This window comes from Dromaius novaehollandiae, chromosome 2, assembly GCF_036370855.1.
Source record: "Dromaius novaehollandiae isolate bDroNov1 chromosome 2, bDroNov1.hap1, whole genome shotgun sequence".
NCBI classification, from domain to species: domain Eukaryota; kingdom Metazoa; phylum Chordata; class Aves; order Casuariiformes; family Dromaiidae; genus Dromaius; species Dromaius novaehollandiae.
Genome location: NC_088099.1, coordinates 45,080,082 through 45,368,439, shown reverse-complemented (window position 1 = coordinate 45,368,439; position 288,358 = coordinate 45,080,082). Strand labels below are relative to the sequence as shown.

At 36.5% G+C, this 288,358-nt stretch overlaps 2 protein-coding genes, 2 long non-coding RNA genes and 1 other non-coding gene across 5 annotated transcripts; 3 read left to right on the top strand and 2 right to left on the bottom strand.

Annotated features, from left to right (window-relative positions):
- Positions 1-95,442: 95,442 nt before the first annotated feature.
- Positions 95,443-99,566, bottom strand: NDUFA4 (NDUFA4 mitochondrial complex associated). Its single transcript, XM_026105129.2, has 4 exons — positions 99,332-99,566; positions 98,670-98,758; positions 98,279-98,339; positions 95,443-95,663 (listed from the first exon to the last, which is right to left on the bottom strand). Exons 1-4 carry the CDS (start codon positions 99,371-99,373, stop codon positions 95,607-95,609), a joined length of 249 nt encoding a protein of 82 aa, XP_025960914.1. The 5' UTR covers positions 99,374-99,566; the 3' UTR covers positions 95,443-95,606.
- Positions 99,567-109,508: 9,942 nt separating this feature from the next.
- On the bottom strand, positions 109,509-121,591 carry LOC112985977 (uncharacterized). Its single transcript, XR_010387658.1, has 2 exons — positions 120,778-121,591; positions 109,509-113,361 (listed from the first exon to the last, which is right to left on the bottom strand). It is a non-coding gene; the product is annotated as an uncharacterized LOC112985977 (long non-coding RNA).
- LOC112985976 (uncharacterized) lies at positions 112,848-118,649 on the top strand. The gene is made up of 3 exons (XR_003259877.2): positions 112,848-112,931; positions 115,120-115,306; positions 117,940-118,649. It is a non-coding gene; the product is annotated as an uncharacterized LOC112985976 (long non-coding RNA).
- On the top strand, positions 121,560-287,898 carry PHF14 (PHD finger protein 14). The gene is made up of 19 exons (XM_026104994.2): positions 121,560-121,824; positions 122,412-122,522; positions 132,677-133,326; positions 137,523-137,667; positions 149,119-149,278; positions 156,947-157,058; positions 159,190-159,327; positions 161,910-162,056; positions 165,776-166,046; positions 166,629-166,735; positions 167,209-167,304; positions 168,915-169,018; positions 170,486-170,617; positions 178,378-178,546; positions 192,071-192,121; positions 192,279-192,400; positions 233,237-233,354; positions 253,879-253,992; positions 287,718-287,898. Coding segments are annotated over exons 1-19 (2,823 nt in total). The 5' UTR covers positions 121,560-121,823; the 3' UTR covers positions 287,793-287,898.
- LOC112986075 (U6 spliceosomal RNA) lies at positions 126,200-126,311 on the top strand. Its single transcript, XR_003259919.1, has one exon. It is a non-coding gene; the product is annotated as a U6 spliceosomal RNA (small nuclear RNA).
- Positions 287,899-288,358: the final 460 nt, after the last annotated feature.

The following is a 288,358-nucleotide window of genomic DNA, read 5'->3' as shown; positions in this document are numbered from 1 at the left end:
ATTCTTCCAAGAAGGAAGAAAAAATAAATAGGATCACTGCCCCCTTTTCTTGCCTCCTTTATTTATTCAATAAATATCCCCAAGTTGGAGCATTCTTTGAGGATTTGAGAGAACCAGGTTCAAATCATTTTTTGTCTCAGGTGACTAAAAATCACATCTCTTGACTACCATCACATTTGTCCTAACCACAGAACTACGGAATATTTTGAGGTGACAACTTTCTGTCTCCTCTGTGAAAACTCCAACTGGTGAGGTATGTTTACTACCCATATACCCATCGGCACAGAATGGGCCACGAGTGATCATATACCCTGTTCATTAGAATATCTTCCTGTTCCCAAAACTCCCAGTATCCAAGTATTAGTTAAGAAAACAGATTCCACCAAACAGCAATTGGAGTCAGAAGGGAGTACTGACACCCAGCACACCAGTCACTAAATTCCTTGTAGTAAGCATAGGACTACAGTTCCACAAAATATTTCAAGCCTCAAAAATAAATAAGTAGCAAAGATAAAATTAGGAAATGTTATGAAAAGTAGTGCACCATTAACAGAAAAGGTGGAAAGACAGTTACTTCAACCTTAGAGGCAAATGGATAAGCCTCTCTCCTAACAATTGTGTGTTCGAGTTGCACTAGAACTTGAATTAGAAGCTGCAGAAACAATCTGAAAGTTATAATCTTCACAGAGTACACATTCTGCACAAGAACTGACTAAGAGATATAAATTTCTCCTCGCGGCACATCCATTTGCATTTTCCTTGAACACAGTAAGTCTAAGGTGCTCGAAAATTTTGATAGGACAGTTATCAGCTAGAGGTAAAAGATCTATAATCTCTACTTGGTAGATTATATCAACTTGATTGGAAGAAAAAGGATCACAGACAGCAGATCTAACAACCAAGCAACTACCTGTGGACTGATGATCAAACGAGACAAAAAAAACTGAGTGAGGACAATGGAAAATTCTCATATGCAACAAGAAATTTACATCAAAGTTGAGAAACTTGAATGAGTAGATTCATTCAAGTATTTCAAAATTACCATCACAAAGGAGAGAAAGTCTGAAACAAAAGTAGAATCACTTTTGTCAAAGCAGTGCTTGCAAAACTCAACAGAACCTGAAAAGACAAGAATATCTCAAGTGCATCCAAGATAAACTTCTTAGAACAATTGTGTCCTCCATGGGCCTGTACATATGTGAAACATGGGCTTCAGCAGCATGAAAAGAATGACAAATTCCGGCCTTTATAATCAGATGTCTCCAAATAAATATAAGAATAACTTACACTGTGCATAGGACTAACAACTCTATTAGAGTGGCTATTACTGGAATAATTGGGTCCTATGAGCCTGTGCAAGCAATTGTAAAAAAGACAGCAGCTGGGATGCGTTGGTCATGTGAGAAGGGCAACAGGCCTTGCGAATGCAACAGGTCAGGGAGCTGTCTTGACAGACAGTTTCTATAGCAGTTACACTAGAATACACTGTTGCTCACGGGTTCAAAGATGAACTGAGCAGTCATCTGTCCTGACAAAGAGGCTGAACAGTTCTTCGAAAATGACACTGTTAAAATATAGCTTGTTTGAATATTTCCTATCAATGGATTTAATAAACAAAGTAAGCTCTTCTTTATTGCAAGAAATTCAAGCACAAATACAGCAGATAGAACTGAAAGTCAGTTAGCAGAAGACAAATTCCACAGGAACAGCATTCCTGTTATTACCTTCAGAAGTTCATAAATAAGGATAAGAGTACCCTAAGCTCAAAACAGCTAACTCTGAATCATGTATGTTGTTCAGGACATATAGAGAGGCCATAAATGAACTATGAGGAGCTAAAAGAAGAACGTTTTATCCAAACAAGATAAAGACAACACCTCATAAAAACAGTCTTAGGAGAAGGCATGAGAGTGTTGCCCATCAGAATTAAATTCTGCAGAGTAAAAATTTGCCATGAATTTTAAATGTTTTTTCATAAATCTGAGTAGGAACCTTGAGTGTAAACCATGGTTATGTCTTCAAGGTAGAATCCAAGAAGTCCGAAGTGTACCAAAGACAGAAAAAGATGCAGCCTACAGCTGGTTAAATGTGTTTGGAAGTAGTGAAAATAAAGCAACTGTCAATTTTTTTGTCAATGCTGTGTTTTGACAGTCTTCATGCCTTTGAAGAAAAGAAACTATTAAAAACTTCATGAATGGCAGGAAATGTGTTTACTTTTAAAAACTTAATAAGAATAGTGAAGAAATAATTTATACAGAAAGGTTTAAATTCAGATATTTTTAATTAAATATTTTGAGGCATTCACTCAGTATAAATACTGACTCTATAAATACTAATCGTATAAAGTATATAATTATGATTGTTTTAGAATTGCAACTACAATTATACTGGTTGTATAAAGTGTAAATGCTAATTGTGTTTTTTTAAGTGTGACTCGATAAAGATAAGAAACTAGCTCTCTAATTGCCAGGAACCTATTGCAAAACCTGTGTAAATAAGAAGATAACTAGAGTTGCATGAACCATATCTATTTGTAAAATATTGAGTGATATATGGACTAATTTTTTTTTGTTTTAATGTAGCTTTAATGATTTCAAAGGAGTAGTTCTTACCTGGCCCTGCCTTCCTAATTCTACATAGGCATATGGTTGATTGCAACAAAAGTTTAAACATAATTCTGATAAATTATTTTAGTGTTGATTTTAGCACACAAAGTATATCCTGCCAAATTATTCACCCAGTTCATAATGGAATAATTCCACTCAAATCAATAAAACTAAACAATATAACCCAACAGGGAATCTGGACACTGGCATTCCCAGAGTCATTTTAACTTGTTTCAGTAGTACACAAAATATTATCCAACCTGTTTTTCCTTTTTTTCTATTAGTGTAACATCATCTTTGTGTTGTAAATTGTATAAATCCAAAACGTTCATTTTACAGCATCCTGTTTCTGTGATGAGTAAGAGGCTAGAAACTCAGTCATAACAGGTGAAGCTTCACAGGGCTCTCAGGAAAGATACTGCATGGCAGCAAGCTACAACCACCAGAACAATTCAACTATCACGACCTCTATCTTTCAGTGAAGAATATGGCAAGCTTTATGCCTCAGTTTGGTTACATGAGGCACCCTATGGGTCCCTCGTCTCATTACCTGGACATCCCATGTGGCCTTCAGGCACAAGCTGGAGAACAAAAAGGGCTTTAGATACGTACACATGCAGTGGAGTAGCTGATCTCTGCAGTCGCAGTAAATCTGATAGTTCCAGTGAGCACTGGATCTAAGACACATTTGCAGATGAGCTGCAAAGTGTATTCAGCATGAAGAGAAGGAGAAGTAGCATTGCTTTCAGGTCTTATTGCAGGTCAGACACCACTAATTTAATACACCATGATATTTTTACCCACAGGTGCAGTCTGCTCTCACTGAAGCTCCTTCTAGTTTATATCAGGTTACTAAGGGCAGCATTTGGCAAAGGGACCAAAGCTAGTCTAATAGCAGTGAGATTAGTTTCCCAGTCTGCTTCTGCTCTGTCTGAATTTCTGTGCTCTGACAAAGACTACTTTGAGTCTGCATAAAGCGTTAAAAGAACAACCCCATCTACTATCGTTTCCCACATAAGTAGCTATTTATGACCCCACAGACTCCTGTCATGGGTAATGCCAGTGATTAGCTAAGATGACCCCTCAGTATCCGGCAGCAGGTCTGACTGCCTAATAGGAAAGCATCCAAACCTATGTTATGGGCATTGATTCTGTCATTTCAGAACAAGCTTTCACAGCTTTAAAGGATTCCCCATTGCCAGAGTGCTGCCACTTTCTCCAGAAAAGTGAGTATCTCATGTTTCAGTCCTCTTCAACAATGATCAGACCCTTTGTGCCTGATCTGCACTGCCATACGTATCTGAAGAACATTTCAGACCATGTTGTAGAAGAATAAGGAAACGGATGTACAAGCTACTAATTCCCTTTAACCTTCAATAGGCATTGCATGATGAGCAGTTAAAATCTGTGAAATATACACTGCCAGTTTCCAAAAGTCTGAGACCCAACATGAAGCTCTCACATCACATTTTCTCATAAGCATCTCACATACAACCCGCCTGCAATCCGCTCCTTCCAGAGTGGGAGAAGCTCATAGGATGTAGCCATCAACATCCAGAAAACCTGAAAAGGAAAATACAGCTTTAAATAACCAAGGGAATAAGTAATGCAAAACAAAGACTACAGTCCCCATTGTTTGCCACTATCACCTGGATACAACTCTACAGCCAATGGATTTTCATGCAAAATGGTCATGAATTTCCCAGGAACTTAACAAAGCTGATAATCATTTGCTCAGTTTCAGTGAGATCTGAGCACACTGGGTGCAGTCCTGAGAACTCATCACTCTTCATACATCTTTGCTATGGCTAAAAGAAAAGAAAAGCAAAAGTTAAGGCTTCAGCTACACTGGTATCTATTTTTATGAACCTAAACTGTTCTAAATCCCAATCCTTGCTGAGTCATAAAAAGGCCAACCTATTAATCTGTCCTGCCTGGAAGAGAACTTTTTCAGAGCTCATTGATATATTTTCAAGAGCTATAAGCATCAACACTGGACTTGTTCAGTAACTGGGAATGCTGCTCCATAGGAAAATTTCCCATTATGATTAATTTATAAGAGTCCAACTGATCCCACAGTTAAATACCAGAAAATCACAGAAGTACAACTGATAGTAAGAATCTACATTTTTCCATCTCCATAGAAGAAAAAATAACATATTCTTTAGGCACAGACAAGAAGAGGACAGACCAACAAGAAGTCAAAAAAGCCATCAGTGTACACTCTCAGAGACCCTTGAGCTACTGATATTTCTGACAATATGAGAGCAGTCAGGTGCCAAGGCTCCACAGGACTAGTGGCATCTTGGCTAAATTCCATCTGGCTTCAAGCAAAAAGGCACCAAGACTCAAACATCTGTACATCTAAAAATGAAACAAAGCATTTGTCAATACACAGGATATGCCCAGCATTAAAATTGATGTTAACTTCTAAATAATTCAGTGAAGCTGTATGCATAAGGCAAAGACCAAAAAGATTTATATAACTTCCTGCTAATAATGCATACCAAGGTCCAACAGCTGGACTAGACGAAAGGCCTTTCCCAGATCTTCTGTCTCCCTCAAAGGTGAGCCTGAGAGATCATCTTCTGTGCATTATGGGCTCAGTTACTTTGCCAAAGAAAATCCAAAACCATATCTTAGATATTTCTTAGAGAGGAACAAAACAGAGGTGTATGTTGGGTAGTTTCTCTCATTCCCGTAGATAATGCTCAATACAAATACTTACAGCCAGTTTCTGTCAATTCTGCCCTCTTGGTCAATCTCCTTCCACTGGAAAAATCACTTGTCTTCTAAACAACATTAACAGTGACTCTATCCTAGTGCCAAATCAGTCAGTCTCTTCCTCACCCCATGGGCTCAGCTGAGAACACTTCACAGAATCACAGAATCACAGAATGGTTGAGGTTGGAAGCAACATCTGGAGATCATCTAGTCCAACCCCCTGCTCAAGCAGGGTTACCAAGAACACGTTGCACAGGACCCTGTCCAGATGGCTTTTGAGTATCTCCAAGGATGGAGATGCCACAATCTCTCTGGGCAACCTGTTCCAGTGCTCTGTCACCCTCACAGTAAAGCAGTTTTTCCTCATATTCAGATGGAACTGCCTGTGTTTCAGTTTGTGCCCATTGCCTCTCGTCCTGGCACTGGACACCACTGAAAAGAGTCTGGCCTCTTTACACACTCCCTTCAGATCCTTAGACGCATGCATAAGATCGCCTCTCAGTCTTCTCTTCTCCAGGCTAAACAGGCCCAGCTCTCTCAGCCTTTCCTCATATGAGAGATGCTCCAGTCCCTTCATCATCTTTGTAGTCCTCCACTGGCCTCTCTCCAGTAGTGTCATGCCTCTCTTGCACTGGGGAGCCCAGAATTGCACAGATGTGGCCTCACCAGGGCTGAGTAGAGGGGAACAATTACCTCTCTCAACCTGCTGGCAACACTCTTCCTAATGCACCCCAGCACACCATTGGCCTTCTTGGCCACAAGGGCGCATTGCTGGCTCATGGGCAACTTGTTGTCCACCAGGACTCCCAGGTCTTTCTCCATAGAGCTGCTTGCCAGCAGGTCAACCCCCAGTGTGTACTGCTGCATGGGGTTATTCCTCCCTAGGTGCAGGACCCTGCACTTGCCTTTGTTGAACTTCATGAGGTTCCTCTCCGCCCAACTCTCCAGCCTGTCCACATCCCTCTGAATGGCAGCACAGCCATCTAGTGCATCAGCCACTCCTCCCAGTTTTGTATCATCAGCAAATTTGCTGAGGGTGCACTCTGTCCCTTCATCCAGGTCATGGACGAATAGGTTGAAGAGGATTGGACCCAGTGTTGACCCCTGGGACTACTCCTGATCACCTTTTTATCCTTCACATGTTTGGAGATGGCATCCAGGATGAACTGCTCCATCACTTTTCCAGGGATGGAGGTGAGGCTGACTGGCCTGTAGCTTCCTGGGTCCTCCTTTTTGCCCTTTCTGAAGACTGGAGTGACAACGTTGTCTGTATAATGGTTTCTTTCTGCTGCTGTTCTATGATTCCTATCCATTTTCCTCTGCTGCTCTGAACTTCTTACTCATTTCCTGCTGCAGCATGGGTCACCTGTGGTCTACAGACCCCTCAGGGTGTCCCTGTCCCAGCATGGGTCACACACAGACTGCAGACCTTTGGGGGGTGTACCTGCTCTAGGGTGGGTCACCTGTGGGCCACAAGTCCCTCCCTTGGCCCAGAACACCTCCTCAAGTTATGGCCCCTCAGCGGTGTCTCCTCCCACCTGCCCATGGGGTACTTGCACTGCATCAGAGCCAGCTAGAACCAGCTGCAACCAGCGCAAGGCGGCTCATAGCCTCCGCCTGCCCCTGCACAGGGAGCTTCTGCAGCCCCTGTTCCCCAAACCTGCCATTTATACCCAATGGATACCACCCCTCACCTCCGCAAAATGTATTTAAGAACTCCTCAGCATGTGTACCTGCAGTCACTGAAACGCCACCCCTGGCTTCCGGGAAGCAGACTACAGGGGTTAACATGATCCCAGTCTGAACTTTTACCTATTGCAAACTCTACCACTTGTCCCCAGGAACCACACTGTAGGGATTAACATCTTAACAGTCTGCATATGTATTACAAACTTCAGGCCTTGTGGCTCCACAAAACCCACAGCCTTGAGCATTATAGCAATTTGAATATTCATCCACAAATTCCACGGGGGTATCTCCTTTGTGGGAACAGCAGGATCAGGCCATTGCTCCACATATCCCTCCATAAGCTCATCCCAAAGCCCTCCCCTGCCCAGGACAGTGTTTACAAGTGGCATAGGCCACAAACTCCCCAGGGCAATGCTCTCCTGAGCCATCAGCTGCGTCCCAGCGGCTCCAGTTCCCAGCACCGCCACAGCTACTGCAAGAGTCATCTCCCTAGGACAGCAGCTGGAAGTGTCCCACACCTCTCTAATATCACTCTGAGCAAAGGACTGGTGTGCAGTCCTCCTCTGGTGAGCAGTGCTCCCCCTTCCGCAGCTCTGCTACCCTGGCTGCACTCTAACTGCGGAAGCCTAAAGGCTCCGTTTTTAATCTGCCCAAGTCCTTGCTGCCCCCGTGCCAGGTGCCAGGATCCCCCTCCGGGGTGGCACCTGCAGCTCGCCAGCTGCTCCCACAGCACCAGCGCCCGGCGCCCTGCTCACCCTACAGCCATACCAGCACCATGAGCTGCTCACCGCTGAGCAGGGGCCTCCCGGTGGCACCGAGCACTCATTAACGCCTCCGCGAGAGACCCGTCACTTCGACGCAGCCCGGCAGCCCCAATGCAGCAGCCTCCCACCCTCCCTCCCTGCCTCGGTGCCACGCCAGGGCGCCCAGCAGGCCCAGCGCCCTGCAGCCCAGCAGCACCTCCTGGCGCTCACAGCCGCCGTGGCACCCCGGAAGGATTTGCTGGTGGGCTAAGATGAACTACCCTTGGTCCTGTCTGTGTCCAGTTTGTGAATGTCATAGAAATAACAGGCTTGACCTCCGCTGAAGTGCTGAGCACACTTGAATTCTTGTCAGTCCGAGGATGTGCTGTATGCGAACATTATGGACAGGCAGGTCAGGACTCAATAGTGGGTTTGGACGCAAGTTTGGAGTGCAGGTCTGAAAATGAGCAGCCTGCAGGTCTGTGGAGCAGGATGGGATCTGGTCGTGGTGTGACCTTATGAGTGGGACACCGGCCCTAGGCCTGAACATTTTCATCCTCATATCCATGTTGAGCTGCCTTGGGAGGCAAATGGGGAATTGCTCCTTCCTTCATTTACTGGCAGAAGAATTCGTGACCAGCTTAATTGTACTTTTCTTGCTAGGAGACCTAATAAACCTTCCGTAGCAGGTCAATAGTTTCCAAGAGATCTTACTGAGGGTAGTTCCTGAAATGGCCTAAAGCATTTGTCTCTCTGCACTGTGGTTAGAACTTGCTTATCAGCTTGCTCCTATGAAACCTCTAAGGGGCCTAATACAAAATATACAGAGCAACATCCTGCTGTAAGATCAGTTTTCATGCTTTTTGCAGTAATGCAGAGAACTGCTAAACAGTGCAGTCGTCACTGAGGTAGCTATCTATTTGTCAGAGGTGAAATTGCAAGTTTTCAGTACCTCCACCTCCATTAACATGCTTCCAAGAGAAGCAGAGCTTGAAAAATATGTTAAACATTTTTTGCTGCACCATAAAATGTCTTAGTCTCCATTTAATTTTATCCATGATTATTTACAATAAAATGACTTTCATCTGCCTATAAATCCTTACCTGCTATATTCTTTTTCCAAATTGCTTTATTAATCCTTAGTTATTATTAATTAGAAATGGCACAAACAGCACAATCATTTCCTTAACTCTGGCCGACAGCTGGGCTTTAATAGTCTACAAAGCATGACTTTGGTTTCTGGAATTTATTTTTCTCCTGCATTAACTATGCCACATGACAGAAGAAGGCAAAAAAAAAAGGAGAAATATTTCTGAGTGTCGTTTTTAACTGTAGAGAGACAATGTTTTATTATAACGATAATGGATTGAAACCCATGGTTTGTGCTTAAATAATGCAGACAGGCAAAGCAGCTTTGTATTCACAATTATTCAGCTTTTTATTTTTCATAGTTCCTCCGTTAGGTATCAGTTTGCTGCTCTGTTACAGGTCACATGTCTGCTGTGTTTGTGAGAACCACAAATTAGATCATGTGTGACACAAAACACATAATTTCCCTGCAGTGACAGTTATCAGGCAGAGTGTTCACATTTAACAGTGCAAGATCTTGGTAATTACTTAGGTCAGGAAGAGCCTGCTATTTCCCTGGATTGGTGCAACATATTCAGGCATTTGTAACACTGTTTCCTTAAGTTCATTTTAGTCACCTCCTGGAAGTCTTACTGATGATATAAAAGACGTGAATAACTTGTGAGTACCGGGGATGGATGAACTTTTGGCTTCTATGTCTAAATAGTATACAGAAGAGTGGGGAAGTGCCGATAATGCTGTCTGAAAATGTGCTTGAAATCTTTGCATTTTGCACAGATCACTAAATGAGTTTTTCCTCTGAACAACACAGTTATTACTTCTAATGAATTGGTCCATCTGATCAGTTAGCTCATGTGGTGAATGTGATTTCCTAGCTCATATTACTGTACTCACGTGTATACCATAGATCCTGCTCCAAAACAGAGAAAAATGAAAGAATTCCAATTTTCTTTGACTAAGCTTTTTGTAGAGAGTGCTTTGGAAATCTGAGAACACTCCTATTTCTGAATTAGAGATATGTTTTATACTTGAAATCCAAATTTTGCTAAAATAATCAGGACGAAGGATATCAAATTGTACAAAATGGAATGCCTGTCATATAGACAGCTATGAATTTACAATGCAAATGTAAGAAATATGGTCCAAGGACTATGAAAATGTTCTAGTGAAAGAATTATAATGGATTTTTATAAAGGGGGTTGCGTTATTGACATCTTCTTAAACATTTACATGAATAAGTGTGTAAGGAAGGGAAAATGAGACCAGGCCATAAGATAATGGTGAAAGAGGTCCAGATACATAGTGTTCAGACTGAGAAAACACAGTAGAAACTTCTGTCTATCATTGTAGCTGAAGTGTAGTCTGATGAATGATCAAGACACAGGCACTTGCTATTCAAACTTGTATTTCTTTTACACAAGAAATCTAATCTTTAGAATAATTTTTAAATAACTTTCCTCTTTCATTGATACTTTATTAAGTTAATACTTTCTATAATATTTGCTCGTGATTTAGGGTTTCATATCTGAAGCTAGAAAAAAAAATTTGGCTTTGCCCCCAATTCTGTGTGACCTTGAAAAATTTGCTTTTCTCTGAATTTAAACTCTTGATTCCTAAAGTGTACAGAGACACTTCCTTATGTCAGTGATACGGTAAAGATCTTATTTGTGAGTTATGGAAAGGCAATACTTCTGTGCCAACACAGCTCATTCTGTGAATGAATAAATACCTTCTATGTATTTATAAAATTTCACAGTTAATTTATGCAGTATTCTTATTCTTTTTGCTCTGATCAACTTTGCCTTTGCAATCTCAGAAAAGCAATCTCCATAAAAAAGCAGCTCTTCTGTACTGTCTACAGGTCCTTGTGCAGTCTGGCATTAGGAAGAGTCAGTGGTGTAGCTGGAGTACCCAAACATTTCATCCTCCCAACACATCTCACTCAATTTCGTATGTTTTGAACTACGCTTTGTATGTTTTGAAATGTCTTCTGCAGACTGATTGTTCTTGAGAACAGAGACTGGCTTCCTTGCTCTCTGTCTGTTCAAAACATATTGTGAGGAGCTAGCCTTTGAGCATGGCCCAGAAATCCATGTGCTGAAGATTAGTTACTTAATACTAGCCGTACTTCACAATAATATAAAGGTGTGTATTTTGTACTATTTGGTTCCATTTTTAGCTCTGCAAAATGGGTCTAAAAAGTTTGACTTACATCTTGGATGGGGTTCTCAAGATTAAATTTGCAATAGTTTTTGTGGCTGGAAAACAAGAGTTATGAGAAGAATATAGAATCAGAAGGGACTACAGCTACTCATAAAATTTCTTTTCAGTACATGCAACATTTTGTAAAGTAGGAATGAGCTTGGCACTTTCAACCAATTATTGCCGAGAAAAAAAATTGTAAAAGGATTTTTTTCTAATTTTATTAAATCAACGCAAGCTATATAGAAAGAAAGAATCTTCTTTCTGCATACAGCATTATACTGTGCACTGTAAACTGTCAGAAACACTTAACTTCATGCTGAAAATTTTTTATATCTACTCTGTCTCTCCCTTGAAATTTGCTATTGTTAAAAAGAAAGGACAAGCAAGGCTGTTGAAGGTTGCTCTCACTCCACACAGAAAAAAAAGAAAAGAATAAAGGAATCTTTTCAATTATAAACAGTGAATTCTATGAAACAGCTGCAACACTTCTGAATTCTTTGTTTCTGACTGCTTTCCCTTCATGCCTTGAGCAAGCAAAAGGATTAATTCGGTAGTTATTTAAATATAGTTACTCGCTAAAAATCCTCTGCCAAGATCAGAGAAAAGGGATTAGGATTAAACTGTTCTAATCAATTTTTTTTCTTATAGACACTTTTTTTCTTCAAGAAACAAGTATTAACACTGTAGAGACTGCAGCTTTGTTTTGTATAAATTTCTCAGTGCAGATAAATATCTTTCTTCCTAAATACAGTGAAAGGGTTTATCTGTCACCTTTGTCTCTATATGTCCAGTGGATGACTAAGAATAGTATTAAAATATGGTCTTCAACGCTGTGTGTGTTTCTATTTTTGCCAGTTTGCAGAATGGCTTTGGGTCGCATGACTTATGCAGTGCCTCACACAGAAACTGTGTGATTCCAGCTTCGGTTGGAGCTCATTCTTGGTGTGGCTGTAATTGTAATAATAATAACCAAAATATCTTCCTATCGTATTTGCTTCCCTTCTGTAGCAGGTGAGGTACAGTAAAATAATGTATATAAAAGATGGTAGCATGCAAATGTCTTCTTAAGGTCTTACTGTCCCTTTGGGTCTTCATTTCCATTAAATTCATACTGTTTTTTCTTTGGCAAATGATTGCTAGTGGATCTTTGCTGACACAATGATTCTTATTGCATTTAAATTGCAGCTGGGCATTTGCTAAAGCAAATGTGCACATGAGTGTGAAAACACATTTTTTAATGAGGCATTTTGGATTTTTTAATGAAGGATAATGTGGATATATTGGTCTGGGCCATAATTGAGAAGGATATTACACAGAAAGTTGTAGGGATCATGGTAGGTTGATAGCTTATCAGCTGAACTATTTGAACTGGTACAGAGTATCAGGCATCTCCCATTCCTTTGCACCATGGAAATTAGGAACAAACCAGTATTTCTGGGACAAGCAGATAACTTATTGCATGGTCACCAAAAGGCCATCTGCATTAGTGCTCTCTGAAAGAAGTATTGCTGCTTTTATTGCTTCTCTGTGTTCATTTGCATGGAACTGCACCCATGGAATTAGGGGTTAAGGATGTTTCAGGCAGCACTTCTACACATGGAGGAGAGTGAAGGGGAGGAACAGAAGGGAGCCCTGCTGCAGGTTACTTTTAATTATTCTATTGTCTATTTGTTATCACTAGCATGAGCAGTTCAAAGGAAGAAGGGATGTTAGCCTGATTTGGGGACATGAGTGCAGTGAACAGAGGCAGCAGTTTGTGCAGCAGTTCGCGCAGAAGGGCACAGGAAGGCACCTTCGTTTCCAATCCTAGCAGTGTACACTTCCTCAGGTATGGTCATGCCATGCTACAGAACACGTTCCCCAGTAGCTGTTGGAGTCGCTGCATAAGCTGTGTCAGAGGCTTTGACCCAGACAGACCCTCTGACAGCAGATGCAGCGCTACAGGTCTCAGGCTTCAGGGAGTGCTTGGGGCCTCTCTGTGAGGCCTGGGCTGCCGGTCAGCTCTCCTGCAGGAGGTGTGCTGTTGTGGACGAGTTGTGCCATGAGGTAAAGGAGTTATGGGAGGAAGTCAGTAGGCTGTGTAGCATCTGAAAAGATGAGCAAGAGATAGACAGGGTATTCTCAGAGACCATACAGCTCCAGGAGTCCCAACCCCCCACAGCAGTGGAGTTGTTGGAGGGCTCTGTGCTGTGTGAAACGGTACATCATAACACTGTAGAAGACTGGAAACTGGTCACTTCTCGTAGGAGGAGAAAGGCTTTTACTCCTCATGAAGACTTGCAATTGAGGAACAGGTTTAGTGCCCTCCATGCTGAGGAGGAGCTGAGCATGGTTTCAAGGGAAGCAACGGAGCTGACAGACCCTGTGCCAATGGAGCTGACAGACCCTGTGCCATGCGGGAACACCCGGAAGAAGTGGCGAGTGGTTGTTGTGGGTGACTCCTTGCTGCAGGGGACAGAGGCACCTATCTGCTGACCTGACCTCTTGTATAGAGAGGTTTGTTGCCTGCCAGGGGTTGAATACAAGATGTCATGGAAAGACTGCCGAGGCTTGTCCACGTGTCGGACTACTACCCTCTGCTGCTCTTCCATGTGGGCACTAATGATACCAAAGGCAAATTGGAAACCGTCAAACAGGATTTCAGAGCTCTGGGGATGGTGGTCAAGGGTCTGGGAGCCCAGGTCAGGTCATTTTCTCCTCAAGCCTGCCAGTGAGGGAGAAGGATGGGAGGAGGAGTAGATGGATTTTCCAAGTTCGCAACTGGCTGCGCTGCTGGTGTTGGCAACACAGTTTTGGTTTCTACGACCGTGGGACCCTGTTTGAAGATGGACAACTGAATGGGGAGAGATGGGATCCACCTCACTAAGCAGGGCACATGTGTCTTTGCCAACAGGTTGGCCAGCCTGGTAAGGAGGAAAGATGGGGGAAGGGGAGAGTTACAGAGACAGGGTAGTCAGCAAAACATGGCTCAAGCTGGGATGCCTCCAGCGGGTGCCTGCAGCTGGGGAAGTGCGTATGGGCCATGACTACGGAGGATCCTTTTGCACCCCTCCTGGGAAACCTGCATGCTCGATTGCTTCTCTGAAATGCCTGTAGACCAATGCATGCAGCATGGGGAATCAACAGGAAGAATTAGAGATCTGTGTGTGGTCACAGGGCCATGATCTCACTGCAATTACAGAGACATGATGGGATAGCTTGCATGACTGGAATGCTGTCATGGATGGCTATGTGCTTTTTAGGAAAGACAGGCCAGGAAGGCGAGGTGGTGGAGTTGTTCTTTATGTGAGAGAGTGACTGGAATGTATCGAGCTCTGCCTAGGGGTGGATGAAGAGTGAGTTGAGAGCTTATGGGTAAGGACTAAAGGGCAGGCTGACATGGGTGACCCTGTTGTGGGTGTTTACTCCAGGCCACCTGATCAGGAAGAGGAAGTCGATGAGGCCTTCCAGAGACAGCTGGAAGTAGCCTCACGATCACAGGCCCTGGTTCTCATGGGGGACTTCAGCCACCCTGATACCTGCTGGAAAGACAACACAGCCAGGCACAAACAGTCCAGGAGGTTCCTGCAGAGCATTGATGGTAATTTTTTGACAGAGGTGGTGGAGGAGATAACAAGGAGAGGTGTGCTGCTGGACCTTGTACTAACAAACAAGGAAGGACTGGTTGGAGAGGTGAAGGTTGGGGGCAGCCTTGGCTGCAGTGACCATGAGATGGTGGAGTTCAGGATCCTGCGAGGAGGAAGCAGGGCAATAAGTAGGATCACAACCCTGGACTTCAGGAGGGCAAACTTTGGCCTCTTCAGGGACCTACTTGGAGGAATCCCATGGGTTAGAGCCCTGGAAGGAAGGGGGGGGGGGGCAGGTCCAAGAGAGCTGGTTGATATTCACTTCCTCCAAGCTCAAGAATAGTGCATCCCTGTGAGTAAGAAGTCAAGCAAAGGGGTCAGGAGATTTGCATGGATAAGCAAGCAGCTCCTGGCAAAACTCAAACAGGAGAAGGAAGTATACAGAATGTGGAAAAAGGGACAGGCCACTTGGGAGGAATAGAGGAACATTGTCAGAGTATGCAGGGATGCGATGAGGAAGGCTAAGGCCCATTTGGAGTTAAATCTGGCCATGGATGTCAAGGACAACAAGAAGGGCTTCTTCAAATACATCAGTAGCAAAGGGAAGACTAGGGAAAATGTGGGCCCGCTGCTGAATGGGGTTGATGCCCTGGTGACGAAGGATACCAAGAAGGCAGAGTTACTGAATGCCTTCTTTGCTTCAATCTTTACTGCTAAAGCCAGCCGTCAGGAATTCCAGATCCTGGAGACAAGAGAGAAAGTGTGGAGAAAGGAAGAGATCGTTTAGAGATCAAACTTGACACCCACAAATCCATGGGCCCCAATGGGATGCAGCCACGAGTGCTGAGGGAGCTGGTGAATGTTGTTGATAGGCCGCTCTCCATCATTTTTGAAAGGTCATGGAGAACAGGTCACTCCAGTCTTCAAAAAGGTCAAGAAGGAGGACCCAGGAAACTACAGGCCAGTCAGCCCCACTTCGATCCCTGGAAAGGTGATGGAGCAGTTCATCCTGGATGCCATCTCCAAGCATGTGGAGGAAAAGAAGGTGATCAGGAGTAGGCAGCATGGATTCACCAAGGGGAAATCATGCTTAACCAACCTGATAACCTTCTATGATGGGATGACTGGCTGGGTAGATGAGGAGAGAGCAGTGGATATTGTCTGCCTTGACTTCAGCAAGACTTTTGACACTGTCTCCTGTAACATCCTCATAGGCAAGCTCAGGAAGTGTGGGTTAGATGAGCAGGCAGTGAGGTGGATTGAGAACTGGCTGAATGGCAGAGCTCAGAGGGTTGTGATGAGAAGCGCAGAGTCTAGTTGCAGGCCTGTAGCTACCGGTGTCCCCCAGGGGTCAACACTGGGTCTAATCCTCTTCAACATATTCATCCATGACCCGGATGAAGGGACAGAGTGTACCCTCAGCAAATTTGCTGATGATACAAAACTGGGAGGAGTGGCTGATGCACCAGAGGGCTGTGCTGCCATTCAGAGGGACGTGGACAGGCTGGAGAGTTGGGCGGAGAGGAACCTCATGAAGTTCAACCTTACGAACTTTATGAAGTTCAAGAAGTGCAGGGTCCTGCACCAAGCAAGGAATAACCCCATGCACCAGTACAGGTGGTTGACCTGCTGGTAAGCAGCCCTGCATTCCAAAGGAATTGAGAGGGACTGAGTGTAACAGACAAAAAACAAGGGAAGTTAAGATGAGGAAGGGGGCCAGAATACGTCTTTGGCTTAAGTTGAGTCTAAGGAATGGGGAAGAAGGGCGTTTCCCCAAGTTTGTAATTTGTGTGGGGTGGAGGGTGTTCCCCAATACCTGAATCATAGTATTAACTTGTGTTAATTGGCAATAAATTAGATTCAGTAAAAAAATTCCCAGAGTCAAGACTGTTTTGCCCATGACACACACTCAGCTGCTTAGGGGTTGTGCAGAGAGCAATATATTAATGTCCCATGTTTTGAGCCCTGCATAAAGGCTGTGAACGGTCTGCAGTATGGACAGAGAGCAAAAGGGTCACATTCTTAGACCTTACTCTTTTTAATCTAGATCATAGGCAAAGCCCAAATCTGAAGTCATTCTCTCCACCTTCAGACCACAGTTTCTTCTCTCCCTCTTACAGATTGTCTCTGGATCATCACTTTAGGCTGTCTAGCTGTTTCCTGTGAGAAGCGCTTATGGAGTTGTTCACAGATGAATGTTTATGTGAGAAAGTGTAATGTTTCCTCATAGTGAACCAGAACTTTCTCTGTAGTCCATCAGAATCTGCAAATATTGTTTGTAGTAATCTGTAAATGTAAATCATACTTTTCTACAACAGCTAAAGAATTTTTAAGCATGTCTCTGTTTCATGAATTTTCTTGTGGAAAACACTGTTCAGTGTTTCTCAGCTTCCATTGCTTTTCCATCTTGTCCATTTATACATAGTACTAATACTAAGCACATTATCTCTTTGACCTGTAATATCTTGATATGTTGCAGGAGAGCAAACCATGTGATATGTGCAAGCTAAACAACTGTATCATTGTCATTTGAGTGAGCAGTACATTGAGTACGTTGTGTAGTGTCACCAGCACAAGTTGTTTTGAGTACTGGGAACTCAGGCAGCACTCTGGGAGCCTTCTTCATGCCATTTACACAAACAAAAATCAAGAATAGTTTCAATGAACAATCGTACACTGCTGTAAGAATGGTTTGAATAACAGGGCAATCATGTCCCTGACCTACAGGTAATTAGGAGATTTAGGTAAGAGTTATATATTTTCAGTCACTTGCAAAAATAAATTTGTGCTTTTCTTTTCTTCAGATATCTCAGCAAGGTAAATGACAATTTGCATCATGCATTGTTATCACTGTTATGTGTGTGTGTGTGTGTGTGTGTGTGTGTGTGTAAAAATATGAAACAGGCATATGATACATGTAAATGGAACACACACACAGAGACACATAATCAAAAAGTCACAAAGACTCCTGGGACAAAAAGATGGTTAGATGTTAGGAAGCTAGTATCGCTGAATTACTATGGGGCTGCCAAAGAAGGAGACTGCCATCAGAACCTAATTTATTTTAGAATCAGTGTTGTAATTAGTTCTTATTAGAAGCAGGTTCAGGCACCTTGCTATCACAGCTATGCCGCTGTTACACGCAGGTTGCCTTGTGAGCTTGTCTTTGCAGAGCTCTGCATTACATGTTGTAGATATACATAGGATAGTAGAGGATAAACTGATGTTCATCAGAATATATAGCAGTGTGGGGAGATGGAAGAGGCACAATCATTTGCATTAAGGGCCTGACTTCTGTGTTCTGTCTAGAGCTTCATTCTGCATTGTACCAAATACCATACAGCTAAAAAGTTATTATTTTTAGCAAGTAAGGATTCAAGGCATCTTATGTTTCTATTCCAGTTCCTCTGCATGCAGTTGCATTGAGAGCCTGGGACATACAGGCCAAGGTTGTTGTTTGACCTGTTTCTGAATTGTTTAATGTATGGCCTTCCAGAACTACAGGCAGTTCCAAATACTGCCAGCAATACCTGGAGTGTGTCAACCATCAGGATAACTGCTCTGTCCCAATCTGCACTCTACACAACCTCCCTGGTGAGAAGAGGGGCTTGTACAGGTCCAGTGTGGCCGGGTTGAATTGCACTGCTGTTTCGCGGACACATTCTATGCATTCATTTGCATCAAATCTCCCATTTTAGAGGAAAAATGACACTACTTATTTCTCAGCTCATCTTTGAGCAATAGTCTGTCCATTATCTTTTCCCATCATTACGAGATTGAAAATTATACTGTCTTTGTAAGCCATGGGAATCCATTAGTTTGATAATCAAAAGAATTGTTCCTTGAGCATGTATATTGTGGCCAGAAGTTCAGGTTGGATGAATTCCCCTATTACAACTCTTGCATTCAGTATTTCATTAAATGTTGCGTAAACTGTCTTTCTCATGAAAAATACTGGGTTGATCATCTTTTGTCCTACTAGAAGGAATGCAGATATTTATGTGATGAGAACCAAAACCAATATACTTTATAGAACAGAGCGCATGACAACTATGGAGCAGCCTGTGGTCAAATCTTGTTAGTCTGCATCAGGGCCCTGATTTTCTTCTGGCCACATAGTCTTATATCCTGTTGTTTTTTAAAAAAAATTCATTGGTATGTAGAGCTATTACACCCATGCCTGACTGCCCAAAAATCAGCTGCACAGAGATCTACACATTTCTCTACCTCCTCTTAGAAATGGGATTATATTCTGCAGTCAGTGCAATTATTTATTTTTAAACGTTTAGTTTCTTTTTTAGAATTAATAGAAAATGAAATATGTTCATTGATTCTGGCCTTCTGACCACAAAGGTGTTTTGGAACATTTAGTACCTGGAACATTTAGTCTTAATTTCCTCAATGTCTCGCTTATATATTTATATACAAATACACATACGCACATGTACACACACACACAGAGTAATAAAGCCTTGTAGCTAGGAGACTGCATAGTTCCAGTTTGAATAATAAAAAGCATAATGCCTCAGGAAGGATTAGCAGAAGAGTTCATATGGGCTTTATCAGTATCTATTCACATGTCCAGTCTATAGAAGTGGGACACAGGTATTCATTGCTAGAAGTTTCAAGTTTCTGGAATTACATTCACCAGGAAGAGAAGTTGTGTATAATTTAAAGGTGAATTTGTACACATGATAAATCTTGACCATGCTCTGATAACAAAGAGCTGATAAATAAAGCTGACAAGCTTTTTTTTTTTTTTTTTTTTTTTTAACCTTGAAACCAATGTTGAGGAAATAAATTGTTTCTTAGTTTTCTTCATTTTTTTCACAGGGCAGTAATTGTACTGTGGTGATTTTTCCATTTTCCCTTTTCCTTCATTTCCGTATTCAAAAGGTAAATGCTTAGACTGTTAGCTGCTCAGGTTAATTCTTTGCAGGACAATAAGATAAGAATCCAAGCAAACAATTTCTTTCTCAGATTAGCCATATACCAAACACAGCTGTAGTTCTACCTTCTGATTATCTCCCTGTTTCAATTTCACTTAGAGGATAACTTGCATTAATAATGGAATAGATCGCTTTTTCTAGATGTTAGGAATACATTTTTGTCTTTTAGAAAGAGCTATTAATTTTCAGCTTGTAACTATCCAAATATCAAATGCCAAAGATAGGATCATAGGGTAGGTTGGAAGAAACCAGTGTAGTCCATTTAAATAAGACCAATATTTGTCTCAGTAAGTTTATGAGCATATATACCATCTTAATTTTTTTTTTAAAAAAAGAAGTAGATAAACTCAGTTTATGATCTATTTCATTGTCTTGATCTTTATGTTTTGGTTCACTCATGATTATCCCATCCTGCGTATTTGGAGAAAAGAATTTGTAAAATTATATGCCCAAAGAGATGATAACTACCTAGATTTTTTTATTATATATTTGTTTGTAATTTAACTAATTTTAATGTAAGGTCTGCATATCTGTATACAGTAACTTTTCAGAAGAGTTTTAAGAGCAGACTTACTATGATGATTTCAGCCTAAACTTGTTTAAAAATCACTAAGAAAAACAAACATGGTAATACAAGAAGTATCATTAGCCAGTCACCTCTCTCAGGAAACAAAATCCTGCACCAGATGTTCAGCTGGGTAAAACAGAGTAACCGTTCTATTTATTTCATCGGGATAATTGTATCCATGGACAGCAGTAGAATACCATGGATTTACACCAGCTGAAGATTGGTCGGATTCTATTTTTCCTACCCCTTTCACCCTGAGATTCACCTTACCTTCCTGTCAGAGTATAGGGTATTTAGGTAAATTATACGCAACCCTTTATACAGTGAGCAGAAGAGGAAGTTTGACTTCACTTGAGGAGCAGAGTCTGCATAAGTCAGAAACTGTCCTAAACGTTCAAGTCAGCTGTTGACAGAATAATGACTGGTGCAAGGAAAATGGAAAGGAGTACATCCTCTTCTCTCTATTAAGAAAACTCAGTGGCCGATTTCCAGCTTTGAGATGGTTCTCTCAGCTGCAGCACTAGGTGGAGTAGTGCAAGTCTCCTATTCAGTAGGAACAGAGGGTCACTTCAGCCCAGGACACAGGGTGAGGAAATTCAGAGGTTCAGACAGAAAATATTTGTGGCAGTTATGATTCTGCTATTCCCCTGTTGCTGTGAATGGGAACATACTTGCTTTTTCTAACATCTATTACCAGTAGATTAATTCCATATACATCTATTGTTGACTCTTGTGATGAGGAAACATTACATACAGGATTAGTGGGAAAGAAAACTGAGACTATTATAAATACAGGATATTCATTTTTTGTGCTTATTTCATTCTTACATTGCCAGAACTTCACTAGCAATAATATGTTAAACAGATATATTAGACACTGTAGAAATGCAGCATTCCTGCACAAGTGTCATCTGAATTACAAATGATATCACAAGCTAATTGTCTTTACAATAGAGAAGACTTTTCAACAAAGAGCAAAGAGGAAGCTTAATACAAAACACATTTTTCTCTAATGTAACTGATTTATAACTAATACACAGGTAAATAAGGCACACATAATGAACTCTCCCTTTATTGGGATTTTAAAATGTCGCTGCAGTTTTTAATTGCTACCTGCACTTCAATGTGTATCTGTAGCTGCAGATACAAAATAGAAAAAAAATAAAACTACAAGATGTAAACTACTGCTTGCTACAAGGCACAGAGAACAGAAAGTTTTTAAATTAGAAATTTGAACCTTACAAATCTTGAAGAATGATGTAGAATTAAGTCTTTATGATCTCACTCCACCGATCTTGTTTGCATTCCAAGTATCCAACTCATTTGAGTAACAGCTGTGGCTTTCCATGATATGTGTACTCCTGTAAGATCTTCTACACATGACCAAAAGAAAGCAAAATCATCTTCTTAATTTGCCAGGTAAGTATGAGGCCCTGGATAATTTTCATTATGACTAAATATAACATAGCTCCATAAAGAGTATCAAAAAATTGTTTAAGATAAATTATTTTTGTATGTAAACAAATTTCCACATAATACCCTTTCACATCATGCTGCTATCCTACAAGTGACTTACCAAAAAATGAATCCTGCTGGTATTACGTGACTTGTCTGTGGTATGCCGTATGCTTCCAAAATACGTGTTTTTCAGACATAGCATTAACAGTAAAGTATGGGCTAAATTTATGCTGTTGGCCCATTTTCCACAAAGGTCTATTTTACAAAAACTTGGCTTTGCTGTGCTTGCCATGCCCTCTCCCTCCAGAGAAAGTGTTCTTGGTTTATACACAGACTCTGAGCCCACAAAAGGAGGGGTGTTGCCTAACAAGGTTGTCGAGAAAGATCTTGTTTTCCTAGGTTCTGTTGGAGAATTTGGTCCACTTTTGCATTACTGTTTTAGAGAGGAACTTAGATTTGAAATTGAATCTAGTCTTCTACACAGTTCAGAAGACCTTGCAGAAATATTGATAAGGGAAGACAGAAGTTACTTTGTCTCCTTTGTGCAAAGAGGTGACAGTGGCTGATACGTAAGTTATCTTGGTCAGAGAAAAATCTGACATATGCAACTTTTCTGTGCAAACCTTTTTCTGCATCTACCACCTGTGAGAAACAATGTACAAATAACAGGAAAAAGAAAAGCTGTAAAAATATGCAAAAGGCAAGTTTTCAGCAGAAGAGAGTTTTTGCTGTTAAATTCTTGATCTTGTCTTTACACACACTTACAGAGATTTTTGTATTACCATAAGAGTATAAATGAAGGAGATTCACAATTCAGTACAATATCATCATTTTTGATACCTAGAATAGGTTACAGTAAATGCTAAGAAGGTCTTATTAATAGATCTAGCTGATAGTTGCCAAGTGGCGCCATTAAATCTCTTGTGCATACAAAACATTGTGGCCTTAACTCTAACAGGCTGAGGTATGAATGGCAGTGGAGCCATTCAAGCTTGGCTTTAAGCCATGGCAGTTTTGGATTGAGCTGCTGGGTAAGTACAAGCAGCCTCTTGTGTCAGCTCTGCAGAAGTTTCACTGGGGAAGGGAGAAATACTGTCAAATAGTATCAAATCATCTCATGAAAAATCAGAACATTTCCTTGTGAAATGTTCTCAATTCAGCTGTTATTAACTTTGCATGAGATAAAACATTACAAAATTGAAAAGAATTAAGTTCAAGACAAAGTTCAGGTTGACTTTGAATGACTGTGGGTTTTTTGAGATTTTTTTTTAACTGTCAAAGTGTTAAAAGATTTTGTATTATTTGAACAATCCCAAAATTCAGAATCTCAAAATCCTTAGGAGAACAGACTTTCTACTCTCTGAAAAGATCTGCCCCTTATAAAACACTTTCATGAGACCATGTGAGTACAGATGTTTTAAGCCACACTCCTTTAAGATGGTAACCTTAAATAGCTATCATTTGGAACACCCACCCACTGGAAAGACTTCCAAAAGTAAACAAAAAAGCATTAACCACTTAACAATTTGGGGGGGGAAAAAAATGCTTCCAAGATCAGTTCTATACAGTCATTTTTATTGTACCAGAGTCACACTTTAAAAATTCCTGTTTTATGAACAAAGTCTTTAGCACATCCCACAGAGCAGGTAAGAGACATACTCTGACTGTTCTGACAAGGTTATGTATTCATGAACTGCTGAGTCACATTCAAAGATAAACCCCATATTCCCTGAAATCTGTAATTGAAAAGCTAGCCTGAGATCCATAGCAAGTGAGGAGAGACCAGACTGAACAACAAAGAGATGGACTGGAAATGAAATGCCGTTATATACCTGGAGAAGCTGAAGGGAAGTAGTGTAGCTATCAGCACTAAACAACAATATAAATTTGGGAGAACTTGCACCAGCTAAACCATGGCCAGTCTGTCTATAGCATATTTATTTGCATGATCTGCTTCACCTAATGGCATCACATTTTAGACTGATTTCATTCTATAACCAAGTATGGACCATTTATAAGCCTAACCATGTTGAATAGTTTTAGTCAGGTTATCTGTCAAAAGTTGACTAATTGAAGATGTTTGCTTCTTTAGTTTGAAAAGAAACTGAGGGAAACAGTTGTGACAATTCCACATTTGTTTTAGTACAAATAATATCAATGAAGAATAAAAGCATTAGATCCAATTTTTGCAATTGTCAATATTTTTTCAGTAGAAACATGGATTGCAAACATCCAGCCATTTCTATCATTTAAAGACATCAGGATTCTGGAAAAGGTATACTTTTCAACCACTTCCCTGAAATGGAAATGTCCTATGCGTTGGATCACCTGTGACATCTATAAGGGCATGGGGGTGTCAGAGTGTCCTTTCCAATTGTTTTGAACACATGCTTGACAGAGCACCACAGCCTTTCTCGCCCTGTGACCTTTAGCACCAGACTCGGTTGTTCAGACTCACTGGTGGCATTTGGCAGATGAAGGAAGTGAGATGGAAGCTGAAGTCAGTGGGAGTGCGAGACAATTGACTTATCTGACTTATACGCTCCCCATATGAGAGTTAGACATCACTTGGGCAAGGCTCACGTTCTTACACAAAACCTGCTGTCAGATGGGGCCACTGATCATTGACTATGCGACAGATGTCTAAGTCAAGTTGCATGAATCTGAATAATTAAAGGATGGGCTAATTAGGAACTATTCACTTGTGGCATGACCAACAAGTGAATCAAAGCTAGCTGGTAGCAATAAATGGATATTTGAAGGGCTAATAAAAAATTGTGTTTTGCCAAAGTGCAAACAGACAGTGAAAGAACTTGAGAGCATATAATTACAATTGTCATAAGGAGAAAATACAAGAGTAAACAAAAATTGAGATCAGATTAGTTTGCAATAAGTGTTGAACTAATCGCAACACAAAATAAAGGTACAAGAGGTTCAGATTTGTTTATTCAGTAAAATTTCTTCTGATGTACTCAAAAACACATGAACACATAGATTGGTTGAAATGTACTCTGGTACATGTGTGCAGAACAAGTTTGTCATAACCATAGTACATTTCACCAACCCCACTGAAACCTGAACTCTTATGGTGAGTCACCCTGCAGAGTCACCACCACTTTTTTAAACTCTGTAATCTCCCACGATTGCATGACTTTGCACTGCCCACGTCCTTCACACATGCTTCTGCCTTACATCTTTCTCGTTAAAACGATCTTATTAGGTTTTTTATTTTGCACTTTTCTCATTTATTCTGCTCCACTGTTCTTCCTCCCAGCATACTCCAGTACTGCAGCCACTGCTTTATCCTTTGTCATTTTAAGGAACCAGACTTCCTCATTTAACTTGTCTCTTAAAGCTTCCTCTGGCCATAATCTTTCTCCAAATAGTCCTTACAGGGTGTTTTCCCTAAAGGCTGTGTCTGATAGCCTCTGATCTAGTAATTCCAGCAGAAGCCTTGGCTTTGGGATCTCCACTGGCATATCCTTTCAGATGTTCATCCTCTCTTATTTTCCTCAAGCAATAGTCTATGTAGTCTTAGTGCCAGTCTTACAGATAACAGTTTCCAACAGAAAGTTGGGTAACTGAGCCTTCTCATGACTCTCATCCCATCAGCTCTCTTCAAGGCCCAGTTTGCCTGAGAGGTCTGCTCTAAACAAATAGCAAGCAGGCAGGCCACCCAGCAGTCTTCATACTCCCAGATGTTCCCATGTCACACTGTGGGACATGCAACATACACCTTCAGTGCCTTTCCTTTGCAATATAGTTCTGAATATATTTTGAGACCTCTGAACTGAATAAAACACCAAATAATTCATAGTTATGGTTAGGGTGATATGGGACACCACAAAGTGCCCAGCATGGGCGTAGTAAGTTGCTCAGTGTTGCCAGTCTCTGAAGCAGATGTAGACAGGAGTTAATCTGCATCCATCTGGCAGGGAATCAGGGTTTAGTTCTTAGCACAGCTCACAAAGAAGTACCTTTCAGATCACAAAGTGTGACCTGTACTGCGGAATAACCAAATATTATGTGGCCTAGCAGCAAACCCAGTTCCATCTGGTCGGGGTGGCAAGAGCATAGCATGGCTGCTCCCTAAGCGCCGGCTGAGGCTGGTCAGGGCCAATAAGGCCTCTCTTGGTGCACTCAGGGCTCTGACTCATCTCTTCTAGCTGTTTTTTGAGCTACAGCAGATGGAGAAGGACAGAACGTTAGGTTTAATACCAATGTGACCTAACATACAAATATATAAAAACTCCAAATCTTGAAAAAATATCAACCAGTTGTGTGTAAAGGATTGGGATCAGCAGCATAGCTAGCCAGCACCCAGGATGCTTGAGCAGAAGGGCTTTGGTAGCTACAGTTCAGAAGCTGCTTTAAGCTATGCTGAACTTCCATTAAAACAATGATTTCTGACAGAATGGCATGTTTGTTTTCTTTCAACGCTGTCAGGGTCAGTTGTTCTGAAATCTGAAACGGCATGGTGTTTATTCTGTGTACTGCTGTAGACAAGGTAGAAAATTTGTATGCCTAGTCCTCCAGCCTTATACAGGTGCTTTACTATTTCTTTCACTCTCAAGTGTTTATGTATTTCCATTTACTCTCATTTTGATATGATGATAGGAGACAATATACTGTAAGTTTCAGCTCAGTTTTTTCAGGAGGGTTAACCCTGAGTTCAGCTTACTGATTAAATCCACACTTTAGAGAGGGCAGAAGAACAAGCACCACTAAGAGACAGAAAATTCTGCTACACTTTACACCAGCACAATTCAACTGCTTCTTCCAAGTGAAAGAAAAAAAATTGTTCATTTCATTCATTTTATACTTCCCAGTTGAATTCCATTGTTAGGTCTATATATGGTGGAAGATACTCTATTTTCAGGACAGTACATGGAGTAAATGTGCTCTTCATTTAATAAAATAGATCATTAACAATTGATGCAAAGTAGCATAATAGATATTATTGTTGTTCTTTTGCATCTAGTCCTGTGTTCAACTGGAGATTAAATTACCTGATGTCCCACATATTAATAATTACTAAGGCTGACATTTATGAGGCTAGCATGAAGGATGTTTCAGACTTTCAGAAGAATGTCATTTTAGAGACTGTGAATTAGGTGTTGACATGCCCAGGTAACTCCCAGTAATTAATTAAAATGAACTTAAACTATTTGATATACAGGTATCAACATTTTCTTGACAAATATTAATGAAGTGTATATAATATATATGTAATTATAAAGTATATATAATATCATGGTAGATTTTGAGCAATAAAGGTATTTCTATGCTCTCAAGTGCAAATTCACATTGTGCAAAAATATTGTCTACTACTTAGTATAATATTTGTAAAAAATGTAATCAAACCCAATTTCTTCATGCAGAGGGGATGCAGTTTTTCTACCTTCATAATAGTATGGAAATGTAATGATGCATTCGAACAAAGGCATAATTCTCTCCTTTGGTGTTTATGATCAACTTCCATAAATACAGCAAAGCACTAAGCTCAGAATACGATACATGTACCCTGGAGATGGAAATGATTATGCCTAAAGAGATATTAGCAAGTAAAAATGATCTGTCTGTAAAACTATTTCTCCATGCTATACGGCTGTGTGTTACAATGATCAGCTTGTGCAAAGTTTCTGCTGACATCCATCATATTATGTACCTACATTACAGACCTTGGGTGACATATTGCCTTTTCTACCACTGCCTTAGTGGACCAGAGTCTAAAAATCATTGTTTCTTCCAGATTCATTTTCCGCTTTCTCTGCTCATCTAGCATTGCCCCACTCTTTGTACTCAAAAACGTCACCCATTGCCTGGTGCATTTTCTTTTCTCTCCAGTATCCCTTTGAGTTTAGCTACCTGGCAACAGGACTTTTGACTCCAGAACAAGTCAATGTAGGTGATTTAGCTGCAGTCTTACCTCTAGGTGGGTTAGAACTGACTCTGGTGTAACACTTCCCTTGATCTCTCTTACAGACAGTGCACCTATCTAATGGTAGCTGGGCAAAAGGTTGACTCCATTAAATAGGAATGCACCTGAAGTGTTCCCACTGCTTTAACTTAAAGAGATAACAGCATAATTCATAAGGAGATAAACATAGCTATCCAGGAAGGAAACCTTAAATAGGTCTACCTTAAAAACAAGTATTTTTAGGTCTTTAAAAACCAACAGTGCCATCTTAAAATCATTCTGCTATTATAGAGAATACAGAGAGGATGTTGTGGGATCAGAGTTGCTCAAACAAGCAAACAAGCATGTTTCTTCATTCCAGGAAGCTGCAGGGAACAGAAAAGCCTGCATAAGCTATTAGAGAATTACAGTAAACATGCCTTTTGATTACAAGGGCACATATTGCTGTTGTGAGGTTAAGAGCAGCAGAAATAAAGTCAAGGTGTTTTGTAAAAACTGGCCAGCTGAGGGAAAATACTATTTTTATAACAGAACTGATACATTGTTTTCCACGGGAAGATTTCATTTCAAAACAGTGTTGAGCTGTTTAGTTTCTTTCAGAAATGAATTGCTATTTTTACTTTACTTTTACTTTATTTTTAAAGGAAGAAATGACAACTGTACACAGAGCTGGTTCAGTTATGGAGACTAAGCTCAGTGGTTCAGTTTAGCCACATCCAGTTTGGCACAGCATACTTTGAAAAGAGAATCTAATGTATAATTTGACCATTTTTTCATTTTCCCTATGGTAGCTGCTCCTAGAGATGTCAAATGAGATAGGGCCAGATTGTGTGGCATGTTATGAACAGGTGGCACTGTTGACAGTTGTAAAAATGTCATTGTAAGTATAATCACAGATAGTGTTTTTTACAGCCTTAGTGCCTGAAGTCATGTGATGGTTCTGGAACTTACTTTCTATGAGAATCAGATAGTCTAAAATGTCATTTCTACTCCTTGTGTCTATGGAGGAGAGCTTCACAATCTAAACTAACAACTCAAAAAGCTAACCACAAGTACAAAAAGAAAAGTATGAACTTTTTTCATAATTTTTACCCATACCTATGTTTTTTTAAAGCTTGGAATCTAATGCTGTTGTTGTATGTCAACATAGAAGAACCTGCAATTATTTTATGAAATGTACAAATAGGAAACTGAAGTCTAGACAGTTCAATTGACTTATACAGGTTTTCACAGAAAGCCCTCATCTGATCCTAAGTCTGGATCTCCTAAATCACAGACCAGTCACTCAGTCACAAGACTATCTTAGCCCTCTGGGCAATGGTTACATCAAAAAGATGATGAATAACTGACGCACGAAGCCCAGGCTTTTGCAGATAAATATTTTACATTAAAAAAAAAAAACCTTACAAAATTGTGTAACCTGTCACAGCTACCGATGCAGTGAAATAGAATTTCAGTAATAACGTGTTGATACCCACGCCTTAACCAAGAGAAATTTAGATAAGACTTACAGGGGAAAGTTTAGTAACATTTCTCGAGGGTTTTTTTAATTTTACAATCTCAAGAATGTGTCCTGATTCACCCCCCAAACTAAAAAAAAAAAAAAGTGTTAGCCATTTTCTGAAGCTCCTCCATTACAGAAGGCAGACAGAAGACAAAGGGATCATATTAACAGAGACTTAAAATTGTGTTGAAATAAAAAATTCCAGTGAGCTCTGCACTACCAACATCTATATTTGAAGTATGTGATTACAATTTGGGAAAACCAGTGTGTAAAGACCATGGCAAACAAACAGATTTATTTTGGAATGATACCTACGAAAACCAAAATGAATGTAGCAGAAGGTGGACAATCCTGCAGAGATTACATAGAGACACTATAAGTCCCTATGTTAATGAATGTTTGTTAAGCCCTCTTTTATTATTTTCTGTCTAAATATCTTCACAAGAAACTGTCTCTGTTGATTACAACTACTATTACCACACTACTGTGGGGAAGCTGGTGAAAGATATATTACATACAGCAAGTATTGAAAGGGCTGAATTCAGGAATAAGATTGGTTTATGTGGCGTATACTTGAGGATTTATAGCACAATTGTCTATTCAAGAAAGGGTCACTTTGCCGTACAATAGTTGTTTCATTTATCTTGTGCTGGGTTACAATATAGAATGGCCTCGAAGTTGATTAAAAATTAAACTGTACTTTGTTCAACATAATGGTAAAGCGATGCCGCATAAATTGAACTGACTTTGCCATTTCTGTCATCACAGTCTGCTCTCTGGTTTCTTTTCCCATTCCAATATTCTTAAATGCTGGACATTTTCTGAGCATTTTTGTGTTAAGGATTATAAAAGTTAATTGCTCCCAGGGCTAATGGCCAATATTACATGTAGCATGAGTGGAACATTCTTCTGCTTCATTTGGTTTCCTGATACTCCCTGCCTGTGCAGTCAGGAAGTCACCTGCTATGCTTGTGTAGTACAGAAATACAATATGAGTATTTCATACTTAATATATAGGTATATACAATAGAAATATATTCGTATTGTATAGAAATGCCTTGGTTCTCAGTCACCACAGGAAATTTTCCAGAGTTGGATTTCACATGAATTTACCCCAAACTTTATTTACTACTTAAAAAGTCCTCCAATTTTCTATCTTCAGATCCACACTTAACGTTTCAGACAGTAATCACAATTGCACAAGGTACAAGCAAGTCATACATAAATAAGAATGACAATTAGGACCACTTTCTCCCAGGGCTAGGTAACCAGTGCAACTTCTCAAAGGTAAACTTCTCAAAAGTCCAGCTGATTTTCCCTGTCCTATTCATACTGTTCAGTTTCTTTGATAGTCCTGTACATTCTAGGTCAGTCAACTACTTGGCATTTTCACCCAGGATACATGTAAAAATCTAACTCCAGAGGCATCTTTTCTATTACATCTTCCTCTTCGGGAAATGTGATGGTGTTATCTGAATATGGCTTCAGTTTTCTTCCTTGTCCCCATTTTCCTAAAATATTCTCAGATGTTATCACCTGTACCATCTTGTTACATGAGGTAACTTCCTACCAGTGAGAAATTTCATGTTGTTTAGATTTTTGTATCGTGATTTTCTTTCATGGTGTGTTATCTACTTCCTACCTTCATAATCCATTTATTAAAAATAATTAACATTGACTATGAGGCATTTTCTGCTTTACTTTGTTACTAGTTCTTTTTTTTTTTTTTTTTTTTTTTTTACAATTTAATGGGAAATCAAGTTGTTACTGGTATTGATTTGCTGTTACTGATATTGATTTGCTGTTAATATTTATTTCAATATAAAAAGAAAAGATATCTTTAGGTGTTTTGTTCCTTTCCTGTGAGGCTTTTTATCCCTAGAAATTATGTCATGAAACACAGCAATTTCCAGATAGTAAAGAAACTACTCAGAACAGATTATATTAAAGTAACTTAAGCTCCCAGAATATGAATTGTTAGCCCTCTTTCTACTTCCTCTTTCCCAAGGTCTTGGATTTCAGGTCAGCTATGCAATATAGTTTTTTAAGGTCAAGAAACTTGTTAGCTTATCAAATGGAACCAGCTCCAAAGTGAAAAAGCCTGCAAATCACCTTCTCAGCATAGCCTTCTGTTAACCACATCCATTATAGGATCAGAACTATATGATACATATATACACACACACAGTGGAGGAGAAGAGAGGAAGAGTTACACATGACAGATCCCAGTATCCTCACTTAATGCACTAGGTAACACAGTTCAGGAAACCATCCAGAACGACAAGAATAAGTATACCTCTGTATCAGTATGTATCTAATTAGACTGGAGTTGATAGGAAAACACAGATGACAAAACAACAAGCAAAAACAAGATGAAAGATATGGCTCCTTACACTCACTGGAGTCTCTCAAATTAAGTTTCATGTGGTTCTCTTATATATCTTCAGTTTTGAAGCATCTCTGCTCCTCATACCCTTTGCATTGAAGCTCATTTTCTATGCATTTTTCTTCTTTCTGCCCCTGCACAGCTTCCAACTGTATGTAAAATGAATTATGGTCTGGACTGGTCTTTGTCTTGCCTCTGGGATTCTCGTGGGTAGCCTTATTCTGCACTGTTCTTAGGACTCTCAGTTGCTTTGACCTATTGCTTTTATAGCATAGCAGCCTGTGCCATTTGGAAGGATTTCTGTCCTTTATTTGGAGGTATCTGTGTGGGAATAAGGTAGGTCATACATAATAATTTATTATTTCTTTTTTTTGTGTATTTATTTTCAAAATTCTGCATGTGGGCCATGGCTCTCACATCCTTCTGCCTAGTAATTCTGTTTCTCTGACAGAGCTTTCATATAAGAGAGTGTATCATTGTTTTATCCTCCTGTTTAGGAACACAGTATTCGTGAAGTATCTCTGGCACTTGTTATGGTGACTGTGCAGAATTTGGATTGTTCATTTTTTAGCCCTCCCCCTTCTTTCCTCCTTTTTCCCCTTCTTTTTTTCTTTGGAACAGTAAAGTCTTGGTTCCATTCCTTCTGGCCCTTTTTCTCCTCTTGATCTGTTCTGTGTAACAGTTCAGTTCTTCACTTCACCTTTTAATTCAAAACTGAAAATGCAATTTTCCTAGTGATCGTTCTGTCTCTCCCTGTGACTGCTCTTGTCTAAATACCAAATAGGTAGCGATGCATTTGAAGTCTACAGCCCTCTCATTAGCACTTCTGGATTACATGACATGGTCAAGGCCATACAGTTGCTCAGCATCTGCCCCCATCCAATTGTGTTATCACTAAGTAGGAGCTGCTTCACTCTGTTAGGTATCACAGAGGAAGGTGGATTCAGACTGCTGTGGGTACAACAGTGTATGGACATTAGATAATGCTTAGCAACTCTGGCCTATGACAAGAAAAATAGCAATATCAAACAAATAGGGTATCTGCATCAAAGGACACATATCAGGTACAAACGCTGAGGTCTGCCCTACAGGAAACCAGGCACCAGGAAAAAATGAGACAGGGCAAGCAAGAAAAGAAGAATGGCAAAACTGAAATACAGGGAAAGGGAAAAAACCTGGGGAAAAGAGTCAGGAGACCCATCTGAGAGAAAATCTCTGGTGTTTAAGTCCCCAGAACCTGTTCCAGGAGTACAGGTTTCCCTAAAACAGACTTCAGGTTGGAACTTTTCCGTTCTGTTTATCTGATAGCCATGCTTGACTAGTCTGGAACGGTATTAAAGGAACTAAACTTAAAGGTATTTACGTGTGAAGTTTTCCAAAATCAGCTAACCCTCCCAAATTAATAAATACATGTTCTTATTTGAAAGTTTCCTAACTAATAGTTCCCTGTCTAGGATAACTTAAACTACAGCACTATAAAATGGAATTTGCAAAAAGATCTGTGAATAGAAATATCAGTAGAAGGCAATGTATACTGCATGGAGTGCTGCCATCTTTTGGTTATAACAAATTAGGATTATTAAAAAAGAACTCTGAATGAATTTAAGCAAAATGAATACAGACTGAAAGCGTAATACAAAAGTTAAGTGTTATTAAAGACAATTACCATTATTACTTAAATGACTAAATCTTACATTAAAGACTCACTCTGGAATGTAAGATTGCTACTTTAAATAAAGTGTCATTTCACTTAATCTCTCATTTATTTCTGTAAACCTATTGCTCCTGAAAGATCTGGATAAGCAGAGCAATGAATGATTTCTTCTCAACTGCTTGCACAGGAAGTAAGAATGCCATTTAAAACATATAGGAAAGTGCACTAGTTTATTATTTCTGCAAGTCCCTCTACTAAAAATCGTGGGTTGAAATATAATATTGTAGTGTCCATATGATAAGTAGGCCTAATTTTACTTAGAAAATGATCTGCCATTGTCCACCATTTAAAAAAGAAGATTCTCTCTTTAAAATATGACTTTTTTTTTTTTCATTTTCCTTCTGCTGGAAGGGAGAAGGTGATGAGGTTTTAGAGATACTACACATTCTCAGAGTAGAACAATGGGCTGCAATTTCAGCTGTGTTTCCAGGACCCAATAGTGGTTGCATTTGTTACTGGTGATTAATAAAGAAATAACCATCCTTTAGAGGGATATTTCTCAGTTTGTGTTTACCTTTTTTCATAGAAGGATACAAATTATTTTTTCTTTCCACACATAATTCATTGGAATTAATTTGCAAAAGACATCAATTTCCAAATTTCAAAGCCCATATGCTTTTAAGATTAACCACACCCATGAGTGGATTTAATGTGAAAATTAATCTTTCATGCAATTCTAAAGGATAAGGGGATTTTTCTTTAAATGAAAATTTTTCAAATTTAAGGGAAAGATTATTTTTCATTGCCTACAAATAATTTGGGCTGGCTTTGTTTTAAACCCCCAAATCAAATACCCTCTAGGTACTCATTGAGGACTAATTCAGTTACACAATCCTCACAATTCTCATTAACTTTCTTCCTCTTTTTCATCAGCAGTGCTCATCAGTCACAATCAAGTTAGTGAGCAGAAGTCTGTTTAACATTTATGGATTAGCTATCTAGACCATTAATGTTACTGGCATTAAAAATAATATAGCAAGTCACGAAATATTTGCTCATTCCTAAGAACCAGAATTTCTGCTGCATCCAAGTTCCACCCTCATCAGAGACATGCCTGAGCAAGTGGCCATCGGGTAGTTACTTTTCTTTTATGTAATTTCCACAAGTGAAAAACTCTATGCACAGAGCATTTATTTAACTTCAGCAGAGCTTAGAAGTGGATGGTGTTGTTTTGTTTTGAAGGAGGTGAGCCATTAGCTCTTAAGCAGAGAATTCCTATTTTGATTTTTCTTTCAAATCTTTAATGTTTCTTTACAGTTAAGTTTCTCTAAGTGTCTGGCTTCCTGGTTGTAAGTAAAAACTTTAAAATGTGATTTGAAAGGCAGAAAAGTCAATAAGCTAAATCAGATGATTTTCTCTCAAGACTTTTGAATATTTAGGTTTATCAACTTTGCATGTAAGATTTTAATCAATCTGGAAATTGATATACTTGCCATCAGTTTTACGTGCTTTTTCACTGTGGACTGGAAAAAAAATACCTGCTGTAGTGTTTTTCTGTGTAGTCTTCTGTGCCAAGCAGGTGCTTACTGTGCCTAAAACTGAGAATCCTCATTTACTCAGCGTGGTTTATTTACCTATTAAGAGAGCCACTGGAACATCCTCTTGGCTCAGGCTGTTTCTTCAGTGCCCTTTACAAGCTTCCAACTGATTTAGTTTTGGGTTTTTTTTTTTTTTAAGTAAGTGTGTTTTCATGGTGCAAAGATATTTGGCATTTACTCTTCCACTGTGAATGTTTTGTCATTTTTTGCTTCTGCTGATGCAGTGATACATTTTCTGTCAAAGGAGGTTTACAGGCACATTACCCTGCTTGACAGGAACAGTGAGCTACAAGGATTTCCTGAGGAGAAACTTCCAGAGACGGCGTGTGAGATTTCTCATCTTCCAGCTACATTAATTGCATTATCTCCCTGAAACAACTTTCTAAATGAAATTATTCACTGAAATTCTTACGCACGTTCCAGCTGCCTGGACTTCTCAAATGCTTCAGTCATCTATAAATAATTCACAGGAAGCCAACTGGGAGACTGCATACCCATTTTCTGCTTCCTCAGTATCTGCCAGTAATGGGTAAGAAAAGCTTTTTCTACCTGGCAGATGTGGGTAGATGGAAGTTTACTGATTCCAAGTCTTCAAAGATCTCAGGTCAGGCTCTAGTGAAACCTAAAATTGGATTTAAAACTATGTATTTTTAATATACTTTTAAAATATGTTTTAGTCCTTTATTTTGGAATAAACTCAGTCCACGTTTTCACAATTTTTATTACAACCAAGAGGACTAGAAATTTACTTAAAAAATACAAGTATTGTGATTTTCACATAGTCACACATCTCCAGGAGCCGGAATTTTCAGAAAAAAAGAGAAAAAACTGGAATAAAATTGTGAGAATTAACAACACTAATATAGAACAGCTTTTAACTTGAAAAGGCAGTGTAGTCTCTTAGAACAGAAAAACAAAATTCCTTCCATAGGCAAAAAGATCATAAATATTACTGCCTTGAGTAGTTAAATAACATGGATGAAATTTGACATAGACAAACCCTGAAGCTAACAGGACTGGTGTTATTTTGCTTTATGTATGTTTTCTTGGCACATTAATGATATGGGGGAAAAAACAAATTATATCATCAGTAATAATATACTCTCAGTCAAAAGACTAGGAGGCTAAACTCAGAGGTGGTGTAATTGCATTTGTACTTACTTACACCATTACAGATTTGGCTCATAATTTATTATTTTTATTTTCATGTTCTGTCAAGTGGCAGAAATACTTTTTGACCTTGTCATCCAAGGGGAAAACACTCCCACTTTCACTTTGAAACACAAGTGGGATATGCGGCTCTTTGAGTTATCTTTTTTTAGCTACATCCTACATACTTTGATAATAACAGTGGGAATTTTGACTGAAGATTATAGTATTGGACCTATAATAGACCTAATTTGGTTCCTGTGTAAATTGATACAACTCCATCAAAAACAATAGGTTGCATCTATTTACACCAGAACTGATTTCATATCAGTTCCTTTGAGAGAGTGTATTTCCCTTCAGCTATTACAATCTTCTCTCCCAAAGGTAGAGACATTATTGTATTATTTGCACAAAGGAACAACATCAAATGCGGCATACATAAGAATGGAAAATTAAGTTTTGAAAGGGCTGCATGCTTCTTTTTTAAGGACTTTGAAAGAGAAAGCACACAAGGATGACCTTGTGCTCTAGTGACTATGGGACGCTCCATAGAATGTAGAGTTGACTGCAGTTTGTACATTTTCTCTCTGCTTACTATAGCCAACTTTGATCTCTCAAACAATCCTCATTTAAAACAGTTCAAGATGAAACACTGGTAGCACCTGCAGCTATAATCATACTTCCACATGCCCTTAAAATTGTTTCAGAAAAAAAAATCAAATGTCTTGATAGCATTTTTGCAAAACCCACAACGCTTGGTGTTGCCATTGTGTCATAGTAGGCATTTTTCTGTGTCTTGAAATTGTTTTGTATTTCTTTTTTCTTCTTCACTGCTTTGTTGCTAGTATTGTTTTTCTGTTTCCTGTGGAGACAAAATGAATAAAATGCATGGAAGAGTGATGGTGAATGAGAGTAAGGGTGAGAATGTAGCAATAGTAAGAAAAATAGAAGGTGAATCTCGGTTCAGAGAAAACATAAATACCTCTTCTTAGTATTCCTGAGGATAGAATATTGAAGAAACAAGACCCATTCAGAGGTTTGATGGAATTAACATGCTAACAAATATCAGCTGTTAATGCTGCAGTACTTTTATGAGATAGTCTCAGAATCAGCACTTTTGGTGCTTGATTTGGTGATCTGTTATGGCATATGTAGCAGTATTACTCTTGCTTTTGTCTGTCATTGGAAAGCATCATGATCTCTTAGGATTGTGAGGAATGACAGGACTTCAGTTTCTTAAATTATTATATAAGACTTGCATTTAGAAACAAAATACTGTAAATATGCCTCCCAAAACACTCTTTGATGGAGCTCTGTGAATGCTTTCTCAGTGCACCCCTTATAGAATATAAGGTCATATTTGTGTGCTTTCTGTCTCTGAGTCCTTAAATCAGGAGTTTCCACTTCAGAAGTAACCAACGAGTTCATCAAAGATTTGAAGAATAATGATGTTAGTCTTTATAAAATATTTCTAATGGATATTTTCAAAATGTTTTATTAGTATTTAAAGGGAAATATTTTCACAAGGAGGAGGGAAAAAGGAAGCTCAGTAGTATAACTTAATAAATAGTTCTAATATACTTTAAACATTGTTCCATTTTGCAATAGATTGAAGAACATCCTGAATAAAGACTATCTATCAATGCATTCTTTCACAGAATCCTTCCTGCCCTCCTCCTAAAATGTGGCTCTAAGGAAAAATAAGTTTTCTTAAGGTACAGGTGATCTGTATACTGGTATGGCCTTTCAGGTAGGGAAAATGATCTGTTCTTAGGAGAAATTATCACATGTCACATTTATTGTCTCCTAGCCAGATGGTTTTTAGAGTATGTCTGTATTCATTGTAAGTAGGGTTTGTCTCACCAAATGTAAGCTTTTATATTTAAGGGCAAGCTAAAGTAGCTATCTAAACATAGAATTGCATCTTGAAAGGGTTTGGGTTTTTTTTTTTTTTTTTCTCCCTTGACTATAGAGGAAGCTTTGGTGGCAGCTAAGTCAGAGCTACAATGTGGGTGTCTAAACACAAATGAGTCCTACTTTGTACATCTTCCTACAGTGCAATGTCATGTTTTGATACCACCACCAGAACGGATAGTACTGACTGATCTTCCCAGGTCTGGTCAGCTTAACATAGAGCTGCACTGTACTAGACTAGCCCATTAAATTGCAGTAAATTTATCATTTGAGATCATCTGTCTGTAAATGAGTGGGTGCTGACTAGAGTATTTGCAGTGTTAGATAAGACACATAATCGTCCTGCAAAATTCTTATCTGTATAGGTACGCTAGACATGCTTCCACCATTTTTCTTTTAAAATATTCGAAAAGATTTTGACTGGGAAATAAATTTTAGTTCCATTGGTCACTCTGAATGGTTCAACAAAACATGGTCTCAGTCAAAAATCCACCTGTGTAATACCTATTTAAAAAGACAAGTTGTAAGCTGTGTTTTACTTCACTGGCAGATTCACTGTTAAACATATTGTTATCATAAAATCTCTCAAAACAAGATTTTCAGAACAGACTGTTGAGCAAGTGTCAGAATGTCACAAATTCTATGTATAGTATTGTTGTTAAAGAATGTAAGTGTTGGGCTGAGGGAGAAAATAAAGATTTCTCTGCTAGCACAGACAGATTAAGGCTTATGTCATATTAGATGAATTGTTGCATGGTTCCTTTCTCTGTTAGCATTTATGGATCTGTTCTGTCTTCTGTCTCCCTGTTTCAGTTAAAATTCTTAAGAGCTATAATCAGTTTCTGAGAAGAGCTTTTTCCATTCTTTGTGATATGTGCTGTATACATTGGCCTACTAGAACATAATGCATGGTGATTTCACATAGAGAAAGAACAGCTAATCATACAGATTTCCATAGAAGCTATACACCAAACATGTTTAGTATACTTGTCAAAGGTAAAATCACTTTCTTCTTGATGTTCCATTCTTCCTGTCATCATCATGCTTAAATATCTAAAGCTAGAAAATCAAATCTATGAGGTCCAAACTAGCAGAGACACTGGATAAAATTTTAATTGCTGGTGAAAGGACTCATCTGAAAACAGGATTTCAGTGCTAAAAAGAGTTAAGGTGGACTCCTTGCGCATGTCCCACATTTGTGTTTCTAAAACCTTTGTTTAGTACCTTGCCTTTCTAGCTCAGATGGCCCATAAAAGTCACTAAGCAGCTAGTGAGACTTGAAAGTTCCTGGGGGAATACTGTTCTACTTTTGCACTCACCTAAAATTGTTCTAGTCTGGGCATCTGAATGCTCTTCACGCTCCGGCCAATGCCAGGAGTTACACAGGATGGCAACAAAGTACTTCAGCAGTTTGAAGCCAGTGGAAACATTCAGGGGTCACTTTCCATATAATGGATCAGACCAATGCCAAAATACAATAGTAGTTAAACATTTGGTTAAAATACTTAGAAATGAAATAAAATAAAATAACAGCTTTTGTATTGGCAGGCAATTACCAATGTTAAGAAGGGCCCAGTGCCTCTCAGCATTTTCATGGATGACTTGGAAAATGTTGAACACAAGGGTTTGATTATGATGCATAGTAAATACATAACTCCCCTGTGGTGAGGATGGTGGCTAATTGTGAAGAATTTCAGAAGGACCTTCTGAGACTGAATGACTGGCAATAAAATAGAAGATGAAATGTAAAATGATGGATAGGGAAAATAATCCTAACTTCATAGATGCATTCAAACTGTACAAAAGGAGATGGTTTTTCTTGCAACATCAATGGACATGTAAAACTTGCCAAAAGACATTGTGGAGGCTAACAGTTTCTCAGACTGACAGTGGTGAATTCTCGAGTATATGGAGAGAAATCTATTAAGATCTAACAAACACATAAGAAACCACATCTGGCTCAAGATATCACCTAATGAAAAACTAGGAAAGTACTCAGGGCAAGTATGTGTGTATCCTGATTCTGTTCATATTGTTCAGCAGGCATCTGCCTATGGTCATTTTCAAGAAGAGCACACCAGGTTACACAGACCACTGGTCTGACCTAGCAGGTAGTTCTTATGTTGAATTGCTCTTGGGGTTATAGGGTTTTTTTCACTTTAGTCAATGGAGAGACCACCGTTTGTTAGACATGTATTTATATAGAGAGAGGAGCCCAATGGTTGAATAACTCCTCCAGAAAATGGATGAGAAGAATTGAAGAGCTGGAGTGAAGCTGTGGCACTGGCAGGCAGGAATGCAAGAATTCTTCGGCTAGAAAGACAGGGTGCAAGAGATGGCATGATTTTTGCAGATTAATGGTTAACCTGGTTAGCCTTCAGAAGTAAATCTGGTTCTGGTGCTGCTCTCCATTGTACAATTAGTAGGTAAAACTAGAAATAATCCTGGGTCAGGGTCAAAAGTTTTGAGTCTTCCAGCTGTCCTCTCAGAGTCTGGATCTCATTTCAGAGGCTATAACCATTTCATAACCTATTTCTTTGTGTGAACTACGGTACCCTATAAAATGCATTCTGAAACACAAGTTTATTTCAGATTAACCCTCATGAGCTGTCTGAGGCCCAATTTTTCCCATCAAATTTTTAAAGTCTCACTCAACCAAAATACTAGTCTCCACTACCACGGTATTCAACTCACTGAGTATTAATAAAAAACATTATTGAACCTTAGTCCACTGTAGGACAACTCACACTCTCATTCTACTAAGAATGACCATTTTATCCTTATTCTTTATCTTTCTGTCTGTCGACAAAATCAGAATAATTTCTCCTTTCATCCCATGTTATCAAACACAATGAATAGCTTCATGTGATCATTCAGGTTTTTTTCTCCTCTCTCCAATTTCTGAATTAACTTTAATAACTCCATTCAATTCACTTTTAGTGAATGTATATTAGTATGCTACTAATCTAAGAGATTATTTGAAAATATCTCCCATTTTGAGAACATCAACAAAAAGCCTCTGTCTATATAGCAGTAACAGCAGTAAGGTATATAGGTTATATATAGATGACATAATGCACTGTACTAGCTACACCTGAGCAAGAAAATACATCCCTTCTGCATCAGAGATACTTGTTTGAGCTCTTAGTGCATCGGGATATATCATTATGGTGTTGGCTCTTCATCTGGACTACTGGACTAAGTAGTTTGGGCACAATGCAGCACCACTGCTTCAGGTCATCAGAGCTCGGGTATCTCTGCACAATGAGCTACATAATGAGCTACATAAGCACGTCCATAGCTGTGGAGCTAGCCGGTTTTTGGTCTTTGAAGCTATTCCTGATAATAGGGCCTATGCCATTTTTTCTTCGTGCTGCATTATGTAAAACCAAATACGACCCATGAATTCTCCAGAAATGAGCCGATTCTTGACTTTCTGCTGCCATGTTAATATTCCAACTTAAACTGTCAGCACCTGAATATTCTAAAATAAAGGCCATGTAGACGTATTTGATTATGTTACATTGAATGATATTATGTTAAATAAAAATCTTATAAAACTGTATTTCTCGCTTTTGAATGACAAAATAAATAAATATCATTTATTTATGTCCTTAACTTAATGACAAGTTCAAGTTAACAAGTTTCAGAGATATTAGAGACATTCTTAGGAATAGTTAAATAGTTTTTTTGTTTTTAGATTCTGAAATGTTGTTTTATATCTCTTCTGAATCTCTTTCTTTTTCTCCCTTTATCTGCATATTCATAATTCAGATCCTATATATGTAAGCAAACATATACATGTGCATATCTATATTTTTCTCCTTTTGTTTATTGTCACTGACCTATTAGACACTTCAGTGCCTTCTTTTCCTGTATCTTCTTTTCTTTTGTTTCTGACTTCAGATGCTGTGAATGGCTATGCAATTTCCTTTGCTATATGAAAACTAACCTTTTTTTTCTCTTAGTGCAGCACAGCCAAACAAAGGACAGTACAAGGACATAGAAACCATCATGAAATGCCTTTTACTTCACAGCTCTTTTCATCTGCTTAATAACAGAAACCATGGTTAATTATTGCATACTTCTGGTTCCCTGGACTCTCATGGAGCTCTCCATATGGTCTGTTCAAAATAGGGGCACTTGCATATATCAGATGTAAATTATGCAAAGAAATATGATCATATAGTGGAACAGAGTAATAATAGAAAAGATACCTCTTCAACAAAAACAGAAACCTAGCTAATAATCACTCTTTATTTCCAACTCCCAGGGCAGGGGAACATTGTACCAAGTACATAAATCTCCATTCTGACATTAATTTCATAATCTTTAAAACATATTCAGTCTTCAGCATTAAATATTGTTCCTTCACACAAGAAACTCAATGGCACGATGGACAATTATTTTTGTTTCCTTCTTTCCTTCCTTCCCTCCTTCCTTCTTTGTCTTTTTCACCTTGCTTTTCATATGACCCAGCTCCTCTACCCTCCTCTACTTTTCTCTTTCATTAGTTCTTCTGCCTCCTGTTCTTCTTAATCATTGTCTTCTTCATCCCCTCTACTTTTTAAAGCTTTTTTTAAATTAGCATCCCATAAGAAAAGTGAGGTTTCTAAGTAAATGTGGAATATGGTCATTTTCTATAGAGAAAAGTTTAAAATAATTTTATTCAGGTACTATAAGCATCATGTTAAGCATCGTGTGGAGAAGGCTACACATGTAACAGAGGGGTGTCAGCAAGTGTTTTGATTAAACTTTTCTGCTTCAGCAGGTTTGGGGATGATACATTAATATTATGAACAAGGGGTACTATTAAGCAAAGAAGGCAGGCCAGAGCGAATAAATGAGTCCATTCCTAATTGGCAGTAGTAGGCCAGGTTCTCAGCTGGGGTAAACTAGTGTTAAGTACAGTGATAGCAGATCAATCTCAATGCAAATACACACCTGGGAACCAGGTATTGCTATCAAGGACAACTGATAGATGCAGCAGCTGCAGCAGAGTAGCCCATTCAGGTGACAGAAGAGAGAGGTTACAAATTCAAGTGTTCAGAAATCAAGAAATGCCAAAATTAAGTTTCACCTTTAATTCAGCCCCTGTTGTGGGCCTAAGCCTTAGCCTGAGTAGCGTCAATACCTACCTCAGCTGGAGGGCACTCAGCAGTCTAAAAAGGTGTGTAGGAAAATTATATGTGCCTAAATTTGAAAAGTAGCATAGATGGTGTTTGCATCTGGCATGATGTAAATAGGGAAAAGAATAATGAGTTTTCTTTCTCTTGTTTGGGTTAAGGGTTTGATTGCTGCGGCTTATGACTAGCTATACTACACACTTAAGAAAGTTAGGTAGTTCAGCAGATCAGATGAAAACTACTGGAAAGAAAGCTTGAAGCCTTGAACTAATCCACAGCATGCACTTTGGGGAGCAATGGGAGTGGGGAGAAGGGGAGATGATAAAAAAATCCACCTGCAATCTAAAAGACTAGGATTTGTTCAGATTGTAGCAAGAGATGCCTGATCACCTGCCTAATAATCATTTAGGAAACTAGTATTTAGTCTTGCAAGATCCCACCTCTCTACTAAATGAAGTCTTTTCCTTGAGAGCTATGCTGAATTACAGTATTTCTCCCGAACGACCCTACTGAGTATAGAACAGGTGCTGTTATACATAGTCTTACATTAAGTAACCACAGACTATTTTTCTAGGGAACGTAAGTCTTACTCAGCACGTAAGATTGACAGTTACCTGAACAAGAATCAGAGCTGTGCAGTGGGAAGAAGAAAAAGTAAGTGAATACAGGTCAACCTTGTGCCAAACTCAGCAGACCAACTGGTCCTTTGAGATTTAAAGGTCCAGAACAAACAAGGAGAATGATAGTAGTTTACGCAACTACCTACTTACACGTCAGTACCTAGGTTACACTGACAGAATGAATGCCAGCACTGGCTGCCGAGAAGATCCCTTCCAATAATCTTTGAAATGTTACATTTGAGTTTCAGCAGGACAGAATCTGCTATTGTGCTAGAGTCGGCAAGGTTAGCCCAAGCTGCCTTCATCAGTGGGCTGGGCTAACTTTAGACTAAAGCACATAAGGCAAATTCCCTGTGTTTCATTCCTGTAGCTTTGCAGGAAGGTACTAATCTCTTGCTGAATGGTAGTAGTAGCTTACACTGCTCTTGGAAGAACTGGGAAGGAAGATTCTGCCACATCTCTCAATCTTTTTAATGTTGCCTTAGAAAAAGTATACAAAATGTTGCATACATTTTTGCAATATTCATAAAGAGCTGCTTTCATTCTTCAAATCTGTATGTTTCTTTTTCAAGGAAAATGTCAAAAGAATAGATGTATGTATTTTTTAAATCTGCCAACTCTGGACATGAAAGTCTACATCTTAGGGTGGATTTGTTCTTGACCAAGAAGTTTCGCTTCTTGCTAAGGGGAAGTATCAGCCATCATTTTATGTACCGTTAAAAATACAGTAGATCTGAGCCTTGATTTAGGCTAGCATCTTCATTCAGGACAGATTCAGACAAGCATTTTTTTCCTGGAAAACTTTTAATGTGCAACTGTTCTTAGTACTGTCAGAGAAGAAATTACCTAATCGCATGTTTAAAGGCATCTGACTATGTGCTGATGGGGACTGATGATCTCCAGGGAGACAGAATCAGTTCTGAGACCTATCCTCACAGTGTGCCCTCTTTCACTAGGGAATGGAAACCAGAGCTCTCCTTCACGTACTTCAAAAACAACCTACAGTTACTAGTTTCTTATTGGAAAACTATGCAACCTTGCAAAGCAGATTCACTTCACTGGAACAGACTTTCCCTAGTTGCATCTGTATAATTAAGGCCCCAGTTTAATATGTCCAAATGATTTTGGATGTGTTTAATTTTAAGCTGAATTCCCACCGGCACTAAGCACAGGTAAGACAACTTGGCTAAAACTTTATCGTAACAGCTCCAAACATCCAAGGGTCTTAAACAGTGTTTTCTTCTAATCTGCATCTCTTTATTCAGTATTTGAATGAAGATTTGAACTCCATGTCCCATGCTTGGTACAGTGCTTCTTTTTTTCCTCCTTTTCCCTTTCCCCTTCCTTTTCCCTTTTTTCTCTTTCCAGGCTAGTTATGACTGCTTCAATAAGACATTATGTTGTTATGAACACATGGTTGCAGTGCCAAGAGTGACATATAAAAAAAAAACTTTATTTTTGCTCATGCACACATACACACGTGCAACCTTCTTAGTACCAACAAGAGTGTCATATGTGTGTATCACAGGAAAGAAGGGAGACCATGCTACCTCCACAGCCCTTCCTTACTTCCTCTTGCTGGCTGGAGCAGTAGCCAACTCTCTTACAATGCTGTCTTTTCCCTAATGACTCTTCTTTCCCACTTGCAAATCCCTCTGTGTTTGAGCGCTTGGTTACTTCTCAGCCATTTTAGGAAATTTTCGTTTTCAGCTACTTCTTCAAAAACCTCCTACATGGATTTAGTTTTTATCCATTTTTAATGTCCCTCTGTCCAGTCATGGTTAACAAGTGTATGTTTTCTTCTACCTGTTTTTAAGCTTGCAACTCTATTGTAGGACACCAGATGTTTCTCTTCATGAAAATAGTCTCATGATGTTGCTGATTTTCTAGTTACTCAGTGCATTTTGTCTCAAACAAAATTCTGAACTGGACATGGCAATACTCAGGAATCAGCATGGAGTGGAACTCGTTAGAGATATGCTCGCATATACTGATTGGGACTGCAAATAGCTGTAAAATGACTAAGCATGCATTTTAAACCACAAATTTATTTAGAAGGCATTTTAATGCAGGTTCTTTTAAATATTTCTTAATATTGTAAAGAAGAGAAGCCTAAATTCTCGGACTTTTAAGATACAAGTTTTAAGAAGGGCTATAGATAGGTGGGGAGAAAGCATGAAGAACTAATTCAAGGTGAAAAAACTCAGGCATATGGAGCCATATGGAGGATGGCCTAGATAAGAACAGGAGAAAAATTCAAAGCAATTAGTTGCAAAGCTCTGGGAGAACAGCATGGATATGAATTTATGAATGTTGCTTGTCTCAATCTTGATTTGGATTCAATTCATCCCTTATCCCCTTCTCTTCTTACTTGCTTTAGTGATGCGGAATAATAAAAAGAAATAAATCTTCCTACTCTTTTCCTATTTTGAATAGGAATTAATCAAATCGACTGGTTGCTCTGCATAATACATTTTGTTGTGACTGTATTTTCACCAACACATGCAGGTTTGATGCACTGTATGATTACTGTTTATGCAGATCTCAGACACCTAATCATTTCTTTTCTTAAATATACAGAACAGATAAGAGTCAACTAGACTTCTGAGAAAAATACATGAACTTATGCACATTTGGTGCAACGAATTGATCTTTTTTGTATATATATACACACATATATATACACATATGTATACACATATTGAACAATACATAAACTGCTTCACCAGAAAAGGGATCCTGAATCTTCTTATGCTGTTAACCTGATGTCAGTGACAGTTTTAGTTGAGCTGAATTTGAGAGAAATTTCAAAACTTGCCTATGGGTTACCAAAATATTGTGGTGAAATGACTGGATGTCCTAAATAGTTTGTCATTTTTTTCCTGTTAGCTTAACAAACTCAGTGTTGATCAGAAAGAAGATTTCATTAATGGCAATGCAGTTAGTCAGAAGTGCAGATTTGCATTAAAACAATGAAATCACATTTTAAATTTGTGATCTTCGAAATTTCCTTCATGAATTTTGATGTTGACAAGTTCTAAATCTGAGCCATGACAAAAGCCAAGAGAAAGGAGGTAGAATACAGGCAAGAAGGGTACAAGTTCAATTCCCAAGTATGTTAAAAATGGACTGTTGGTCTCAGAAACATGCAGAAGTATGTGGTACTTTCTCAGTCAGTCACTTGTGTCATATAATGCCCCTCAAAGACTGAAAGGTGATCATTTCTTCTTGTAATATTACCTACCTATAAAACTGAATAATATTGTCTACAAAGATGTTTTAAGGTTTAATTTACATTTGAGAATGTTGTGAGATCTGCAAATTAGAGATACTGAGGAAGTCCAGAACATTTAGTAGTTGTAATAGTATTGTATTTATCAATGTTTTTCTCTTGTACTTTGATCTTCACAGTCACTTTACATTTCAAAGCAATAAATACTGAACAATTCCCTCGGATGTGGTTTCTGCATAAGAATTCTAAGTTGTCTCTGAGACACTCCACACGACAGCACTGGAGCGACAAATGGGCATGTAGCTGAATCACAAAGAAGCAAAACTTTATAAATACAATTAAAAATATGATATTTGATTCCCCTGTTCAGACTTGCTATCAATAGAGGTCACAGTTTAGCATAGAGCTTGCATTCCTCCTTACCTGAAATTGTGATTTGAGCAGGGGTGTAAGGCTAAATGTATGCTTAATTGCTTGGCTAATGAAGACCTTATGTACAGACCACCATAAAAGATAGTAAACCTGTGTGACAATATGCCTGCATTTGCCTCTGTGTTTATTAGCCACCATATGTGCCTACAGTCTATTAAAACACCCATTCTTTCTGATTCCCAAAGCAATGGTTGTGAGGAATTGACTGAAAGACCAAAGACTGCTCACACTTCTTACATATGTGGCTCCATTAATTTAAAAGGGTCCATATATATATGTGAGGTGAGAAGTGGCCCATAAACTGCATACCTTCAGTATTATAACTCTCATTTTCCAGGAGTGGCTCTGCTAACCCACAGAGAAAGAAGAGGTATATTCAGTTCTCTTTATTCACATACTATGGTAATATATTTGTATATATGCATGTAAAACTGCACCGATAGCAGAAATGAAGATGCATGTTGTCATAACACAGACAGTACTGGAATGCTTCTCCAGCCGTGTCCAATGTCTATATTAAAATGCAGAGGACAAATGTCATAAGTTTACTTCTTGAAATAGAATAGCACATCAGTAACAGTGTTTAAAGAGACTCTGTTGCAGAAATGAAATGTTCATTTCATTTACACTGAACCTGGGCTGTTTTGAGGAGGGAGGGAGGGACACTGCCAAGTGAGCGAAGATGGAGACAGTTGCAGAGAAACATTTAGTCAGTAAAACACCACGCTTTCTCATAATGTCATGCACCTCACTCACAATAATTCTTTCTTATTAACTGCTTGGTTCAATTTATTTTCCTCTCAGGCTATGAACGCAAGTGCAAGTATAGCAGACTCTGGTTGGAGCTGATAAGCCATCCTCTAGAAGCAGCACTGCTGGCATGATGAGATTTGTTAAGAAGACAATATCCCATTGGCTCAGACAAACCTTGCTGTATATCAAACCTATCAACAATAATATCTGCAAAATAATGCCTTTATGTATCTGCCAACTTCCACAGAAAGCTCTCCGGTGTTCCTTTGGAAATGCGGTTTGATTTTTTTTGATTTTTGTATTTTGGATTGATATATACATCAGTTGAAAGCTTACCTACTCTCATTTATGTATTTGCAGTATTTTTAAATCCTGATTCTAAAACACTAAACAGAAAACTGTGCACTAAATAGAAAGATGAAAAGATTAATCACTGTCACTGCTGTAAAAGAAAAATCAGCATTTTCTTTTCAACATAAAAACAGAAATAACACATTCACACTGTTAAATTATTGTTATATCACTGCTTAGAATTTGTTAACTGAGCTGTGTGATCTTACAAGAGCATAAATAAGGTAGCAGACTTCTGATCTCCTGATTAAAACTATATCTCCCTTATGATCATCGGTATTTTTAAATACTATTTTTCTTTAAGTGACTCCATTTTTTATTTAGAAAACTTTGCCAGATGTCATACGTTCAAACACTGAGAGACAAATCTTGTTTAGATTTTTTTTTTACATACAAGAAATGCCCAACTCTTTATAATGAAAATTTCTGTTGGTCAAGTTCAGGAGGTTTTGACTTATTTTAGGAAAACCACTATGAAACACAATAGAAGTTTGATCATATGAGATAAATTTGGATCTCAAAAGGCATACCTTTATATAGAAGGCACTAAAAAAAATGTGAAAGTTATTTAAAACTACAGGCTGAAGCCTACTTTTATTTATTTAATATTCACGTTCTGGCAGGAAGAATGAAAATCCCATAAAATTTCAGGGAGAGTATTTCTTTTCAAATCTGTTGGTAGTCTCAAGTTGAACAGTTCAATAGTAAGTTTGAGTGGCAATATCATGAGCAATTCAGACAGAAATTCTATTTCTCTCTCCACTCATGTCATTAAAAATATTTTTGGGAAATCACTACTTATTTGAGTGGACTGCTCTCCAGCTTAGCTTGGATCATAAATGCTGGATTCCCTGCAGAGCTTAATTTGTTCAAAAATAAATTTCTTGCTGCAAGTATTCCAAGCATATCAGCTTCCAGTATAAAGCACAGCTTTCCTGTCTAGAAAATGGGAATACAAATATTTCTGCAGTGGGGGATAGGAAGAGTGTATGTGAGAATTAAGGTATTGAATATAGGAGGCATTCATCTCACCATTCACAGGAGCAATATAGGAACAATATGTAGACAGATGGACAAGCAGACAGACATCTCCTACTGTAATGAAAATTAGCATAACATTTTTTGAAGCACAGTTTTTCTAGGGGGCCTCAAGGTGTCTGGCCTGCTCGCTAGCTCATGTTCACCACTCCTGCTGCAAACTTGCTAATACATAAGTTCTTACTGCTGTACTGCAGCTCCTCTCTGATTCCCAGCGCCCATGCACAAAATCTAACAAATCAGAGGCAAGGTGCAACTAGTAGTATATATGTAAGCAGCATGTCAGGAGGCTGGGATTAATGATGAAGGAGAACCAATCCTCTTTCCAGCTGAAATGCCACGCTGCAGCACAGCTCCACCATGTCACACCATTGCATAGGAAGCCATCTCTGCCCTTGTTCTGCATGACCACAGATGGAAATCAGCCACACTGATAGCGGCTGAACTACACAAGGGCTCAAAGGGTGCATATGCAAGGAGCTCCTCCACACTATGTGGAGAATACATGCTTGTGCAAGAGTGGAAGGTAGATTAACTACAACAGACTGAAACCGTTACTGCAGCGATTTTCCTAAAAGAGAAATCCACTTTTTTCTTCCTTTCTTTAACTTAAAAACTGGTAGGCATCTCCGTGGTTGCAATTCACTGTCAGTCTTCTATCTTTGGCTTTCCGAAGGAGATCCATTCAAACTACCAGAAGCACCTCTTGTGCTTTCTCCTTATTTTTCCTTGACTCCACATAAACAGTTCTGTTTTACATATGGAAGAGTGGTGTGCATGTATACTTTTGTCTCAAGCTCAGAGAATGTGAAAATAATTGCTTCCACTGAGTTTGCATGTCAACACATACTCATGCAAAATAAATTCTATTCTTTCAAATGGTGCTTTTGAATAGCCAGTAGGTTTTGAGCATGGACTCAAACGGAAATGATCCATTTAATCATGAAGGGCAAGGTCTGAGGCTTTCAGCTATAGCCCTGCAGTGTGGAGAAGAAAAACCATAGAACAACATCCTAGAAAGTTTAACAGTTATGCTGCTGTTTGAAAGCCTGTTTTACCCTGCTTCTCCACAGCTATCCATTACACAGCACGGAACAACATGTGAGGCAGCTCCATCTCCTTCTGGAGTGAGATCTGTAAATTCTGGATTTCTGGAGTTGGAAGCACTTAATAAGAAGCTCTCGGCTTCCCTCAACATTTGGGCTGTGATCTCTCATCTTCCTTACATGGCCATTCAGAGGGAAGAGGTCTTTCATTTAAACTTATTACATAAATGGAGTCTTATCCAAATTATATTTATCTACTGATTAGCACATTTTGATTAATTCAAGCAGTTAATGAAGATGATAGTCACAGGTTTCAGTTCAACAAAGCACTTAAGCTCATGCCACACTTTAAATTCATCCTAGTAAAACATGTCAAGAATTTCATTTCCATGCTGAAGCAGAACTGAGACCGAGAAGCAAAAGCAATATTCTCTCTGTGAAAGGAGACTTCAGACTACTGAAATGCCACCTATACTAAGCAAACAGTTCATGAGCAATCCATAGATTGAAATTTATCTATATAAGGAAATAACGAACTAACTAGCAAAATAAATTTTTAACAATCACAGCCTGATGCCACTCATTGCACTGCAGCTTAATTTTTCAGCTGCACAAAATGGCACTGAGAGTTAGTCTGGAATATTTGTAGCTGAAATTGTGTGCTGAATACCATTCATAGAAGTATATCATCTGCATTTGCTTTCTGAAGAAAATATTCTGTGTATTCCTGGACCTCAAAGCTTATGGTTTACCTTGTTTACAATCTTAAAGATTCTTTCACACTGTCCACATAATGCAAACAGTGCTTTTGTCAGCTACATGTGCTCATAAACTTTTTCTTAATTTTCCTCTCCTTCTGTATCACAGGCTTGGCACTAATGTCAATAGGTATGATCACAAGAAGACGCAGGTGTCAACATTTTTTTACCATCATCCAACCAGTGACTCTTGCAGAAGAGAGTGCATTTAGTGTCATCACACTCAAGCTGCCCACCTAAGTGTACCTTCAATTTATCCCAAGACCTAGAAAATTGACATATAGCACTGTTAACAGGCATACTGCCATACTGACAGATGGGTATGAGTTTAAGTAGCCAAGAGAGAGAATATGAGTATCTAATGGGCATTTCAGCTGTTGATTTCCCAGCCAGGAATGTCACATCAGCAGCTCGTTTCCAATGCTTACGTCTATGGCTAAGGGAATACAACATCACTATTTCAGCTCTGAGGTACCTTCATTTAGGAAACTAATGTCTGTCTTCCATGGCATGAGGAATAGTTTCAGAGATTCAGCTGTTTACAGAGAAATCCCCTTCTCTTTGACTCTCTACCAAAAGCTTCCATTGAATTGACTGGAAAAACCTCTTCCCAGTATGTCAACTGAGAGGATGAGGAAGGAGCCCAGAAGCAAAATCAAAATAAGTTTTGAAACAACCATTATTTCTGATCCAGCACACTGAACAAATGTTTCAACTCAAAATCCTTGGTATGTCATTGAATCACATGGCTATCATTTGCATATTTCCAACAAAGATCCTCAGAAGCAATTTTCTATACTATACACAGAAATTACTTCTTTTTTTGTTTTCCAGGCTGAGCTGTACACATTCCCAGAAGCTAAACTTTACTACTGAGTTGAAGCAATGCAGAAGAGTATCATGGTGCCAAGATATATCCTAGAGAGAACTTGTTTCATTCTTCAGTGGTGCCTATGCTAATTCTGGCCTTTTGTACAAAAGAATTTCATGTACAATAGTGCCAAAATAGGTGGTAATTGGCTGTGATTTAACTTTTCATCCACACATGAGAGTAAACCAGAGCAACTGAAGGCAATTTCACCCCAGAGAATTTGGATTCAGCTGCCAGACAGAAGTAGAATGTTGTGAAATGTGATTTGCTAAAACAATTTCAACAGAAAAAGATTAATAACATGCAAAATGAAAGGTCTGATGACTCCCACTAATTAAGTCTCAACCAAAGTGTTATTGTAGCTTCCATTAACTTGTCATCTTTCTCTTTCAAAGTTAAACTGAAGTAGATCATCTCTTGTGTGAATTTTTACAAAACTATACAATGTTTTTTTCCATGTGAATGACAGTTTAATCATAAGGGTAGTATGTCCTGAGTTTTGCTGCCATTCGTATCACTAATTTTTGATTGACCCATCAAAAGATACAATTTGATGCTGCTGCTCTGTCCTTTGGCTATGAGTGTTAAAGTTTTTCCTGAAGCTGAAGTCATGAATGCTCGCTGCAAATGTGCTGTTTGTTTTTGACTCTTTGCAATCTAGTTTGATACTCTGCACTGTGAATGAATCCACATCAAAAGCTCCAAGTGGTAAGCTTCCTTCTGCCAGGTCAGACAACGGAGTTGCGGAAGGATAACAATGCCCCCTGGGAAGGAAGTGAAAACGCATTTCTAAACTCTTGCAAGTCAGACCAAAATCGTAACATTCTCTGTATTTGGAGGCAGAATAACATCAAGAAGAAATCAGAAAGGGAGCTGTCAGATACCAAACACAGAGTGCAAGTTACCAGGATCAGAAAAAGGTTTATTTCTGCTTGCTACGATTTCAAAGTAAATAGCTGTACAGAATTAAAAAAGCAGTAGTGAAACATAAAGCAACTTGTAAGAGGGAAAAGAAGCCATAGCCATTGTATCTTGCATGTGTGAGTATTTCTTCTTCATAAATGCATACACTAATCCATCTGTATATGTGGAGACATAAGCAAACTGTACATATCAAAGTACTCAAAATGGTCCTCCACGTGTATTTAGAATGTGATAGCACATCTTGGAGTTACAGTGTTTATTGCATATACTGAAAGCAACTTTTGAGTAATTTTTTCTATGCTATACTCCGTACTGAATCATCAGCTTTTAATATTAAGAGGAAAGCCTCATAGGAGACAAAGTGCAAGAGGAGTCATAGATTCCAATAACCCTTTGTCCATTTCTAAGCTTTCAACCATGTATTTCTTTTATTTCTCAGATGAAATGAAATGCACCAAACCCAGTTCAGTTTCTGCCTTTTAAAATACTGAAGGTGAAAAACAGGGAAGCTGTGGATAATGTGGTAAGCAAAAAAAGCACTGTAAGAAGAGAATCTTTGTTCTGTATCAGCTATTGTCAGAGCAGAAAGGCAGCTGTTCAAAAAGAGAAGTGAGAGGCTACATTTTCTTTTTAAATATAAAAGATAATAAGTTCTACAAAAGTATATATGTGATAGGTAAATTTACACTGAAAAAGTATTACATCAGAGGTAGGGGATAATGGTGATGATGACTGTAGTAGTAGAACAAAGGTAGAGAAATATCGCACAAGGATGCATATACGTATGTCAATTGATTAGTACCAAAAAATACATCCACACAACAGCTGGGAACACAAAACATGGCAATTTCACTGAGCAGTTAGCAAAATTTAAGTCACAGCTCGATTTTTGCTAAGATCAGCTCTTCCATGTTTACCACTACACTCATGTTTTATATTGTCTCAAGAGAGTTGCCTTTGCAGAGGACACTTCTCCTGTGAGTCAGGGCATTAGTGCAGCTCCTATATCAGCCTGACCATCGGTTCTTAGTGCAGGAGCCATGGATGGAGGAATCATTTATCATCCCCAAGGCCTGCTGAAACTCTGTCTTGAGTGAATGATCTCATTATTGAAATCAGTGGTTATAAGTGTCTATTTTATGCTTGTCCAAAGTCACCAGGGCAATTTGCAGCCTGCTGTCAAATGAAACAAAAATGTCATTCCTTGCTTCTACAGCATTCTAGAGCCACAGATATAATCAGGACAACCTAAACACTTTATTAAATGTTTCTAAATTATTTTTTGTGTCTCAAAAGTCGTTGCATGGGAACCTATTACCTGTTTATGAAAGTGATATAAAAATATCAAGGTATTCTGGTTGTATTTCTGACTTTTCTCAACTAGTAGCTAAATTGGAAATTTGAACACCTTCTGCAAAATTCGCATTGATTCCACTATGATTTAACTTATAGTTCCACTACAGGATGAATCAGTTGATATAAAAGGACCTTAGAGATAAACTGTTATCAGCTATAAAAGGAAAGGGAATGCCATAGCACTTCTTCCATTTGATGTCCCTTTTTCAAAACTGAGGATCTGACCTTCTCTTTTTAAAAAGTCCTCTGATTTCTTTTCCAACCTCTAAACAAATGAAATGAGTATAAAGAGTCTGTTTGACTTGTCTCTTCAGGTGTTTAACACTTCAGTGGATTGATACTTGGAGCTTTATTGTTTGAAAATTCATGATGCCTCTTGGAAATTATCAAAATTCAGTTCTTCCACAGTGAGCTCAACCAATTGGCATTCACCTTTACTGAGCTATTCATTAAGGAGCTCATCAAAATATCTCACCATCTATCTATAATTGCATTCTGTGTAAACATGTATTCTATTCATGTGATATTTCCACTTTTGTCCTTTATCATGCTTTGTTGTTGTTAATATTCTTGCCTCCATAGGTCGATATCCTCATAGAATGACCTCACTTTATTAGTATTTTTATCCTGTTCCATCTTCCCTACCAAGCTAGGCAAGTATTGTCATTTGCATTGTTTTATCAGTCTCTTGGCATTTGTTTTATCTTGATCATGCTCCTCAGCAGGAGTCTGACTCCACATCTGAACACATGCTGTTCTGACACTGCTGGCAGCCAGTGTAAATAATTAACCTTTTTACCATTCAGTTTTGCCCACAAAAACTATTTCAAAAGGTATTTATTCTGTCTTCCTTTACACTTGCTCAGAGCACAGAAATCACAGCCTGAGTCTTTATGTTGACTTTACTGCACAGTAGTATGAGCCACACAGGAATTAACCAGAGTTTCAACCACCAGCCTGACCACAAACAGAGTAAAAGTTCTGTGGCCTTAATGACAGGACTGAAGAAGGTCATCTGGAAACCAGGCAATGCTGAGCATCAGTTTTGTCCCTTTTTCTATTTTCACATTTTAAGCAGACCACCAGCTGATTTATTTTTGGCCAACTACACCTTTTACAGATATCCTTCTGTTTAACTACAGTGCACTCTAGAGTACTAATCACAAACAAAAAGCCCTTCATCTGTTCAGACAGAGAGTTATTAAGTAACACACTTTTCTGTCCTTCCCCAGCGCTTCCAGGTGATTAGATTCTGGAACCAAGAATGCAACATGGCTTTCCCATATGGCTATATAGAGCATGATCTTCACCTGGTGCATTGAAGCAGCATAGCTCTGATGACATCACTTTATTATCACCACAGGATCTGGTCCGTTGATTCTTCATTGTGCCATATGAGTATAATCAATACCATTAATATTTTGCCAGTAGGTACTAATGCTAGTTTTTCAGCTTTTTCTTTTTTTGTAATTTTTCAGTTGTCTTTGGTGGTTATTGAAAGAGGATGCTTGCATTACTGATTTAAATGTGGCTTACCGTAATGGCAATGCAAAAACCAGGTTTGTATGTGGAGACACTTCTGAATTTATAGTGTATTTGTTGGTTCACCTAAACTACAGGGCTTTTCTTTTAGAGGAGGTTTTGGTGAGCAATCTGTGGCAATTCTATGAGCTGTTTTGTGCCATGCATAATTCTACCAGCAGATTGTTTCAGATTAAGTAGAAAGGCTTACCCCCTCCTCCACTGGTCTGATTAACAGGAAAAATAGGCAAACAGTGAAAAAAATGCCAATGAAATACTGTTTTTTGAAAAACAGTATATTAGTCAATCAAGAAGCTAACAGATGAGCTTTATCCAGGAAGCAAAGCAATCACAAATATTGCATGGCATTAGAAAGATGCTGCTGAATTAGAAATAATTCTTTTACAGGGACAGAGTTGTCTGTCTTGTTCTACACTCTTCATTTCCTAATTTTCCCCCTTCTTCCTTTGTACCTCTACTTCAACATTCCCTCTCTTCTGTATGGGATGATAAACCCCTCACTGCTTTATTTTTCTTTTCTTCCTTTTTTTCTCCTGTTTTCCTTTTCTTTCAAGTACAACTGTATTTATCTTTTTTACATGATCACTTTTTGACTGGGAATGCATTTTTAAATCTCTACCCTGTTTCAGTACAGACGTATTTTCCATCAGGAACAAATAGGGTTTTAGTCAAACTAGATGACCGTGATGTGAAGTGAAAGGAAACCAAACACAATAGTTCCTAAGAGCAAGTTAGGAAAACCTGCAGTATTTCACAAAGTTTGTTGCCCTCAGCAGAGCTGAAATAGCAGGACTGACTGAGCAGGTTTAGAGTGAGGTCGTATTTTCCTTCCTACAGCTTGCAGCCCCTGTGTTCAGAGAACACAGGACATATTTTTAATGAAATGATATGTATTGCTCCTGTTAACAGGGCCCATCTCACTCTCAGGCTGAGGCTTTTCTTGGATCAGAGGGACACAGACACGATTGGTTTCCATACATTGCAATGAAAAAACGCCCTCTCTAGACACCACAGTGAGACATTTTTCCCCCTAAATTCATTATTCTATTTACGGGATGTTGTAGGGGCATTGTGAGCAATTTTTTTGCTGCTGTAGCTGCTAAGGCTTTCTGCTGGACCTCCTGGTGTGATTTCATTGAACCAGAAACCTGGCTGGGACCTCCCAGCAGGAGTTCCTCCAGCAGCTATGAGCAGTTTTCTACAGTTGGAGTTCTGGGTTTCCTACAGTTGGAGCTCTTTTATTTCATGCAGATTGCCAGCCAGGCTCAGGAATTAATTTTTCCCTACTGAAGACTGGAGTAGAGTTTTCTGTCTTCCTCAGCTTGTGTTCAAGTGATATGCAGTAATATTTAGCACAAATGTGCTGTTTGTCATTGGGTACCTTATTCGTGTTGAAGTGACAGGGAAAGCCACAAGTTACCTGCTCCATCTCTGAACACATTCTTGGGGAATGCTGTCGGTTCTTGGGGAAGCTGGAGAGGGTCTCTACCTTATTCATGCCTATACCTTATTTCAGTAATATCCCAGGCCGGTGAAATGTGGCAAGCAGGAAATTTGGCTATAACACCTTTGATGGCTGCAAAGAATGCCACAATACCACATGGGCCACTTACATTTTTGAGTGAAGAGCTTTCTTCCCAATCTGATGTAGCGTTAACTATGTTGAGTTCTGAAATTACAGAACAATTACATCATGTTTCATTATGGCTGGGTTTTATTCCCAGCAGTGTCCTTACAGCAGGACACTGCATGAGTCCTGTCAAAACAGGTTTTGATAGAATTGCGGCAGGGCTCAGCAGAAGAAAAGATTGTTGCATGTTATCAGTTAAAGCCTACTGGAAGGGTGACTCTATGGACACCAGCCAAAATAAAAAATAAATGCTATATAAAATGTCCAACCATTCTGATAGCCTAGCTTAAAATGAGAAAAACAATGAAAGGCAGAGTTTAAGCTACTACTTCATTTTTAATTTATTCTTTTGTACTCGTCCGTGTATCTTTCCCCCAGAAGTTTGTAGAATAGTAGAGCAACAGAAATAAATGAAGATGATCAATTTAAAAATGTGGCATGCAAATATGACCAGCATTTTCTTGAGAAAAAAAAACCACAAAAATTAGAATAAAATTAGGTAACCAGGTCTGATTTGTACACCTTATTGCCTGTTTTGTCAGAGTACAACCAGGTAAAATAAGACAATGGTTACTGTCATAATGTTATTTTAGTGAAGTATTGGGATTGCTGTTCTTTTTTTAACTTCAGGAATGAATGGTAGGCTCTTGAATGTATTTTGCATGTCATTACTAATGGAGTGAGAGAGCTATCTACTGATTTATCTCAGATGTTTATGATGTAAAATTGCGGAGAAGTTTTTTGAAATCATATAAACAAATATATATGATACAATAAATGACACCTGCCTAATACAGCTTCTAAGTGCTCCCCTGGGAACACTGTGCCTTTCTCTTTTGATTTAGTGGGAATTTGTTACATTCGGTGAAGCACAGTGAAGTGGAGACACCAGGTTCTTTTTTAAATGCAGGAAAATACGAGGCCTGTTACCTTTACATTTTATGAGTTGCTTGCTCTTTAGTGTTTGGCAAGACAAATAGAATTACATACTGTGAGTGACTCAGAACAGAACTTTACTATCAATCATCTGCCTGACTCTGCACAAATTCTGTAGGGCATTCAGGACATTTTGCTGCCTATGAATATTTTAGACAAGATGAATCCCTGAAAGCTTCCTGATGGATTAATACTGGAAAGCAGGACTTTTTCTTGTTTTATAGCTGTTTGTCAAAATACTGTTGCCACTGTTGCTCTGCAGACAAAAGAAGTAACACAGGGGAATACTGCTGATTCCCTTTATCACAAGTCATTTGAAAGGAATGATATTTAATATATTAATACTGTAAGAGGTACAACAGCAGAAAATGGACAGTTGTATTAGCTTCTAAACCTTTAACATGATACTAATCAAAGTTAACTACAATAGATGCATTATTAAAGCCACATCAATGACCAGGGCCATCCTAAGATGCAAGCTGTGGGCACTAGGCCTGTTTGAGAGTTGCAGAGATTCCCCAACAAGTGCTAAGGGAGTAGTTGCTCATACTGTACAATCAGATTCTCTATTCCCAATAAAACTGTGTGGCTGTTTCCTGTCTTTTCCCAGAAACAAGCCTCTTTTCTTGAAGTCTTTCAGCCTAGCTGCCATAAACTCTGAAGAGTGACTATTGTTACTACTGTGTATAGATGACTCTGATAACCCAGACGAACATACTTATTACTTCCAACATGCATATTATGGCAAGTTGCTTTGTGTACACATTTACCTGTCCAAAGACCTCCAGTCACCTCTACAGCTGTATCCTCCAAATCAAAAGCTCCCTGTTTTTCCCATCATTTTTATTAAAGGATAGTTTTGTTTGCATCTGATTTGATTAATTAATTAGCTATCTGCCCATCTACGTGCAGTATCTACTTCTGTAATCAATCTACAACAAACTGTAGCTATCATAAGCCAGGCATCTGGGGTCACAGTATAATCAAGACAGCTTTAGCCATAATGTCCACCCTTCAATCAACCTTGGGTACTATATCTTTACTACCAACATTTCCTCCTGTTTATAATTTGTTTCTAGTCTTAAGCTGTGCTTCCACCTCCTGTTAAACAGCTGCCACCTGCCAGTCCAAGGACAGCTGCAGTTCAATTCATGTGAAAGAATTCCTTTATCTCCCATGACTACCTCTCCAGGTTGTTATAAGTGTTAATTAAATTTTGCAGAAGGCTTGGAGACATTCGGATGCCTGCAAATTATTATTAATTACAACTTCACACTAAAAGTAGACATCCTCAGACCTACAGAAGTCCGAAGCAAAGTCATATGCACCCAACCAACCATTCTTGAACTTTGCAGGAGTTTTCATTAAGACATGAAATTTGTAGGTCAGATATATTTTCAGCCAGAACATGAGTCTTCACAGAACAGAAAAAGAATATATGAAGTTTTCTCATCTCAAACTTTGTCAAATGAAGGAATATTTTTCTTTATTAGCACAAATATTAAACATGATCTGACTAGGATTATTGCAGTACATCTGTTGTGGTAATGGATATGAATTTGCCAAGCTTTTCTCTCATTTTGTTGTAGTAAGAATAAAAAGCCCAACCCATTAACAAGAACAGGGTAAATGATCTCACTTCATCATTTTCAAAGGGACTGATGGAATATGAAATGAGTTTCATGGCAGTAAAAATCATGATATTACACAAAGTGTTTGAAATTAGATAGATAAATGGATGAATAGATAGACAGACAGATAGATGCAAGCCAGTCTGTTGCATATGTATATGTATATGCAATTATATACAGATTTTAATATGAAAGTAGGAAAATAGTTTAACTCATTATTTATACTTGTAACATTGTACATGACTTTATAGACCAGATACTGATCTTCAAATGAATCAAAGTGGTATAAGTAATAACTACTCTTTCCACCTGCTGAGGAGCTGGCACTGCATGCGTGCATGCATGTATGTGTGTGTGTATATGTATGTGTGTATATTTACATATACCACCATATAGCATAAGGAAACTTGTATTGAGAGCAATATTTAGATTTTATTTTTCCTTTATAGAATACTATCATGTCCTTTTTTATATCTTCTGCCTTCTTTGGTGTAACAGGCAAAAATCAGGAAAGGAGAGAGGAAAAACTGTGGAAAAAAGAAGTGGTTTTGCAATTCCATTCAACTTTTAGCTATTTTATTAAACAGTTAAAATCATGCTTTCTCCTGCAGTGATTCCAACAGGATCCGGTGAATCTTGTATTCCTCAGGAAAATTTTGGCAGTCTGCTCAACAAAAGTTCCAGAATTGGTTCCATCCTATCACAGCAACATAATACACTACTGGAGATGACACAAACTGCCAAAGGTCTTACAGTGTTTCTGGACACAGATTGAGGCTTGTTATCCTTTCCAAATAATTAAATTTATTTAGATTTAAAATAATAAAAGACATCTATTAAGGTTCTGGCAATCCTAACATATTCATTACAAAATGCAGTAAAATACCAGCTTTCTCTTGCTACATAGTTAAAATGCTGAAACTCAGCAAACTGGAGTTACAAGTTTAAAGCTCATAGTCAAATGAAGAAACATAGGATTGCTGGAGTTCTATGAGATGATATAGTTAATCTTTCCTTTAAGAAAACTAAGAAATAACACTTTAAGATCTAATGTAAAAAACGGGGGTGGATTAGTTCTCAGGATCAAGGTTTCATGTTTAAGAAGTGTTAAATATGTGCTTTTCTCCTTTATGTAAAAATCTGAAGATGGATTTAAAGATCGCGTACTATTTTTACATAGCTTGGCTTTCTCAGCACACAGCCTGCTCACACAGGGAAGCAGAATGAAGCTTGCGCAAGCTACATACTAATTTTCAAGAACATGATTTTACAGTCTAAATAATGTTCTTTTCCTTTTTTCATAGTCTTACATGTTCCACAACATAAACAACTATCAAGTCATGACTCGGCTCCTGACTCCCCTGTCCCTGAGGGAGCACCCGGCTCTCACTGCATCCTGACAGAAAGGTTTCTCTAGCTGTAAGATTGGGATGGCAAAGTTACACTGAATTATGCAGGTCATCAAAAAAGAATTATGTACAGATTCTCTTATTTGCTAATCAAGCAAGAATACTTTGTACTTGAGCAATAGAATATTTTACAGTCAAATCTAATATCTTTGTTCACCTAAGATTTCCAAGAAATTCAACAAAAACATGGACATATTCAAGAAATATGGCAAAAATAAACTAAAGGAAAAAAATTATTAATAGCAAATGATAATCAACACTTTGACATTAAAAATGCAAATGTAAGAAACTTGGTAAACAGCTTCAGGTGGATGGAAAATAATATTAATATTTTGGACACGTAAGCACCAATTTTCAAGATGCAGACTATCATATACCAGCTGTAAATGTGAAATGATCCCCTATTTCCTAAGAATCCTAGCTATTCATTGCATCATATTTCATGCCACATAATATATTTTATAATATTCTGTAAAATAAATGTATGAATACATATTCTAAGTTTTAGTCTTGAAGGTGTGAAATTAGTTCCATATTCACAAGTGTTTTCAATTGTTGGGGATTTAGAACATCCACAAGTTTAGCTATCTAAGGCACAATTGCTCCAGTTCTATTGTATTACAGTAAAAATAATCCATACAGAACAAGAATAAAATTGGAATAGATTTTTTTACAGAATCTACCATGTAAAACTAAACAAAGATTTTTAATACTGTTTTGGGTATTCAATGTACTTTAAGGAAAACCCTTGTCTGAGGCACTGAACATGGTAGTGCTCCTCATTTATCATAGCCTCTGAGGCTTCTTCACATTGCAGTTATCACAAATTCCCTATAACAACAAGATCATTTTGTTTACAAAAGCATAATCTTGCAAAACATTTGCATCACTAATGTAATTAAGTACTTGTGCACATGCTAATGTCTTGTACCTAATCTTAGGTTAGCAAATTCTCATTTCTGTGCAAGAGAGAGAATTACAATTTTTTTCCCTTTTAGTAAAGGCTTCAGGGTTTAATGACAAAAATTAGCTGGATAGCATTAGTATATTCCAAGAGACAAAGGAATCCAGGCTGCAGGGAATTATCGTGCCACAAACAAACAAAAAAATTTTTCCATGTAGATTTTAAAAAGACTAATGCTAAGTATATGCTGAGCTATTAAGAAATTAAATTCCTGTACTATGTTGAACCATCATTTCAAGCTCCAAACTCAGATAAAGTGAATAACTGCTAATCAAATAGTCCTAATCCAAAGCCCATTGATGTCAGTAGGATACATTATACATATTTGGGAGTCTATTAGGTGTAACTAGCACTTTAGAGGCATAGGCTAAAATGCAACTGCTTTTAAAGTGTTCTGACTGAGACTAGATGTTGTCTCTAAAAGCAAATTACTTTTCGACATCTGTGCTACACTCTAAGGTTGAATACCTTCTCGTTATATTAAAAACTCATGATTGCTAAATAGACATCTCATTAATTATTGCCTGAGAAAACAATTGGCCTGAGCCAGACTGTAGGACTGTATCCTAAATAGGGCTATATCTACATATATGCTGCTAATGAGACTTCATTAGAAAACACCATCTCAATCTAAGTAGTTTCAGTATTCCTATTTATTGCAAAATAAAATGCAAGTCTGTTTGCATTTGTGAGTAAGCCATTGATTTTTTCCCGTATAAAAGTCCTAGATCTATTTACTAACTTATTTCATCACATTCACTTACATGTAATACTTAAAACAATTGTTCCCAGTATTTCCACCCAGAGCCATCATGAAGAAATTGATTACTCAGCCAAATTTTCTTTGTCTTCATGATGAAAAATTTTTTGAACCAAGGACAGAAGTCCTACAAACAACACACAATAAATTTGTCTGCAAAGTAGCGAAAGGGAGAGGTCTCAACTCTTCCGGTATGGTCAAGCTGTAATCCATGCAAGGAGTAAAGAAACAGGATTTGAAGGACAATACAATGTTAGACCATCCCTACCCTTTCCTGTAGAGTGACCTAATCATAAGTATTGCAGCCGCTAGAATCCTTCCTCAGTCTACCCCTATTGTTTGGAGGACAAACAATGGGGTTTACATGTGCTTTTATTTCCTCAAGAGGCTCAAAGTATTTGGGAAGTGGGCCAGAATTCAGAAATCCTGTCTTCACATGCACCTAAGGCATTTATTGATGTGGTTATAGTTGCAATTACTGCAGCATTTACTATTTTTTACAAGCTTTAGTGCCAGGTCCTAAGCAAGTGAGCTCCTACTGATTCAGTATTTCCAAAGATGAAATGATTATCTAACAGATCTGGGGATTAAATATTACAAAAACAATATTCATAAGAATTTTTGAAAATTCTAAATGTCTTGACAACAATATTTCTCTTTTATTAGTCACTAATAGTGAAAAGAGTGTTTGTCCACTCTTGGTAAAAAGCTTCAGATCTACATTCAAATGTCATTCATGAACTAGGATAGTCTCTCTTAATTACTGAATATTCATTACCTGAACCTATTTTCTTTCTTCTCCTGTTTAAAATATTACCTAATTCAGGAGCAGAAGCACTATCACATAAGCTGAAGGATCAGATAGATTTCAAGAATGAATATTAATAGTGAACATCTCAAATGGGACTGTGTTCAGTTTATTGCTAATTAATTTTTTTTTACCAGCTGCTAGTCAAGAAACGTGTCACAATGTGATAAACTACTCACAGAAGCACAGATCCTGTTGGAAAAAAAGGACTACTCAATTGCTTAAGAAATGACTAGCAGCAAAAGGGGTGCTAAATTCTACCACACACTGGAAGGTCTTTACTTTCAAGCACTTGGCTTTGTAGCTCTACCGTTGTTATCTTAAAATCTTTTTTTCTGTAGAATTTTATAAAGAAGATACTTACTGAGTATTTAGAGTTTGCTAAGTCCATTTAGGGTGTGATGAAGTATGCTTCAGGCTACACTAAAGCTATATTCATCACACTCTAAAGGTACAAGACAAGAACTAAGGGTTCTGTAAAGGCAAAGCATATTATAAAACTGCAACTTTTGATGAAGTGAATACAAAATAAAAAATATTTTTATAATTTATAATTTTATAATTTTATTTATAGATATGAGCTGCATATTAATACATAAAGTATATTATAAAACTATTTAATGCTAGCGCAGAAAAATAATCCTCAAATAAGGAAAACATACTATTATATCACCACCAGCATACAGTAAAAACTACGGGTCCAGTCCCCCACATAGTGAAGTTAATAAAGACAAGATTTATATTCCTATAGTGAAATTCAATGCATAGTTTCCTTGATGCATGTGGGTAAAAATCGGTGCCAAACTAAGATAAGCTTCCAACCTGTTTTTTCCAAACCTTGATTCCTGGAAGCCAGAATTTTTCTGTCTCACTGTTTTCCTTTTTACTTTTTGACTCAGAATGATCATTTTTACTACTTTGCACTGCTCACCATACTAGCAATTTCCCCATTAGAATCTTCACAAAAGTCTTATCAGAAAATGAGATCATGGATATTTATAGCGTTTCTAAAATGCAACTCCAGTGTCTAAGTTCATATTTGCTCTCCACCCTCCTGCCGTTCTTCTTTACTTTTTCCCTGGACCAAAGGCTTTAACAACGCAGCCAATGTGACCTCACCTCTCCTGAATTCCCCCACATCCCTAGAATAAGCTTTCATCCTCATACTTAAAGGCAAGTGCCTCTAACTGCAGCAAACAAAGAGCAAATTGTAGCTGGTTCATACTGGTTGTTGGGGAGGATGGAAGGAGGGAGTAACATGCAAAAAGAGTAAGACAGTGTATCAAAGAACTTACACAGAAATGCCTGAGTAAATGTATATGTATGCTTAGCACAGCAGGAGTGGTGGCTGGAGTGAACCTCTCATGTTCACATGTGCTGACTCAGACACTGATCCTGCCTGCCGTGGTTGAATGAGGCATTAAATAACAGCAGCATGAGTAGAAACAATCACAAATTCCACAAATTAACATAGTTTGTTTGCATATTCTTTGAGAGCAGAAGAGTGTTAAAGATGCTCAAATCACTTGCTTTACACCTCAGCTGTTAGGTAGATTTTTTCATTACCCAATGCAGCCTGCAGTCCCCATGTCAATCCCTTCCAAATTGTCTCCTCCTTTTAGAAACTAGAAGAAGCAATACAAGTTGTAAAAACCTTGGTTATTCAAACGTGCATGCAGAAGCTGATTTATTTTTAATAGAACTGCAGTACTTTAGGTTTAAATCATAATAATGTAAAAGCATGTTTCCTAGCCCATTAAAGCTTAAATTGTGCAGATTAATATACTTCCTCTACTACTGCTCTATTTTGAAAAGCAACCAAATTGAAAATTCAGTTCAGTCTGAAACAAACATATTTTTATTATTATATTTGATATAGCAGGTCTTGTTACTAACAGTATATATTGCCAGTGTAATTTGAGACAATTGAAACAAATGAGGGAATAGTTATGCCAGATAAAATATAAGACCATTTCATTTCCTCTGTGAAATGTCAAAAGTTTATGACTCTGGTGTCTAGAATAGAATAGAGTGCATATGGGTTTAGATAACCACAACCCACACAGCAGTTTCATTTGTGGATTGCAGAGGCTCCTTGATCTGCACCAATAGATTACAGTAGTATATTTTTAAAGAGCTCATCATTTATATAAAAAGACAAGAGTTGAAATGAAAATGTGTAGAAGAAAACAGCCCTCATAAAGTGAAAGAAGCCCAAGATAGCTGTAAGGTGACATAACATCTATCAGTAAAATGAAACAGCTGTCTCAGGCAGGAAAGATAAAAAGTAAACGACTTCAAAATAGAGAAGGAAAGTCAGGACCAACCCTGTATTCTTCAGTTTTAAGAAACCCTCATAATGAAAGGAGGCACTTGATTACTAAATATAAGATTTAAAAATATTTCCCACAGTCAGAGCAACAAAAAAACTCCTATTGACTACTTTTATTTAGGTCAAGATTTCACCATCAATGCCAAAAACCAGTCAGCTGCAGGCCAGTCATGAGATACGGAACTCTTCTTCATTGAAGTCACCATTTTACACCGACCATAAATAAGCAGAAAGCATCTCCTGCTTTTTGGAAAAAATTGTTAGTCAAAAAAAAAAAAAAAAAAATCAGGCTCCGAGTACATGGGACACTCTTGTAATTGAAACTAACTGGCACACAGTAGTTCTTTTGGAGGCCTGGAAGAGTAATGCTGAGTGAACTGTACTGGAAATGGCTCCTCCAAAACTGATTTGAGCAATGAAAGAAAAGTTTGCTTTGAAGCTACCTGAGAAAAGTGCCTTGTGCAGAGATGGTCACCTGTTCCAAGATCCCCTATCCAGCATCTTCTACAAGCCCTTTGACACATACTAATTAAAAATTCTTCCTAAATTTAAACTTTCTTTTTCAGTAGATTATTCCACATCCATTACTTCTGTATTCCTGTTAACCATCTGGCAGCTGTTGGAAGACTACTGGAGTAGATGGTGCATTTCTGTGATTCAGGATGGTAGTTCTTGTCATTCTTCATGTTCCTGGTATGCGTGTGAGAAATTAGATTTTTAGAGAGAATTTAGAGACTTTGAAAGTATCACTTGATGACATTTCAAATATTTCTGAAAGTAATTTTTCCACAAAAAGCTGTTACTAATGATAGAACAATGATATGAAAAAGAATTCATTACTGTCTTAAACAACAAGAATCATTATATCTGAAAAAATGAAGTATTTCAGAGTTGAAAGTATTGGCTTTCCAATGCAATGAGAATCAGTGTCTGTTTCGTTACAGTTTCCCATGAAATTAAGCAAGTGAACAAGAACTAATGTAGTCTAGCCTGGAAGGAAATATAATTTTAATGCCCTGCAGCAGATCAAGCAAAATAATCCGCTTTCAAACATTATGTCATTAGAGTTGATCAGGATGATTAGTTTTGATTGGGCAAAAAATAGCCTAACACCAAAGTAAATTATCTATTCAGATGGAATAATGGAGAAAGCTTTAAAATTGTTGCAGGGTGTTGGTTATATTAAGAAAACTATGGCTACATCTGTACCAGTAAACTAAACAGGGTGAGGGCTTATGAACTAGCATATGGTAGTGCACTCTCCCACACTGCCTGTGAGGTCCCAGGTACAACTTTGGTTCAGCACCCTCACAGGCCATGTTTTGACATGAGGCAGGATTTAACTCAGACCAGGGAACATTCTCAGTGTAGATGTGGCCAGCCTATTCTGAAATGTTAGTTTAGCTGTAGGGATGCAAATCATAACCTGACCAGCTGGAGGTGTTTCTGAAAAATTCAACAGTTAGTGAAACAATGGCTATCAAAGCAATTTCTTCCATAATAATTAATGTAAGAGAGAGGGGATGTGTGCACTGACTTACAATTTATAATTTAAGCAAACCAGGCTGAGGATGGGGAACAACAGCCTCAGGACTGTCAATGAGAGGAGATGCAAACTTTTAAGAGGCTGGCTTTGAGGAGTGGGTCACTCTAAAATATTTCTGCTGCTTCATCTGAGAGACTGACATCTGACAATTGCTCCTTTTTTTCAGTCTTCACTCTTGATTGATTTGATTTGGTCTTTACTCATCTGAAGAAGGTGCTGATGATAAAATTTTAACTGTTCAAAAAGAGGCAGAAAGAATAATCATTGTAAAAGATTTACGTTGGGCAGCCAGTTTCCCAGATGGAGCAGCTGATCTGCTCCACACAATCAGTCTCCAAAAGCCAGTTGATGATCCTGTTGATGCTGCTTCAGCCTTTCCATCTCTGTGAGATATACTGTCCTTGTGTGTCTAAACTGTGAGTACTTATGAAGACCTTGCATGCATCACCCCTATATTACATTAATCCTTATAGGAAAAACTGCATCACTATCCATCAAACTCAGCTGCTTCATCTATATGTCTGAGAGTCAGCAGCACAGGAGATTAAATGATCAGTGATGTACTCTGAAATAATGGATAGAGGAACATTGAATAGCAGGTAGGCCTGTACTAGCATAGAAGTAGTAAAGCAGATGGTACTGAATGGTGTGACAGGCATCTGAAGACAGATACACCTTAGACGTAGCTACCAATAGTGTTCTCTGTGGCTATCATGGCAAAGGAGTTTTCAGAAAGACTCTGAAGATCAGTGAACTGGCTTTGTAAGTATTGGCAGAAATCTCACTTCAAGCTTGAAGGCAAATCCTAAACTGGTGGAATGAACCTAGACCACCGTGTCCTCTTTGGTAGATGATCATTACAGCTGTCAAAAAACTTATTAACAAGTACACTCTGCTAGAATATTTAAACATGAATTTTAGATATAGACACAAGATTGTTGCTCCCAGTTTACCTCATGCCTATACAAAATGACATATCAAATAAAATCAGACAAGGTTACTTCTACACATGTCTCTCCATGGAACTGGAAATCGAATTGTATTCTTCTTTTCAAGGCAAAAGACTGGAAGAAACTTCAGTGAGGACTTTGTCAGAAGAAGAAATGTAGACTTGAACCCAGAGGACAAGTAGTGGGAAAGAAGGATAATAACTAAAATTATATTGCAGACACTGCCATATCTTGTCATTCGTGCTCCTGGAAACTTAGAAAATAGTCTTCAAATTGTTCTTCCATTTCAAGCTTCTTCTATCAGATAAAAGACTGTATATTTGCCATCAAGTTGTTTGCTAATGTCTTTGATATCCTGAAGGACAATTCATTGTTTTAATGCGTGGTGTAGTGTAATTCCTCATGCAGCAAGAACAATACTAATCACCCCTCCTGCTTGCATCAGCCATCACTTTTCAGCCTCTATTGTATCTGAATCAATCTGAGCTCGTTTATATTAATCATGAGTTGTTTGTGTAGAAAGAAGCCAACTGCAAATCGTATGCGTAGGTACCATACTGCAGAGCAACACAGAGAGAGGTGAGCATCACAGAAGATGAAAAGAGGGAATGAGAAGGATGCTTTCTTTTCTTAGATTTATAAAGCAAATAACTAGATTAAACAAACAGCATATAATCAAATGTTACAGAGAAAAAACATTCAGGAAGCCCTAATGTGAAAATGCAGATAAACTAATTCAAAAGAAATTGAAGAAGAATTTTCAAGCTATCAGACCAGACTTAAAAACTCCCTTCTGATAGCTATTACTGAAAAACTGCTAGAATACAAGCACTATGAAAAGCTGCATATACCTTTTCAATGGTATGGTCTCTAAGGTATAGATCTGTACCAAGTTCAATGCATTTGTACTGAGATTTATTAACTTTCTCTCCTCAGGGGGCAGACTGGACATTTATTTATTTTCATTTCCGTTATTAAGGGGTTTTTGCATTATCCCTCAGCTACTGGGACAAGTGCAGTATTTTATTGCCTGTAAAATAAAATTTGCTTTTGTTATGAAGATGACTCTATGGTGTAGAATTAAACCTAAATATAAATGCTACTTTCATTGACTTATTAAAAAGCATATACCTAATTTTAAATCCAAAAATAATTTTAAGTCAAAATAATAATATTGAAATTAAGTGTGCTATCAAAAGTGATCTATGGTTTAAATAGTTTGCTGACTCATGGCTATTAGAGTTTTCCATGGACATAATATGTCATAAACTAGTGCATTTTAAAGATGACACTACAAAATAAACCTACATAATATTTTTTGTATGAGTATTTCCCAAGGCATATTGTATAAAACCAAAGTGAAAAAGGTGCTCTATCATTTAGAATTAAATGAGTAAAGAATTCATATTTTCCTGTTTAGGTTTTCATATTATTAACCTGTCAGCTTGGAGGCCAGCCAAGGCTGATTTTCATATTTCAGCTAATGACTAAGAACTTTTGCTTTTCTAATCTTAAACCTTCTAGTGAAATAGCTCATAGAGAGCAGCTTTAGACAGCAATAAGAGTAATTTAAAAATACAGTCCAGCAGTACTTCTCAACATTGTGCATCCCATTTCAAAGGGCCAGCTTCCCCCGGTGTATTCATAAAATGCCTTGTAAGGTTCATGTGCATTAGACATGGAAACCAAGGGGAGAATATAAGCAACCTTGCTATCAAGACAATATTTATCAGTATACTAGTTTAATGTATAACAGAATATCAGCATTAAAATAGTCTCAGGGAATAGAGGATAAAAACATGCTTTATTTTGAGCTAAACCACTGGCTAGCGTTTGGGTAACCAGGTTTGGTAATGGGACTTTAAAAGTGCCTTGAAGAAGCCTTGATTCTCTGCACTTTTGATTCACCAAATGCCCACAGATTACTGCTCCCTCAAAGACATTATAGTTGCAACTGATAATGCCCAAATATATCATGCAACTAAAACGAAGACACAAACGGGTGAAACCATCTGAACGTACTCACACTGAAAAATGTCTAGTCCTGTGAGGCTCATATTTTTGCGCAAACTATTCTATTAATATATTTTTCATGGGTTTTTGTTTGTTTTGTTCGTAGTTTCAACATAGGAAAAAAAAGAAAGGAGGCTGTCCCATTACTGTGCTATGTGTGAGGCTGAAAAAATACCACGGTGAGCTGGCCTCAAAATGAGACAAATATGGGTTGTATCAGTCTAGAAGCATGGTAACAGTGGACTTGGATCTTATACTGAAACTTTCAGGAAAACATAACAAAGGCATTTAAGGCACTACAATAATTTCTCCTCCAGGTTCCTGGACACAAATTATAGTATGTATTAGACTGTTGAGAGTACTGTTGTTTTTAGGAAGCGTAAAAATGGAATTTCATAAATGTATGAGTGAAAAACATTTGGTCTGAAAGGTATCACTATTGATAGGATCTATTGAACAAAATAGGCAAACCATTATATTATTACAAGATACAAAAATGTCTTTAAATGGTTCATCCATCTGAAACAGAATTGGAAAAATATTACTCAAGACATTCTTTTTGAGCTGATTATATGTTCTACAGTGTGATTTATGAAATAGGAATTTCATCCTCGTCTATTGTTCCGCTAGCTAAAAAGAAGACTTTTAAATGGCAGTTTTCTTCTAAAATTAAGGTTTATTGAAGAGCTAATCAGAAAGATTAGACTTGTCAATGTCTGCTGAATGTATAGTGTGAGCAAATCATTTTTCATTTTGCCAAACAATTCTTTAAACTGATAAGTTTTCTGAAAAAACATCCCTTTTGCATGAAGCCTCATTTTGGTAACTTTTAAAGAGAGTAACAAAGTTACTACCCAGATTTGTAAAACATCAGAATTAATCCAAGATTCCTAATTATTCCAGATTGCTTTTCACTATAAGGTGAAAAATCTGTGCCTTGTTCAATTCTTTTTTTATTTATTCCTTTATTCAATAGCTTAATATATATGTTTTTGTGTGCATGTGTATATATATGTGTATGTGTATATATATGTGTGTATATATATATATATATAAAAAAAAGAAGTCTTGATCAAAACACATGCTGCATTTCTCTAGTATAAAAAAATTCTACTGGCATCCCCACTATTAGATTAGATTCATTGTGTTAATTACTAAGTCTAGTCACATAGTAGCAGCCCTGAAACACAACAGGGAAGTAAAGCACTCCATGTTATAAGAAGTAGGATATTTACACATTTGTCCAATTTTTCCACTGATCTGTAAACATGTTAGTGCTTTATTTGAGTTTTGTACTTTAAGAATTGCATGCAATGTTTCTGACTCCACATCAGATAAAAGCTTAAAGGAAGGCTTGATGTTTTAAAGGAAAACTCTTCTCTTACTTAGCAACAATTCATCATGCAAGCCTAAGGCCTCCCGAAAGCAGCTGCAAAGAAAGGATTGGATGCTCTTTTTTTCACTTGCTTTCTGGCTGTCATTTATTTTATTAGCAACACTACAGGGGACCAATTATAACATGAATAAACAAGATGTCTATTTAGGTTTTTCATTATTTGACTGCTGATGCTCCTTTTCCTCAGTTAGAGCTTTTCAGACAAAAACACCCCATGGTTTTGCCTATCAACAGGACTTTGGAAGCATACTTAGAGTAATGGTATTCAGTGGTGCAGAAGAAGCTCAATCATAATGTTAAAATGAAGTCTCTGTCTTTGTTTCTACAAAACTGAAAGTTTCGGTGTGAATTTCAGTCTTGCTGCACCTTACACAAACTTTAAGAGAGAATTTACAGTGTTGCCCTGTTTCAAAGACTGCTAGAGAAGAACAGCTTTAGTCAGCGGTCCCCTATAGAGCTTTCAGGAGATGTACTTGCATTACATAATTGTTGTGTCTATGTGTCTAGGTCAATTTTGTCAAATTTACACCTTCTGCCAAAAGCAAGGTGATGTCTTGCTTTTGTTGGCCCATATGAGACTTACCTTGTTTACTATTATGGCTTACAGTATTCGTCCTATTATAAAAAGCTGGGAGAAGAGGAAAACACGCACTACAAACAGAAACTTCTGACTGCACTACACTCATTTAACATTGATTTACTGATGTGTTTGACACAAGTCTGTTGGTTCTTTTGAGTCAGTTTAGAGGATGTGTGAGGATTTAAAAATGTCATAAAGATGCTGCACACAGCCTGGTAAAAGAAAGGGGTTTATACCAGGTCAAGCCACTGATTAGTGGTTGGGCACCAAAGTTTGGTGAAAGGAGCGTAAAAATGGATTGAAGCTATTTGCTTCCCTGATGCTCTGAATGCATGCTAGATGCAAGATTTGTCCCCCCCCCCCAGGATTTGTCCCCAAAAGTCACTCATGACAAATTATGATTCAAGCCATAATTTTCTACTAAAGCCCAAAGGTGTAATGACAAGAACTCAGAATAAAGGAAACTACTCAGACATCTATTCACACTAATTAACACTTATGAAATCTGTGAGATTCTCATCTTTGTGTAAAACTCTGCATTCTTACTTTCATCTTCGTTTTTATTTTGTATGAAATTTTCCTGCCTTTAACACTTATATGTTTCCCAAGGTAATTTTTCTCACAGACACCCCGTGTTTCTCTACATCTGTGAAATATCTTCCTTGCCACCATACCAAGACCTAGTTCTGCAAGACCAGAAAACACCAGCCTACCTACACTCTGAGTATCAGACAACAGTGATAATAATTATATTAACCATCAATAATCATGTAAGCAATAGGACGAGTTACTGTCCTCATTAAATGCCTTCTCTCCTTCCTGATCTGTAGTTTATCTATATAGGATCATAACTCTCCGGAACAAGAAGCCTTTCTCTGTCCAAAGGAGGGTGAACAATTGCTGTAGCTATACATTTTGGATAAAAGTAGTGCAGGGATAAAAGCAAGGAAGGTGTTGTGAGTGTACCCTGCACAGCACAGGGTTTTTTTAGTGTGATTTGATGGTTGCTGGCTTTGTGGTGGAGGCCTTCTGCCCACAATGTTACCAATGTAGGTTCCCAGTTTTGTGCAGATAATTGTACATAGAAAGATGACAGCCTTGGGGTATGTCAGTGTATTTAGCTGTTACTGAACTCAGAGCTTGCTTGAAAATGTGTCTGGCTTTTTTCTGGTTTATTACAGTCTAATAAAAACTACTATTTCTTCATACAAACTTCAATACAAACAAGTGTTTCTATGTTATTCATTTTGGTTGAGTAGACTTCACATCGGTTTTGCACATTTGATGAAAAGCATTGAAGAGTACAATGACTGTGTTTCAAATGATCGTTAAAACAATTTTACTTCCTTAGAGACAGAGGTACAAAAAATTTTTGAACTGTGCTCCATGTTCAGAAAAAAAAGACCCAGATCCTCACCTGGTGAATTTATCAGAACGGTGGTGATTAATTAGCTCAGCGATGATTAGTAGCTGAGGTTCTGGCCTGCCATGTGAGAGCAGAAGGTAGGAAATACACCATTTGGATTTCAATTTGTGTTTGGATTTCATCCAATATCACTTACAAAGTTTATGTGTGTGCTTAGGGAATTAAAAACAATCTGACTGTATCTCATGATACGTGTTTGTGATATGGAGCCCTTTCCTTCATAACAGACTAAAACTAACAGAGAAACATGGGCTTTTTATTGATGATATTGATAGTAATTTTTCCTTAAGAGGACAAGCTGCCAGCCTCGCTTTAACAAGCAGAAATCTTTGCTAAATAAGTCATCTTTAGATGTTAAATGTCTCACCAGCTGTTATTCCTTCTTGAACTTCTTCTTGGTGGAAGCACAGAGAAGCAGTCATGAGCTCCATCTTGAGCTATGTTTATATCACACACATTTACAATTGTTTCTCTTAATCTAAGTTTGTAACTTCATAAAAGACTCATATTATTAAAGATATTTATGACCAGCAATTTCTTATTAGTTATGAATAAGAGTTATCTATGAAAGTCTGTGTGAGTTTTACTGTTGACCATAATCAATTGACTGCAAGACTTTACAGAAGTAAATAAAAAGGCTCATTAATGAGTTCATTCATCACTCCCCAAGAGGCCCTGAGATTAATACTTAGGAACTGCTTTTCTTTATCTGGGCCTGTGTATGCCACACCCTGTACAAGCCCATCTTCTCATCTTTCTCCTTCAGTGCAAACACAAATCCTTAATATAGCTCTCAAAAGCCTTTTCAAGTGCCTTACAAAGAGAAGGAGCTAGATAAAAATGGCTATAAAAAATTTAACAAAACACAGATACATAAGTTAACACAAAAAAAGTGTGAATTACACCCCGAGGATATCACAGCTGTGGTTCAGATCTATTAGCCTATTGCAAATCCTGGATTCACACCGACAGTAGCTTACACAACCTGCTGCTGCCTGGGAGATAATGTCTAATGAATACCTTGCAGTGATCATCCACACCTCTGTCACCCAGAAACTTCTCACTGCAATGACGAGGGGAACTGAAGAGTTTCAGTTTGCAGGCCCATTTAGAGAAGAACTCATATGATCATCACTGAAGTGACATTAATTTGTCATGTGACTACTCAGTAACTATCTGTTGGATTTCCTAAATATTCTTGCTTTGATTTATGCATTTAGCCATGGTCTTTAAAACTCCCAAGTTTCATGGAAGAATACCTCTTTTCTAAAGAACAACTCAAAAAGTTAACCTGGTATAGATGACACCTGATGCTAATTTCTGCAAAAAAAATTAGCATTCCTTGGGTGACTTCAAATACTCCCCTAGTTGAGAGCTCTTACCTCTGAAACTAGGTTTATTAGAAGCCCATCAGACATTTATATAGCGACTCTCAAGCTTCATGCAGAGTGTTTATTTTGTTTAGCATTTAATGCTTTTGTTTCTGTCATTACCATACTTATTATTTTCATACTCAACAGCCATTGCTCCAGAAAATACAAGTAAACAGTGTCTGATTTGATTGACAAATGGCAATTCTGGAGTCTTATCATTTGCATCAGAGCAATTCAGCCAACCAAAGTTTCTCCTTTTCAGTCTGTTTCTGCACAAGTACTGTATGGCGTCCTTACTGTTAGTACAAGGGTTTCTCCAGATAATAATGAAATGAAGAGAAAGTCTTTGGGATTTCGTCCATCTTTGAGCAGGTTTTGTCAATATTACTTTGCAGAGAAAAGGATCAGTGGCCCTAAGGATATGGAAGCCAGAGAAAGCAGGAGCTGCAATGTACTGGTGGAAAACTAGCAAAAAAAAAAAAAAAATGTATATATAATATAAAGAACTAGGGCAGTGAATGCCAAAGATCAGTTGGTCTGTTCAGACCATAGCCCTGTCAAGTTATTTGACCTAATTTTTCCAAGCTTTTTGAGTCTACAGTATTTTCTTCTTATTCTGAGTACTGAGTGAGTACCCAGTGCTCTTTTCTGGAGGCCTAACTATAGTAGAAGCTCCTGTACAGTCACCATTATTTTATTTTGTCCTGATTTGGTGGGTCGGAAGAAAGTTTAACATGATGCGTATAATCAATTCAAGTTACTACAGATCCGAAATACATATTTTTTTCCAAAAAGTTTTCAGTATTTCTTGAAAGAAGATTACCAGGATTAAAAGCTCCATGATGCCATGAGAATGAGATTTTGCAGTTCTTCATTCTATAAGACTCCACATAGGATACAATGGACATTTTTAACATTGCACTGAAAAGGGAGAACTTCATATAAAAAATAAACAAAGAAATTCTCTTCCAAATGTATTGGTCTGACACATCATCTATACACACATAGCAACAATTAGAATCAGGACTCTCCAGGAAAATACCTGGTAGATTATTAGTAGTATAATGAACAACTAATGCAGAAAGCTGAATGAATGACATATACAGTTCAGTGTAAAGGTCAGTGGGACAGAAAACTCTGTGAAACATTGAATTATCCTTCAGTAAAGCCAATTTCACATAGCAATGGGCTCTTAATAGTATTCCTATTCCATAATCCAAATCTAGCAGTCTCTCCTCACTGCTGAGAAATATTATTATTATTATTCACCACTGTGATTTAGTTACAGAAGTTTACTATGCTTAGGAAGTACCACCATGATTGATTAAACTTGAACTGTGCCAAAATAAATAAAATATACCTAGTAATTGACTGTGCTTGCTTTTCTAATCAACTTTTGAAAGGAAATTAAGGTTACTTATGGGATATTAAAGAAATTAAGTGTTTGCTTCCTTATCTGTCCTGCTCTCCTTCCCTACCAGCTTGTAAATTTGTTGAGCCACTTTTACAAAATTGAAGAGTGGTGTAAGTTTCTGCAATTATTAGGTTAGTACCAGCTTTATGAAAATTGGCAGCTGGAAGGAGGAGACCCAAATAAGCATCTCTTATGGAGAGGGAGGCACAAAGGAAGAAGTTAAAGATGCTGGCTGGAGTCAGCCAGCTGGCCAAGCAGCAGGCATCGAGCACCCAGACCAGCCACAGCAAATGCTTGTGGGGGATGTCATGAGATGGCAGGCAACTTGGACATACTTTGCTGGGAAGAGTTAGGGGCAAAGTCAAAATCTGCAGGCAGTGAGGCTTCAATAATTCTATTATTCACAAAAAAATTGTCTTTAGTGTGTTTATTCAAGTATTTGCCAATTCAAAAATGTTAGGGAGCGTTTTATTTAAAAGTGAATATTTATTACTAACATATAGCATGCAGAAATTGTTCCTAGAATAAGTGGATTTTAATGGGGTACTTTAAGAATCACAGAAAAAGCCATCTCTAATAGTGAGTGGGGAATTGTATTAGAGAAAAGAAAATGTTATTTTCCCAGAAACTAATTCTCTGTCTCCTTGCCTCACTGCAGAGCTTTTGACTGCAACCTTTCCCACACCTCCTTCTCCCCAGATTCGTGTAACAGTCTTAACACAGAGACAATCTTGCTGATCCTCTTGTTTGACATGCAAATCTTCTGGGAGAAATACAACATTTGAAAGAAAAAGGAGAAATCTTTTGTAGCAGGTTTGTTTGGGTATTATTATTAGTAGTAGTAGTAGTAGCATTACAGCTACTTCATGCTATTTAAGGGCTAAAAGGGTAAATTCATTCCTAGAAAGATGGAATAGCTGGAGGATGACAGAGAAAATATGCAGCATGGCATATTACATGGATTTCCACATGATTATACCATTTCTTATACGGCTACAATGTCCATATATATGCAATGTCTATATACTTATACAGAAACATGGAATCGGTTGCAGTTCTGGCTTATTTCCTTTCTTCCTTGTAGATGTTATGATTTTTTTACGAAGTTAACCCCATCTTCTAGTGTGTCCTACGACAATCATCCTCATTAAAAAAAAAAAGAAGAGTTCTGCTATAACTGCTAAACTTACAAGGAGTTGTTTGGGATTTAGAAACAGCACTCTCATTGACTTTAACAAGATTACTGAGACTCTATTGTACACAAAGCTTTGAAAATTAGGTGGAACAGTTAAACATTAGTGACTACAATGGTTAGACTCATATAAATTAAGCAGTTGAACTAATAATATAATGCCTCACTGGAATTCTAAGATAGTTTTTCATAAAATAAAGAATAATTCATCAAGGATTTCCCCCCTTCCTTCAAATCTTCTTTTTTGATGTCTCCTGTCAGCCAAGACAAATAATTCCCACAGTAGTACTGTTTACTGAACTGGTGTTCGTAGACTGTAGGACTGGATAAGCATGTTTTTCTTTTTCCTTTTCTGTTGTTTATAGGTAATTGCAACTCTTTTAGAGCTCTTGTAATCTAGTGCTCAAGCATTTGCCATTGTGGTATTATAGCAAGTTCCAGAATGTACATATACATCTTGTGCTTTGAGGAGCTAGAAAAATGAAGGAAAAGTGAAAGCTGTTGAACTGATTCTGAGAGGCCAATACTTGCCTTAATGATACCGTGCATTTTAGAGGTGGGAACGGGAGAACTGGTGAAGAAAGCGTATGAGTTTTAATACAGCTTGAAAACAGTAGTAACAGAACAAATCACACTACAGGGGAATAAAGCCACAATATACAAAAATATAAGAATAAGCAGCAGCTATGATAACTGAGGGAAGAAAGGACCTCAGCCCCGAGGAAGTCTGGAATCAGAGATTTAATTTGCAAGGGAATTTGAATTCTTCTGAGGGACACACACATCCAACTGCATCATGAGAGGAAGCAATGTGGACCCCAAATACGGAAGGAGTCCATGACTGCTGTGCTGGTGTTTTGCTCTGTTCTCTGCTAAGAATACCACGACTTGCAAAGTTTTGCTTTACGCAGAAGAGGACCGACTTGCCTGGGACACCATCTCATTCCTGAGCAATCATGACTTCAAGGGCCACAGAGAGATGGCGCTGGGAATTTCGGGGGCGAAGGTGCAGGGCATGAGCGTGGTCAAAGTAAACTTTCTTGGTGAACTGCCCAGAAATCTGGAACCTGCTTCTGGCAGGAAAAAGCTGCACACTGTGCTATCACCCAAACAAATTCTGTATCCGTTATTCTCCTAGCTTTCCTAGAAAAGCATCTTATTAACAGCAGCTTTTAACATATCACTGGTAAGTTACACAAATAAAGTGCTTAAAGTCCATGTCTTCTGGTGAGTGCAAAGGGAGGCAGGTAAAGCAGACAATTTTGGGTGAGTAGTGAAAGCGAGTGCCACAACATTTCAATGTTTCCATATTCAGTAAGCACATCCCCGAGCCTGTAATTCACTGCAAACCCCTACAAATCCTTGGGGTGCTGCTGATTTGCAGCTGGGATCTACACAGTGAATACATGATGCTTTGTGTTAAGAGGCTTTTTTCTCCAAATAAGCACAGTAAATTTGTAGCTGGAAACAGTTGCCCAGTAGCTAGACTTTAAGGGTTTGATCCCAATAATGTACCAGCTTTCCTGTTGATGTAAAGCTGCACATTTTGGTTTCAAATGGGCTCATCACATAGAAAAAGGTGTGCATACTTTTCTTATGTCTATTATGTCAGATCACATTCTTATATCAGTTATTTCTCTCTTTCTGTAATTTCATTAGCATTTTTAAATAATCCTTTTTGTTATACAAAAATTAGGCAATAAAGCTCTCTGTACCTATTTCTGTAATTTGCCTAATTTTAAAGTAGCTAACTCTTCCTCTTCCGTATTTGTGCTTTAAATAAACAAAGTAACAAATAAACAGGATTGCTTCTGGACTGAGATCTTCTGTCATTTTTTATCTTGAGACAAATTTTTACAAATGAGTTGAAAGCTCCTCAAGAAAGGTCTTCTGTTAACAAAAGTGCTGACGTATTTGTAACTACAGCTGTGGCAAGAGGATGCTCAAATTGGTGCAGATGGATAGCTACAAAAATGTCAGTTTAGCTCCACAGCCTTCACTAAACAGACAAAGGAATTTATATATACACTATAGTATTTCTTCTTGAGTAAGTTTCACTCTGACATTTATTTCCATTTGTACTCATTTTGTTTCTCACTGATTAAATTATTTCCCAAATCACCTTGTTTTTTACCATCATTCCTTGTAGTTAAGTACTACTACCAAATTGTTTTGCTCAATTTACATATTAAATGCAGCAAAATGTGTTACCACAGAAGAAGTACATGCCTCAGAATATGACAATTTGAAAACATATAATTTTCTGTGTTAGAGTGGGTTCAACAACTGTGAAATATGTTTCATTTTTGTTTCTAGGCAGATAAATTTGCTCCATTTCTAGTCTGTTCTGGTCAGTTTTTAAAGTAGTCTCTAAGCATTTAGCTCATATTAAGATAACAGTTTGAATTTATAAAAAGTAAGTTCATACGAAAATTCCTAAGTCCAAAGTAGGCCAACTTGGCCTAATTAGGTGGTTATTCAAAATCTTCTGAGGGTGAGTCAAACCTGCATGGTGAACATGGGTTAAGTTACACTGAAGACAAGGCAACCATGCTTTAATTCAGTTAGAAACTTAAGCCTAAATGGTAGCTTCACCATAGATTTTAACGCAAGCTCTGATCTCTAATTAAAATTCCTGGTGTTTCAGCCCAAGTTAGCTCATTTGAGTTAGCCAGATCTCCTTAAAGAGGAATCAGGATTCCAGTCCTGTCTGTAGTGTAAATGTACCCAGTTGCCGGATACCGCTGGGGTCCATAGGTCGCCCATCACCACCTTCACAGGCGGCTCGCGTTTAGCAGCGGAGCCCCCTGCGCCTCGCCGCACGCCCGGAGGCGGCACCTGCTCCCGCTTGGCTCCACTCTGCTGCGCAGGAGCCCTGGGCACCTAATGGGGCCCTGAGCCTTTGACACTGACCCTTAACAGCACGGTGACTCCGCCGAGCCCAAGTTAGGTTTGACAAGAGGGAGTCCGGAGGGTGTCTGGGAAGCTTATTTTCAGAGTAATGGCTGTTTGGAGCCTTAGTGGACTCACAGAGAAAGAAATAGCATCAGCTGTTCTTGGCTGGCACTTGATTATCCTTGACAGACCCAGAAATACGGAAGCACAGGACACAGCTGGATTATCCCAAGCACACCTGGACTTGCTTTACCTCAGGATTTATCCACAGGACATGCAGATATGTAAGCACAGGGCCTGGTGTATGACACTTATGCATCATACAACACTTAGCACTAGGCAGGAGTTTGCAGCACTGGGAAGATTTTCCTTCATGAGAAAGTGCCTTATGCAGTCCCAGTTTCTTAAATTGCATCTATTTCTTTATTCCTCCAGTGCTCTAGAGACCTTGTTCAACATTTATGTTGTTGGCTTGAATTTGGTTCTCTGGTAATCGCGGAATTCCTCAATATCAAAACAATAAAATACTTTTGGTTTCTTTCCTGGTTTTTTTTTCTCCACTTCATCAGACTGGTCTGTATAGAAATTGTTTCAAATGCATCCTTCTACTCTTTTTATCCCCAGTGTAACTGGGTTACTGAGTTTAGGGTTGAGGTAATTTTACAAATGTTTATCAGTTCTAGTGCTAAAAATAAACTGAACCAACTTGGTATTTTCAGCTCGCAGAGTTCAAAAGTGGGAATTATAACTATGCTGGGAAACAGAAATTCAGTGAACTCTAAGCTTTTCTTTGGGCAAAGGAAGCTACACTCATGCTTGTCAAGGAGATTAAGGAGAAATCTGATTGAGTCTGGAAGACTATTGCTGCAGTGGATTACAAGTTTGATCTTCTTTCTTTCAGGGATAAACAACCCCAAGGGCTAGGACACTGGCACAGAGAAGCAGATGATATCACTGGCTGTGAAGAAAACATGTGGCCATATGGCAGGCCCAATAAATGAAAGTGAAGCAATCCTTTCAATAAAAGTATGGGTTTGTACTGTTGTACAAAATTGTTACTTTTATTTTTGTATTTTTAGGCTAATATATGCTCTTTCTCCAACTCTTTTCTATCTTAGTTATTCAGGCTGCATATTCTTTGGGAAAGGGCAATCTAGTATTAGGAGTATGTATTAAATCCTGGAGCTATCATAGTGCAAATGTTTAAAACTGAGTCTTTGAATAATCAGATTAAAATAAATACAAGGATAAAGATTTATAGCTGTTAGTGGAGTGTGGAATTTCTAAGACTGGATAGAAGGGAGTATACTACATAAGAAGGGAATTCAGGAGAACATAGCAGCTGACAGAAAAGATGTATCCTGTAACTCTTCGATCTCAAGGACCACAAGAGTATTCAGAGGATACTTACAGGATCAAAAGCTTATGCAAAAAGTAGGGATTCTCACAACTGGTCATTTTGTTCTGGACTGAATGTGTTACTGTCTCTTAAACAGACCACATCCCTCAATATAAAAAAACCCAGATAATGCTCAAATATGTGCAGGATTTCAAAATTCCCTGTTGTTATATTTTACTGTATTCAAGAGCTATGACAAGACAAATTGTCATATATATGTCACTCACACACACACACACACACACACACACTAGCAAAAATAGGGCTACATACCCTACCTTAGGATTACAGCCAAAAAGTAGATCACAGTAACACCCGAAAAACATTCATTTCAGTGATAGCGCATCTGCACTGAACGCATCTTTCTCACTTCCTAGTGAATGCTTTGCGAGTAAGATCAGGAAAGGGACTCTGATGGTTTTAACGCTATCCTACAGCAAGATGATTGCTGAATCAGATAAACTATTAATCTCTTTAAAGCTTGTTACTCTTGTTTTGCCAAGGCTGAGATTCTTTGCAGCAAAAAGCAGCCAGGACATTTCCTGCCAAGAATGAAGCATCTCATGCATGTTTCATAAATACGTTCCTCTACTGAAAACACAAGGATTAAGCAAGCACTAGTTCAGTTTGCAAAAGCTTCCACTAATGATTTTTAAATAACTCCAAAAGAAATCTTGGCACTATTTAAATCAACTGTAAATTCTCATTGCTTTCACTATGTCCAAGATTTAACCTCTATTTTTTAGCCACAACATAAACCCTTTCAGTGTTAAATGAGAGCAATAGTAAGTCATACAAGTGTACTGAGTATGATGTGCCTGTTTTTATTACACTTGCTTAACTCCTAAGTAGCCAAATAGAAAACTTTTTTACCCTTAAAAAAAGACCTTCTCAAATTGTGCATAGATACATTAAATGAAGTTTATGCCTGTATTAAGTGTTGATAGTAAATGTTACCTGCAGGAAGGTAAGATTTCATAATAAAGCTCTACCATTTATAACCTAACATCACCACATAGCAAAATTTCACATGAAATAGGTCATTTCTCATGGGAGCACCTTTCAAAGCAGCACAAGACATATTCCAACTAAACAGCGAGGATATATTTGAAAGAGTGTTGATAAAGAGCCCTCCTTTATTTAGAAAATCAATAGACTTTATGCAAGAATTAAGAAATACATAGAAAAGATAGATTTTGATTCTCAAGCACACTGGGACACCAAGATGGAATATTAAAACATGCTACAACACAGGCTCCATTCCTGATGCGTGTTATGAGCAAGATCATGGCTGTAGCACCTTGCACACTGGGGAACCCAGGTGAGAGAAGATGCAGAGAAATTTTCCCCTCCGGGCAGCATAGCAGTAAGAGAGCTGTTGACAAACAGCGGCAGTGTGAGCTGCAGCAGCCTCCCCGGCTCTAACGAAGCACAGCTGTAAGCGCAGCTGGGCAGCTTGGAGGAGGGCTGAGGCACGAGGTTGGGTGGGCTGCTCCTGGACAGCTGGGGCAGCGCTTGGCTCTGGAAACCTGGCCTGCTGCTTGCATATATATATACACGTATATATACGGTACATATATGTGCTCACTACAGTAGAAAGTAGTATTTTATACCCACAGCTGCACCAAAATCATTCCTTATTCGTAATGGACATGCTTTGCTCTGCTTTATATTGTTTGTAGGGTGCAAACAGAAAAAAGAAATCCTGCAGGTTTTTTCTTCCCATCAAAAAAAGTCATAGAAACAGTTTAAATCCTTCCATACCAGCTTCTAAAACCTTTAAGTATGTTCCAGTCCCCATAAATTCACAAGGCAGAGGGCTGTGCTGCACAGAGCTAATTTAGATAGCTCCTAGCAAGCTAGCCCAGAGACTGGAAGGCGTGTAATTATGTTAGCACTGCGTAACCACACTAGCCTAGCCGAATGCAGTACGCTATGTTAATGTGGCTAAACTGCTACCAGCGTGAAAAAGTGGCTTGTTTGCCCTATGGCGCAATGCTGCAGAGCACAACATTTTGTTGAATAGGTTTCTTTAAGGCTCAGGGCGTACCTGAAAGGGAACTGTATGTTCCTTTACCTGACAGCGTTAGGCGGCACATCCAAGCACACCTCTCATGAGAAATCAGAAGTTAATTTTTCTTCTCTGTTGGAAGTTGCGTGCGCTAATTAGTCCTAAGAAAACTAATAAATTCAAGATTGCTTGAACAGAGCAAAGTTTATTTAGCTTAGGAAATAGAGATAAAATCCAAAATAGTATAAATTTTACAGAATTAATGTAGTTGAGTCAGAAGATTACATGAAAACAAACCTTGCTAAAGCTAAATCTGTATATATGTAGATATGACATAGTAGCTATACAAAATAGCTCTAAAAATCGTCTTCGGCATCTTGGATGGGCAAAGCAGCCATTGTGAACCATCTGTAAGCAACTGCAAATCCAGCCCTAAAGAGAAACTTTGGCCTCATCGGAGCAACCATGAAACGCCGTGTGACTTCAGTGCCATGAGAATTTCACCCCAGATGTTCCTGTGCTTCTTCCTTCCTCTCTGATCCTAAATTTAGTCAATAGGCTCTTGAATCAAAGCCTGCTGCAGTTGATAATTTCAACAGGTTTCCAAGCAGTCCTTGTAGAAGAGTCTAGAAAACTGGCGGGAAGCAAGCAACGTCTTTGGACACCCCGCTTCAGATCGTACGGCAACGTCCCACCGCTCCTGTGTGTCGACAGGTCCTCCGCAGAAAAGACAAAACAACGCAGAACACAAATGCCTTTGTGCCCTTTGCAGACGCCCTTCTCAGTCCAATATGCTTGTATTACCTGCTATGTGTACGCGGTGTTATCTTTGCTTTGTTTCAACTAATCATTTTCTAACTATTTACCTTATGGTGAATTCCTGTTCTTAGATACTGCTGTGGCCAGGATACTACATGCCTTCTCTTTCAGAGAGGTCAGGCTTCCAACAGTGCTCATCACGTTGCTATTAGAGATTTCTATATCCAGTCGGTTTTCTATCGCAAAAGCCACAAAGTTTTACTTTGATCAGCTAACTTTCCTGCCTACCCGGAAAGCTGGTTTCACAGCTGTAATGAGATGTTGATGGGAAAAGATACCATTTCTCTTTAACACAGAAGTAGCCAGCGCTGCTAACGTTTCAGGAAATAGCAGAGCCCAGCAGAAGGAAAGCTACTGACAAGCAGAAGATATATGAGTGAAGAGGATTTCTCAGCCTAGTAAGCAGAAACCCAGGCTATCTGGCTGAGGAAAGGATGAGAGAATAAAGGGTGAAGACAAGAAAAATTGAGACCTTAGGCAGCATATCTGTACACATTTATATCTTGCTGTCACTGAGCTCTTCTCATTTTCAATGAACGGAACGTACAAACAAACAGAAATCCATTCAATTTGCTACGTCGAAATTCATGTACAAAAACATTTTCCTGTGACAATAATTTGTAATGGAGGAATTTATAACTCTTCCACTGTATATTTTACACCTTCTACCTTTCCAAGCCTGAGCGAGCAGGCCACTTGTTTCTGTCTCCGCATTCTCCTTGTTTTGGATGTAACAGATCTCCTCTTCTGGGGCCTCAAAAAGCTCATTCTTCTTTCCCACAAAGCTACCTGTAATCACAGAGAAATGCAGCAAAATGCCTCCAAGCAGAATTTTCCCTGCGCTATTAGACGGTTTCGTTTGTATTTCAGGTACAAAACGGAACATGAAGTTTCAGACAGAAGATCTCCCTTGCTCCCGAAGTGCACGGTGTGAGCTCGGCAAGTCTGTGAATGCAGTTACCCGTCCCGGCTGACTGCTGCAGCGAGCAGCTAGGCTGGAGAATCAGAAGTCCAACGCTATGACCCAGTCCACCTTCCTGCCCAGTGCACGGTATGCTGGAAATATATCTTTTGCAAGGTACTCTGAATTTGAGAATCACATTTTAATCATGTCTGCTTTCTCCTATTCATTATCAGTTTAAGCTCATCTTTTCAATTGTAAAACTCGTTAAAAAAAAATCAACTAATTTGTACTTCAGCTACCAGGCCAGCTGTGGAATGCTAGATTTGATACAGCAAACAGGTAAGGTTTGTGCCATCTTTTTTATCGTGATCATGTAAAAACTGTGTGGAAGTGTAGATCTCTGTTAAAACGTACAGCTGTTATAATTTGGGCCACTAGTCAACCCCTGACCTGCTTCCCCTCTGCCAGTGATTAATACAGCAGGCAATTACCATGGGCTCTCGATTAGGAGCAGGTTGAGTGGATTGTTTTTTACTACCAAGTAAAATTTATCCATGTATAAGAATTCTTTAATGTTTTGATTTAACGGCCACCAGCACGAAACAGCTCCATGAGACTTGGGCTCTCTCTATTTTGGGGAGAGATACATTCAACTAGTTACTCTGTTCGGCTCCATTACAGAAGAAGCGATAAGATCCCTCCCGTGATGCTAAATAAGAATTCGCTGATAAATTCTTTCCAATGATGCAGGCACTTCATTTCCATATGTGACAAGAATAAAATTAGATTTAAGATGGACGACCTTGTGAAATCTTTTTCCTGCTTGAAAATTTAAGATTGATTGCTTTCAGGTACAACGATGTAAGGTAAGAGTTTAAGCTTGTATTAAAAGTTACTGACACTGAAATCCTTAAGAGAATGCATATCAAACTAAAATACATATAATTGACCCATGATTCATATTAGTCTTTAAAGTATGCCATTTTCAGACTGTATAAGGAAAGATTGCTATTTTCAAAAATAGTCATAAATTTGTCTTTTTTTTCGCACGCTGCAGCATTACAGCCTTGGCTTTTGTATGGGAAAGTGCGGAAGAATGTCGAGGAGATAGACGATGGAAGCTAGCCAGACTGTCCCGTGGGAAAAGGAGCATCAACAGGGCATGTTGACCCATAGTCACGTAGTTGAGCCTGTGCCAGGGTGGCGCTGCACCTGGGCTTTGAATCGGGAATAGCAATGAGCTCAACATGCTTACTGCGCATGTGTATGGTACATAAAAACTTCATCTAGTGCCCCTCCCCCGGTGTTCCTCACCCTGGACCGACGCTCAGCGGAAAACGCCAGGGAACCCCCATTGAGACGCAGAGGTAATAAATGCTCCATATCGACCATCGTATGCCTTGTGTTTGCGTATCTGTTCCTGCTGGGAGTCCAGGCGGTGCCCCCGCCTCACCCTTACAGCTTTAGTATTGCAAAATTCTGAATATGGTTCACCAGACCATCTCCTGCAGTTAATCTGCTATTGCTTTTTATTTTAAGTAATACTTTAAATTAGCTGGAATATCATGTTTTTGGTTTTTGTTTTTGTTTTCAACTCTCCTAATTTTCACTGCATCCTAATAGGCCAAGCAGATGAACATCAGCTCTATCTAGTCATGTTACCTGTAATGAACAGCTTTTGCATTTCCCAAATACATGTAGAAATTGATGGGCATAAGCAAAGAAAGCTCCTATATTAAAATCAAGGACTTGCTGTGGCTTCAGTAATTATTTCTAGCTATATAAATGCAGGGATTTCCATTAAAGCAAGGCAGATGGTCTATACACCGCCAGCTACAGAGAGGCTAAAGATTTTCCACTTTCTCTCACCTACTGCTATGGAACAAAGCACAAAGCAATATCCCTGAAGCTGTCGTCTCTGTCAGCAAGGCGACTCAGTTTAGCATGGGACTGATCCTACATTGATGTCCAAAATTTCCCACCATTCATAGTGCTTAAGCACAACCATGCACTGAGGTGCAGGCCACAATCTTGAGTGATCTGAAGATAAGCATTTTCCGGACTTTCATGCGTATGAGAGCCCTCATTCCTGCGCCACGGACTGACTGGGGCTCAGCAAGGATGCACAAGCTACGGCCCAGGCCTTTGGCACATCTGCAGTACTCACGTCTGCCTTCTGCAAGCACTGATGCTTCGAGCCTCAGCCAAAGCCAAAGCCACAGCTCGCAGTGTGGGCAGACACATACAGTCATGGGACTCCCTTTGCACAGACCTTGAACTTGTCTACCTGACACTACAGTCATTTTCTATCAGATTTTCACAAGCAGGTTGTATCTCCTTCCTATTCCTTCACATGTACAGTTTTCCTTCCTCCCCTGCAATAAACCTGCACTTCCCTAGGCTTTTATAAAGGTTTGGGAGAGCTGTGACCTGCACACGAGGCAAACTATTTTGTAGATCCACGGTCATTCTGAGGACATTGTCTTTATTGTAGAGATGAATTTTCTTCCTCTAAGCTTTCAAAATTCTAAGAAGTTAAATCTATTTGGGCACATCAGGAAAATTTGAACAATGTCTGAAGCATATTATCCCCTCAACACTCTATCAAAATCCCACAGACTATCATGAGATATAAGTGGTACAACATAGTAGGAAGTTTAAAATTGGGATGAAACTCAGTTTTCTTCCTGTTGATAATGAGTTCTGCTATTTTCCAGCTCTCAACCTAGCAAAAAATATGTTGTTATCAGTACTGAGGAAATCATATTAGAGTCAACACTATTTTTAAACAGCTAGGTCCAAAATCTTCATTCAGACACACTGATGCCACCCCATTAAATTCCAGCAGTGGCACCACTGGTAGAAAAGAATGGCACTCAGATTTTTCACCATTAAGTAATCTGTTTTCATTATCTTCTCAGCAGTTTGTTTCATTTGCCTGCAGTAAGGAAACTAAAATTAGAAAACATTTCATGTTCATAGTTAGCTCATTTCCAATATGAAAAAACAAATCTATAAGTTTATCTATTGGGTTATGCCTTGTGCAGTTCCACTGAAAAAGCTGTCTTTACATTACAGTGATGAACTGTAAATGGTGTATTGCATTATTTTTGTCCAAAGTAAATCAAATTAATGAGCCTAGAAATATTATTTGAGGTGTCTAGTTTGTAAACCATGGCCAATAGTCATGAATATTACCAAAACAATTTATATTCTCCTTTATAACATATGCATTTCTATGTGTTTATAAACTATTTTCTGGTCATCTTCAGAACTTGGTATTTCTTCCAGGAGTTCCACATGCCCATCTTGTACCAGTTCCAGCAGCAAATGAGTGTCAGGTAAATGCTGGTGGTAAACTATAAAAAGTTTGAGCGCCTTTTTCTTCCCTGAATTGCACACTTAAGCTCTCATTTCACATTACCTAAAGTGATACTGACTTTGACTGAAAAGAAATTTAAAAAATATTCCAGTGAGTCAAAAGATAGAGGAGGGGAAAAAAAAGAAAAAAAAAGAAAGAAACATAGCTGGCTGCTTTTCAGCCTCTGAAAAGACAAGTGTAGTGATCTCATAGGATCTTCAGCTAGTGACTGTGAGAATAACATTAACTTAGAAATGCTAAAAATTACTTTTTTTTTTCCTTCATGTAAATGAAACTAAAAAGGGAAAGTGGAAAACTAGAAAACCCTGACCAGAAAGCTTCAGATTTCTTGACTGACCACTTTTCCAAAAGTGAAAAGTGATACCTGAGAACATTTACCTGCCCTCTGACTGCTATGAGAAACAAACTAAAACTGTTCTTCAATAACAGAAATTTTAATCCATAGATGTTAGGCATAGATTAGTGAAGTTTTTTTTTTTTTCATACTTCAATAGTGGAAGAAAAAGTTCTTTATTTCCTAAAGCTATAATTTATTAACAAATACATTCTAAATGACTTCAAACGTGAGAGTGATGGCAGTAGCCTGTGTACTTAATGGTGATAAGAAAAAAAAACGTGAAGTAGTTTTCTGAGTTACATAAATGTTACTCTGGACACTAAAAACAAAGTTTTGCTTCTCAAGAATGACAAAGGTGCCTATTTTCTTACATTGTACTGACTGATGTCCTTCTTACTAGGAAAGTGTTAAGCCTTACCAATCACAGATAAGACTATTTTGAGGTGATTAAAAAATAGAGCGCATCCAAGCTTGATGGCACTAGAATTAATTAGTGTTTGGGAATCATGCCATCACAGTGGTATCCAGAGACACAAACTCTTAAGAAGCTTAAAGATCAGAGGACAAGATTAAATGATTTGGCCTTCATAGAAACTTCTTATGACTAAATGCTGATGCAAAGAACACTTCCAAGCAAAAGTGGATTCATCATGTTTCAGATAAAAGCATGAAAAACAACTAACTCTTGGATTTCAAAAAAGGAGGAGTGACCAGTAAGCTTTTCTGCAAAATAATAAGACAACCAGCACCTGTGGCAAAGATGCAAGTGAACACTTTTTTGAGTTCTCATGGATCTGCGATGTTTCACTGCCTTTTGTCCCAGGGAAAGGGTTTCCTAGCTCACACAGTTGCTTTAATAGGGAGGCCTGTCTCATGGCCAGCGAGTAGCAACAGTGACTTCCTGTGGACTTGCAAGTATCTCTTTTTCCATAAGCCTTTTTCTGCTTTAAATATCTTCTAAAAATTCCTGTAATAACTTCTCAACCTTTTCTTTCTGACAAAGTATTGCAGTCCAATCAGAATTAAACACAGCATTTGCTTAGATTTAAAGGTCATTCAGTAGTCATACACCAAAATCTCTTTAAAGGTAAAGCAGAGCTTTGAAACAGATCTGAAATGTATTTCCTCAGACGACATTTGGCAAGAAATCCTATGCAAAATTTAATATCAGACACACCAGTTTTATTTCTTACAGTCAGCTGGTTATTTTATACTCACGAAGAACTATAAGATAAATGGTCCTAAAACTAAAAATACAGTTAAACGAAATACATTATAACACACTCTACACACTACATTATAACAAAACATAGCACAAATATGTTTTCATGTGCAAAAAATATGGAAACATATAATTCTTTCCATTCTAAGTGAGCAGAATTAATTTCAGATTTGATCACCCTGCTGCTTATCAGGCTTACTGAGAAGAAGGTACGGCATAATTCTGTTAACATAATTCTGATACGGGCAGGCACATTGCTCTGGACTTGAAGAATAACAGACAAATCTTTTGGTATGTGGCTCATTAACAAGACATGCAGGCCAGGTCTACGCTCATCATTCTGTAAAAATCTACCTCAAACAAGAATACAGCAGTTGTATCAATGTTATTTTAAATATAACGCAGCTAACTCTAAGTGTTCTTATGATAATGCATGATATCTGCTCAAAATAAATTCCTTGCCACATCATTGAAAAAGGACCTTGATTTTCTGATTAATGATGGAATTTAGCTGTTTCATAAAAGTCAATAGCCAAAGATGAACACTAGAAACTGAAAGCTTAAAATATAGTGGAGTACAGAAATGCAGACTGTGATTGTTTCTTCATGTCTCCAAGGAATACCATCTTTGCCTTCATGAAGAAGGAGAGGTAGTTTTAAAGAAGGTAGTTCAACATTTTAATACAGATAGATTATTATTGCCTAGCTGTGAAAACAGGTCCCCTGCATAAACAATACACTATAAAAATATAAAAAAATGTAGTGGGTAGTGATAGACCACCACCAAGCAGCTGCCAGGTAAGACAAAACATGTGCTTAATTTTATGTGGAGTAAATGGTTCTCCTCTTCCCAAGACAAACCTCAAAGTGAATAAAGGTAAGCATGAATTTAAGTTCTTACAGGACTAGAATTTTAGCAATAAAAACAACTTACATGGCTTAAAAAAAAAAAAAAAAAAAAAAAAGGAACCAGGGAATAACCTAGTACATTTGTACGATAAGGAAAGTAATATTAGTGAGGTAACAGTAACAGATTGCAGAATTAAGTTCGTAGGATACATCTACCAACACATAAGCTAATCATAAAATATCAAGAATGGTGGAACTTGTATTTTTTTTTAGTGAAGAATGCCATTGCCTTAGTATCAATAAAGTTTGCTGAATATTTAAGCAAATGTTTGATTTCTACCCAGATAACAATTTCTTTCAGACTTACAGTAGGTAAGGTGTAACCTTCAGTTTCTATAGGTGCAAGGGTTCAATAATAAGAAAAACATCTGTTGTGACAGTTTAGTCAAATGGAACAAAAAAGTAACATTGTGTTTGTATGAAAACAATGTATTGTTGGCTGAGCTAGTACTCATATTCTAATATTCCTATTTCTCAGTCATAAATTTAGCCATGCAAAAGCTTGCACAGAAATTACAGAATTGTTCCTTTGACTCAATTTCTTTTTGGAAAATATGTAACATTTTTCCGTTATTGAATATTTCAAGCAAAGAAGACTGAGGGAGAAGCAAAATTCTTTTGATGTCTATCAGTTTTAGATTCAGCAGGTAACGATAACTTTCGCCTATTACCATTTAAAATATGACAGAAGCATACCCCCAAAAGGAAAAAGAGCCCCTTCAAAATAACAGCCTTCAGAATGAAATATGATGGCTTTAATTTAAAAGACATTTTATTTTGTATACTTGACAGCAGCAAGTATGCTGGCATCAGGAGAGGAAGTAGCACTGTAGGAACTGCCTTTTGCTTTCCACTCAATCCATATTTTGAGCTTTAAATAGCTTAAGTACCTCTATTAAATATATTCTGAAATATTGTCAAGGGCAAACAATCCATTTTTTCTTAAGTTATTAGGAGAACCTCGGGCCTATGCTCTGTTCAGCTGTGACTGAAAGCATCAGCCCCGGCTCACCTGGCTAAGAACCAGGTTTCTTTCCTGGATGTCTTTTTGGATGTCTTCAGCTGGCTCCAGGAAAACAATTCAAATGTACTGCTTTTAGAGACAATATTAAAAGTATTTGCATTCATACATTAGTAAAATCCAGACGGACTACAGCTAACAAGGTATTAAAATGTTTCCTATTTTAAATGTGACACTTCTAAAACTGAAGAACAAAATGTGTTGCCACATAATGTTTACTCCCTAACTGCAGATGTAGTCCCTAAGGGAACTTGGAGACTTTGCCCACCACTACAAACAGTATCTTAGTTATAGCACTCCTTGTCTTCTTCAGAAACCATGAAAGGCTCTGAAGCGAGTAAATAAAAACTATCCAGCATTCTGCTAACAGAAATAATGAAAAGGAAGATAATTTCAACCAAATAATACACATAAAACTGACCTGCAAGACTTTCTGTATACAAATTCTCTGCCAGTGTTTGATATCTTGCAGTCAGTTAGCACAGAATAACTTTTCTTTCTCTGTTAAAGATTCTTGTTGCTCAGTCTCTTTGAATCTGTCCTTAATATTTATAGTAATCTCTATGGTCATCTTCACTCTCAATAGACTCCAGTTTAAGAGAACTTGGAATGTATCAAGATACGAACAGCTGCATTCTCTTAGACTAGTCCAGAATTATATCCCTGATCCAGGGCAATACCACATGTTCACAGTAAAGAACAAAATGTCTGCCATTAGTTACACAGATGCAAAGATATCTCTCTCTCGTCCTCTCCTAGCAAAGTCCCACCAAAGTATTGAAGTATGAGAATTTACCCTTTCTGAAAGATGTTAAAATTTAGGAAAAAATAGTTAAATATTTATTCCTACACCCTGTTCTGCTGATTCTGTATGATTTCTTTAAAAAGGTCATCTACAGGAAACCTATTTGGTTCCTGTTTATTAGCAAACTACTTATGAGTTAAAAAATTAAAACGAGAATGATTTTTTGCAACATAAGGGAAGACACACTATTTTAAATAAATATACTGATACTTCACGTTCTTCCACTTGCCAAGATTTGACAACAGTTTTTTGGCTCTTGAGTTTCTTTCCAGCCTGAAAACACATGTCCTAGTTCTTTGTGGGATTAGTAAGAGTAAGCTTTAGTTTTCTGTCATCTTTTATGCACTACCTTACACAATTCCACATTAGACTGTGAAGACTTTTGAGAGATCAATTCCTCTTCCTATTATCAAACATAATCTAACCTGGGGATGTGTGTAAGGTTGCGGGACACCTAGGAGACACTGCAGCGGCTTCAAATTGATCTGTGAATCATTATGAGCAATCAAATTCAGACCAAACTTAAGAAAAACACAGCTTTCTTTTACAAAGCTCTCTAATATTATCAGACAGCTACTACTCTCCCAATACTAATTTAGGGGAAGATGTTGAATACACTTTCTCTTAACAGCGTAGTAGACAAGTAGTGTCAATACAGGTAGTAATAATATACATCTTTTTGGTAGAATTTATAACATGAATGCTTCAAAGACACGTATGCATGAAATGTACTACTCTACTATACATTTATGAGTTCTTGGACAATTCATGAGCCATTTGCTTTTTTACTTCTTCCAACACCATACCACTTTCAGTCATCTAGTTTGGGACAAAAAGGCCCTTCCAAGAAACAAAAAACAACTTCTAGAAATGAGTGAGAGCAGAAAACAGTTATTATAAACAGCCTACCATAATGAGGCAGCAAACCTTTGGGTTATTTGAAATAATAGAGCAAGAACACAACTTCAGAATTAAACAACTATCTGTCTAGATAGCGTACAAAAAACATATATAGTCACTTTAGAAAGTGACATATCTTTCAAGGAAAGGAATGCAGATAAGTATTTAAGAATGGGTTAAACAACTCCACTGTTGTAGTTCATAATAAGAAACCTAAAAAGGATCACAAAGGCATAACTTGTTCTAAGTAGGAACATCAATCAAAAGAAAGGTTAACAGAAGCCCAGCCCCCCATACTTCATATTTCAAAGTACTCAGGAACTTCTGCATCAGTGTGTATGTAGCTTTTTCAATTTCGGGAAGACATGGAAACATCTGCTGCTTCCACGCTGAGCGATGACACTTGTTAGCAATCCACTTAGATTCCAAGTTTCCTTTTCCGCTACCAGAATTTCTTAGATGGCAAGTAGAAAAGCTCAGGTCAAAAAAAAAAAAGTATGTACTCTCAAGCACCTGCAGTTTGGTACACTGCATTAATGCACAATTATTCTTCCAGAGTCAACAGACTGAGTATAAAGCCTGTCAAGACAACTTTGCTGTCTTGTTGAGCAAACATGAATCAGCCTCCACTTACTATTTGCCTGATCATACAACCTGTTAATGTCAGTATATTCTCATTTTGCAAAATAACAGCAAACAGTAGACAGTTCAAGTTTCACACATTTATTAAGCCCCAACAGAACACTTTTAAACACATGATCAAGTGCAGCATGAGGCAAACTTAATTATTTCCTGGATGATTAAGCATGATAATTGTGCGGACGGCTTCCGGAAGACCTTTCTGTGCAGCTCATGGAGAAGAGAATGTTGTTCAGAAGTCAGGACGGTCCTTTTTCAGTTTACTGTAATCTACATTAACCGAGTAGAACTGGGAAAGAGAGGGGGAAAAAATTGACCAGAATAAGAAACTTGACTATACATTTTCTATGGCATTTACTAAAAAAAACATGCATCACTAAAACTCATGTCAGGAAACAAACCACAGTTTGGAGTCTGTGCACCAGACCATAATAAATACTTCAACTCCCCCTGCCTTCCCTCCCTCCCCCCAAAGAATATCCTTTAAAGAGCAGTAACTTTTTATAGTATCTCCATTGTACATATGGTACTAGACCTCCTGAATCTAAATATGAGGCAATTCTGGTGTCCACAACTGGAGAAAACCCACAGAATCCTTTTTGTAACGCCCAGAACTAAAAATCCATACACAGGAGGCTTTTATACTACTGCTAGGGTTATGCTTTTTGCCCCAAATCCACATACTCCTATGTACGGAAAGCAATAATGCACATCTAGCTTGCCAAGTGGGACAAAGCATGGCAAATAGGAACATGTCGTGTCACAAGCAAAACATTTAGAGCAGTGCTGCTAAAGCCAAGCTCGGTTTAGTAGATGAATCTAGAACAGTATCACGGCAGTGTACGACAAGAAAGAAGGAATGTAATAGGTTTTTTTCCACACACTCAGTTGATATCAACACAGTTGAAGTCCAAACAATCTATAATAGTCCAAATAGTCACTCGGGACAGTGAACTTACAGATTAAAAGCATATTTTGACATTCCAGCCTGATTTAATATCACGCTAGCATTTTTACTACAAAAATCCCCCCAAAACAAAACAAAACACAGAACACCACACAGTGACTAAACTGCAACAACTACTACAGTTAAGGTATTAAAATAACTGTTGTAACACTGCAGATGAGCCTTTCACAAAACCAATTTGAGATAAAGTCTGAATAAGCAATTCAACTACTGGGCATCAAAGTACACCCAAACCTAAGAATCAACAGATCTCCAACTTTAACAGCTTGAACACCAAGTAAAAAAGTATGTTTACCACAGTTTAATATAGTTCCACTTTCACAAAGCTGAACTGAGAATGACTTTGAGCCAGCGTCCATTCCACTGATACTAGTATGGCAAGTATAGTCCATGTAGGTCTAAATTATTTCAGCTAAATGTCTACAACTGTGCAATTCAGGCAACACACAGGCATTGCTCAATCTATTCAGAAAACTTTTTATTGCTTTTCTCTTGTTTACAAACAAAGACCAGCAGCTCTTGATTCATAAGAAATACCTACCCATCAGCTTGATGATCTTTAGGCAAGGTCAAACTGGAAAGGTTTTCTAACTACTTCATAAACAAAACAACCCCCCAGCCCACAACTGAAAATGGTGTTAAGACTGCACAAGCATATTCATTTTAATTACAACTTTCTATGCAACTCCTACACAATTATCAGGTCTTAACTCTCTTCTTAGGGATACTGACTTCTTCAGCCTTTCCTGAGAAAAGTCTTCAAAAGAAAAACAGTTTCATCAAAAGTTAGAACTTTTTATATCAGGGCTTTTTACTAAACAGTTGTCCTCAATTTAGAACTTCTGCCTTTCTATTTCCCACAGCACAGACTTGGAAATGGTATACACACCCAAATATGGTAAACCCTGAGGTTGTTTTTGTACGCTAAGACTGAGTAGGAATGCTACATAAGGCACGCAGCCTTTGAAAGAATCTATGCTGCACACTACATTGAATTTGCCTCTTTTAGATATTTAAGGAAGTTAGCAACATTTCAGAGGCAGTAAGGAAAATACAGTATTACATTCTTCTTGAACTTCTGAGGATACTGCGAGGTATTTTATTTTGGGGTTTGTTTGGTTGGTTTTTTACATTACTGGCTTAGGAAGAACAGACATTAGCACTAAATTTCTGCACTGGCTTTGAAAACTTAATGTTTGCTTTTTTAGTAGTTTGAGGATAGTCTTAAACTATTCCTAACTGGAACCTACTAAGCTAACCCCAGAGTGGCCTAAGTACCAATACAAAAATGTAAACTATGTTTACTGTAATGTAAAATAAAATGTAAGCATAAAAAGTGTTTACTATTTTAGTAAAATATGTGATAAAAGCCTTATTTCTGTAAACTACAAGATACAGTTTGCATTTTTGCTTATCAGCTTGATGAAATAACCTGAAACTACTAAAAGAACAGCTCTATCATATCTGGTTGCTCAATTATAGACAATTGATTTTTTGTCAAAGAATCTACTGTAGAACTGAATTTACTGTTTATACCAAACACTGACATTTTTCTGCTTTGCCTCCCATGAGTAAAGTTTAGTACTTAAAAGGCTTCAGTTAAGAACTTAAAGAGGTTTTGTCCTTCTCCTCATTATCTATCTCTCTGAGCATTATGAGCTAATATATTCTCACTCTTACATATGTATCACTCTGTATGAAAGAGATAAAACATATGATTGCTTCTGTAACTGGACTCCATTCACTGCATCAGCAAACTCCAAGAAAGTTTTAAATCTCAGTTCTCTACTCTGGGTTCTAGAAACAAACAAAATTTGAACAGCAAAGGAAGTATGTTACACATTCAGCTACTTTCTAATACACTCAAATCTCTTCAAGCAAGTAGGCTACATCTTTGGTACTACCAGTTTCTTATAACTCTGTATTTTGCATTTTACCTTGTACTGGTCACTGGGAGACAGCTTATTCCAAGGTTCTGGATTATTTTTTTTGTCCCAACTATTGAGAGAAATACAATATATGAGAACATATTAAGAAAATCACCATACTACCTTCATAAGAAATAGAATTTATATGTATATTGAGATTATTAGACCACAAACAGTTATCTGTCCAAATAAATTTCCATAGAGAAAGACACAGCCCTTTGTCAGCAGTCTTCAAATAGCGTATGTTAAACAAATCTCCCAGTCAAGCGAATCTCCAAGCACTCAGTGCCAGCGATGTTGGAACAAGATATTCAGACTTCCAGAAACATAAAAACCAAGAGAAAAGTTTATTTTAACATATCCAGCAAGACAATGGGGCAGTATATTATCTTATACATACCAGACGTCAGGGTTGAACACTGCCAAACGCATGACATACAGGGCTGCGCCAACACCTCCAGATCCAATGATCAAAAATAGAGGAATCAACTAGAACAAGAGATACGTTAAGTAGCATACTACAGTGCCGAACAAAAGTATTATTTTACATAATGTTTCCGATTACACCAACAACAAGCCAAGAAACAGGCTCACGCATTTTGAGCGCTACGCTATGTGTTACACATGTTCCTCTAAAACCTGAACACACGCTCCAAGTGCGCAGGACGCCCCTGCGATTAGAGAGGCTTTAGCTCGCTCAAAAAAGCAGGCATGAAGAACATGCTGCAAGACGCAGGCACTACTGAAAATCCCAGAACCGCACGTTTCTCAGAAGCAAACATCAGTTTCTTCCTTCCCCAAAACAGCCCCAGCCATTCACATGGCGGTCAGGAACTGGGGGTGGGGGGGGCCAGGGGAAGAGAAGCGGCCGGGAACGACACCTCGGGCCTTGCTGCACCGCACGAGAAAGCCCCGCAGCCGCCTCTCGCCGGCAGCAGCGCCGAGCGGCCCAGGCGCAGAGGCGCCGGCAGCCCCGGCCGCCCGGAGAGGCCTGGCACCGACGGGGAAAGGCAGGCAAGACGAGCGGGGGCCGGGCCGCGGGGCGCCACCGGCTGTACTCACGCTGGGGTGCTTCTTGGCGTGGCTGACCATAACGCGAAACATGGCGGCAGCGGGCAAACGCGAAGGTCTCGCCGCGCACCCGTCCTCCCCCTTCGGCGGCCGAGGCCCAATGTCACCCGAGGCCCCCGGCGCGGCAGGTGCCCGCCGCCGCAGCCCGGATGTAGCAGCTCCGGCGTTTGCCTGCTCGCCCTCTGCCGCCGCGGCGCCGAGCAACGCGCGGCCGTAGCGCCCGCCGCCGAAACCGCCGCGCGCGCTCCTCCGCGGCCCTCCGCCGCGCGCGCTCGCCGCGGCCGGCGGCGCCTCCCAGGCCGCAGGCACCCGGCCGGGCACCCCGCGGGGCCCGCGCCGCACCCGCGCGTGCCGAGCAAGCGCCAACGCTTGGCCGTGCCGCCCAGCGCACGCAGCTCTGCCCGCCGCGCATGCGCCGAGGCGGGGGGCGCGCGCCGGGACGGCGGGCAGCGCTGGGCTGCCGTGAGGGCGCGAGCCGCCTCCAACGGCTGGCGCGCGTGGGCTGCGTGCTGCGGTGCCTGCGCCTTCCTCCTGCTCTCGGCGCGGACCTCGCGCGTATCCTCCGAGCCTCTTCTGCACCGCGGGGAGCCAGCGGCCCTTCAGGCGTGCCCGGCTTTACCCCGGGCGGCGCGGTGTGTGTGTGCGTACAGATACACGCCTGCACTTGCCTGCCAGTGGGTGAGCTCTGAGAGGATGCTGCCGGCTCCCCTCAAGGGTTCTTCGTTACCATCTCCAGGGTTAAAAGTTTAGGGGGTAGGTTGAAGGTGCAACAAGATAATTAGGGTTTTATTGTGTGTAAGAAAAAAAATCACCATAATACTGCCAAGCTAATTAGCCAACATGAACTACTCCTCTAAGGACAAGTGCACTGACATTAGGTGCATAGCATTGAGAGAGACCTTTCATTTTAAAAATTAGTTTACATATGATACACATAATTTTTTCCGTGAAGCTCCAGGCCTCTATATGGAGTTAAAAAAGAAGTTATGGTTTTACTTCTCCATATTTTTATATATTTCTATATGTAACTACATGTGTCTATGTAAATGCTCTCTAACAGGCTTCTCTTTCCCCACTTACTCAGTTCTGATCCACTTCTTGCTTTAGACCATGAAAAAATTATCCTTGGCAAATAAGTTTACAGTGAAGTGTTACATATTCTGGCCAAGACTGGGTTTCATTTTTTTTAGTTAGGTAAAAAAATTCTAAATGGTCAATGGAACTATTTATTGTATAACATTAAGTATGTGTCTAAGTGCTGTCCTGTGTTGGTCTCTGTTGCTGTATATTTTGCCCTAATAGAGTGCTGGGAACCCTACTGCCTATCTTTAGATAATATTACCAGGTATTTCGATGTATGATTTCTTTCACAAAAAGTAACCCAAAAGATAAGTTTCTTTGTACCCTATCATTAGGAAATTGATTTTTACATAGATGTTTTTACATACATCAGTATGCTACCAACCTAAGAAAAAAAGAGTTCCTTTCATGGATTCAAAGCAGAATAAGTGGTCTTTACATCACTGCTAATGGTTTGTGTGGATGTATATCAAAGTAAAAAATTTTTATATAGCTGAATGAAATGGCAGAGAAAAAAATATATTTAAACAAACAGCTGTCATTTATTTCACTTACTTGTTGCACAGTTTGGCTTCTGCATCTTTTCAAGAATTGTCCCTGTCACAACAAATTCTAAAAATCATACGATTCCTTGTTTATCATCCCTTAATCCAACCTTTTTCTGTTTGCTAGAGCCAGTTTCATTTGGCTAACGGATCACCATGGACAAGATAAAAATGCTGACAGCCGTATTCAGTAACTTGTACAGATGTATTTGACATGTTATCATTGGATGGCTGCAGATTGCAACTCAACCATCATGCCACCAGAACAATTATAACAGTATTTTGTTTGGAGCAATGCAGTAATATTACTTGTCTGCATTTGCTTCAGATTTGATGAACAGAAAGCAGCATAGTTGGTTGTGCTCCAAGATTTCGTTAGCCACTTCAGAATACATTATGCAATAGAAACAGAATTTTCTAGTCTTTCCAAGCGAAAAGGGATTTTTTTCTGCACAGTTAAAAGTATTGAAAGTAATAATGTCACTGCTATTTCTTTTATAGCAAAGAAATATCTGAGACCCCCAAGGGTGACTGGAAGGATACACTGCTTACCGTCCACTAAAGAAGTTGAACTTTTCACCATGTATTTGCATCACAGAAATTACCTGTTGCCTAAGCAGGTGCAGGATAACAGGGGAATGTGCATTTAGGAGACCAAAGTGTAGATGGATATTTGCTAGCCATCTTGAAACAGCTAAGCAAAACTTGCTTCAGATTAAAACAGTCTGCTTTCTTCTGCACAGCTGATGTAAGGCTGAGTGGCACAGTTTCAGAGGCTTTGAGTAGCTCATATATTTATACACTTCTAAGAGAGGAACATTATTTCTACCAGGGAACATTATTTCTACTAAGCATGTCTTGGTCACCTACTTTTAGGAAATATATAACATTTTTTATATACTTTTCAGGATTTTTTTTGCAATGATACTTGTTTTTTGCTGGTTTTTCATGCTTTTATGAATTTAAATAGAGGCATAGTACCTGATCAATTTGCAAAGTTTGTTAAGCATTTTATGGGCTTTCATAAATTTTAAGCATTGTGTACATCAGCTTTTAGTGTCTGGGCCTGTACAGCTCAGCTTGGCTGGTTCATTGTTCATACACATGGTTTGTTATTCATGTTACTTGGACTTTTTAATATGATGATGAATTTTACAAATGAAAAAAGTAAAATATAAAAACGAAGTAAAACGAATTTTTATTATAATCTTACAAATCATGACTTACTGTCTTTAAAGTACAACCAGTTCAAGCATTGGTAAAAATGTAATCTCTCAATTGCTTGGCTTCGTGAAATTCTGATTATAAAATCAATCCACTACATTGGGACATGCTATCTTTCTTGACAATGGATCCGTGGTTCCTAGAAATACCTAGTTAATTTATAGCAATTCCTAGTTAATCTATAGTAATGCTGTCATTATATTGATCTTCCTTGAAGACTAATGATTTTCTATTACATGCCAAGTATACATCCATTTCCTTACAGAGAGTAAATGCTAAATAAAGATACTGAATTTTACTACCATTTTATCTATCACTTAGCTACTCAATCTGAAAGTAAACACATTTATTTCTTCTTAAAGTTTCATGTCTTTGTGTTCCGCCTGCCAATTAAATTTATGATGCGTTAGTTAGACTAGTCACTTCTTTTACTCTGAGTAAAGTTATTTTTGTGTAGGTCTGTGCTTTTTAAATAAGTGAATCCATAAATCCTTCAGCAGTTCTCTCAAGGTTTTGTGATGAACCAGGCCATTAAGAACTAATGGGCTAGATTTGCAGTAGTGCTCAGCACTGCTGAAAATCAAGTCCTCGGGTTATTCTGTTGCTTTATCACTTATTTTTTCCTCTTTTCTTTTGTTCTGCTGTACAGCCTCACCTCATGCTTTCTGTCTCTCACTTCTTCTTTGATTACTGTATCTTGTTCTTATCCTTAGGCTCATTTGAGCTTTTGGTTTCAGAAGCTTTTCTTCTTTTCCACATGCTCTCTTTTTCTCTTCTGTGGCCTTCCTATTTATACAGCCTTTCTTTCCTAAACTTTCCCTGTTATTGTGAATCATATATCCACAGATTTCTATTCTGTTTAACATCAGTTTAGGTGTACTTAATTTTTTTTATACTAAAAGCAATAAAATTCAGTCACAATTATAAACTTGTCTGATCTCCTGAAGAACAAGAATATGAAGTCATAATAAAATCAGAGGTTATTTGAAGAATTGCACTCTTTAGATTTGACAGAATCAGTCGATTTAAAAAATCAAGAAAAACAGTCACTTTTGAAGTTGTCATATATTTTAATTGGAGGAAAATAGGAAGGAAAGACAGATATGGAGATGTTCCATTGTTCACAGATCAAGAAATTAAATTCATTGTGATTTGTCCTATATTATCAAGGACATTTCTGTATTAATCAGAACAATGTATTGAGGATCTTCTGTAGGACATACCAGTCTTGGTAAAAAGAGCTAAAAAGCAAATGATACTGACATATATGGTGCATAAGCATTGAGCCTATTTCTTTTCTCCATTATGTCTGTCTAAGTATAGGATGATGAAGCTTCTTGTCTCTATACATCCATTAAAAGTACCCAAGAATCTTAGCATTATGATTAGATTATTCTATAAAAAGAATACAACTGAATTCAGTTGGTATGAATTTATTATATAAAGTACATGCCATATAACCTAGAAAAGCACCCAGAGAAGCAAAATGTCTGTTAAATAGGGGTGCTAGAGATTTGAATGAGAAAAAATTAATGGTTGTATGTTGTATTACTGAGCGAAGAATAGTTTTCTAGAGTTTATAATCTGATCAGTAATCAAAGAATATTAATACTAAGTGAGGACAGGAAAGCCTTTTTTTTAGTTCACTTGCATTTATGCATATAACTTACAGTCACTAATTTATAGGACAAATACAAACTTTTGGATTTTTACAGTGCTATTTGTAAACTTAAAGGTATTAGCCCTAATATATGGAACTTTTGTGACACTATTCTTAATTGTAGAGCTAGATAGGCTGCTGTAGCTTTAAATTAATACTAATTACTATAACTAAATTCTCACTTTAAAATCTCATATTTTAAAATGAAAATAGTGATTTTATGCAGGAAAGAATGGTGAATGTGTGCTATTCAACAAAAAGTGAAATTATCAGTAATAAAGTGAAGCAAGGGTTTCTTTAATCTTCCTTTCCTGAAGTTAAGATCTTTTGGCGAAATACGTATTCATTTAAAAGTGTTTAAAAGTAACCTGCTGAATTTTGTCCCTGAGTATAATTTTTTACAAAATCCCAGCTCCTCAGCTGTCAGTAATATTGGTGAAATTGCATTAAAAATCTCGAGGAAAATTCTTTGTTTATCCATACAAAGTATAAAATTCTGTATACAAAGTATAAAAAGAAATGTTCCTGCAGGGCATTTCCTAGTATAAAAATGCTCCTATCCATTCCTTGCATGGAAAACCTATTAAAATATATATTTCACAGGGAGCCAGATGGCTATCTCAGTTGTTCATAATGGAATATTGAGCTGTTTTACCTGTCAGTTAACAGATTCAAATCTGGCTCATTTCAGTATAAATGAAAGGCGGTTTTTTGGTTTTTGTTTTTTTTTCTGCTCAGAGATTTTTGGAGCAGTGGGGGCTGAGACACTGGGAAGCATCTCAGGTAACAGATTGCATAGGAGCGACTAAGTTAAAATACTTGTCACCAGAAAGGGTTCTTCTCAGCCTACTGGGGGGGGGGGGGGGGAAATCCTATCAGTTTAAAGACTTCAATAATTATGGATGGCAGAAAAACAGAAATAGAAATATAAAACAATACTAGTAAGCTTTCAACTGGATGAAAATATTCAGGTTTTAAATATCAGCATTTATCAAATTTATGCTACTTTTTCATGAAGTAATCATTCAATGACTACTAGGAAAAAGATGGAAAGCAAGAAAGAGAATGACTTGGCAAAAGCAGAACCACTAAGAATCAAATACTTATAAGAAACTATGTTGTGGACCCTGCTTACTCTCTCTGTTCTGTCAAGAGAGCAGATAAAACAGCAGGTCTTCAGCAATGATTTATTTATTTTTTTTAATTTTTAAATTATAAAATCTGCCACAAGTTCGGATGCATATACTTCAGAAGCAAAAGCCACAAACTTGCATTCTACTGGAAGGCTTAGACCTGACCAGCAGAGCACAAGAAATCATTGGCATTTCCCCTCTAAGACTATGCTGACTCAGTGCCCTTTTACAGATAATGTCTTTGCTACAATTACATCCAAAGATAGTCTTTCCCTGTGGCTGCCCTTATATTTGATTTGAAAAACTATCTGAACTCCAGAAATAAAGTCTTAATAACAAGCCAAAATCATCACTAGACATGTAAACAATACTATTACCTTGAACTTTGTTTTTAACTAGGTGCTGCTTCAACCCCTTGACAACTTTCACAGACATTAAAACTGCTTCTGGTTCTTACACCTGCAGTCGTCCCATAATTGAGGCTTTTGATCCTTCATCCTAATAGTCTTAACCTAGCTACGGATTGTCAAAGGATGCTTTTTAGTTTCTAGTATGGAGAAAGGAGGAGCATACTTGCATACCTGAGTGATGCTTTCTGGACCGTTCTGTGCTAAGTTTTTTATATTTGCTTGTGAGGAAATAGATGTTCCTTGCAAGTTCTCTACTCTGATGTTCCAAACTGAAGTCAACCTTTGATTATAACCTTCTGTTTGCTTATAGTTTTACCAAACTACCCAAATCCCAGCTGAGGGTTTTTTTTGTTTTTGTTTTTGTTTTTGTTTTGTTGTTGTTTTGTTTTTTTTTTTTTTTGCTGGGGATCTACATTGATTTAGGTCACAGATTTCCAGGGCTGACACAACAGTCAGGTGCAGGCTACCAAGAGAACTCTTATACTTCATTTGCTATCACCTACTTATAAAACCCTGATCAGAGTTTGTCCTCTGAATAAAGCTGTTCTCCTATAACGGAAAGGAGTAGTTTGTTATCGACTGACCTTTCTAGGATGCATTCCTGCTTAGGAGAAACTGATGCGGCTGCCACAGGAGTGACTCAAGCAGTCTGGGGAAAGAATAAGCTGCTTTACAAGCAGCTTCTAAAATGTGAAAACACACAAAAAAGTATAATTGACTATACAACAGCTGTAGGGAATGATATATAAGACCTCACGTTTACTATGTATTCCAAACATTAAAGAGAACAATATAACGTTGACAAAGAAGCATGAAAACAGCATATGTTTACCAAGTATTGTTCTTATTGCTGTGGCATTTATCTGCACAAGCTGTGTCAACAAAGGATTATGCAGTTAGAAAAGTATAAATAGATTTTGTATTCTAATTTATTTTTCTGTATTTTTTCTTTAATGGAGAATGTCAGTCTTTTAATGGAAACACAATTTATAGGAAGAATAAGATTTCCAAATCTAACAGTTTCAATAAGCCAAAACTTGTTCTCATTTAAGACAGTGATAGAACCTTTAGAGGACAGCACTGGACATCATTCTGATCAAGCTGTTTTCCACAAATCTAGGTTGGAGAAAATCTCATTTGTCTTTCACTAACATGAGTCCTATGCTTTCACTTTCTTCATGAAAATGGTAAAGGAGGATTCTTGCTACTTATGAACAGGAAGTCAGATGCTGCCATATTGGAAGTAAGAATGTTATCTGTTTCCAGAGAAAACATTATTTGTCACTGTTTTCTGCTCCAGTTTTCAGAAGAAGGTAAATGTTTGCAGAGTAGAAAGGCTTACTGAGTAGAAATTGCACAAGACTGTTTTGCTGATAGTTTTTTTATCCAGTATGCTTTAGGCATTGCAGCAAAAAGGGAATCTTCAATCCAGCTGCTAATATCAGATGATAGAACTATTATTTATTACTTTAGGAATATTTAAATTGTGTGACAGATCCCCACAGAAGGGTAACACAGAGCCATCTAGAAAGAATGAAGGTAGAATGTGTTTTGCTTGTGTTTCAGTGAATGACATGTACTGTGGGAGCAATTCATTTCACGAAACTTTAGACATGTAAAAGCTAGGTTTTAGTTTAATCAGGGATACCCTCTGAAATCATTAGAAAGACATAGACAGCTCCCAGAGGCAATTTATCCCAACTTAAAGTGGAGCTAGAATAAATCACACTTTCAGGATGTTTTAGCCCAAAATCACTCGAGACACAAGCTCAGGCACAAGGATAGGCCTCAGCTGCATTTCAGAAAAAGTTACTGGAGAAAGCTCAGGCTTTTGTTGCCTCTCAGAGCACAACCTGCAGTGTGTATGAACCTGGCAAGCCCTGATCACCTTGTTCAGAACTTTATAATACCTATCTGTTTCTTGGTATTGTCACATGGTTCATACTGCGCAAGAGCATTAGTCGTGGGCTTCCTCCTACAAGGGCTATGATGTCAGATGCTGCAAGGGCAGATCAGTTTTGTAAGCAGCCTGATTTTGTATGCAGCTGCATTTGTAACTGAGGACAAACTATTGACATCTTGGCAGTATTTAAGAACATTTCTTGGCTTGGCCACCTGAAGTACAATTTAGACATAAGCTAAATCTCTATGGGAAGGCATAACGCCAGGTTGTTATAAAGAAGCACTTAGGATATCTTCGAGCCATCACCTCTCTGCACTTAAAATATCTCCAAATATCACATTCGCTTGAGTCTTCAGTACTCGATGCAGATAATTTCTAAAACAGCAGAATGCTTAGGATGTGAAATCCAGCCCCAGCTTGCCTCCTTTCTGGGATCTGGCCACAGAAGAAATATGCTGTATTCAGTCCACTTAGGAGAAAGGAGATCATCCCTACTTCAGCATGGATGCAGATTAAAGTGCTACATTGTACTATAACTTCACCACCACAAATTTTGAGAAAACTAATGTAGCAATTTTGTGTTATGATATTTCAGTAACACTTATATGAATTTATCTATATTAGTACAAAACTCAGGGTTCTATTTCTAAGCATATAAAGTATCCAATCATCTCTCTTTAATAAAGCACAAAAGCTTTATTGTAAGGAGCATGAAAGTAATTGCTTTGGCAACTCTTTAGTTTTACTCATGCTTTTTGGAAACTTCTGCTCTGTTAAAAATTTACTGTGCTACTTACAACTTATCAGGAGGGTTTATTTATTTCCTTTTCCTTATTCCCATACTATCCTTTCTTTAAATACAGCTTCATTTAAATGTTGGGAATTGTATTACTATATTTATGGAGGAAGGATAACGACATGTTTCGATGTGTGACTGAGTCCATCATCCTTCTTCGTCTGTAAGATTCACATTGTGTGATTGCATGAAATATAAACTCGTGATAAGACTTCTGAGCCAGAATTTCTTATTTCATTTGAACAGCAAACTCCAGACTGAAGTGAAAATGCTCTGAAGGGAAAAACTATGGAATATTTTGGTATTTTTTTCTTGTATATACTAAGACATCAATAATTTTCTTTGAGAATGAGCAGAACATACAAGTTAGCAAACTAAATTAAAATGGACTTTCATAAAGTACTTTCATTTTTTTCTATAAAATGCTGTTTTCATCTTACATTGCATAAGAAACCAGATTAAAGACAACAGAATATTCTGGTTTTTACTTGCTGTTTCATAACCTCCTTGGTCCAAAAAGTTGATTCCAAGAGACTGCCTTTCTTTCACTAAACTTATTTGTCTGACTAACTTGTCTGCCTGTTTACTTTGTGATGTTACTCCATTGATGCTGTCTCTGCCCAGCTGTTTTTCCTCCTTGGGACTCACCCCTTAAGAAACACCTCCTCCAGGCTGCTATCCCTATTTACTGAGACATGATCAAAACGCTAATGCTTGTCTGAAAGATCTGTATAGCAAACACCTGTAGTATTCCTAAAGTGTTCAGGCACCCAATGCTCTTTTTTCCATGAAATGCAAAACAGATATGGATGAACTTAACAATTTTAAAAATTGGTATCTTCAAATATAATTTAAAATGCTGAACCTCTGAAAAGCAAAACCCATGACAAAAGTAAGTCTCATAAGAAATACATTTTATACTACCTTCTCCATAGCAGAATCATAGGAAACAAAAAAATCATGTACAGAAGCCATTCTAGAGATAAACTAAATTTTTAAAAGTAAAATAAGTCTTTAAAAGAATAATCTGTCTTCTCAAACTTGGATTCAGTGTATTTGTTCATAGGGTAAAATGAGCTTTGATTAAAACTTGACCAAATTGAAATGATTCATGTGATTTACATTCAGAAAACTCCAATGCAATGAGTTTTAAAAGAAGCAATCCTCTAAAGAAACAATTCAGGCCAGTGTGAATTTTTGCTTCTTGCCTCTTTCTCTCTTTCCTTTCCCATTTGGTCTGGAGGAAAAAAAGCATTTTTTTCAAGGTGATAGCTCTTTTAAATCTACTTAGTAGTATCCCGTTTCATGACAGCATGGCATTTGGAAGAAAGAGGAGAGTCATTTGAGGGGTACCAGAAAAGACTGTATACTGTGGAGCCACCTTGAGTCGCAGAATACAAATAAATAGTAGTGAGAATACAGACACAGACAGATATCATTTTATTACACAACAGCAAAGCATATGTGGAATCGTTAGGGCTACAATTACACAACCATTTTAATCCACAGTAAGTCCAAGGTGCTCCTCAAAGGGGCAGTTTCATCCATTCTTTGCCCTTGGCTACTCATGTACCAGCAGCACAGTAGGGGAGGCTGTAGGAGAGAGACAAAACAGAAAGTTTGTTTTCATCTGGTTCAATTCCAACTCATTGCTGTTGCTAGCACACAGGATGCGACTGTAAGAAGCACCCAGAAGAAGCAAATGGCAGGGGGGCAGTGGGACTGTATCTTTTCATTACATGCCTAACTGAACTGGCCATGTAGTCACAGCCTAAGTGTGTTGCTCCTAATCTGATCTGATATGGACTGCTACTGAGCTGGGCAGGTGACCCTGCCTTCCTCCCACCATGTGTTCCTATCTCTATGTTCCTGCTCTGTGCTTGCACTGGATCTGTCAGTCTTGGAGCCACCTGTTTTTTTTGGTAGGGTAGCTTTCTGTCAGATCAACAAACTAATCTGGCTCACTGTGTGGTTGCACAATTACAGAATTTGATACAGGTATTGAGATTTAATGTGAAACCTGTACCCTACCATCACTGTGACGAGGGAGACATCATTATGGTGGGACATTATGTTCTTATTTAAAAAAAAAAGCATGTCAGTGTAATTGAAAAGTATTTTTATATTTTAATTTTTACAGAATTTCCTGGGTTTGGGAAATATTTAAAGCATTCTGGAATTTGATTCCATTTCCTGTTCGATGAGAAAAATGCCAATGGCCTCATTTTTGTTTGTTTTTCTCTCCCTTTCCAGTAGAAGTATTAAAGGGAGACAGTTTGATCCAGGCTCTCTCATTTCTCCCTTTCTCCTTCATCTAGGAAGGGGTTGGAGAAGGGGAAAGGAATTTCTTCAGAACTAAAAAAAAAAAATTAAGATTAAACTTTTGAAATATTTAAGAAGACAAAGAAAAAATGAGAATGCTGTCCCTTCTAAATTTCCGAGACTGTAGCAAATAAGAGCTTCTCTGTTATTTTCTAAAAGTTAGGATATTTTCTGTTAAATAAGTTAAATAAAAGGGTTGTTGCTATTTCTCCCTATCATTGTTATAACATGATATGCCTAATTAATCCCCATAAGCATAAAAATGATGACTGCTCTAGGATAATATTTATCATACAAATTTGCTCATAGAAGATGGAGTGATGTTTTCTAGCTAGAAGTCTTGCCCATGTTTGGAACTGGAGTTGTTCAAGTCTCTTGAGGATCTCTGGTTTATGAACTATCTCAATGACAGCAGATTCCTTCTTCACTCACTACCACTAAAACCTCCCAAACTGAGAACTTATCTAACCCCAAGCTTTGCACAGAATAGTGTAGAATAAAATAAAATCTGCCATTCTCTTTTTCATATGGAACAGGTTATGTCTCTAAAAATCTGGCTCAGCAATACAGCAGTATGGAAAAAAATGGCTTCCTTTTCAGAAATCCTGCAGCTGCAATATTTCATCCCAGTTCTCAAGAAATAATTGAAATTGAGACTGACCTGTAAAATAATAAATTAGCACTATTATTTCTTAAATATTTATACTTTTTTTTTTTACAGTAGCGTATAAAACACAATTATACAGAGATTTCTGAAAGTCTAACTTTAATAGGCACTGTTCTGGGGGCTCTACTACCACTAAGGAAGGTGAAATCTCTTTCCCAGACTTACAAAATCAGTTCAACTTCCCATATCTGTTTTCAGAAACTTGTGTGTCCTTGCCAAGCAATTGACAGTAGCAGGCCATTAAGACTGGCCTTCACTGTAGTCTGTTTTCTCCCGAGCCACAGAATAAGATCAGATCTATCAGTTGTTGCTGTACTTTCCAGGCAAGGTGCCAGCATTTTTGCTGTATGCTAACAGCAGCATACCTTAACAAAGACAAGTGTTGCTGACTGTTTTTCTGTTTTATTAAATAACAAGCAAAAACTTTGTATAGATGGCTTGATGAAGTGAAACTCTAGCATAACTGGATGCCTTTTCTTTTGCAATAAATTGGATCTTAAATCAGCTCAAATTCTTAAAATATATTTTTCAACAAAAACCTGCATAATCTGGTAAAAACAGATTAAAACCAGATTAATCATTATGAAATCTGTGATGATAATAAAAACATATTCTATATCATCCTTGCTACACATTGTGCTAATCAGTGAGATAATGAATATCAAAAAAAGAAACAAATGGATTTCTAAATGTCCCAATTATTTAACAGAGAATATTAAAAGCATAAAGAGTACATTTTAGCAATTATTTCCTCTCTTTGTCGCTTACTGGTTTTATATATTTTATTATCATTTTTCATACAAATCCAAACCAGACCAGCTCAACTTCTTTTTTGTACAGATAATAACTAAAAAGAATTTAAAAGAATGCTATAGTGCTATAGAACCCCCTTTAGTAGAATGTATTCTATAGCAATTCCTGAAGATTTTGTCAGCCTAGCTGAAGGTTGTTTTTTTCTCAGTGAGACCAAAACAAGATTGTTTTGGAAAAACTTTATGTGAGAAGGGTCATTGACACTCACATTTAAAGTAAGTATTCTTGTAAAGTTAATAAACTTTTTTTTCTTTAATTCAAGCCTGTAGAATACTTTCCACTAGTAACAGCAAGCCTGTGCTTTTTATGTTTGTTGTGGCAGATGTTCTTTACATCCCAGATTTTTTCTGAAAAATGACAGAATGATTTGGTGGATGAAGGACAGTGTCTGGAAAATGTGTATCAGTCAGACAGTGTCATTAAGAACCTGAGCCAGAGCCCACCGAAGTCAGTGGCAATCACGGGCTTCTGTTCACTTTTCATTTCATGTTAAGAGAGAGTGGGGTTTGATTATTAAAAAAATAATGGAATGACTTTCTTTTCTTGTATTGCTCACAATTTTTTTCTTGGCTGTGAGGAGGAGGAAGGCAGTATTGGTGGAAGAATCTGTCACTGCACAAATAAACGTCTGGGTTTGTGACCCCAGAGGCCTGCACAGTGACTACCGGGTGGCAATGCCCTTAAGGAATCCGGGTAGGGTCCCAAGAAGTGCTGGGAGGGGGCCACTAGTTGTGGTGCGCATAAGCACTAATGACAAAGGGAAGGGCATTTAGGCAAACGGGAAGGAAGCTGAAGACCAAGATTTCTATGATAGCATTATGTAAAATGCTTCCTGCACCCCATGGGATCATGGGAAGAGGTGGAAGGCAGAGTTTTACTGCCTTGATTGGATGGTATAAGGAAGAAGAATGCAAATTCATCCTGAATGGAGAGCAGTTTCAGAATAAAAGGTGTACTTCAGCTGAAATTCATCTGAATGACCAGGGGACCAATAAGTGTGCCACGGAGCAGCAAGAGGGAGCTGCTTCACAAGGGAAGGTGAGTCAGGAGCTGATGGTGACAGCAAGGCAAGCAGGGCAGTGTCCTCACCAACAGGCCACAGTGCCACAGCACCCAAACAAGAGGAGAGCAGCTTAATGGTAACCAGGGTTAGCAAGTGGTCTGAAGATTGCCAGCCAAGGATATAGTGATGAGGCAGGTCCATGGTCAAGCGAGGAAGTCAAGTCAGTGGGTCAGGATCAGAGATGTACAGCACACAGTGTAGTTCAGGTGCGGACCACAGGTGAGGGCCTGAGCTTAAATGCAGATCCTGAGCCAAAGGGCAGAGGACCCCAGCGAGGCTTCTCCCAGTGTCTTCTCACCCAGCTGTTTCCCTAGAGTCTGATCCAAGGTCACAGGGCACTACATCACCACTGGTCTTGGGCATAGGCAGACAAATCTCTCCAGGAGGGTGAAGAGGTTGCAGAGCCTGTAAGAAGTTTAAGAGATAAGATGGAGAAATGGGAATGTCTTCCCTTACATAAAAAAGTGACATACCAGACCTCCTGGAAGCTTGGTGCAAAGAAGACAAGCAATTATACACTGTATTAAGTAGTAAGACACAAAATATACATAGGAAATACAGTAAGTTGTGCCCAGGCCAAAGTAGTAGTATACATTAAAGAAATTAGAATTAAATCAAATCAAAAAATTAACCACCTCACTAAGTACGTTAGAATCTGAATGGATTTGTTCCAATTGGACAAATATAGTATTGGGTCTCTATTAACAACCACTGAGAAAGGATGGGCAACACTGACTGTAATAATCTGAGAAAAATCAAGAAGGCAGCAAGGCAGGAAATACAGTTGTATGAGAGATTTCAATTACCCCCATTCAGACTGGATGAACATCATATTGAGATGTAAAGCAGAGATGAAAGTGTTAGACATTATGAATGACTCTTTAATGGAATAAGTGGTTAGTGAGCTCACACCAGAAAATACAAACCTTGACTTTGTACTGAATAATGAGCAGGATCTAATCAAAGTCTTACAGCTAATGCTATTCTGTGACAGTTAACATGTACTTTTTCAACATACCTACAAAGGCAACAAAATTCTGAAAATCCACCCTGCTTCTGCTCATCTTCAAAAGGGACATATAGAAAATGAGGAAGCTGCTCATAAGATATGTGGAAGGGATAGTCTAAGGAATTTAATTCTCATAGGCATGTGAGCTACTGGAAAACACTGTACTAGTGTCACAGCACCAGTGCTTACCACCTTTGGAAATGACAGAGAAAAGATAAAAGGAAGTTGGAACCACTACCCAGCCAAGTAAGGCAGATTATTAAAAACAAAAAGGAATCCTTCAAAGGGCTGAAATTGCATTCAAAACAAGAAAATACAAAGGAACGTAAGCTCTAGCAGACTAAATGTAAAAATATGATTCATTAGGCAGAACAGGGAAAGAATTTTAGGATCAACTAGATAAAGGAATCAAAATTAGTACTAAATCATTTTTCAAACACAGCAGGAGCAAGAAACATGCCAGAGAGTCTATAGGGCTAGTTGATGATTGGCATGAAATGTGTACTTAGACAGGGAAATGAATCCTTTCCATCAGTATTCACTGTGGAAAAGAAATGAAGAGAGTACCATACTAGAATGCTACTTTGTGGGGGAAGAGGGCTCAACAGAAGATCTGTCTGAATTAGAAGTTATTGTGGAATCAACTATAGATAAAATATTGAGAAAAAAGATAAAATACTATGATAAAGCACTAAGAAACTACCGCTATCACATGGGATTCACCCAAGAATTTTCAAAGAACTCAGGGATGAAACAGCCAAACTACTAATGGTGTAACCTCTTATCAGACTGGGCAGTAAATAACATGGCAGGTGAAATTCAATGTGGATAAATGCAACGAAAGTGAAATTCAATGTAGATAAATGTAAAGAAAGCAATGCTCCCAAGGAAAAGCAATCCTGGGTTCACAGGTAAAATGATGGGCTCTGACTGTTCCCACTCAGGAACAAGACGTTGAGATTAGGATAGTTTCATGGAAGTGTCAGTTCAGTGCAGGGTACCAGTCAATCACCCCATACACCTCAAGGAAAAAAAAAAGAAAAAAAAATCTTAAAAATTACTAGGACAGGAATAGAGGACAAATCAGAAACATTATTATACAACTGAATAAATACATCATTTGCCCACATGTTAGTACTGTTCTCTCATTACAGCAAGGACTGGAAAAGGTTCAGAGAAGGAAAACAAGGATGATTAGAGACACGGAACAGCTTCTCTATCAGGAGTGACTGAGTAGGCTGAGATTCTTCAGCCTGGGAAAATGATGCACTCAGAAGAGATGATAGAAGATGACAGCAGCCAGGTTCAAAAGAAACAAAAGAATCTTTTTTCGTACTTAAGGTATGTGGAATTTTGTGCCAAACGATGTTAAAAAAGCTCTGCGTGGGTTAAGGGGAAACTGGACAAGTTCTTAGAAGAATGTTTCTTAGAAGAAAGCCACACTACAGGTCACTAAATGGACAAACCACATCAGGACCAAGAAATTTGCACAACTGAAAATAACTGGAAGTTGGTAAATCAATGGAAACATCATACATGCTTGCTCTGCTCCTACTTTTCTCTGGCTGTCCACTTAGGTTAGATGGGCCCTTAATTTGAACCAGTACAACACCTCTATGCTCTCATGTTTTAATAGTTCTTTATATTGTTATTATTATTTGTTTATACAGTGGTCCAAATTATATTTACTTTACAAAGAGAATATAGCTTCTCTGATGAGTTGACAATCTAAAGGTCACAGGATAATAATGGTTAATATTCCTTATACAGCTTTTATGTCTAGGAGCTTAACTCATGACCCAAAATTCTGCTACACCTGGAATAAATCATACACAGAAAAATGACATAAACATGGAATTACTAAGCCTGCCCCAAAGAGATCATAAATATAAGCATAAAAGAAGAAACAGAAGCATATAGGTATGACAGGGAAGTACAAGTAAACTGTGAGACAATATGACAGACAGTGTCCAATGAATATTACAACATTTTGGGGCAGCATGGGTAAAAGGGTGTTTTAAGAGGAAAAAATAAACTAGTTTTGCAGATGTTTACATGGAACACATTTTAAGTATGAAGGATGCCTGGAAAAAAAGCTTGTCTGAAAATTTAACGGAGAACAGAAGGCTAATGCATTGTGTGAAACAAATTCCTATATCAATTGTCATCTGCCATAAGAAATGGCAGATGCAAGAAAGAGTAATCTGTGAAGAGTCTTCAAATCAAAACCAAGTAATTTATGACTGATGCAGCAGAGAAGAATTCACTAGATAAATAAAAATGGAAAAGGAATATGGCAGAAGCTGAGAAAAATCATTCAAGATAGACATGGCAACATCAGTATAGTATTTTCTTAAACCAGAGAAAGCAATATTGATATAAATGAGAAGGGAGATGAGCCTTCAGAATTTTAGCTGAATGGGCAGATATGGAAGCGGTATGTTAGATATGTTTTACACTGAACCTTTAGGATGTAACTTCAGTGACAGGATCTGCAGAGAGCTCTGAGTTGAGGATGATGTATTTTGTACGGGCATGAGTGACGGGGTGGTGTCACGGTGGCTGAAGGAAAGGTAAGCATATAGAGCGAAGTGAAGTGTGGGAAGACCTCTGTTTTAGGTCTGTTAAACTTGAATTGACAAAGATCTACAAAATGATGTATTTTTCTCAAGTTAAAATAGCTGTTTGATTATGGGGTTGCAGGACTAGAACTTGACCCAGAGTCATGCCAATGTGTGCGTTCCCGCACTGTGAGCAGAGGGAATGGAAGGCAGGAGTCTGACTACTGTATCAGTCTGAAAGCAATAAAAACAGATAGATAGAGCCATCATTCCTAACCCTTGGATTTAACATCTGCATCAGCAAAAGAAAGGACCCATCTCTACCTTTGATGTGTATGATTAGTGACAACCTCAGATTTTGCGCATTATATAAAGCAGACCTAAAAAACTATTGAGATTTGACAGTATCTTTGAAACTCTTTCTGCATAAGAGGTCAGATTGTATGTATAAGGAAGATACGCACAGGCTAGAAATAATTTCCAATCCTAAAAAGATACACATTACTTAGCGTGATGATTCATACAGAACAAAAAATCTAACTCTAGTACTTCTTAACCTTTCCAATCTTATTATAATCTTTAAGGTCAGAAAGCTCTTCTATTAAAGATAAATACTGCTTTTTTTTTTTTTTAATTTTTCCATGTATGCCATGTAATCAGAAAAAAAACCATAATGGGCTGAGGCTGAGATTAGGCCAGGGAGTGTAAGGAATGTCTTACTACCTGATGGGAACATTCCACGGCAGCATTTGACTGCACTAGACCTTGCAGCAGTCTGCAGCTTGTTATTTCAAAGTCTTACCATTTAGAGACTATCGATACTCGATTTCCTCTTTTTGTAATTTACAACAGCAAAGACATCCGATTCAGTCTTCTTCTCTTTATAGCTTACAATATAATACTAGACAAAAGAGCAGAGATCACTGAGACAGGTGCTTGCTGTTACGGTACAGTTAAAGAGTGAAAGCTGGAACAATTCTCCTTGGAAGGATATTTGAAGAGGTCAGTTTCCCTACTAGAGATGGTGATGTTTTGATGGGTAACAAAAGAGTTTGGTGTTTGGATTCAGACAGGTAGGTCATGGCTTTAACTGTCTGCTCACTGACAGGAAAAAAATGTAGATACAGGATTTCTTACTATTATTTCTCCATTCACAGTTGATGGATGATTTAAAAACATACTTATTCTTGAGTTTATTCCCTAGGTGAGGAAATGCTGTATTAGTGCATTTCTTTCTTTGACACTCAAAGCTTTCATTAAACTAAGAATATTTTAAGGTAGCTTATGTGAGTATGACTGTATTCTCTGCTGAATTGCTATTGTGTAACTCCTCCTAAAATGGTCTTTACAGAACAACAACAAAGATTCCTTTCTTAAAGCAAAAGTATAGTTACAGGATATCTTTTTCTCCAGCAGTGGAAGAGCGCCACTGAAATGGAGATTCAGACACCTACTCTTGCAACAGACTGTGCACTTAAGTGTTGACCTGAAGCATAGACATTGGACTACTCGGATAATTGAAAAACCTGACATGCTTGACATGACCTGATATGCTGAAATATTTCTAAGTAGTTTTTAGATATTATGATAATGATGGAGCTGCCATGACATTTTTACCTCTGTTATTATTTCAGCTCTTTATAGTTTTGCTCTAAAAATGACCTTTTAAGATAATTCTTTTGTATGTATGAGTGTAGTACTTCTTAAAAATGCTAAACTGACAACACTTACCAGCTGTTTTAATGATGTCAGTAAAGTATCTCACTTCCAGCACTGCATTATTAATACCTCATTTCTTGAAGCAAGAAGGCAACCTAATATTTCAATATTCTTGATTATCTGCTGAGATTTGCAAAGGCCTTGCAGAAATAAGGGGATGACATGTTCTCCCTGAAGGCCTCTTTCATCCGGAGCATGAACTTTCTGTTCTTTTCCCCCGATTTGAAAGATTCCAAATCTGCTAAAGGAGATTACAATCTACTACGGGAGGACTGATCTTTGAACAGACATTCTAGGAAGCCAGAAATGTCTGAAGAATTATGATCGAGAAGGAACTGGTGTTTCTTGTTAATTTCTGTACTGTTTGATTTATTTAGCTTTTATTATTAAATCTGGAGGATTTTCTGGTGACTCCTATCTTTGTGTTGCCCAGAGGTTTAAATAGGCAAACACCGGATAAATTTTCGATGCTCTGTAGTTCACATAATTGTATTGGTATATAGTGGTTTTTTCTGTTGAGGAATGAGGATGAAGTACATAATCTGAGTACAGAAGATGTAACAAAAGAACATATGCATACTGTTTTCAGAAGTAAAAAGAAATGAGAATATTCCTTTGGAGGGGAAAAGAGAGAGGAAGAATAAAGAGAAATATTTGGGAAGGGAAAGACTAAACTGGGCTGGGTGTTGAGGAAAGGCAGAAGTGCTGAGAGGGCTCGTGTCATAGGATGGAGTACAAACAGGGAAGGAGGAAGGAGCAGCTGGGCACTGTAATGTGTTGATGAGAAGTAGGGGCAGGCTGCCATTAACTTTGGCTTGATCACCTAGACTTACGAGGGCTGTGTACGTACCAACTGGAAAAACTCTGGAATTGCAGGAAACCCCAGAAAGCTGAACTGGTACCCAAACAGTCCATACCAGACTTGACATACATCTCATCAGACTTTCGTGTTTGAAGGAATTCCACCAAAGTTCCAAAGTTCCTCCACCTCTATACAGCACTTTCTTCTCCTCTTGACCATATTATGTGCTGAAAGCCCTCATTCTTTGAGGGTCCCTCTGTCCCTCAGCCTGCTCTTCTTTGTAAACCTAAATTTGGGGCAGTTGTGTCTACCTCTCCTTCCCCTTACACAGGGTCTTTCTGAGTTGTGCTGCAAATCACTGTTTATGTGACAGGATCAGGGGCTTGCCCCTTGGCAGATGGAGGATTCTCTAGACCTGGTTGCTGCACATGTGAACATCGACATGGAGAGTCTAAATGTTAAAGAGATCTGGGGCCCTCTGCTTGTCATATTAAGATTGAAATATGTTTGTATGTGAAGAGAAAGTAGGATGGGGACTCCAGTTAAAATGATAATTAAAAAAAAAACCTCTAGGAAGTTGTGTATGCAACTCCTGATGGCACAGGGAAGCTGATCAGAGTTTTGAAGGAAAGACTATACTGCATGGGCCAAAAGTATATTTGTGGAGGGCTGGTAAAACCAGCATCAGGAAAGGAATTTGTTGTGCTGTCAGGCTACATAGCCAAAGAATTGGTGGAGGTAATAGAAGATGTCCATGTGAACACATCAGCTGTTACTGCTATAATGGAGTAATGCAGCAGTCTTCAGCACTTTTTGCTGCAACTCCAGTTCAGAGGTTGGAATATCACTTCCACATGCATTTCCAGGCTTGGAAGCCTGAATGAGGCAGAAGACCCATTTTTGGGAAACACTGGCTTAATAGAAAGGACATGAAGGGATGAGCTGCAAATGCTGAGGAATAGTGGATTAACTATATGCTGCTGGGAACAGAAAAATTAATCTTTTTTCACTCATATAAAGACAGTACAGCTACGAAGTATTCAAACTACCAAGATTTGGGAATTTAGAATCGATTTCCTTGCTAACCTGTATGCAGCTAAGTGTTAATAAACCTGGCGTAGGACTGAGGAACCTGATTTTAATTCAGGCTCTGCCACTAGCCTAATACACGGGAAAGTCATTTCACTCCCATTACCTCAGTTTCCCTTTCCATAAAATGGAGATAACATTCTTTGCGTTATTTAAATGTTTTCCTAACAACAGGCAAGATATAAAAGACACATCTCAACTACAAATCTGCAGGACAACAATCTAAATGACATAACTTCAGAATTTGTGCTAAAAAAAATAGAAAATTCAATCCCAGAATGAAATTTTTTCTTTGGAATTTTCTGCCCCTCCAAAATATTCGAATGTCTGAAACTCAAAAAATGAATATCTGAAGTTATCAATTTTCTGAAAACACTGAAATGCATACTCATATAATACACTAAGCAGCCATCACTGTGCTCTATTTAAAAAATGACCTCATTTGCCCCAGTATGCTGTCTTTGCAATAATAGGAGCTCTTTGGGCTCTGGCCCACTGGTGTAGGTGATACAGGCAAAACCACCCAAACATAGCGCTGGCTCTTGTCGCAGACTGTGCGCTTGCCAACTGTTGCCTCCCCTTCACTCTTAATCACAGAACTAAATAACACTACTTTTGTTTATCCATCATTAAACACACACCTTTCATTAATGGCTTTTACAATCCTGTGGCAAGTTTTCATGCTACTGTTATTTTTTTTTTTGAATCCTCAAACTCTTGAAGTCACACGAGTACCTAAAAACATTGACACTATAAGACACCCCTGTTCTGCTTACAAAGATGCTTGGCAGAAACCCCCCCAAAGCAGATTGTCCCCTCAGCCTTTCAAAACTCTCATGAAATTTGGGGAGCTGGCTGGTCTGCTGCTGGCTGGCAGTGCCGCGTTGGCACGGGCACCGGCAGTGGTTTCCTCAGAGCAAGGCTACGGCCCCACATCGCTCCCCTTTGCCGTGGGTCTCTCCCCCTTCGGTTCCAAACTTAGCTCCTAGATCCGTGTGACGCGGTCAAGAAAATATTTCTGTATTTTTTTCCAATGGGATGGGTTGATACTTCTCCAGGCTGCAAAAAATGACCCTGAGAGTGCAACTCAAGCGCCAAGCCAACAGCGAATTCAACTTCTAGAACAGCTTTTTACTAAAACCGACCTTAATGCTTCATTTCAAAACCGGGGCAGAAACAGAGGCCGCACTAGACTGGTGATTTTTGATCTGTCTTCCCTAATAAAGGAGTTACTACACCTGCGGCCCCTGGGAGAACCAGCGCGCCCGCCCCGAGCCGCTGCGTTACGTACGAAACCCAGGCCCTACTCCAACTCCCGCCCCCCAGGGCCGACCCGCGGCGGTAGAGCCCCCGTCGCGGCCCGGAGCGGGAGGGCTCCCGCCGCCGCGGAGCCACCCGCCACCCCAAGCGCGGCAACGCCACCGCCGCGGCGTCGCCCGGTGCCGCGCATGCGCCGCAGGGCCGCGGCGGGGCGACGCGCAGGCGCAGCAGGGGGACCGGCCGCCGCGGGCGGGCGCGGGTCTGCATCCGGGTCGCGGCGGTGCCCATTGTCTGGGGAAGGGGCCCCGGGCTCGGCCGGCTGCGCGGCGCTGACGCTGCGCCCGAGGGGGGAGCGGTGAGCCGCCGCCGCCATCGCCGCTGCTGCCGCCGCCAGGGCTCCCGCCCGCCGCTCACCTGCGCAGGCTCTAGTAAGTGGCTGTGAATAGCTCTCCCCGCCCCTTCCCCGGGGAGATCCCTCCCCGCTCGGCGCCCCGGTCCGGCCCGGCGCGGGGGTGCCCGCGTCCCGCCGCGGGCGGAGCGGCTGCCTGCCCCTCGGGGCTCCTCGGCGGCCCCGCGTTGGTGTTGCCGTCGCGGCGCTCGCCTGGAGGTGGGGGGGGCCGGGCGGCTGCGGCGGGCGGGGGGCAGCGGCGGCGCCTTCTCGGCCCTGCGTCGGGCTCCTGCGGGGCGGCGGGCAGTCCGCGGCCGTTGCGTGGGGGCCGCGGCCGGGGCAGCAGCACGGTGGCGCTTCCCGGGCTCGGCAGCGCCAGGCCCCGTGCGCCCGCCGTCCGCGGTCCCTCCGCCACCTGTAGGAGTCTCCCAGGCGCTCGGCGGGCGGCGGGGGCGGGTCTTGCGCGACCGCGCTCCGCGTCTGCCCGCGGCGCTCGGAGGGGCGTCAGGGGGCACCGCTGCCGCCGCCGCTCCGCGCTGAGCTTCGGTGCGAGCGCCTTGCACGTAGCGGTGCTGAGCTCTCATTATGTCACGTAATAACAATAATACTGTACTTTTCTTCCTGCAGTGGACCGCAGCTCGAAGAGGAGACAAGTGAAGCCTTTGGCAGCTTCGCTGCTGGAAGCTTTAGATTATGATAGCTCTGATGACAGTGATTTTAAGGTTGGAGATGCTTCAGGTAAATATGCTTCCTCATCTCCTCAGTTCAGAACTATCTCATTTCTATTTTTATTAAGAAAACTTGTTTTCTGGTTGCTCATTTAATATCATGTGGGAGACAATGTATTAGTAAGGCTTGGAGACACCTGAAGTGCGTAAATGGCAATTCTCATACTGGAAATATGAAACAACTGATTAGACAAAACACCCATATGATACTTCAAGTGCAATTGAAATTTTCTGTACAGAAAATTGATAATTATGCAGTAGATACTTTGAAAGCAGACGCTTGGTCAAAAAAGTTTTGGCAGGAAACATTTAAGTACCTTCTGTGCTGTGTGCCTTAGTTATGAAGATATTTTTTGAAATATTTACTGCTACTACTATTGAAGTAAGAATGTTCTGAAGTCATTTTGTTTTGAATAACTCTTGTTAGTAATTTATTATGGATTTAAGAGGTTGTCTAATTTCTCGAGATTAAATCCACTAAGTGAGTGAAAATCTTAAGCAGAAAGATAATCTGTTCAGGCTTTTTACTATTTTTGCAGCAGTCAAAGTCAGGGTATCCACTCAAATAACTGTGCAGAAGGATGATTATGTCTCATACTAGAAGAAAGTCCTTGCTTTGAAGTGCTTTTGTTCTGCAGTTTTTTCTACGCATGCAGATTCCTATACCTGCAGTGAACATCTACAGAAACTTAAGCAAGACACTTAAACGTAATGAATAAATTCAGGTATACTGGAGAGAGAAAAATGAGGGCAGGACCGTATTTGTAAATAAACCGCACACTAGATGTTCTGTGGCATACGTTCAGGGAAATAAATGGAGGGATGCAGTTTGTATAAGATGTAATAGAAGCATTATGACAGCTTGTCAAATAACTTTGCTTTGTTATTTCTGTACTGAGGACAGAGGTCTATGTTTTCATGTGAACGTAACCTTTAAAAATGTTCCATCTCCGTTTCAAGATGTATATTTTTACATCTGGCAAACTCTTCCATATTAATAAACTTAAAAATGTTTAATGATCACTTCTCCGGTGCAGGTCTAAGATATGCTATAATTCTCCTTGCTTTTTTTCCCAAGCTTAGACATGTTCCCCTTGGTTGGTCTGGTAGAAGCAGGCTACGGTGACTTATGAGAGTAAAGCCGATGTCTTCTTAATAGTTGCTAAGGTTTTGGGAGGTTGTTTTGTTTACGTTGTTCATCTTGTTTGGGGGGCTTGACTTTCTTTTAAGGGTGTTGCCTTTTTCAGAGAAAAATTGCTATAACAGAAAATAGTTTTTCATCTCTCAGAGAAAAGCTCCCTGTACTGGAACAGTAGTAAAGGCAGGATTTAGGAGAAGAATTGGAAATGGAATACAGGAGATGGACACATAATCCAGAACAATACTTTTTTTTTTTAAATGACAGTAATTAAAAGAATTAGTAAATAAAACTCCCTGACTCAACTATGTCAAAATGTAGGATTCCTTTCTAATTAATATCCTCTTTGACTTTTACACATAGGGGGACAGTGTCCTTCCTAAGAGTATTCCAATCTTAATTTCATTTTGAGGAACTTGAATGGGATTTCACTTTAAAAAAAAAAAAAAAAAAAAAAGTAACGCTGAACTGAAACAATTATATGATAATGTGAGAAACCCAGTTTCTACTTTTAAAATGTTTTTCTGATTACTCTTCTGTGTTCATAGCTTTGTTCTGGCATTTCAGAACCTATGTCTGTCAGTTCTAGGAGAAATGAATGTTCTGTTTAATCTAAGATTTAATGAAAACAGTTTGAAACAGCATCAGAGTTTGACATTTTACACTTTATTGAAAGGTTTTCTTTAATTTGAAAGGGAAGAGTTGTGAGGGTTTGGAGAAGTTGAGGGAAGGAAAGTTTGTGAACGTATAACCTTAAATTGAAGGAAAATTCAAAAATACCATTTCTTATGTGTCATACTAGTTAGATAGTTGCAGGACATTTGAAATATAACATCTATGCTGGTTTGAATGAAGCTGGTCTAGTATGGCCTTAAATTTGGTTGTACATAGTCCATTCAGATTTAGGTGGAAGAAGTAGGTAAGTAAAGGGACTTTGAAATGAACATAGTTACATTAATTATTTATATATCTGTATATTTTTCATTTCAAAATTATATGTGAGTATATGAATAAAAATGTTTGTGTACATATATACACATGTACACACCTTACTAGACAAATTCTGGATTGTGAATGACGGAGAATAGATTCTCCTTTTGCTCACTATGGGATTTGACCTTCAAAGGATAATGTGTAATTTCTATTATAGTCAGGATTGTTGGTGTTTCTTTTTTCTTTTCTTTTCTTTTTTCTATGACCATGGAGGTCTCTCTGGGTACAGCCTGTTGCAAATCAGAGTCTGTATTAGTATTTAGTATTTGTTTTGGATTTGGAATTTTTTTGCACAATTTACTTGTGAAGAAAAATAACTAAATGTGATAGAAGGAAGAAACAATCTTTCTATATTGAAAGTGACCATAAATTGACTCATACCTTACAAGATCTGTAAATATGGTAATTCAACAGCTTTGCAATGTATGTTTCTTTCACACACAAATGCACATAAAAGTAGCAATTTTTAAATTTAAAAAACAAAACAAATTTGAAAGTAAAAGATTAAATGACAATTTAAATACTGAATTAAAAGAATTCTGAAGTTGTTTACTCCCTGTTGATTATTTTGCATCCATCTCTAGCTTTAGCATGGTAAATGATAAGCAGTAATAGATGATACTGTGAAAGTTTAGCAGGACTGAGTGCTGAACATTTGAACTGTTACGCATGTTCGTTGTTCTGTCAGACTTCTGGGAATACGTGATGCAGTAAGGATTTGAGAAGTGGGCACTAAATACTTTTAGGAAGGATTTTTTTTTTTTTTTCTGAACTTCCTGTATCCAGAGTCTTGGTGCCTTGCTAGATGTTTTTCACTATTGAAAATATTTCTAACTCCCTAACCTCCGTGCCCCCCTGAAATCTCTGTGGGAGATACATGCTTTACTTATAGTGTAAGTGCACTTATAGTTAGTTCCTTTTCTTTTGGATTTACCTCAGGCCAGTAGGCAATTATTGCCTTTTCTACTTTAAAGATCTCATTTGTTTCAATATCTGTTTAGGAGAATTGATTTTAGTTAGAACTGGTATGTACTTGTAAATTTTCTGAATGTAACTAGTTTTCAGGGTTATTGCCTTTGCGTAGATTATTTTAGTGTTAAATGGAGTAATTTTTTATGGCTTCTCTGTCACTACTTCTATGTAGTAGAAGGTAGTAGTGCTATATTTTAAAGTACTATTTATTTCTGTTTTTTACAAGCATCTTGAAAATTTTTTTTCGTAGTGTCATATATAATCTTAGTGTGAGATCTGTTTTTTTTTTTAAAAAAAAAAGGAAGCCCCACTGTGGCCCTTCAGAGTCAGAGCATACAAATATGTGACTTAAAATGATAGTACTCTGATGTTCTGAACTGAAGCTTTTTAATCATATGATTCGCAGTAGAGATCAGTTATTTGAAGTTTTGCTTTTGAATTAACTAGACCATACTTTTTTTAAATTTAATGAGCACAGCCTGAGAGGTACTGATGTAAAAACTCAGTGTGTAGTTGTACAGTAATTCCCATTAGGATTCCAAAGCAGAGATTTATTAATTTTCTTATCTCTAATCAGTGAAGTCGGTCATTTTTGGCAGCTCATATACTAAAATTGAAATGATGCAGAGAAATTTAGTATGGTCCCTGAGCAAGGATTATGTGTGAATTTAAGGACTGAAATCTCAATAGCTATTTGCAGCAGCATAGCTAGGAATAGCTGAATATAGTTGAATACTTGCATGCTGCCTTGAAGAACTGGATTCTGCGACTGCTTCTGCTACAAGCCTCCTAAACATAAATTATTAGAGGCATTTGTAAATGATTTTTTTGGTGTTTTGGGGTTGAGCCTGACTTAAATATTATACATTACTGTCGCAACTGAGGTCATTGGGGCGCAGTTTAAAACATACAGAATTATCAATATAAGTGCATATGCTAAGTATTCTGAAAAAAACAGATGGCTTGATCTAGAAATAAAAAGTTACATATATCTTTATCTTTCTGTAATGCGTTTAATCTCAGCGAAATGGAGATTCCACTGTTGCTTTCTGTGCAGAATATTGTGATATAAAGTTATGTTTGTGAAGCACCAAAATACCGTACCATAGTAATGGGCGCTACTGAAATATTGATGAAGAAACTATTAGTTTCGTTTTTGAGGAAGAAATTAAATCATATGCAACAGAAAAAGTGTAGGATGATTCAATTGACAGTGAAGGTAAGAGAAGATATTGAAAAGCTAATCATTAAGTGAATGTTTTACACAGTCTTAATGCTTACAGTCATTTGATAGCTTGACTTTGCAACCCTAATATGTAATTCTTCTGAGTGGAATTACCAAGGGTCTTTTCCCTCTGAGGAAATGAGAAATGCAGACATTGTGCTCTGTTGGGTTATCTTCATGCATGTGAGTGAGACCTTTATCTGTTCAGATGCCTCTCTGCTTAGAGTAGCACTTTGGAGCGACTGACTGGTGACTTCAGCCTATATTGTCTTTGGAAACAATGAGCTTTCTGTTCTTCCATGTGTTCATTGACAGCAGAGGAATATTGTAACAGAAGTCTAGGCTTTCATTCCAATGTGCAGGCAGGGTGGATTTTGCGATGGAACCACATCATTTTTATTTTTCTCCCTACTGTGACTCTCTATGCCTCTTCTTACCAGTCTGTTCCTTACAGAACCCTGTCTTGTTGGTTCAGTGTCATTCTACTTTGTCAGTCAGTCTTGGGACAACAAGATTTTCATAGCCTCCTACTTTACTACTTTCTCTCCTATCTCCCCATCTGTGTGTCTGTCCATCTCTTGTGCTTTTTCTGCTGCTCAAGAAGGTTCTTCTGAGCTTTATTAGCTCCATTAGCTCCATGGAGTGGTCCTCTACAAGCTGGTCACTTCTGAAAGTCTAGACATGCTTGGTGAGCATGAGATCTTTCAAGTCCTTCTTGAGCATATGCTCATTACAGTAGCTCAGAGACTTAAACTTGCTCGAAGCATGTCCCAGACACATGCTCAATCCTTTTCCAGATGTCAGTTCCCTTCTACATGACATGAAACTTCAAGGTATATCTTGGAAAAAATGTGTTCTAGTTCAATATTAAATAATTCATATTTTTCTCTAGCTTTACTTTCAAGAAGGGTAGAATTATTTGGATTGAAATTCGGCTGTATGGATTGTTTAGGACTGCAGCTTTGCCAAAGGAAATCATGTAGCATGTAATGTTTCATCCCAAATGAATGAAGTTTGATAGCATTATAAACAGTTGAAGGCAGTGCCTGAAACTGGGAAATGTCAAACAAATTTAGGAGGTAGTGCTACCAATTCCATCTGTATTGCAGCACAGTAAATTAAGGCAATTCCTAGTGACTGCAGTCAAGATTGGCACCTTACTGTGTTGAACATTTTTTCAGACTGGAATAGGCATCTACTGAAATGCTGTGTGAAATAATTACTGCTAGTGTAGAAGTGGAAGTACTGCTACAGAGAGTTCTAAACAGTTTTTATTTATGTTCCTCTGAGTCTTCCGTCCTTTTTTCAGTTAAACTAAATACCTATAATAATCAGAAACAAGTGTAATTACGGGTTTGTAGTCATAGTTTCATTTCCTGGTCTGGCCAATTTACACCTGTAATTAATAGCAAAGCTTAGATACTTTGTTCATAAATATTGTCTGAAAAATTTTTTTCTCTCCTCAGTGTAGTAATATCTTAAGCTATTCCAGTTTTGTGCTATATGTTCTTAACTATGTTGTCCCATTGGACAGTGCCAATTTTTTATTTGTCAATATTGCCAATATTAAATTGCCAGTAGCCTGCCAGTGTTAAATACTTAGGTAATCATACCATCATATCCTGCAAAATAGGATGGAAAACCAATGTCATAAGTGTAACTGATTTACTAGATTCTTTTATTTGAAGCTACAATCAAAAGTGAAATATTAAGCCATTTCCATTCTTGCTTTTAGTATAGCTGTGGGTTAATTGATCTTAGCATAATGGAGCTCTCTGACTTCAGCGTAGTAGACAAATGCGAGTAGGAATTTACCAGTCCAAGAACACTGCCTTTGGCAAGTTGGAAGTTTATATTTTTTCATATGTAATTTAGACTTCTCTGTCTTTTTTTATATCCACTTACCAGAATTGGAGCTTTCTCCTTAATTTAAAATCTCAAAGTTTTAAAAATTGTTTGCTATTTCTAGATGAGAAGTGTAGGAAATACAGCTTCCTTTACCCATGCTCTGTATAGCATGTGTGTAAAGGAGTTTCTCTGACCTCTGGAGCTGTTCTTGTGAGGAAGTTTTATGGTGTGGGCTGCTGTCACCAAAGCACTTTATGCAGCCCTTTCCACTTTCCCTGTTGTTTTAGGATACAGGCAGTGTGGGTGGGGGGTGTACTTGGTATTCTAGCAGAGATGTCGGGGTGGTTTCACATGTAAAAGATTTGTGTCCACCTTGCATTTTGGAACCAGATGCGGAGGGACCTCTGAACAGGGTGATGGTACCTGGGCTGCCATCACCTCCAAAAGAGTTAACCTAGCCTGTAGCTTATTTATTTAACCAGGCAGGATCCAAATACTGCAAGAAAGAACTTTCCGAAATGGTGCCAGACACTTCTGTTCTGCTACCTGCTTTGTTTCCGTAAGAACCAAGCCCCAAATTGAGTCTGCAGTATTAGTCTTTTAATTAGCTTATCTTCCAAGCTTCGATTAAAAATGAGCAATAAAAGTGCTTGATAAGCTGTACCCTGGAGGTCAGAATCAGCCTGTGGGTGGCCATGTACTTCAGCAGTGTAGCACTTACTCTCCATATATGTGTTTTTTTTGAGAATGCACAAATTCATGGGATGCTGAGTTTAAAGTTGCTTTAAAACGGGCTTTGGAAAAGCTTACTTAATCGTAGAGGTTTTTTCTACTGTGGTGGTGATTTCAGTGATGTAATAACTTTCCACTGCAGTCTTTTGCATAGCGTGTATTTGAAAACAGCTGATGTGGAGATTAATAGTCAATTTCTGTTAATCACATTTTTTTCTTCAGTTACTGCTGGAGCATAATGTTTGGTCTCGGAGAATTCCTCACAGAATTACCCTCTTTGGAGTTGGCTGCCGCCTGCCGTTGTGCTCAGTAGAACTGAAGCTACAAGCTGCACTGCGATAGATGATGCCTTTTTCACAACTGTTATCTCTGATACTTGTTCTCAATGGAACTCTATATTCTTTAATATATGACAGTGTACCTGTGGCCCCATCCTTCTCCGAGAGTAGCTTGACTTCTCTCCTATAGGGAACAACAGGATATGGTTGCCAATTTGAAAGAGCCATTCTTTAGGAATTTCTTTGATGGAGAAAATTGTATGCTACAGCCTCTTCCAAAGAGCAAGTGCATCTGACAGAAGAACAGCTGCAAAAATAGCTGTTATCACTAAATAGCTCTTTCTAGAAAAGTACCTATCACAGTGGATGTATTCAGAGAGAACAGAACAGGGATATCCCTTAGTGCAGGTACCTCTGGTGTGCACATGCATACAAAGAAATTTGAGCAGAAAGAAAGATAGAAAACATAATGTCCAGGTAAAAGGCAAAGGCAAAGAGAATTTGAAGGAGAACAGTGAATGAAGCTAAGGTTTATTCTCCGATTTATATTGTTTGCATGGCATAAAGCAGCTGGAGAATATTCTCAGTGCTGCAATATATTGATCTACAAAATCACTGTTGGTAACTTAGAATGCTATTAGAGATGAAACTATCCCCAAAGCGAGATCCAAGAAAAGCTGACGTGAAAGTTTAAATTTACAAGAAATCTAAGTGTATTTAGACACGGAACAGCACAATTAAAGCATCCAGAAAACTTAAATTGTTGTCATAGCATTGTAATGGAGGTGTAAAACAAAAGAAAATATAATAAGGCAATTTAAAAACCCAGTTAATTTTAGCACAGGAAACAATATGCTACCTTATTCATACTGAGATGTGTAGTGTACGCTGGCATTATAGGGTAGATGTAACATTGTTTGGGTGTTTAGTAGTGTGGATACTAACCTTAATATATTTCAGTTAATTAAAAATTTCAGAGGCACAGAATCTGGGATAGGTGCAATGCTACTGTATGTTTTTTATTTCAATTTTTAGGAGTATATATTCAAAATCATTATTGCATTTAATAATCTCAGTACTTAATTGCATAAGAACCTGTGAAATAGGATATAAAATACATTTTACTATTAAACATACATTTGACATCTATTCTATAATATGCATGACTAGTACAGGAGTCTAAAAGATCCTTGTAAGGTATTTGTGAGAAATGGCAAATAGGTATCCAAAGAAAGTTATTGTAACATAAAATTCATTTGTTAGATTGCATATTAGTTAATACTTTTTTTTTATTTTGGATATGCCTGAAGAGCATTCTTTTATTTCAAAACTTCAGTTAATTTTGCTTGTACTGCCATTGCTACCAGTAAGGCTGGCAGGTGTAGGAGAGTCGGTGAATTACTCTTTGAGCAGAAGACTGCACTATAACTTTTGTAACAGCATTCTCATTTTCTTTCCTGGCTCCCTAAAGGGTAGAACATTTGCATGAATCTTTTACTTTTTACAGGCTTGCAAAGAGTCTGTCATTCACCTGATAATAATAAGGAACAGTAGTGTTGCAGTCAGTAGTAGTAGCACTGATTTTTTTTATTTTATTAAAGTTTTCTGTTGATAATTATATGATCTCTTCATCAGATACTATCTGCTTCCACATACAAATATATACATAAAGAACAAAATCGACCAGTATTTCCAGGTAACAACTGAATTACTGGTTAGCCATAGACAGTTTCTGTGGAGCTAAAATAAATGGCTCTTGCTGGCATGGAAAGCACACTGGCACTGCTATTGGTTTATTTGGCTTTACAGAGAGATGGATGTGCACAGAAATTCTCTCTTGGTAAGGTAATATTGAGCATTTTTTCTTTTGGCTGGTAAGTAAAATGATGAAGGATTTCTTAATTTTAAAGTAGTAACGTGTTTCTTCTCTAGTTGCATTTAAAAACACTTGATGGTGCATTGAGGAGTTGTTGATGGCTCTGAACAACTTGAAAATTACAGCTGTTGCCTCACTGATCCCTGCACTGGATGAAGCAACTCTGTACTTTTCTTAATTTTTTATAATTTCTTTCTTCATTAAAATTAATACCGTAAATGAAAAGTGTTGGGAGAATATAAGTTGGGAGACATTTAAGGTGGAAGATTTTATAAATTCTACATAGTTCACTTACCTTCTTCAATAACTTTTACATGTATTTTTTAGTACAGGCACCTTATTTGTTTGATTTTTATATAGGAATCCATTCTTCTTCCTTATCTGTTGCACAGAATGGACTTTGTTAATTGATGGAAATAATGACTGCACACAGAATAATACCAGCTGGGTGGTATAAGGTTAGAATTTATGCATAGTTTTCAGCTTCAGCATTGAATGAGGTATAACTCTTGTGAGATTAGTAAGTGCAATAACATTGGAAATTAAAAAAAACAAAAGAAAGCCTATACCAGAACTGAAGGTATATGATTAACCACGTTATTGAAGCCTATACCAGAACTGAGGGTATATGATTAGCCATGTTATTGTTAGTACTTGCCATGTAAACTCTTCATTTTGTAATTTTTAGTCTCTTGGATAGCTATTTTATTTTCAATATTTTGAATATTTAGAAAATATCTCAAAACATTTAGAATAGGAATGCTCATTTTCTAAGGTGTGACTTCACATGGAAACTTTATCTATTCTGTACTGCTGCCTATTGTTAATATGAGCTGCAGTTCAAAGGAACATTTAATGTTCATTTAATAAATTCTACCATCTTTTTTTTTTTTTGCCATCTTAAAATGCGCTCGTGTTTAACAGATTCTCAACATACCACTCGAAATAGCAGTATTTGGACATCAACTGAAAAAATAGGTGAAGTGCCTTATGAGGGAGGAACATGCATCATTCTTTTGTTTAACAGCTTGCTTCAACAAAGTTTATTTTTTGGGGGTACATTTGTGTCGGAACTTTTTTTAAATTTTCATATGCTCAACAGATTCTGAAGGAAGTGGTCACGGGAGTGAAGATGCTTCAAAGGACAGTGGTGAAGGTTCCTGTACTGAATCAGAAGAAAATATCTTGGAGGAGGAACCAGCAGAAGGGAAAGTAGAAGAGCAACAGCCAAAAAGTTCCACTGAGGAAGAGGTGCCAACAGCAGATAAGGACAGAATTAAAGCTGAAAAGAAAGATCAGGAAGAAGAAGAAGAAAAGCCAAAAAAGAAGAAAGAGAAAGAGAAAGCAGTTGAACCTGATGCTGTGGTTGATGAGCAAACAAATGAACCAAAAAAATGGAATTTGCGCAGGAACCGACCTTTGCTGGATTTTGTATCAATGGAAGAACTAAATGATATGGATGACTATGACAGTGAAGATGATAATGACTGGCGACCTACTGCTGAGAAAAAAAAAGGAAAAAATGCACTGCGAAAAGAGGGAAGTGATGGTGATAACGAGGATGATGAAGACGATGGGAGTGGAAGTGATGAGGATGACAACGATGAGGAAGGTAATGAAGAAGATAATAGCAGCACAGCTAGTGATGGAGGATCCAAGAAGAAGAAGAGTAAAGTTCTTAACAGAAATAATGCAGATGATGAAGAACTGACAAATGATAGCCTGGCTCTTTCACAAAGCAAGAGTAATGAGGTAGTGCAACCAACTTTCTATAATATGTCTGTTGAGAAATGGAAACTACTCTCCAGTGCTATTCTGTTAATTTGAAAAGCTAAACTGATTGACTGGAATTCTGTTTACAGGATTTTGAGGAATAAACGAAGCAGCAAATTGTGCTAAATAGATGCTGCATGTTAAATAAAATTGCTTGGACCATTTGGCCAATCTAAAGCCACTAAAGTCAGTAGGGAGACTTTTCTTGGCTTTAGTGGGGTTTGAATTAGTCCTAGTGCAAATAGGAGGTCCGCTATGCAAATTAACATGCGTTAGTGAGAGGTTTAGGTCTGTTTTAGCCTAAACGTTGCTTATCTGTAATGATACAAGAGTTAGGGGTGTCTGTGACATGTTCATAAAATTGCTGAAATGATAGGTTATTCTTTATCCCAGCTCTTGTTGCAGCTGCCTGAAAGACTGAACACTAAGTTTGCCGTAGAAGAATTCTAAATAAAGAGGTATCGCACTCTGGATTAGGACCAACTAGGATAATTTGTGTTGTTTTTGCTTATAATGCACACAAACACAATAACTTCTTACAGTACCAAAAAGCATTTGGGGGCTGTTGTTATTATATTAAATAACTTCTAATTGCAGAATGTGAAAATGATATGTTAAGTGCCTAGTAATGTAATTTTTTTTCATGCACAATTACTGTTGCCTTAAAGGTTGTTCCTCTGGAAAAATTAAGATATTAGCTTGTCAGCATTGTTGACTTCATGTATCGTAGTTGCAAAATTTTGAACGAGGTAAAAATAATTGCTGTAAAATCTACCCTGAATTTTCAGGAAATGATTGCAACATTAACATAAAATTTAGGTTTCAGTGTTACTGGAATGACACTATTTAAAGTTCTGCTGTTTCCATTTCATCTTTATTTTGATGTGTAAAGTAGCAGGGAACTGAACAGAATATTTGGAAGAGTCAAAGGTCTGTGTATATTTCATTGCATATTTTTTTTAATATATATATATGATTGCAAATATAAGCAGTGCAGCTTTAATTACTAATGATTTGAGGAAAAAATGCATAATTCTGGATGTTTTTTACTTTTATGTAGGCATCTACTGTTTTTAAATTAGTATGGCTGCTGATGTTTGCAATTGTGGATTTTTATGCATTTTAAGTACCACTTTCGTGGAGACCAAGTAAATGTTTTAATGTCATTTGTCATTTGCAGTCTACAGAAGCTAAATGTTGCCCTGGTGTCACACAGCTGACTTGGCAGCAACCTGTAGAATGGCTTTCATCTTCAGGGCTGCTTTGGAAGGGAGAAAATCTTATTTTCTCATCCTGGTCAGGCTTCTGTCTCTCTCATTATCTAGCTCTGAAATGCTAGTGTCTTTGCCGATACCTTTTTGGCTCAGGAGCTGAAAGTGCTCCGTGGATACTGACGACTGGAACTTCACATCGTTGTTCTCAGATAGGCAGGTTTTTTCCACTAGTTGTTTCCCGTGTCAGGAATGGAGATGCCAGCCTTGATTATATTCTTGAATATGTACCTAATTTCCATTGACTTGCAAAATTAAGCCTGTTTCAGCAGCCCAATTAATGCACAATTACTGCATAAAAGAATATTCAGGTAATTAACTCTGAACATGTATTCGTATCCTTAGCACGTATTCTTCCAATCCTTTATTTTTCCACTTCTTCCTTTTTTTGGTCTGTTTTTGTTTTATGATCCTTCATTTTACAAAAATATTTTAAGGTCTGCGTTTACCGTATTTTAACTGTAATGAACTGTGTGCTTTTCTAACATATTAAGCACAAACAGGCAAACTTACACTTTATTTTTTAGTGTCAAGCACCATAAGTAGAGAAATCGTGCTTTTTAATTTTTTAAATTTTAAAAATTTTTTAAATTCTTTAAATTTTAAAATTTTTTAATTTTTAAAATTTTTTAAATTCTTTAAATTTTAAAATTTTTATTTTTTAAATTGTTTAAATTTTTAAATTTTAAAAATTTTTAATTTTTTATTTTTTTAATTTTAATTTTAAAATTTTTAAATTTTTTAACTTTTAAAATTTTTTATTTTTAATTTTTAAATTTTTAATTAAGTTTTTTAGTTTTAAATTTTTAATTTTTAAATTTTTAGTTTTTAATTTTTAATGTATTAATTTTTTAATTTTTTAATTTTTTGTTTTAATTGTTTTAATTGTTTTAATTGTTTTAATTGTTTTAATTGTTTTAATTGTTTTAATTGTTTTAATTGTTTTTATTTTTTATTTTTTAATTTTTTTATTTTTTATATTTTATTTTTTATTTTTTTTATTTTTTATTTTTCCATTAAAGTTATAAGTATGTAGGCATACAGGTTGCAATACTTGCTTTCTTCGTTAACACCACAGAAATGGTCCTTACATAGTGATTCAGATGGAAATCCATCCTCTTACGCAGGTCGAGCATCAGAGGAGTTCAGGTGTTGGCAGCAGTTCCTGTCTCTGTGTAAACATTCCCATGTGTTAGACCAGCAGGGTCAGCTTTTGGGGTAGGGCTTTCCAGGTGCTTACATAGAGTGAGCAGGGAGAGCAGCATATACAGTCCAGATCACTCCAGGTCTGTGTAGAAAATTAAGTTATTCTGCTGCTCTGTGTCTGACCTATGGGTCTTAAGTTGTCTTTGCGTTAGGTAAACCAGAATGGTTGTGGATCCTAATATTAGATCAAACTTTGGTGCCCTGGTTGATTCTTTTCTTTTAATTAAGTTTGCGTAAAATCTTGACACACAAACTGGTAAAGGTATTTCAGTGTTCATCTTACAGTGCAGTTCTGTTCATTTGAAGTAACAGGTTTTACATCTTCTAGTTATGAGACCTTGGGTTTGTATTAACAATAGAGATAGCAAATTTGTTTTAAACTTTCCCTAATGAAGCAAAATAGCAGTTGAAGTTTTTGTCAGAAAAAGCTGGCTTTTCTGTAGAGTCCTTTGAACTGTGAGGCGTCTGACGAGCCTGTGGCATTGTGCAGCTGATCCGCCAACATTAGGGAATGTCTACTAACATTTTTCTGTCTGTAATGTGAATGGTGAGCTAAGTGTGTATATTTTGAGTAATAGCAGGCCACAGTATTTCTGAAAAAGTGTGCAAGATACTTGCTTGCCACAAAATACTTTGCAGCCTTGTCCTAAGGAGGATATTGGAAGAAATGCTCATTAACTCTGAATCTTGCTGGGGGAATCTTGTCCTTTTTGCAATCAGTGAAGCAAGCATGACCTTATAAATGGTTGTATAAGCTTTCTAGCTCTAGATGGTGGGGTTTTTTGTTTTTTGTTTTTACAGTTCATATTTTCTTAATTTATTTAGATGGGAGATTCAGAAGTCTTTCCTAACTGCTAGAAGCACATCACTGAGCTTTTCTAGGGCAAAAACGTTATGGTAATAAGTCAGTTTTTTTTACTGTTAGGTAAAGTAGGTGACACCAAATTGAGATGGGAGAGATATTATCCCTCTCTATCTTGATTTAAAATCAATCAAAGAAGATGAAAAACAAAACAAGCAAAAACTTTGTCCCGTTAAACCTACAGTACAAAAAGGCTTCATTAACAATTAATTGAATTTTTTCTGTGTGGAGACTTTCTGAATTGGAATGAGAGGGTATTATAAATGATAAGCTGTAGAGACCGGAGAACTTTCAAAGTAAGAATTTAAGGTCTTTGAGAACGAATACCTATTTCTGTTAGCATTCATGATAATCTTTATCTGCTTAGGGTATGCGGGCACAGCATTGGTGCTATGTTCTAAGTCATAAATGGGGAAGTGGAATGGAAAAAATTGTTTTGAAAGGGAAGCTTTTTTCTTTTAAAAGATTTCCTGTGTGTGTGTGCATGTTCCTTTTTACGCACATTGTACACCTTGATGGGTTAAGTTAAATGTATGATGTTGTCCAAGGAAATAAGGCCCTTTGCTGGCTTTCAGAACTTAACAGATCTATAGCTGTATGGAGATCAGATTGTATCTGCCTTCTCTCCCTGCTTTTATCCTCATAGATAAAGTGCTTGGATGTTTTCACAATTGAAAAAAGGAAGTATATGTATATGCAGCTTTTATTCTTGTGAAAATAATTCTCCATCTTTGTTTTTTCCCTCAAAATTGAGCAAATATCTGATCTTTTTTGTTTGTTTTAAATAAAATTGAGGTTCCCAGCATAATCCACATGTCTTTATTTTTCAATATTAGGATTCATTGATCCTTGAGAAGTCTCAAAATTGGAGTTCCCAGAAAATGGACCATATTTTGATTTGTTGTGTTTGTCTTGGAGATAACAGTGAAGATGCTGATGAAATAATCCAGTGTGACAACTGTGGAATAACAGTGCATGAAGGTAATACAATCCATATATTCTTACTGTGGAAGGAAAACATATGCTTTGACTGTATTAAAATTGTATTTTCCTTTCTTGAACAAATGAATGAAGCCTTTAAACTCTGGTGGGTAATTTTTTTTTTTTTTTTGTTAATACTGCATGGATCCTTCTAGCAGTGAAACATCCATCTTCTACTTTAGCAAAGCAAATATAAGCAAGTGTGGGAGAAGTCTGCAGATACTTATAGAATGAGTCCTAGGTTGCAAATACTATACATTGTATACTGCAGATTGTATTGTCAGAGTTTTGGGATGTTGTATTAAATATATTTTTCTTACCTGTTTCAAAATGCAAATTTGATAACATAGTTAGGGTTTAAGATTTTGACAATAGAAAGTCTTTATGGAAAAGAAAAAAAATTTTGAATGTGTATTTTTGCTACTGTCAAAAGTCAGAAGGCAGGACATAGAGGACAAAGAGGAATTGCTTGTGGCTGTTAGTTACATGTAAAAACAGCTAGTCTCAAACTTTCTCACAGTTTTCATTGACAATTTGAAAGGGGGAAATTGCAAAGTAACAAAAATGCTCAAATTGTTAGTTTGCTAATTGCTGGAAATCTACCCTGTGTAATATTATAAATGTAGGAGGCCTTTTTATTATGCGAAGGGGGAGAAGGAAACAAGAGGAATGATTATAAACACCAGCAGAGCTTTAAGTAACTAGCATAATGTGCTTGTTTGCTTTGTGGGTTTCAACATAATTTTATGAAGTTCAAAATTCTTGTTTTTCTGTGAATACTTGTAGTATTACTTGTAGTATTTACTTGTAGTAAACAGTAGTTTGTTTGCTATAATTTTCATGTGTTTTGTATATGCTGGCTGATCAATCAAGTTAAATAATCTGAAAAGAGGAGAAAAAGTATGATCCTCTTCTTGTAGTCAAGTTTTCACATTTTTTGGAGGAATGCTTCCTGAATAATTTGGAGATGAGCATACGGAATTTTAACAGCCTTACATGAAAGGTGAGGCTGTATTGTTTGTTTCTCTTTCCTTTGAGGACAGAAAATGGATACTAACATGCAGGGATGTATATGTTCTTGTACTTAGACTTCCAAAAGAAAAAAAAAACCCTGTATATTCTTGACTAATTAGCTTTCATTTGTTTTGCCTTTTGCTATCCTGTACCTTCTTAGTTCTTCACTTTGTTTATAAGGTTTCCCAGGAAAATGAGAGAAACTATTTAAATCATTGAAATTAAAAGAAGGCAGACTTTCATTCTTAAAAAGCATTAAAGGCATTTGTTTAATTCTTGCCCTGTCAAAAAATTTTACTAAGTTGTCCAACAGAATAGACATTTGTTTTTTCAGGCAGGAAATGGAACCTGCTTTTCTTGATCCCATACTGCACTTCTGTTTTCTGATACTAGATTGAAAATGGTTTCAAAACAGTATCTTTCATGCTTTAAGCTGAAATGCCATTTTTTGCTTAACATGAGTTAGAAAACTGAGGTTCAGATGTTTAGTATTAAGTGTCAACATCTGCACTAGAAGTCTAAACTCCTAGTGCAGTCCTTCGGAGAGCTTATCAGTGCAGTCAGTAGAGCTTAGAGAGCTATTCAGCCAGCCAGATGCATAATTTATGATGAGGTGAATCACTCTCTAGGTGCCATTGGCATTGGTTAGATCTTTTTTGACTATGAAGAGGAGTTAGACACCTAAATTTGACTATCTTGTTATGCTAGCTGAATTCCTTCCTCAGTGTCCGAGAAGAGTTTATTTGGGTGTGTCATGTGCAGGATGTATTTGATGTTAGATGCAGGAAGTTATGAAAAAATAGTTTTATGGAAACTCGGTATATTTCTCTAGCACGGTCTAGTGTTAGCTCGTGAGAAAAGAAAGATTGAGTAAAAATGTATTTTGCTGATTGTTATGGAAATAACTATTTGATGCTTCCCCAAATTCTGTATACAGTAAACATGTATAACCCCTAAAATCTTAAAGCTCCCTAAAAATCCGTCTGTAACATGTATTCAATGATTATACAGTTAGGCATGATGAGTTTATGTTCAAGTGCGGAATGAAACTGTGTTAGAAAAATGATTTTCTTTTGCTTTTCTAGGAAAAAACAATGGCAAATTTGTTGTTTATTCCAGAGAAGTGCTTTAAAAAAAATCCAAAAATGTTCACTTCTTCATTTTGTTTAGTTTACTAAACTTTTTTCTCTTCAAAGGTAAGATGATAGTTGCCTTTCTGTAGCACGATGATAGTTCTGTAGTTCAAAAGTCACTTGAATTTTACTAGTTAAAAGTCTGTCTAAAAGCAATTGTCGTCATTCTTATTTTTAAACTGTTACAGGCAGATAGCTGTTAGTCCCAGTGATATAAAGAGTGTAGTGTGTATACAACTTTTGTTGTTGTTGCAACAAAAATAAAATAGATTAATTCAGAGGTTTTAAATTGCTAGATTGTTTTGGTAAGTTCTACAGTCAGTCCATACAAGCTAAATAACTAAGGATTTTATTGGTTAATTTGTCACAGTTATGATTAAAGGTTTAGTTGTTTGTGATTTATGCTGCTCATTAGGTATCATTACTAACATATCTGAAGCATTTGTGAAGTCATGTTTGACTGGGTGAAGTCTTAGGAAAATAAAATGAGCTGAGTAGGTAAAAGTGATTGGTGGTTGTAATAAAAATGCAAGTTTCCTCTGCAAGAAGCTGAACTTCAAATCTATGATAAGTACTCTGGATTTAAGAGTTTACTTGACATTTTATCTGTACATTTCAGTGATTAAAACAAACAAAAATACATATATATATATATATATATACACATATATATATACACACACACACACACACTATGAGATTATAAATACATTAAAATTATTTTAGTTAGTAATGAACAATTCGTTCACTGCATTTTCTTCAGTACTTCGATATTTTATAGTGATAGGTGAGAGCAGATATCATTTTAATGTGAAACTTTTTTCAGTATGAGTTTAAATAATTGCTTGTGGCAAATGTAAGTTTTATTTAAGAGTTTGAGTCCTTTGAAGCTTTAGCTTGATTCTATGATTTTACAGTTTTTGTTGTTGTTGTTGTTGTTTTTTAAGAAAAAAAGAGAGAGAAGAAAATTGTTCATAGTCCTGGGGAAAAATCTTTTTTATTAAATTTGTAACAATACAGTCACTTTTCAGAGTGCTTGCTTCTGTGTGGAGATAATTCTCATTTCTTTTTATAAAAATCTTCTTTAGGCACTAATCTGTCATTCTGGATAAACATTTCTATGGTAGGATCTTGTAATAGCAGGGCACGCCCAACTGTGGTGTCAGTTTTTCTAACATTGATTGCAGTGTGTCAGAAGAAAATGTCTGGTGCATATCCTAGCGTGTGATATAACTGTAGGTAGTATGCTTGCCAGCTATTGCTATTGGTTTAGTTGCTGTGAATTAAATTAGAACTAATTTCTACATTTTTCCAGCTGTTTCGTCTCCAAACCTCTGTATTTGTTTCTTACTTTGTTACGATCTTAATGACAGGGAATAAAACTCCCATGGTAAAAACAGGAGTGTAGTCTCTAGATGCTTTACAGTGTAGTAGAACATTAGTATTTGCATTTTAATTTTGCAGCTTACTCTGCTGCTATCTAGTGTACAACTTCATCTTATGGAATCATATATTTTACTGCTCTCTATTGTATTAAACAAAAATAATGTTCTGAATTTATGATGTATGAATTGATTATTGTCTTTATTCTAAACTTTTGGCCTAATTAAAGATTGATGAATATATCTTATTTTAAATGCTGTCATCTCACAGTGTTTCTTTTTACAAATCTGCAGTTTACTGTTCGTGTTTTCATGATTTTTATAATACAATTATATTTCAGAATATATGTAGATATGGTTAGCATATGCAGATGTTACGTTTGACTTGCAAAAGATTCTTTTTTCCAGGGAGAGGGAGGAACAGACATAGCCAAGGCAAGAATGAGATCTCTCATTTCCCTCAGCTGCTTTAATGGTAGCATTTTTAAGTGTTTGCAATCTATTTGTAATGACAATTGCATAAAAAATAAGCTGTTGATAGAGTACAATGTTGATAGACTAATACACTTTAATCATTTAACTTAAGAGGCGAGGTATTCAAGGATATGGCAGACATGGAGTTGTGATATAGTTATCTAAGAATATACAAACATAAGGATTTCATGAACACTAATTGAAAAGAGGCTTTCAGGGATGTTCTGAAGATCCAAAATTCAGAACTTGATGAGCATTAAGGAAAGAAGGACAGCATGCTTTTTAAGCAAACTGTTTAAAAGCTGGTTTTTCTGAACCTAATTTTAAATCAAAACTGACTTGATCCTGAAGACTGACATGCTGATGACTTGGTGAGGTGCAGTAACTCTAATAACTGAAATGTAACGTCAGCTACAAGATGTGTACCTCTTGTCCTTCCCTCTATTATCGTCTTTTTGATCCTTAGGTATTGAGCTCATCTGAACAAGTGAAAGAATCCAGAAAGAATCTTGGGAAAGAATCCAGAAGATTGCCCTCTGATGTTGCATGGGAGATGCACTTATAGGGAGCTATTACATTGCTTTCTGTTCCAAAACCCCCAATTCCCAACAATTCATACAGGAAAGTCTGATAGAATTACTTTGTCTTGCTCATCATCTTAATTGTTTAATACCAGGATGGAATGATTTTATCAAGCAGCAGCTTCATGTCTGCATGTCTATGCATTTTAAAGAGTGATAGAAATAACGCTTTTTAAATCTTATTAATAAAAACATTGGAAAAGAGGGTAGACAGTAATAAGTTGAACCTGTGTTGTCCTCAACTCAGCTTTAAGGGTCCTAAAATTAAGTATTTAAAGAGAGAATTGTCTGCTATAGGTAAGAGAATATTACTTTGGTAAAAGTATGAAAGTGCAGCTGTTTTTAAAAATTCTGAACTCTTGGTCTCCATATCCTAAGTTTTCAGACAGATTTAGACAAAAGAGCATTTCGGTTTTTTATCAAATGCCTTTTGTCCTGTAGGTTTGGTTTTAATACACTAAAATTCAATTACAGTCCTGCACTGGAAAATACTCCCCCACCCCCTGTTTCAGATTATATATTGAAATATTGGTTCTTCAGACGCTTACTAGGTGAGCAGCATTCCTCAGCTTTGCAAGGTTTTTAATAGTTACAATTGTAAGTCAAAAACCAAAGTAGTAAACTATAATTTCTTGGAAAACTGTAGGGTTTTGAGGGATGGTTTCATTTCACAAGGTATTGGAACAGTGTTGAACTCCTGCATTTAGGCTGCAGAGTTAGTATCTCTCTTTTTAGCCCAATAAATACTGTAATATTTATTTATAAAAGTGGAATAGCTAACAGAGGAAACTGAATAGCTACTGCCTGTGATCAGAACATTCAGTTTGTTTATTGAAGAGTAGATTAATGTCCCTGCTCTGACTGGGATTGCACAGACACTTTAGCTTCTCTCACATCCCAGATGAATGCTATGATGATCTCAGCTTTTAATTGTTCCAGATACACTTATTTGGACTAGAAATTCCCAAGTTTCATCAAAACTAGTATATTTCTACAATGGAATTTTCTTCTGAAAATGCTTCTGTCTTCCAATGTCCCAGCTGGAAGAAAAGAGTGTTTTATTATTTCTTGTATTTTTTTTAAATGAACATCACAGCTGTTTACTAATTCTACACATCTGGCATCTTAATGTCAAATGCCATCATCGTGTTATCTGTGATTCTTTAAATGAGAACAAATGTATTTTGTCATCTGTTAATTTTTGTTCCAAGTTATTTAGCTACTTTGGAATCAGGAAATTTTACTCTTTAAAAACGGAGCCACTGATAGTTCTTTGCTTCTCTATATAGTTTTGACTTGCAAAGAATTTTCACTGCTAGTTTTCTTAAGGAATTTAATGACCTTGTTGTATCTATTGATTTTGGTGTGAAAGCCACATACAAGATTTATTATGTCACTTGTAAATTGAAGCTTTACAGCTATTTCATGTATGCAGCTGTTCAAGAGGTTTGTATCGTCTGGATGGATGTTAGATCAGTGGAATTTGATCTCTCTTTTGTTGTCTGTTATCGCTTAACCCAAAAGCGACACTCCTTCGTAGCAAGCATGAGGATAATTGTGGATTAAAACAGTTGTATATGCTCAAGAAAAAATACAGCTCAGCAAGTGGCTTTGGGACTCGACTTTTCGTTTTGTTACGTATTATCAAGTCAAATTTGAAGTAATGCTATTGGGCCCCATGACTTGAGTGGAAATTTTTTATGGTGTGTTATCTACTTACCTATTAAGAACTGCTGTTTATAAAGCTGAGTTTAAATATTATGTGCTTCACTATTTTATATACATTAGTGCCAACTTCTGGAAAATAAAAACTCTCCAGCCATGTTACGAAGGGTTCAGAATTATTCTGGAATATATTCAAATTGATTCACGCTAGTACTCTGTCAAAAATAATTCAAGAAGTATGTTCTGTGAAACATTGCACACAGACAGTTTCTCCTTGGGCCTGAAGATTATGATCTGATGTATGTACTTATAAAAAGCTACTACTGAATGCAGCCTTTTTGTTGCTTGTTTGGCTTCATAGCAAAGAAGACATTAAAGGTACAGAATCATAAGCACTGTGGAACAGCCTTGTTTTATATCTTTGCCTTTGTAGCTTTATTTGCCAGTAATGGCTGGATTCTTGTGGGTTGGTTTTCTTCTGCTTCCACTCTGCTGTGAAAGGTTCTTTTGGTGTGTTTATCAGCAGTGATTAAGGATAATCCAATGTATTTTCTCCAGCTAGTGGGGACCCTTTTTACTGATTGTAACAGTATGGTGTGCAGCTTTTGCTAAATGACAGGGAAAAGACTGGATACTTCCTTGTGTCTGTTACAGATCTTAAATTTTTTAAAGCTGTTGTTAAGACTTCTGTGTACATTAGGAAAATATATTTCTTGAAATATATATTATATAATATATATTATAAAAATATATATTTTTATTTTATATATACATATAAAATTATATATATATAAAATATATATTATAAACCCTGACAAGTTTGTTTTTATAGTGCATGACAGAATGACCTAGAATTGTACTGTTACAGAAACAATGCTTGATACCAACACACATGATAATGATGGAAATAATTACTACAGATACGTATCTGTAATCTTCTGGAAAGTAGGTAAGATTTATAGGTAAATGACTGATAAGTACAATTAGGCAGGCTACAGGTAAGATTGGGAAGCTACCATTCTAAATTTAGCAGATTGATGGCAGTTAATTTATAAAAACAAATGTAATACCATTTGATTGTTCAAGAAGCATCAGTGTTTGAAAGAAATTGATTTTATTTTGCCATATGGATTGATGACAGTATTACTGCTCCAACAGTGTTAGGTAATTTGTAATAACTACATTTAGGAAAATGTTAGTATGTTAAGGAAAGTCTGTAGGCATTTTAAAAAGCTTAATTACTTATCAGTTCTAAGAGATTAATGGTCTGTGTGCTTGTACATTAACGTAATTGCTTAAAAGCAACTCTACTTGCATTTATTCAAAATCATGTTGTTTAGAACTTAAACAATGAATTTTTGAAATGCTACTTAAAGTAGTATCACACTATGAAGAAAATGGAGATAGCTAAATATAGGAGCTATATCTGATTTTATATATATAATGAAGCTGATTGTGAATGCCCTTGTGAGCTTTATTTGTCCTTTGCTAGAATACTTTTCCTATAAAAAGAAACATTCTGGCTTTTCATCTTAATCCTTATTGATGAACCTCATGCTGTAATGGAAGACTATATTTTTTTTTAAATAATCCCCACAGTGTTACTGCTTATTTCCTGAATTTAGTTTTGGTCTATTATGCAGAGCTCTGTTTCTGTCACAAGGGGAGTTAGAGCACTACTGCTATTTTATTCCAGTCATTGGGTAATGAGCCAAACTAACAAATTATGCTGTTATTTAATTGCACAACTCAATAATTTAACTGCTCTGCAAGCAAAAATGTTGGCTTGATCATTGTATTTGAAAAATAGCTGAATTTAATCTTTTGCTAAAAGTCTGTACAATGCTTAAGTCTTGTTTGTCATTGAAATCCTATTTCTTCCTGCTGAACAACAGGTAAATGTGACGCATAGCAAATGCAGTTTTTGTAGTGATAAGCCTGAATATTTTTCCTTTTTCGTTTACAATAGTAATTATCCTACTCTCATTCTTGTGTAAATTTTAAGTAAAAGGCTTCTAAATCACTTTAAAAATAGTATTTTCTTAAATTTGTAGTGCTTAAGCATGCCTAGACATAAATCATAAAGAGTACATTGAATATAGCAAAGAAGAAATGAGAGGCTGAATGATTGAGTTTAATTGTAACTTTAAACCAGCTAAAAATGAGAATGATGATGAAATATATTATTATTTTTAAGGAAAGCAGTGTCCAAAAACTACCACCAACAGCTACTCAATGCAAGCTATACTTTGGACTCTCAGTTTTGAAATTATAGTAGCTCTTTTCAGCTCAGTCCTACAACCACTGAAGCATGTAAATAGCTTTTTTTTGTCTGTATATTTTCTATTAGCTAAGTTGCGTGCTGAAGGCAACTCAAGGTCCTTGTAAAGTTAACTGTCTCTGGGAGAATGGAATGGATGGACTGGGCACTGCCAGCATGATCAACTTTTACGAAAATAACATTCATTTTCAGAGTGTGGAGAGGGAGAAAGATAGGAAAATCCAAGAGGAATCTTGGAATCTCATATCTACAGTCTGACCCATGGTAAACATAAATACTAGCACCATACCAAAAAAAAAAAAAAATCTATGAAACCATGTTGTAATTTGGATCAGAACACTGATTCAACTGAAAGCAGACTTGTTGCACAGATTGCATGGGAAGAGAAGTAGCTCCACATGAGCACAAGAGCTGCTGCTCTAGACAGACGGGAGAAGACTGGAGTATGATATATAGGATCTTATTGGACAATAAACATTCATGTGACTTTCTCTGGGCCAGTGTTTTACTGGGATTTTAAAGTTTTTCTTAGCTGTTACATTTAACTTGAAATATATTTTTTTTAATTGGAAAAAATGCTTTTGGTTCTATCTGTGCTTGAGTTTCAGTCTTTGTGGGCTATTTAAATCATATATTCTTATGCAACTGATGATAGTTTGGAAGAACCAACAATCAAGGAAGGAAGTAGTGGGTGGGGTTGGTAACCAAAGGGCCTGGGGTGATGTAAATGAGAGGGACCTCTTAATCAACAGAACAGGGAAAGACCCCAAGCCTATACATAAGGAAGTGCTTATGGGACCATATTATGGGGAAAGCTCTCATGTCCTTTCTAGGAAATCAGCATGCCAGGGTGCCTCTGAAGTGCCTGTATACTAATGCACACAGCATGGGGAGCAAAGAGGAGGAATCAGAAGTCTGTGTGCAGTTACAGGGCTAGGATCTCTTTGGGATCGTAGAGGCTAGTGGAGTACCTCACGTGACTGGAATGCTGCAGTGGATGCCTACAGACCCTTTAGGAAGGACAGGCCAGTAAGGGGAGGGGTACAAGTTGCCCTTTATGTGAGAGAGCACTTAGAGCGTGTGGAACTCTGTCTAGGGCATGTGATGAGCCACCTGAGAGCTTTATGGGTCAGGATTAGTGGGCAGACCAACATGGGTGACATTGTAGTTGGTATCTGCTATAGAGTGTCTATCAGGAAGAAGAAATAGGTGAGGCTTTCTTCAGACAGTTGGAAGAAGCCTCACGTTCAGAGGCCCTGGTCTTCATGGGGGACTTTAACCATCCTGATATCTGCTGATTGGACAACACAGCAGGGCACAGGAAGAGCTGGTTAGAGATGTGAAAGTCATGGGCAGCCTTGGGCTGCATTAGGAAGAACGTTGCCAGCAGATGTGAAGGGAGGTGATCCTTCCCTATAAACTCAGTACTGGTGAGGCCACATCTGGAGTAGTGTGTCCAGCTCTGTGCTCCACAGTACAAGACAGACATGAAATTACTGGAGTGAGTCCAGTGAAGTGCCACAGAGATGATGGAGGGACTGCTGCAGCTTGCCTATGAGGAGAGGCTGGGAGAGCTGGGACTGTTTAGCCTGGATAAGGCTCGGGGGATATTACCAATGTGTTTGTATGTCTGAAAAGAGGACGGGGCCAGGCTTTTCTCAGTGGTGCCTACTGACAGCAAAAGAGGCAGTGGGCACAAACTGAAATACCGGAGATTCACTCTGAACAGAAGAAAACATTTCTTCACTGTGAGCGTGGTTGAACACAGGCACAGGCTGCCCAGAGAAGTTGAGGAGTCTTCGTCCTTGGAGATACTCAGAAGCCGTCTGAACATGGTCCTGTGCTCTATGCTGTACGTGACCCTGCTTGAGCAGGGGGCTTGAATCAGAGGATCTCCAGAGGTCCCTTCCAACCCCAACTCTTCTGTGATTAACTCTGCTTCCACTAATAGATCATATTTACGCCCCCCTCCCCGCTCAGTGAAAACTTGCTGTTTTTGCAAGCTTGTATTGGAATGTAGCTAGTATAGTGTAACCTAGCCCTGTTACTTATTTTTAGTTCCCTTTTTCATTGCCCTCCTTTCGTCTTTTAAAATAATCACTTTTTGAGAAAGAGCACTGTGCTCTCATTTGTAGGATAAAATACAAATAATGATTGTTTATTTATGCATGCTGGCACTTGGGTATAAAATATTAGCATAAATACTGCTTCTAAATTTCTCATGCCCCTTTATTAATTTCCAGTTAATTATTTAATTTGGGTTTTCTTTTATTAATTTGTTCTAAATTAGCATTTTAAATGTGACCTAGAAAATAAAGGGATTCTTCTTTACAAATAAATCAGAGCCTGAAAAACTGTTGTCTTTACAATAAGTCAGATCTTGTTATGAAGAATCTGTTAAGAAAGCAGAGGTAATTGTGTTATAAGCTAAATCCAGAATTGTGTTTATGACTTTATGAATTAGTTTTCATTTACCTTTAGTTAGTGGCATGTTTAAGAAAAGCTTTTGTTACAGGTTCAAGATTCTTATCTTTGGTTTCATGTTGTGACAATATACGATTCTGTCATAGTTTTAAGGGCTGATTCATTGTGGCAGCCCTATTATTTTTCTTACAGAAATAAGGCATAGTTTTAGTTTAGTTTTAGTTCTAGATAGCACTTTAGGCTGTTTTTATATATTTCAAGGAAGACTTTGTTTTTTTTTTTTTTTTTTAATCTGTGCCTTGAAAAAATCCTTTGATGTGAATGTCCATGTTTGTGGTCTTAAGATGCTGACGTTTTTTGCCAGTGGATGCAAGATTGCATTGAAAAATATTTGCATTTGTGTCTTAAAGTTAGCATTGGCTGAAAAATACCGCGTATAATATGTACTTTGACAATTGTACTTCCTTATGTTGGTTTTTCATTTTTCGTGTATATAGGCTGCTATGGTGTTGATGGAGAGAGTGATTCTATTATGAGCTCAGCTTCAGAAAATTCCACTGAACCTTGGTTCTGTGATGCATGCAAGTGTGGTGTCACACCTAGCTGTGAACTGTGTCCAAACCAGGATGGCATCTTCAAGGAGACAGATGCAGGCAGGTAAGATTAAAGTGATAATTTGAATTTGATTTTATCTTCTATTTAAAAGATAAATAGATCTGGTTTTGTTCCTAACCTGTTCCTGTAGGAGATTGTCATAAATTAATTTTTTGTTGTTGATAGCCTCTCCCTTTTACCTCGGTTTTTGGTTGGGTGTTTTCATGCTATCTTGTGCACTTGATTTTTTTTTTTGTGTGTGCTCCTAATATTCTTCATACCCATTGTAATATTAGGAAGATGTTGATTTAATTTGTATTTGAGTGTGAATATTTGTGGATCTATGAGCAAAATTGCTACCTAAAGTCAAAGATCACTATTTCAGAGAATGATAAATCCTGCTCTTCAGTGTGAAGACACCACATGTTGTTATATGTATGCAGATGTCCTTTTGGATATGTGTGAAGACCTTTTCTGTTTCCCTGAACTACTTGTGTGTGTATCTTTTTTAAGAAGACAATATACTACTAAAGTGATAGGGTCTTGAAAAAGAGACATCTTTTCTTTTTTGTTTGTGTCAGGAATGGAGTTTATATCTAAATAAAAAGGTTTCCTGTGTACAGGAAACTAATATCCTGTAAACTCCTACTCAGTTTTCAGATACCTGGAATGATAATGGCAAGAAGGACTTGTGTCACTTAGCCAGTGATTTAACCTACTGACAGCAGGGATCAGGTTTTATAAACCTGGGAGAGTGTATGTGTTTGTTTTGGGTTTGTTCTAGCTTAGAGGTTGCAGTGAGAAAATCAGGGTTTGATTGCCTTGAGCCTCATTGCTGAATACGATACTGTGTTCTAGCCAGGAAAGCTAATATGGCCGGTCACGGTGCTTCCTTGATAGTGGCTGAGCCCAGACAATTTAAGATTTTGTAGATCCTTGGATTTTAACAAGATAGTACCTGCTATCAAACACTTCAGAATTTGTGTTCTGTTAGTTCAGTATGATCATCTAACAGAAAGCTACATTTTATTCCTTGCTAGTATTGTGCTGCTTTTATGGTTAGTTCTGAAGAGCAGTGAAACACTGAAGCACTCTTCTTTAGTCAGTAGTGACATAAAAAAGAATGATGAGATCCTCTCTGCAGCATAGGGAAAAAAAAATTTCCAGACCTGCTGTCATATTGAGTTGGAAAAATTATGCAGCCACTGAGAAAATCAACTATGTGCTCCCATTCAAGGAAGGAATAATAGACTTCACTCCTTCTGTAGTATTCTGCTTCCTGCAAGGTAACATCACCCAGACTTTGCCCAGACTCTTCTCAAGTCTGTTGACTTCTAAGTCTGGTGAAAGTGGGAGGACAGATGAATACTTCTTTTTATATGAAAGCTAGGAATTGGATGTCGCTGATGCCAGTTAATGGAAAAAAGCAGCAAAATTAAGTGAGGTTGTACTAAAGGCGTTCAGACAGGCTTAGTAGTGTCTTATGATTATTCTGAAATATGAAAGGTGTCTTCATGATCCATGGGAATATGGTTTCACTTCTGACTGCTTCCAACCAGAGATGGAATCTGTAGGATCTCAGATTCCATTTGAGAGTCAGCAGGAGAGTCAGCAGATTCATTCTGGTGTAATGTCTTCCATCCCTGTCAAATTCAAAAAATAGATTAAAATGTGGACATTAATAGTGAATAATTTTCTATAGTGAAGAAGAGAGCAGAATTCTCAGTGACGTCCGGTTTATGGCTAGTGTTATTGGGTAGGGAGGCTGCCTTTTTTTTTTTTTTTTTTTTTTTTAACATCAAAATTCAGTTCTCTTTCTGTACATTTTACCCTTTCATGACTACATAAATTGCAGATCTGTAGCAGTATATATGTAGCAGTACCTACACCTTTCAGATGCTGGGCCTGTCATAAGCTTTTCATAGACTATATTAACAAGGAAAGGTAATATAATTAGTTGGTAAGGCTGCTCAGAGGTCAGGAGCTCAGAGGAAGGTTTCTTAATCCTGTTTGACCATATCTGTTTGAGGTGTAGTAATACAAAAGATTTCAGACATCTCTTACTGATGATGCTGGATAAGTTGGAAAGACTCCAGTTAAATATGCAGTATTAGTACAAATACTTTAAGTACTTGAAAATTCAAAAAATCCCAAATTTGTTATTATAAAACCTTACATGAATTTTTTTTAATGTAAATTCATGGACATATTACCATTTGCTCTCAGCTATATATTGTAGAAAAAAATACTTGGTACTTGCAGATTGCAAAATTTAACTGTGTGCTTGGTCTTTCTTCATCCACTAGCTGTAGTGGTTTTCTTAATTTTTTCCTGGTTGTAAACACAAGGCATCATATTTAGATTACAAACAGTTTCCTAGTTATACTAGCACAATTTGTAGGCTATGAAGTAAAATTAAGTAAAAGTTAAATGTGTTAAAATGTATTATCTCTGCTATTAATTTTTTGCATATCTTATACCTTCAGGATACACCTTGTAATGTGTACAAAATTATGTCCATCTTTTCTTTTTTCCCAGTTTCTTGGTGTTCACTGTATCTTTTTTCTTCCTAGCTTATACAGACTTGTTTTGTTGCTAATACTGTAATGAACTGATCTTGCCATCATTAAAAGGGCAGCAGAACTCAGGATGATGATGTTTTGGAAAGCTTTGTATGATATACTTTGTTTCCTGTTTTCAGGAAAGTAAATACGGTATTATAATGTCATAAGTTGATACAGGCTTTTGTGAATTAAATTGCTAATGCCTGAAAGTTTCTCCCTTAGTTCATAGTTTTTTCCTCATAGCAGAAAAAAACCTGAGTTTGTGTTAGGAATAAGGAGATAATGAAAGTGTTCATACTAGTAGCTTTGACCGTTAAATATAGATGCTGGAAATTCTGGAGGCACCCATCTTTCTCCATTGAATACATATAGAGCTCAGCTCTTCAATTTGTAGCTGAGACACATTTTAGATATACACATACAGCATGTAAAAAAAATTTTTCCTCCTTCCATGTCTTCTAAATGCATCTTATAAATGGAAAATATTAGAAGTACAAGAAAATACCCTGTTTGTTTAAAAAAAAGGGGGGGGGGAATAATAAAAGACAAGGTTATATAAGTGAGTCAGGATTTGTAGTGAGTAATTTTGATTGCATGTTTGAAGTTGTACTTGTTTTTAAGTAATTTCTGGGATCAGGTTCTCAGTTTCCGGTCTTTCTTACTTTGAGCCATGTCTACATCTCCCTTTATAAAACTGCTATGTAGTCAAACAAATTGTACTTCTCCACTTTTGCTTTTTCTTTTAATAATACGGCTGCTGTATCAAAAGAATGTTATTAAAGATTAAAGTCAATTATTTAATAGGAAATATGAGAATATCGCCTGGAAAATTTATTTCAGCCCTTATACTTCTGTGTTTTCTAAGAGTTTAAACACTATAGATATAATTACCCATATGACACTAATGGAAACTGCAGTCAACACTGGAAAAATTGCTTAAATTTCTCCTTGTAAAACGGTAGTGTGCTTTTGGTTAATGTAGAAGTGTTTCTTTGTGCTACTGGTTCTCTGTTCAGAACCGTGTGCTTGCATTGGTGACTGCACATATTAACATGTCTGTTTACTATCTCTGTTTCTTTTTGTACTTACTATATAATGTGATATAGCTATTATGCATAAGTTTTATTCTCCCAGATGAACAGAGTGTGTGTACTAGAAAAAATATTAGATACCATGTGAAAAATCTTGTGCTCTTTCTTTATCTCTTTTATTTACAGATTTGAACTCTCAAGGGGAATGGGGCAGTAATTTAACTACAGGCTAAGGGTAGGGTCATGATGGTAAGCTCTTAGGGGCAGGTGATGTCCTTTAATATGTTTTTGTGTACTTTGCAAACTGCAACCCAATTCAGTTCTTTTCTTGAAATGCTATCACAGAGAGACTACTGAATAGGAGAATCCTTTAACTCCCTGTTGCCCCACACCCCCTTGCCACCTTTTAAAGGATATTCTTTGTATGCATAGATGCTGGAAATGAAATTACACAATTTCACAGTGAAATTACAGAGCTATTCAGTTTTACTTCACAGTCAAGCTGGAATAATTTCTCTGTTTCTACGTGGAAGGTGAATCATTAGAATAATGAGGTGCTTAATTCCTCCACAGAAGCCTTTTCACATTAACTTCTCAGTTTCGCAAATATAAGTGTGAATTTATGAAATTTTATTTCTCAAATGCTGTTATCCCAGAATGTGAATTCTGTCCTTGTTTCGGTATGGAGTTTTTCGCTAATCAACATCTGTCATCATTGCTCCAAGCTAAATGGATGGTAAAGTAACAAGGAAGATTATTCTTCTTTGATTACCCAATTTGTCTTAATTACAAGGTTCTAAAACATGTGCAGCTAAACAAATGAGCAGGAAAATATTTAGAACTGGTATTAAAAGCAGCTGAAACTGCTTCAGCTGTGAACTCGACTGACTTCTGTATGTTTTTTAATAAAGATTCAGGTTGGAGTTCGCATATAGGTGGTTGAAGAAATGAGACACTTGTGTGCCAATCACACTGAAATGGCAGTTTAAATCTGTAGTACTGTAATACTTGGGTGACATGTACTAAAACATTTTGAGAAGGTCAGTACGAAGCAAGCAGCCAGCTGTTGGGTTTATCATAGATAAACTCCTGCAGAGTGTAGCAGCATTTAATACACCAGTGGAGCATGAAAAGACTGTGCAAATTAAATTGAGAAGCAGCTGCTTGTAGAAGATGCGTATCTTTATATTGAACTCTAGAGGGTACATTTAGGAGGTTATATTAAAACTTACTATCAAGAATCTCCAACCAAAACCTTGGATTTTTTAAAAATAGTAGTTGTGAAGACATGTAACTGTTTTCCCACTTCCATTTATACAAATTTGTTATGTATAATACATCTTAGATCAATGGTAGCTTATAGAAAGGAAGCCCCACAGAATTCAGAATGCTCTTCATAACAATTAAATAGTCTCTTGATCTCAAGGTTTACAGGCCTTATTCGGCATGTAGTATTCTGCTTAAAAACCAGTATCTTGATTCCTTTTGAAAAGGAGTAAAATACACTTGTGTAAATGAGGTATTTATTTCAGTAAATACATAATATTTACTAACACACACACACACACACATATATTTTTGAAATAGAAGAATAGTTTGTATAGCTATGGTAACAGTTTTGGCCAAACTACAGCCAGTTCTGGATGTGGTATGAAAGGACAGGGGAGGTATCAGGTGCTCCTGTGCTCCCTGACAGGAATATATTGTGCCTCCATCGCTTTTGCGAGGAGTCAGACAGACAAGACTCACTTTTCAGAGAGTCCTAAGAAGAATCTGGATTCCCCAGGTAGCACTGTAGTAGGTTAGCAGGTCGTGCTGCCGTGCTGGGGTGTTTACACTGTAATAAACACACCAGTGGTGGGCTGTATTCCCTGTCTGTACAGCAAGAAGTTTGGCAGAATGCTTGAGCATCCCAGCTTGTTCTCTGGCAGCTCGCATGCTGCCTATGTGTACCATGCTATTTAAAGACGATGTTGTAACTCATCTAGATAAGACTTTTAAGTTTTCTTCAAGTCTTTCTGTAGTTACCATGCTGTAACCAACCGTTCTGTAGGTGCAGAGAATGCTAGTAAAATCTGTAAAAATAAAGCAACACAGCTATTGCATGAAAATGTATATTTTGAGTATAATTTTTTCCCACAGTTTTAAGTTTTCATGCTTTAAAGTGAATTTATCATTCAACATCTTAAACCTGTGTGATTTAATAGTAATGTAAAAGAACTTTTTTGTTTTCAAATATCAGGTGAAGAGAGTACTGTCAGTTATAAGACTATGGTCAGTGGCTTTTGTTAGACTTACTCAGCAAACCCTTATGGAGTGAAGTGAATGAATGGTTTGGAGATAGTTTCTCGTTGTTACGTAATTGGGATTTTTTTGCTATTGCGCTATTATGGAATATTTTGGGGAAAAATGATAAATACAGTCTGTCAGCCTACTTTGTACATTGCAAAATCATTGTTTTCTTTGAATTGTAGTGAAGACTTAAATGTATTTGTATTTTGGAGTTTGTCACCAGACCTTTCATGTCTGTTTTTTTGGAATTTGTGGGTGTATGAGTTGTATATGATTATTGCATTGACTTAATTCTTAATCTGATAAATTCCAGCATAAATTCTAAGGTTCACTGGTCAAAAACCTGTTGGTTTGAAGAAATGCCTCCTGATTAGTATAACCATCAGCTTCATCATTTAAATTATGTATAGACAGCCCACTGATGACAACCATAGCAACTTCAGTGTAATTAGAACAAGGGTCTCAAGTTTGTTTGGGTCCCAGTTGATTTTTTTGTTATTCACACACAGAAGAAAAGGGGAGGGAGAGAAGAGGAGAAACAGGCAGTGGTAGGAAATGGAAGAAGAAGGGCACAGCAGTCCTCAGCACAGAGGAAGAGTGGTGGAGGTGATAATAGGTCTGTGTTGAAGCGTTGGCATTTGAGGAGCTTTTGGGGGGACTTTTGTGTGGACTTTTTAGGGGACTGTAGTGTGTGGGTAATGAAAGAGACACAGGAAGAAAGCATTTCTGGCATCATCACCAGTCCTTGTAGTTTCTTGAATACAGGGAGTAGATGAGGATGTGTTATACACAGAAGTTTTAGTCTTCACTAGTGATGTATTTACTGTTTAATGTTAGTGACTGGGAAGAGCACAGTGTTGACATGAGTACTAAGGGCAAGACACAATATTTCAACTCCGTTACCTCCACTGTTTCTGGTTATATCGTCTGGGATCTGAGTGTTCACAGGTTGAAAGTGGTATCTGATGGCTTATGACAATGAGTCCTGTGTTTTAGAAAGTTGTCATTACTGAAGAAGAAGAAAATACGTCTTCTGCTGCAAGGCAGTGTTTTGGTAGCTGAGGGTTTCAGCAGATTAAGGTGATGTTTGTCAAAAGCAGATTGAGGCTGAAGCCTTTACCATAATATTTGATTGTGTTGTATGTAATTGCTAGACACTGAGGTCCAGATTTATGCATCTCATTTTAGGTCTGCAAGTGCTGAAGCTTTGAATCTATTACCCTACAGTTTGTTTATGGCCAATGAATAAGAGTATAGCTAAATAACAATCAGTTCATCTGATAGCTTCAAACAGACATTTCTGTAATGCAGTTCAAATATGTTTATATCTAAATGCATGTCCTATGCATGTTTGCATAAAACTAGCTAGTTTTGGTGAAACTAACAGTTGTAACTGTAACAGTGCAAAAGCTGACTGATGCTAGGCAGCGGTAGTTCCTGATTATATGCCTAGAGCCCACTGTTGCTGTGACTGCCCTTCTAATTGTACCCTCCCAACCCCTCCCCCTCAATGTAATCAAATGTATATGAATTTGATATTTCCATGTTATGTGAACGGTGATGTGGAATCACACCTAAGAACCATCAGAGCAGAAGGGCAATGCTAGCCAAGGCCTTGAAATACATCCAGACAGGCAAAACAATCCAGGTTGCTTTGAAAGCCATACCCTGGTTTAGTATGTGAGCTGCTGAATCCAAATTTGTGTTCTCTTCCTGCTTCTAGTGTACTTTCCTTTAGATACATTTGTATATACATTTATAAAGCACTTTGAAATCTGCAAATGGTGAGTATGATACAGGAACAAAATGTTGTAACAGTAACCTGATTTTATCTGCTGTTTTAGGTGGGTCCATATTGTTTGTGCCCTCTATGTTCCAGGAGTAGCATTTGGAGATATTGACAAATTACGGCCAGTAACACTTACAGAAATGAATTATTCAAAGTATGGTGCCAAGGTAAGTTTAGAAGACATTTGTTACCTACCAGCAGTTTTATGTTATATTTTTACATATAATAGAATAATATATATCTTTCCAGCTTTATATTTCTTGTTTATGGCAAATGCAGTGAGGGTCAGGACTGGAAATACGATAAAGTTTGTTCATGTTTGTTATACCTTTGTTCTTCCTTCCCTCTTTCTTTTCATTTTCCCTACCCCCAAACTCCATAATTTGTCATTGTTGTCCCCTCCCCCCTTTCCGTTAATTTTTTTGATGGAAGTGCTAATTACTTTCTTTTAATGTTGGTCAGTGGCAGATTGCCAAAATGTGGATGGAAAGAGAAGAGGATGTGTGGGATACATAATGGAGAAGTGGAAAGTGAGGTGTATTAAGACAGACAGATGTACACAGTAAGAATTATTTTAGGTTCTCTATAATCATAAGCTAACAATGAGTATAAAAGGTTTGCTGCAAAACAGTATTTAAAAAAAACACAACAACATTGGGACCCTCAAATTGAACAGCATTCAGTAAATTGCTGTCTTAAACACCTAAGTATTGTTGCTGTAGCTGTTGGGACAGTGTGGAGAAGCCATATCCATCACACTAATGTGAGGAAAGATAGTTGTCTTACTGCTCCTCTAATGCTTAATTTATGCATCATCAAAATCACTTCATGAAATGCTAATTTGTCGAGTTGAATACTAAATTAAAATATTTCACACACAGTTTGGATAGCCAGTATTCAACGTATCTGTATCAGGAGCATGTCTGTGTGGGCCTACCATTGTTTAGAAATACTTAGGAAAACTCAGAGCAAGCTATCAATACCCTAAAAATTATTGTTGGCAATGGATCATGCATTTTTTTTATTAACATGACTGTTATATAGGAGCAAGGCTAGGAATTCAGGCATATTTTATTACTGTAAAATGAGTAAGATGAATAGTAGACTATACAGATGAGGAATCCATTACTCCAGCAAAGTTGTAACCAGACCTTGTTTGCTGTATCCAGTGTACAAGTTATAGCTTACTTAGCTAAATTTTCCCCAGAACACCAGTTTAATGCAGTATTATTCTTTATTTCAGGTGTTAGCTGTTATGTCTTGCTGTTGCACAGCTAAAGGGTGCCTTTTTAGGATAGTATATGTGGTGTTTTGGGATTATTCTGTCATTGCATTTTCTGTGCTGTTCCTTTCTGTTTTTGCTGCATGGAGATATTTTCTGTAGCTGATAAACAGCTTTGCCCTGTACTCAGGGTGTGAAAGACTGAGAAGCGTATCAGTACCTAATTTTAGGTCATCTTTATGCACTGGATAGCAGTACTGCTTAAGAAGCCCTTGTTCCCATATGCTTTTTCCTGCTCACGTGTTTACCACTGTACTGTGCTGGCATAACTGTTTTGTATGAGTTTGTGGTGAACAAGACTGAGGAGCTTATTTGGCTGAAAAATAAGTTTGTTTTTTTCCAGGTCACATTAATGTTTGTCAGTTTGCTGTGTTGCAGACAAGTGTGCCTACGAACATACATGTAGCTACAGCCTTGATGCTGTGTTTAAGGGAACCACAACTATTTTGCTGAAATTTATGATCCTCAAGTATTTTTTTCTGCATTGTCACACATTTGCTCCTCAGTCATCATTTGTGAGAGTGACAGCTATGTAACTATCTATGTAAAAATCTGTTTCTAAGTCACATAGAATACTGATCTTTTTGTTGTTGGTGGTTGTCCTCTGAAGTTTTGCTTAGTTGGTGATGACTGTTGAACAACTGAGCGTTTGCTGAGTGCTAAGCTTGTTTTATGATACCATGCTTATATAATTAAGTATGTATAAATCACTTGGGTGGTACTTAGTGGTTGCTCTGAAGGGGAATATGAGGCATGGCAGTTCCTATAAAAATTCATCTAACATGCTGCTTGGGCTGTTTAAGTACTTGTCCGTTGCTTGTTAAAAATGAAATCAATTGAGGGCAACGGGAGGGTGCTTTAAGTAATGACAGCTCTTGGCAGCATACTTTGTCTCTGTACCATACAGGAGTAAACCTAAACCTGTTTATTTTTACATGCAAGATGCAAATTATCAAATGGTAGGCAAAATACATGTAAAATACTTATTGTGGCATTTTCCACTCTGCTATATAAAGGAATGCAGTTTCTGCGAAGATCCTCGTTTTGCCAGAACTGGTGTTTGCATTAGCTGTGATGCCGGGATGTGCAGAGCTTACTTCCACGTGACCTGTGCTCAGAAGGAAGGCTTGCTCTCAGAAGCAGCAGCAGAAGAGGTAGGTATGATGTACAAATAGGATGACAGAATGAAAGAGTTACAACTAAAGGAGGAAGACCTGAAGTTGTGCACTTTTTTGCCCTAAAGTTTTTATAAATCATCAGGAAGTCATAGGCCAAATGAAGACTCTGGGGAGGGAGATCTCTTTGTTCATCAAATTGCTGATGAACAAAGTCAACTGATCACCTTCTGAAATGACTTCATAAAAGGAATAGAAAAGGGTAATACAGCAGTTAGCTTTGTCAGGTTAATATGTTTTGATAATACAGAGATGCGTTCTGTATGAACCTACCTTTTGTACTTCACCTAGGTTCACATAGTTACTTAGCTGTTTATGTAGTGTGTAGTGTAATATTTTTTCTTTCCTGCACCCAGGACTGTCTTCAGAAATAAGCTACATTTCTAATACCATTTTTTCATATGCATTTTCAAATATTTTCTTTAAATTATGGTACAGGTATATGACTTTCATTATGATAACACTACACTTAGGAATCAGAATGAAAAGCAGACATTTATAAGATACTGGTAATTTTTTAATACATGCTCTTACCAGCTTTATTCCTGTAATATGATTAAAACAAATCAGATTAGAAGATTCTATTTCAGAGTTCATTTTTACAGTGTAAATACTTCTAGATTGCCAAAATTCATCCTGATTTTATGGTTTGGATTAAGCCTCTCATGTACATAGGTACACAATTTAATTTTTTATTGAATTAGGAAGTATTAAAGATGCACGCAAACAGGCTCTGTCCTGCACTATCTGCACTGAAATTTCTCCCTTTTGTTTCTGGAAAAAATAGACTAATTTCTCCCTTTTGTTTCTGGAAAAAATAGACTACTAACTGATTCCTTTTAGAGCATTCACAAAATAAACTTCTGTGAGATTGATAAATAGGAAAATTGCATAGTCACCTAAATGCTTTTGTCCCTAATAAATTGTGTGCAACATTGATTCTTCAAAAACTTAGTTGAATTTCTGCTAGGTATGCTCATTTGCTGATCTTGTCACCTTAAAATTTTCTTAGATGTTCTTAAATATTTTCTGCAAACAAAAATATTTTAATCAGGATCTTGTAGAATCTAATTTTAGGGAGCTGCTAATATAATAGTTTTTAGAAGTTGTCACACATTCTGAAAATTTAGATAAAAACCTATTTGTAAAGAAAGTCTGCCCAGATTTTATTAGTCTGTGTTATGTAGGTGGAGTGAAGGAAAGTTTGATAGGCATATTATTATATCAAGGAAGACTATTTAGGTTTTTCTTACTCAGTGAATTTATGATGATGTTTCTATGGTTTTGAAAATATACTGGCAATGAAATATACTTCTGAAACGGAATCTTCCTCAGATATTCATACGCTGCTTGCAAGTTTTGCATGTGCTAAAAGTTGATATAATGATACAGCTGTAATAGTATGCAGACCTGATGAAGTCTGTACCTAGAAATGACTGAAGTAAGTGAAGATGACTATGAGAGATGGACTTGTATCTATTGTTTTTCATTAGCCTGTAAATGCCTTCTTGATGTGCCTTTATCATTCTTGCTGATGCAGCAATTCTTTGGAAGCTTTCAGTTCCACCATATTTGACTTATTGCATTGCAGAACAATGCACTTTGATTGTTGATTTGACCTTCCTATATGGTTAAAATCTGTGCTTTTAACTTAACATTAAAGGCTGCTTACCTCAGTGCTCTGTAACTTACCTTTCTAAAAAAAACCAGAAAAATTAAAAAGCAGTAAGGAAAATTGTAACTTTGAATATGGGCAGTGTTGACCATCAATAGCTGTTAAAGATATCTGATTGATGTATACCTTCAGTTTGTGACATTTTGTGTCTGAGATTAGATTTCTAAACTTGGCTTTAACCTGTTCACCACGACTGAACCTTTGTTGCTGTTCACAGGGTTGTATAGCCATAGCTGTACATATGTGTGCATGCATGTTGAACTTGGACCAATGTATATGTTGTAATCCTGAATGCAATAGCAAGGTCATAGAACAGCAGGTTGAAATTATTACTAATGCAGTTTACAGGCCTTTTTGGAAGATGAATAAAACGATTTTGCTACTTACCCTAAAAATTGTTCCTGAATTATGGTTAAGTCAGTGTATTCTATTGATAAAACTGCTTGTATTTTTATAGCGATACTGGTCAAACTGTGGTCTGTGGTGCAGTGGTGCAACTTCTTTAAGGTCCTGAATAGTTACTAAGCAATAGATCTGTTCTCAGTAGGTTGCTGGCTAGCAGTTGGAGGAGAGAGAGAGAAGGTCGGTCTGTCTGTCTGGCTAACAGTTGGAGGAGAGAGTCTGTCTGTCTGTCTGTCTCCTTTTTTCCTTAATTCATTAAAAAATTGTTTAGGGTCACACAATGAAGACTGAAAAATGCTTTATGTGGGTAATTGCATCAACTTGACAAATTTGAATTAAAAACATACATATTAGTTGTTCTTAGAAATATACCTATTTGAATGTGAACTGCTTGCCAGAATGTTGGGTTTGTTCTGCTCACAGCCGTTTTGCTATGTAAGACTGACTTCGTTTTCCTCTTTCTCCTTTGTTTTCTCTGAAACAGGATATAGCTGATCCTTTTTTTGCTTATTGTAAACAGCACGCAGACAGGTTAGACAGAAAGTGGAAGCGGAAGAACTACCTGGCATTGCAATCTTACTGTAAAATGTCCTTGCAGGAAAGGGAGAAACAGCTCTCGCCAGAAGCCCAGGTATTGTATTCATGCCACAACTGCGTCTATGTTAATTATCTATGTTAAACAAGAAAGAAGTGAAGGGGATGGGATTATTATATTTGGAAATTAAATGTGGACTGTATTGATAGCATATGGTCAAGTAACATAGCAGTGAATTATTTTTAGGTTTTAGTCTCTTAAGAACAAATCCCCAGTGAAGTAACTATCAAAGAGGAATATCTGTGCTTGCCTGAATTGAAAAAATCCTTATATTGTTTGCTTATGTAGCAAAAGGTTGGTAATTTTTCATTTCAATTTATAGGGATTTTAAAAAATATTTTCTTCAAGATTCTTAAAAGACAGACAAGAAATTAGGCGTGTTTCTACTTCTGTGTTCAGTAAAAGCTTACTTTTTTTTCTTGTAATTTTTGAGCTTGGCAGAAGAGTTTAGCATTAAAACTTTAGAAAGGTTTGTTGGGCCTTTCTTCACTTGCTGTAGGTCTAAGCAGAATTTTACCTGCAGGGTTTTTTCATAGGAAAAATTTCCTAGAAAAAGATTAATGTTAGGTACAGGAGTCTATGCTGCAAAACAGCTGTCTGAAAATCTTAGGCAAAGTCTAAGTCTATATCCCTGTCTAAGGACTGATTCACATAGAACCAGCTCAACTGATTAATGTCCTGTTGTTGCTATAAAGATTTCAGCCTTTTTAATAGCTCTGAGGGAATCTTTGTGCTTCAGTATGTTTGAATTTTGTGTTCTTTATTTTTTCTGACAAATTTGTGGCCTACCTTGCTATTCACTGCATAGGCTGAACTGGATTCTGTAGGAAAATCATGCCTGTGTAGAAAAGTAGCTCATTATCTGAAGAAGCCCTGCCTAATTTGTTGTAGAAATTGACAGATGCATAGTAAATAATGCATTTGATGGAGAGAACAAGCTGTTGTTTTCTGAAAGGAGAACAACAGGGTAATAATCAGAAAATAAATCTTCATATGATCAAAATTTTATTAAAAAAAAAAAATCATGCCTTTCTAGTTCTGCAGAGATCTTTGATAGAAAAAAGAGAAGATCAATTTAAAATGACATAATGGATTTAAGAATGCATATGAGCAAACTCTATCGTAGAAGAATTTTGTATAAAATATTTTGGCTATAGAGCTTGGTCTTGCTTGACTTCAACTGATTAAGTAATTCTTGTTGAATACACTTAGCTCTCAATTATGTGAAATACCCCGATGTAATGGGAAAATCACAATAATCTGCATAGCACCAGGCATAATGTTAAATGCTGATTGTGAAAAGTCAGTTTGGGTCCAAGAGAGCTTATTAGCTCTGTTTTCAGCCCTGTGTTTCAGTAAGATCCATGCATTTGTTAGGCAGTGCTATATCAAAGAAAACAAGTGACGTGCATTTCGCTCTCTTTCTTTTCTTTCCTCCAAACCAAGCCCCCTCAGATTTTGTATTCTGAATTATTTGGTTTAAACATTTAGAAGTAAAAACTAGAAGAATGAATGTTGAAAACTGCAGGTGGATTTACTAGATATGGTGTCATAGACTTCTTCATAGAAGTTTGATAACTCACTCATTCTGTAAGAGAAAGTAAAACAGGATGGGTTCTGGTGACACACAAGTTTGGGTTAGTGTTGTGTGTGTTTCTCAGTTTACATGTACAGAAGCAGATGGGATGCTAGAAAAATGCCTGGTTATGTGTATTGGGATTTTTTTGAAGTAATTGTTGTCTTTCGTTTCTGTGCATTATAGAAATGCAGAACTGTAAAGGATTCTTAGCATGTACTGGAAATGTCTGTCTGGGGAATTTACACAAAGTAAGCATAAATTCACACGATAGCTTACCACACGTTATCTGCATGAGTCCAGGTTCAACAAAGATGGTTAAATTTGCTGCTGTGATTTTTGTCTGGGAGATGAGAATCTGAATCTTGAGATAACTTAGTCTGAAAAAAAGATGATGATTCCGAAACCTTCTGGAGATACTGAAAGGATGAAGTGCAGACCATAATGAAAATTGATTAGTCTGTTTTACTGCCTTCTGCACTGGGTTAAAAAGGAGGAGAAACTGCGATCTCTTTCTCTCTCTGTATGAGTGTATTTATATGTATATATCCACACACAAAAGTTCACTTCCATAGGCGTTTATAGGCACAAGCTTGATGTACAGAGGTGGAGCTAGCATAAATAAGTACGTGATGTAAATTATTTAGTTGGTATTACAAAAATGGATTTTCGAGGCACAGTTTTGGAGGAGGAAAAAATGGATTTTCAGGACCTTGTAGCCAGTTGAGCCTATGGTCTGGCAAGTCCTGCGGCCCAAAAAAGAAAATCCCTCTGAGGAGTATATTATATAAAGCTGTCTAAGGACTGTTACGGATTGTTGGAAAATATTCTGTATTAAAATACTTTATTTCTAACAGTAAAGAAAATGTACATTTGCTTCTTTTTTCATAAAGTGTACACTTGAAAATTACCTAAACCCAAGCTTGGAATTCAGGATTTCATTTAGACTAGCCATGCTAATTTGTCTCAGCTATTTCTGCAGAGCCACTCTGAGCACACAGTCATAGGACATCTTAAGTGACTTCAGGTGATTCAGAACTGAGCATGTAAGCAGTGAGGAAGTGTCTCGGCTGAGGAAGCTATCAGCCATTCTTATTCATTCCAATGGAGAGTAAAGCTTCAGCAAGGCAGCCATAGGTGGATCTGTTTGCCACTGTGGGCTCAAGAAAAAAGACCCTTGGGGTTAGATCTGGCCTCCAAGCCACATTTGTCATGTATTTTGATCATTATGTTCAACACCTAGTAAGGTAATAAGTTGTATTAACTGTGTCTGTACTCAAAGATGTTCCTTAAACATAGCGCATATATACACACTTCTTTACCTTTCTCTCAGGAGTATCTCATACCATTCGTTGGGGCAATTGGATTAGTTTAGCTTTTCCTTTATACAGGCAAGTAAACAACTTCTGATAGTCTGCTGGAGTTTTGCCACTGAAGGTTTGTACGTTGATGGCATTTTCTGCCAGAATTGCCACTACATAGATTTCCTGCGAGGCTGTGTTTTTTGAATGCCTGTAGCAACTTTGGTCTTCTGAGGTTGGTCTCCCAGATCGTCACAAATATACAGATGTTGTCAGCAGTATATATTGTGAGCTTCTCTTGCCCTTTTCACTTCTGTTTCCATTGTATTTTTTGACATGTTTTAATCAGCTAGTTTAATAGGTTATAAAGAGATACGGCATTGAGAAAAGGAGTTCCTACAAAAAGAGGACAAATATGGCAAAAATGCCATTCACAAACTTTAAATCTATGTGAGCAATAAAAATATATATAAATACATTTTTGATAGGTCAGCCGAGCTTCTTCCCAGTAGTGAATTTTCACAGTTCCATCAAATTATTGCTATTAGAAAGGTTTGTCTGAAAGCCAGAAGTCATTAATATTAATTTCATTGATGGAGTAATCTTATCAAGAAATGTGTGAATGTTTTTCCAATTTTCTTCTAAAACTTAATGAAAGGATGATGCTACTTAAATATGAATTTTGAGGTAAAATCAAATGTCTGTATCACTGTTTCTTTCTTGAGTCATAGAGTTCCAGAATGAAAATAGTGATGATTAGGTTGTGCTTTTTTTTAAAAGAAATTAAAATGCAGATATGTTCCAAAAGCATATAACTCAAAATTGGTTTTGTGTTGTTCTCTTATTTTTTTTTTTTTAATCTGTGGAATTTATTGTAGGCTCGAATCAATGCCAGACTACAGCAGTATCGTGCCAAGGCAGAGCTGGCTCGTACCACCAGGCCTCAGGCCTGGGTCCCCAGGGAGAAGCTACCACGACCACTTACTAGCAGTGCTTCAGCCATACGTAAGCTTATGCGCAAAGCTGAATTAATGGGCATTAGTACAGACATTTTTCCAGTGGATACTTCAGATACCAGTTCCAGTGTTGATGGAAGAAGAAAACATAAGCAGCCAGCTCTCACTGCTGATTTTGTGAATTATTACCTTGGTAAGGATCAAAATTTCTTATTTCTTTTTAATGAAAAAGTCACCATTTTCCTGTATCTGTACTGTGCTAATTTATTGGCTTTTTTCCTATCTTTTATTTGCATTTCTTTGTTATTAGTAGATAAATAGGAATTATGACTTCAAGTTCAGATATGTCATTGCTCAGTATCTCAATTTATACAGCAAGTTAGTAATTTTTTTTAAAGAAGTTTTACAAAAGAAGAAAATCCTTCAAAAATAAACAGGAGGGAGTGTTTTTGCTAAGAAAGGAATGAAAGGTTAGGTACCTTTTGGCATGACTTTTTTCTGATGTTTTCCTCTCTTTCCGTGTGAAGCAGCATGCTTTTGTCTTTGGGTCTGTTTGATCAAAGCTCAGCATTTGAGTAACTAGCCTGTTCTAGGTTTTCGTATGCAGCAAAAAGTAAATGTTGTGAACGACTGTTCATTCTACTCAGTCTGTACAGTTTGTGCACCTGTGTTGTTATGGTTTTATGCTTTACGTTTCACTGCTTTGTTCTCTCCAGCATGTAAAACTTGAAAACATAGCCAAGGCTAGAAAATAATGAAATTTTCTTTTAAATAGAGAGAAATATGCGCATGATTCAAATCCAGGAGAATATGGCTGAACAGAAGAATATCAAGGATAAATTAGAAAATGAGCAGGAAAAGCTTCATGTGGAATATAATAAGGTGAAGAAAAAAGGATAAATAAAACTTGTGTACTGTTTTAATATTGCTTTTCTTCACTTTGATAGTATTTAGCTTTCTGAAAAAAGACTTGCACGTAAAGTTCTGGTATGACAATAGAGAACTTGAATTCATTTATGTAAATAGTTGTCATAATCTTGCAGCTCAAGTAGTGTAGCCAACACATGCCATATTTTCATCTTGCTTTCGGATTGTCTTTATGGAACCTTATTTTCATGCTGAATTGTTTCAGATCTTCTTTACAAAACAGATGGCTGCCAAAGTTTTCATCTTAGTTCTGTTAGATTGCTAAATGATTGTATTGATCAAAGCTATATTGACATGAGTTTCATTGACTTTTAATCTCCCAATAAAGTAAAGCAGACCCTATAGATAAGAGGTTGAGTAACTGTTATTAAACAGGCTGCTTTTTTTTTTTATTTTTATTTTTTTATTTTTTATTTTACATTCTTCAGCTGTGTGAGTCCTTGGAAGAACTGCAAAATATGAACGGAAAACTACGAAACGAAGGGCAAGGCATTTGGGCTCTGCTGGGTAGAATCATTGGGCAGGTTGGTTTTTTCTCTTCATAATTCATATGCAGACCTCGTGTTCCAAGAACAGGCCTTTCTGTTTCTGTCTGTCATTTTTATGGCCGAATAAATTGATTTGATCATGCCAAGGCCTGATCATTATCCCCTCTGGGGATAATGATTTCTGACTGAAATACATCTAGACTTCTGCAAACTACCTAGTGGCAACCTGTAGTTCAATTTTGTTGTTGTAATAGTGATCTTGTTTGCAAAATTCTTTCATTTGCTGTAACTGATTGACCTGTCATTTGTGGTGAAGCTTAACGTGAAGCATGAGTTAATCCTACTGTTTATGTCTCTTCATTATCTTTAGTTACTGTAGACTTCAAATGGTATGATAACTTAATGCCTTTTATAAGATATACATCTTTAAAACTGCACTGTGTATGTGACAGTTTTTAACCGGATGCAGAAGAATAGTTTTGTTGAAATGAATATAAATATCTGGCTAAAGAGAAGATTGGATTACTTTCTTTTGCTAGCAATTAACTCTGTCGCCATCAACATCCATAGAGAAAAGAGAGAAATGTGGTTTATTGCATGTGTCTGTATGAGACGTATTCTTACAGCGAGTGTGTGTGCTCATGTGTCTCTTATGTCCAAGGTATTATATGGCAATGGATAGCTTAGCATTCAGAAAGAGACTGGAATGATTTCCAGTCATGATTTTAAAGAAGAAACTGCTCATTATAAAAATACAGACATTATTTAATTGGGTCATAATTTTGTGATGCCCTTTGGTCCTGCTATGTTTGTACCATTCAGAAAACGAAGGCTACCCCTTCATTATGCATTAGTAGTTCTTACAGAAGGCTATTTTTTTCTGGTTCTATTTGTCAGCCTCTCTTTTGTACTTATGAAGAAAGGTTCTTGTATGATTTACCTCTTGGATTGAGATTTTATTTTCAAAGCCATCTTAAAACGGAGAAAAAGTATTCACAGATATATTTCCTGGTGCAAACGTCACTAAATTTAAAAAAAAAATTAGTAGAATTCATTTGCACAGCTTGCATGACATTTTTTTTTTCCAGTTGGCTGAACAGATGCAGGCCCATGGGGCTGCTGAGAAATGACTTTGATAGATGTTTGCTGTCTGAGAAGCTAGCATACTGCAGATTAGTATAAACCCGAAGAGAATCTTGTCTGCTTTGTGGAGAGTTTGGTCAAATAAGATAATTTTTCTAATTAACCTATGGAGCACCAATGTAGTTGGGATGTTGGGGAAAATAAACTGCCTTAGTGTTCTTCTGTCGGTTTAGTGAATTTTTCTTTTCCTTTTTCAGCTTTCTAGACAAATGCATCTTTGTCTGTCTGTCTCTCTTGAAGCTTGAATAGAAAGTTAAAAAATAATATTTCAATATGTGATCTCATTTTATTAAATTCAAAAATGATTATAATACTACTCTATACTAATCTGATTTTGTATAATAAACATCAGTAGTTGTTCTTGTCTGTAAAATAGGTAGCTTAGCAAATTCCAAATGATAATTTGAGCATGGTCAAACTTGTTCTTCATACGTTGAGATTGGAGTAGTATGCTCTAAATGTCTCCAAGATTAATATATACTGCATTTGTTCAAATCCAATAGAAATTGAACATACCAGCAATTTTACGTGCTCCAAAGGAAAGAAAACCGAGTAAAAAGGAAGGAGGAACACAAAAGACATCTACGCTTCCCGCTGTACTTTATAGGCAAGTAATGAAGTCTTGACAGAATAGATAAAGTATGTAATGAAGTTAAAGTTAGTTTCAGAGATTGTTAAGAGAAAATTGTTTGCTTCAGTTTGATTAACAAAACGGTCAGAGTCCTCTATACATTTTACTTCTGTAGGCAAGTTGAGAAGTAGTCCATTCTTCACTTTGGCACACATCAATAAGGATTTTTGTTGTTGTTGTTAATTTGATAGCAGTGCTTTAAGAACAAATGTAACTCTTTTGAGCTGAAATAGAAGATTTTTTTTGCTACTGTGATGTGAAAAATTTTAACTGGTCATCTTGTCTTTTGAATGTAATCATCTGTGTTGATGGTTTTGCAACCAGTGCTGCTGCTGTTTAGTCACAGTAGCTGGGTGTGTAAAATGCTTGCATATAAGAATTTTTACTTTTTGCTCAAGTCATGGGCTGTCAGATGCTTTTGGGTAACTTGTCTTTTATATAGCCTTACACTCCCAAGAAAACAAAATGTATTAATTCATTCTGTCACCTTCTCCCCCCACCTATAAGTTGTGAATCCATTGACTGGTCTTAGCTGTCTTTAGTGGTGGCACATATACTAGCATCCACAGAGCATGCCTGTGCAAAGTACCAGCTTGGATCTTTATCCCTTGCCACAGCTGAGAAGCTGCACAATCTGCGGCTCATCCAGAGGGCAGTAGCGAGCCATCCAGCCACAAATGGGCGGTATCTTTCCCAGCTAGCAGGCTAAACACAGTAAATGGGTTACACAAGCAAAAGTTAATTCTAGTGCTGTGAGAGGTGGAAATGTGGAGAACATGGGAGTAGGTTGACGATTTGCTCATTTACACACACCTGCACCCAAACAAGTAAGAGGAAGTCATGCTTTACTGGTTCTGTTGCTTACAAATCCAATCATTTAGTTCCTCCCATTTTATTATACAATTAATGAACACACGTCTTTTTGAAATAACCAAACTAAATTGGCAATTGTGGTAAATAATATTAAGAAAAGAAATTAAATTTCTTAGGAGTTGATACATTGCCCAATATAATAACAATGCAGACCTGTTTCGGGGTATTTGCTTTGTTAAAATAAGCACATGATTAGTAATACTGATAATAGCAGTATAATTTTCTATTTAAGCATTTGGATGGCAAAGGATTTTTTTTTTTTTTTTTTTTTTTGCCATCTGCCACTGGTATATTTTGTCAAAGTATCAAGTGGTTACTTACTGATTGGAAGTCTTTAAAAATTAGATTGAAAGCTGTTTGATGTTGAAGGTTTACTGTATTAGGTGCCTTTTATATTGTACTGTATATAGATAGACGGTCCTTATGAAGTAGTTGTGCACTTAAGTGGCACACTTAGGATTGCCACATTATTATATTTTTATTGAAACTGGGGAATGTGTTGGGATGTATGGTTTATTCTTTGTCATTTCAAATGTAATTACAATGCTTTTCTGCTGCCTACATTAAAAGTTGTGGAATTTGCAAGAAGAACCATGATCAACACCTACTGTTGCTGTGTGATACTTGTAAACTCCATTATCATCTTGGTTGCCTGGATCCTCCTCTTACAAGGATGCCAAGGAAGACCAAGAACAGTTACTGGTAAGAACGCTGTTATTGTGTTATCTTGTGCCATCTCCGTACTTAAAGTAGGATTTAAAATGAAGAGGCTGGTGAACTTTAAATGTTTTAGACGTTGATAATATTGTCTGACCTGAATTGTTTTATTTTCAGATTAATAACAGTCATGTTTGAAGGTAAAAAATTAAGTTACATTGTAAGGATTTCTCATTACTAGCCACCTTGTGTACAAACAGTTTATAAGGATCTAGGTTGCCTTTAGGAAGTGAAAGACTTGGTCTTCTGTTTATCCTAGGGCCCATGTATACAACTTTTCTATCCAGACCTTTAGAAAAAATGCTTTGGCCTGGTAATCTTGTAAGGAGTAAATCAGTTTACTGCAATATAGACAATCACTTGGGCTTACTTATGATTCAAATCTGCAATGGCAAAAGCGTATGCATTACTGTACTTACAGGATTTAGATTCCCTCTGAATTACAATGCTTTTTGTGCCAATGGGCAAGTGATACCATGGAGAACTGACGATATGGTAGAGGTGATGAGTTCTAAACTGTCATAAAACTAGTGTGCCACTGTGTTGTGTTAACATTTGATGACTTTCTAAGCTGTCCTGTCATCTTCAGGAGTCATAGTCTCCCTGACTGAATGTTAAGGTACCAAATCAGAGTATTACAAGAACTCCTTGTAAAAATAATTAAAAGTTTGTCAAGAAAAGATTCTTATTTATATTCCTGTGTCACTCTTGATTTTTCTTGAAACTTCTGTTGAACAGTTACTAAGTTATCTTTTTGGGTAATTATAACAGTTGTATGCAAACCAAGATAGCTGATGCATGAAAAGGGAAGTCTTTCTTTTTTTTATCTTAAGATGACAAAATCAGGATTTTGTCCAGTAAATTAGTTTATTAAATTAATAGAGATTTCCTTTAAGAGCTGAAAAGCTCAGAAAGGTTTTTGTCATAATTAATATCCTAAGCCTAATGCTGTAGTCTGTCATTTTGGACGTTTAATTATTTCATGGGGATTCTGAGCTCTTTGGTTAAATGTAAAGTTGCAACATAGTCATATTACGTGGCAGTAATTTTTTTTTTTCCTGTTTTTTAACCTAGTTGAAAAGGCTCACTAAAAGCCCTCGGTCCAAGGATGTAAGAATGTACTTTTCAGTGGGTGTTAAGGCAGAACAGGTCAAGTTAGGTAATAAATGGCTTGATTTCAAAGTTCTGACTTCTCTTTGCTGTGAATTTCATGCTTCAGTTATACCTGTGATCACAAACTTAGCTTTCACTTCTAATTAGCTAAGGTATATTCTGGGATATGAGATTATAGCAGACAAATTGAGCTGTATTGATTGCATTCTTTTCATCATTGGCCATGCCTTTATATATTCTTTTCAGGATCAGTGGAGAGCATAAGGGTCTCTCCTGTATCTTAAGTTTGAGTTCAGCAGCTCTACCCCCTATTCCCCACTGTTTTGAATATATTTTTAATCTTTTGGTTAAGCCATGAGCCATTATATAGGGATCAGGTACTTTTCAGATATTTCTATAGGATATAATGTGAAGATATGCAAAAAGAGAAAGGGAGAAAGTGGGTATAGCAGGAAATTCCTTGAAATGTTAGGCAGGGTGGAAGATTTTGTTTAAGGTGATTTTGAAGTGCTGATTTTGATCCTGTTTTAAAACAGTAAGCAGGAAACAGTTAAAAAGACTTTCATTCTGTATGCTCAGTGTTTTGTATTATGTTTGAGGATGTGGAGTCATTCAGCCTATCTACATGATGCTACATCAGATGAGTTAATACTTCATTCTTTTATGCATTTGATGCTCAGCATTTGACAGGAATTTGAATTGAAATAGATAAACACAGATTTGAAATTGTGTAAAAACAAAAAAAACAAAAAAACCCTACTATTATACATATTGGTAAGAAAAACAATAACTTCTTTACCTTTAAAAGCTAATTGACTAAAGAAAGCACAAATTAATTAACTGAATATTTCTAAACCTTAGAAGAAGGTAGTGATTTTTAGACCTAGCAAAATCTTATTAAGATTTTAAAGTTAATAAGTAACAGTTGCTCACAAATTACTAGAAACTGATTCCAGGTGCTTAACTCTAAGAATTTTTGCCAGTTCAGCAGCCGGAAAGTTTCTTGCAATGCAGCATTTCTACATCTTGAATATTTTAAATTTCATATTTAATATTTTAATAAACTTACTGTGTTAAAGTAATTTAAAGCCCATCCTCATGTCAGGTTGGTTTATTTTTAAAAGAAGAGCATATCATGACTATTTTAAGTAATAAAACTTAAAAATATTAATTTTTATCTGCTTTGACCTGGTGTTCCCAAAGTACACTTTCAGTTCTAATAACAGAGAAAAGTGCTATGGCATGCTTTTATTTAGAAGTTTGGAAGTGTCTGATTTCTTAGAAATACTACTGATTAAACCCTAAAATATTCATTTGATTCATGTTTCCTCATGAAAGTAGGTCGTGTCATTTTCACTGACAACCTGTGCATATATTCCCTTGCGCATTCTGGACAGAATGGGAACAATGGCACAAGTGTTGACAGACAACACAATAGATCAAAACCTGGTTGTTAAATATTGGTGTTTCATTGAGAAGATATTTAGTGGCTATCAACAGGGACCAGTTTTTTCTACTGAAATCAGATGACTGGAAAATAGTGACAGCCTCTGCTAGCATGTGAAATGTTGGGAATTGAGATTAACGAAACAAGGACTAAAGATTATATTAAGCTTGGTGGGGTTTATTTTCTTTCTGAAAGCCAGAATATTTTGGTGGTAACTCTGCTGCATACAGTGGTCATGAGCTTTGGACTACCTGACTAGTATCACATGGACACTGATTCATGATTTGAACGTTCATTCATGTTCTTGAGCATGCTCATTCAATATTGATCCGACATATCTTGATTGTTTTTTTTTTTATCCAGAGTTACTAGATAATGATATAAAATCAGTAATATATGTGTCTATAATACAATATTACATATAATCTATCAATTTTTATGTTTTATGTTGTCAAGTAAATTTTTCACTTGTCCTAACTGAAGGGCGTTTCAGTGGTTGCAAATGACAAACTTTCAGTAGTTGTGCTCTCTGAAAGATATTCTTTGAAGCTCTTTGACAAGCTATTTATTGTTCATATATACTCTCATTTTTTCTCCAGAATAAGAGCAGTTTTCCTATTTTCCGCTTCCGCTATATCTTTCAAAACTTGTGTGATCTATTCAAATTTCCAGAGCATAGGTGTCATCTTAAAGCTAAGATTCATGTTTCTCAAGCTCAAAGGGGTTTCATTCTTTGCTAAAATTTCAAGAGATGACTTACCATAGAGTGTAGACATATTAGACTAGATCCATTAAAAACAAGCCAAACTCTAAAAAGAACTAATAACTGAATGATTTTTCCTGTATAAACAGCATGGGCAGAACTTTTTTTAATGATATGTCGTAGTCTGTTCATTCAGCACAAGACTTAAATTTACTATTTTAACAGCATAATTTTGAATGCAAAGGATCCTGGCTTCTTCCAAATTCTGTTCCTGCCTCATGTGATTGTAAGACTGACTGTCTTTTTGTTCAGACTGAATCTTTTGTGTTTTCATCTTACAAGCCACTCTGAGTATACGTAGCATAACACAAGCCAGTCAAGTTCTTCTATAACATAATTGAACAAGGCTTCAAAATTTTCCTCATTTTCACAGCAGTGTTATCTTTAAAAAAAAAAAAAAAATCTTCAGATGTTTTTTATCTCTGTTTTGCTATCTCATATAGCAAAGAAATTGAGATCCTTGTTTGATTATTAAAACAGAAATAAAAATAGATTTGTGTTAAGATTACGCATGTTTGCTTTGAGGCCTATATGTGAGGCCTTCAGCTTAATGATGTTTCATTTATTTAAAAAAAAAAAAAGTGTTCAATTCCTAATCTTCATCTCTTCCCATCATCGTTTCACAAATTTCCATGTGCCAGGCAAAACTGCATTTAGATTTCTTGATGTGTAAAGCTGCAGCATAAGAAAGCATCATAATGTCACTGTTTGCATTAATTTGGGGGGGAGGGGGAGAAGCGACCGGTTTCTCTCTTCTATTTTCGTTTCTACTTCACCAAAAAGCCCCAGTCTCCAAACTGCATTCTTCTCCTCTCCTCCCCACTTTGTGTTTAACAGTGGTGTAGATGTTCATTTCTGTCATTTGAGGGTGTGTGTTATAATCAGAGAAAGTTGGGTGTTTGCACTTGTCTTTCAGAAGCAGTTTTTTTCTTTTTTTTAATGATTGTCAAACACCTGGAAACAAGTAAGAAGCATTGTGATCAATATGAAAGCTCCCTGAATCGTAACTTAATGATCGTGTAAGGAAACAGTAATGCAGTGCTTCTGAGTAGATTGTTGTTGAAAGTGCCTCTGTTGTTTGACAAATTGCTTCTATCATAATTACTTAATCTCTGCTAATTCAAAGGATTTTACCTTCCTCATCCTATAGAAACATTCTCTGAATGTGAAAGTTAACCTGTCTAAAACACATAAGGAACTGCTATAAAAAGGAATGCTGCAATGCTATTGTATAAAACTGTGGTAGTATCTCCAAACTATTTTGTGAAGTTACAACTTCCCATTTTCTACAAAGGCTGAGTCTGTGTTAACGTTTCAATGTAGATCAGGAGTATGCTTTTGAAGGAAATCTCCTCCTGTTTCTGCTCGCTGCTTTTTAGTTCACATTGTGAACCCTGGAGTGTGTGAACTGCATTGCTTTCAGGTGAGCCTGGAAGATGAGCTCTGGGAGCACCTCCAGCTGCTGATGGGCGCTCTGTCTGTGAGGCCAGATTCAGCAAGTCCAAAGTAAAGTTCAGTCCTCAGCACCAACTCCTTCTCCTGTTAATTTGCTTGTGCTGCATGGCAATGCTTGCTAATGTAGACGTAGTCAAAGACTGAACAGATGGAAAGATGACCTGTAGTGGTAGGTTCTCTCTTCACAGATTTTTCCTTGGAAGAGATAAAATTAAATGAGCGTGATTTTAGCGTAACCAAATAAGGAAGGAGAGTCGTTTGATTGCTTTCTGTGAATACGTCAGAATTAAGCAGCGGAATGGAAAAAGAGTTTTTTAAATTCAAGAACCATATTGAAATAAACTGCACTATGAGTTGGAAATTAGGAAATTGTTTCTAACTCGGAGTGTAGTTCTGGAATAGCTCTTCAGTGGGCCCTATAGGACGAAATGACCGAATTACTTTAAAGTTGAAGCTTGACTGCTTTATGAAAGTGTCGCTAAGGTGCCTGTTATAGTAGATGCTATTCCAGTAAATCAAGAGGTTCCTCATAATTTCATGTTAATAATTTTCCTCTTTCCCCCTCATCTTCAGTGTATTTATAAAGTTTTGTTCTGTATTTTTTTTCTTCTCCACTGTCATACCATGGCTTTACAGTTTTTTTTTGTGCATCTAGCTTATTTCTAATTTTGATTGCTTTGACACCTGCACCACCTGTTTCAGAGTAAGCTCAGACATAAAAATGGAATTTCAGAAATGTGCAGGCAGTATCATCTGCTGGAGGAAATTTTTTTTTCTTCCTCGCTAACATGAAGTCACAATACCTGTTTGTTTGTTTATTTATATAGGGCCCTTACGAATCTAAGGTACTTTATTGGTCTGCACTGTTACATTTTCTGTACTACTGCCAGAGTTCACATAGCAGAAGAGTACTGTCTGTCCCATTTTAATGACATGGGGCTGAAGAACAGTGATACTTTAATCACAGTTGCAGGCTGAAAGATCCAAGATCTTATCCGTTCCTAAGCCAAATACTTCTGTAAGATCACACCACTATTTTTTCTGTCTTACAACAATTTCAGTTTTTTATGCAGCTCTTTAATTGTGCAACACTTATTTTTATTTAGTACACTTTTTTATCATAATGCGAAAAATTCCCTTTGTGTAAGAAATACTCATCACAGTATTTTAGGAATACTTTCGTAGCTATTGCTTTTATCTGCATAAGCAGATAGTAGTTAATACTTTCAGGTGTGCTTTCCATTGCATAAATTAATGATGTGACTAATGCTTCTGTACTATGAAAGGCTGTGGTCTGTGGCATTTACCAAACGGAAAATCTCCTGGAAGTTTTGACTTGGACAACTTGAAGACGGTTTAAAACTTAAGCACACAAAATTAAGGACGTAAAGTAACTCTGTAGAACACACAAAGAATTTTAAGGGAATGCTGTAACTTCTAAAGCTTCTCTCTCTCATTACATCGTTGGAGAGCCTCTGTTTATGTACTCTTCTTGTCAGTTTGGTCTGAATGCTTTTACTTTATATATAAAAGCATTTGTGTGTGCATATATATATGTGTGTATACACATACAGAAATTTATGTAAATAGCTACTATAAAAAGTAGTATTTTGTAAAAGTTGTTATACCTGTGTATTTGAAGAGGAACTGCTGTTTGGGTTAAATGGAAGGTATTACTGGTCAGTGATGGCTTTTCAGAATGAAAAAAGAGTATCTGCTTTTTATAATCAAATTAGTTAATAGTGTGATAGCCCTTACTGAAATTCATAATAGCAAAACTGTTTCTGTTAAAAATATTCATATAAAGAAATCAACTCACATTAAAAAAAAGTATATCCGGCAGCACTGTAGAACTTGATGCTTTTATTTAGATACCAGATTATCCTGCCTTCTTGTCGCAGGTGTATATTAACATGTAATTACAAATAGATACATGTTTTTTCCATGTCTCCTTACAAAGCAAATTTGCTACTTCATTTATATATTTTTTAATGTGTATCTATGTTAATGCCAATTAATAGCAGAATATAATTTAGAAATTTTTCAGTTGATACTCTAAAAAGACCATTTTTAATACAGGAAAACAATGATGATTGGAAATTGTTTGAAAGAATTTATAGCTTGCTGAATTGACAATGTAATATAAAAAGGAATTCTGGAAACAGCTGGTATCAGTAGTATCAGTGGGTTCATTTTTCGTATTTTTGGTTAACATCTACATTTATGACCTTATATAAGACTAACTTATGCTGCAGATGAGAACAAATCCAGATGACTTCCCATCATGTTAATTATTTCATGGAGTTTGTTAATGGCATACATTAGAGTCTGTTCACTTCTGTAGTTCTGATTGTGATTTTGTAGTTTTTAAGAAATTCAATAAGGCATGTTAAATCAGTGTTCAAAGATTGTTAATAAACCATTTGCAGCCTCTATGCATCTCCAACTGTTTCTGAACTATTTTCTTTTATAATTAAAACCTCCCTCCCTCAACAGATTTTAAAATTGATTTTTCAAACTTACCTCTCTTGCAAACCCCTGCCACTAAAGAACTCTCTCCGGAGAATGAATTCTGTACTGTGTCGTTGTGAAGATTCAACTGCAGCAGCAGTTATGATAATGAAATGGATTTTAGATCAGTGGACATCATTAAAAGTGGGGATATGGGTAGGAATACAGACAGTGAAATGGGGTGCATCATTCTTGAAGTTTACATCCTACTTTCAAAATCTTGGGTTTCAAAGTTTAATTACTGTCAGAAAAAAGCCAACAATAAAAAAGCAGTCTTTCTGTTTGTCTGGTTAGTTGCTTAAAATATTGCATGTTTGAGAAGTTTCTTTAGATGTCATAGGTTTTCCTGGCTTTTACTGATTTATTTTTAACCCAAACACTTCTTTTCTGCTTCAGAATGTTTCTTTTTCTGCTTTTGCGACTGCCGTTTTCAATATAAAATCTTTCACTTTTCAGGCAGTGCTCAGAGTGTGACCAGGCAGGTAGCAGTGACATGGAAGCTGATATTGCCATGGAAACCTTACCAGATGGGACCAAAAGATCAAGGAGGCAGATTAAGGAACCGGTGAAATTTGTTCCACAGGACGTGCCACCTGAACCGAAGAAAATTCCAATCAGGAACACGGTAAATAACAGCTGAGTTGTTACGCAGCTCATATTCATAATAGTTTTCTTTTAGGATCACTAATGTTTGGGGAATTTTGAATTGAAGGATTTCAGTTTGTGTGATATGCTATTTTTATTATAAATTTGTTTTCCTGTGTTTAATGCATTATTACTTCTGTGAAGTGCTTAGCTTTGCTAACATAAGTAAGAATGTAATTGGCAATTTAGATATTATTCATTTCCTTATGTACAGTCACTGTATTGAGTGACTACACTTTCTGTGACTATTACAAAACACCCTGTTATATCAGTTTGTTGCTTAGCTTTCCTAGTCCTGTATTATTCATTGTATGTTTTCTCAAACGTTACTGGCGGATAGTTTTAGCGAGAAGAGCTCATTTCTCGTGTACTCATGATCTGCATAGCTGCTTTCTTTTCCTTGAAAGTAGAACCTTTTATTAATCATTGTATTCTTTATATTGTGTTTTTTTTCCATGCTGCTTTAGTCCTTACAGTTTTGCTCTTCTGCTTGTTCATGAAATAGGGTATTTTATGTGGATATTGTCACATCACACATAAAATGTGCATGAATGTATCTAAAAGGGCTTTTAAATCCAGTTCAGGGAAATAGTAATGTTTGCATGACCCTTTGGTCATGCGTGCTAATTACATATAAGCTGTGGTTCATCTTCCAAGATGCATCTTAATGTTAGAAAGTACTTAAACCCTCTCACATTAGGGTTAGACATACTTCATCTCTGATGCAGCACAACTTTATTTTCCTCAAATGGCTTTGCAGCCTTTTTATGTTGTAGTAGTAGATACCATCCTTAACTCTTCTACCTATACAGTGATGGGCTTTGGCAAGTATTTTCCTGACCTAACCCTAAATGTTTGCTTTAACTCAATTTTAATTTATTTGGAATGCTTGAGCTGCAGCTTTGATTCACCTAATTTTTTTTTTCCTGGTCTATGTCTAGGAAGAGTGTTTAAAAATGGGTCAGACCAGAATGATTAATTTAGGTCAAACTTTTAGGAATGTGAGTAATCCCAAATGAATATGAATAATGATTATTCATAATTGAGAGCCTCTATACAGAGGAAAATACATTTTTCTTTCCTTTTCACATTCAGGAGGGTTCCTTCTTAATGCATAGGTTTTTGCAGCCATTAACTGACCGTATTTATGTTCCTGTTCACACGGAAACAAGGCTTATATGATGTTTCTGTTTACTGAATCCATTGCATATCCTCTCCATTTTTTCTTCTTTCTGGCTCTTTCCTCCCCCAGATAGTGGTATTAGGGGGATAGGGATTCGTGATTATAGGAAAGAGAACTGAAGTATTGCAGGAAAAATGTTCATAGTAGTAATGGGCAAAAGAGTGATACAAAGACATAGTACAGAAATCCATAGGAAGCCAAGGTTTATGTCTTCTGCTTCTCTTGTAATAACTGTTGAGTTCTTCTGTGATAAATGTAGAGAAGTCTGATTGTCCTAAGGCTTCCCCCTTACCTTGGGACACTGATGTGCCTCATGGCTGATTCAGCATCTCACATGTTGGTGAGCAGATTTATACACATAGTGGATTGTAACGTAGAGATTGAATTTGCTCTGAATGGACAAATTTGTTGGCACAGTACAGCATTGTACTGTGGGAGAATTACTGCTACGTGTTTCAGACATTTTTTCTTCCTCTGCTTGCATTTTTAGTCTTTTTTTTTTTTTTTTTTTGTTACTTCTCCCTGGTTCTCTACTTTTCTACAAAATACACATTTGCAAGATTGTATGTTTGGTGTCCAGTGTCTGTTTCAAGGCACCTCTGTTAAAGGTATCTCCAGTCTTCTAGCTTTCCCGTAATTGAGCGGTGTTTTGGTTTTCCTACTGTCTTCCACCTACCTGTGGAGGAGAATGTTCATGCCCTTCTTTTCTGCTGGATTTCTGTCTCTCAGCTAGGCTGAATTCCTTCCTTTTAGCTCTTTTGTGATCTCAGCATATGTAGGCTATATAACCAAATGAACCGAGCAGAGCCCTGAAAACTTAATAAACGCTTCTTAACTGTACAGGATTCCCTCTCCCACTTTATTTATTTTGAACCTAGGGAAGTATGAAGTGGTGAGAGAGCATAAGTGAAGGGGCCTTCTCCCCATTGAAATGAATCTTGGGGTTTATGTGAATGTGTTTTTTATTCCATCAGTGCTTAGGTTACTTGTCCTTATCTTTTGTAAAGTGATTTGAAGGTTTGAAGTAAAATGTGGTATATTTTGCTTTGTTATTTTATATATATAATCTCTATAATTTTGTGCTTTTCCATAAATAATGCATCTTGAAAGTGACATCCCAATACAGTGACATTTTAGGTTTGAGAGTGTACTACAAATGAATGTATTCCCTGTTTCTTGACTAGAGTAACCTGTCTTTGTAGACTTCAATATGTTTCAGTCATTTGCTACATAACTATTAGGAAATTAAAAAAAAATCTTTATTTTCTTTATTGGTAGGTAAGCGGAGTATTGAAATATAAGCAGTACGTCCACCTGCCTGCCACCCCCCAGCAGTAATTATATTTGCAGAGTTTTGTAAGGCTATGGTACTGTCGAACTCCAAAATTACTTTTCAGTCTCTACCACTTATTTTCTATTTTTCATGCATTAAATGTAAAGCTAGTCAGATATATAAACATATTTACACTTTGGGGGGGGGGGGGGGATTGGAGAAAACTTCCATTCCTTTCATAGTTAGTTCATATCAGTTCATTACTTAGACCAACATTTACGGTTTCTTGAATTAACCTGATTATATCAAATACTTTTGTTTGTACAATTTCTCTTCATGTAGAACCTAAGAAATAGTTATTACTGAACTGTACTGTTCTTTGTGATTTCAAGACTACTGAGAGATGCATGCAGTGTCTCTCAATCCCTAGTACGTTGATGATAAAAAGATAAAAATAATTTCTTGATTCATAACTGTGAAGTTGCGAGTATATTATTAGTTATTTTTTCTACCCTGATTTTGCTAATGTTCAGCTGTGTCTCATAGCACATAGGTCTTGGAGTATAGATTGTTCCCTTTTTTTTCTCTTTTGCATGTTGAGTCAATCCTAGGCCTTTGCAATTTCTGTTTTTATCCAAGAGTACAGAAGACATTAAGCACTGAGAAGGGGAAACAATACTCTGTAGCAAATAAATAATGCAAGTATAAATATAATCATACATTATTAATTTGTCCAATCATCTTACCTATCTATAAACATTTAGCTCATTTTCTTTTAGTAAGAAAATACTTTGTAATTCATTAGCTCTGGCGCTACTATGTATTTGAGGAAAATTGCTTGAGCTTTAGACAACTTCTCATGTGAGGTTTAGTCATATGTAATTATACAGAGAGCATGTCTGTGGTGCATTTTGACAATGGTGAGCAGATTCTTGTTCTGTTCTTCATGTACTCACTGTTCAAATGCTATAAAATAGTTTAAAGAAGAAAAAAGCAAACAATTTGAAAATATGATATTTACTTTGCAGTCCTCTTTCCTCAATGGCTTTGTATCTCTAAGCATGTTTCATTCTGTCCAGTTGTTTTCGAAGAAATCGGCCAGCCCTCTCACCTAACGTATACATGTTGTCTTCAGCCTTACAGTTATTCTCATAATTGTACTTTTTGATACTGTTGAACTGTGTATTTGTTACTCTTAAGGGAATTTCCATTTGTTTTGCATAAATTTAACTTGAATTAGGGAAGGTTTTTTGCCATCTACCTAGGATAGCAGAATACATCTTATATGTCTGGATTTCACTATAGTGGTTTATTGTAGTTAACTCTTCTTTCTTTTGTTGACAAAAATTGTGGGAAAGCTATAACTGAAATGGTTGAATTGGGTATTATTGATGACAGAGCAATACTTGGCATCTGTAAGGCATTTCACATAGTTAACCAGATGTACTTGTATAAAATAAGCCTGCTACCTATATGGAAATATTTTATATTAAATTGCATTTTCACAATTGCTATTTTGCTATCGACTTATCCTGTGACTGATACATTTGGTAACACTGCTTTCACAGATTATAAAGAATTCTCTCCTTTCATGAAAAATTGCCTTTTAACTTATTCATAATATTTTTTCCCATTTCTTCCTGACTGGCATATACCATGAAGAATAAGAGGTCTTCTTAGAAACATTGATAATTAAAACATTGTTTTTAGTCAGATCTAATTACGGATGTCTAGTTTAATCCTGCAAATATTTTTTTCTTTTTTTGTAATCCTTCTAAGCTCCTGAATTCAATGATATTTTGGGGTTTGTTTTCCAGGGGTAAGTTGTTTTTTAAAGAATATAGTGTTTTCATTACTCACTTTAAATAAATCTACCTTTCTGTTTCCTTTGTATTATGAAAGGAGATAAATTTTAACTTCTGTAACCTATACTTTTTCTTCTCTTTCATTTCTTCTATAAACTTAACAGGTCTTTTTAGGTTTTTCTCCTCTTAAATCTCTTAACTGCTCAACCTTGCATCTGTCTGAAGATATTTTTTAATGGAAATTTACATTACATTTTTAACAGCAGAGATTCTCTGCTTTGCTTTGAATGAGGTGCCTTTGCTCTGTATCTTCAGTCTGCTTGTGCAAAAAGCTTGGCTTATGACTGGGCTTGGCAGAGCTGTAATATTCTTTGTCCACCTCATTGAGAGAGAAGGCGGGAGTGTTTAATCAAAACTCAGGTTTTCTCCTAGGGCCTATATTGTTCAAATCATAATTCACTCTAATCCTGCATCAGAATAGTGGTGGCCAAAGGACAGTGGCAATTGGAGTGTACTAGTCTTCACAACTTTTAAGTGGCATCAGGGACTTGATTTCCCTCTCAAGTTGGGACTGTGAGAGAAATAAGATTGAAGCAGATTATTCAGAGTCAGGACTGTATTTCTCCCTTATATAGTTCTCTGCATTAGTTGTCTGTCAGGGCAGTGTTTTGTATCCTAACACTGTGAATGCACTATAGTATTTCAGTCTTTCAGCCTCCAAATACTTTGGCAGATACTTATATCAAGAAAAGCAAATGGTTTTAAGAAAAGGAGAAGATAAGGAACAAGTCCTGTTATTTGCTTTATATTGCTTTCCAGAGAGGGTGCCTAGCATATCATCCATTAAAATGTAAATTAAGTTTACAAGGAGCCTCTTCTGATTTTAATCTTTGCAAGAAAGATCACATAAGAATATGCCTAAATGCCCAAGTGTAAATTTGAACATATCAGAATTCTGCTCCAAGTCAGGGCCTATACAAATTATGAATTAGTGTAAATAGACGAGAGGTTAGACTTCTGTTGTATCTGTTGTATCACGGCTGTATTTGTGGACAGAATTTAATGCATTGTTTATACAATTCAAGTTGTATTTAGTAATCTTTTAACAATATTTTCAACTTCAGTTTGATAACTCTTTAAATTAGCTGTATTTAAAATCTATAATCACTCTTTACAAATCAATTTCGTATTTCTATATAGTTCACAAATCATATTATTTCTACTGCTAATTAAATTTAGAATAGCAATAGCTAAGTTGCCTAAAACAGCATTTTTTTATATTTCTCCAAAACTTTTCATATTTGCTTTTCAGTTCCATTCAAATATTTGGAATTGGATATTTTCATTAAGATTAAAAGAATACTATGTGATAGTATGTTTCACTGAAAAAAAATCCTTAACAAGATATGGCTAGTGCTTTACAGCAGTGATTTTGTAATTTATCTACTAAAACCCATATGCTCTGTTTTTTAGAGCATTTATGAGGTGATCCATTTGAACAAAGAACAGCTTTAAATATTGCTAACTTACTTCAGTGTCCTTAAATGAAAAAAAAATGCATAAGTGATTATTTAAGTTAGTCGGTAAAATAATTTTGTTTGCTGTTATGGTTTTGCAAAACAAGTTGTCTGCCACAGTCCACTGGAAAAAAAATTCCCTTCAGTATGTTTTAATGAATTTATTTATTTAAAATTTTTATGACAGATGCTTTACCTACTGCATGCAGTAGGTATGCTACCGTCTTCTGGAAGTGTAGAGGTGTTTCTGTAAGAACTGCCGCATACATGCACACCTTCTAAAGCAAGACTGTGCAGCGGAGGCTAGCTGTGTGCTGTAAGAGGTGATAAAGGGTGCTTTTTCCCTGTAATTCTGGCACATCCGTTCAAGTTAAGTGAACTTTGGGTTATTACAGTCTCCAACAAATGTTTTCCAATTGTGGGGCTCTTAATAAGCATATGAGAGGGTCATACAGGTTTTAAACAGAGCCTTCTTTTTTTTTTTAAATTGAAAAGAAAATATCTACCCACTACTACAATGAAGAGGAAAGCTTTTTGTCCAGGCATTTTGCACATTGGATAATCTGTTGAGTGATTTAAATAAAAACATCTTATCTGATCTCAAATTTATATTTTGTTATCTGCAAAATGTCAAAGTGATAGCTTCTTTTTTGTATAACTGAATATAAACTGCGTATAAAATCCAAATGAACAGACAATGCCTTTTCTGTTTAGCTGTAAAAAGTCTGAGTTTTGGGGAAAAATTATTTTATTAGCCAACAGTATGCTGTTCATTCTTTGGAACATAGAATAAAACAAATCTGTGCCTGGGGAGCAATGTTCTAAGTAGATTAGTTTTAAAAAAGATGTAGACAAAGCACCTGCAAGCTATATTCGACACAGGGAATTTTTGTGTATATTGCTTTTGCTTTATAAATAAATATCATTACTTAGAATAAGTTAATATTTCTTGCTTTTGTTTGAAGTAGGAAAAGATAGCAGAGCTGAGTGACTTTTTTTTTCTTACTCAGTTTAAAAGATAAACAAGATTGCTATCTTGTCTTTAATGGAAGTGTTTCTTCCCAAGCTCTTTCCATACATCCATTGCATAACTTAATTTTGTGATGTTGTAGATACAAGTTTTGAATAAAGAATGGCTAAAGAAGGAAAACAGAAAATCTATTTCATCTGGAGTGTAAGTATCAGTGCTTCATAGGAACAGCAGATCGTTTTAAAACACTCTTAATTTATACTTATCAGCCATCATGTTAATTGACATTGTCAGTGACTGGTCAACTCATTTAAATCTGACTTCTAAATGAGTACTGGAAAGACCTTTTAAATTAATAGCAGTCTTTGACATATTCAATTCGAAGAAGTTACTGTCAGCTGAACATTAATGATCCAGAACAAAATAATCAAAAATTCTTCAAGTTTATGAAACTTAAGGTATTTATTATAAAGAACATTGTAAAATACTTTTTTCCCTCAACATTGAATATAAAAGCTCAAGTGAATCTATGAAATGTCAATACAAAGACACTGAAGCTAGTTATATCAGCCTATCAAATACATGGGTAAGTAACTGTTACTTGGATGGCTTTGGACTCTGTTTTGGCTTCAGGTCAAATTTAGAGAGGAGGAAAGTAAGATAAAGTGATGCAGGTCCTCCACAATGTGAATGGACCATATCAAAGTTACTGTTTGTTTGCTTGTTTTAGAAAACAGGAACAAAGATAAATGGAAGATCACTTCATTTGGTGTAATGTAGGTGTGAAGAGATCTAATATTTGGGATACCAAGTGGTATTCCAGTCATACAAATGTTGATAACAGTGAAATTTCTCTGTAATTGAAAGTAACTAGCCTATCTATCACTTATACAAGTAAGTGATTTTTAATTTAGGTTTCCAGAAAATAGCTCTTTCTTTTACCAGCATGTGAAAATTGTCTTCCTTTTTTGGATCCCCCCCTTCTTTGTCTTTCAGTTCTCCAAACCTGTATGCTTTGGAAGAATTCTGTGTTACAAAAGGATAGTAACAGAATTTGAGAACTAGCAAGATTTTTTCATATGTTTAATTTTTAGAAACATTGGTTTGTAGTTAATTGTGAAATTCACAATGATAGTATAGCTATGATAGTGTAGCGACAGAAGTGTTGCAAAATTCATTTTGCTTTTCAAAAAAATAAAAGTACTTAAGAGAATGAAAACTTAAAAAGGGTGGAAGGGATTGTAATTTTCTGTAATTAAGCTCTATGTCCAGTTTGTTTCTTTTTTTAGTCATATTTTGATTTAGTGGTGTTTGATTTTTGTCTGCAAGTTCTTTTTGTTATTACAGCCTGCTTTCTAGAAAATTAAATAATTATTCTAGAAGTGTTTTGAATAGTACTGAGATGTACCATTTTAAGGTATTCACTTTGATCTGTATTGAGCGAGTGTGCCATCTGGTGTCTGCATAGCTCTTCTTACCTTTTTTTTCTTACCTTACTCTTTTCTGATAGAGGGCATTAAGATTGCTGGGAAGGCTAAACCTAATAAAAGATTCTTGGAAATATGGCTTGCTTTTAGCAGGATGATTTTACTGACCCAGACAGTTCAGTGTCTTTACCTGCAGAACATCATCTTGTGAGATTTTAAGAATTAAACTTAGAAGTCCATTTGCCCAGGTAGAGTTTTTCTTTCTCAAAATGTTTTGTGAATAATGACTAATAGGAAATGTTTCATAAATTTTTAACTTTTTTTACAATTTTTAGATTTTTAATCTATAATTTTTTTTCTGGTTAAAATTAAAATTATTGTTTTCCTTCACTTGCATTCAGTGTAAGTGAATTGTGCAAGTATAAGACAAAGACATACAGTCTTGCCACTCAGATGTCATTAAATGTCAGCATTGAACATTTTTTTTTGCTTGGGCTAATAACATTACACTTTGCTTTCCCAAGCTAGTATCTCAGCACTTTGGAATTGCAAGGATACATTTCATAAAACTATCCTGCTCCATTTTGTGACGTAGATAAAACCTAAATTGAAGATGTCCCTAGAGTATTGAATTGACAAGTGTTCTGATTACAAAAAATCCCCAAATCCCACTGCATTTATGTGCATATTGTACTGGATTAATGTCTCCATCTCCAAATAAATTCAGTATATGAACAAGGTTCTCAGCTGTAGTATTTAACATCAGACTCAAATAACACTATTCCTTAAAATTTTTCTTTTTATCCGAGATGTTAAACTTTAAATCATCTATGAAAAAGTATATGCAGCCTCAGGTGTTTGACGCTTAGAAGTTCTGATGTTCTCCTGGTTGACTTCTCTCTCATGAGAAAAATGATTCAAAACATTCCAAAATGTAAAAACAGGTTTTTTTTTTGAGGCATATGTTTTCTGTGAAGATATAAGGTAACTTTTGTGAAAATATATGTAAAAATGCTTAATTATTGGAAGACTATAGTTAAAAATGACAGATGCCGTTTACAGGCAAGAGTAAAATGATTCTGACCAGAAATTAGAATTGCAAATATATTTAAGTGTGGAAGTTAGTCTGGAAAAACATTAATATAAAATTCTAATTTTTCAAAGAGCATAGAATATCCTGCAAATATGTCAGAGGTGTTGATTTTAATGTTTTTTCTAGCAATTTTCAAACAAATAGAATCCTTTTTGAAGGTTTAGAAATCTAATGGGTGCATAACACAAGTATAATTTCATGTGATATTCTTTGTCATATGCATCATATGGTATCATATATCATATAGCATATGACAGGTGAAAATTAACATTTTCTTGAAAAAGATGAGAAAATTATTTATTAGTATTATCTCTGCCAGTAACTATTTTGATGAAGTTTAAATATGCTTCATCACATCCTAAAATATAGTTATCAACTTGTAGTCTTTTCCACTTATGGTAAATATAGTTTCATTATTATCTATATCTGTAAGTTACTCAGTAGTTTTAAGATGGCATTATTCTGATCGTACAAGGCATGCGGTTTTGTGTCTTGCCTGCTAAAACACGGGAGAGTGAGGACCCTAACAGCGTATATTGGCATGTACTTTTACACAATTCATTTTTAATCTTTACACAGCTGCATTTAGCTGGGCTATCAAAGTTTGCAAGTGTTGATAGGACTGATGCGAGAGGCATCAGAATTTGGAGTCGTGTGCTTGCAAAAGGTGGTATAGACATGGCCAGGACATGCCTAATCTGGTTAGCAATGATCTTAAAAAAGGATTGCTTTAACAATACTTTTGGAATGATCTACATTATGTTTAGTTTTCTCAGTTTTAATAGATTAGCATTTCTCAGCATTTAGTATTATAGCTTTTAAAAGACAAAGAAAACGTGTCATGAAATGGAATTGTAGAAGCTAGTACACCTCAGTTATAATATTAAAAATATAAGGTATTACTCTGAAAAATACTATTTAGAGAGTGTTTTACTATAAAAGGTGATTTCATGTTGTTATAGTGTTTTCATGTTTTTCTTACTGAGTTCTATCTTAAATGCACAACACAGAGATAGCTACAAGCATAGAATAACAGAGTATGAAACATTCCCACTTGTAGATCTTCATTTATCAGTGAACAAATTGATCGTATTTTCTACAGATATTGCAAGCTCCCAGCATGTTACAGCTTTTTAGATTTTGTCCTGAGGGAAATGTGAAAGAGCTCTCGGTGGTATTTTAAGTATTTTAAGGAGGCACAAAATGGGCTGGTATTTGCCATTCATTCAGCCTGGAAGTTCCTTGCTGCTACAGAGTTAGCATTTGCTTAAAAACAAAAAAGACGTTCCCAAACCATATGTTGTTAACACCAGCTGATCAAGATTTGCATGTGTAGAGAGGTATATATCTGTTGAAGAAGTGGCAGTTGTATTTATAGTATAACTGTATTTGAAATGTGTCTGTTGGTTCAGAGCAGAGAATGGTCTGGACATGAAACTAGTATATGTCCCCTTCAAAGAGGACTCCGAACAGGAGAAGCAAGGTATTAGCAGCTTCCTCAGAGATTGGCTTATGGTAGACACACTTGTAATTGTCAACTGTTTAAAGACTTTTTTTGTTCATTTGTTTTTTATGTTTTCGTTGAGAAATGAGATGCTGTTTTCTCTGAATACTAGCTGCTTCAAAAAAAAAAAATTGAAGAAATCATAAAAGTCGGCAGCTAGGAAATGCATTTTCTTCTCACGTGACAAGTGACGACTTAAAATGATTATTTCCCCCCAGAAGAAAAGCATTTTGAAAAGTTCTCTTTTGTTAGTAGCAAAGCATCAAAGGCGTTGTTGGTTAGCAGGGTAGTCTCTGATGTTTTTCATTTCCTTCCCTGTCCCTTCCAATTTTCTCTCCGTGTTAAACAAGGAAGACATCATTCAGCTTGTGGCAGTTATTTAACGTATTCAGGCTACAGTAGTGCCGTTTCAGAGATAAAAATTTAGTGACTGAACTTGCACTTGTTTGAGTTGCTTATAATAGGTTATAAACCTTTGACATACGTTGTTACAGTCCATGGAAGCCTCTTACTTTCTGTGATTACTTCTTTTCCTTACCACTGTTTGTATTAAACTAAATTTTTGGCCACCTGGCAGTACTGAAATAAGTTTCACTTTTCAGATTAGCCCTTCCATCTGTTGTGTACCAGTAGCCAATGAGAGCAGATGGCATTAAGTTCACGTTCTGTTTAAATACGTGGCACTTTAAACTGTTTTCCTGTCTTCAGTACTTTGCTTCATAATTTCATAAAAGATAATCTGCTTAATCTTTCTATACATACTTGCATATGTTGGTATATAGTTAATGCTAGAGCTTTATGAGCATCTGCCAGATAGCTGTTAGCATCTGTCCTTTTGTGTGCCTCAGTATGTGAAACTAAAGGTGACAAAAAGTTTGCAGAATTTGATGTAATTGTTCTGGTTAATATTGAACAACTTGGTACAGAAATGTTTCCTTTACTTAAATATGAATTAGATTAAGAAAGGCCAAATTAATACTATATTACTGATCTAAAGCACTAATTTGTGGTATATTTGAGAATTTAAATATTCTTACAGTATGTAAATTCATAATACCTATTTATCAGTTAAGAAACAAAATAAGATACGTTCATGGTATAAAAATTTTGTGTAATCACAGACACAAGTTATTTGTATTTAAACGTACTTTAAGAACTTTTGTTAAAGGCTGCCCCTTCCACCCCCCCCCCCCAAATCTAGAAATAGACTCTTACATTCATTCTTAGAATTACTTTAAATCTTTTCCTCACATGTTGAACATCAAACAGTTCCCACTGACCTCTTTAGAGTTTAAAAGTTTTGTAAATTAGGTGGTAAATGCTTACTGGGGATTCAGGAGATTACCTTTACCATACCCCCCCCCCCTTTTTTTTTTTTTTTTTTTTTTTGAAAATTATTTTATTTTCTGTAAGGGCTTGGATTTTCAGGTCCCTCAAGAATTTTCATGGTCTGTGTACAGATGCAAGTGAGATGTAGCAGCTGAGAACGTGATTTATTTGCACAGCTCAGTAAATCATCTGTATTTCAACATGTGGGCATAGTCAAGAATTGCGGATCCTTGCTTCTCTTCAGGTAGATTTAGAAGTAGACTCTTTCAGGATTTGGCTAAGGACTCAAATAAGAAATTCTGTCATTGGAATTTATATCAGAATTTGTCTGTGGCATTTAATTATAGAGGTTAAAATCTAAGTTAACATATATCGAATTTTTTTAGTAGGATTTTTAACAAGTTATTTTAAACATTAACTTTTTTCCCCACCTGTTTCTTTTTGGTCTTTGGCCTGTGTATTAATTTAGTCATTGTTCTTGTTCACCATACATCTCCAAAGTGGAGAATCTGCCAAAATGTCCGAAAGATCTTGTGCATTTGATGAAAATGTAATACGTACCAACTTCAGTTGTTCTGCTTGCATGGCACTTCTTCCTTAGTTTCTCTGGAATCAAAATGATGCGTTTTCCTGGCAGATGGGACACTGGATACTTGTTGCCATGGTTGTGTGGTACCCATTATGTTAAGCTTCAGTTTGAAAAGTTTAATACACCTCAAAAGCTGTAATGTTCTAAAGAATTATTTTCTGATTCTGTTTTGGTGAAGTAGGGGTGGATTGGATAAATGTGGTGATCCTGAGCCTGTTCAGAATTGCATTGGTATCTAGAACATAATACAGAACTCTTTACGCAAGTAAAGCAAAAAGGAAATTAAAAGTTTTGGAGGGAATGGAGATTCCTGACTATAAATCTAAAGTGTTTTACAGCACACCATTTGCAAATGAATGTCAGTACTGGATTGTGATATGAGCTGGTAATCTGAGCGTTTGGTTTACAGATAGAGCACTTTTAAGTGTCTTTAAGTACTCAGGGAATTTACTGTCGCAAACTGTTCAAATAAATTTGCAAATTACACACTATATTATTGCGGAGGTTGTATGAAGGCTTTAGGAGATTTGTATTCGTAAAGGCAGTCTTTTTTAGAAGAAGATTCCACGTCCTTAGCTCTACAAAATACATGAATTTATATTTCGTTTTTGGCTAGTGCTGTACAAAATTGTATCTGGAATCTAAAGCAGCTGCTCTGAAACCTGTTATTGTAGTTGTCTTGCAGTGGTTCTGTAGTTTATGCTTTAAATGATTTCCTTAGGTATGTTTTTTTTTTCTTGTTATGAAGAATAGATAAATAGCAAAAACATTTTGTGTTATGTAACATTGAATTTTAAATGTATTTTCTTTCTAGAGAACTAGAGGACGAAAACGAAGCTTTGTGCCTGAAGAAGAAAAACCTGAGGTTGGAATATAGCGTATTTTTTTTTCTTTTTTACAACAGTTTCACAAAAAAAATTAAACTTCAGGTTGAAATGTTACTTTCAGTACTATAATTGAAAATATTTGCTTTCCTCCCCTCCTTTTCCCCCACTCCTTTCTTTTACCTTCTGCTATGACAGGAACGGATTCCTAGAGAAAGACGACAAAGGCAGTCTGTTCTACAAAAGAAGCCCAAGTCAGAGGATTTAAGGACCGAATGTGCTACATGTAAAGGGACTGGAGACAATGAAAATCTAGTCAGGTAGGTTTGATGCTCAGACCTTATTAGGGATTAAATTTCCATCTTTGTCACTTTTTTCATCGTGATTCTAACAAAATGTATGTTTTGTTTTGTTTTTTTAAAAAAGAACTTGTTTAGGGGAAACATTACTTCGGAAGCATTGATTTGATTCACTGACTGACCTGCCACACACATTTACACTGTGGATTAAGTTGTAAATAAGCAAGGTAATCTGTTTTTCTCACACAAGAGAATTAATTTTCTCTTGTCAGGGTGAATTGTCAATGCTTTATAGGAGGTCAGAAAGATAAACAAGCCAACAATTTAATGATACTACAGGACCATCCTAAAAGTTAATTAAATTAGCATCATTAACAATGTTACGAGCTGAAGTATGGATTATGAGGAATTTGTTTTTAAAAATGCATTAATGCCACCTTCATTAATGCAGATCATGAAAGTGTTTGATAATCATATTTCTTATCTGAAACAGAGGCTAAAAAAAAAATCCGTTGAATGTTTTTTTTAGTAGTTGCAGGAGTCTAATTTAAGCATAGAATAAGTGCTGTTGAATAGCTATTGTTAACCACAACATCTTCGCCGATTTTGACTTTATAGCTGGCTTTGTGGCCTCTTTGCAAAGCTGTAGAAACTGCTCAGAATTCTTGAAAGAGGAATAATGGAGCTTAGCAACCAGAAAGCAGACTAGAGTTGAATCAACTGAACTTTCAATAAAACAATCTCATGGTTAATTTAGATAAAACGTAATGTTGTAGTTAGGTCCTGTATGTTTCAGCTATACTTCTGTGGACAAGGTCTCTTTAGATTAGGTACATTTGTTGTTTTTAGCTGGAAGGGTTATTCCCAGATACGGTTTTTTTATTTATTTCAGGGAATCAGAGTTATGACAAAAGAAAGATGCATGCAAACTAAATGCAGTTTTAGAATCAAGATATATCCTGGGTATGGATATCTTATAGTCAGAATAGCTTATTTTAGTATCTCAACTACAGCATATCATTTACCTTAGAAGTTGATATCATTTCAAGGATCCCATGCTGGATTGTAATTTTCTTTCCAAATTTGAGGCCAAATGCCTCATCAGTAACTGGGAGACTGTCTTACACATAGACAAGCCACTACTGCTCCATCTCCTAGCTCCTGCTCAGTACCAGATTCACATAGAAGCGATTGTTGATACATTAGTACTGATGAGAAGTGATGGCAATGTTTTTCAGCTGCCCATAACAACAGAAAAGGCTTTCATCAGCCTTACTGCATGTAGCCCAGGATTTACCTGGGGGTTGTATTTGGAGTATGTACCAGAGGAGAGGGACCCTTGATTGACATTTGATTTAGTAAACATTGACATCGTTTACGAACTCTGACTTTATGGTTTTGCAAGTTAGACGTAATACTAAAAAGTAGTAAAATCAGGACAGTGGTCAGAACAGTCAGCAGAAAATAAATAGATGCAAGAAAGCTGGAACAACAACATATATAGCGCTTTTCTGTGAAAAAGGCAGTGGATTAGTTTTTTTTTTTTCCTTCAGGATTCTTTAAACCTTGAATGTCAGATTGAAGTACATAAAGGAGAACATGAGGAGATACTGTGAAGAGCTGCATATTTACACTGAAAATAAAAAAAGTAATAGAAATATGTTGTTTACAACCTGAGAAGATTTAAGAAATATTTTCTTAAAACTTCTGCTGTATTCTCCAGATTATTTTTTGCAAAAGATTATGAATTTATAATTGTTTTTCCTCAAATAATTATACCCTTAAACAACTGCAATTTTATCCAAGTTAGATAATCACTGCTTCTAAGGTGTTACGGAGACTATTTTTGATAGCTATTAAATGATACTAAAATACTTAGTGCAACTAAAAGTGTTGCTCCTAAAACTGTATCTGGATTCAGGCAATGAAACAATGCTAGCTACCATATGGGCCCACTGCTGTGTGGCCAGAGTTGCAGAGGGAATGTGATTCACAGAGATTTGCTATGTCAGAGAAAGTCTGCAGAATTCTTTTTACTTCTGCTTCACAAAGTAAGAGAAAGCAGCCTGGACTGCATCTTCCTCCTGCCTGTACCATCATGCAGGATTCTTTTGTGGTAGTAGAAAGAGAGTGTTATTTTAAATTCTAGTTGGTAGGATTCCTTGCAAATAAAAAATATTTGAGAGGGAAACAGAAAAATGACAGTGCCAAAGAGAATGGATCTTTAAAAGTTATTAAGGCAAAAAACGTTCTAAAAAGATCAGCGGTAATGTTTTTCATCATCTTTTCGCTTCCTTCAGCAATGTTTTTTAATTGCTGGATTTTATTTTTATCCTTTCCTACTTATCTGCCCCTAAGAAAAGGGAGTTTTTTTTTTGGGGGGGGGGGGGGGTTGTAGAAGAGATTTTTCTGAAGGTGAAAGTTGGTCACTTAAGGTAAATGGAAATATGCAACTGCTGAAACTGCAGAAGTGGGGAACAGTCCTGGTGAGCCTTCGAGCTTTCCTTGACATGTACTACCTCATACAGGGCAGATGACATGACTTTTGAATGAACAATATCTGTTTTTCAGAAATCGAGGTTTTCTTAAAATTTAGGTTTATCCTTCAGTTTGGGGTTATTAACTGAGTAAGAACTAGAGGAAATTAAGCTATTTCTCTTATTTTTCTTAAGCTATTTCTCTTATTTCAAAAAGTGCAACCCTGCCCCTCCCCTCCATACAAATCCTTTCCTTGTCATATGTGGAGGTTTGTGAAGTAATTCAGACTTGTAGGCTTTTACTTATATACCTTTTGCACTTTTTGCAAACCCCTTTTTTAAGTCCAGCACTTAATTATAAACAGGTTTCCGTTTTATAAAATGGAATCTGAACTGCAGGAAGACTCTAACTAGCTCCTAATTCACCAGTGCAGTCTTTCGTCAGCTGCAGTTGGATGAGATCTTTTGTAAATTACTAAACAAGTTTCGTGATCTAAGCTTGGTACTTGGTAATGAATCTGAAATTAAAAATACTAAATTGTTTAGCTAATTACTACTGTTTGACTAATGGAGATTCAATTTCTTGGACTCCATTTTAGATCTTTATGTGCAGCACTGGATGGCTGAAGGGTTTTTTGTTATGTGCCCAGCATCTTTACTTACCCTGTTGTTCTATGGGTATTAAATCACTTCACAGGCTATTACTTAAAGTTTTAAGATTCCTCCTAAAAAGGCTAGTTACATTCTTATAAATTGTAATAGTTCATTAATTGGCTGAAGCTTTTCATAATGACTATAGTTTCGTACCAAAAAATGATTCAAGTTAGAGTATCTTTAATCAGTAACTTTCCTTAAAATCATATTGACATGCGCTCTGCTTGGTCTGCTAATAATAGCCGTATAGATATTATAGACATGCCAAGACTGTGTTTATCTTTGTGGTAGCATCATTATTGTATAGATTGTATAGATAGACTGTTTAAGTGTAGTAGGATGCGTTGTAACTTAAGGTTTAATTTTTGTGTTTTTACTTTTGTCTGGGATCTTTCCTGGGGGAAGAAATGGGAACGAATTTTAGTTTGTAATTTTTTTTATACACATCTATGCAATTTTTATTGAATTAAATATTTCTGTAATTTTTACCTTTTAGAAAATTAGTGGCATAGTCAGTGAAAAGTTAATTGAAGTGTTCATTCAAATAAGTAAAAGTCTGATCTGTAACATTATGAAAGACAGTAAAGAAGCTATGTCCTTGACTGGAGAAAAGTAAGACTTCTTTCAGATCTCTTTTCATTCGAATGAGCCCTAGCTGAGTTTTGAGAGTCATGGTATTAAAGTGTAGAGCATTTTTTTGTATTTTCAAAAAAAAAAAAAAAGTTGAATCAGATAGTTTTGATATAAGGCATGGAGACACAGCAGTTTTTCAGAGAGGTCGTAGTTCAGCAAAAGAAATTACAGTGTGGCCTTGATACTAAAGCACTGAGAAATCAGAGGCTATGTATAATAATATACTTCTCAATCTTAAAAAGTAACCAAATATTCGAAATATTTGCATGAAATGCAGGGCAGATATTTTTAAATGTGGGAGTTTCCAAGTCTTGGTTTTTAGGGATAAAAGCTCCTTTTAACAAGAAAACAAAGCGCTATGTAATGATAGTTCTGTTTTGTTTGTGTTGTGAATCTTCTAAAGTTGTGTACAGTTCAGACATTTATTAGTATTCCTGAAGGCTTTATTGCAGTCTTATATGAATTACTTAGGATCATAGATCCTTTAGAGGAATTGCTCAATTCATAAGTATCTCTGTACCTTTTTTATGAGGTAGTAACTCAGTAATTCACATCTTTAAAAAGTTCTTATCATACTCCCTAATAGCTCCCTTGGGAATATAAACATATTTAATAGAAATATAGATAAAGTGAAGTGTATATGAAGTGGCTTAATAGGTAATAGGCAAAGCTTGCCTTCCATTTTGCACAGTACCCCAGAGTAAATTACTGATTGATCTATTGCAGTATTCACGCAAAGTAGTAATACACACAGTTCTCCTGTCCAGCGCGGTATTTCTGTCTATTCTATTTTGGTTAAAGAACAAAGTTAAGATGAATTGTGTATTTTATTTGAACACATAAAACAGTTTTTAAAGAAAAATCCTCATGATAATCTAGTTTAAAATCTTCCAAAGTAAGACTTTTAAATTACTTCTTTAGAAGTGGCCTCTTTTTAAAAATAGCTTGATACTCGACTGTGACTATTTAAAAAAAATAATAATAATAATTTCTATTGTTGGTTTTAAGATGTTCATGGATAATATTTAGTGAATTAGATAAGATTGATATTCAATATTGGATTTGAGAGAAGGGAAATAAAATTACAATGTTGTTTACGCATGAGGCAAAGTCATAGAGCTGCACTGGGCAGGTTAAAGAAGTCTCTGAGAAAGCATTAGATTTTATCATCCCACAATTTAGAGCCAGCATATAACATACACTTTTATAGTTTTGCGTGTTGAGTTTTTTCTTTTCCAGTTAAGTTAGGATTTTTTCTTTCTTTTGATTTTCAGCAACTGGTGCAAAATTACTATTTTATCGGTGCAGAGAGGGCAAAATAACTTAGGTCATGGTTTTTGAAATAACATAGAGTAGGATTTTTTGAAAGCATAGAGTTGAATGCTAGTTATAAAGTATTCACAGAGTGTAAAGCTGAGAAATTATTACGCATGTATATAGTATTTGTTTTTCATGCAGATGCCTACTAAGAAATTAGCAAATTTGAAAGTATTTATTTGCCCCAATATACTAAGTCTAACACTTCAAGCAAGTGTAATCTCCTGTCTGTGTTGTTACTGTATCAAGGCAGCCCTGAAAGGGAAAGATGAGGAGTAGGAAGAGGGGAAAAAAGAAAACATTTTTATGATATGTAAGTTGTAATATTTATTAAAGGAAATAACCCTTCTGTAAAATTGACTATAAAGTGATTTTATGAATCATAGTTATGACAAACTTTATAACTGAAAACATTAAAAATGTAGGCAATATATGCAATAGTGGTGCTGCAAATGTACTCATCATATTTAGGATAATTTATAGCGCATAAAGAATTGACTCCTTAGCTGCATCAAGTCATCTCTTGTAGTTCTGTTTTTGACAGGAAGCATATTCTAGACTGGCTGGTGTGAATCCTCTGAAAATTTTCACTTTGGAACTATTACCTGCCGTATTTCCTTAGTTGAATTCATCTTGCTTAGGTTCATCTTTGCATTTTTATTTTTCACTTTTCCTGTGCAGAAGAATTTCTGTGCATGTCTGCATTCACATTAAGGATTTGATTTTCACCTACTGGTCATCTGCCAGTTTTGAAGTTCTGCCTGGGCTGAAGTTTATTCCAAAACAGCCACATTAATTATTTTAAATACACTGCAACAAATTTAACAATCTGTCATAGTAATTGAAAGTTTGTGATTTTCAGTAGTTCCTGAAAAACTATCTTTAAGAATGCTAATGCAGAGATTAATTACAAGGAAAATATTAGTTAATTTGGACGTAGTTTGCAGCAAGCTCATGTTTTACCAGTGATTACAAATGCAGTATTTTATTGGAATGAAGTACTTGAATGAAAGAAAGCTTAATACTCAATAACATAGTTTATTTCTACTATATAATTTACAGGGCTTAATTCTGCACATTAATTTTTTTCTAGTTAAGTTACCTGTTACCTGTTTTTTCTATCATTTACCTCATTTTATTGCCTTCTGAAGAGTATTTCTTTTTACTCTAGATGGCAAGAGAAAGTACATGTAATGACAAATATGCATCTTTTTTTCACAGAGGACTTTATTCAAATGGAATTACCTGTGCTGCATTGCAGATTACTGTAAAATACCACAGATTTTTGTACAGTTTCTGGTATTGCGATAAGTTAATGTGTTAGGGCAGATATTCAAAAAGAACCAGTAGGCATCATGATGCTCTCCCCTGAAGTACCTAAAAATCAGGCAAAGCTCTGGGAATGAGACTCAGTCTTGTTGTTTGTGGGTTCTTTAGAAGCAGAAAGCCAGACACGTTCGCACTTGGCGTACCGAGCTACCGGAGCAACATGTGCCTGGAGCATTTGAAGCTGTGCTGTAAAACATTCAGGACAGACTCCAGAATATTAACTTTTATTAAGTGGTCGCCAGTCTTTTATCAGTGATACCTAGATGGTTTGTTGAACGCCATGTCTCATATTTTCCTGAAACCAGAGACTAAAATGTGAATGGAAGCCTGGAATTTTTTTTTCCCCCATTGTTTAGCTGGTTAACTCTTACAGAAATCTTAGCTACTTAAAGAATGCGAGGTCAGGCCTTCAGATACCAATTTTGTTTTCCACATCTGCGATGGTTCTTGATACTGTATGATCTTGATAGAAAGATTTGTTTCCATTCAATTCTGCATTGTCATAATTAGAAAGCCAAGTTGAAAAGGTGCCATTCAATGTTACTTCAGTGTAAAGCTTACAATTTATCCTTCAGTTTGGAAAAGAGAGCAAAACTTGTACTGGAAAGTGATTCGACCAACCTGTGCTTTTGGATCAAGTACAGATACAGCAAAAGATGACTTTTATTTTTCAGGGAAAATGTATAATTTCTGTGAATTTCTATTTTTATGGTATTCTCCTTTGTTAACGTTAATGCCGATTAGAACATTGTGAGGAAACAAAGCTTTTGAACATCAAGAATCAGGGGGGAAAAAATGAATGTTTGTTTTATTTTCACCATTATGAAGGTTCTAAAACCCTGTTGGGGTATTACTGTGGTATTAGACAAGGCTTTTTAGTCTTCCTGTTACCAAGTGACTTGTTCAGGGGAGTTTCATGGTGGTATCTTTTTGCCTTCCTAAAATCAAAGGTTAATTTCCACAGCAGCTTGTTTTTTCTTTCAGTTATTTCCCAGACTGTTTATTAATCTGTCAGTCAAACCTTCTTCAAGCCTCCCAGGCTGCAAATGCAAAGTTCAATGTTAGATCTTGTTAAGGTTTTAGAGCAGCAACTCCCAAGCTCTTTACTGGCCTTGAATCTGTAGAACTTTAGTGAATGGTAGAAGTTTATGAACTCTTCAGGTACAAGTTTGGTTTCAGTGTTTGATTGTCAGAAGTTCTTACTGTTGATATTTAAAGTCTGTTGATCCAAAAAGCTTGGGAGCCAGTGCCATAGACTTTACAATAAGTATATTTTTCAGGTAGCTGCTTGTGAACAGAAGTTCAGACAGTTCTTTCTATGAGATTACTTTATTTTTTACTAATAAAAATAGTTTTTACCTTTTTTGACCAGTGATTTTTTTTTAAATAGCTTTCTTTTTTTTTCTCCTTTAGTTACAGCTGCCTGTTCAAGTCTGTGCTGCGATCATGGATTCGTGTGTTACAGCTTGACAATATATTTGGCAGTTATCATCTGTTCCCAAAACTGCATGTATTTCAGGATTTATGTATTATTTTGCTGGCTGCCTTAGGGAATACGTGTATTGTGGGCCTATTCACCTTTTTTTCCTTCTAGAACTCCCAAGATCCGGGAGAATTTATAAAATAGAAAAAAGTATAATACTAAGATTCTTCTAATTATCTTTATTGTGAGTAAGTAATGGGCAAGTTCCTCAGAAAAAATGGTTGAGTGAGATGCCACTTCAGAAGATTAGAGTTAATTTAATGAAACAATGCAGAGAGTGGAATTACAGTATCTGTGACAGCAGAGGCAGATAACATATCAAACTGTTTCCTGGCCTGGTTACCTGTAATAGGTTATGGCTGCAAAAGGTTTAAATATGTACCTTGCGATAAGGGTCAGGAGCTTCTTATTTTTGTAGACGTTCTTAAGAATTTTTCGTACAGCATCAAATTCGTATCAAATAATCCAATTTACTTGGCACTTGAATAAATCAGATATTCCATCATTTTAGCCAAATAGCTTCAGTCTTTTCTGTGCAGTGAGGTTATCACATCAGAGCATTTTATAGTACAGGATGCTCAGAAAACAAATGTCAAGTTCTTCATCAATTCAGTTGTTTTGCATCATTAAGCTGAGCCATTGTTACAGAAGCCATGAAACTGAAAGTTACACTTCTGAAATTTATAACTGCAGAAGGTTCATGTTCAGATGTTAAAATAATGCGTTAGAAGACCACCACAGGAAGCAGTAACCATTTAAATGCTATGTTGCCATAGCAGTTATGGTATGTCACAGTTACTGTCAAGTAAGCATCTACACAGTTTTCTAAGTAAAATGTCTGTCTGCAGAACCTTGATATAGGTTATTAGCTATTTGAGGAAGAAATCTTCATAGGCAAAATGGTGATTTCTTACTGTTATACAATTATTTTTCTTGTTCTTTCTTCTGCTATCCAGCAGATTTACTAGGTCATTGATCTGTAATTAGTTAATCAGTGTGACGTTTTTTGACGGTAGGAGGCCTGAGTTAGCTGTGCAAAATTTCATATATACTGTTGAAAACAGTTCTTACCTTGGTGTAATCTGAGAGTGTGTTTTGCATTATCAAGAAGATGACACATGAAAAATGGTAAAAGGTACAGGGAACTTTAAGATTCTGAGTTGCTTTCCTCACCATTGTCCATAGTATTGTTCACATGGTTAAAATGGCATATGGCACCCATTTATGTTAACAAATGAATTGCATGCAATTGGGGCTTAATTTGAGGCTAAATTGAGAGGTTCTGTGTGTTAACTGCCTTGTTTTTTATTGTGCTTTAGCTTGCAGTGATGTATTGAAGGGAATAAGTGACTATCCTCATCATATGCATATGGTGTTACAATCTGATGTATCATACTTGTATATACAATATGATTGTTCTTAGTTTAATCATTCTGTAGTCTAAGATATTTCAGAGTGTTATTTACTGAAGAACATACTTTTTAAAACACAAGCAATCAGGAAAAAACAAAAACTATCACAATGGCTATTTAGTGTCATAATGCACCCAGTAAAGATGGCTCTTCCTGCAGCATAATGTTACAGGAAAAATTCAGGTTTTTTATCAAACTTTGTTTTGAGAGAGCAGAAATAGTTTGCCCATAGTATCTGCTAGTTAGCTAATTTGAAAAAATATGAAGTTTAATTTAATCTTTTGTTTTGGGGAAGGAAATCAGAGATGTAGATTTCATTTGTTATTTGTGTATTTCAGCATGATTTTGGTGTGCATTACAGTTTTTATTTGGTCTGCTGTAAGTGGTCCTACTTGTGTTCCCTATTATTGTTTGCCATTGAAATTACAGATTGAATAATCTAGACTAGATACAGTATTTTTTCCCCCTAAAACTAGGAAAGTAGAATTATAGGTTTCCCATTTCCTTGTCTGTCTTATTATTTATTGTTATTTTCTTTTACATGATATTTGTGATTAATTTGAGTTTTAAAATATTTGTCTTCTGTACTGCGCCCAAATCTAGATTCAGATTTTGCTTTGCCTTACAATTAATAAAACAGGCTTCTCCCTTAGAACTATTGAAAATATTATTAGTGTATATATATTGCTTTGTATAATTCTTTTACAGTGTCATCTCAATAAAACTAAATTTGTATATCAGATTTGCTTTAGGCCATTTGTGCTTTCAAAGGAAAGATTCCATAGTGAGACAAGAATTCAGTATCATGGGATATTTTAGGTAGCAGTTCTTACCTTTATAACAACCTCATTCTTCTTGTTCAGATTTTTTTTCTAAACTTTTACCCTTGAGTGGATTTATTTATTCTTTGTCTTAGATTTAAAGTATCTTTCTTCATCTTAACGTTTTAATAAATTTTCTTTGGGTATTTTTGTCTTATGAAGATGAGAAAAATAAAATTTAGGAAATTTGCCATGCTGCCTTGAAGAAATTTACAACAAAATTTTTAAGCCCATATCTGATTTCCTCTTGAGGAAGGCCTGGTAGCTTCATGTGGTATTGAGAGGGAAGGGTGTGGAAAGGTCATAGAAGGAAAAAAATGTGCATGTATTCTTACAGATTATCTAAGAGCTGTTAGTAGAGACTTCTGTGGAGCTGTTCCCTTTTTCATGTCACTGGATATAAAAATAGAAAGGTCAAGGATAAATTAATTTGCAATTCTTTGACCAGCTGGCTGAACTTTTACTTATATAATTTCACAATTAATTTCTGAAAGCAAGCAACATCTACCTGAGAGGAAACTGTACCTCCTCTGTTGCTGCTGAGGCCCCCTAAAATGCCCAAATGCTTCCAATTTCTGTTCAGCCCCTGGAAATTAACTTCAATGAATCCTGAAGTTGACAGAAGTTAACATTTCTATCATCCCATTAAAATGTATGATATATTTGGGGGCCTTTTCACTTTGTAACTTGCCCTTGTACTGTGTTATTTCTTTTTTTTTTTTTCTTGTTTTTTTTTTTTCTCCCTCCTGAATTGTCAGTTAAACTAAGCATAATTATGCTATTGCATTGCATGTGTACTAGAGGAACAGAAACATTAGATTACTGTAATTCTGGCTTTGAGATCTGATGCCATGCCACATTAGGGAAATATGCAATAATGTAGCAAGTTGACTTTGGAATGTGGTGTAGTAACTGATTTTTACCATTGCACATAAACAGAGTAATTATTCTAAATCATAGCATCAATTTCAGCCAGATAACCACTAAAATCACTGCACTGTGGTTTCTTGAAAATGCCACAATCCTTCAACTGCCAAATTAAGCCCAGGGAGAACAACCATCAGGAGTGCCTGCACAGTTATGTAGAGGGATGAGTCCTGAACCAAGTGAAAAGATGTTCTGGAAGAACAGTAACCTTTCCCATAATGTGCGCATTTTCCATTACATTTCTGACACAAAATGCTGTGAAATGATTTAATGGTGACATTTTGTTTTGCTGACTTTCCCTTTCTCATTAAAAAGAAACAAAAGTTAGGTTAGGAAAGTAGAGGAAGGGTGGCCAAGCATTTGAATTCTATTACAGAAATCTTTGTTCTGTTTTTAAAGATAAAAATAAAGCCATTCTAGAGCTCCATTGTTTCTGATCCTGCATTTTACTGGTTATGGGAGAAGGGAAGTCGGTATACCTCCAGCAGCAGCATTGAACACTTTGCTCTGTATGGTTAATTTATGTTGTTGCTTTGCAGTACTTGCACACAAAGTATGATAATTTGCTAAAGCATCCTTTCTAATTAGCAGTCACAGAGACAGTACACATCAGCTCTATGACATAGCACACACAATACTCATTTCTGCTTGTCATTTCTGATGTATGTTATTAAAAATGATTGTAGAAGGGAGCAAAATATGAGTAGGCATAGCACACTGAAAGGTCAGCACTTGTCACTTGGAAAAGGATAAATTTTTATGGAGTGAGAAAACAAAAAGCTACTACCCATTAATATCATATAGGAGCTTGTCTGCATCTAAAGTAATGCATTTAAGAGTGGTTGGACAGAAAAATTACTTTTCTAAAGTGTGGTGCACGCATCCCTTGGCAGCTTTCAATTTCCTGTTTTCGAGCTGATGAAGAGCCTTTGCATTTCTAGCACAGTACAGTTTTATCCTTGAAAAGCGCGAATAGTGTTTTTTTGTTTGGGGGTTGGGTTTTTTTCTTCAAAAGATATATGAATTTTTTTTGGCACCTCATTTCTTTTTATTCCTCTCCCTTCCTGTTCTAGCTGGTTGGATGATGATTGCTGTCACTGAAGGTCATTAAGTTTCCCTGAGGGGGGCATCTAAATATGAATAAAATGTTTTTGTTTAGGGTTGCTGGAAATTATTTTAGGGTTTCAGTTGTCCAGTAACTTATTTGATAGAATATATATACATTGGAACATGTTTGTTTTCATGTTATTTATTGATTGATTTGGTAAAGTGGACATGTTACCTTTGACAAAAGTCAATATATCTTAGGTTATTTGTGGACAGAGGACCTCAGTTAGTTCATTTAAAACCAAAGTCACATACGTAATTTAAAACTTTGACACCTACTTTTCCTGAAAGCTAGTCTGTACAATAAAATTTTAAGGGTAGGAGGTGTGTTATGAGACCTGTGTGGCATCGGATAGCACTTCTAGGACTTTATGAAACTTTCAGCATCCTACATATGCTAAAAAAGGCTTTTGATGAGTTGTTTTTATCTTTGAGAAGAAATTAAAATGGTAGTGAGAGCTGAAGCTGAATATAGTACTGATATTTTAAGAGTCGAAGTATAATTCAGTTTTAGCTTGAGTAGATAGGAGTAAATATATATATAATTAAGTGATAGCTAACTTAGTAAACAGCATAAAGTAATGTTCTAATAAAGGCTAAGATAATTGTAAAAATCCTAATGGCAGTAACCTAAATGATACAATTTGTTGACTTTTATTTCATCATAATATGTAAACAATAATTCCACAGCAGTTTCTTACAAAAAGCTATTAAAAATGAGATAGGTGTGGTGAAATTGTTTTGGCAGCCTTTAGCTGCTTGCTAACTATTTAATTCAGTAATAAAAGCCAGCAATAGAAGCACCCAAATTGCACAACAGAAAATTGATTGTAATTTGGTAGGAAAATATTCTATGAATAAAAGTGTACGCTTTGGTGTATACTGCAGCCAAGTTTTATCCTCTTGTTTAAAAATCCCATGAATTTGAAGAGCCTGCTAAAGTGTTCTTGTTACTAAAAGTCACTTAGAGGAAAAATTGTGCCTGGTCCTGATGTTGCTACCTAGGGAAATAGAGGAGAGGAGTTAAATCTTCTACTCTATCAGTATGTCTGCATTAAGTCTCTCTAGGCCCCCAAATGAAAGTCTCTTTGGGTCTTCTAATATAGACTGCATATTTAGTATTCCATCTCTGGTCAGCAGTCGTAAGTGAGTAAAGAGAAAAAGAGAACGAGTGAGACCCTTGTCGGCGTTTTTCCATCTAATGCAGAGCATGCTGATTAGCACAGCCAAGTGAGAGCACTGACTTGTGGTTTATGCCTAGTGAAAGGTAATTAAAAGTTTTATCTTCTTTAAACTCTGTCTTCAAATTATGAAGTCCATTGAATTTGTGAATTTGACTCTAATTTTATTTGTAAGGCCATTTTTGAGGTAATAAAGCCTATATGGATTTCTGAATCGGCTAGCTTTTGATATATACAGAAACACAGCCTACAACATTTCAACAATGAAGAGAAATAGCTGCATTTTGAAGATGGTCAAAAAGAATATAAAACAGCAACAAAACGAGAAATTGTGGCAGAGATAAGTTTATTATAAAGCTGTTTGCTTTTTGTATTGAAGACCATTTGATAATAAATGACAGGAAAAGAGCAACCTGTAGATTTTTCTGGCTTGATGAGAACTAAGCAATTTGTAAATGCTAAATGTATGAGTCTGTGCAGAGATGTTAAGAAAAGCATTTAATGAGAAATGCTACTCACATCAGTACTTAAAATGACCTTTTTTTTTTTTAAAGCAAATATAATATGCTGTTAAGATTTTAGGTTTGTATGAGTAAAATTGATAGTGCTAATTTTAGTAGTTCATTTGGGTGAACTGAATGAATCCAGTAATATTTAGTTGACATTTTTGTACATTTTGGAGAGATTATACAAGTACTAGGTATAAAAAGTGGGAAGACAGTAGTTTAGTCTCTTAAGATACAAAGTAGATGCAAAGAAAAAAATAGTGTTACTTTGTAACCAATCTTAGTATTAAAAAAAAGTTTACATTTACATAGAAACAGCCTGTCCTCTGCTGGTACCTACTAAAGCTTCTTTTAATAACACTGGCTGTGAAAAAGAGATAAGAAAACCAGCAGGCTTTTAAAACTCCAGTGGTAATTTTAGTTCTTCACATTAAAGAACAATAAGTAAACTGCAGGACTTCAGTTTTCTTTGTTTTAATTCTGAAAGGCTTATCTAAACCATTTTACCTTTTATTAAAAGCAAAATCACAGCTGAGACAGCAAGGGACCTCTGGAGGTCCTCTAGTCTGACTGCCCCCCCCCAATCAAAGCAGGTTCAACTACAGCAGGTTACTGAGGACCATGTCCAGTTGGGTTTTGGATATCTCCAAGGATGGAATCTCCACAGCCTTTCCAGGCAGCCTGCTCTAGTGTTTGACCTCTCTCATAGTACCAATATATATAGTATATATAGTACCAATATAATAGTACCCATAGTCGTCTTATGTTTGAATAGAATTTCCTGTATTTCAGTTTGTGCCTGTTGCCTCTAGTCCTTTTACTGCTGACCTCTGAGAAGAGTCTGGCTTAATCGTCTTTACTCCCCCAGCAGGTGCTTATATACATAGGTAAGATCTCCCTTAGCTTTTTCTTCTCCAGCCTAAATGGTCCCAGCTCTCAGCACCTCCTTGTTTGACAGATGCTCCAAGTCCGTAATCATCTTCGTGGCCCTTTGCTGGACTCACTCCAGTATGTCCATGTCTGTCTTGCACTGGGAAGCCCAGAACTGGTCACAATACTCCAGATGTGGAGAAAAGCATATTTCCATAAATATAACTTCCATAATATAATAAAAAAGTCTTCTGCTGTGTATACTGTGTATAACAGGTAGAACTTAGTTTATTATAAAAGAAGCATCTTCCTATCGTGATTGTACTGAAGCATTAGGACACTTTTTGAAGTGAAAGTATTTTTAAAGTGAAAGTATTTCAGTTATTTTTCTTATTAAATCCATATCTTGGTAAGACCACGGGGTTGTAGTTTAAAAGTATGTAGCTTCGTCTGGCAGCATACTGGAGAACTATCTGTGCTAATCCTTCTAGTTTTGCATTGAAAGTTGTATCACTTAGTGAAGGGCTCCACTGTTCCCCATCGTTTGTCTCTGTGTGGGTTAAGGTATTAGAAGGCATCAGACATCCACAGTTCCAGCCTCATCTTCTGCTTTCTTTAAAAAGTGTCTTTTCCAAATATATTTTCAAATTCTGTTTACTGGAGTACCATCCCACCTAACAGTAGCTTTCAGTGAGCAACTGCAAAACTGCATAAAAATTTCTTTATCATCTAACCTGCCCACTGGACTGTAAAGAGGGGCAAAACCCTCTAAAACTCAACTGCTAAGGGCAACTTGCTAATTGCTTTTCAGCTCCAAAAATGATATATAACAGTGTCGTAGCTGAAGCTCCTAATTTTGTCTTAACTATGAAGTGCTAGGAGGGAAAGGTCCAATGGCATTGTACTATGGGAATAATGTTCCTTTCCTGAGGGGCAGAGAACATGGGGGCAGGAATATGTTTTGCTTTCCTGTCAGTCGGATCCCCTCTGTCTGGTGGATTGTGACCGCAAAGTGGGTAGTGGGTGCAATTCTTACAGATGCTGAGGGTTCAGAGTCCCCCCTCATTCCAGACAAAAGTGAGAATAGATGAACTGGTTTTCTGTGGCATGCCGGAAGAATGCACTAACATTCATTTTTTTCTGATATACATTATAGTTCCTTAAAAACCTGAGCTTAAAAGTTTGTGTGAGTTAGCCACTAATTTCTCAGCAAAACCAAAACTATTGTGGTCTCTTTTTCATCTGTACATAGTTGCCTTTATCTATGTGTAGACTGATAAGTGTATTTGTGTGCATGCATGTGTATATGCATATATGCATGCTGGTCAACATAGGTAAATGCAGACGGTATTAGGAATATATGGCGTCTCTGTTTACTGCCATTTCATCCATATTCTTCTCTGCAGAAAATGACAATTAAAAAAAGATTCACCAGCCTGCGCTGGCCTATTGGACTGCTAGTTACGTATAACAGTATGTGTTTGCATCTTAAAGGAAAGGAAATATGGATTAAGTTTACAGCGTTACAGTATTTTGTACATACTGTATCTCCTTTTTTCAGTTGGTCCCTGCTGTAGAAAAAATGTTTTTAAAAGAACTGAATCCATTATTTTAACACCTCAATTAATAGCTTATGCACTTAGTTTTATTTAAATATCTTATTGTTTTATTCTAATTATGAGAATAATATCTTAATATTCAGGTCAAAACTAGTCTCACTGTTCCGTGAGATACTTTCGAAAAAATCCCATGCTCCCTTGATTTTTCCATTTGTATTAAGCTATGTGTATGAAGTGATAAATAACTTTTTTAATAGTGAAAGCTGTGAAAATAATGAAATCATGAGTTTCAGCAGCACAGTATTTTCAGTATAAATAAAACCATGTTAAAAATTGTTCAAGTATGTTTTCTCTGACATGGAAATGTTTATGTGAAGCTGGGTTTTATAGGTTAATATTTTTATATAAAAGTGAAAAGATGGAAAACACTATTGACTACCAAAATATATCAATTGACAATGTGCTTAATGCACATGAATATGTTACTTAACGTATTACTTGAAACAAAGGAAATGCAGTGCTTCTACTACATATTACGGCTGTTGCCTTTCTCAGTAGCTTGAGGGTATATTGTGTTCTCTGCCTGCCCCAGAAATGTGAATGTTTTTAGAATGTTATTTTTCATAATATTATTACTTATTAAGTAACTTAGCATTTACTTGCTACAAGATAAGCAAAGGCAAGAGGTGAATGGAGAACAAAAGCTCAAATGTGGTGTCAGTGACTGTGATAATTTGAAGCCTGTTTGACTCAGATGCAGAGTGCTACACAAGATGAGAAGAATAAAATGGAGCAGTGAACCTGGGAAGTATGCAACTTTCCCTCTTCTGGGTTACTTACCTTTTGCAATGCATAGAGGGAGTGAAAGCAGGATATGCATAACTCAAGAATACACAGCAATTATGTATTAGCACATAGTAGGTGGTGAGGACTAACATGCTGCTGGGCTAAACTTTAATACGAGTATCACACCCGGTGTGGATGCCTGATGAATCTTTGCTGGTCAGGCAGTCGTCAGCAAGGTGGAGATGTTTTAGCCTCTGTTACTTGGCACAGGCTGATCTTGATCTTGCTGATTTACCATCTCCGTTATCTCTATTCTTTTCTCAGGCTTTTCATGTTTGTATTTTTCTCCTGAGTCACTTCCTTATACCATTTCAATTCAACAGACAACTTTGATGTTACATGGTACCTTTCATCTATCTTCACCAGTTAATTCCAAAATAGATAAAATATTCTAGGCCTCAGTTCACAGAATTATTTTCATTTTCCTCTAGTCCCCCAAAATAAGGAGGGTGTTTTCAGAAATTAGTTTATCCCAGTCACAAATTTAAGCACTTTCATAGGCTTTAACTGGCAAGAATTGATATAATGAGAATGCATATTTAAAATAAAATACTCTTCATTTCAAAAAATATTTCTTCTTTTGATTCAGATGGAACAAACCACATTTCCATTGTTAGTCTACATTATTGTTAGTGCACCTGCTCAAAAGAAACTTTAAGATCTTTGAAAGCTGCCTTTTTTCCCCTGCGTTATCATAACGTAGTCTGCATTCTCAGTGTAGGATTGTGATAAAGTTTCCGTTTTGTTTTAGTTTTGTGTTTCATCCTCAGTCATGTATTTGTTTACTGGTAGTATGTTAAATTATTTCGATGACAATTCTACTGGTGTAAGTCAATTTGTGTTTGTGCAAACATGACTTTGGTTCATGTTTCATCTGAGTGTTCCTTTTGAAATTAGTGGAGCTCTTCACATAAAATCTGGCAGAGTGGAAGAACTAGGTTAATTGCGTTTTCTAGATGGAAATTGCAGCTAGTATGAAAAGAAAAAAAAAAAAAAGCAAAGTAGATATTGCCATAACTGGCAGTGATGGTAGCTAAATAGTATGTTCTAACAGCAAGTGTGTCGTGAGTCAGGAGCACATAACCCTTCCTAAATTTTGGTGGATTCTCATAACTAATATTCATGAATACACTTACGTGGTAATAACACCACCTAAAGCCTGCAAATGTCTCTTATTTAGCTTCCATTGTTGTCATAATGAAATACTTCTGTTGAGGTCCCTTTCTATTGCTTGAGCAAAAGAAGTTTAGGTAAACTTGTTACAATGTACATCATTATGTTATTTCACTGATAGTTTTAATTCTATAGGAATTTAATTATATAATACTTAGCACAGAGCTGCACAAATACAGCATTATAAACACTGAACAAGCTTTTGGCATTCTTTTAAATGCTACTAATTATCAGATTTTTATATGTTTTACAATTTGTCTTTGTCATTGCTTTTGATTTATGGATGACATTTTGCTGTTTTCTTTGCATACACTCCTTCAGCCGTGGCGTATAAAAACATCTGCTATATTTTAACAATTTTTTGTTGTAAATAGTTTGTCTAATTATTTTCAGAGGTGGTATATGATTTTTTTTTTAATATAGCTGGATTGTGATGTAAATGTAAATATACATATTGTTTATACAGATTCTTTAACTTACAGCTTTGTTTGAAAAAACGATCACAAATTATATCATGCTCCTGGAATAGTTTGAAAGAGAACTGTAATTCCTGTGGTTATCTTGGATATTTCATATTTATTCTGTTAATTATTTTTCATTAGGGACTTGTCATTTTTGTTTTAGAAAGTTCTAAAAATCAAGACTGAAAATTAATTATGAAATTTCCAGGGAAAATACTTGAAATTTTTACCTTGAAAGTTCTAATAATTTTATATCAGTTTGGACAATTCAAATAAACTTTCTTGCCTTCCCCCCTTCCCCCCCCCCCCCCAAAAAAAAGTCCAGTCATTTGGATATGTATTTTAAAATACAGGAATATATATATATATATATTACATATATATATGTGCTGTGCAAGTGAATGCATTATGTCTTCCTTAGTTTTCTGACTTATTTTATAGTTATTTTGTAGTGCATCTTAGATGCATTTACAATTTCATGTATTTAGTTTTTTATTGTAGAGTTGTAAAGATATGTGAATAATAGTTTTCTGGTTTTTATTATGATGGCTACAAATATGCTTAGATGTGCTCCCAGCTATAAAAATTATCTCCATAACTTTTTTCCTTGTTTTGGCTTTTAATGGGCAAAATGTTTCTGCTGTCTAGGTTTCAGTAACTTCTAAAATCACCTTTCAGTCAAAGATAAGGACCGTTATTGTGTCAGGTAACTTTGAATTTTAAGATGGCATTGGGGCACAATGCTTTACTATTTGTGAACAGTGAGACTGATTATAAATTGGAGTTGGACACCTCTTAGAAATCTGGTATGGCATGTGGACAGTTGGATGCTGTCTACAGGAGAGCTTAGAAGGCAATTTCTTACTGTTCCTTGTAACTGACAGAAATTCATTACTGACCCAGATACTGATCATCACAATTTTTTTCCACATAGCTGCCATCCTGACTATAGGAATTAGAAATACTAAAAACTAATGGCTCGTGTAGGGATTACTCTAACAACTAAAGTGAAAGTTTCTATAATATCTACAACAAATTATCATAATTTCTTGCTTGTCTGTTTCCCATACAGTTTGTTGCAAATCTACAAACTTTTCAGAATCACAGAGTGGCTGAGGTTGGAAGGGATGTTTGGAGATCATCTAGTCCAACTCCACTCCTTCTTCCTGACCCTTTGCCATTGTACAAGTCTGACAGGTCATTCCTTCCCTTTGAGTTGACCAATTATTATCTGGAACTGTTAGGTTATTCAGAACTTTATATGACTGACTTTCTCCCCTTCTAAAGGTTGGTTGGAAAGAACCTCTGGTGGTCGCATAGTCCTACCTCCCTCTCACAACAGGAGTTGCCAACATTAGAGCAGGTCATTGTGGCTTTGATTAGCTGAGTGTTGAATACCTGTAGAGATGCAGACTGCTAGCTCTCTGTGCAACCTGTCCTAGTGCTGCACTACCCCTCATAGCGAAAAAGCTTTTCCTAATATGCAGTCTGAACCTGCCAAATACAGCTTGTTGCTGTTACCCCTTGTGCTATCATCAGTTGCTACTGAGAAGAGTTTGGCTGTACTGTCTTCGTAACTGCCTTTCAAGTGGTTGTGGGTTGCAGCTGGATTCCTTCCTCTTAGCATTCTCTTTTCCAGACTAAATAAGGCCAGCTCCCTTAGCCTCTCCTCATAGGTCATATGCTTCAGGTCTCCTGCCATCTTGGTAGCTGTTAAGTGGACTCTCTGTTTTCTCCACATCTGTCTTGAATTGGTGGGCCCAGTTGGATATTACATTTTAAGTACAGCCTCATCAGCACTGAGTAGAGGGGAATAATAACCTCCCTTGCTTTGTTGGCCCTGCTTCTGTTGAATCATACCAAGTCTGGTATTCACTTTATCCTCCAGGTCCTTTTTAGCAGGGCTGTTAACTCCACCAGCTGGTTCTCAGTCTGTACTGATTCCACCCTTGTGCAAAATTCCAGACTTCTCGATGAACTTCATGAGGTTCAGCTGGTCTAGTCAAGTTTCTCAAGCAGCTGTTGGATTGAAGTTTACTGTTTTGTGTTTCAGCTACCCTTCCTAATTGGGTCTCTCACAAATTTGCAGAGTGAATTTTTTTCTCAGTATTACAGTATTTAAGGAAAATACTGAATGATATTAGCTCAAAAATTAACCACTAGGGTACCTGTTACTGAATACCATCTAGAGCTCAAGCTCCAGTCTGCTGCCCTTTGAGCCCAGCAGTCTAGCTGGCTTTCAACCTGTTCATCTGGCCTTGTATTTGACCTACTAATGAGAATTTTGTAGGAGACTGTTTGAAAAGCTTTACTCTGAAGTAAAAATGTTACAACCGCAACTCTTCCCTCGTTCATGTAGCTAATTGTTTCAGTATAGAAGGCAATGAGGTTGGCCAAACATTATCTGCCCTTGGTAAATTTTTACTGGCTGCTTTGTGTTACTTTCTTGTCCTTCATATGTTTGAAAATGACTCCCAAGATGATGTGCTCGTTGATCTTTCTGGGACAGAAGCAAGGCTGACTGGCCTATGATTTCCTTGGTCCTACTTACTACCTTTTCTAAAGATGGACATGTCATTAGTATTATTCCATTTGTCGGGAGCCTGCCTTGATTGCTGTGATTTTTCTTAGATCTTAGAAAGGACCCTCACAGTTTTATCAAGCAGCACTTTCAGAAATGTTGGATAATGATGTCTGACTCCATGGATTTGAAGGCAGCCTCTCTGAGTTACTGCTTTCCTGCTGTTGGCTGTTTTTTTCCTTCCCAAATCACGCTGGTATGCATGGGAGTCTGAGAGCAGTTTTGACTGTGAAAACCGAGGCACTGAGTAAGAAGTCATCTCGAGTACATTTGTCTCTTCTGTGTTATCTGTCACTATTCAATCCATGTTTTGTTCAGGACTTCCTTTCACTGCTAACATTCTTGTAGAATTCCTTTTCATCGCCCTTTGTGTTCCTCACTGGAGTTCTAGGTCCTTGTGGGTTTTTGCCTTCCAATTCCCTAGTTTCCATTTCTTACATGTTTTTCTTTTGCATGTTTAATTCAGTAAGAAGCCTCTTGGTTAGCCAAGCAGGCCTTCTGCTGAATTTCCTCATCTCCTGCGTAACAGGATGGTGTGTTTCTGAGCTCTGAATACATTTTCTTTTAAAAATCAACCATCTCTCACTTGATATCATTCTCTTTCATAGTAGCTACCCACAGAATTCTGCCAGGCAGTTCCTTCAGCAAGCCAAGGTCTCCTCTTCTGATGTCCCTGATACAGCTTTTCATAGCGTTCGTGATGAAGTAGTAAACTCTTCTGTAGTTTTTATATCTTAGCAATGATAAGAGACTGTACTTATACCTCCTTTTGTTCTGTGGACATGATGTTATAATAAGCAATAAAGTTCCAGTAGTATCATTATTTATAGTTGAAAAAATTAAAACCTGATCTTGTGTATTTCGCTGTCATTTCAGTAACTATCACAGATTGTGAACTGTCTTATGAAATACAGTGATTTGTTGAACAGTTTACATGTCATGCTTTGTATTCTAAAATGGCTCACCGCAACACTGACATTTTTAAGGTTTCTAGTAGTGCCCTTCTCAGAAGAAAAAAAACACTATACATTTCTTGAAGGGATTAAAAAAAACACATTACACATCTGTTAGCACTGAATCTGTGTTTTAGATTGAGCAGGCAAAGTTAGTCACGTAAAGCCTGTAACCTACAATGTGGGACAGCTCATACTTATTATTATATTAGCTGGAAACCAGAATTGCTACCTTGGCTTGGACTTTTATTTCCAATACAAGCTATATAAATATACAAATATATTTACATAACACTTAGAAAAGACAAGTGGCAGTACTCATAATAATAAATTCAGTTACAGTCGCAGTACTTGAACAAAGAAATTATATAATATATAAAATTTAAACATTTTCATCGCATCTATGCTGACTACAGTTTTGTGACTACTGATAGATTAAGTCTTAATTACACAATATTTATACAAGACACAACTTTGCTGGGAAGATACTGTTTAACTATTGTTACCATCACCAGTATGCAAAGCCTTTTTTGTCTAGTTTAGAAGCAAGCAAAGCGGTTGATGCTGAGGGTTATATTGTGGATTTTCTGCAAATGTTTCTGCAGCCCTGTCTAGACAGCAGGCTGCTTCAGACTTCAGAGCAGCATGAATGTTCCTCCCACTATAGATAGTATAACTCTTTTAACAAAACTCTTGTAACATTAAAATACATAGGTTAGGCATACAAACTGAGTTGTGACAGAACTTGTATTGTCTTTACCATCTTCTGCGATACAAAACGTTGGGAAGGCACTGAAGGACCACCAGAACTCGGTTGATTTTTAGTGCCATTTTCATTGTTAACTAGTTTATCAGAGGGAAGCTTACAGGTTTTGTTCTCTAAGCCAACTAGGCATTTTGCATTAGTCAAGCATGTTTTGTGTTTTGTGTACACAGACAGTTTAAAATGAGTGAGTAAAAGCCAAGTTACCTCTGCAGTGCAAACGTTTTCTTAATTGTTTCATTTTATTCCATCTTCCTGATCTCAAAACAAAAAGAAAGGGAAAAATAAAACCCAACTGGTGTGAGGCGTATATACCAGATGGCTTTCCTGTGAAGCAGTTTTATTTTTCAAATCATAACTTTACTTAAGTAGGAGATCAGAATACCCTTTTATCAGGTCTTTTGAAAAAGATATTTCAACTGTTTAAGAAATACAGAGTTTTGATTTACAAGATCAACATTTGCATAATTCAAAATTAAGACACTCTGTAAATCAAATTTGTGTGTACTTGTATAGATAAGATAGCTTTTTGAATTTCAGTGCTTACATTGCCTTTGCTTTTTGTTTTGTTGGTTTGACTTTTTTGTATGTTAAATTCATCTTGTTGCGTGAAATAATTGAACGTAATATGAAACTTTGCTGTCAGAAGATATGCCTTTAATGAAATTTCCCATCTGTTGGCTTTCAGAACCAAGCTAATATAGAAACTGAAGGAAAACTGAGCATGTGGTAAAGTCATTATTTTTGAGAAGGTGCCCTAAGCTTGTGAATTCCACTGTTTCAAGACAATTTTAATTGCGTATTATATTACTGACATAACCACATGGTTACTCTTGGCTTAATTATACTACTGTTCCAGTGATAAATTTGCTTTATGTCATAGTATTTGAGGAAGATCACTATTAATCATTAAAAAAGATTGAAAATCAGTTTAGTATTTACGAATATTTTTGTAAATATAAAATTCTGTTGTAGAAGGCTCCATTTCTTTTTGAAGCTCCATAAAAGGCTCCGTTTCTTTTTGAACCAACACCATTTTAAAGCAGCTTTTAGGACATACATTTAGAATCTATATTGCAGTCATTAGTCATTCAGTAAACAGAGAAACATTCTGTGAAATTCTGCACTTTATACTTTTTAAAGAGATGACCTGCCAGCTACATGTTTTTAGCAACATCTGTTGTCACATCCTGATTCAGATATTGATTCATTATCATATAACAATGATGATACTGTTATTCATAACCATTGAATTATCCAAGTATCTAAAAAGTATCACCTCCTGAAAGAAAGAAAATGACTGAAGTGAAATTCTGATTTGATAGGAATTATAGTATTGGGGGAAAAAAAGAAAACAATTTTATGCTATATTGCAACATATAACAGTGGAATTGAGAGCCAGATTTTTAGATATTTTATTATTACCATGGAAACTGCAACAAAGACATTTTCTCATTTGTTACATCTTTGAAAACAAGAAGAAAACTGCAACCAATGTATTTGTGAGGAGTTTAGTCATATATCCCTCTAGGTTACTTAGAGATGAGTAGTTTGGCCTCGTCTGAAATTAAAATGATCTGTCTTTGAGATGAGATATCAGAATTCTTAAATTTTTGCAGTGCAAATGAAAGTAAACATTTTAAATTTACCTTAGGAAGAAATGAGTTGAAAGAGTTGTACCAAATTGTGGAGGAAGTATCTTCATTAAAGAATGCATTTATGCACATAAGGCACTCTGAGGTTCACGTCAGAGCCAATCTGTGTTCCCCTTACCTCTGATGAAACGTAACCAAGGTATCTTAGGTTTAGCACTGCACCAAAGTATGTGGACCAGATCTGGGAACGGTGACCCATTCATTTCCACTAAAAGCTTTTCTCACTCTTCATCTTCACAGTGACTTTTTTCCCCTCAAAGTTTATCCTGTTTAAACTTAACTTTAATTGTGAAGTTTCTACCTAGAGACCTCTTTTCTGTTAAAACTATTGTGAACTAAACTTGTATAGGAAGATTTAATTTCATATGTATTGTATCTGTGTTTACAAATTATTATGCTCATTGCATACCAAGCAATTCTCTTTAGGATGCACTTAAGTACATAACTGAAAGTATGTACATATCTGTTTCAGTGTAGATTACTTTACTCAGCATAGATTTACTCAGGATTGAGAATTAACTTTGTACTATCACATAACCTCGTATTAGGAAGCCCTAACTCAGTATTTTGATATATAATACAAAAAAGCATATGTTCTACTACCTGTTTTTATAACTACTTAATATGCTAGCAGTCACCAGATTTGGATAAATTCCTGGTTTAGTGTTCAATTGAGTACATTTTTTCTTACAGTGAGTACAGAGATTAAACTTGGAAAATGCTCTCACATGCTCATTTTAAATAATCGCAGGAGGAAGGAGGAGTTTTGCTTTGAGTGGAAAGGGATAGTCACTCCTTGAACTTGCACACTGGATCAGATAGAGACAGCTGCAGAAGGAAGATATGCATTGCAAAAGCTGGATCAATTGGATTCAGTCACATCCAAATGAAATTACATCAGTCAATAACCTTCCTTTCAAGTTACTGAAATCTTCCTGGCCCAAATTTGTCTTGTCAGGTTGCTGTGTTTTGCCAATGATTAAAGTATCTTGAAATTGCTTCGATAACATCAAGGACCTTGTTGTGACAAGGTCTGTAAATGCACTCTCTTAAAAGAGAAACCTGAGTTTCTTGTAGAGTATTGAATGTATTGACTGATTTTTTTTTTTTTTCCTTCCCCCATGGGTTCTCTGAAGTTTGTATTCACAAAGACATTGCAGAATGAAGGCAAACGACACTTCTAATACTGAAGGAAGTCCTTTCACATATCTGATACCGATATTTTATTTAACATTTTGTATAGGATATGTGGTTTGTTCGAGGCTTTGAAACAGTTTGAAAATGTGTGCTTCACTCTTTAAAGTGGACATCGTAATATTTAGAGCACATAATTCTGTAAATCAAGACTACTGTTAGTTGTCTTTGTTTACCTCAGTCAATGTGTTTATGCAGTGGCCACCATCAAGGTCAGTATTTATACTCCAGGGTGCCTGTTATTAGCCTGAAGCGAAGCTTTTCTATTCTAGTGATACCTTAGATGCTGTGGTGTTCTGTGCTGTGGATGGACTTTTTTTCTGGTCTGATCAATGTGAGTATTAGCAAACAGAATTCTGAAACCATTCAGGAAACATTTGTTAATGTTTATAACTTGATCAGTACTGAGGAGAATCTAAGTAATTAACAGTGTCTAGAAGACACATGGTATATCACTGATTTTTATTCATTTGTTTATTTATTTATTTTATTTATTTAATTACAGAGCTCTGTAACACTCATCTACTTAATGGAGTTGTGGGTACACATTAACTCCTGAGATCAAGAGATGTACCTTATGTGGCCTGAATTAAAAAAAAAAAAAAATGCATATTACTTATCCCCTTCAGTTGGTTTGATTTGTTCATTGCTTTCCAAAATGATACTTAGTCTTTGTCAGCATTTCTGCTATAGTCGAAAAGCTCCATTTTCCCTATCTTTCATTACTACCTTATCTCATCAGAGTAAACTTTTCTCCAGCACCCTAATCTGCTCAAATACCTCTGTAGGCTTTACAAAGTTAGAAGGTGTGTGAGTCCTAATGTTTTAGAATTTATAAGGTATGTTGAAGCAGTTTACCTTCCTTCAAACCTTTGAAGATAAACTGAACATACATAATGCAAATGTATTTTACTGGTCTCCAGTTAGCAACCAAAAACATTGTTCTCCTAGGAGATATTTATAGTGATGAAAGTAAGTATGAAAATGGCTAAAAAGGAACAAGGATCAAACCTACTAACATAAGCATTATATTTTCTTTGCAGTAAATAACTGTTACACAAATGAAGAGGGTCTTTGGCAATTCCATTGGAAAATACCAAAATTATTTGGAAGTTTCTTCTGCTATAAATTCCTTTCAAAAGGAAAATTGCGCAAGGACCCCCACAACATGTTATTTATTAAACTGAGGAAAAAGGAACAGATATGGCCATGTATGATTAGGGGCAGAGTGAGAGAGTTTGAGGTGTCTTTCCTTCCTTTTATACCAGAACTTGAAGGAAAGTGCCTCATAGTTCTTTTGGTCCAGGAGTAAAGGAGAGCCAGCAGAGAACAACAACTCTTCTAGAGGATAAAATAATGCAATTGAAAACTTCCTTGTTGAAAAATGCCTCACTCTTTATGATGCTTTTTACTAGCTGCTGGTTGTTCCATCTACTGATAGGAAAGATAGGAGAGCTGTTCACTTTTGCCCACTGTTTATTTTAGATTTTTGTGCTGCGTAAATCTTTTTCCCAGCTAAGGCTGGAAATGCAATTTCAGGTATTCCAAGCAGCTCTGGGTACTGCAGTCAGTAGAAATTAGAATGGAAATATAGGTGGCTCAGTTTAGTGTAAAACCTTTATAATGGATTTGATTATAATTTAGTAAGTGCAAAGAAGCTTTTAAACATGCATTGTAATGGGATCAGTTCTTGGGTCAGAGAGGGTTAGGCAGTGGAAGATATGGATGGAAAAAATTCGAAAGATGAGAGTAGAACTGGAGAAAGGAAGTCACAGTGTAAGAAGTCCAAGAAGAAATGTTAGTACCTAGTTTCTCAAAATCAGTAATCAGTTATCAGTTGAGTTTGTGGTTTACAAGCTACAGAAAGCTGTTGTATTTATCCATTTATATTCCTTTGTCTTCTCTTTTCACCAGTCTGTTGCTGGTTTATACTGTATGTAGAAGTAGTTAGTGGGTTTTGGGGAGTTTGAGGGGTTTTTTTTTGGTTTGTTTGTTTTTACTACAACAGTACTTTGGTGGTGAGAGGGATGAGGATAACCCAGAATTTATAAAATAAATGATGTCAAGTCAAATTTTACAAATAATACAAATGGAAAAATTGTCTAACTAATTCAAAAGTAAATTCCCTTTAAAATATTAGCAAATATTGTAATTTCCTTAAAAATATCTGGCAATCTAAAGAGATGTTATAGAAATCACTTGTATAGGTTATTTGTACTTCCTATTCCATGCCTCTGTTCTTGCAATCTTATCTAAAATGTACTGCCAAAAATAAGTTCTTGAGTTTACTCTATAGTTAGAAGTCTCCGCTGTGAGCCTTGTTTGGCTTTCCATGCTTTTTGATTTGTGAGCTTATTGTTAAAATTTAACTTACTATTGTATTAGCTGAACTATGAAGTTTGTTTCTAATACTCATATTGAGAAACAGAAGTAAAAACTTGTATTAGAAGTATGGATCACTATTTTCATCTTTAACCCTTGCTAGCCTAGATAGGTCATAGCCCATCGCACTCTGATAACCTCATTCAGATGGTACATTTGCAGCTATTCGTACTATTGAAAGGATAGAGCTAGCACAAAAATCTTGGTTTTATCTTGAGTCACAAGATAGCTGATGCAACCCTTCATGGACCTCATCCACTCTGAGGTGATCAGAAGAAGACCAGTTGTACTGTGGAGACGGGATTGTCATAAAATGGCTCTTAAAAGTATTTCTGCTCTACAACACAGCTTTTGTTCCGTTTTCTTGGCGGGGGGGGTAGGTTGGCATGGATGTAGTATCACTGCAGTTCAGTATGCCTGATTTTAAAAAATTTAGTCATGTTCCAAGACAGAAATGGAAGAACGGAAGTAGACTTACCTACACTGCTTCCTTCATGGCCCTTTGTGGATCCTTACCCTCAAAATTAAATGTAATATGGCAAGAACTGTTGGAACATGTGGCAATACTGTAGCTACCGTAGTTCAAATTGTAATTTTTTAAAGTATGACAGTAGTTTAAAATTTCTCCTTATTTACAATTCTACTTTAATAAATTTCAAAGCGGAAAATAAAAAGTGCAGTGTAGACTTTATGTAGGTCTTTCTTTGGAAACTGATGTATATTTGATATGCCAGCACAGCTCAAGGCAACGCTGATTTTTTTCTATTGAAAATCTCACAAAACAATCTTTTTGCATTAAACAAAACCCCTTTTTTGCATTAATTTCCTATATAGTAGGCAGTTTTAAAGCAGTTAAATGGATAGAATGAAGCACTTTAAAATTGTATTTATTTCAAAAAACAAAAAAATACATCCTTGAAAATAGTTCAATACATATGTCCTGAAGGCGTCAAAAGGCAAGAAGTACAAGGAGAAAAGGAAGCACGTGTAAGCATCTCTTGGCGAATGCTATGAAGGCTTGAATAGAGACTTTGTTTTAGAAATGGTTAAAGCATTCTCTGTAGTCAACTAGCAAGTTGAATTTTGAGGAAAAAAGAAAAAAAAACCAAAACCCTCACTTAATACTTCATAAATCCTGTCTTACTATTTTCAAATTCTGTAAAAACAAACACATTTTTAAGCTGTAACACAGTAATATATGTTGTTTGTGCTCATCATGTGGTTGATTCCATGGCTACTTCAATGAGGGCTTCAAAATGAGTGAAACACTAGCTTGTATGATCAAGCCTACCTGTGTAAGCTGTTGCTTTTATGATTTTTTTTTTAAAAAAAGGAAGTTATCTTTTATCTATCTTGAGATGGACTGCCTTTGTTCTTTGAGCTGTATTGAGCAAAAAGTCGAAAGGATGCTATACTTAACACAGCTCAGTTTCATGTTTTGACACGTAGAGACTCTTGGAAGTTTGGTATGAGTGTCTTATGCTATTTGGATCTGACCATACAAGTTGCTTGAACCTAGCGTGGTGTTAAAATGTTTCATAAGACAGAGCAGAGCTGCTATGATCTCTCAATGTTAATATTTTTTTCTTATCACTTTACTGTGTAGATACCCTTCATGAGACACAACTCTGCCACAACTCATCCTCGGAGGCAATCCTGGAAACCTCTTTTATAAATATGATTTTAAAATGTGGATAAAGCTCACAATAGAGTACCTAAAGTAAAGGAGAACAGCTATCCTGTCTCTACCATAAGCTTATTATGACAAAAAGTTGAGTTTGCTTGTCAGGCTTGGATAGAATGTAATTGAATGGTTTGTTATTTGGACTGACAAGGTAGTTAATTTGCCTGCATTTTTTTGCACTAATCAGGAACATATCATGTGTGCATTGTTGAAAAATCCCGGATAAATGTCTTGTCAGAATTGTCCTATTAAGTTAATGTCTTTTTCCCCTGTGCTTCCTTGGCAAATGATGTTATGCAATACTTGGATTCACTGAAGAGTGACGGAAGCCTGTGGGACTTAAATATTGTGCGTGTGGTGATATTGAATGAAAGAAGCAACGGTTTGCCGTCAGCCTGCTGCTCTACTTATATGCAGTTTAATGAGAACATTTCTATATAAAACACCGTGCTGTACATAGAACAATGTAAAAAGGATTGTTTCCTATAAAAATGTTCAGTACACTGATAACAAGAGACTTGTAAAACACTCGAGACTTACTATTCTGGAGTAATAGATTTGCCACGGAAGAACTGATATTGTGCTTACTAGTATGAACTAATTGTTTCTAACTTGGACATTTGAGTGAACAGAACTTTATCTTTTATTGTTTTCTGGATCACTATTAAGGAAGAGAAAAATCTGAGTATATGCAGACATTGTTTGATTTGGCTTACTTCTCTGGCACTGTTCAGGACAACCTTATTTCCTCATAAGATAAATATGAAATTGTTATGTAAGTTGGGAAAGGAATGAAGAAGTGATTACACAGCATGACAGCTGAGATCTTCGTCTTCGTCCATATATATCCTGGTAAATGCACAGATAGTATTTTGATCTACAAACGGTACTGATCCAGTTCTTAAATCTACAGTAGCAGTATATTGACATCTTCATCGTTTCATCTTGAACTTGCTTGGAAAAATTCTGCTCAAGTGCAATCACACTTGTAACTTTTACAACGTATAATCTTTGAATTTCTTGAGATATGGCGGGTTTTGTCATCTATCAAGGCACATTTCCATTTGAAAGTATTTTTTAACCGTAAATAAGGAAAGAAACTATATGCTGTAATAAATAATAGGAGAAATATACAAATTTGTGTATACTTACCTACAAGTCATATCTTACTAGGGCATTTCATGTTTGGATATTATATTAAATAAAATTAACCTGATGTCTAACACGTCGTTTTATTTTAAAAAGGGGGAGGGACAATACTAGAATAAGATTTTTGTCTAAACTGTCTCATAAATGCTTACTGTTCTGTATTGGCAAGGCACACAAAGATGCCTTTAAAGTAAAGAAACGTGCACTAGGAAATAGTTATTCACTGAGTAAATCAGTCTTTAAGAATACATGAATCCATTTTAGAAAAAAAAGACTGAGTTTAGTAATCATTTGTCCAGAATTCTAAAGTACACTGAAAAGTTGCATCCAGACATTGTGCTAACAAGAAAAACAGTGCCTGTACTTAATGCTGAATTAAAAAAAAAAAAAAAAACTCTAGATAATGGTATGCACTGTGATTTATGGTCAGCTATTAAGCTAACATAGTATAGGCGTTATGGGTGGGAGAGGAATGAAAAATGTAAGATATCTCAACTCTCGTAAGGCTTCTAAAATATTTTTAGTGTGACATTCTGCGAAGTAAACTGGGGAAATACGTGAATTAAATGACAATAAAAAAATATGTGTAGAGTTGATCAGAAAAGCAGACGAGTTATCATGGATTCACTGTCAAATTGGAATGATGTTCCACTCACTGGGTTCCACTCAGATCTGTCCTGGATTCAATATTATATTTTTATTCACTTTTGTTTTAGTATGCTAGCTGCTGGAATAAAGAGCTTGGTTACATTTGGAGGTGATACTAGTGTGATGTGAGGGACTACAATGCTAGAATTAAAAATGAAATTTTAGGAAAGCTTCCAGAAAAAATATGTAATGCAGAAAGAGAAAAGACATATTACTGTGTTTAGCGGATGATTATGATACTAGTTAGGGAGATATCCATCTTCAAAAAAGAAGTTATGGAGGACTGTGTATATCACAAAGTGATCATGAATTGACCTGATCATAACTGAGATGTACAAAGAGAAGTGTCACATTTAATATCATAAAAATAATCGTTCTGATTTATACCTCAGCTTTGGAAAAGCCTTGGCTAGTGTATTCTGTCCACATGTAGGCACCATTGTTCAGGAAACATAATTGAAGAATAAGGGTTAAAATAGTTGGCTTTCTTTACTTTGGTTTGAAGACATGGATTCTCCAATCTGAATTCATAGAAAGATTATGAAAAGAGAACTTGCAACAAAGAAGAAGAAACAAAAAAGAAGCTTTTCTTTGAATCTGGTTAGACCAAAGAAAAGTCTTATTTTGTAGTGAACTGATTTCAGATAGGCAATAGAAAGTTTTTTCTGACAATAAGAATGATTGTGCTAGATAAGACTGTTAGGAAAGTTGAGCAATCTCTGTCACCAGAGGCTTTTAAGGGCAGATCAATATGTGTTAAAAGTTGTCTGAATATTGCTGATACTGCCTTGGGTATGTGTGATATCCTAAGATAGTTTCTTGCTCTATTTTGTATGATCATTCCCCAATACAGCTTTTTTTAAAAAATTTTATTTTCTTTCCTTTGCACTTTCCTATGACATGAGGTATTAGATTAGTTTTCAGTCTTTCTCTCTCTTTCATGATGCATTATGTCATTTGCCTCTCTTTCTGGAAAGCCGGATAAGAACACTGGATATTTCACCTTTTGAAAGAAGTGTGATGACACTCTTCAATTTGTGAGGGACATTTGTAGTAGTTCACAAACAATACACCATTAAGTATAGTAGTCTGAACACCTGTGAATGACACCATAGATGCAATAATGTTTTAGGACTAGAATGTACTTCAGGAAAAATAATGCGGTTTTTGCTGATACCTTTCTTAAAGTTAACACATTTTTTCAGTTTGTTAATGGTGGCTATCCTAATCCTTTCAGAATTTCCTGTGCTTCCCAAGAAAGAAAACATTCTGCATCTTTTTGGGGGCTGCTCTTTGTGTAGCATTTTTATATTAGTATGTGGCTTGGAGGCATGGTCTTCACAGAAATACTGTATTTGAAGTCAAATACAGTAAATATAAGTTCTATGCACTAGTTGTACAATATAAACAAAAATAAATACATCTGACATACTGTTTACATCACTTGTATATGGACACTTGATGAATTTTGCAAAATAATTTGTCAAAGTGATGTTTTATAGTTTATGAAATACCATGAGAGTGGGAGAAGTGAACACTTCTTGCTGAAAGGAAGCTGTTTGCTAGTAGGTATGGTAAAGAAAGTTTCTTCATAGTGTTTGTATAATTTGTTTTGTACATGCAAACTGTATCATGAAACAGATGAAAAATTCAGAAAAATTCTGGATTACACAGATATGTTGCATGAAGCAAGTTCAGAATAGCTAGTTCAGAATCTTTTCTTACCCATAGGCAGTTAGTGTTAAAGGTGGTTTTCTTTTTTCTTTGCTTTTTTTTTCTTTTTTTTTTTAAGTGTTAAAAGGATAAATGGATGAAAGCAGGTGGGAGAAGTGGCAGTTTGGGATTTGGCATAATAAATTTGCCTACACAGACATCGCCAGATGAACATTTATTTTCTTTTGTTCAATTGTAGTGTAAATGATTGACAGTATTTGTCAATTTTGTTAAAATGAAGTATTTGATATTTGTGTGACATAACGATGGGGGGAAGTGGAAGCCACGTTAATTTTTTTTTACTTTTGAATTTATAGGCAGTATGTTTTGTTTATCTTTTTGCTTAAAATAGAACTTCTTCCTAAAGGTCAGTGTGTGGCAATTCATGTTGTTATGTATGGTAACTGGTTCGAAATACAGGATTTTTTAAAAACTTATTTCATGTAGCAGATGCAGAGAAATATAGCACAGATCCTCAAAGTGAATGAAGGTTTTTCCATAGGATTATTGTATGCTAAAGAGAAAAAATGATTATTTATTAATGCCCATGAGTTTGGACAGAAATATGAGTAAGTTAGAGATTAATATGCTGTTTCCCACATCTGAAACCATGTAGGTGCTTCATCCTGAATCCATTTTTAGCTGAGGGTGAGAAAGCTTGTCCTGTTCTATTAGGTCACGTGTCTGCCTTGCCCGTATACTGTCTTCATCAGTAATAGGTAGCAATATATTTGCTATAGAGAGATGTTAAAAACTAGAATGTTATTATCCTTCTGCTTCTGGCATAGTCTTTCACCTTTCAGCATTAGCCCTGTCCCTCAGTCTTCCATGCATAGCAGAAGAGAAAGAGAGTCTGTTTTCTCATCTAACATCATAAACTGTAGCAGTCAGGGACTTTAGGCTTGCATTGTACCTAGCACAATGGAAATTTGAATGTGGCTTTTAATCTAGTTTACTTTGTTTATGCCATAAGTATTATTCTTCCCAGAAAGAGTTTACTTTAAAACAAACAAATGAAAATACTAGAATCCCAGAATGACTTAGGTTGGAAGTGACCTCTGGAGGACATCTGTTCCAACCTCCCACTCAAAGCAGGGCTGACTACAGAGTTAGGTCTAACTTTAAAGTTAGTTGAATATCTTTGGAAGTAGAGAGACAGCCTCTCTGGATAACCTGTTACAGTGTTTGAAGAGGCTGTGTCGTGTTTATTGTTCAGTATTGAATGTATGTACATTCACCTGAGAATTTTAGTGCTAGAACCAATCCCTGATGCTGAAGTCTCCTAAAAGCTTGAACGGCCTATGAAAGAGGGCTGTTTTAAATTACTGATGCTAATGATTTCTTAAGACAAACTGCAAGACCCCTTGATCACCCATTTTCAGCTGTTATACTTGCAGGCTAAGGCATTAAAAATGGGAAATGGAAAACCAGCTTTTTCCATTTTGCACTTCATCATAAATTTTTCTGTTGCCAGACTTGATTGTGTTCTGCCTGATAAGTCTGAAAAGCAAAAAGGTGGTAAGGATCTAGACCTTTTAATTTTTATTTTAGACTTTTAAATTTTCAATTGGAGTCTAAATACAGAGTCGTATCACTTTTATTTTGTACTTGGCCTATGACATACACAGCAAAATGAATGCAATTTCTGTTGGAATCCATGAAGCAGAATTGAACAGTTTTGATGTAGAAAGGCAGCGTAAGGTGTGAAGACTTAAAATATTTTCACTTTGTTTCAAGAAATGTCAGAAGCAAAGGCTAAAAAGAAGAATGTCAAAATAGTCTGTAATGGAAAAGTACTATGTGTTGTCTCCTCTTAGTGAGGAGAATAAGCATACTTTTTAGACAGCATAACAATTCAGTTAGTATACTAAGGTACAGTTATATCAGTATTAGTTTCTTGATTAATTTTCTTCTTTAAATAAGGGGACAGGAAAGCGACCTCTTTGACATTAGTTGTAATAGTTGATGTTATTGCCCAGCTCATAGTATTCATTCCTATCCACCGGAAGTTATCTTCTCCTTGGTCCGGTTACAGTTGAGGTATCAAAGTAGCACTCCTCGCCTGCTTCAGCACAAAGTCAGTCATCTTGGATTTTACGATTTAAATTCACTTGAGCTACATCAGCTTACTTTATATTGGGGAGTGCTTACGTGGTCCTTTTCATCAATTCTATCAGGCAACCACTAACAAGAAATAAAATGGTGACTGTGCCTTAAAGTGCCATAGCTTTTTTGTTTTTTTTCTGAACCCGAGAATGTGCTGCAAGCTAAAATTAGCTCCTTGTGCTGTTCTGCAGCTGTCTGCAGTTTCAGAGTGGTCCAACAGTGTTGGCCACTGAGGGATTAAGAGGAGAGAGTCCTGTGCCTGAGAAGCAGCATCTGTTCCTCGCATGTTAAGAGCCTTTAATCAGAAATGGGGTCCAGAACAAGCCACCAAGAAAAGATGCTCATCAGTAGAGTCAAACCCACACAGATGTTGGAATAGCCATCATGTTGCCATTCTGAACTAATGGGGATTTTGTGAGCACCCAGCCCAGTTTAGTTCTCCATGATTTTAAAAGTTGTGGATTAGTTTGCTTGGAAGTTTGCCAGAGTAGGGCTTGTGTGACAGAGATCTCTAATGGTGATGGTGATTTGTTGATAGTGTATCAAAGTTTTATGTCCTTTTTCTATTAAAATAGATTTGCTTTCTAAGCGGTTGTGATTGATAGGGAGTAGTGTATATATTTTGCAATTTTGTATTTTGTTCAAATTGATACCTTTTAGCATGACACTGTAGACAGTGTGCAGTGATGTGTACATAAGTGAGAGATTTTCTGTAGTCTCTGAAGTGTATTTGTGAAGTTGTATTTAAAGATTAGCTTATTAATGTTGTGTTTCAGGGACATGTAGGTAATTACTTTTACGGCTATAGATGGGTGCTGCTGTCTTGTGAATACAAAATAGGTTTCTTTGTTCTGCCTGAGTCAGCGTTTTGTGATTTTACATATTAACCAGTGACTTACAAACATGCCAGTGGTGGGCATATTCTGCATTCACTGTTCCTTTATAAAAGCACAGGTCTTTTTTCCTCAATGCTGATGTGAAGACTTTTGCAGGCCAATTGATAGGACTCCCTCCTTTGCAGGTAGATGCAAGGTAATGAAATTGGATGTGTGCTGGAGTTTGTAAATAAAATGAGATTGACCCCAGCCATTATCTCATTTATCTCATTTACATTGTAAAATCAGTATCAACACTATTGATTAGAACATAATTAGTTAATTATGAACAGGAAAGTGCAGAGTTATGTAGGGCTTGAGCACAGCTGGCTGTACTGCTAAAAAAAAAAAAAAAAATTCCAAGGGGATGAGCAGATGGAGATCAATTCATTAAAGAACAAAGCAGACAGGTTTCAGGTATGGAAATGCCTAATCCAGCCTTGCCATGAAGATGTAGCTGACCTTCATTCTATATTTTTATATTTTTATAAATAAAAAATGTTTTCTTTCATTATTATTTACTTTTTAAACATAACTACTTCTGAATTCACCTTTCTTCCTCACACTCCATTTTCTCTAAATATAATGAGGATATATCTATCCTCATTAATTGCTGGAACAAGGAGCACAGCATTTTCTAATTTTGATACATAAGGTGATTTCAAACTTGTTAAAAGCATTGACAGTAAGCAATTACCTGTCAGGTAAGATAATTTAGGAGGTAAGTTTAGCTTACCTTTACGTGAACCTTTACATGAATCGCTGTTTTTATTTTTGCAGAGTTTTGGGTACAGCTATTAGGCCAGGCCGCTGAACATGGCTGTGCACTTAATTGCATTCAGAGATCATGTACTTAATCCATAGTTATCCACAAATAATAGTAAGTTAAAACATTCGCTAGTTTAAGGAAAGTTTTGAAGATGTGACCTTGAATCCACAAGGTTAAAATTTTGAACCAAATTTTTTTAATGGAGTAAGTGGAGGGTTTGAGTTTTTCCCTCGTGTGGGTTTTTTTTTTTGTTTTGTTTTGTTTTTAGCAAAATAGTTTAACTTGGACTATTTAACCATCTTCAGGTTGGAAATGGATGATATTTGTAAATAACAATGCAATGTGGATCTTTTGTGCTGCCAAAGTCCATATTGTGACTGATCTGTGAGTACATTTACTGAAAGACTGTAAGACTGTGAGCACAACACCTTTCATGACCCAGCAATTTCACTCTATAATTAAGTTTGAAAGTACTCTTTTATTTTGTTTTGGTTTCTTATTTACTGGATCTGACAGTTCATTTTCTATCATCTCATGTTGCTAGAGAAAGAAACACACCTAATAATATATATACCTAAGGACTTAATAATCACACTTTACCAGTGCCATTTTAACTTAGGTGTCAGGTTTTCTTTCTGATTTAGTTAAACTGTGACTGTGTTTATGCACAACAATTTTGTTTTCTGTACTGAAATATAAGCTTCACTTTCTGTCCCAATTCAATCTCATCAGACAACAGAGTTGCCAAACAGCTGGTGCAGCTGTGAAATACTTATGCTTGAATCCTGCATATGTTTTTATGGATGTGTGCACCAGCAATGTGCTCTGAATCATTGCCGCTTGTGTCCGGTACTGCTGAAAAAAAAAGTCATGGCGAGAATTTCCTTAGCTTTCGTAGGACCGCTATTGGCCTGTCATTGCAATGCGGGGCTAGAAGCATCACCTTTAACCAAGCTACTACTGCATGTTTTCATCACCTTTCTCCCACCATCATGCTCACGGAATTCGTGGAGTTATGTTCCACTATACAGAATTTGTACTCTAATAAAAAGTAGAATGAAGGAAGTGTTTCAAAAACTTTGGGATAGTCTTTCTTTTACAGATATGCAGCTTTCAATATTTTTGATACGTGAGAATGTGCTTCTGTTATTTGCCTTTTCTCAGCTGTGCAGATGCAGTTAGAAAGTATCAGTGAAAACTTTCATATAGATACCTTTAATTTGTTCCCGGAAAGTGCTGGTTTTGTTCTGCTAAACTAAACAGACTTTAAATTAAAAATTAATAACAACTAAAGATTGTAAACATTCAGCTTTAGAACAAGGCCTCAAGACCTGTATTTAATTTCATAGTGTGTTGGTTTTTCAACCCAGTTTTCGCTGGCTTGATCAGCATGCTCCTGAAACGTGGCTGAATGTGCAAGCAGAACGCAGCACATTCTAGGTACACAATGAAGAAGATGTAGGAAGAGGTGGCAAAGCATAATTCTGAAGAGGAAACAGTTTTTGTTGAACATGTAAATGTTTCTTTTTATAGACAATCACTTGAGAAAAACTGCAGCTGAATACCATCTGAATTAACACTTTGAAGTCAGATGTAGATTTTAGGATTAAGCATAATACTTTGAAAATGTACTAAATCAGTCAAAACCAGTGTTGTCCTATATCATGTGTTTCTTAGAGGATCCTGGGTAGTTTACAAAAAGGGAGTTCTGATACACCCTGCAAGTGCTTATTTGTAGAATAAGATTCTAGGTATAGGAATAGGTTAGTATAATTATATTCCTTTACAGATGAGAGCATTGAGGCTCAAAGGAAGTTTAATCGTTTGCTGAAGGTCACGCGCACTGTTAACAGAAGCAGGTGTTGGGATGGAGGAGTGTAACCTATCTCATCTCCCACTCTCAACCATTTTATTGTTTTAATATGCCTTTCACAAGAAATAAAACTGCTTAGATTTCTGATGATAAGGAATGTATTTCTCTGTGTCTTTGGAAGAAAACTGAAAAGGATAGTTTCCCTTTTTAAGTGTTTTTCTTTGTGCTGGAATTAGGTTATTACAATATATTCCTGAAGATATAGTTTGTGATATGGTATATCCCATTTTTTAAAAATACCAAATCCGTATCAGCCCAATCTTGCACACTGGTAAACTCTCATTACTGCTTTGAATATCTACTTGATAGTATGTAAACATGCAGTACCCTTACCAGTGCTCACATGTTACATGTAACTGCTGAAAACAGAGGACTTGTCTAGCATGCATAGCCTTGACAGCAAGGACAAAAGTGTTTACTCAGGTTAAACAGTCATATTCACAAACCAGTTAGTTCTTTTTACATATAGATTAGTCTCGGGAGAAAAATCACATGAAGATTTTATTCTTTTAAAATGTAGGTATATGCTCCGTTGGTTGAATCCTCTTTCTGTGATGCACTGTGTGCTGTTGATAAATGATATTTCTATTCTTCATCTGGTGATGACCATGTTATGTTCTTGTTGCAATTTTCAGAGGATTTTTTGTGTTTGTGCATTTTGCAGAGGAAAATGAGTGGCAAGGGAAGCAGAGAGTGAAAGCGCAGGGGATTTCTTAAAGATTTTAATCTTTAACCATGTACTTTATTTCCTATTTTTGGATTATTTTTATTGGCTTTAATTCATGAAGCTTTAATTCAGACCTTAAGGACATTAAACGAAGAGAACCTGACAAAATTAAATTTGAAAAAAGCTTTCTTTTTTGCACAAAAGAATTCACGGGGATATTCAAATAAAGTGAAGAAGACGGCAAGTTCAATAAGATATATTAAAATCTTTTTCTCCTTTTGAGCATATTTTTGTACGGTCTAATTTAAAACCCCTTTCATGAAGCACTTGCTTTACTGCAGCGTATCTTCAGTGCCACTACATTAAGAATGTGTGAGCAAAGAATAGTATGATACATATTTTGAGCTTCATATGTGGACCAAACGTAGTACAAAACACTAATGAAAGGTTTATTAATAAAACAGAAAATTATTGTGTTTACAGAGGGCAGTTTTTATAAGTGAAAGATGACAATGAAGTGCTTTTAAGTGAATGCCCCTATCCAGTAAATTCAAAGAGAATCCAGAAAATATTCTGTGCATTTATCGACCACATAGTCATGGTTTTAAAATATATTTAAATATAATTCACAGATGTAAATTATGCTTGAATTAGTGGATATATGAGAAAACATTGTGCAGGATTTGCCTTGAAAAAGTGAATGCGTAAAATGTTCATCTTGAAACTATGAAAAATGAATATTGTCATTCAAGAAATTTCTGGAAACATTCTAAAAAGTGACCTTGAAGTATCTTAAAATATAAGTTGCTTATTATCCTTTTTTTTTTAATTTGTAAGTTTGTTAAATAATATCATTTATATACAATCATGCATATATAAGATATGCATCACAAAGGCAATTCATTAGTGTCTACATCAGAATATTCCAAATAAGACAGAACCTACTTGAAATGTGTTTGCTTGAAAATATCCATTTCAGAAAATGTGCTTTCTGTACCATGATAATGGGTCAGGAAATCCTGTGTGAGAGTTGCAGGGAAGCTCTGTCTAAATAATAAAGAAATACAATTTATATTTTTCCTTTTGCAGATGTGATGAATGCAGGCTCTGCTACCATTTTGGTTGTCTAGACCCTCCCTTGAAAAAGTCTCCCAAGCAGACTGGCTATGGATGGATTTGTCAGGAATGTGACTCTACATCCTCCAAAGTAAGTTAATTCATCCAGTGCAAATAGTTGGGGTATTTTGGTTTTAGTGGTCTTACTAAGCATCTGAAGTTTTTGTTGGAATGTTGTGCATTGCTCTGCTCTGAAAAGCACAGTGAAAGAACATAAGGTAATGATTTCAGATTCTCTGCAGAACAGGTTAAGAACAGAATATATGTAAAATGAGAATATTCTTAATCAATAAAGAGAATTTTATCATTTTATCATTTAAATATTTTCACATTAAAATATTCCAACTCAAAAAAAAGAGTGAAGATGCTATATTGGGATTGATAACTTTATTGACAAGGGATAATATTTTAGGAATAATACAGAGCAGAGACCTCAAAGGATAAAAATAGAAAATATGTCTTTTTCAGTGTGACTGAAAATGATTTGGAAGAATGCATCTGTGTTTTTTTCCACTGGAAGAAATTTGTGAAGGATGTATACCAAACAACTTTATGTTGTTTAGTGTAACTTGATCAAGCACAACATTTTAAAATTAGAGGTAAACTTTTGACAGAGATTAACTTTCTTTAATTATATTAAAAGTAATTGTCTGCTTCTGTAGTACTGACCAATCAAAGAAATAAAGTTTTTGATTCTTTGTTTTTCTGCCTAAAAGCTTGCTTAGTACTGGCATTCTTTGCTATCATCACTGTAACCTCTGAAGAGACACTTTCCACTTGATTTTAAAAGTTGGATTTAAAAAATTCAACTGATATATCACTGCTAAAAGAACAGAGCATTCTAAGTCTTTAAAATTTTACAAGCTTTTCTGCTACTTTCTTGGTATTTGGCAGAATTTTTCAGCTAGCAAGAAAGTGACTCAGTATTTGGTTATGCAGGGACACAGGCTATGCAGAGATGCTGTCATAAGGTACCTGTTAGCAGACTTTTACTCGTTCATGATATGGCTTTTAAGAATGGAAGATACAAGAAGTCCAGACAGAAGTATAATTTTTTGACTTGCTAGTCTCCCTGAACAACTGGAACAACATGGTACTGAGTTTCACCTGGGGATTAATCAAATTGTTCTTTTGTAAGGAGATGTGGAGGTAGACATCGGAAATTAGCTATCCGCTACAGTTTGGACATCAAGCAATCTTTCTTCAGTACCGCTTACATACAGTGGACATTCCAGGAGTGAATAAAAATTGTTATTGAATTTCTTTCACTTGCTTCAACTACAAGAGCTTCTTTATAACATCAGTAAAGATCTTCCATTTCAGCTTCTTCTGCATAAACAGAGTTACAGATAGTTTTTGCAATTTCTAATCTTTTTTTTCCAGGAAACTAGCACACTACATACTAGATGCATTTTCTTCAAATACTTTAGCATGTAAATTAAGTATGATTGACTTCATTTACTGCAGGGAATGTTTTAGTTTTAAGGTGCCTGTTGAAAAACACAATGTTTAGAGAAGTAAATCAAGTTTTTTGGTTAGAATCATGATATGTACTGTATTATGCTAGGAATTAATACAAAATTTAAAAAAGTTCACTATTGTTTCTAATTTTAATTCATAGAGAATTTTTAATGAGGGTATCTAAAGTCCTTATTGCACATACAAATAAAGACAATTTGATCTGTATTTGAGTGAGAATGTGATGAATCTGATGGATACTGAAAAACTGTCTTATGGGGACTCCTTGTGGTTTTCTTTAGTCACTTTGATATAGCTTTTTCACAAAGCTATGTAAAGAAAATTCTCTGAAAAAGCTGTATTCCTATCCATGTTTCAAAACGATCTTTTTTATTTAGATTTTTTGTTTGTTTATTCCATATTGTGTTACAAAATCAAGCAATATACTCTTAGTTAATTAAACTACTTGCAAGCCATCCTTAATGTGAGCATATTTTTAAAAAGCTTAGAGCTTTGTTTATATGTTTAATCATTTTCAAGCTCAATTTTCTTTATGGCTTTCTAATTGGATGTTATGTATCCACTACTTTGCTCAGACTTTCACAGGCAGAAAGAGCTCTGATATGATAAGGCTTTTTCTGCGCCCCCTACTACTAGAGGGAGTAGTCTTTCCAATGGGTATGTGGAGCTGGGAGGAGGAGAACTGTAGAGAAAATGTCATTGTTTGCTGCACTCTAACTGATCCATGGATGAATTACAAGCCTGAGCTACCAGCATGTTCGATCTCTCCGTCACCCGCTAAATCCAATTTTTGGTATGCCACAGCAAAGTTTCTTGTAAGGATTATAACAGCAAAATAGGATTGCATTTTCAGCTTTTGCCAAGGAAACTATTGTGTAGTTTTCATTTCTTCAACTTTGTTCATCTGCTTTGATCCAATTTAAATCACTGTTATAGTGTAGTTTTTAAAATTCCCCAACCATATCTTCTGTAGCTGTTTTGAGCCTTGAAAAAAATTGGTAAGTAAATTATGCCGTTTCAACAGAGAGAGAGATTACAATGCATAGATAGCATACTATGGTATGTTTAATGAGTTTTATTTCTAATTATGTTTTTCAATTTTAGGAGTTCAGGAAAAGTTGTTTATTGCTGACATAACAAATAATGTGATTTTCTTTCAGATTTTACTAAACACCTGCAGGTATCAGCAGTACAAACGATGTAATGCAGCAGTAATAAACATATGCTTTAAATTGTCATCTGTCATAAGCATTTAAGATGCCTCTTGCTTTTTGCTCATACTAATCACGGGACTCTCCAGCAACTGAGTCAGTTTTTCCCCCAGTGTAACATATTCCTGTATTACCCTGCCTGTCAGATAATACACAGACAGTGACTTTGCTGTAGGGCATGAGGGCAACAGTTTCTCTGCTGTTGCCCTCATGCCCGGCTAGCTGTCACATTTGTGGAATGGGTGATGCTCACTGCTAAGGTCTGACAAGCTTTCTCATCTCAAAAACGCTGTAGATTTTGTTATATCACATGAAAGCTGAAGTAAACCTGTAAGGTAGCCATTTCATTAACATTATCCATCTACCCTGCAAAAAGAATACTCTGCGTTTTCAGTATTGCCAAACCTTACCACTCTAAATGAGAAATTTCCTCATAACTTGACATAACAATACTCAGAAGATTTGTTATATAGAACCTTATTTTAAATGAATTTAATAAAAATAAAATACAGACCAAATCATTCAATATCATGATGTGGTAGTATTCAGTAGGAATAAAGGTGATCTGTCCATCTGTTCATTTTCTGCTATAAAGGTCCCCTTGTAAATATTAGATATGGCTATTCAGGGTTCCTTTCTATTGCATTCCTTTTAAAAAGTACTGTGTAAAGTACCTCCTCAAATTTTAAATTTTGCAAAGGACCAAGGCAGCAAAAAGTTTAAACATATATCTTATTAGTTAGAATGACTGTGCTGGTTAGGTTTCTTTCTGTTCCTCTTTGTGTACAATCCATTTTGAAAAAATCTGCAGAGTATACATGTCAGGTCATTATTTGATTACTGCAAGATCAGCTGCCTTGCCTGTAGACTTCTGTTTAGTTTGCTTTTATTTCATCTTTTTACAATATTGCGCTATTTCAGTGGATATAAATTATCATGTCTGTATGCATAGAATTCTCATCTAAACTCCTCCGGAAATAATTTCTGGAACTACAAATCCATGAGACACCAGCCCTGGCAAGTAATGTTTTTTATACACCTTTTGCAGTGGAAAGCAATCATGGAGTTTTGCTTATGTCCTATTAGCCAAGTAGAGTCATTTGTTTGAGCATATCCTGCTTTTACATAGTGAATAAGCAAATGTAATTGGATGCTATATTAAAATATTGAATAGAATGTTGGAAATGATCTTTTAGAAATAAGGAAAATCATTAAAATACCTAATAATTTATTTCAAATCTCTTAATTTGATTGGAAAAAAAAAGAGTTGAATTTAATTCCTTTCGTATGTGGAATTTTATTCTAGTAAAACATAAAGAGGGTGGTTAACAAAGCCTATGAGGAGTACAGAAGTTTCTGCTCTACTAATGAATCATGCAAGTGTCAATCTCATCGTGATTTGTACTGTTTCATTTTTTTGTTATCTCTTTTTCTAAAACTCAAGAAACATCTTTATCACATATTTTCACACAACCATGTTAAAAAAAAAACAACAAACAGCAGGAGCAAAAAATCCTGATGTCAAGGTCTCATAATTTAGGAAATGCCAGAATCAAGGTGGTGTGCACAACTTCAAGCTCTGTTATGGATATGCATGAATATACAGCCTTAACTTCTTGCTGCTTTTTTTTTTTTTTTTTCTATAGGACCTCTGATTTATCTGATTTAGCTGTTAGGGGTCTCTGAAAGGGATTATTTGGGGTTGAATATTAGAAGAAAATACTGTCTTTAGGTTTTACAAAATGTGAAAACAAAAGTAATGATTTCAGGAACAGAAAAGAAGATTTGCCTTATGCTTAAAGTAGTTGAGTTGTGGCTGGAAAATTGAATTTTACCCACAGCTCCTGTGAATGCTAGACAAATCAAAATTTCAAAGGGTTGTTAGCTTTTTCTTCTTGTTTGCCGCTGCCCGGCTTGGGTGCCTTGGCCTAAAATGCAAAAATGCTGAATTCTCAGAGCTGCAGTTAGTTGTACTGTAAACTATGCTCTGAAAGCATTAACTGTTGTATGATGCTTAACCTGCTCCAGAAAATGCAGTCTGAACTATCACAAATTGAGTACCAAATTTAATACAAATAGAAATTTTAAATCTTAATCTCCCTGTGTCTAGGCTTCCTCTTTATATAAGGAGTGCACCCTGTTGTATGAGGGCACCTTTGGAGGGTGCACCAGACAAGCAAATGTACCACCACCATGGCAAACAACACTGCAACTCAAAAAATGAGAAAAGAATATTACTGAAAAATCTGCTTGCTGATGCAAGCAGAAAATAATGTAATAGAAAAAAGTTCAATATTTATACAACATATTTCAGGCTTAAGTTAGGAGAATTTCAAAGTGTTTTACCAAATAACAAATTGCATAGTGCAACAAATTGTATGATGCAGTGACGGCATTTGCAAGGATAAAATCTGTTTTCAGTTTTAGTAAGTGTACATATTATGACCTACTTTATGATATGGTGAGTAAAGACAGTAGAATTAAATGTTTTTTGTGATTATAAAATTTAAAGTTGTTTGAGTAGAGCTGAAAAATGCTACGTAAATCAGATTTGGAGTTGGTTTTGCGTGTGTAATGTAACAAAAGATTTTTTTTATATAGCAACTGGAAAATATTTGCTTCTTTTGAAATCACTGTTGTCTTTTTATCTTTGTCAGAAGTAGTGAGACGTTGGCACTGGAGTGATTTCCTTTAAATTGAACAAGAGAAAATTATCCAGATCTGTAATGCTGTGCAAGGATTTAGCAGAAGTCCTTGTACCACTTAGTCCCTATTTTGAGAACTTAATAATGCCAAACTTTGGAACAGGAATGAATCTTACTATCAATATAGTCCAAAAAAGGGTGAAATTTGAGTGTACGGTAGATCTTACCACTTGGCTGAAATACTGGCAACTGGATTTTCCTATTTGCTCCCTAGGTACCATATTTAGAAAAATCAGTTGGCACAGTCTCTGTTTTTTTCTGGCAAGCAAGTGTAATAAATCTATGTAATGAATAATTTATGCCATAAAATGTTCCAAAAATAATCAGCCTTGAAATTAACTTAAGATGGGACTTGATTTACAAATAGAAGATAAGTTCAGCATAAAGTTCGTTGGTGTTAAATCCCCCAAATAATTCAAATCATACACTCAGTTGTCAGAAGAAGTTTCCATAGTGTAACTAGAAACTTTAGGTTTTAATGAAAAAAGGTTAAGCACTGTAAAATACTTCTAGAGGAGATGTTTATTTAAAATATATTAGTTTTTTTCCACATCAAAATCAATTCTACCAATTCCAAATACCCCATGTTATTGAATGCCAGATCCTCATCATGAACTTCTAGTGCTTGTACTTCTTATTAGGTGCAGCTGAACTGTATCAAAAAAGCATAGTCAAAAATGGGCAATGCAGCATTCTCTTTCCTATAACCTTGTCCAGTTATTCTAATTCTGTCAGACTATTCTGTCAGATTATTCTAATTCTGAAGCATAACAAAATGGGGTAGATGATGACTGAGCATTTTAAAAAAATAAACAGTTAAAAAAATAAACAGGTTAGCAGTGCAAAATAAAATACATAATTTGTACTTTTATTGAACTTTGTCAAAAAACAGGGGTAATCACAAGTCTGGTAGAGCCTGTTTTCACAATGGTCTTTTATGGGCATTAAGGTTTACACTATATATAGCAGTTTTAAACAGATATTGTTGCCAGTAATGCCCCAATTTAATGTTACTTGGATCAGAATTTGTTTGGTTTCCAGTATTCATTTTCTTTTACCCCATAATTTTTTTATATCCAGAAGGAGACCAAAGAAATCCCTTGCTACTTAACGTCATTTATTCTTTTTACAGAAACAAACAAACAATGCGGCATTTTTTTTCAAAGTCGAAACTTTGCACACTCTTACAAGTTCTTTTTCTTAATAGACAGCAGCATTACCATTTGATGCCTTGCGTAATGCTGTGTATTTTCTGACAAAAGCAGAGTGAAAAAAGTGTTTCAAATACTACTGAAGAGAGTTTTACCTACTGAAAATAGTGGTTCATTTTGGTGTCATCTTACACACAACTTATAGTACTTTTAAAATGAAGCAAATTATTTTTTCAGCAGGCTCTCAGGAATCAGATTATTACTGAGGTGTTCCTGCTTTTCATAAATTGCCTTGACAGTTTTGCTTTACTGCGACTAAAACTATGCTACTGAAGTAAAAATAAACAAGGGTGGCTGAAACTAGAAACAAGCTCGGTTATTAATTTTCACTTAGGTTAAAATACTCATCCGTGTCTAACTTTTTATGGAACATTTACATGACATCTAAGAGGTACCTGATTTGTAACGTACCAGACTTAAAAAATTTAAATCACAAATACAAAGTAGCGATTATGCAATTTTAATGCATCTAATCTAAATATACACAGCCTGCTGTTTAAATATCTAAGGCTCTAGTGTAGATGTAGTTTAGTTTAGATAGAATAACTCTGCTGCGTTCCCCTGAAGGTAGTGATTAAGGAAGCAAAATCTGTTCACTGGGCAGCTGTTAGAAGCACCAGTGCTACTCCTTACCTTCCTTAGGAGCTGCTCTAAAAAAATCTGCTTACAATTTTGGTTTCTCTGTGAAATAGCGCTTCTGCTGAGTTACAGTGTACACGTCCTAAGCCATGACAAAATGAATTTACAGCCTAAGTTGCCCACCACTGTACTGCTGAGTGGCAAGAAATCTCTGCTGGGACATACCTGCAGTTGGGAAAAAATCCAACAGGCAGCTAGCGTCGTGTCTGAAGTAAAGCCACTAAACCTTGTTTTATGCTAATACAGCATGAGAGGATAAAAAATGAGAGCACTTGCTCAGTGCCGAGCAGCACCCCAGGACAGGAAGATTTTATGACTCTTCTTTGGTATGCAGGAATGACTAGAATCGCCTTTACAGGTATGGGAGAGGGTTAATCCAAAAGCAGTGTCTGTGAAAGGCAGGAGAAATGCTTACTCCTTAAAGGACCTAGAGGCTTTCTCTTTCTTGCTTTTGAAAATCAAACCTCTAGATATTTACAGTTGTAGAGTAGTATTGTGATAGAGAATTTTAAAAATGAAGGTGCTGCATAGGAATATAAAAGACATGGAAGTAGTAAACTTAAAACAGGTTTTCTCAGTAAAGTCACAGAAAGAAATTGCAGGTGTATGAAAATAGCAATGTATGAAAGTTACCAAATGTAGCTGCACAAACAGCGTAGGTTATACCACTAATATACATTCAGATCTACTTTATCCATCCACTTGTCGTCTTATTTGTAGATTTCCTAAAATAATGAGCTTTTAAACTGAATATTGGTACTTAAAGGCTTCATGCTGACAGTGGAATAATAAACAAATTGACCGATAAATTGTAATTGACCATACCACTTTCTATTAACAATCCTGATTGCAAATACTGAGTTTTATTTACTTAATTAGTAGAACACGTTGATTCCTAAAGTGTCTGAAGAACATGTGAATGAAAAGTTTGTGAATATGTTAACTTTCTGAGCCTTGATTAACTTTTTGGTTTAGATGATATAAACTGTTAGAAAGGTAATACTTAAAAACAGATACAGCATGCTTAATCTTTTCTGAGTTGAATATTCATATAGAATTGAAGATTCTGAACCGAAAGCATAGCAGATGAGTACTTTGGAATTACATAAAACAAAGGGAACCCTGAGAAATGCAACCGCGTATATATCTGTATTCTAGTGGCATCCCGATCCAATTGCATATGATTTATGTAGGATCAGAGAATCAGTAATTAAAGAAAAATTATGTATCGTAATTCTTCACAGCTAGTCCAACATTATTATGCTGCAAATTATGTTAGCACATAATCATATTCCCTATGAGAAAGAAAGAATTAGATCCCAAGTTATTAGTCTCTGGATAGGGTCTGAACAGTGTCATAGCTGCCTAACTAACCACTCATGTTTACTCTCAAGGTTGATTTTATATTAAAGTTTTTCAAAGAAATGCAACCAAACACTTCACTTTAAGTAATATGTCACTCATCAATGTAAATTATTAATGCTGCCAGGGAAAAATCTAATCACACTGAGCCAGGGGAGAGAAAGGAAAGGGGGAAAGAAACCAAAAAAGTGCCATTTTATAAAGTGCTAAGCAAGTTGTGAATTTCAGCAGAGTGAAGATTTGCTTTTCGTAGTAGTGTTCGATAGTGGTTGTGAGGTTTCATCTCCATTCTCAAATAGAGCTTCTCTTAGTGCCAGCCACATTTAATCACATTTTGCAAAAGACAGCTGAGCATTGCTGATTTGTGCTGTGTCAGCCGCTTTGTGTGCAGAGGAGTGTCTCATCACTCGCATTTTAGCATTCTTTAGCAGAAAAGTTCCCCTCTTCTTAAAATTGGCTCAGCAAATAGCTTGTGTGGGAATATAACAGTAACTGCATTATAATTAGCTCTACCAAGAAAGTGCACATACTATGTGGACTTTTAAGGTGCTTTTGAAAGGATTTTCTCAAAACCTTTAAAATGTATATTGTTAAATTCTGGCAGCAATTAAGTTTATCTCAGATTTTTCAGTAAATGTGCTCTTGGTAATGGTTGGAAATTATTATATGGTTTAGTGGTTCGAAACACCTTTGAGCATGTTTGGAAAGTCTCAAGTATATTTCAGCTGCTTTGGAAGGTTCAAAGCATCAAATAGTACCAAATGTTTTTGTATTTGGAAAGCCTTGGAATCTGTAGATATCAAGATTTTCTTATAGTTACTAATCTCATGAAGACTGAAGGGCAGGTGGTACCCTATCAGATGTGGTTTAAGTAGACAAAGAAAAGCAGTGTCAAAAAGGAAATAGCAAGATAACTCAGTATTTATGGAAGATAAACAAGGGTGCTCAGAGCTGGTTAATCATATTGCGTGTTTATTTTTGGAAAAAGAAGAGCATCAGCAGATTCATACAGCCATTGACATAATGAATATTAAATATGTAACCAGTCTTGTATAATAAATAAGGATACATTTCAAACACTAATATTTCAAACACTAATATTTGCAAGTATTTTAGAAAAGAAAGCATAATGGGTAACAGCAACTTTGCACAAATACAAAGTAAGGTAAACCAGCAGTTCGGTAAAAATTCATGGTTTTAATGAAAAATGTTCAATTCAGTACTTAATGCATACAGAGAAGTTGTAATCAACATGTACTTCTACAACTACTTTAATAATTTTGGGGGGGGGGGGAAGTATTGTGCATTAAATGAATGTACAATTTGCCCTGCTGCTCCCTACTAGCAGATTATATCGCCATTGCTTGTTCTGGGTGAAAGTATTGCAGAAGGCAGAGCAATTTCAGAACAAAATTATATTCTAAATAGTTTTTTAATGTTGTCAGTGGTAAGGTACTTTGTGAAGGTTATTATAAAGTGTCTGTGTTTTTATAAGAATAGCTTCAAGAGTCTTCAGTATTCACCCCCATTTAAAGGCAAATTATGAGAAAATACAAGCAGTTTGAGATTTGGGAAATGTGGTTTATTAATCTATCATTTACTCTCTCACTGGAATGACCTAGAAACTTACTGTTGTTTATGCATTTTCTGGGTATAGCACAGACAGTGACTGTGAAGTGTTCCATAACATAAAATACTAAAGTATTCAGAAGACAGTCTGTACCATTTCTCAGGTACCCTAGCTACTGTGCAATGAGTCACTTTATCCAGTGAATCATTCTTCCATGCAAAGGGAACTACTTCAGCAAAAGACTAGCCAGATGGCTTAAGCAGTCTCTTGGGAAATAGGATTTTGAGCCTCTTAGGAGGAAAAAGCAAGTGAAGCAGGATCTCCCTATGGTGGTTGAATGTTTTGACCAGTGAATTCTGGGACAGCAGTCAAACCATTGTCTTAAAAGTACATCATTACCTTTCCCTCTCTCCTCTCTCTTTCTCATGCACACTCTCTTTTTCTTTAATTTGAAAAAAAAAGGAGGGGGGCACTAGATGCTAGACCCCAGAGAGCTTTCAATGTAGTGAATCTCAGGAGGAGTAAAGGAACTCCAGATAATCTAGGGTAACATTAATGAATTCTGAATAAAGATGGTATTTAAAATATGCTGTTATTCTGAACATTTCTGAATTTTGGTATGCTCATTTTCATAGATCTTAATCTCAGATATCTTAGTGTGCATTTATGTTAGCATTTCAGTTAAAATAAGGAATACATTTTTAAAGCAAATCACTCAATTTGCTCCCTGTTCTGGAGCAGTCTCAAGAGTGTGCAAACAGGAGTCCTTTTAAGGGACGTTAAAGAAGAAGATTTGCTAATGGGCATTCAGCCGCCCTGACAAAACCTAGTAAAATCTTTGAAATATGTATAGTGTGACTGGCTGGTTCTCAACCCCAACTGTTTTACCCTGCAGCACTGTTCCTGTAGCACCACAATAGTTACCCTTTGATCTTGTCAGTAAAAAGTTGCCACTAAAATTTATGTGCTGCAAGACACATTGTCAAAGTTTATTTTTCTGAATCCAGCTCATAAATATTCTAACTTTAAATATCAGTAAACAAATCAAGTTTTCACATAAATGTATGCAATATTTTGCTGATTTTTTGAATCTAGCTTGTAAATGAACTTTAGGTTTGTTGGACTCAGATATGTCCAAACCAGAAGTATATGTCTTTATTCCTTGAAACACCCTACTCTGTTGTTAAATCAGTCTTCCTCGTTTGTTATATCTGATAGTTGGTTATTATTTGGAAAATCTGAATCTTCCTTCTCAGCTCCCCAGCTAGACTTATGTTAGTAGTTTGCGATTTTGTGTAGTTGTGTACACTGTGCTCTTCAACATGCAGCATTGTCTACACATGGGGACTGAACTTCAGTCTTGGAGTACCACCTTCCAGGAATAGATTTGACTTGAAGCATGGTACTTCTGCTTGTTGCAAGAGAAGCCTTATGAAATACTGTTCCATTTCAAAACATGCTACTTATTGTCTTGCCCAGTGATCGCTATGCACGTGCTTATGGTTGGAGTAGGAGGGTAAATAGTTTTAAATTAGATAGTTACTTTTTATGGAGATATGAATAAACAGCATCAAAAGAAAACTGTTTTGGCATGAAGTGCTGTTAAAATATGCTTAAATTTGCTGTATTAAAGGGATATTTGTGTTCTGGTTTCATTGAGTACAAAAGTTATTTCAGCCCTATTTTGATATGAGAGATTTTGTGGAGAGATTTTGGATATCAGTAGCATCTGAAGGTATAAGGTTTAAAAATTAATACACAGATACATACTGTTAGGATCTTAAATTCTGCAATTTGTATATTTTAGCACTAACCACTGTATACATACATTTTTAAATGAAAGAAATAGGTCACAGAGTCTACAATGTTATTTAAGCAATTGTATTTAAGAGTAAGGGTTTTGGGGTGTCTTTTACACAGATGTAGTGTAATCTAAAAATAACCAAGGAAAATATTCCTGCCTCCTAAAACAAATGAATAAGTTCAGCCGTTTCCAGTGAATTGAGCCTTATCATTCCATATATCATTTTCAGTGTTTTTAATTAGTGAAGAATGAGGAATTTCCAGGGCTTTTTGAGGAGGCTTTAAAATAGCAGCACTAGCTTTGACCTTTCAGTTCCTGTAGGCTCAGCAAAAGATGGCTGATTAATGTCACATCTTCAACTGTGTCAACTGGGCTGTTCATTACCTTTTTAATAAACAGCCCATTTTCAATGTAGCTCAACTTGATAGAATAAAATATCCTTTTGTTTTAGGTGGCTACTTTGTAATAATAAGTTTACTATTAGCAGTTTAAAGTTACATAGAAGGTTTCTTTAATAACTGTATTGAAACATTTTACTGACCTGTGTGAATGAATAAATCAGGGGCTTCAATGAAATAGGGTGCCCAGCTTACTTGTTTCAAGCCCAATAAAGGATATCTGAAAGAATTTTTTATTTGGCACATTCAGATGTTACACAGAAGTCCAAAAAGCAGAATATAAGAAATAAGAAGCTTTTACTTATATAGATTAATTTCTTCTTTTTTTTTTATAATATTGAATGAATGTTTTCTTGTTCTGCCATATCAGTTGAAAATAAAAGATTTTAAGAAAAAAGAGGGACATTGAGGAAAAAATAATGCGACTGCAGAAAGGTTCTTAGAAGGACTTAGAAGGGCATGGAAAAAAATGTGGACACACAGACATTCATAAGAGTGAGGAAATTCCACTTGGAGAAATATACAGTAGCCCTCATGGGAGAGAGTAGGGTGAGGAAAAATATAGGGCCCTGGCAAAGTAAGAAGAGGGATGTGGAGGGTGCACACAGCCCTTCCATCAGAGCAGGATAGAGTGCTTATAGAAAATCTCTGAAGAACAGGCAGATAAGTGGGTGCCATATGAGGAAGGTTTAGGGAGCTATGAAACTTATGTAATAAACTCAGACTGCAGAAATGATATAGTGTGCAATCCCTTTCTTTCTTTCATCTTGTTATGGGGAAAAAAATGCTGTATGTGGGGAGAGTTGAAAACCAGTCTTGATTTAGTAAGTAGCCTTTGACGGTTTTGTGATGCTTTTGGCGATTTCACGTTTTAATATCACTCTGTTTTACATTATGTTGGGAAAATTTGGACTTCAAAGAGTTGAAAAGCAAGACTCAGTGCTGGCAAAGATGTAAGAAACTAAATAAATATTACTTTAAGGACATCTCAAAGTAAAAAAAACAAAAAAACAAAACAAAAAAACAACAAAAAAAGAAAACCTATAAATATGCTGACCATGTCTTGAGAATTAAGTTAGATGGGACAATTTAAAGCTTTGTTCCAACATCTGACAGACACATTCTGCATGCTGATGCATACCATCTGAAAATTGTGTGCTTGAAAGAAAGCCTTTTCTAAGCTACATTCTATTTTTGGCAGAATAAAGCAGCTGTTTTCTGGAGCAGAGATCTCAAGTGCTCAATCTCGTAGCACAAGTTAAGCACTACTACTGTCATTTGTACTATGAACAAAGTTTTTGTATGTTTTCTCCCAGTCCATTGAAGTGGAGTAAAGCAAACTGCTTGGCCATAAGTTGTGTGAATGTGCAGCTTGACCATGAGAGGTGGAAGCAAGTTTGCTGCTCTACATTACTGCTAAGTTAATAATGCTGTGTGCATTAGAATGCAGTCACTTTTGGCTTAGCAGTCCAAGACCTTGGAACTGTGGGGTCAATTTAAACATGAAATATAGTAGCCTAGGAGAGTTTGCTTAGAAAGGTGGAGAATTCAGTCCAAAGAGAGGGAGGAATAGTACAGTGACTTATGGAAATAAAGAAAATATATGGGCTAGAAAAAGGGAAACTAATTCAGGTTCCAGAGTTCGGTGAATAATGATACCTTCAAATGGTACCTTGCTGTTTTCTGTTTCTATTTGCATATGATAAAGCTGGAAGAATGAACATGAAAAACATTATTTTGAGAGTGCTCTTTCTAACTTTAAATATATGTAAATTAATGTGGGGTTTTTTTTCCATTTGAAGAAGGCATCCAGAACTTTCTGGATGCCCTTGTTGTATGACCCTGTTTCCTTTCATGCTTTGTTCAAACACTTTTAATACATTAGCAGCAATAGTAGCAGCCTTATTTTAAAACAGCGTTCAAGGTGGACATTTAGCCTTGGATATGTGGTGCTGTTGGTAGATTTCAAAGGTGTAAGCTTGCTTTATCCGTGCTGCAGTTTGTAGGTTAGAGGGATAATCCATTGAAACAGATTGGTATTTCCTGCAAACTTGTAACTTTATTAGTTCCTTTGTATTGTGCAGTATAGTTGAAGAAAAAAATAGTGTGAGGCTAAATAAATGTAAATAAGTTTCTATATTTGGAAAATGGAGGGTTATAAAAGGGTTTTCTTTTGCTTCTGTCTTTAAAGGAAGGCAGATGATTTAGATAACTTTAGGTTTGTTTATTACCTGAACCAAAATAGTTTTAGAGTCAACTGAGAATGAGACGCTGTCAAGTTAACAGTGTATAAATATAGAAGTTATTCTCCCCTGCTCCAGGGAGAGAGAAAATAGCCAAGAATGTACAAGAAGAGTGAACGACAGTATCACTTCTGTGCTTGACAGTGGAGGAGATTAGCACATATACATTAGGAGTTATGTTTGTAACTTCGTATCTGGGCGGGGGGAGAAAGGGGACTGTCAGATGTTAATTAAAAGCAGTATGAGGAGAGTGTCAAAAGCAGAATAGAAGGAAGAAGGGAAATTTTGCAGACCATGTGGAGTGTGACTTAGAAATTTAAAGCCCATATTCTTACCTTATAACTAGCATAGGGTGAAATCCTGGGAGAGACAAAGGGATTGCTCGTTCTCTCAGCGAGAGCAGATTGAGATAAACTGTGAATTCCTCCTGCAGGAATTTGCCTTGGCTTCCTCCAGACTGCATACAAAACTACGGATGTTTTGTCTTCACTGTATTTTACCTTATTCTGACTTAGATGTCAAAAATGCTTTCAAAGTACGCATTTGGGCTATGAGAGCGAATAAAGAAGGGTAGGAACAGTCAGCTGCTAGGAAGGAGTAGTGGGCTTTGAGGCTAAAGAGGGACCCTTGGTCGGACCCAGTAAGGCTTTTCCTATGGAGCAGTAAAAATGAGACTCACTGAGACTAAAAGCGTTTCAGCACTTCAACAAAAAGGCGCTAATTTCTTCCCATAGTCCTTCAGCTTGGAGAAGTTGGTTTCATGATTCACAGAGGGCTTTATTCCCCCCCCCCCTTTTGTAACTGTAAAGAGGGACAAATATTTCTACTTTGATACTGTTAAAAGTCTTTGTTAGTAACTTTGGCTTCTGATTCATTACTGCAGTCATGTTTTCAGAGCCTGGTGTACAAGATAAACCCTTTGCAAATGAAGACAGCATCCATTTTCCTTCTACCTCAGGCCACAAAGAATTGATTGGGGTAATAAAATGACAGCACTATGTAATATACTGACGGCTCCTTAATTTGAAAACTAGTTCCAGGCTGATTCAAAGCTTGTTTAAAGCTAATTTATGGCTTGTGTAATTTTCAACTGGACCAAGGTAAAGGATGATATATAAAAAGTGATGCAGAGTTAACATAATACATTCAGATTTGTCGTGTTGAAATCATTAATAAAGGGTGTTTGGTTTTGTCGGTTGGTTTGTTTGGATTCTTTGTTTTGTTTTTGTTCTGTTTTGTTTTGAAGTAGCAATGGCAGAAAAAGTAGCTGATGTTTGGCTGGTATAAATACTGTGAGACAGCATTTTTCCATCATCTTTATTCAAATGTAACATCTTAGGCTTTCTAGCAAAGTATTATAAGCATACATTTATTTTATACTTCACCTCCCCATTTTCTTTGAAATCAAAGGCTGTATAGAGCTTCTGTTTTGTATGAATTAACATCTGTTGTGACATTTACATAGATGGGGAAACAGTTACAGTGTTTTGTTACCCTAATGTTTCCTACAAATACTGCATTTACAAGTGATTTTTGAGAATGTTATCATTTTCACTGTGAAAACTGTTGTTATAAGGGTTGAAAAAGTTGTATATATTTAGTTACAGTTTTATATTGCATGTAGGTATGCATGCATCTATTTGTGCTTTGTGATTTGTGTGTTTATATACTTCCAAACACACCATACATGCATACACTACAAAAACCTATTTTTTAATTCTTAATATTTGTGACTGCGTACATTTTAAAAAATAATACATATCTGTGTATATGTATCATTCTTTTATTTGTTTTTAATAATCTGTTCTTTAAAAAATAAAAAGTAAAAATAATCAAGTCCTCAAATAATCAGCATAGCATAGCATAAAATGTAAATATTTTCCCCCAAAATCTGTCATTTTTATGTAACTCACAAATAAAATCCACATCTTTTCTAGAAACTCATTATTTCTGCATGCCCTATTGATCTTTCAGTTTATTGTGTCAGTGATACTTCTGCACAGTAAAGGATAAAACTAAAAGAACAATGTTTACTTCTATTACAGTAGATGCAAATAGAAAATATACCAAATGGGATGAAGGGTGGAAAAGAGTGGAATATTTTGAGGGAATTGCATCCACACTTGCATGGAGTGCAAAGACATCTCAGATTTATTCAGAAGTGTGGTACAGTTGGATACACCTTTGATTTCCCACCTCCTACCATTTGTTGTCAACTTTGAGCTCTGCTGACCTGAACTTAAAAAAAAAAAAAAAAAACTGTACTAAGGATCTCAGACTCAGAATTTAGCCAGCTATGCTTTTGTGTCCCCTGCCAAGAAGGGTCTAATTGGTGCCAAGACTCTAGCAAGCAAGTCCCCTCCCAGGACTAGAATATCTGATTTGTTACATATTTGCGTCAACATATAATTCAAATACTATTTTTTGCAGAAGTGTGATTGACTCAAGGCAACGTGATTGTGATGTCTTAAATTGTGTGAATATTTAGGTCATATAGAAAGAGCCACAGTTGAAAACAGAACTGTCTTCCTTGCATGAGCATGATAGAATGTCTACATGTATTTCATATTTCCTCTTTTCTTCAAGGTTATGTAAGTCCAAGAAATGTCATGCTCTAGGGAGCTTTGATCAAAATCAGAATTTTACAGGAAAAGTGTAATAACTGTGCATTCTGAATTTATGTGTTTGTGTTGCACTTGTATTTCCCTAAAGAATCACTATACTTTCAGGAGTCTGGAAGTACCATTTACGTAATAGTGGTTTCTTCCCATGATTTATTAATTAATGTAATTAAATACTATAGTTCATTAGAAAGCTATCTACTGATTTATCTGTCTGTCTGCCTATTCAAAATGCAGATATGTGGCCTTCCATATGTAGGTTAGAAAATAAAATAATATTATAATGAAATAGGAAGGGCATAAGCACCAGAAAAGATACATATCAAATAATTTAATTCATTGTGTAGCTTACATATATACATACATTACAGAAGTAGTATGTGTACATATTACATGAACAGTCATGTCCTTCGTTGTTACAGGTGAGGCCTAGAGGCCAATGAGAAGTGCCATTGATGTATTTGTCATGATACAAGGCCTTGCAGAAAGAAAGCAGAGATGTCTTTGCAAAGTCAATCTGGTATATTGTGATATAAATAATAGGGAAACCAAGAAAGTAATTTCAATACTGTTTGTTTTAAAGTACCTTTTCCCATTTAACCACTCCTCAGTAAAAGCACTGTTTTAGATCAATAGTATAGATTTTATGCCTTTCCTTTCCAAAAATAAATAATGGTGATTTTTTTCAGTTTATTTTATTTGCCTGAGTATTAGTTGAGGTACTGGCGTTGTTACTGCAACTATTGCTCATCTGGTCACGTACTCATAAAGCACTGAGAATAAGCTCTATGAAATCTTTCACTTGCACCTTAAGCATTTTTATCATTGTACCTTACATGGATGGATTATATTCCACTTATTGAATATATTCATACCTGAAAGCTGTACTTCATGTGTTGCTTATCTGGTTCAGAATGACACTGATTGACTCTCATACATATGTTCAGTTCCTATACTGTTTTCCTAAGAAGTGACAGCAGTGTGAGAAGAGATAATAAATCCGTGTAATTGGAATGAGAGGATTATTTTCTCACATCGCTTTCTGAATAATAAAGTATAGTTCATTTCCATCTGTCTCCTTAAAAATGGAAGCCTTACATTAGCCAGTTGGTCCTTAAGAGAACTATTGAGAAGGATGGCCAAGCTGCTTTGGAAGAAGATAGTCTAGACCTGATGGGGGAAGAGGATCTGTGAAGCGCTGGTCCTGTTGAGACAACGATAGGAATATATGTTTACCAAATAACAGTTTTTCAGACCATTTTTGAGCACCATTGTTTATTACTTTCAAAAAATACGAATTAAAAATAAAAATGTTACCATCATTATCTGGCCGCAAGTAATAGCAGTGCAATAAAAATGTTCTGAGGCGTGAAAGAGAAGCAGAATTCAAGGTGAGATATCACCTGAACCAAGGAATCTAGACAAGTGCATCATTTTTCTCTAACAGAAGTGGCTCTTACTTTTTTTTTTGAAAGTAGCGTGGAAGAGCTCCCGGAAACATACTGTGATGATAAATTGCATGCCGATGATTTACCTTTCTAGTCCTCAAGGAGAAAACAAAATAATACTGCTCAGTACTCAGTAGAGTCAGCTCTTGGCCAACTGGGCCGACAACAAAAGATAGTGTAGTCAGCATGGTTAAGCAGGAAGCCCACTGAGGAGGCCTTTGGGGAAGGGCACGCTACCTGCGTCAAGCCAGCTCTACTAGGGCACAGTTAGGATGAACAGGATGCAGTGTTTACTGGAGGGGTGCCAGAGCATGGGCCTTTTGTACTGTCAGCACTCGAGAATCAGATTTTTATTAGCAGAATGCTAGAAATGTTTCTCCTGTAGTTCACCATGTTCAGCCACCATGTTGATATTCCTTTGCGCATTTGAGTTAAGGCAAAAAAATTGTGCTATATTATTCCTGTCATAGAATTACTTCAGATGGTAGCTCTACCAAGGTATCTCGTTTTGCCATTTCTTCTAAAGGTCCAGTGCCTGTGCCCATAAAACACATCAGTGAAACAGCAGTTTAGACTTGGTTGTTAACTGAAAACTGACTTTTTATATAAAGTCTTCCTTATACTGAACCTTAAGCTTAAGATGGTAGGCTACAGAACAGGATGAAATATTTTGTTTCTAAGATGTAGGTAGGAGGTGCAACAAGAAGAGCATAAGGAGCTTTATTTGGAACAAGCTTAGAGGCTTTTTTACAGGGATTTAACAGATAAGTTATATGACATAGAGATGCCAGGGTATGCCCCCTCCAGGCCCAAAGAGGTTTTTCCTGCTTTCTAGCCTGCAACAACGGCTCCATGTAATAATTCTTTTACAGCATTTGGTCTTCTCTGTGATTCTTAGTGCAATTTGGTAATGAATGTTGGGCCATAGTGTTCACCCTTTGCCCTTCAGATATTCAAAACATACGCATTGGGCGAAGCTGCAAATGCTGAATATTATCAGTAAGAAATTTGAATTTATGTTTTAGAGATCGTTATGTTCAAAAACTTAATAATGAGCTTTGCAGCTTGCAGTTTCCAAAAGTGTAATCTTGATTTCCTTGCAATTAATGACTCTAGAGAGAAAGAAAGTGATATATCAAAAGCACAAATTCTGCTTGCTAAGCAATGACATCTAAAATATCTTCCGTAATGAGCACTACAACAAGCACAGTAGAGATAGTACCGATTAATAGATATTTTTCTCTGTAGTAAAATATCTCAATCTGTGCAGTTATCAAAACCATGATAGGAAGTAGTGGAGGTATTAAAGTGCTTTTTATTTTGACTGATCTGTTCTAGTCATGTTGCATTGGAAAGTCAATGTAAAGGTAATTTGGAAAATAAAATATAAACTACTAAAGCACTTGTATTTTGCTTATTTTATTGTAGCGTAAAAGTTGTTAATAGAGAGCCAACTCGGTATACCAAGTTTGCTGACTTTAGCAGTTTTTTGTGCTGTATCAGTTTATAGTGATCCACAAAATACATTTATGTTGAGCTGTCCTATCATGATCCCAGCTGTTTGCAGAATCTTCCATCTTGAAGAAGGGGATGAAAATTTATTTTTCCATTACTTACAGTTCAAGAGCAGGGGCAGGTATGGGCAAAACAAGCATGCTTATTCAGAACTTTACAATTTCGAAATACTATATAACTGTTTGCTAAGTCTTATAATGCCCTTCTGAAGGAAGTATTATCTTTTTAAGATAAAATTTATGATGGATGTATTTGCCTCTGGGGTAAAAGAAGTCGCCCGAGGTAAAAAAAGTATAGAGTTTTAGAACTCTGTCTGTGCTTAGAGCACAGTTTCTCTAAAAAGTCTCTTTTTCTTGGAGTACCACATCAACACACTGCTGAGGGGTCTATTTGTCTCTGTTGCCCTCAGGACTCCGAACCGTCAAATGAGGTGGTCTCAGAGGCCCCAGGTAATGTGGTACCCTCTACCTCAAGAAGTAGCTCTGAAGAGCTGGTATCGGTGGCACAGAAACGTCCAGAAGAGGTAGGACATTCTGTGTCTATTCTATTCCAAGATAACTGTTGTGGGGTGTAGGTTCACCTCTATTTTTCATGTATGGCATTGTTTTACTCATAGCAGAGACTTTTTAAAGCTAAACCTCAGTCTTATCCTCCCATATCAGCAACACACAAGACCATGATAAATTTTAGGGCCTCTATTAGTGGTACCTATAAGCCAAATATATTCCATCTACTACTTTTTTTAATGGCGTTTCTTATTATCAGTGATTGGGAAAATAGTTTTGCTTGTTTCTGCCTTTCACATACCCAAGACAGTAATGGGAATTCCTTTAGATTCTGGTAAATTAATTTTTACAAGACTGAGGAGTCAGAAGTAGAGTCTTTACATAGACATATAGGTAGATGTAAAACTTTTATCAAATTTCACTAAAGTTAAATATAGCTAACTGCTTGCCTGTACAAAAGAAAGGCCCTTGATAATTTTATTGTGCCTTTTTTGTGCCCTTGTTTTCCAAAAGGTGATACTAAATGCTAAGGAGTAGTCTGTTTATAAGGCCAGACTCCCTATTGCTGTAAGAAAAGGTTCCAATTTGTAAGTTAGTCCCATAATACAGCCAGTGACTCATTTTTTCTGTACCTTGAATGGATACTTGTCGCAGTACACCATAGCTGGAGAAGAGTTTTTCTGCAGAATTGAGACTTGCAACTTCACCTTATGATGGGAAGCGTCCTTGCAGAGAATCATTATTATCTCTAAATTTACCCTTCCTGAAGTTCTTCATTTGAAGTAGCTCTAATATTCTTAATCTTGGCTTCCTCAAACAGTTTAGTTGTTATTATTAAACATATGCCAAGAAGTAATATCAGGAAGTAATATCAGGTAATATTAAGACTTGTCTTGCCAGCTTCATTTTCAGATTTTCTTTGCTATCTATAATCTTCTCTGTAAAGCAAAATGCAAAATATTTACTTTTAACTACATTAGCCATTACATTTACAGTGCCATTAGTTTTCTAGTGTATCCTTTAGATAATTATCAATTACCTTCTTGATTTTTCTCCTTTCCGTTGACAGTCTTGTCACTTTGTCCAAATAAGCAGAAAGTCCTCAGTGAAGGGCCAGGAGAATTCTTAAGTGTGTCTTATGGATTAAGACTAAATAGGTACTTCACTTATTTTGGAGCATCACCACATATTGTAAGAAAGATAGGTTATCACATCTAAGCAGTCCCCAGGATAGAGTAATATTAGTTATTAATAATACTTTTGTACATTTTCTCGAGTAGCAAAGGGAGCTTGGTCTATTGAGGGTCATTGATTCTGGCTCCTAAGTCTCAGCTTTGCCAGTTTATCTCAATAATTTCATTGATGCTTCTACTCTTTACAGATATTCCTCTGCTACTGTTTCCACTGGAGAAATTAAAATTGAGAGCACAGATGATACTTAGAAGCAAAAGTAGAGGCTGCAGAAAAAGGAATGAAACATGATTAGTTAGTGAAAGGAGAAAGAAGAGAAGATGGGTATACAATTTTTGCTCTTGCAGAATAAAAAAGCTTTTAAACTGTGGGGAGACAAAATTTTAGAGAACTGAAAGATGAAAATACACCTTTTGAATTTTTAGTAAATATCTCAGTAGTAATTTATGGTTAAACTGTTTTGCTGAAGACGGGCATAAAGTATTATATATGTTTTATAAGAGAATGAGACTTTGTCCAAAGATGATTACTGCGGTTTATATGGGAACAGAGAGAGGTGAGTCAGAAAGAGTTTTATGGTTGGATTTGCAGGGAACCTTGAGAGGAGAGCACCAGTATGCTGAATTTCCAAATTCAGAACCCACCATGAAACAAACCGTCTAAGTTACGCATTGGTAAGTCAGCATGATAAACAAGTATTTGTGAGTTACACCTTAAAAAACAGGTCTTTAACAGATTTGCAGAGTTTTACTTTAAGAATTTTACTTTAACTAATGCCCTCTAAAATTTCCCTTTCATTAGAATTCTGATACGTCTGTCCCTTAAATTCTTTCAGTATTTGCTTAATTAGTTAATATTTGGAATTATCGTCAGCTACTAACTAATGGATAATTTGTGCATAATTCTTATCATAATTAATGTCTCATCTGAATTTGACTCATCAGTATTGGTGAGAAGGCAGTTGTTAAGAAAAAGCTCAAATGCAGCGATGGAAAAGAAAATTAGGAGAGAAAGTTAAGGCAAAGTGGCTAATAGACTAAGGGTTTCAAAAAGGTAGAGTTGATGGGGGATTAACAAAGACAGATATGGAAAGTGATGTTCAAAAAGCTGTCTCAGTGTTGTAAACGTGAGGAGAGAGCAGTTTATAGTAGAGAAAGTAAGGAAAAGCCTAAGAGTTACCACATTAGTTTATGTAAACCTTAATTTTTTTGCTGCTGTGATTTTTTTTTTTTTTTGGTCTCAGGCCAGCATGAACCTAACGCTCAGTTTCTTGTTGTCACCAATTTTAACTTGTTGTGATGTTATTTGGTCACTCAGAGGACACCTTGTATTGCTTGTTCAGTTGTTCCTTTTAAAAGAAATGATGGCTGAATTTCTAATTTTACTTTATCTGTGGCTGCCAGTAATAAGTAGGAGAGCAGGATGGTATCCACTCCTGTTACAGCCTCTCTTTCAGCCTCTCTTCTTTTTTAAAATCAGATTTAACTCTGATTAGCATATAACAAGCTACTGTACAAATAATTAGCGTGTTGGGTGTTTAAATTTTATACCCATTATTATTGAGTACCTGTGAAGGATTCAGTAAAGTGTGTATTCACATTGCTGTATTGGATAAGCAGAATGGCTTTGAGTTGAAAAAATAACAAAACTGTGTTTTAAGTTTAAAGGAAATCTTATTTTGTGTTTTCAAAACTTGTGCAGTCCTGAATAAACAGAATTTAATTTGTAGAGATTTGAATGCTGTTTGATATTACATACGGTATCCATATTAAAATAAGAAAGTTACCTGTATGGTTCGTGAGTTAATGTTATGTATGTTTACTGTCTTATTCGAGAAGCAGCATGCAACAGTGTAATTCAAAAAAAATAGTTTAATACATTTGAAAGAGTGGGCCAGATGTATGCAATCCTAATTTCAGTCATTCAGTTTGACTTTCTTCACAGTTTCTTAGAGAACTGTAGAATAATACTACTTTCCAAAAAAATGTTTTACAAGAATATATAATCTGGGTGGTCTCTTTCCGATAATAATGCTTAATATCGGAATTTTGTCTCCACAATCATTTGAAAATCCAGTACTGCACTGTTGCCCTGAGTCAATGCGTTGAATATCTGTGGCATCACACATTCTCTACTGTGAACTGATGAAAGAAAAATCTTTGGACATTTCGATTACTTCAGATACAGAGTTTTCAAAATGTTTTAAATATACAAATGCACTTGTTTGAATAACACTAAAATTGTTTGATAAAATTAAAATGCTGAGAAACTACATTTATTGACCCTGTGTTTTGTGTGGTCACTTTCATTGTTCAAGGGGCAGTTGCAGAACATGTGGTAAAAACATTTGTATTACTTTTTTGCCTTCTCTGATATACAGCCACCTTGAAGAAGGTGGAAGTTTGGTGTTAAAATAGTTTTGCTTTCCCTTTTTTATGTAATGACTGAGAAGCAAGAATTGTGGGCTACATTTTGATTTCTCATAGGTAGCACTTCAGTCGACAGGGAATGATGGTGTCAGTGGTTGGTTATCTAAATAAGAAGAGACTAGTTTTGACAGTTCCCTTAAACTCAAGTCTCAAAAGAGGCATTTCTTCCTCTTTAATTAGAAGTAAAACAGAAATACATGAGTTATGTTTATTAATTTCCTTCCCTGATCCTGTGGCAAATCAATTAATCATGTTTTAGTAGTGTAAGCCTAGAGGCTAACAGAGCTGTTCTTTCTGAATATATGCATTGCCAAAGCAACAGAGGCAGATAAAATGCTATGTTGTTCTCTCTGCTCATGACATTTAGCTCTGTGTGCAGAAAAGGAATAATAACACAAACAAGCTTCTACCCTCCCCAAATAGCGTATACATACGTTCTGAGGCACTTTAGGGTAAAATATAAATGACAGTACTGTAGCATATGAGCATGAATAACCTGTGCATCTATGTTGCTTTCTGAGTGATGTGTTAAAACTATAAAAAACTGTGCAAAGCATCATGATACTGAAATAAGGAAAGATTAAGATAGGTACCCATTAATCTGTTTCTGAACTATTAGGCATTCACTGCTTGCAGTGTATCTGAATTGAATACAGACTTTTTCCCATTAGTAATTCCCAGCTGTAGTACTGTGTTTTGTTTCATAGGAAAAGATGTGTCTTGCACTTAAGTCAACTGCTATTAGTCCTAAGTATTCTACAAGCAGCTTAAAAGGATTATAGAATTTGGTGTAAGGACCATTATGTTATTCTTTGAATGTCTGGGAGAGCCATCTGCATTATTTCGTGTATGAGCAAAGGGAGCATTTCTTAATTTTTATGAACACCATGGGCAGATGATATTTTCTTTTGTTTCTTGGGTTACATTCACTCCTTGATCTTTAGATAGAACATTTTCCTATAAGACCCATTGACTCTTCAAGCTAATACTAAAAGAAATTAAAAAAAAAAATAGAGCCGTAAACCTCATCAGAAGAGCCTCCAAATCATTCTTACGCTATTTTATTACATGGTGGCTTTTGCTTTCTAGACAAGATATAATGTGACATGTTCATAAAAGAACTGAATAAAAAGTAATTCCATGGCAAAACTTGTAATAATGCTTGTGTAATATTTTCTCCATCTCTTATTATTAGAAGACTGTTAAAACTGGATTTCCATCATCGACATCCTTCATTTTCCTTTGAGAACGGAAAATGCTTATTCTGTATGATGACTGAGTTAATCAAGGGCAAGAAGTGGAAAGAGGATTTGCTCTTTTAAAGGAATAAAAGAAAGTGTTAGACAATCTATATATTTATATGTATGTATCTCTATAAGTGCAAAGCCTTTATGCTTGTGCTTGTGAGAAGACTGAGTGCATTTTTAAACTTCAAAGACATCACAGTATTTTCCGTCTGCTCTCTGTAGCTGCTAGCTTGAACTCATTCAACAGAAGAATTGTGTCAGTCTGTTGCTGCTATAAATATGTTGTTCCTCCTGACATGCCGTTAATTGAAAACGAAATACAGTTACACACATAGAATGGGCTGGACTACATATTTACTCTTGAACACTAAATTCTTTTTGTTTTACTTTTTAAGAGTTCTTTCTTGCTCAGAAAAGTGCCTGGAAATTTCCACACTGTATGGACCTTGCAGACATTGTTTTCTGATGAAAAATGATTAGTGCTATTTTACTAGTCACTCTATATGGTAGCTAAATGAGGCCTGTGAGGCCAGGATCCCTGAGATCAAGATGTTCATTCTGTGCAATATTGCAAATACTAAAAAATATACTTCAACAAAGTGAAGAAAGCACATTACGTCATCTGTGTCCCCCATCCCTTTGTAAACATGGTATTGGTCCCTCCAGTGTATTCGTTAGTACTTTGTTCTGGTTTTAAAACTTCTGAGTAATGGCTTTTTTGACACTTTCAGAGCTTTTTCTTCTGCTCTCCCATTCACCTTACAGAATATTGCAGCCATCTTTGCTTTCTGTGTGACGGAAAGTTGCAACAGATAGAAAATCTGGAATTGCTATGCATTTATAGTATTTTCTGAGTCCGAGTCAGACTTATTTAGAAGACTAAAATGTGGTTAGCAGATGCCAGTAATCCAACTTCTCATGTCAAGTGGGATTTCCCACCAGCACATTAATTTGCCAAACTATAGAGAAGTTTACTAACCTGTCCAGATCATTTGGCACTCTTTAGATTTGTTTGGTTTACTTGTTATCCTGTTACAGGTAATTATTATATTTGTTGTAGTTCCCATTGATATTTCCCATTTTCATAACAAAAGTGCTAAGCCACATATTTAAAAGGCACTTCCATTTAGTCTAACTGTGCAAAAAAAAGTGAATTAATATCGAACAGAGAGGAGAACATAATACCTTTGACTACTGAAATGATTCCTCTGTGAGAAAAAACTGGGACGTAAGCATGCAAATTCTGTGAAGTTTTGAATTCATATTTTCCATCTAATCTCTTCAAAGGACTATTTTATGTAATTTTTTAATAACAAAGCATAAAGGTGGCAAGAAGGCTGAGAAATGTTGTCATGAAGTACTGCTTTTGAAGTTAAAATTTATTTATGTATATTTAAGCTTTAAATGGCCTTATGGAACTAGGCCGCCTTTTGAAAGAACGTTATTAGTTTAAAAAATGAATTAGTTCTATTTAAAATTTCCACAAATACAAGACATTTTTCCTTATTTAACCTTTTCACAGTCTCTGCCCTTCTTTAAAGTACATTCAGTCCTATATCATCTGTTACTTGGGAAGGTATTTAATACATGACTTGGCATCATTTGCATTATACAAGAAGATTAACTTTACAAGCTCTGCTATTAATCTGAGTAGCTCTACATATTGACCTATGAAAGAGCATAATTAAGTTAGCTTAATTAAGTTAATTAATTGTTACACTCTGATGAACTTACTATTGAGAGGAAATTAAAGGCAAATAGAAAATGGCATTCATGGTTTGAGATCATATTTTAAAGGATTTTACAAAGATACATTATATTTAGAAAGCGAAAATATCTATTGTGTAATAACCAAAGCAGAGGCAATTAAAAATGTTAAAAGCTAAGAATCCCTGCAGTATTCACTCTTATTGCCTGACATTCAGCCGTATTTCCAAAAGACCAATTAAAAAAAGTGTGCTAGAAATTAAAAAAAAAAGACTGATGGGTTTTTTAAATACTCAAATAGTTGAATTCAGAAATTAATACCACTGTCTGTGCATAGACTACTGAAAAAAGCACATTATAAAAGTTAGACAAGTGTTATGATATCAAACTCTCTTTGGAGGGAGAGAAAAAGGAGGAAGGATTGAAAGAAAGTAGGGTAGCAAGCAGAGCCAAATCAAAAATACGGAGTTGCATGTCAGCATAAGGATGTCTTTCCAATACAGTGATGGAAGGGAAAGGAGAGAGACTCCGGGAGTTCAGTCTGTCAGCTACGTTTCTGTTATAAGGAGTGCCTGCTAGTTCACTGCAGGAAAACGTATAGGGTTACAGCGAGGATCCCATATATAGACAGACTTTCCACGTAGCTACAGCATCTGGGAGCACATTCATTAATCTTGATATTTATTGAAGTGTACATTGGTATCACTTCAGTGACCATCAGTTCAAAGTAGCCCTAATTAATAAAAGGTAACAGAAAAATGAAAGAAGCAGGCAACAGCATACCACTATATGCTGTCAAACGAGCAGTCTATGAATCTGGGAGATGCATTAATTTTACTATTGCTTTAGTTTTAAATGAATTTGCACATATAATTGTTAGTTCTCTTCTGTATGTTTTCCTTTTTTTTCCCCCAGGTATATAGATATTCTGGATGGCATCCTCAGTGATTCTAGGATTTCATGATGTCTTTCTATTGTAAAAATGATCATTTTAACTCAAGTGAAAACAGTATTTTCCCTGAGGTATTACTGTTTGGCATTTCTAGATCATATGAAAGGGTTATTGATCTGTGGATGCATTCTCTGGAAAAATAGCAGCCTTGGAAACGAGAAACTAGTGGCATTTAGAAATTAGTTATGTGCAACTTTTGTATGCATATTCTGAATATGGACAAATTGGAAATTCTTTCCTTCAAGGAGGAAAATAAAAAGATTTTTCTTTGTTAGAATGAGACTATCTTCTTTTTTATTTGCAAAACTTATCTGAAATATTCTTTGAAATGGATTGGATTAGAAGAAAAAATATTTAAAGGTATTATATATTTAATAAACCTTATTGTTTTTTGAACCTGTTGCCCACAAAAATGTTTCTGCTTTGATTTTTGTAAATTTAATTTAAAATGAATATTTTGTCCCTTTCAAACAATTGTGGAGTGTTAAACAGAATGATATTCTAGCAAGAAAGAACTGTTTTATTTTCAGCTTAAACCTCCTATTTAAATCTTAAAAAATATTTTTTGTTTGGCTATAAGAAGAGAGTAGAAATAGAATGGAAAATTAGGATTAAGCAAACTTTAGGTGGCAAGATAGCCGGCTATATAAGTTGAAGGCTGTTTCCTACTTGCTATATATCTTTTGATAAAGCTGTACTAAAGTCAATGGACAGTAGTGTACCTATGCACACTATCTGATCAGTTATGATTGGATGTTTTGAGGTCTTTGTGCAGTGACATCGTAACAATGTCATATTACTGCTGCTATTTGCTGTGTCGCATATGTGATACACATGTAACATTCTTTACTGGAAGAAAGTATATTTAACTCCTTTCTTCAAAATGTATGCATCCTTACTCTTTTTTTTTTTTTTTTTTTTTGAGGAATTTAGTTTCTCTATCTGTAATATTTGAATGAAAAATTAAGCAAATACCTTCTCTGATCATTGTATACAGTGTAACTATTAGACTTCACATTATACTGTGTGAAGAAAGCAGTGATCTTTTCTCTAGGATACATAATCTCAGAAATTTTCTGTTTTATTTTAATATGACAGGTTGAAAATATCATTGGATTACTTCTAAATGATTACAGTCTAGATTTCAAATATTGAAGCTTAAGCACTACTGAAAATTTCAATGTCATCTTTAAGGTAGTGAAGATAAGCAGAGGTCACTCAGTAGTCATTAATAACGTAGGTTATATAGATTTTTTTCCATACCCAGTTGTTTTGGGATTATCTCTGAACTGCAATGCAATCCCAATACTGTCACGGTGCTGCTCATCAAAGTATGGTTTCTTTAAATTGCTCTCACTTTTAAGTAGACTATTTAACGCTGAAGAATTCATAATACCCATATATTTTAGCACAGCAGGATCAGTGATGTGTTATTTATTAGAGTAAGTTTCTGCTGTTAATATGTATTTTTCTTATAGTCATTAATTTATCTACCATAATTAGCACTAAATGAAAACAAAACTTATGTTAATTTAACACCAAATGTATATTTTCTGAAGATTCTGAGGTAGATTAACACACAGCATTCACAGAATCACAGAGTAGCTGGGGTTGAAAGGGTCCCTTGGAGATCCTCTGATCCATCCCCCCTGCTCAAGCAGGGACAGGGGGCACCCAGATGTGAACCAGGGACCACTTGGTTGTCTTTCATAGTCCTCATTTGACCTGCTAAATCTTTCTTAGGTGAATACTTTTCCTGCAGTTATTTTTTTTTAAGTCACTACTCAGCTATCTTAGTCTCGATAAACTTCTGTAGTATATGGAATACCCAGAATTGTGTATTTTGTGCGGTAGTTGTGGGCTTTGACTTGCTGATCTTGTTGGAACATGCTGCTGAGGATTAGTAAAGTGGTTCGATAGCCAATCTGGCAGACCGTGTAGTGGTATTCAGGGGGGGTAGAGGCAATGGGTAGCTTTGGACTAGCATCTCCCTCTTTTATGGCAGCCTACAGTTAAATGGTCTAGGACTGACAGTGAAACTATACTGTAATTTAGATGCTATGGATAAATGAAGTGAAAATACCTGTCAGTGTTTCTGGCTTTAGTGAGTTGGCCAGTTCTGTATTTGTCTATTCAAAATAAGCATTTGTCCTCATTTTATAACTTTTCCCCCCCAGTTTACCCCACAAGAGTAGGCTTATCATATTTGAGTTGTTCAGGAGATTGACTAAAATTAAGAGCTACTGCTTCAAGTTCTAACTAATGCAAATCCTGGTCTTTTTCTGCAAGTTAAGATTGAATATTACTTGTAAGAGTTTCAGAGAAAATATTGCACAAAATTTAGCCTGTGGTTTTATATCAAGGGCAGTAGTTATTAGAATGCACAGTAAGTGGTAGATGTATCCTAGTGAAATATTTTTAGATTCTCAGAAGAAATCTTGTCAGGATATTACTGCACAGAGAAATATCCACACTTTGCATGTTGGCTTTTGTTTGGGATTCAACAAAATATACTGAACCATATTCAAATCTAGGACTCTAACAGGGAGTAAATTTAAGTAGTAGGTTCTAATTAATCACTCGCCCCAGGCTTGATTTACAACTGAAATTCCACATTGAGCTTTCAGTGTAGAAAATTGCCTTAAATCTTCACATGTTAATGACAATAGAATTGTTCCCTGTATCCTTGATTTTTGGAAATATGTAAATATTAATGACAACTTCAGTTTTATAAATCAATAGTCAGGGTTTGTTGTCTGTTGTAAGATTCATAGATTAGAGTGCCAGGAGAGACTGTTATCATCAGCTAGGTTAATTTACTGCGTAACATAGCCACATACTTCTCTCCTAAATTTTGTGTGCATGAGAGGGACTTCTTGCAGAGAAAAAAAAAATAGTGTCCATCTTCATTTAAAACATTTCAGATGATCCAGAAGCAAATTAAGCCCCCAAATAATAATTTGCTTCATGACCTTCAGTGTTAAAAATTAGTTTGATTTCTAGTCTGAATTTGTCTTAGTTCAGTTTCTGTGTGTCATAAAACTTTGTCAGCCAAATTAAAGGCTCCTTTATTTTGGACTTTCTTTTCCCTATATAAGCATTTATGGACTGTGAGCTACTAGCGTCTTCCACTTTAAGGTATGTTATCCAAACCTTAAATTGTACTTGACTCCATTTTTCTCCAAAATTTCAAGAGTCTTTTTGCATTTAGGCACTCCTTATAGGTAAACTCAGTTAATCCAATATTGATTGCACAGAGCTGGTCTTTCAAAGATAAATATCCGTAGTCTAGGAGGATAAAGATACACTTTTAGAAAATATCTTTTTAGAAAATTTAACACAGAGTCAGAAATAAGGTTATAATTGTTCTATAGAGCTCTTATTCTGAGAGGTAAAATATTGCAAATGAAAGAAAAGCACGAAGAAAGAGAAAGGGGCAGAGAAGTTTCTTTGTATTTTTGATACTTATTTTTATTCTGAAAGCTCTTATTTATTTCCCAGTAGCTCTGGGAAGAAGACCTCAGCAGGTCAGCATTTAAAAACAGAGTCAATGATAGAATGCTGCAAAATTGTAGATGTTGCTCTCTGCAAAATGTTGCTTGTTTTAACTATGTCTTTTTAGTTGAAAGGGTGGTCTTTGAAATAGGAATGGAGGCAAAAATGAGGCATTGTCTTTCAGAGCCCACAGATGATCCATTGATCGTATTTTAGCCTGGTAAGCAGCAGAACAAAAATAACCCAGTTTTGAAGTCAAGTTGTTACTCAAGAAAGCTCTCAGTATCTGCAGAGGTAGAAGTTATTCAAAAAGGAAGAGCATACAAAAAAACTCTCTCAAGCTGAAACAAACCCAACCCCAGTTCTTGTACGAAGGACTGAGTAGAGGAAACTTTTGCTTTCACCATGAACTTGAGACCCTGAAAAACATCTCCTCATTCCATGGCGGGAAATATATTTTATGCCTCTTTCTGTCCCTGGAGACTTCATATAGAAACACTGAAAAAATTTGAAAATAAACTTTTATCTGAATTGTTTTATCTGACATTGAAAAGTGGAAGAATTTATAGTGTTATTTAAAGTATTGCTATTGCTAAATTCTAGTCTTTCAAAATTCCTTCCATAATAATAAGTATTTCAGAGGAAATTTCTTCATCTCAAAAGTTATACTATTTAGTAATTGCATTTAATGTGGGAAGTTAATAGGAATAAATTTCACATCTTTTTGGCCTGATGTTGCAGTCTTCCCCTTGCATCTGCTTATGGCCATTGAAGGAGACAAACGAGGTGAGAGAGACCTTTGGTGTGACCCAGTGCAGCTTCTTATTTCTTTAAGCCATAAGTTAGTCTACCCATAGCAAAGTGGAGAGATGAAGCCAGACTGAAGTAGTTTCACAAATTAATACTCTTCAGATGTAACACTGCATATGTGGTGCGGTTTCTGTTCCTTTTTTCTGCTAACAGTATGAATGAATTGCACTTTATAGTTCACTGTTTGATACAAATATAGCACACTTACAAGATAACTGAGCCAATTTTTCCAGGGTAGTATAATTTTAGAACTTCCTGATATTTTTTTTTTTACTGAATTAATGCTAGTTAATAATTCTGTGCAATTATATACTACAGTTTTCTCATGGCAATCATACCTCAAGAGCCTGTGACTTTGAGTTTTTGTGTTTAATTCTGTAATTTGTATTGTGAATGCGTTTAGATTTTGTAGTCAGGGCTGTATGCTTAAAAGCACTGGAACAAAAAGATGGTTATTGCATCAGAGAACTTCCATTGCTACTGTAAATCCAGCCGTTGTAGACGAAATATAAAACTTTTTTTCAGGTTATATTAATCTGTTTTCTTCACTTTGGTTAGTGCTTGCACATAATAATTTTGGGGGGCTTTTTTGAAGGAAAGTGATAAGATAATACAGATTATATTCAAATATTTGGAAGATTTCACTTTTTTTTCAATTACCCTCTTTCTACAGGAGAATTTATAGTAAAACTTGGATAGTTTTCAGAGTTTGTTATTCAGATTATAATAGCCTATACTCTTTTGCATAATACAGGGTCTTACGTTAGTAATAGAAACAAGATTAAAGACAGTGAATAGATTACTTGATGATGCTAATGGATTTCTAGCCTTATTAATTGGTGAGCTTAAGCTAGAAAAGTATTGCATGTACAAGCTGGAGAAATGGAAGGTTGTTTACATAAATACTTTTCTACTGTTAAAGCATGCCATTAATAGACTTTATCAAATCAGACCAAGGGTCTGTATCAAGTAGCTTCATCATCCATGTAGTCATGAAGTGAATGTCAACAGAAATCATTGGCCTCAAACACTTAGCAGCTCAGTATGATAAGATGACTGCATTCTTATTTACACAATAACCTCAAATCCTCATATTAAAAAGTGGCAAATTTTTTTGCCCTTTGCTGTTCTAAGTGTGACACATGTAACAATTATTCGTCATCCCATAATGGATCATTTTTATCAGAGTCTTGTGTCTCTTCTGTATATATAGAATAAATATTTATGTTTTCTCATTTTTCCGTACTAGAAGATACAGATAGAATAGGTTTGAAGTGTCAACTATAATTCATTGCCTGCAAAGAAAAGCTTTGTACTGATCCTGTGTGAAAGGAAAAGAATATCTAAATCATTTCAGCAGCAAGCTTATAACCAAGATAATATCAGCATTTTCCTTCTTGAAAATATATCTGCCATAAATTAAAGGAGGTCTTCACTATTTTATTAAAATACTTTTGACAAGTTTAACCCCATCTTCAACAGAAATGTATGTATGAAGAAGAAAACTTTTTTTCTTTAAGTGAAGGTCAACTGAAAGTTAAAACAAGCTTGCAGTTTACTTCTTACTAATTCTGAAAATATTTTTTTAGTAGAACAGAAAGCATGATGCTTATGTAATATCAAACAGAAGGCTCACATTTTACTTGTGATGCAAAGCTGAAGATAGTAGGTATATGGAAGGCTTTACTGTTTTTACAATACGCAAAAGTACCAACATACATGTTAGTGAGTAGACTTGAATGAACTCTTAATTTAAATAAAATTGGCTTTAACAATAAATTTAATAGTGTGGCAGAGGTGCATATCACATGAAAAATTCCATTTAAATACATAAATAGCAAAGTAATTGGGGTTATAAGAATATAATTAGCATTCAAAATATGTTTGTAATAAAGCATTTTATACACAAACACTGTATCTTGCAACGTTTTCAGCTGTGCTTCTACGGTTCCTTTGATGAGAAAAATATAGGAAAGTGTTGGTACTACTTGTAATGAAGTAGTAACACAAGAGAGAAGTTGTATGTGATGAAACTGTATCTGTTTTACAGAATTCGTCATTGTCCCTTTATTATTTATTAAAGAATGTTTGTTTGGTTCAAAGTAGTTTAAAGGACCATACATGGCTTTTCTCTGCCTAGGGGAGAAATGTACCCACTCCCATTTAAGGGGGGAGTAGTTTCGTGCTTTTTGTGAGGTGTCCTGGCCCAAACTCCAAGCTGTAGCACCAGCATACCACACATTTGCAGGCAGTCCTGTGGATTCTCTATTGCTCTGTAATTTCAGCTACGGCTAGAGAGTGTGCATCTTCTGAGAGATGCACTCTCAAAGGCACTTTAATGGAAGAGACATTTATTCTCTGGAATCTGTTCTTTCCACATCAGTCCCTTCCACAGAAGACCCAAACCATCTATCACAGACTAGAGCAGTTTTTTGCAAATAAGTAGAAAAACAGAATTTGGAATTTCTGATGTATATCTGAATTTTAGTTTGAACTTCAAGTGTTTGTTCTGTAATAAATTTAAGTGTCATACCTCATAACTGAAGTATAGCATGATGTTGATGAAATAAGCCAGAAGTTTTAGTAATGTGATACATTTATAAGAAGCATATATGCGATTTTACTGGATATACCCTACATTGAAATTTAGAATTGCTACCCAGAAACTTGAAAATAATAGTTTTCTTTTAAAAAAAAATCAGGTATTAAGCAGGCAGTGTGAAAATGAATCCTTCCTTGCTATGACTAAAACACCCAAAAGCAGTCCTTTATTTTGGGAGTATGTTAGGAAGATCATTAATGTAAAGTCATGCATGTGTCCCTGTGAGTGACATGAGTAAGGTATTTGCTGTTGTCAAATTGCATTAGCATTTTAGGGATGATAAGAATGTCATTAATGTGAAACAAAAATTAATTACTACGATAAAGCCATAAAATTTGTTTGGTAGTGTGTGATCAGTAGTTTAAAAGAAAATTGCAATTTCTGTTTTAATTCCCACAGTAAATATTTTCAGTTGCTACCAACTCTGAATCTTTTACTTCTGTGGTTATTTACAGATAGTGTGGAATTTGTTTCTAGATGATTAGTCTGTAGAAGCAAAGAATTATGGGTGACTCCATTTCTTTGCCATCTGTCCTTGCCATAATGTATTTAGCATATGCATTCAGGTAGTGAAATGTTGCACCATCCCATTCTCAAATCAGTGTGTAAGATAAGGATGATAAATTAGGTTCTGGACATTCTGCTTTCCACTAAGAGTAAAGGACTTAGCATCTTGTTTAAGCAAATTGTCTAACTTTCAGAGAGTTCAAAGATGGATGAGATAAATCTGGGTCTTGGGAGCTGAAATTACCAGCCGTTCTATATGAAGCATAGAAATGAATTGATTAGATTCGTTCACATTTGATTCAGGTTTGCAGACGTCTTTTTTTAAGATGATGTTGTTTATGTTGACTGAATTTTTCTCAGCCACCCCAAGAGGCCTCCTAAATAACACAGGAATTCAACCCAAACAGCTGCCTGCAGGTGGAATGATAACTTCCTTTAACTGGTAGGTAGGCTTTGAATCCTTAGAAAAAACGAAGACATTGAAAGCATTTATATCTATAAATTCTACCCCTTCCTTTATAAGCAGCATAATACTGTAAAGACTGTTATTTTCTGGACAACAACCAACCATTTATATTTAGCCTTTTCTTCTTGCACATTCACTGAGTCTTCTATCTTAAAAAGAAACTGAATAAATTAATAGTAGTAGGTAGGAGGTTCAAATGAATTGTACCATTTTCCACCAACTACTCTAAGGGAGACTGTAAAATTTTTTTAGGTTAAAGACTTTTCTTTCAGCAATGTTCTAGTCAAAAGAAAGACATTTGATATTGAAAATAAACTTTTGCTGGGCAGACAACACAAAACTCAGAATCAATAACGCTCACAGTGTTGCATTCAAAAAAAATCTATGTCTGCACCAGTATGGATATGCTTTTAGAGAACTATCTAGAACTTTCTGTTCCTTACATACAATTAAATGCATGCTAAAAACTTCTAATCAGGTATGGGTATTCACAGTAGCTTATTGTTCTTCTCTTTAAAATATCTATTTCTGTTTCACTGTGAGAGAGAAACTAAGGATATGGCTACACTGAACTGCATGGTCATGCCCATGAGAAGCTAGGCACTCATGCACAGTCATCCTAGGCTGTTACATGTATCTGGCTTTTGGCTATGGAGGTATAGTGTAGCCTTTTAGCTTTCACTATCCATCTTTTCAAAGAGTTGGCTTGTGGCCTGTTGTGGGACAACTTCATCAGAAAAAAATGTATTAGCCTACTAATACATATAGCAGAAGCATTTCTTGCTCTGAAAACACCTCAGTATCCTCTGTTCCCATTCAACAAGTAGGTCGATATGTTAGATGAGTTGGTTTTGTTACAAGTCAGCTGTCTGCTGACAGCTTTGAAATAGAGGTACTGAGAAATTCTTGTTTGTTTTCATCCTTTCCTGAACTGTGGGAGCCTGCTGGTGTTGTAGAACAAGTATGAGACCTTCACTGATCAGGCATGCTGAGTGCTGCTTCCTTCATAATCTTCCAACATATGGCAATACTTCTGAAGCAAGAAAACTCCAGGATCATAATCTTACAGACTTTGGATGACTGCTGAATTTCAGCATGAGAATTCACATCTTGACAGTGCTCTGTGAGGAGCTTGCTTTGGTCTTCCAGCACCAGGAAGCCTTGCTGAGGAAGCCTGCACTTGGTCAGAACTGTGTTCATCTTGCTCTTCTCATTCCAGTGTCCCAGCTAGCTGTAAGCCTGTGGCTTAGAAATTTCAGCAAGTCGGCCGAGACTGTGTTAGTGAGGTGGGTTGCGATGCCATTCTGAAAGTGGTGTTCCAATGGAGACAGTTGGAAGGAATAACAGGCTTTCTGGAGCGTTTCACTTAGCCCACACATGTTTGCATGTGCCTTCCTGAAAGGATAAACAAATTTGTTAACTGCAGAGTATCTCTTCTTTGATTTTACAGGGCTTGATAGATCACTGGTTCATAATCGTTAAAGTAGGAAGTAGAAGAATGATGTGCAAGCCAAGCCATTGAGGATATCTGGCATTTCATTTGTTTGGACAGGCATAAGATTTCGTTATCAATTGATTCTTCTAATCCTTTCCTGCCATGGGTTATGAAACCATATACCCTGAGGAAAGGAAATGCAATGATGCTTTAACGTTTTCAGATTAGTGGGGAATATGCATCTGGTGTGGTGAAAGCAAGATAGTTTTATCTATAAAAGTTAGTTACAAAAATTAGCCCAGCTGATACAAATACAATCACAACCTGCTCTGTTCTTCACAAAATCTCTAGCATTTGAGACAGAGCCTTCTGTTATCACTGTTAGAATCCATATTTTTTCAGAGTTATGAAACATTAATGTGATGACGCTTACTCCATGTATTTATTCTGGTTACTATATCAGATATATATCAGAATACCAAATATTCGAGCTTTAAGATATTAAAAAGTTTGGCTTATCAAAGCAATAGTAGAATTCTGTCATCATGTGCAGCCAGATGGATTTTGGGGAGATGGCTGGCATAACAGCATACCAGAAAATAGACCAGTACATTGAAACTCTCGTTCTCCACTCCACTGCATCCCACCTCACTAAAATTTTACAATTTTTGACAATTCCTTTTCAATGAAAAGACTGGAAGCTTAGTTTTCGAGGTACACAATAAACAAGAAAAATACTGGGATGAATAGCGAATGGATGCTGCTAAGCAAGGATGAGTGATGTAGTCATGGGCTTGTTCTCTTCCCAAAGCAGAAGAAGCCAACATAAGCTGCAGAATAGAAAAATGAACTGTAAGAGGAAAAAAATGAATCTTGAACTTGACTTCTTTGTTTTATCTTTTCATTGAAAAAGTTTAATTCTCAGACTGCCAGTCATTTTTGGTCACATTGTTAAAGTGTGTTGATGAATATAATAAACCTGAGGATAAATGTCACTTTATGTATGCCGACAGAATACAGGACTCCTGGCTTGAAAGGTCTTTATAACAGGTGAATAAGTTGAAAGTAACATTAATTGATGAAATATTAGTCAGTGCCTATGTCAGCCATTATGAAGTGGACACCACAGGTGCTAATATTATGGTTGGAACACATTGCAATATTCCCCAGAGAAATTTCTAATTTTGTAAAGAGAGAGTTTGGTCCTTTTTCAGTTTTTCCTCTTTGGTTCTATGCTGTTTTGCTTCCTGATCCTTTTAAATCTCAGATTACAGGAAAAATTATGATACAGAATTTAAAAAAAATGAAACAGGTACTAAATATTTCCTTTCTTGGAAAATCTCCTCAGTCCTACCACCTTGAATATATCTATAAATGGAAAGCTGTTATTTCTACCTTTCCCTATGTCAAGAGAAGATGAAAGTAGCTGGTGTTTGAAAAGGTAGAGAGGGTTTTTGTTAAATGGTGTTCCTATAGCTTGGAGCATTCCTTAATGCTTAAAAACACCTGCAGTTTATAAACCATCTTTAAGTCAAATTTAGTCCAGAAATCAAGGCAGTCGTGGAGATAGACAACTTGAAATTTTGTTCTTTTAAGAAAGTGGAATGGGAACAGCAACAAAGAGAGGAGAGCTCATATCCAGAGGGAAAGGCCACCGACAAGATTTTTAAGAGTTCTGTTAAAGATCTTCAGAAACTTTCCCAGTTATAAAGATGAGAATTTTGTGAAATAGACTGTGAAAGGCCAAAAGGAGATAACTCTGAAGATGCTGCAAATAGTAAGGCTTCTGTGAAATATTCACCAAAGGGTGAAGTTGTAGACATGTAAAGACAGCAAAAGGAAGTGGCTTGCAGGAGGAAGATGGTGTGGGCTTGCAACATGTACAGGTGTACACCTGCCTCATCTAAAGCTATCAGGTCAAAACAACCCAATGGGCATGGAAAAAATGCCCTTTTCCTTTTTGCATCAAGGTATAAGATCTTGGAAATGAAAAAAATCTATGGGATTTTACTCAAGGGGTAGGAAAGGGCTGTACTGTATTTAATGAAACTACTCATACAAAATAAAAATCTTAGCTCTCAGAGGAACAGAAAGAGAATTACAGGTAAGCCTGAAGTTTTGCATAGACCAAGAATGCAAATTCTTTTCATTATGCAAGAATGCTAGCTTACACTAGCCAATGCAGGCCAAATGGTATTCAAAAAGTCTTGTTCTGAAGAAGAAATCACCTTCGAAAAATATTGCCATGAAGTGTATTTTCCATTTTCTTGGGTCTTCTTCCTGCATACTTTTGTGCTTCTCACAGCTTAACTTTGAAATGTCCTATATAAATCGAATCCTTATAGTTTGTGAGAAATTGTAGAAATTCTTAAGGAAAAAATTATCTTTAAGTGGAGAAGTGTGATGGGTTTGGCTATGCAAGAGAAAGTACCTTTCTGCAGATTCTGAGTTGTACAACTGTAATCCATTAATTTATTGAAATTTGCTTTTGGTGAAGCTGGTTACAGGTTTTTGTCTCTTGCTTCTGTTCAAGGCACAGATTAAAGACAGGGATCTCTATCAATAGTTACTGTTTTGGCCACAATAAAAAGATATGTGCTACTGAATGTAGTGGTGGTCATTTGATGTAATATCTTAGTGATATACTTCCTTCATACTGAAGTTGCTTGAGGACAGTTTTGTTTTGATTTTAGTATCTGGTGAATCTCACTGTGCTAATAGGAGGTCTTAGATCACATCCACAAGCAATGAGCAGTAAAGATATGTTGCCTTTGAGACATCACGGGACACAGAGCTTCTGCAAGGTAGACATGTAACACAGCTTTTCTGGACCTTCATTGTCAGAACACTTAGGTGGCAAGCCACTGGAGCCAACAAGTGTCTGCTGTTTTTAGGATGTTGTCCAAACTGTTTCCTGTGGTTAATCAGTCTGACAGAAGAAAGGTGATTCTGTAGCAACGTTCATTTGCTAGGAAGTTATTACTTGTTTTTTTCCCATGGCAGTAAATAGGCATCTGCTGAATGGGCTCCTTCTGTCTGCTGTGGGTTGGCTGTTGATGGTGCGCATGGGTCCTTTGGCCTACAAGGAGGAAAAGATAATACATACTAATGAGGAAGGTATTGCTGAATTGGGTAGCTCGTAGACATATGGGCTGTAGCAGTAAAGTATCTAATGCCATAATAGTCTACAAATACAAACTATTCAAGTTGGGATAAGTGTTCCAGTCAGTTATTGTGGCTTTCAGTAGTCTGCTCTCTTTTTGCCAGACTTAACCTCTTACCCACTTTTGGAGTCATATCTTGATGTGTGATAGTTGTATCTAGCCATAGCTAGTTTGGAATGCTGATTTATATGAAGCTATCTGTGGATTAAAGTTCTCAGTTAATGAGGAACTGACTGTGTGGGATTGGATTACCTCCTGGATTAGATTTCAAAAACAATTCATTTCCAGTCATCCTCTTTCAGTACTTTCACTACGTTTTAGTCCAAATTAAGGTGAAAATTGGATTAAAAGGACAAAGCGTGAATTAATTTGCTGAAGCAAACAGAGTGTTAGTGCCAAATTTTGTTAAAGGGATGCTACTGAAAGGACTGCAGGTCTTTCTTCTAATCCACAGAGAATCCATGGGCCTCTGAGTTTAAGGGCTTCGTTTCCAAATACAATGCACAAGGGGTACATAAAATCCTGTTAAATAGTTCATTTTGTGCATTCATCTCTTGTTTGTTTACAATAATAAAAATGTTGTTTTCAGCCTGGAACAGTCCCATTCATGCAGAAATTACTTTGTAAATGTAAATACTATATTAATGACAGCTGTGTTCAGAGCAAGTGTTTTAACCTGCTAGGCAATGCAAATTGCTCTCTTCCTGTAATTGAAGTTTTGAAATTCTGCCTTTTATTGTCCTCAACAAAATAAAGATTTTCAAGAGGAAAAACTGACTACCAGTAGAGGTAATGCTCACTGTGTCTGCAAATGTTGTGTTAAAAAGGCAAATGCATCACTGCTGTTCTTGGTTGAATGGGTTGTTGTATGTGAAACTTCTGCTGGCCATTGAGTAAACAGCAAAGTTGGAGACATAATCAGAAGACAGGATATAAGTGATGCATTTTAAAAATCTAAAATAAGAAAGTAAATATCCAAAAGTTCATGCACCCTGAGATGTAATTCTGGGCTACAGCCTTAAAAATTACAGTCACCTGATGCAAGACAACCTCTGTGTGAAGTATATTCACATAGTAAAATCTGATCTAACTCAAGGGAACCACTGCAGCTTTCACAGAGGAGATATTGACTACCACTTAAATGCTATTAAGATCTGGTCTGCCATGGAGACCAGGTACCTGTCCTCCTGAAAAAGAGGAAGAGATACAACGATTTCATTTGATCCGAATGGCTGATTTACTAACAGACTATGTAGTTACTTTCTTACTTTGTTACATTTTAAAAATTAACTCCATTCTCTTTTCATCATTCCAAACCAGACACCTTTTATATTCATTGCCTTCTGATTGCTCTCAAAGCATCTTTCCAATTAAATAATTTCCTAGTGAAAAACGAGTTTATGTGAAGTAGAATTGCTTTTCATATACTTTATAGCTTGCCGCATATTTTATCATATTGTGTATCGTAAAATTCTTGCTGTTATTGGTTATTTACTTTTCTGAGAGACAATATGTATACATATATCAGAATTTAGAACCAAACAGTTTCTTGCAATAACTACACTCATTTCATGTCTTCTTTTGCTGGTTTGAGAAAGAACAGGTGATGATCCGCACTAGAAAAGTTAATGCTTTTAAAGCCTTCGGCACCTTCTGAATGCAATAATAATGGCACCACTGAGCACTTCTATAAAGCTTTTCATGTATAGAGCTCCTTCTTGACATTGAAGTTGTTACTATTTTTCACATTTAATGGATGAGTCCTTAAATGTTGCCGCTAGTTTGATTTCCATGCCCCTCCTCCACCCAGGACAAGTACATATTATAGGAAGGGGTCAAGCGTCAGTGTTGGGATTTTTGCTGAGAAATTTCTCATCCGAGTGTCAGACCATGCTTTACTATAGCCACATACGTTAACTTTATCCTGATTTCTGTCAGTAACCCTCTTTCAGGTTATAAATCCTGTTACATACCTGTCCTCTATTGACATTTGTCAGCTCATTGTATAGAAGTTTTTACAGCTTTTTACACACACCATGCTTCATACATGCAATACTCACCTGTATCTGAACTCAGTTCCCCCTGCAAAAAACCCAGCTGTGTGGACTGCCCCCTCAGGGTGCACTGATGAAATGTCTGCATCAACTGTCCGATTGTGTCTGTCTGTCATGTATAGTCAGTATGTTTATTTTATAAAGAAATGCAAAAAAGTTTATATGAAATAGTTTATATACATTTCAATGATAGCCATTTTTAAGCACTTTTCAACAATCAGCTGTACTTGGCCCAAGGAAGAAAAACGTGGATGAGATACCTGCCCATTGTACTGATCCACTTAGTTCTTAGTGTTTTACTTCTTACCCTTCTCTTCCTTCATCTTTTTTTCATAACTGATTTTAGACGCTTCAAGACTAGACTCCCCAGATGTGTTTGTACAATATCTAGCACGATATGACTTGGCCAAGATTCAGATGATTAATTGATATTATAGTTAAGTAAGTATTATGCAGATATATTATAACTTATCAAATTGAACAGCTATGTATTGGAAGGAGCTAGAAACCCTTCTAGATCCAGATCTTAGAAGACATCATTTTAGGGGTTTTGAGTGGACGGGGGAAGCAACAGCTAACAGAATTTTTCAGGTGCTCCTTTTGGAGAACTTTCCTCCTAAAAATGCCTCCTAAAAGGTTTCCTTGAAATTAAAGGAATTGAAAATATCTTAGTCCAGTTCCATGCACAAATGATTAATGTCAGTGACTGTCACTGATGTTAAGGAGAGTACTGGCAAACTGAGGGAAGCATTAGTTAATATAGGAGGTATAAGAACATTGATTTGTTGTCAACCAACTTGCATAGCATTTGCTGTATTTGCCTCATAGCCTTCATATTCTTAATGTTCATATTTTAAATTACATTGACAAATGAAATCGTGTAATTACATGTTTGTTTCTGAATATAAGAGTTTTGTCAAATTATCGCTACGTAAAACTACAGTGAATCATCATCGCTATCATGACAAACAAATTACTAAAACATCCCTAAATATGCCCATGGAATTTAATAACAGTTGGTTTTAGAACCTTGCTTTGAAATGCAAAGACTGGAATGGAGATTGAGGAGAATTCATTCTATTGTAACACATAATGCATTCATTTCATTTTAATTTAGAAGCTGACCAGCTTGAAAATATTAAAGCTTTAGTATATTAAATGTTGTGGTTTTAACCCCAAATTTACTATGTCTTTATTACCAAAACAGGCCTTGATCCTTCAAATACAAGTGTTCCATTGTATGAAACAGGACTGTTCAGACATGTAGTCATATATTTACAGGATCAGAATGGCAAGTGTTACATTCAAATACAGATATAAAGTAAAAATGCAACAGCAATCCCATCTCCAAATCTCCCTTTGTCATCTCACCAAATTAACTCCAACTTTCAAAGCTATAGGCCTCTTATCCCATATCATTTCAGGTCCATAGCCAAATGTTTGCATTATATTGGCTAAATAAAAGTATGTTTATGCAGACTGTAAAGGAATGACTTTTACTTTTGGGTGGGCCTGCATGTGCTAGCTTAAATTTAGATTAAATAAATGATTTTACCTGAGATCGTACCTGGGTTGTTAGTGTAAAGCTGTGGATCTGGTCCTGGCTTAGAATATTCCTTGGGGAATTTTATTTAATCAATGTTGATATCATTGGAAATTCTGCCTAGTTATAGTTGTTGAAGTCTGGATTTTATCCTTTTGTTTCATACTGTAGGAAAATGATGCAGTTCCTTGTTACTGCACCCCATATGTGTGGGAGCCAAAAGAACAGTAAAAGGAAATAGAGATTTTCTGTATTTGCCATCCAGAGTTTGTCCTGTCTAGTAATTTGTTTCTAAATCTAAATATTGTTGTGTAAATAGTATTAGAGCTGTCAGAACAAATCTAACAATATTAGAAGTTCACTGAGGTGTTTGATAACACTGTATGTAATGACCGGAAACAGAGCGATGTGTTCCTGTCAGTGGAATTTTGAATGTCACTTTGTAGTTTGGGGGACCTTATAGATGGGATGGTGTTTTTAAAAAAATTTAAAAGTCTCTTCCTTCTCTCTGATTTCTTCCTCACTAGCACAGGTTTTATTTATTCTCTTAGCTAATCTCTCCATCTACCTCTATGGCTTATTACTTTTCTATCATTTATCATTTGCAACTTCATAGATTGTGTTTAAAAATTGACATTCTGTATTAGAGCAAATACAAAGGCATTTTTACAGCATTTCCTTATATCATTTTTTGGAAAATAAGTGACTAAAATTCATTTGCTGTGTTGTTCAGACTGCTATATCATCATCTTAACTCTATAGAAAGATCCATCATTGTGCCTTGAGCCTGACCAGAATTTCATGACTGTATTCAGGTGAAATGTTCTAATGAAATATAAAAAGAGGGAAAAAAAATCCTTTCTGGACTTTTAGCTGTCACATTATGGGAATGTTTTCATGGATTCCCTAGTTATTAAATTTATAATACTGCAGTACACTTTTCCTAATTAAACATGAATTTTCTATTGTCATTAAAAAAAAAAAAAAACCTTTGGTTGTGCTTTTTACAGTAATTTAATTAAGCATTTCCTGTAAGTTCATTTCAATATCTATCATGGCTCACTAAAGTTAGAATTCAGTGTAGAATGGTAGATTAATTGCCCTTTGTCTTAAATGAAATAAGAATCCCAAATATGCAGAGTCATGAAATTTAATTGTGTTCCTCAATTGCTTATTCAATGCTTTGGAAACCTGAATCAAGAAATACTGAAGTAGAGGGCCAAAGGTTGTTAAATGTAGCGAGTAACACAGATTTTGAACTTTACTTAATGAACTGAGCATTTATTACTGTGAAATAAATGCACCATTTAAAAAATTATGGTGGAAATGTAAAACATTAAAGCTCTAATCAATTTTGGTCAGAAGCATGCAATGCACTCATTTTTCCTAAAACATTTTCATTAGTGTTTAGATTTCCTCTGTTACTGAGATAAATTTATTCTTTTCATGGATTTTTTCACTTCAAAACATGTACTTCACTAATGTTGAGTGATGTCTTTCAGCTGCCTTCGATGTATATATTTCTTGTTCATAATTTACAAAAGCATTTATATTTCACTTACTTGTGCCTACTTTTCTGTTTGATTTTATTAATTATTTGGGGAAGAAATAATGTTCAGACTTCTTGATAAAAAGCTTTGTATATCCAAGATTATTTGTGAAAATAGTTAAAGCATGAGAAAAAAAGTCTGCAGCTACCATTTAGTAACTACCAAGATATACACATATGTATAGTGTAACAATTGAACAGTTAAAATTAGCCTCTTATAGGTTTGGTTTTTTATTAAACAGCACTTAGAAATATAATTGGTTAAAAGAGCTATTTATTCCTTATTGTTGGCCTGAGAACCTTTTGTTCTCATGTATGTAGCTGTTGTAAGAATAAATCATTTTTCTCTTAAGTATCAAGAATACGCACACCAAGAAGTTTTGCTTGTTATAATTTAGTAAATGCACAGTGTAAGTATGAGAGGGGTATAAGCATAACAAATATTTAAAATCATCTTGATATAGGAAATGTTTTAAATATGCATTGTTAGGCTGTGGAATATTATTCTGTAGTAGTATTAAGAGTATATATAAAGTAGAACCTTTTGATTTAAATTATAATTCATAAAATGATTATATTATCACATAAGTAGAAAATGTTATTGTGGTGTCCAGATATATGCTTATACATGTAGATGCACAGATGTAAGTAGTGTAGTTGAGTGACAAATATGCTTTAGAAAGCATCTTAATCAGAATAGTGTCAGACTTGGAGGCACAAAAGCTAAAACTACATTCTGAGACTGAAGTGGAGATTAATGAAACCCCTCCTGTACAGGCACAGTGCAATCCTGCTTAAGTTGTCATTCCTCTATTTCATAGCTGATGTCTCAAGTTCATAATATTTCAGCACTTATTGATACACTGTAAGGTTTATAAACAGAAATCTTTTAAAGACTCAAACTGTTAAAGAGCACACATTTCCTTGTACTTCATCAAGGAGAACCAGCTGAACTGGTGGAACAATGGTTTGGTTTGAAGCACCACCTGCCTTGAAGAACATCCCAAGTGTAGTGGCAGTCAGCCAAAGGGGCCACTCAGTGGAATGGCTGCCTCTGAAAAAGGAGAGAAACAGATGGAGGGTTTGAAATCTGGCATCCAATTCCACTTCTGTAGTAAGCATTAAATGAAATTTGACTGTAAGGACTCTTGCACTGGTACATTTATCTGTATAATCAGAATTAGAAACAAGGAAATAGAAAATACAGAACACTGACAAACATTTCAAAAGCCTTAAATTCTTGTACCAGTACAAGTTAAAGGAAGGAGTTTGCGATAAACATGCAGCTGCTCATAGCTTCTTTATAAAAATAATTCTCCTGGTCTTGCATTGCCACCTAGGGTACGATGCCGTTTACTACGTGAGTGAAGTGCTGCTTTGGAAACATCTAGCAGTTAGCATTGCTCTTTTTACTGAACAAAATGGGGTGGAGAGCTGCATTCAGTTAACTGATGTCATGTTTACTTACATTATAATGCTAAGCTCATTCATAGCCTCCGTTTTTAATGTACCAGATCAGCAGAGAGTCTGTTGTAGGGATTTGGTGGGTTTTGACAGTAAGAATTAATGGAGATACACATTAAAAGGTAAGACTGTCAGCTTGCCAGTGGTCCCAGAGGGTGCATTTTCTTGATGGCTGCTTCAGAATACTTCATGAAGCAAATGTCAAACTTGTCAAGGCTGTCACTATGAAAATGATCCATGTAGCAAGGGTCTCCTTTCCTTGGGAAACAAACAGCTGCCTTATCACTGCATAGCTGCAGTGACAGAAACCTGTCATCTATCACAGGAAATTTATATTTGCTTCTTATATCCATTGGTAAAGAACTGTTCCAGTCATAGTCCGTATTTTTGCACCACTCTTCATTATAGGGCTTGTCAGCAATATATTTGAAGAAGATAGCGTGGACTTTGGAAGAAAAATAACTTCAGAATTTTACTACTTGATGCTCACCTTTCTTACTGATTTAACTCTTAATTTATAGCCCTCCGGGCTTATTTTCCTCCACACTTGGACTATTACATTGGAAAACAAGAATTTAACATATCCAAAAAAAAGCCCCCATAGTTTCTGAAATCTCTCCTTCCTGATATATTTTTGAGGAGGATTAAAAATCTTTTTACCTACTTACAACCAGTGTTTTTATAGCTTGAATCTGTGAGGTAGAAGATGAAATATCTGCTGCGTACTGCAGATTTTAGAAGTGCTAATTGGAAAGCATCCTCTCAGTGCGATATGAACTGTAATATTTGTATATTTTTACATTAGCACTTTGTTCTCCATCTTCATTACTCTGATAGAAACAAAGAGTAGATTCCGAGAAAGGGCTCAGAGAAGGGTGCATGTCTTCCGCTGTTGCTGAGTGGTAATGTAGGCATTATGGAGGTTTTTGGTTCAGCTTTTGTGGCATTGCCAAGGGCCAGTGCCAGTGAGTAGCATAGTTATCAAAATGCCCAGCGGGGCCAACATTTTAGCACTAAGTAGTTTTGTGGCTCACGCAGGGAAAGAACACATCTGTCAGTACGCACTGGAGTCAAGGAGTCGTGGGGCCTTGAGGTGGGCTCTTGCGGGACCTTTTAAATGTCACTCAGAAGCTGCTTTTAACAAGCTTAAAAATTCTTTGTTTCTGCGGGCTTTGCTATGGCTAGGCACTGTGTGCTCTGGGGCCTCAGGAGAGGTGTGTGACCGTTGTGCAAAAATTTCCCAGTAATCTTGATTTCATATGGTGATTTCACATATATTTAGGAGTCCTCTATAGAGTTAACAAGTATTTACAGTAACTGCTTTCCATCTATTTGAGTGCATAAAGCTCCTCCCCTGACAAGACTGCCAGTTCAGTTCTTATTGCCGGCCATAGTTATCCTTCCCATCGGCATCTCGGGCGCTTGAGGCCAGTTGGTAGGTGTGTGTGGTTCACAGTTCTACCCAGGGAGACTTAGAACCTCTGCAGGAACCATATCAGAGGAAATGTCAGTATAAACAGCCTCGCAAATCTTCTAGTCATGTATTTGCACTGAAGAACATCCTTTATTCTTCTGGAGTGCATGTGATAATTATATTCCTTATGCTAGAATAGGCTATATAATCTTTCACTTGTTTAGGCTTAATTTCTTGACAAAGGCTTCAAGACTTTTTGCTTTCTAGCCTTTGAAATATGTGGTGTTTCTTATGACCAGCTGGACAAGCTCACTGAAGCTTAGTATATAAGTCATATTACAGCTTTGTTGGATTAAGATACCCTGAAAAGTTATAGTGTCTGAATTTGGTCCTGAGTGTTTTTGAGATAGTACTTGTGGATTATGTGATAAGGCAGAGAAACCTTTAGTCATTCCTTGGTATACATATATATTTTTGGTCTTTGCTTACTTTCTTATTTATTTAGGTGTTCGTTTGTATCATACTATAATATGTAGCTGCCTGGTAAGCTTATAATGTGCGTTAAACTTCACCTAGCACAAAAATAGTAACTATTTTATTAAATATCCCTCTCTAATAAAACTTACTTAGAAATTTGTTCCTCCCTCTTCATGCATTAAAATCATCCTGATTCTGTCACTGAAGGCTTAGAATGCCTTTTTTTTTTTTTTTTAATGAAATTTATATGAAGGGACAAATTGCAGATATGGTTTAATGCACAAATCTGTAAAATGGTGCCTTTTCCAGCACAGTTAATTGATGTGTGATATGTTCTACATACAGAATTATGTCAGATTCCCTGTAGAGTTAAGAATTGTCTAATTCACTGTTGTCTTCCAGATTTCATATCATTATCTAATGGAATAAAAAGAAATTGGCAGACATTTTGAATGAAATTGATTAGAGAGGGGAAAAAAGAGAAAGGGACACTCAAAACCCTATTTATAGTTTGTTTTTTATGTCAGAATTTGTCTATGGGGGAATATCCTGGAATAATTACTACAAAATTAACTTTCCAAGTGGGCCCTCTTATGCTCAGCTCTGAGCACCATTTGTAGTTGACCTTAACCATACTTTCAAAGGAGATGATTAGGTTGTATGACTGAAACACACAATCTCTCTCAACTGTCAGGTCAAAGTTTTCAGAAATAGATTCTTAAAAGTCAGCCTCTTACCTTTGCTTTTTGGTGCCTAAGGGCATCTAAATGTTGTAGTGCTTAATATTGTCATTAACCTCAGCAGAGCTACTTCGCAGCATTTATTTAGGTGCCGGATAGTAGGCTCTCAGTTTGTAAATGTTGGCCCTAATTGTTTGTGACCCATTAACACTCAGCTGCCAGATGTCGACTAAGTAGATTGAACCAAGAAATGTCCATAGGACATTTAAAGATATCCCTAGGGCATCCAAAGGATCCCTTTAACTCAATACTCTGTTTCCATCGGGAAAAGGAGAGATGCCTAGGGAAGGCATGTGAGAAACAGGCAAATGTTTTGGGGGGCCCTCGGGCCCCCCACTCCCCAGTGAGGCTTTTCCAGATTCCAGCAGTCAATGGCTTAAGGACCTCCTGGAGTGAAGCTTCGATTCAAGGTGTTGTGTTTAAGAGTACTTTTTAAAGCCCTTTATACTTATCACTGTTGTTTTTGTAAATTTAAAAGAATAACGATTCTAAGCTTAATAAAAATTCCATCTTAATTCATTCCAACAGGAAAATAATCCATGGGCTGTTAAATGCACTTTCTCAGTAAAAGCAATAATACGATCTTGAGGGATTCACTTCCCTTTACACTCTTACAAGTCACCAGATCTGTGCTTAGGAATATTTTACATGAGTGTATTCAAAATGTGCTTTATCAGAATTTGAGTCTCTGGTTGTCTGTGGTCAGAAAAGATAGTGACACAAGTTTGATTTGTGACAGCTACTAGCAAAAATTACTTTGCTCCTTTTACATTTTAACACCAAAATGACTGTTCTATGTTTCAGGATTTTTAGGGCAAAAAGCACAAGACAGTAAATCATAGGCAGCTGAATCAGAATAAAGTAATAAAATAGTAAAGTAAAAGAGAGATGTAAGGTGCCAGTGTGAATGATGTGAATTGAATTATTGTGTCCTGTAAACTGGAATTCAGTACTTCACCAGCAATAGCAACTTTACACACTGCCATCATGAACTGATAACGTAAAAATAAAAGGCTTGCTTTCTTTTGCTGTCCTCTAGAGTTAAAAGCATTATTATAGTAGGTGGTAATTAATAAAACAAATGTATAAAACATGTTTAAACTTCAGTCTGTTTGGCATCATTCCTTGATAATGAGGCTATATAGGCTATTTAGCTGAAAATTCAAACATTATTAATGGCATTAGAAACTTCAGCCAATTCAGTATTCTCTGTGCAGTCATTGGCACGCCTCTTGGGTTGTGAAAAAAAGATTAAAAATTGCATTGAAACTTTGCAGTGTCAGCAAGCTGAAGGAACAGTTGGTCTTCACATGTTAGAGTATGGTTAATGCCTTCTCTCTAAATTGCTGGTTTAAATCTTTCCCGAGTGAACTGGCAGTGTTATTCCACTTCTTAGTTGATTGGAGTTCATGTCCCATAATTTTCTGATGATTTACAATAATTAGCCACCCTGTCATTTTCAGGCCACTGCTGTCACTTTTTTCTGGCAGCGATCTACATGGATGCCAGAAGAGGTAGTTCAGACTCCCCAGTGTCCCTGGCCAGTCATTTCTGCCATCTCTTTTGTGCGAGCACTGTTATTCCTGTGGCAATGCACACATCAAGGAGCTGACCTGGCTGAAGACACATCCAACAGAGAAAGGGCCTTCTCCTCTTTTTAACTGATTACCATAAAAAGGGGAATCACTGTTATTCTGCCTTTTGCACAACAATCGCCCCTGTTCAGAGATACTGCACTTAGAAAGTTTCAAAATGAAATGTGGCAGTTTCTGTTCTTGGAAAACAGAGCTGGAGTAAAAGTGCCTCTACAAAATTAAAAAGTCCTATATATTCATGATATAAGTATGATATAATGTGAGACTTCAGAAAATTCTTGTGCTTAAAAAGTACAAAATTGGAGGAGGGACCTGGATGTGGAAGTCTGCCCACATAAATCCAGTTTATACTCTGTATATTTTACCTGTTTAGATTTCTTCTGCCTGGTTGAAACAAAAGAAATGAACAAAGAAAAGAGTATTGGTACTCCATAATATCCCAAAGCAGAGGCTTCCATCTTTAGTGTTCAATCCGAGCAAAGCCTAGACTTGCCTTAGCCAGTCAGCCGTCATTTCTGTATTGCGGAAGACATTGATCATTGCAGCTGTTGCTGTAAACTAGGAAATCCGCCAGAGATCAAGTGTGACCTCATGAGCACGGAATTAAAACATTTCAAGTCTTCACAAAACCAGAAGATCCTGTTATAAAACCTCTTTTCCTGGGTAGAACATTTTGTCAAGGAAAAATAGGCTCGGAAAGCTAATGTTCAGCATTGAGCTTCATATCCCTTCACCCTCCTGTAATCCTCAAAAAAGGTAAGGCCCAGTTCCTTTTCCTGTAGTCTTTAAAATTTCTACATGCTTCCTCCATTAGAAGAGGAACCCATAACTAATATTTCAAGTGTGCTGGGAAAGGAATTGCATAGGGTTTTGATTCCGTATATGAGGGAGTGCAAGAAAGGCTGTTGGCATAATGGCGAGTTATGTGTTAGGGAGGTGGATTACTTGTCAGAGAGCCATTAGAGTATCTAGACCATTTAGTAAGAAACTTCAGAAACGTGCAGATTTTCTGTTCTTATATAAATAAGTCATTTATAAAAGAGCCTTGCTGGGTTTTTTTCTATAAGAGGCAGCAGTTCCTATGTGTGGCTGTTTAATGCATCAGTGTTCCTTGTCTCTCATCAACACTGTATCTGACACGCAAACTTCTTTACACACTGCTCCTTTGCTGTTTCACATTTTGTCTGGCCTTTATGTTCCCTAGAAATTTGACCTTTATATGTGTGCTATACATTACTCTCTCTTGAATATAAGATGCATATTAGCAAGCTATTGGTGTACACCTATGCACAGACACGTTTCCTCACCTGAACCAAAATTGCCATGGGGCTCCCTACACATTTTTAAAAAAGGATGACAATCCAGAAAGATAAGAAGAAAAGCATTAAGCCTTTAGTGGTCAGTCGTGACAGTATTTCTCAGGGCCTACCCTATCCCAGGAAGGAGAGAGGATTTAGAGGCAGAATGCTTTGAAATGTGTGCTTCCTTAATAGAAGAACTGGCTTTTCAATTTTATGTTAATGTTGTGTAACATAATATAAGACCACAATTCTTTAATGAGATTTTCCATTGCTGTTCTATTTTGTGATGCCCATGTGATGTTCCTATATATTCAGTGTCTTAAAATCTTTTTTCTAATTATTCATGCAAACCCCTCTTTGAAGGAGAGAATGGAGGACCAGGGTACAAAGAGATAAAGTCGCTTGCCTTAAATAATTGAAGGGGCCTGTGTTAAAGCAGGAAACAGCACCCAAGGTTCCTGGGTCTGACCTGTCATCCCCATCATTTTCTCTCTCTCTGATTTGATTAATTGATATTGGCAATGATGATGGGTATTGCCAGAACACATCTTAGCTCCCAACTGAGCCCATGTGTCCCCAATGAACAGACATTATGGATTTGGGTTTTGTTTGTATTTTCAGAATGAGGAAGAGTCTCCATATTGTAAATCAAAATGCAGACAGGAAAGCTGGACGTACTTTGAATGTGTGGAAAGGCCTGTTCATGATGTGATGGGTTACAAGTTGCCCCACGAAATAGTTCTCTTAGACTTTCGTAATTTGTACTTTGGAGGTTACCATTTTGGACTGGACACAAAATGATATTTATTCCTATGGAAACAGGCGTTACGATGTCACTTCATTTTTTCAGTATGACACAAAGAAGCCCATCGTGAATTATGAGCCCAACTCTTAGAGTTGAAGCTGTAGAATATTGTAAGCATGCTGCTGCCTGACATGCTCATGTTTCCTATTTTAGACCTGACTGATCTTCAGATAACATATGGTGGTACAAGTAATTGGAAAATTGGCAGACCTGTCAAGAAAACATGCTAGATGGGACAAAAATATGATGCTGCAGCACATAACGTGTCTTTGAAGTTAAATTTATTGTCTTTTATCAAATGGTGAAGTAAACGTATCTGGTCTCAAAAAAATAAAGAAATATTCTTCAATGGCAGTTGCTTTTCAAAAGTACTTTTTAAAACAGTGATGAAAGTTCTTGCATTTTGAGAGTAATTTAGTGGAAACCTCTGTTCAAGAACAAAGAAAAGGTCTGAAACGGCTGCATAAGTTTGAATATCATGTCATATTTGTATATTTTAGCAGTTTCTTTCTGTAACCAATTAATAAAGTGGTCAGGTGTGCAAGTAAAACATTTACTTATTAAATTATTCTTTTAGTAGGTGATCAGGCTTTTTAAAATTTTGAGTGTTCTTAACATTTTTATTTCAACTCTTGAGAAAAATCAAATTCTTCAATAAATAATAAATGACAGTTACGGCTTATTTTTATGCTTATTGGTCAGCCAAAAGGTGGTTAAAATATTGTACATATAAGTACAAAAGGCTTACCCCCTCAATAAATTAATTAATGTTCGGGTTTTCATTTTCTTTTGTAGGAAGATGAAAATGAAGCTGATGAAGAAAATCCATCTCAGGAGCTGACTTTGGAACAGAAAAAATCAAAAAAATAGGAGATTGCTGTCTTCTTTGAAATATTTGCAGGTTGTGTAACAGTGATTATAGTTTCTCATTGTAAAATTAACAAAAATATTCTCAATAAAGTCATTGAAAATTAAATTCATGCTGCACTGGGAAATTAATTTAGTGGCTCTCGGTGACATTTGTGATCATGTTAAAAGCTGAATTTTCAGATCTGAAGCACAATACCAATAAAATTACAAAAGCTTTTAGAATACAGTGCAGAAAGCTGATGTGTTATTCATCACTAATAACATTTCCTAACCAAACAGGTCAATTTTTTGTTGTTGTTGCTTTTTTTAGCTATCCTGAGCATTGCTATCCTGAAAGGATATTTATAACCCAGGCATATTCTGGTATTTCTAGTGAGTGTTTTGATACTTAAGAGAGAGATAAATGTGTGATCAGCTAAATAAGTCCTGACATTTCTTCTGATCAGTGATTAAAACAAATGTTGCTAGGGACTGCGTGAAGGCAAAGATTTTGCAGTATGTCCAGTGTGTTTTCAAACATAATTAGCTTTACATACTTACTGTGATTTTTAATTTGTTTCATGTTG

Bases quoted from the DNA above. Each gene is read 5' to 3' on its own strand.
- NDUFA4 (XM_026105129.2), bottom strand. From the start codon at position 99,373: ATGTTTCGCGTTATGGTCAGCCACGCCAAGAAGCACCCCAGC. The intron at 98,340-98,669 runs GTATGTATAAGA...TTCTCTCAATAG, and splicing joins GTGTTCAACCCTGACGTCTG to TTGGGACAAAAAAAATAATC. The intron at 95,664-98,278 runs GTAAAATGCAAA...TCTCTTTCCCAG, and splicing joins CTCCCAGTGACCAGTACAAG to TTCTACTCGGTTAATGTAGA.
- PHF14 (XM_026104994.2), top strand. The intron at 133,327-137,522 runs GTAGTGCAACCA...TTTCAATATTAG, and splicing joins CACAAAGCAAGAGTAATGAG to GATTCATTGATCCTTGAGAA. The intron at 169,019-170,485 runs GCAAGTAATGAA...CTACATTAAAAG, and splicing joins CTTCCCGCTGTACTTTATAG to TTGTGGAATTTGCAAGAAGA.